At 42.8% G+C, this 285,827-nt stretch overlaps 3 protein-coding genes across 5 annotated transcripts; 1 reads left to right on the plus strand and 2 right to left on the minus strand.

Annotated features, from left to right (window-relative positions):
- The first annotated feature begins 7,461 nt into the window (after positions 1 to 7,461).
- Positions 7,462 to 31,067, plus strand: BCL2L14 (BCL2 like 14). 3 transcript variants are annotated; one of them, XM_073621511.1, is made up of 7 exons: positions 7,462 to 7,667; positions 10,022 to 10,098; positions 16,411 to 16,733; positions 18,721 to 18,858; positions 22,808 to 22,875; positions 24,305 to 24,571; positions 29,660 to 31,067. In XM_073621511.1, the coding sequence occupies exons 3-7, from the start codon at positions 16,418 to 16,420 to the stop codon at positions 29,705 to 29,707; spliced, it is 837 nt and encodes a 278-aa protein (XP_073477612.1). In that variant the 5' UTR covers positions 7,462 to 7,667; positions 10,022 to 10,098; positions 16,411 to 16,417; the 3' UTR covers positions 29,708 to 31,067. The 3 variants fall into 3 exon arrangements, with proteins under 3 accessions (XP_073477612.1, XP_073477611.1, XP_073477613.1); XM_073621510.1 differs by lacking the exon at positions 10,022 to 10,098 and having other exon boundaries at positions 7,463 to 7,667; XM_073621512.1 differs by lacking the exons at positions 7,462 to 7,667; positions 10,022 to 10,098 and adding an exon at positions 7,682 to 7,828.
- Positions 31,068 to 43,579: 12,512 nt separating this feature from the next.
- On the minus strand, positions 43,580 to 187,515 carry LRP6 (LDL receptor related protein 6). The gene is made up of 23 exons (XM_073621513.1): positions 187,307 to 187,515; positions 171,472 to 171,865; positions 153,693 to 153,890; positions 134,597 to 134,793; positions 131,242 to 131,373; positions 126,534 to 126,930; positions 123,035 to 123,206; positions 103,697 to 103,913; positions 103,315 to 103,604; positions 99,780 to 100,006; positions 94,434 to 94,618; positions 88,757 to 89,083; positions 88,472 to 88,671; positions 86,660 to 86,871; positions 81,493 to 81,683; positions 78,135 to 78,344; positions 76,917 to 77,042; positions 74,147 to 74,383; positions 63,739 to 63,849; positions 61,274 to 61,504; positions 56,021 to 56,157; positions 55,837 to 55,934; positions 43,580 to 50,686 (listed from the first exon to the last, which is right to left on the minus strand). Exons 1-23 carry the CDS (start codon positions 187,362 to 187,364, stop codon positions 50,404 to 50,406), a joined length of 4,830 nt encoding a protein of 1,609 aa, XP_073477614.1. The 5' UTR covers positions 187,365 to 187,515; the 3' UTR covers positions 43,580 to 50,403.
- Positions 187,516 to 250,715: 63,200 nt separating this feature from the next.
- Positions 250,716 to 251,324, minus strand: LOC141134636 (ubiquitin-like FUBI-ribosomal protein eS30 fusion protein). The gene has a single exon (XM_073624088.1). The coding sequence runs from the start codon at positions 251,137 to 251,139 to the stop codon at positions 250,738 to 250,740; it is 402 nt and encodes a 133-aa protein (XP_073480189.1). The 5' UTR covers positions 251,140 to 251,324; the 3' UTR covers positions 250,716 to 250,737.
- Between the last annotated feature and the right edge of the window lie 34,503 nt (positions 251,325 to 285,827).

Consider the following 285,827-nt stretch of genomic DNA (forward strand, 5'->3'; position numbering starts at 1 on the left):
GTTGGAAAAATATAGAACATAATCTCTATCTAAGTCCGTCTGAATTTTCGATGGAAAAAGTCCGATGGGGCTTACACACGGTCGGAATATATGATGAAAAGCTCCCATCGGAGTCACTCTGTTGGAAATTCCGCTCGTGTGTACGCGGCATCAGTGTCTGTTGGTTCCAGGGATAAAGTGGTCAATGCCTTGGGAACAGAAGTGTGGAGAATTACTTGAATGGATAGTGGTTTCTGACCTGCCTTCCAGGGGGCAAACCCCCATTCATTGGTTCAACACCCCAACAACTACTTTCAGTGAGAAGGCTATGGCATGGCTTTGCTTGGGACTTGTCTCTGAATTTCCTAGCAAGTTCAGAGGCATATTGAAAGTCAATAAAAAATAATTTGTGAATAAATAAGTGCAGCGCTAAGGTTGCAAAAAAGCAAATTTGCATAAATTATATAAATGTGACTTAAACATAAATATATCAAATAAACAGAGATTCATACATGGTGAAATGTGAATCAACCAAAGAAAAAGTGAAATTTCTGAAAAAATACAGCTATGGTGAAAAATGTGCTAGTATGGTGACTTTACCATAAATCAGGTGAGATATAGAAATTGGGATGTTAATATTAAACAGAAACACATCAAATAAACAAGGACTAACACATAATGAATGTGAGTCCAAACTCAGAAAAAATGAGAATAATTTCTGAAAAATGTGCTAGTATAATAATGTGTTAGTATAACAACTGCACAATAAACAAAGTCCAAAAAACGAAAATGGTGATTTATAAAGTCCAAAAAAATCCAATTAAATGTGCAGTCCCGTTAAAAAAGAAACATAAGAAAAAAATGCTGCTAGGTTGCAGGTTCACAGCACAGTATTCCTTTAACTTTATTTTTTGTATTATCAGACTTCATATTGCTGCAGTGACCAATTAGTTTTATCAGTGTTCACACATCCTATCTGAGTATGGATGTTTTTGACTACCGCGCATCACGCACAGTGAACACGGATGGGGTGTTTGTCGTAACTGGCAGTCACACCGAAGTCAGAGGCTTATTTTTAAGGCTCAAAAACATCATGGTGTCGGAACTCCATCTTCAATGGGACCTTGGTTTCTTGAGCAGTATGTGACAGAAAACATGGTCCCTCGAAGTCTCCGGTGGGACATTCACCCACAACAGGGAGAGACGGACCTTGAGTCCTGGTATAGTTATTTTAATGAAGCTGGTATTAAACTCTTAAACTTCCTCATTACTAGGAAACAGAGCTGCCTCTCTGAATAGGATCGTGAGATTAAGGAATTAAAAGATGGTCTCCTTAGGTATAAAAACTCAGTGGAGTACAATTCCCTATCCTCGAACCTTCAGGCTTATCTTATTAAAGAAGATAGGGACCAGAAAACAAAAAAACAAAAGAAATATACATGGGATAATGGAGACTATAGGTCGGGCAGGGTGTTTAGTTGGCAAAAACCATCTATATCGGATCCAGCCATGGAAACGAATAATGGTGGCACCATAGCCTTATCACCCTCAACTCAACTTCCATCTCAACCCAAACCCTCTATGAGTAGAAGCCAACCATCTGGTGAGACTTCCCAAACCCAGAGGGGCCGACCTCAAAATGTCCACACCCCCAGGAACACACAAAGGGGGAGGGGACAGAATTTTAATAGAGGGGGACGCAGAGGAAACAATTCCCATCGGGATAATTATGATTATTATGAGAAGGACACTTCTTATCATAGGGGGTCCCCTGTTAGATCTTATAATCAATACACCAATTACCCTACACCCTCCGCACTATAGTCATCCACCTATATCCACTTACAATCGATACACTCCACTTTGTGATCAACATAAAGAAGGAGTGTATCCATTCCCTAGGGCTGAGCACAATCAGACCCCTTATGGTTACCAACAACCTAACTCTAACCCTTGTTACAATCAGGGTTTTCACGAGGACCCCCCGGCAAGAAAAAGAGGCCCTGGACCAAAAGAGGGTCCAGAGGAGGGAGGAGGACCCAGAAGCGAAAAAAGAAGGCGAACATAAGCTGCCAAGGTGTTTTTAACTAGAGTAGTACAGTATTAACACAGGAAGAAAAAATTGTTTTAGATAAGGGCCTTAAATTCGCCCCTCCACGGAAGTTAAATAAGTTTGATACTTTTGTGGATGCTCACAAATATATTAGAAAAGTCAACATACAACGTTACACCTCCAACCCTACTAGAAACGTTGCAAGGGCAGTTACATCAGGAACTGTCCATTCAGGGTTATCTAACCCTTCTCTTTTTACCCTTTTAACCCTTCTCAGTTGGCCCCGGCTTTAAACGTGTTTAAAGACCTTGTACTTAAAGATCTAGCTAAATTACCACCTAAACGGACTTTTAACCCCTTACCAGAGTCAGGTCTCAAATCCTTGTGTGATAACAAGGATTTGGTTATTCGCCCCGCCGACAAAGGTGGGGGTATAGTTCTTTTAAACAAAGCCGACTACATGGGGGAAATGTATAATATTTTAAGTGACCACTCCACTTATATTGAACGACCTAATGACCCTACATCCAAATATAAAAAGGAATTGACCAGTCTTATCTGCAAAGGGTTTGACTCTTTGATTTTAAATCATAAAGAAAAATCATTTCTTGTTCCATTGGCCCCACGAATCCCTATCATTTATTATTTGCCCAAGATCCATAAAGACCCCCTCCATCCCCCTGGACGCCCCATAATTAGCAGGATAGATTCCATTACCTCCCGAATTGGAAAATACATCGACTATTTTCTGCAACCACTAGTCAGAAAAACACCATCCTACCTTAAGGACACCAAGGATGTGATTAATCTTCTATCCCAATCTAATATTGAAGGTGACCTCATTATGGCTACAGCTGACATCGCTTCCTTGTACACCTGCATTCCCCATCAGAGAGGAATGGAGGCTGCACAGGAATTTTTGAAAAGAGACGTCACTCTCGCCACCCCCCAGGTTGATTTTATTTTGGAGTTATTAGATTTTGCCACCCACCACAATTATTTTTGGTTTGATAGCCGTTTCTATTTACAGCTCAAGGGTGTGGCGATGGGAGCGAAATTCGCTCCCAGTCTGGCCAACCTTTTTCTGGTCAAGTGGGAGGAGGATGTCGTCTATGCCCTGGCCCATCCACATTTGGTTTTGTGGGCCAGGTACATTGACGATGTCCTCCTCCTATGGGCTGGTACCTCAGAATCATTGGAAGAATTCTTTCTGACTTTTAATGATAATGATCGAGGTATTGTTTTAACTTACCAATGCAGTTCTTCTAGAATCAAGTTTTTGGATCTTGTGATTGAAAGATCAGAACAACATTTCATATTGAGTACCCACTTTAAACCTACTGATAGGAATGGGTTTATACCCACAGACAGTTGCCACCACAAATCATGGTTGAGCTCAGTTCCTAAAAGCCAGTTTCTGCAGCTTCGCAGAAACTGCACTGACACTGCCACCTTCAAGTCCCAAGCTAACATCTTGAGGGAGAGATTCCTGGACAAAGATTATGGTCAGGCCGACGTAGATAGAGATCTTTCTACAGTTCTAAATACAGATCGAGATTCATTGTTGGCAGACAAACCTCAGCGAGAAGGTGATGACAACTTTAAATGGTCATTCCTGACTGGCTTCTCAACCCAATATAAACAGATTAAAGACAATTTTGAACGGCACTGGGGAATTTTGAGGAATGACAAAATACTTGGTCCTATTCTACCTGAGAGACCCAAGGTCATTTACCGGGGTGCACCCTCACTTAAAAGCAAGATTGCACCATCTATCATCAATCCCCCAGTTAGGCCCACATTTTTTCACAACTGGACAGGTTATTACCCCTGCAAAAAGTGCCTGGTCTGCCATCACAACTCCTGTGGTCGTAGAGCAACCAAGGAATTTAGCTCTAAGGTAACTGGTCGATCTTATACCATCAAGCATTACTGTACTTGTGCCACAACCCATGTGGTATATTTACTGACTTGCCCTTGCGGGAAGCAATATGTCAGTAGAACTATACGAACATTTACGGGTAGAGTTACTGAACATATTAATCTAATAAAACTTGGTAGTACTAAACATACAGTTCCTCGCCACTACTGACAACACCATGCACGTGACCCTACAGGGACTCAATTTCTTATTATTGATAGATACATTGCCCCATGGAGGGGTGGAGCTAGGACGAGAGGGGTATCCAGACTAGAAACCTTCTGGATCTATAAATTACAGACCCACCATCCACAGGGAATGAACGTAGAGTGGGACATTAACTCTTTTTTAAATAGAGCTTAATTGCCTACTTTTGCTCTGAAATCACCTGGAAGCCCCCCCTCCTTTTTTAGGAATTTTTCAACATACACATTTATTTTATTATTTATTTGTGTATATGGGCTATTTCTAACCCACCCTCTATTGTTGTTAACAATGTTATTTTTAAGTTTTTCACTTAACTCTTGGAGTAGGGTCTTTTTTGTTTATATTTGGTTTATACTTAGTTATCGGTATTTATATTATTTGATTTCTGACAGCTGACCTCAGACCTTGCTGCAGCCGCTGTTGGACTTACATCCAATAGAACACCTTGATCCTTTAAGCTGGCTTTAGTATCAATAACTTAATCATGTGCACTTTCTTCATTCTGTGGGGCGGGTGGACATTTTTTCTGTTATTGTGATTTATGCCGCGTACACACGGTCGGACTTTTCGTCTACAAAAGTCCGACGGACGCCGACGGACTAAAGCCGGCTGACAATCTGATCGTGTGTGGGCTTCCCCGGACTTTCAGCGGACTTTTCCAGCCACAAATCTGACGGACTTTAGATTTGAAACATGCTTCAAATCTTTACGTCCTAACTACGCCGGACCCAGAAATCCGCTCGTCTGTATGCTAGACCGACGGACAAAAATCCACGCTAGGGCAGCTATTGGCTACTGGCTATCAACTTCCTTATTTTAGTCCGGTGTACGTCATCACGTACGAATCCGTCGGACTTTTGTGTGATCGTATGTAGGCAAGTCCGTTCGTTAGAAAGTCTGCCGCAAGTCCGCCAAAAGTCCGTTGAAAGTCTGTCGGACGGGCTGTCGGACTTTTGTAGCCTTAAAAGTCCGACCGTGTGTACACGGCATTACTCTCTGTTGATTGGCTCGGGGCGGCATGTGATCGGCCCCTCTGTGTATATGGAGAGGCTTGGTTACTATGCTATCATGTTTATCTCACCGAGTCACAAGGAGGTTACTATACCAAGCCTCGTTTTCATGACGAGGCTTAGTTTCCCATATTAAATGGACTCCAGCTAACCAAGCCTTGTTTTTATAGCGAGGCTTGTCCAGCCTATTCGACGGCCATTAAACATATTCTTAACTCCAAACCTCAATTTCAGGATGAGGCTTGGTTTCCCATATTAAATGGACACCAGCTAACCAGGCCTCGTTTTCATAGCGAGGCTTGTCTAGCCTATTTGATAGCCATTACCCAATTCCAAGCCTCCTTTTCATAATGAGGCTTGGTCACATTGTATGACAGATATCACCAAACCAAGCCTCATTTTCATTACAAGGAAGTGTTGGTTCGACATAAACATTTTGTAATTGCGGGGCTGTGCACTGTACTTTATCTGCCTTTTATTTTATGTTATGTACATCATATACTATGGAGACACGAACATAATGTTGACCTGGAATATCTAGGTATCCATTTCCTTCTGGGATTGCGACACAGGAACAGGAAGTGATGTCATGTGGAGCCATTTTCTGCGTTTAGCAGGTTCTGGGGTCATTTTTACTTTATAAACGATGCTGTTGCAGGGGGTCCACACCCCAGATGACGACCGTGGAGTCGAAACGCGTCGGCTGGACCTCCTGTTTGCATCGCTCTTTGTTATATACATGCTTTTTTCTACTCTTCCAAATGTGAGTGTTTTATTCTATTTTTATACGGTATCACGCTATGTTAGCCCATCTTTTCATTGCATGATATATCCCTCCTGGCATTTACCTTTCACCCTCCTCACGATGATTGGAGCCTTCAAGTCACTATTCAGTGACAGTCCAAGGTCGATTGATTGATACAGATCTAGGACCAGTTGTTTCCAACAGATGTGTTCAACCTAATAAGCTCTGCAGACTTGGGTGGTGTAAGCCCCGCCAAGTCAATAAGATCTGGTAAGCCTCCCCCTGATTATGGTGGTGGTACTTCTGTTTTTTTCCTTCACAGTTCATACCGGTGATTGGAATCCCCCATATGTCTAACGGGACTGCACATCTAATTGGATTTCTTTGGACTTTACAATTCGCCATTTCTGTTTTTTGAAGTTTGTTTATTGTGCAGTTATACTAGCACATTATTATACTAGCACATTTTTCAGAAATTATTCTCATTTTTTCTGAGTTTGAACTCACATTCATTATGTGTTAATCCTTGTTTATTTGATGTGTTTCTAATCAATATTAACACCCCAATTTCTATCTCTCACCTTATTTATGGTATAGTCACCATACTAGCACATTTTTCATTATACCAGCATTTTTTTCTTATGTTTCTTTTTTAACGGGACTGCACATTTCATTGGATTTTTTTGGACTTTATAAATCACCATTTTCGTTTTTTGGACTTTGTTTATTGTGCAGTTGTTATACTAGCACATTATTATACTAGCACATTTTTCAGAAATTATTCAATTTTTTTCTGAGTTTGGACTCACATTCATTATGTGTTAATCCTTGTTTATTTGATGTGTTTCTGTTTAATATTAACACCCTAATTTCTATATCTCACCTGATTTATGGTAAAGTCACCATACTAGCACATTTTTCACCATACCTGTATTTTTTCAGAAAAGTCACTTTTTCTTTGGTTGATTCGCATTTCACCATGTATGAATCTCTGTTTATTTGATATATTTATGTCTAAGTCACATTTATATAATTTATGCAAATTTGCTTTTTTGCAACCTTAGTGCTGCACTTATTTATTCACAGTTTTTGCTTTTTGTCTACAAGCTGTGCTGGCTGCTAGGTTGCAGGTTCACAGCGCAGTATTTCTTTAACTTTATTTTTTAATAAAAAAGAATTTATGGAAAAGATAATTACGCTGCAAATATATACATTTAAATTTTTGATTTTCCTGTGCTTTCACATACATTTTAATTGAGTTGGTGACAAGGTCTCTGTGGCACAATATCTGTAAAGTGATTTCTATTTTAGTTAGTTTACTTTACAACTATTAGCTCAGTTCCTGTCCTCTTGCCAGGAACCATTCTGGCCCAGCGCCATAGCACACGGGGCTGATTGATGTTTTGTGGTGCACCAGAACTGGGCAGAGATGGCCTTTGAGGGGACTCTGATGGTATTTTCCCTGTTGGCTTACAACACTTTCTTATGTCAGTGATGTGTCAGTGTATACTGCTGACTCACCATCTTCTGACTTGGGAAACTCCCACTGGGCTGGAGGGTGACACAAGGTATATCAGCAAGTCAAACACAGTGATCATCACACTGAGCTCTTGGCCGAACTCAGTACACCATTCATCTGGGGGGGGAAGAAAACCTACTTTTTATTTAAACAGATTTAACTCGTCACAGCTTTTGCTGTAAAAAAACCTTTCCTGACCTGCGAAGGCGACAGTCCACATAGACAGGAAGCAGGTAACAAACATATGTTTTGTATATAAAAAGAAGTTTCTTCTGCTGCTCTGATACTGGATCTTAAATTGAGGTGTGTCCCTGAAACCGTCAATTGTCATTAATCTGAGCTCCATTTTACATCTGGCAACTTCTGATTTGGAAAGAATCAGGAAGCGTCTGTGGTAAGACTACTAAGCACACAAACAGTTTTCCTTTCAAAATTGCATGCCTGAATAGAAGTTAAATATTTAATATCCAAATTTCTTCTTCAATAATCGAGTTTAAAGTAATTGTAGCAATTGTACAATTGACAGGATTAGAGAATTTTGATGTTAAACATTGAAATGTCAGTTTGTAGAAATATTTAATGGATTAAAGTGTATCTAAAGCTAAAACTTTTTTATTTTTAGAGCGTGGAAGGGTTAGACGTTTTGCCTTGTTTTTATAGCTAGGGATTATATCCACCCTTTCTATATGCTGGTGACCATCGTCACTGAGGCATAAATTGATAGGAAATCCAAAATTCAAAGCTGGATTCACCAGCCACTTGCATTGTGTTTTGGCATACGTTTCAGCAATATATTTCAGCTTGTTATTTTGTTGCAAAATTGCATAATGCATGGGCAGGCCAAGGCCCCTTTTCACACTGCTGAGACTTGAAAGTTATGCGATTTTAGGAAATGCCTGTGTAAAATTGAAGTCTATGGACCTCAACTCGCATTAGTCAGACCAAAGTAGTACAGAGACTACTTTGAAGTCGGTACGACTTGAAGTTGCATAGATATGAATGGTTATCATTGGGAATCATGGGGTACGACTTGTCATGTGACTCTGATGTCCAAAGTCGCAGGAAAAGTCGCACAAGTGTGAAAGGGGCCTCAATGCACTATGATGTGTGTAAAAAATAATTTAAAAAAAAAAAAATAATAAATAAATAAATGCACCTCAAAAACTTGTTGCAATGTAAGCACATAAGTGTGAATCCAAGCTGAATCGTTCACTGGGGACACCTGTTCTGTGGTAACTGTCTAAGGGCCCTTTTCACACGGGCGCCTCCGTTCTGCGGGATCTGCTTGCTCAGTAGGGGGATTGCTCCATTGAGCAGGCAGATGACAGGTCCGTCTCCGCTTACTGAGCAGAGCGGAAGTTGGACAGAGTCCAGCTCTCCTCTATTGGGAGATCGAATGAAAATGGACTGCTTATCCAATTTCATCAGATCCCATCCAATCCACCAGATGGATGGAAAGTAGGACCTCCATCCCTCTGGTTTTGGCGGAGAGGATCGGGTTGGATAGCAGTGGGTGTCAGCAGACATGTCACCACATTGAGGTGAAGGGAGTGTCTGATCAGGTCCGCCTGAAAAACTGACCTGATCGGACAACCCGTGTGAAAGGGGCCTAAGAAGGGATTTCCCCTCAGTCCTCTTTGCATCATGGCAAAAGCAAGTAATGGGGAATCTTAAAAACTGGACATAGCGAAAAATAATCTAACAGGTGTTATCCAAACCCTACTTTATCCAAAATGTAAAAAACATTTTGACTATACATACAGTGTATTATAACAAACTTTTCTTAGTGAAAGGAGACTAAAAATTATAGACTAAGAAATAATAATGAAGCATCTGTTTACAGCTAGAACCCAATGGGGTAAACAGGGATTTTACTGTACTGTTTATGATTAATTTGATCATTTGTAATACTAAATGTCCATTACTTTGATTGAGATTTGTATGTAAGTGTTTTTTTTGCTATACCTGATTGTTATATAGCGGAACCTTTTTAATATTCTGTTATTTGTTTGGAAATTCAATGAAAAAAAAAAATGATGAAAAAAAAAAGCAATAATGAAATGGGGGAAAAAAAAGAGAAAAGAGGGGTGGGGTGGCAAGGGGTAGGTGATGGTACATTTTAATTACAAAGACATACAACATAATGTTTCCAGAAAGATTACCCATATCAGGCTGAGTGCAGTGAATTTTCACTGACCGGAAGTCAGCAGTGCCCATAAGAATGTTGTCCCCTTAGTATCACAACTTTGTCCTTGCCTATATGTGGGGCCCATCTAAATGTAGGCATATAGGAATAATGCATTTGATTCTTCTTTAGTCATCATTATTATGAGGGCTGAAGCAAACAATGCGACAAGTCTGCAAACAGAAACTGTTTTTGGAATAGCGGTTGTAAAATGTATTTGCACTTTGACCAGAAACTTTATTATGGCTCAGAGTTTGTGCTACCAAATCTGTTCACTTAATAGGCCCTTAAAATGCCTATTCTGTGTGTTTAATAATATATTACTGTATAGTCTATCAATGGGAAAGAGGGAGCAAACTTCTTCCTGGAAATAAGGTATACGACACACGTTTTCTTGTACAGGGTGGATCCCTCACACGTAGTCATGTGACCACCCCATTGCACAGGATTTCACAGGCATACATCCTCCAAGTCTGAAGGTGAGTCTTAGTGAATAGCTGAATGATAATGGATTCGGTTCCTTCTTGCTGTATTATATAAGAAACATATCATATATTCAATCATGTTGGGGGTGTATGTTGTATGTATACAGTGTAATAGAATTATTTTATGATGATGCCCAGTGGTCAGTCATATAGGGGGTGTATTGTTCTATATACAGAGTATAGTAAAATTGTATTATGACCATATCCAGTGGTCGTTCATGTTGGGGTCGTAGTGTTCTATATAGAGTTTAGTGGAATTATATTGTGATCACATCCAATGGTCGGTCATCTTGGGGTTGTAATGTTCTATATAGTGTAGTTGAATTATATTGTGATCATTTCCAGTAGTCAGTTTATTGGAGATGTAAATTAATATAAGTATGGATCTCTCATCCCAAAGCTTCTAAACAACTTAGAGAGCTTGCCAAAACATAATACAATTTCCCTTTTCATCTCTGCTTTATTTTTCATGAGGAATCTTCTACCAATTAGGATACGTTCCTTAATAGGTGACGTTATTTGTTAACCTAATGTATACTTCTTAACAATGGACATACCTGTTACAGTGTGAACCCTGTTAGGGTAATGGGAATTTACATTGCAGTACATTATCGTTCTTTATTGAAACTTCCATGACACTTCCAACTTTTATTGTCTTGGAATGTTTGTTATTACCTTATTGTTTGCTTATAAAAACTTTCAATAAAAATGTATTGATAAAAAAAGAACTGTATTATGATTGTTGCTATTAATTGGTCTTGTTGGAGGTATAGTAGTCCATATATGGAGTGTAATAGAATTGTATTATGATCATATCCAGTGGTTGGTCATGTTGGAGGTATAGTAGTCCATATATAGAGTGTGATAGAATTGTATTATGATCATATCCCGTGGTTGGTCATGTATAGAATGTAGTGTTCTATAGAGTGTAATATATTATGATTGCGTACAGTAGTCAGTCATGTTGGAGGTGTAGTTTTTATGCATCGACTGTAATAGATTTTGTATTATGATTATGTACAGTGGTTATCCTGGGGAAGTATGACTCATGTGCATTGAGCCATACTGGAATGTAATACAGTAAAACCTACTTCTGGTTAGTTGCTAAACGTTAAAAAATTTAAATCGTTTGGCAATGGAGTATTTTTTTTTCTATTACACATAGTGAGGCCTTAGGCATCTGTGTGGATGAGTTTCGCTGTGGATAATCAAGAATTGCTTGGAATTCTACTGAACTAGTTAGAATATGTAAAACAATGATCTGTCCAGACTTGCATCTCATTTGTGTTTCATTTTCCTTTGTGGTCAGGTGTTGATTCATCAACCTGCAGATATTTCCCGATTAGTTATTTGTATTATTAGTTATAGCTTTGTGTTTGTGTGGATGCTGATGTCTTCTAACAGAATGGGAACCCGTTGGCACTTTTGGGCATCTATAGATACTGGACAATGTTCGCTGGATCTGGCTTCATACAATCTCAACAGAGAACGTTCCTACATATGTAGGTGTTCCCTGATGTTCTGTGGCAAAGTATTACTGGGGATAAATCAATCCGATAGGATTGACTGTATTAGCCAATTGCTATATTTTCCCCTGAGACATACCAACCTGCAGAGTTTTCTTTCTGTAGGCTCAGACATACAAGTTTGCCCAGCTTTGTTCATCCACACACCTACTGCTAGTGTAGGTTGGTTCAGTCTGCTGTCTCCACTGGTGGCGCTCAACCACAGCAGGAGAGGAAGTCATAGGAAACATTGTGGCAGCAACCAAATTGGATGCTGGCTGTTCATGTGACTTTAGTGGCCATCTGAGGTGTGACAGTCTATTTAAGACCCAGGCCCCTGGGTTTGGCCCGCTTTGCGAGAGTGGGTAGTTCAGGGAAAGGTACCCTGCCTGTTAGTGATAAGGAAAGGTTCCAGACATGGAGGGAAACCATACGTTCCCTACTCTTCTGGAAATCTTTACGATTGGACACGAGACGGCCTGGCCGAATTCTGCCCCTCTCAACAGACTCTGTCAGTCCAGCTGGTATCTGCTTTGTCTACGTTAGTGGAAACCATGAGTGGGTTTTTGTGAACCATTGCTGCATTACTTCAATACAAGTTTCTATTGCACCCGTCTTGGTGAATTATTGCCACTGCACCCCACCCACAAGCTGGCCCCTTTGCAGTCTCTGTAAGCACCTAATAAATCATTGGCTGGCCATACACATTATAATGCAATTGCACAATCTTCTATAGATGTACCAACTACTCAGGAGCGACCATTAGGGGCGCAGGGGCGCCGGATTATTACTTTTTTTTTTGCAAGCCACATGATTAGAGCCTGAGGCTCTAATTGGCTTGAAAAAGGTTAGGCTCGGAGCACAGAGCACTGCGTCCGAACCCACCCACTTGTGACAATAGCGAATTAATATTTCCTATTGTCTTCTAGCTTCTCCTCCCGGGCAATCAGGGCAAGAGGCAGATCGGGTTGGCCGGGAGGAGAAGCCAAGGAAGCCGCAGAGGGGCTGAGTGCCGGGGACCATCACCGTGGAGGGGTGAGTGCGGGGGACTGTCACCTGTCATTGATTTGCATGTCCTCATACAGTATCATCTGAATTGTGTTTAGTAATCTAAATGTGGAAATAAAACAGAACAAAGCTCCCCACAATGCTCCCAGGGCTTCTCCGACTCTACTGTCATCTCCAGGAGAGGCTGAGTGCGGGTGGACCTGGGGGGTTTTGTTTGCCGCCCCCCCCCCCAAAAAAAGTTTAGCACCAGCCGCCACTGCAACTACTATGTAGTACAAGAATCTGTCTGACTGACTTTCACATTTAATTGAACTTTTTCTACATTACCTTTTGTTTCCTTAAAGTCAGACTGTCGTAATGGTATTTAATAATATAATTTAACAGGATATAAGATAATATCTGCTCAATAATATTGTGATTTTATAGGATTTCTATTTTTTGAATGCCAGTTTCCTGTTGTTGGTGTATTTCTGGAACAAGAAGTGATCTTTTTTGTATCATCAGTTTACTGTAAATGTAATAATCAGTCAATTTTACACGTCGACTGATAACTCCGGCAGGTAAATATCAGAGCAGGTGAAAGGGTAAAACAGCTTGTTGTTTATACAGCAGGAAGTGTTGGGAGGGGGCGACTTGTCCACCCGGCTCTGCCACATTCCAATGACAATGCCCAGAAGACGTCCAGGAAATGACTGACATTCACATTTGCAAGACATTTTATTTTTTGGTTGGAGTTCTGCCTAAGACCCCTTTTCACACTTGTGCGACTTCAAAGTCGCGCGATTTTACCGCGATTTTGCTGCAATTTTGCTGCAATTTGGGATCAGTACTACTTTGTACGACTTTACAGGGTTGGGGTTTACAAATGCTTTGACCCTCAGTTTGTGCTTACAGCTTGTGCTTACAAAGTTGTACTGAAATCGTGTCTATATTAATTATTCAGGTACGATTTGCATGCTACTTGAGGGTTTAACATTGAGGTCTATGGACATCAACTCGCATGGAAGTTGGACCAAAGTAGTTCAGGGACTACTTTGAAGTCAGCACGACTTAAAGTCCTGCCAATATGAATGGTAGTCATTGAAAATCATGGAGAATGACTTGTCATGCGATTTTGCAGTACAAAATCGTGGGACAAGTCGTATAAGTGTGAAAGGGGCCTAAGTTTCTCAAAATGATTGAGTTTGGTTTGCAGCGTAGCACCAGTCTCCAGCAATTACTCTAGATTATGGGAAATAGGGGCCTGACCTCCCAATCAGATGCTTTTATGCCCCTGATGAAAAGACCTGGTTATGGCTGTTGAAAAGCTATTCCTTCCAAGTAGGGCACGCACCCACTTAAACAAAAAAAAAAAACAAAAAAAAAAAAAACACAAGTATTTGTTTAATCACCACATTTTGTTTTTCCCAAATAAAAATGCAATAATATTTAGGTTGCACAATGCCATGGCTACCATCACTGGTGATGAATGTTTTTATATACAAAGTCATGTGATCCCCATGACAGAGCTGGCACAGTGATCACATGCCTTTTTTTTTTTTTTTTTTTTTTGCTAAAACCAATGTTCACCAGTCTTTACTCCTACTCTTCTCTCTGCTGCCTTTGATACAATTGGACTGCTCCTCTCCCTTGATATCCGTGATTCTGCTCTTTGTTGGTGCTCCTCCTACCTATCTTTCTACACCTAGAGTGTCACTTACACCTCTACCTCCTCCTATCCTGTTCTTGACGGTGTCCCCCAAGTTTCCGTCCTAAGACCTCTTCTAGTTTCTGTCTACACCTCCTCCCTGGGTCAGCCTCCCAAAGCTCCCAATACCATTTCTGTAAATAAAAAAAATAGGTGCACTTTTCCTTTTAAGCTAATCACATAACTGGTTTTATTTTACCCCAATAATGTCTTCACATTTAAAGGGATTTGCATCTTTATGAACTTGTGCACTGAAATTGTTTTGCATGGTCACGTGGTTAATTTGCATAAATTATTGCATGCGGTAAGCTCTTAAGTCCAATTCACAAACAGAACAGAGTAAAAAAACATGCAATATTTATCACCAGGATTTTGCTGGCGGTATCGCATGCCCCCCCCCCAATAGCTGGTCGCAAAGGAGCGTCTGCCAAGTCCTTGACAACGGAACACATACACACACACACACACACACACACACACACCTCCCTTTTTAAAGAAAGCACAGCTGGAGTTGTCTGCCAGAGTATGTTTTTTGTTAGCACATGAGCACTGCAACACAACTCATTGGCTGTTTTGCCCTCTTCCAGTCTGAGTTCTGCTGTACAGGGGTTACAAGATACCTTAAGGGTCCATTCACACCAGCCTCTGCATAACGCAGTGGCTGGTGTGCACTGTGGTCCAGTGGGATCACCACACTGTTCACTTTTTTCTTTTTTTTTTACCACTTCAGCCCGGACCATTTGGCTGGCCAAAGACCAAAGCACTTTTTGCGATTCGGCACTGCGTCGCTTTAACTGACAATTAACAGACGTGCAACGTGGCTCCCAAACAAACTTGACATCCTTTTTGCCCCACAAATAGAGCTTTCTTTTGGTGGTATTTGATCACCTCTGCAGTTTTTATTTTTTGTGCTATAAATGACAAAAAGACCGAAAAAAATAGCAACAATTATGAAAAAAAATATTTTTTTACCTTTTGCTATAATAAATATCCCCAAAAAATATATAAAAGGCCGATATGTATTCTTCTACATATTTTTGGTAAAAAAAATCGCAATAAGCGTTTATTGATTGGTTTGCGCAAAAGTTACAGCGTCTACAAAATAGGGGATAGTTTTATGACATTTTTATTAATTTTTTTTTTACTAGTAATGGCGGCCAACAGCTTTTTTTTTTTTTTTTTTTTTTTTTTTTTTTTTTTATCGTGACTGTGACATTATGGCGGACACATAATGGCGCACACAAACTTTTGCCGCTATTTTGGGACCATTCACATTTATACAGAGATCAGTGTGATTAAAAATGCATTGATTACTGTGTAAATGTGACTGGCAGTGAAGGGGTTAACACTGGGTGGCGCTGTAGGGGTTAAGTGTGTCCTAGGGAGTGATTCTAACTGTGCGGGGGAGGGGCTATGTGTGACACGACACTGATCATCGCTCCCGATTTACAGGGAGCTGTGATCAGTGTCCTGTCACTAGGCAGAACGGGGAAATGCTTGTTTACATCAGCATTTCCCTGTTCTTCCTCTCCGTGAGGTGATCGCGGATATCGAGTCCGCGGGACCCGCGATCACACTCACGAAGTTCGCGGCAGGCGCGCGCTGCCAGCGTCACGCACGCGATGGCAAATTTAAAGGGACGTACCTGTACGCCCATTTGCCTGTCCGTGCCATTGTGTCGACGTAAATGTACAGGCGGCGTTCGGCAAGCGGTTAAACAAACTTTATTGAAATGTAACTCAGACGTTTAATAAAGTTTAATTGGCCATCATGCGGTGCGAAGTGGTAGATTGCCTTGTGCTGTGCTGAAAAAAAAGTAGTGCATGCAGTACTTTTTTCAGGTACCATGCCCACACACCACCATAACACAGTGGTGTGAACAGGGCACACAAGAGACATTTTGCCTTGTCATGTGGACTGTGCTGGAATAGCCACCCATAACAGTTCCACTGCAGCTGTGTGATTTGATCCGTAATGATGTGGTAATGAATACAGAGCTTTGTTAATTTATGTCTTTTATATCTGCCTGGAGAATACATATGTATATGTTTATTGAGTGCAATTAGTGAGTGAGTACATAATGAAAATTCTATTTTGTCATGACAGCATTAGAATGGTATCGGTTCCGGAGCACGCGATGGAGGAGGTTCCTCTCCAGGAGGAAGAAGAGGTCACCATGGAGTTCCGGATGTTGATGTACTACGCTCAGCGCTCACTTTCTGAAAGCAAATTCTTGAATCTGCAGAGGGCGGTATCCTCCCAGAGGGGCCAAACAACCATCAGTAATGGGAAGGAGGAAAAAGCCAATGGAGAAACCAAAAAACCAAAAAGCAAACCCAAAAAGAAGCGCTGGCCAAAAACACTGACCCCTGCATGCCTCCGACCGCCAAAGAGCAAGAAGAAAACTATGAATGATCCTCTGGAAAAGGGTAGGTTAAATAAGTTATATAGCGGGCTTACTCCCCGCCAAAGGTGCACACTCATTCAGGTCTGTTCCTACACATGTTTCACCCCAATAGGGGTTTAGTCATGAAAGACCTTCATGACTAAATCTCAACTGGGGTGAAACAGGTCAGGGGTGGAGGACATGGTCTGGCAAAGAGTGCTGTGAGTCAGTATGGATTTGTGAAATTGCGCAATTAGCAAAACAGCTTGTTGGATACAGAGAAAAGTGTGCCTTTTATGTTTGAAATTGGGTAAAATGTTGTGGTTGTAAGGGACCCTAACAAGACAAACGATCAGACTCTGCTGGAAGCAGCCATAGGCAGACCTAAGCATACATATGCTAGTTAAGAAGCAATCAGACTAAAGCTCGGTTCACGCCTATGCGTTTTTTTTTTGTGCTTTTTGCATGGTTTCCTATGGGACACACTCACATCTATGCTTTTTTTTAGCCGCTGCACTTTTGGAAATGGTCAGGGACTTTTTTAAATGCGAAACGGTCTTTTTTTTGCTTTTTTTGGGTTCAATAGACTTCAGTGGAGAAGCCGCAGAAAAGCATGTAGTGCGACTTTACCGCAATTTTGCTGCGCTTTGTGTTTTGCATTTTATAATTTGACAAAAAAAAAAGCATAAAGGCACTACAGAAATGACCAAAAGCAAATTGGATAGATGTGAACCTTATGGTGGCCATACATGCTTTGATAAATTATTTATTTTCCAATTGTTCTCTTCTGATAGAAATAATTGATATTTAGTTGACAACCTATTCGATCGATTATGCAACATGCAAGGAAATTGATTTCGATCAACTGTAAGTTATCAATTGTATTCTTGTTTCCACCATGGAATCTCATAATCTGACTGATCAAAGTACGATCCTATTCATGAACAATCTCAGTGCTGCAGATTGATGCAAAATGTCTGATAATTTTCAACTCTGGCCCCTCAACTCAGTTTGATTGAATAAGATCTAAATTGAGTCTAAATGAAAGGGAAGTTATGCTATTCAATTGTTTGTGAATTTAACTTGCTCAATTTGCACATTGATTGGATAAAAAAAATTGAAGCATGTATGTCCACCATAAGCCAACCACCATTCTTGTATATATGTGGAAGCTCCCGTTAAAGCCTAATCACATAGGTGTCTAATTTTAGCAAATGTGTATGTATAATAACCACTATTTGTTGTAATTGTATGACCCCTATATAAAATTAAATGCCGGAGTTCTGCTTCTGGAGGAAAAAAAGTGTTTTTAAAAAAATAAATAATAATAAAATTAAATTTAAAAATACCTAGATCAAGGCTTGATTTAGATCAGTGCCAGGGGTAGTGTTTGGGTCAAGGCCAGGATTGGAATTTTTTTTTTTTTTTTGGACAGGATTTTCTTTTAAATTAGTGTAAAATCAGTGTCAGTGTGTTTTTAGGTAGGATAAATAAAAAGCAAAATGCGCACTATTGTTTCTGGGCTGTACTACGGGTACAAACACCAACTAACATACACAAATGTGGTATCGCTGCAATTGTCAAGAGCAGGGACATTCAATTTGAGTTGCTCTTTGGTGGAAGGTTATGGTAGTAGCAATAAATATACAGCTACATTTTTAAATATTTTTTTACAATTTTGGGCCACTATTACTTTGATAATAAAAATTAAATAAAAATCAGGAGATATCCATTACTATTTACCACCAAATACAAGCCAAATTTGCCCTGAAAAAAATGCAGTATAATCTACCTGGATACACAAAGTAGTTGTGATGATATGTGCAGTTTTACTAACACGTCAAAACTTGCAAAATTGTGCTTAGCTTATAAGATTTGTTTTATCCTTAGGCATGAAGGGGTTAATGTCTCCAATGCATTTTGCCAAAATGTTGCCATTTTTGATGAAATCTTAGCAAAGCGAAAACAGTTGATTTTGCTACTTTTTCCTACTAATGTTTCACCTATGTCCATGTTCTTTTTGGTAACAGCGATGGACCCAGAGGAAGAGAGAGCCCGGAGTATTGTCAGCCAGTTGCAGCGCATTGTTCAGAGGATTAAAAAGCAAGAAAAGGAAAGCGGCTTCCGGATGTTGAGGCGCGTTTCCAGCATCCAGCAGGATGGTGAAGGTAAGCAGGAGGATTATACAGTTACATAGAGAGCAGTGTGAGGAAAACGGTTCGCCCTTGATCTGGTTTCTAATTGACTGTTGTAGGGTGCTGAACATTCTTATCCATAATAACCTTGCCTGTAATTTCTTTTTTCTTTTTTGGAAAATTCAGAAACCATGAAAATATTCCTCCTTCATGGTAATGAATATGCAGTTAAGTTGCCAGGGCTTTAAGGTGCACAACAGTGTATGAGGACAGTACAGGCATACCCCACTTTTAAGTGCACAATGGGACCAGAGCATGTATGTAAAACGAAAATGTACTTAAAGTGAAGCAATACCTTTTTTCACTTCTGGGGTGTCAGGGGCTGTAGAGGGGGTGTCAGGGGCTGTAGAGGGGGTGTCAGGGGCTGTAGCGGGGGGGGGATCAGGGACTGTAGTGGGGAGGGTCAGGGAGTGTGTTTCCAAGTTGTGTTTCCAAGTAGCAGGAAATCTGAACTATCCATGTACTATCCATGTACTGATTATTCAGCTGCAGCTTTAAAGAGGAAGTAAACCCCGCAACTTATTGCTGTTTTTTCTAATAATTAAATTCTTTTAAACCTTGTCAAGCGACAGATATATATATATAGTTGTCCAAAATGAGCTTTCTACATACCTTTTTTTTTTTTTTTTTTTTTTTTTTTTATTCTTTTGGCTCTTCCGGGTATCGTCCGCGCCATTCTTCCTCCTGTATACTGAAGCCTTTGTGGACATCATTTCCGCACTTAGTTTGTATCCCTGTCTAAATCTCGCGCATGCGCCATAGCGTCGGAACCAAGCCTCTATCAAGGAGGAGAATCAGGAAGGAGGGGTTCATGCTGCAACATCGCGAGGCTTCACTCTGTGCTGACAGACTTATGACCAGGGTAGCTTTGTAGATATTATTGAGTGTTGTTCTTACTCTGTGCATCTTTCCATTATGGGATAGTGTGATATATGTCATATGTGCTTTACACAGACATACACTGCTCTGTTTTAGGAAAGAGCTGCAAGGATCCCGTTTTTAGCTGGCTTTGAGCCATCATTTAGGAATCGAGGGGGGTGCTTTGCATTGGAAGGGTGGGCTTGCCTATTGTGGGGTTTTTGCATTCTTTTGACCCTCGGTAATATGAGAGGTATCTTTGCCCTACATAGTGTGTCTGGTTTTAGGAGGAATATTTTTGGGGAGGTTTGGATTATATGGGGGGTCTTTGTGCTAATAAATTGTTGTAATCGCTTCTTATAGCAACAAATTATTTTTGTAGTTTAACTCTTTAGGGTGTGTAGAAGCCTTTCTTTTTTTAATTTTTTGTCTGTTGGTATAGCTCAAATGTAATTGGACAAATTAATATAATCATAAATATAATTTTTTTTATATTTTGTTGAGAATCCTTTATTGGCAATGACTGCCTAAAGTCTGGAACCCATGGGCATTACCAAAGACTGGATTTCCTCCTTTCTGATGCTTTGCCAGGCTCTAACTGCAGCTGTCTTCAGTTGTTCTTTGTTTGTGGGTCTTTCTGCCTTTAGTTTTGCCTTCAGCAAGTGAAATGCATGCTCAGTTGGGTTGAGATCAGGTGACTGACTCTGCCATTGCAGAATATTTCACTTATTTTCCGTCAAAAGCTCCTGGATTGCTTTTACAGTTTGTTTTGGATCATTGTCCATCTATACTGTGAAGCGCCGTCCAATCAACTTTGCTGCATTTGGCTGAATCTGGGATGACAGTATATCTCTAAACACTACAGAATTCATCCGGCTGCTTCTGTCACATAATCAATCTTCTGCCACATCATCAATAAACACCAATGACCCAGTGCCATTGAAAGTCATGCATGCCCATGCCATCACACTGCCTCCACAATGTTTTACAGATGACATTGTGTGCTTTGGACCATGAGCTTTTCCAAGCCTTCTCCATACTTTTTTCTTCCCGTCATTCTGGTACAGATTAATCTTAGTTTCATCTGTCCAAAGAATTCTTTTCCAGAACTGGTCTGGCTTTTTTAGATGTTTTTTTGGCAAAGTCTAATCTGGCTTTTCTATTCTTCAGGCTTATGAATGGTTTGCACCTTGTGGTGAACACTCTGTATTTGCCCTCGTGAAGTCTTCTCTTGATTGTAGACTTTGACAATGATATGCCCACCTCCTTGAGAGCGTCCTTCGCTTGTCTGGATGTTGTGAATGGGTTTTTCTTTACCATAGAGAGGATCCTATGATCATACACCACTGTTGTCTTCCATGGATGTCCAGGCCTTTTTATGTTGCTGAGCTCACCAGTGTGTTCTTCTTTCCTCAGAATGTACCAAACTGTTGATTTGGCCACTCCCAATGTTGATGCTATCTCTATGCTGAATCTGTTTAGTTTTTGAAGCCTTACAATGTCTAGTTTCACTTGCATAGATGGCTCCTTTGAACACATGATGTAGGTTCACAGCAATAGATTCCAAATGCAAATACCACACTTAGAGTCAACTCCAGACCTTTTATCTGCTTAATTGATGATGAAATAACGAAGGAGTAGCCCACACCTGGCCATAAAGCAGCTTTTGATTCAATTGTCCATTTACTTTAGGTTCCTTAAAAAAAAGGGGGGGGGGTAGCTATTCTTAAGAGCTGTAATTCCCAAACCCTTCCTCCAGTTTGGATGTACATACCCTCAAATTAAACCTGAGTGTGCACTTTCAACCCATATCCATTATATAACTATGGCTTGAATATGTTTTGGTAAATACCTGAAAAAATCCAAAATTGTGCCTGTGTATGAATATATATGGACCTAACTGTAGCTGGCTACAGAAAAGCCATATCATATATCTATGCTAATTCAGGAGAGGAGAGTTAGATAGAGGAAGGAGCAAAGTCACTCAGCAGTGCAGAGTATTTCAGGAGAGGAGGATTAGATAAAAGAAGGAGCAGAGAGAGTCCTCCAGCAGTACAGAGTATTTCAGGAGGGAAGAGTAAGATAGAGGAAGGAGCAGTGTCCACCAGCAGTGCAGAGTGTTTCAGGAGAGAATAGTAATGCCGTGTACACGCGACTGGACTTTTCGACTGAACTGGTCCGCCGGAACGAAACCATGCGACAATCCGACCGTGTGTGGGCTTCATCGGACCTTCAGCGGACTTTTACGGTCGAAAATCAGACGGACTTTAAATTTAAAACATGTTTTAAATCTTTCCAACGGATTCGAGTCCGGTCGAAAAATCTGTTCGTCTGTATGCTAGTCTGAGGGACGAAAACCGACGCTGGGGCAGCTATTGGCTACCGGCTATGAACTTCCTTATTCTAGTCCGGTCATACGTCATTATGTTTGAATCCGTCGGACTTTTGGTGTGATCGTGTGTAGGCAAGTCCGTTCATTCAAAAGTCTGTCGTAAGTCCGCCGAAAGTCAGTCGGAAAGACCGTCGGACCTTTGATGCCGAAAAGTCCGGCCGTGTGTACACAGCATTAGGCTTCATTTAGATGTGGGTTTGGAGGGGCGGTGAAAATGCATGGTTGAGCAGCGTTTTTGCTGCCCGCCAACCGCCCCTCTTAAGTTACAATAGGCAGTGGACGGGGGTGATTACATGTCGCGGTCACAGTGCTTCCCTTTGCGCCTGCGGCAAAGTCTACCCAACATGTAGCAATCGGTGGGCAGCAAGACTGCTGAACATCACATTCAGGCAAACAGGGAAGTGCTGCAAATGCCAGCAGTGCGGAGTATTTCAGGAGAGGAGTGTTAGAGGAAGGAGCAGAGTCCCCCAGCAGCAGAGAGTATTTCAGGAGAGGAAATTTAGATGAAGGAAGCAGCAGAGTACTCCAGGAGTGAGTATTTCAGCATAGGAGAGTTAGGTAGAAGTATCGGGGTCCTCCAGCAGCACATAGTGGGCGCTAATATTATTGCTTTTATAAGACCTACCGTATTTCTAGGAGAATCAAGGACACTCACTTTGTATTCTTTCACAGATGAAGATGAAATAATTGCCAACATCGTCCAGATTCTGAGAGCAACAGGAGACAGACTGAATGATGAGGTGAGATTTACTGTACATCATATTTTAGTTATGATCCCTGTGGCAATTTAAAGCGGAGCTCTACCCAAAAGGGGAGCTCCGCTTATCTGCCGCCTCCTGCCCTCTGGTGGGGGGGGGGGGGAGGGTACCAGGTTTTAACAGGTACCCTCTCCCACTTCTGGCTGAGTCCTGCTGTCTGTGTCAATGGACGCAGCAGCAGGACTCGGGAGCGCGTCTGCACAAGTGCCCCTGTGGAATGCGGCTCTCCGTGGGGGCACTTGAAGAGGAGGAGGAGCCAGGAGCGCAACCAGGACACCCCAGAAAAGGAGGATAACCCTTGCACATAGCAGGTAAGTACAGGCATGTTTACATGCCTTTACAATCACTTTAAAAGCAATGGCGGCGGTATTTGTAGCTGCTGGCTTTTAAGTCATAAAACATGTCTGCTTGCACTGAAAATGTTTGTTTATCATTCTGAAAGGGAAAAAGTAGTTTAGATGGACCTTATTACAAGGTGTGTTCATTCTATTGTATGTACAGTGCATGCTGGATTTTATCATTAGAAAGCCCAGCACTATATTCTGATGGATACTTTATTTTTTCTATACCAATAAAGAATTTGAAAAAAAGAGAGCCCAGCCCTGTACTTTTTTTGACTGACCTTCAGACTAAAGTTCTGGATGATATTTCTCTACAGCCTAACAGGAGGGAGGGTGTTCATCTTCTAAGTCCTCATTCAGCTGTGTGTTTGATCTCAAGTTCTGATACTCTAGGCTGGCTAGGCTCTAGGGAAGGGATATGCAATTAGTGGACCTCCAGCTGTTGCAAAATTACAAGTCCCATCATGCCTCTGCCTCTGGGTGTCATGCTTGTGGCTGTCAGAGTCTTGCTATGCCTCATGGAACTTGTAGTTCTGCAACAGCTGGAAGTCTGCTAATTGCATATCCCTGCTAGGGTTTACAGCACAATTGTAAACCAGCTATCTAAGCCAGAATTTTTCAACCTTTTTTCAGTCGTGGCGCCCTTTTTAAAAGTAAAAAATGTAAAGGTTTTAATGGACTACTGATTTTATTTTAAAAAAACTGGACCAAATATAATTTTTTTTTAACTTTAGCAGCATATTTTTATGTCTTTTACAATGACCCACCACAAAAAAAAAAAAGAAAAGAAAAAATATCCTACTCCTGACAAGTATGAGAATACCACATGTGTGTATTAAAAAGTAAGCGGTATGGCAGGTGAAATCTCTGGACTGAAGGTGTTCTCCCTTTTTTTTTTTCTTCTTTCAGCAGGTTATTTATTTGTAGCCTGCTATGTTTGGTTGGAGTTCTCCTTTTAAGTGTTTGTGTTTTTATATCTGCCTACAGTCACCATTTTAGGAGTTTATGTGCCTACTAAACAGATAAATGTAAAGACATTTTTTTTTAAAGCAGTTTTTCTCTTTTTTTAGATAACAGAGGAAAGAACTCTCATGGAGAAAATTAAAGGGCTGTGGTCATATAGCTTTTACAAGAAAGTAACAGACTGTTTTCTTTCGGAGGTGGTCCCCACCTCCGATGGAGAAGAAGAGGAGCAAACCAGTAAGATTGCGATGTGCCTCCACGCCACCACTGCCCTCACAACACTAGAAAATCAACCAATGAATAAGATCCTTGGGTTCGGAACACGATATCTCCAAGACAACTACTCCCCCTGGATTCAGAGCAGAGGAGGATGGGTAAGATAAAGTGAAAAACCCATGTTTTCATTCTATCAGAATGCAAGAGTTATGTAACTTTTTGTAGAAGCGGATTCATTTTATGGCTGCAAAGCCTGAACTGCAAGCTTTTTTCTTTTACTGAAAGACATTTAATAGCAAAAATAGAAAAGTGAAAGTTGCAAGAACTCTTCGGGACTTTAAAAAAATTACACTTATCCTTCCTGCCTAGCCCCTCCTAAGAAACCTCCGTTACCATGCCAGATGCATAGTTACCTGGACCCAAAGCCTTAACCTGCTGCACTCTTCACATCCTGCAGTTGAAAACCTCTGTCCATTGTCCATGCCTCAGCAGTTGCTCCCCATAGACCTCTAAAGGGCTGTCTCCCAATTGTCTCCTTTGTTGGTTCCATTCTATAGGTGGCACTGTGTTGCTGTGCAGATAGAGTGAAGCTAGGAGGAACTTTGTTCCTTTGCAGACTCCATAGGTGTCACCAGGGGAGCAGTGGTCCAATTTGAAAATGCAACACTGAGTGACTTTTGACAGCCTTCTTTAGCATGGGTGATGTTAATAATTAGCATGCATTTGTGAGTGGCTAGAGTAGGGAGAGGAACCAAGCCTGTCAGGGACAGTGAATTAAACTTAGGGAAAGGTTCCTGCTTGAGAAGGGATATATTAGGGACACTGCTGTATGCCCTGCTATTTACCGGTCTCTGGAATTACTGCCTAGGACAGTGATGGCAAATCTTGGCATCCCAGATGTTTTGGAACTACATTTCCTATGAAGTTCATGCATTATGCAGTGTAGTTGAGCATCATAGGAAATGTAGTTCCTGGACATCTGGAGTGCTAAGGTTCGCCATCACTGGCCTAGGACATTTACTCATTTACCCACTTACCCAGTACTCCCACTTGTGCTGCCAGTCAGCCAACTCCCTGCAGATGTCGCCCCCGTTATGTAAACTATTCCTGTGTGATAAACTACTATTCAAAAGTTTTAGGCAGATGTGAAAAATGCTTTAAATTAAATTAAGAATTCTTTCAGAAATGGAAGCGTTAGAAGTTTATTTTTATAAATTAACAAAATGGAAGGTAAATGAACAGAAGAGAAGTCCAAATAAAATCAATATTTGGTGTGACTACCCTTTGCCTTCAAAACAGCATCAATTCTTATAGGTACACTTGCACACAGTTTTTGAAGGAACTCGGCAGATAGTTCTTTCAGAACTAAACACAGATCTTCTCTGGATGTAAACTGCCTCAAATCATTCTGTATTCATATGTAATACCAGACAGACTCCATGATGTTGAGATCAGGGCTCTGTGGGGGCCAAACCATCGCTTTCAGGACTCTTCTTCTTTACGCTGAAGGTAGTTTTTAATGACAATGACTGTATGTTTGTGGTGGTTGTCCTGCTGCAGAATAAATTTGGGGCCAATCACACGCCTCCCTGATGGTATGGCATGATGGATAAATATCTACCTGTATTTCTCAGCATTGAAGACACCATAGATCCTGACCATCTCCAACCCAATTTGCAGAAATACAGCCCCAAGCTTACAAGGAACCTCCACCATGCTTCAGTGTTGCCTGCAGACACTCATTATTGCACTGCTCTCCAGCCCTTCGGCGAACAATCTGTGCACTTTTTTTTTTTTTTTTTAAATCAGATTATTTTTATTTTTTATATGCACACAACATTAAAACAATACAAACAGATTATCCAAACAGAATCACCATACACCAAAACGAGCACTACATAACAAAAAAAAAAAAAAGAAAAACCCTTTTGTGTGGCCACCAATATTTTCCAGCACTGCCTTAACCCTCTTGGGCATGGAGTTCACCAGAGCTTCACAGGTTGCCAATGGAGTCCGCTTCCACTCCTCCATGACGACATCACAGAGTTGGTGGATGATAGAGACCTTAGCCACCTTCCGTTTGAGGATGCCCTACAGATGCTCAATAGGGTTTAGGTCTGGAGACATGCTTGGCCAGTCCATCACTTTTACCCTCAGCTTCTTTAGTAAGGCAGTGGTCATCTTGGAGGTGTGTTTTGGGGTCATTGTCATGTTGGAATATTACAGTGTGCAGCGACGGACCTGTCATTTTCCTGCTCAGCGGGGATCGGCGGAGCGATCCCCGCTGAGCAAGCGAGTGTTCAAGGGGCGGATCATCACTGATCCGCCCCATGTGAAAGAGCCCTTAGTCTCATCAGACCACAGGACATGGTTCCAGTAATTCATGCCCTTAGTCTGCTTGCCTTCAGCAAACTGTTTGCGGGCTTTCTTGTGCATCATCTTTAGAAGAGGCTTCCTTCTGGGACAACAGCCATGCAGACCAATTTGATGCATTGTGCGGCGTATATTCTAACCACTGACAGGCTGACCCCTCCCCCACCCCTTCAACCTCTGCAGCAATGCTGGCAGCACTCATACGTCTATTTCCCAAGGACAACCTCTAGATATGACACTGAGCATGTGCACTCAGCTTCTTTGGTCGACCGTGCCGAGGCCTATTCTGAGTGGAACCTGTCCTGTTAAACTGCTGTATGGTCTTGACCACTGTGCTGCAGCTCAATTTCAGGGTCTTGGCAATCTTCTTATAGCCTAGGCCATCTTTATGTAGAGCAACAATTCTTTTTTTCAGATCCTCAGAGTTTGACCACGCCCCCTTATGCCGTCACAGTCCCAGCATGCCCAGGGACTGTGACGTCATAAGGGGGCGGGGTCTCCACCTATATAAGTCACATCGGAGTGCTCAGAGAGCAGTCCAGCCGGAGAGACCGTCATGTCAACATCTGGAGAAGAAAAGAGGGAAGAAGCCAAGAAGACAAGAAGCCAGAAGTCCGGGCCTCCGCTGGCATGAAGACAGCGGAGGAGCCGGCAAAAGAACTGGAACACCAGGAGAAGAGACCAGAGAGAGCGGAGAAGAACCAACCGGACGCCGGGAGAAGAGGAACCGGAGGGCCCCCCGAAGCCGGAGGAAGACCCCCCCCAGAGCTGTCTAATAAATTATTTTAAAAACCTGCGTAGTGTGTTTTATTATTGACACTTTTTCTCTAGGTAAATGGGTAGGGGTACCATGTACCCCATACTCATTCACATAGGGTGGGGGGCCGTCATCTGGGGGCCCTCTTATTATAGGGGGCTCCCGGATTCCGATAAGCCCCCGCCCGCAGACCCCGACAACCAACAGCTAGGGTTGTCGGGAAGAGGCCCTTGTCCTCATCAACATGGGGACAAGGTGCTTTGGGGTGGGGGGGCCCCGCAGGTCGCCCCCCCTCCTCCAAAGCACCCACCCCCCATGTTGAGGGCATGCAGCCTGGTACAGTTCAGCGGGGGGGGGGCGCTCGCTCGTCCCCACCCCCTTTCCTGACCGGCCGGGCTGCATGCTCGGATCGGGGTCTGGTATGGATTTTAGGGGGACCCCACGCCGTTTTTTCGGCGTAGGGGGTTCCCTTTATAATCCATACCAGACTTAAGGGCCTGGTATGCCCCGCGACGGGGCTCGCAAGGTGTCAATCTCGCCGATAAATGCGGCGAGATTCACTTCCTTTTCTAGTCCCGTCGTACCCGAGTCACGTTCAAAATGAATGGACTTGGCCATGTGTGGGCAAGTCCGTTCATTCTGAAAGTCCGCCGTAACTCCGACGAAAGTCCGTCGGAAAGACTGACGGACCTAGCCTGCTGGAAAGTCCGGTTGTGTGTAGACAAGTCCGTCCGTTCAGGTAGTCCGCCGGAAAGACCGTCGGACCAAGTCTGCTGGAAAGTCCGATCGTGTGTACGAGGCATAACGAGTCACATGACACCCAGGAGGGAAAATGACTAATTGGGCCCAATTTGGGCATTTTCACTTAGGGGTGTACTCCATTTTTTTGCCAGCGGTTTAGACATTAATGCCTGTGTATTGAGTTATTTTGAGGGGACAGCAAATTTACACTGTTATACAAGCTGCACACTCACTATTTTACATTGCAGCAAAGTGTCCTTTCTTCAGTGTTGTCAAATGAAAATATATAATAAAATATTTAAAAAATGTGAGGGGTGTACTCACTTTTGAGATCTATATTTTTGAAAGCATTCTTACTTTATAACATTTCTTCACACCTGCCTAAAACTTTTGCACAGCACTGTATCTTATGGTGCTGAAGCTATACTGTTGTACTTCCAGCATTACAGAGCTTGCTACTACTAGAATGCCTGGAACTGTTACTTCAAGTGTTCTGCTGCAGTTGCTACACCTATATTACTAGTGCTAGCGATTGTAGATTGCCATTTACCTAATCTGTTTTACCTGCAACATATCAATACAATAACTGTTCAACATTTTCTGGACTTTGTGTGTCGTTCATTCAATTTGGGTACCAACCTCCTAGCCCCACCCACATCTTATATCAGGAAACAGCCCCATAGAAGCTTAAAGTAGGACTGAATGATTAGGCATGGTCAGCAGAAAGGAGGTTTTAGCCATAAGATCCATGTAAATATGTACCTGAAGGGGACTCAGGGGAACAGCTATGCTTTGTAGCCCATGCACAGGTTTGCATACAGTGAAGCATTATGTGTTCAAGCAGCCTATTAATTTTGAATGGGTTGTCAATGGGGCTTCAAAGCATCAAAAAAATGCAATGCACCACAAAACCCATTCAGTTTGAATGACACCCCAGCTCACTATACAGTAGTGGCCAAATAAGCCATGCCACCACCAGTACCAATCCACAAGCGCTGGTGTGACATAGGACTAAACATCCATATATATGGAGCAGTGTGGTGGTTAAATAAAAGCTCTCTGCGAATGGCGGAGAGGGCAGAAAATGGTGGGTGAGTGGCGCAAGAAGACATCCATTTGGCTGTTATGGAGTCACTGCAGGGAAGACTTTTAGCTGGAGAAGCTGCCTTGTGGCAATGTACATACCATTACACACACATACAGTACTTAATGTGTTTGGTGCTGTATCCTCAAAAAATACACTAAAATGTCTGCTTTTTTTTCTTAGGTTATGTTTGTATAGTATTGCAGTGCATTCAAACAAAATAAAATGTGACAAGATACCTATAGTAAGAATCATTCCATGCAACATCTAAATCATTTTCTCTAATTTCAGGAAAAAGTTATGGGAATCCAAACTGTTGCGGAGGAAGAGATAGAATGAGGCTAGGAAGCCAATGTTGGACCTATACCACTACAAGATGACAGACAGATGCCTGCCACAAGGCCTATTGAGGACAACAGACCATGGATGCCTTTTAATTGTTGATTAGAACGAAGATGGGGCCTAACCTTGTGCTCCTGGGAAGGAGCTGTCTAACCTCTGATACCAGAAAACAAGCTTCTGAGGCAGGTCTGTCTTTAAACCATTGCCTACAGACTTGGTGGTTAGATGTGTAGGCACCTTCCAAGCAACAAACTTTTTCTATTTTAAAGACAATTGCTTAAACATGCCTAGTCATATCCCTGGAGTGTGTATACCTATACCTGGGAACTTGCCGCAGATGACTCAGCTTGGCTGAAAATTCATTTCCGTAGCTGGGTCATTACTGGATTTATCAAATCTCCATTCGAGCAATTGCTGCTCCATTGCTGTTGGGTCTGCATACAGTAACAATAGTCTTTGGTGCAGTGTACCTGCCTTATCCAGGCTATGCTATTGGTTGTTAAGGTGCAAGCTGCCATCAGAACGACCGGTGGCCTGCAACCTAACAACCAATGGTGGCAGGTGAGGTAGAAGATGCATGCTGGAGGGGGCACAGCTGGGTAGTGGGAACGTTCCCCGAACTGCATCACCCAGCTGCATAGCATTTGACTAAACTGTCACACACCTCCCCTGTGCTCTTCTCCACTGTATAACATCTTCCTTCTATCATTCCTGACATACCTTCTTACTCCCATCCAATATTGCACCCTCCCCTGCTCTTCTGTTCCCAGAAAGAACACCTCTGGGTGGTTCTCTGTCCCTTTTCATAGTGCCATCTTAGTGCTCACCTGTCACTCAGAATCAACTTTTAGTTTGGTTCCCAGTTCTTCTTCATCATTTTTTCCAACGCTATTAACTTGCTACACCAAGGTCTGTCAGTGTTTTTGCTGACCCACTGATCCTGGATATGCCTTAAGTAGTGTTTAAACTCTTGTGTGTTTTTTTTTTTTTTTTTTTTTTTAGTTTAACACATTATGCACAATACAATAAATGTCCCCCCCCCCCCGCTGACCACTCCACACCTATACTCTGCTCTCATTTTCAAGAGTTTACAGGTATGTGTACACTTGTGTAGATGTCAGCCTACACAGCCTTGAAAAAACAGACTCGCTTTCTCTCTGAATCAATCAGGCCATGCAAACCTCAATCATAGCATCGACCATCATATCACTACGATATTTGTTAGCAACAGAAATCCCAAAGATTATATGGAAATCGTGGCTACCAAGGACTAGTTTGGAGAGCACTGGCTTGGAGGAAGCCAATAGTTGATATATTAATTTTTTTTTTAAAGCTAAAATAAATCTATTTTCACAAATGTCATTGTCGTCTTCTTCATGAGGGCATTGCAAAAATGTGCAATTAGTCACAGTCAGTCTGCATGATGTAGTCAGTATGATTAGATGCGATTTGTTTACCAAGTGTTTAAGATTTTTATATGTATGTTTTTATTTATGAATTGGTACAAAAAAATGTAAAAAAACAAAACAAAAAACCTAGCTAAATGCTAGAATTGTTTTACATGTCTTTCCTCGATTATGGAGGATCACAAAAAATATATCGCAGATCACCCAGTCTACAAATCGCACTGCACACAGTATAAATGTTATGTTCTAAAGAAACATACAAAGATTCTTATATTTAAAAAATCTGAATATTGTTTCTTAAAATTAATAATGGAAAAAAGTATTTCTTTTAGCTCCCAAACAAGACAGTATGTAAACCTATTGGTGCCCTTTTTTATCACCATGACTGACAACACAGCCCTTACAGAGCAGAAGGAATGTTCAATTCAACCTGAACTTTTCAAATGTATGTACACCGTGGAAATCTGTTTGTTTTAAAAACACATTTGCACAAACAGATATTTTTTCAATCATTGCTTACAGGTAGAGATTATATTCTTGGACAAATGACAATAAAGATTGACATGGTATATTCGTTCATTTAATCCAAAACCATGAAAATAGGATTTCTGGGTTACCTATAAAATGATTTTCTTGGGTACATCACAGGACATTGGGGGGTTATTTACGAAAGGCAAATCCACTTTGCACTGCAAGTACACTTGAAAGTGCAGGCGCTCCAAATCCAAGGGGTAGATCTGAAATGAGTGTAAGCTCTGCTGATTTTTTTTTATCCAATCAAGTGCAAGCTAAAATGCTGTTTTTTATTTTCCTTGCATGTCCCCCTCGGATCTACAGCGACTTTACTTCCAAGTGCACTTGCAGTGCAAAGTGGATTTTCCTTTAGTAAATAACCCTCATTGTGTACTTCCTATTCTTGAATACTTGGGTATTCACCTTCAGGTGAATGGACATCAGAAAAAAAAGGCATACCTCCCCCAGCTTAGTTAAGCCTCAGTTTTGTAGCAAGTAATGAGTAGAGATGGGCCGAACTCTCTGCAGTTCACGTCAGAACTCTCGAACATCGCAAAAGTTCAGACCTGAACAGAGACCCCCATGGAAGTCTATGGGCCCCGAATTTGAAAAATCGAAAGTCCCCATTTTATGGCTTATATGCAAGTTATTAACTATAAAATGCGTATGGTGGCCTGGCTACTGCCCTGGGAGACATGTACCAATGCAAAACATTTTTTTTTAAAAGACAGTTTTTTAAAGGAGCAGTCATTTTAATGATGCTGAAAGTGAAACAATAAAAAATTATTTTAAATATAAAACCAATGACTTCAAATCCAATGAGTCATCAGCTATCAGCAGGAAATTGTTGGTAAAAAAAAAAAGAAAAAATTGAAGTCATTGGTTTGGAACCAATTACTTCAAAACCAATGAGTCATCAGCTATCAGCAGGAAATTGTTGGTAAAAAAAAAGAAAAGATTGTGAAGTCATTGGTTTGGAACCAATGACTTCAAAACCAACGAGTCATCAGCTATCAGCAGGAAATTGTTGGCAAAAAAATAAAGAAAAAATTGTGAAAATTCCCCCCCACATGGGGGAAGCCCACGCCGGCGGGCAGCATGATTGATGATGGATCTATATCAGGGGACATTGTTCCTTTATTTTTAAAAAAGGAATTGTCAAAAACTGTTTTTATTTATTTATTTATTTATTTTTTTCAAATATTTTATTTAAACCACAAAAGGCGATTCCAGGTTTCCACATTAACAACTTGTAGCCAATAACAATTCAGATACATTGAAATGATAGAAAAAAAAAAACAGATGTTAAGTTAGATCATGCATAACATATTCTATGGGAATATAATTCCTGTAGTGTAGCAACCAAAGGATAAACCAGTAGTAACAGGTCCCGGGATCGCCTAGTTAACTTTCCATTTGCTAAATTTTAAGGAAGCGAAGAAAAGAGAAGATAACTGAATATAGCAACGAGGGGAAAAAGAAAGACGGAGGGAAATAAGGAAAGAAGGGGTGGGGGAAGGGAGAAGGATACCAAGTCATTGGGCAGCTAGGCAAGATACAGATGCTCGACAATCATGAGCCAAGTAAGATTAGACCCTCTTCAGAGAGGATAAATATATTCCATAATCTCCACAATTCAGAGTATTTTTCTTGTTTATTTTGTGCCGAAAGTGTGAGATCTACCATCTTATTAATCTCTTCCACTTTATGGAGCCAGCATTCGACTTTTGGGGGTGATACGTTTTTCCACTTGAGGGGGATACATGCCTTAGCGACCTTTATCAAATGTTGTAAAATTAATTTCTTTTTAGCTGGAATAGTTGTAATGTGTAATAAGAAAAAAGCTGGGTCATCTGATAGTAAAAAGTGCAATGCCCGAAAGCAGTTATTCTGTCGCAGGGTGGAGAAATGACCGTCTCTCAGGCCTGGGAGAAATTGCAGATTCCCAAAATGGGCATCAGGGGAGAGTCTGTGGATGAGAGAGGGATTTTTCCAACTACTTGTGCGCAAGTACTTACTGTAGGGCCTATCAGGGGGTGTACCTTTAGGTTAGATGGGAGATTATCGTAGCACCACAGTGCCCCCTTTAATAGAACTTTTGGGCTTGTTCAATTTGAACCCAGAGTTTACCGGCCGAATAACAGTTCCAATCTGTGAGTCTAAAGTACTGAGCAGGTATTTTTATCAGTAGGGTTTGAAAAAGGTATAAATACCGTAGGAGGATATACATCTTTAGAAAATTACATCTACCGAACCATGAATGCAATCCCTGATTCCAAGTCTCTAAGAAGGCGCGTGTTCTCGTCAGGAGAGGGGGGAAGTTTAGTTCAAATATCCGAGATAAGTCAGAAGGGATATATGTTCCCAGATATTTCAGAGCTGTATCCGTCCATTTGAACTTAAAGTTTAACTGCAAGGTCCGAAGTATCGCAGGAGAAACTCCCATTCCCATAGCTTCTAATTTGCTGAAGTTAATCCGTAAATTAGACAGTCATCCATAATTTTCAAATTCGCAGATAAGGTTGGGAAGTGACACCAATGGGTTAGTGAGCAGATCATCAGCGTAAGCTGAAATTTTATGTTGTCCATCTCCTACCCTAACTACAGTGATGTCTGGATTTAGGAGGATCGTGCAGTGGAAAGGTTCCAGGGAAAGAGCAAAGAGCAGTGGAGACAATGGGCATCCCTGTCTCATCCCATTTGTGATGGAAAAGGGGTCTGATAAGATCCCATTGGCTTTAACTTGGGCCGTCGGATATGAGTAAATCTTGGTGATCCAATGTAGCATATGTTCCCCCAGGCCTATATGACATAAGACCGCAAACATGAAGCGCCAGTTCACACGGTCAAATGCTTTTTCAGCGTCTGTGCCTAGTAAAACGCATGGAGTTTGCACCTCTCGTGCAGTGTGGATAAGATTTAACACTTTAAGTGTGTTATCCCGGGCTTCTCTTGTAGGGATGAATCCTACTTGATCAGGATGAATCAGCGGCTGTAGATGTTGTGGGATACGAGCGGCAATAATCTTTGTAAATAATTTAAGGTTGCAGTTCGGGAGAGAGATAGGCCTGTAACTACCACAGCAAGTTGGATCTTTTCCCTCTTTAGGGATTACTGTGACATGGGCTTTTAAGGTGTCTCTAGGGAAGAGTGTTTCTGAACCCACATTATTAAACAGTTCCACCATATGGGGACCTAGTAATGGGAGGAATCACTTGTAATACTGTAGCGAGAAACCGCCGGAGCCCAGGGGCTTTCCTGTCTTTGAGATACTGAGTGCGTCCTGAAGTTCATCTAAGGTTATTGGTTCTTCCAAGTCTTCTCGTACCTCAGAGGTTAGGCGGGGGATTTGAGAGGAGGGGATATAATTTCCTATTTGCGTCTGAGTTGGGGACTGAATAGAAGCTGATTTTTGCTCTCTAATCGAGCAGCTAACATTCTCCCGCATTTATCTCCCAACTCATCTTCTGCACCTTTGTATGGTGTCCTGGGCTTGATATCTTAATAAGTCTGTTGTCTGTGAAGGGATAAGAGGTTCATGGTGAAAAGGTGCCCCCCTGGCTGCATGCTCGGATAAGGGTCTGGTAAAGATTTGATAGGAGCGTGCCATGCCATTTTTTTTTTTAATCTTGGCATGGGGATTCTCTTCAAATCCATACCAGACCCAAAGGGGGACCAGACATAATTTTTTATGCAGGTAATTCTTTTTTTTTTTACATTCAGCTGTCAGTGGGGAATCCCGCTGACAGCTGATGATGCATTGGTTGTTAAGGACGAGGTGACCGACTTCCCAGCCTACTCCTTAGCAACTAGCTATACAGTGTGTTAGAGAGAAAAAAAACCCTGCAAAATGAAAAAGGCATGAAAAACACAACACTTGCGTTTCTGGTGCAGCTCCATTGAAGTCTGTTACACGCAAAACGCAATCCGCTGCAGGAAAAAAGTCCCTGACCCTTTCCAAAAAAACAGCGCTGCAAACCACACAGATGTGAACTACATCCATAGGAAACCATGTTAAATGGACTATAGTGCATTTCTGCAAACCCCACCAAAAAACGCATAGGTGTGAGCATAGGGTGAAGGTGTTTTCTCCCCAATTTAAGAGCCTAACATTTTGGAAAAATCTCATACTAAAGCCAGGGACTAGGTGGTTGGTAAAAGAAAGTTTCAAGTCACAAAACAAGGCCTATTTCAGATACAGTTGACCACACTTACCTCTGTAAAACTTGAAGGGAAAGTCACACCAGCCAATGCAAAAAGTTTCTATATTAAATAATCGGTTTGATTTGATTTTTCTCTAAGACTCATGACCTGGGATACTATACTAATCCATTTATTCAAGCACTTCCATTGTAGGGGATGCAACAATTATAATGTACTGTATATATTTGATTTAAAGTGTAGTTCAGCCACATTTTATTCAGTTTTCCATTTTATGTAGAATTGTCTACACTTTTACTTTCCGTCATTCAGCCTCTGCATAGAAATCCACTATTCCAGGGCCAACCTTGTTTGGGAGTCAGATACATAGGCACATCCAAGGTCTTCTGACATTTGTCTCATACCGACAGGATGTTGAATTGTAGAGGCCAGGAGTAAATGGAGCATAAGGAAACATATAAAAAGGTGGCTAACAAAGGGGTCTTCAGGGACTGGGTCACACTAGTGCAGATCACCTCAGCCCTGGCCCTGTATAGTACCCTGCGACTAACCCAATGCTCTGCACTACATGCCAAGGCAGGTTCCTAACTATTGCAGGATCCAGAGCCCAAAGCAACATTTTGTTTATATAATAAATCCAGTGGTGATCAATTACCACCAAAAGAAATCTTTGTATGAAGAAAATTATATAAATTTAGTTTGAGTACAGCGTACCAGTTAAATTAGCATAGTGCTAAATAGCAAAAAATGGCCTGGTTATGAAGGGGGTAAAACCTTCTGGAGCTGAAATGAATAAAAATCTCCAGTTAATAGGAAAGCAAACTTCCAACACCTAAAGACAACAGCAAAGAACTGAGGCTTGCTGGGAGGGTCACATTTTTTTTTTGCCATTGTCAAATCACTGAACGGAAGGATGTTAATATAATCGCCTACTAAAACATCGCTCTGCGCCCTGGGCTGAAAACACATACAGTATTTATGTAGTCTAAACAATGTAAAATAAATAGCAGCTACTTGTATGGTTAAAATATGATTAAAAGACAATAATAAAAAGTCTTAAATAGAAAGTCCCTTTTTCATATTGCAGCAGCGCTTCATGTCCAAATCCTAAGGACACGCTTTCATATATAGTTCTTATATGAGCAAATGCACAGTAGCGGAGGAGATCTAAAATAGCTTCAGCTGTGTTCTGTTAAAGGGGGCCTTCCACCAAACACTTCACCTCGTGAGGGGTAACTCCCCAATGGGGATGCACTCACCAGAAAAACAGCAAAAAAGAGCCTTAGATAATAATGATGATAGTTCTCCACCACTCCTGAACGTCCACCAGGTGTCAGTCACGCTCTCTGTGGCTGTTGAGTGGGCTGACAGAGGGACATGCACGTAAACTCCTGTAGAGCACTGACAACACTGAGAATAATGAGTATCCCCAGACGAATCTCAGTGTTGTCAGTGCTCTACAGTGTTTACGTGCATGTCCCTCTGTCAGCCCACTCAACAGCCACAGAGAGCGTGACTGACACCTGGTGGACGTTCAGGAGTGGTGGAGAACTATCATCATTATTATCTAAGGCTCTTTTTTGCTGTTTTTCTGGTTAGTGCATCCACATTGGGGTGTTACCCCTCACGAGGTGAAGTGTTTGGTGGAAGGCCCCCTTTGACAGAACACAGCTGAAGCTATTGTAGATCTCCTCCACTACTGTGCATTTGCTCATATAAGAACTATATATGAAAGCGTGTCCTTAGGATTTGGACATGAAGCGCTGCTGCAATATGTAAAGGGACTATTTAAGACTTTTTAGTATTGCCTTTTAATCATTGTCAAATCACTACTAGGTACCTACCTAAACACTAATTGTTTTCGAGCCTGCCTATGCCTTGTACTGTACGAGGTGGAAAATGGGACCAGCCATTTATGTGGCTGGTCAGGGCCAGACACCTATGCAGCATGTCACCCCGCACACATGTTCCATTACTTGCTGGCTTGTGGCTGCTGTAGTTGTGCTGAAGTAGTGGTAGAGCTGGGATAGAGCTGTGCACTGCTGCCGTTGAATACACATATGATCACTGTCCAGGGGAACCCAAAATGGCAAACTTGTGTGATCACATTGTGCACTGGCCAGGACTGCACCTTTGTAACACTGCCGCAGTGGTACAGTGGCGTAGCATTTCAACCTGTGCACACAATAGTCATACATTAATTGAATACGCTGCGCTAAAAATTATATAGATTGCAGTGTATACTAAAACTATGTAAAATTAATATAACTAAAATGGATATGATATACACGCAAAACCAATTTAAAGTGCCTCATGCATAACTGTTTAAAACCATAACATACAGAAAAAGTGCTCCTGTGCAAATATATAGTGTCCAAATATGTTGTAAATGACTGTGCTGAAAATAAACAACACTGCAGAGGATATGCGATTCAGATCATAAGACAAAGTGTTCATGTGCATATAAATCGCATCCAACTGCGTCTCTAGTAACGTGATAAAAGTTTGTGTAATTCAGGAACAATAAAAAGTGTGATCCAAGACGTGCTGGGGTGTCTTCACTCAGGTGTCCCCCTTAGGTAGTAAACGCTCACCTTGGGGCGTGCGACTTTGCGATTAAGCTAAGTCAAAACACGCATGTGAACCACCTCTAGGCGCTTTAGAATGTCAGGCTCCTGGGTTCCTCAGCATAGTTATCCGGGATATGTGAAAGGAAAAACTTGATAGTGCAATGATGTTTTAACCACTTCAGCCCCGGAAGATTTTACCCCCTTCCTGACCAGAGCACTTTTTGCGATTCGGCACTGCGACGGTTTAACTGACAATTGCGCGGTCGTGCGACGTTGCACCCAAACAAAATTGACGTCCTTTTTTTTCCCCCACAAATAGAGCTTTCTTTTGGTGGTATTTGATCGCCTCTGCGGTTTTTATTTTTTTGCGCTATAAACAAAAAAAGAGCAATATTTTTTACTTTTTGCTATAATAAATATCCCCATAAAATATATAAAAAAAAACATTTTTTTTCCTCAGTTTAGGCCAATACATATTCAACATATTTTTGGAGAAAAAAAAATAAAAAAATTGCAAAAAGCATATATTGGTTGGTTTACGTGATTTTTATCGGGACTGCGACATGATGGCGGACACGTCAGACAATTTTGACACATTTTTGAGACCATTGGCATTTTTACAGCGATCAATGCTATAAAATTGATTACTGTGAAAATGTCACTGGCAGTGAAGGGTTTAATTGCGTCCTAGTACGTGTTCTAACTGAAGGGGGGAGGGGACTGTGCAGGGGAGATGACAGATCGTCTGTTCATACTCTGTATGAACAGACAATCTGTTCTCCCCTCAGAGAACCGGAAACTGTGTGTTTACACACACAGATCGCGGTTCTCGGTGTGTCCCGAGCGATTGCGGGAGCCCGGCGGTGATCGCGACCGCCGGGCACTCGCATCGGCTCCATGGGCGAGCAGGGGGCGCGCGCGCCCCCTAGTGGCCGTCTATGGTACCGACGTACCATGACGCCGATTCGCGCAGACGAGCCATGTTGCCGCAGTATAACTGCGGTGGCTGGTCGGCATGCGGTTAAACAATTTATTTCACTAAAGTAAAGATCCCCCATCTTGGGTACTCACATATCAGGTGCGTCAGTGCACCATTCTATGATGAACATGTAGACGGCCTTCAGGGGGAAATATTTCCCCCTGAAGCAGATACGATATCCCTGTATCGACACTAGTTGGGGAGGGGTCAGGATGGCACGACAAGACATCTTGTAAGCCAAGGAGGACGCTCTTTATCATCCCGATACCACCCTGGTATAATCTGCTACATGTTCATCATAGAATGGTGCACTGACGCACCTGATATATGTGAGTACCCCAGATGGGGATCTTTGCTTTAGTGAAATAAATTGTTTAAAACATCATTGCACTATCAAGTTTTTCCTTTCACATATCCCAGATAACTATGTTGAGGAACCCAGGAGCCTGACATTCTAAAGAGCCTAGAGGTGGTTCACATGCGTTCTTTGACTTAATCGCAAAGTCGCACGCCCCAAGGTGAGCTTTTACTACCTAAGGGGGGCACCTGAGTGAAGACACCCCAGCACGTCTTAGATCACACGTTTTATTGGTCCTGAATTACACAAACTTTTATCACGTTACTAGAGACGCATTTGGATGCGATTTATATGCACATGAGCACCTTGTCTTATGATCTGAATCACATATCCTCTGCAGTGTTTATTTTCAGCACAGTCATTTACGACATATTTGCACACTATATTTTGCACAGGAGCACTTTTTCTGTATGTTATGGCTTTAAACACAGTTATGCACGAGGCACTTTAAATCGGTTGTGTGTGTAAATCATATCCATTTATTAGTTATATTTATTTGATTAATTTTACATAGTTTTAGTATACACTACAATCTATATAATTTTTAGCGCAGCATGTTCAATTAATGTATTTATCTTTGCACGATATATGTGACGTGTTCAATGCTAGCAGCTTTTAGATAATTTATTCATCTTTCACGATACATGTAACAGGCTTAATACCATTAGTCTTTGGGTTATTTAAACCACTTTAAGCATCTAGACAGTGGTGGCTCGCAGGATTTCTTTCTATTTTTGCTACACACAATAGTCATAGCTGAAAGTATCAGGGAAAACGGACTCACTGCTCCTAGCTACAGGGTCAAAGGTCCAATTCAGACATTAGCAGAAGGTGCCCAAAGGGTGGCGCTGAAGAGCTGAAATTCCATGCAGTACATCACTATGTTTGTGTTTGTTGGCCGACAATTGTGTGCCGTTAATATGCAAGAGAAGTTCCTGGCACATGCCCTTCGGACAAAAGCCTGATGCTCTGCTGGCCAACAATCGGCTCGTGTGCACGAGGCTTTGTTTAAATATGAGCCATCAAATGTCTGGTGTTCTCTTCGCTAATAAGGTGTGTGGTGTCATCATGCCAAAATCAATCTATAAAGCCCTCAGAGAAGGCCATGGGTGCCTATGAATCTGACAAAGGATTTAAAAAGATTGCCAAACGATTTTAAATTAGTTATCATTCATGGTAAGGAAAATAATCTAAAAACAGCGCAGATTTCAAACTGCCAATTTGTTCAGGATGGCTAGCATGGCAAAATTCAACCTGAGTGCTGACTGTAAAACAATCTCCAAGAACCCCAAAGTTTTATTGAAAGATCTGCAGGTAACCTTTGGGGTCAAAGTGAATGCAACTACAATCAGAAAGATTGCACCAATTTAAATCGATATTAAATCGAAAACCAAAATGTAATATATTGCAGCCTACTGAACATTAGAAGTGGTGGCTGCATTTGTTTTCTCTTTTTGCTTTTTTCACCTGGTGATCTGGCCAGCAACACACCTCCTGTATTCCAGTGACCCCACTCTGAATGAATGAGGACAGGGGGCACATTTGGACAGCAGCATTGTCAGTCTGGGAAGGAATGTTAAGATGTACTAGTGGGTTTAAATACACAAATTGAAACTAAACTCCAGCTAATACTTTATAAGCCGCTACAATAAAACCTTTTCTTTTGTGATAAAGATTTTACATGAATAAAAGCAGATCATTGTAAGCAACCCTGCCAGCATTAAATGGTTTGTCTCATACCTGTAACTGATACATCTGCACGAGAACATGTTCTTTGGAAAAACAGACTTACTGGCTTGATCAGCAGGTGAATAGAAAAAAAAAAAGCCTAAAAAGAAAACTAATGCAGACATCACATCTAATAATTGGGAAGCTGCAATAGAATAAATGCTTGCTTTTGGGTTTAACACCTCCTTAACTTGCAAAGATGTGCCAGAAAAAAAAAAATAGGGCAAGGTTACAGTTTGCTATAGTACATATAGGCAAAGACCAAGCCTTCTGGAATAATGTGCTGTGCACTGACCAAAAGATATAGTTGTTTGGCCACAGTGGCAGTAGACCTATGTGGTACAAACTAAAGACAGCATTTCAGGAGAACTTCATTCCAACTGTAAAGCATGATAATGGAAATGTTATGATTGGTGGTTACTTATCAGCATCTGTGCGTGGGAATTTTGCAGTCAACAATAAATTCATATCAAACGGTTATTGAGAATGTGAGGCCATCTGTCCAAAAGTTTAAATTGAACTGGAAGCAGATGTTTCAACATAAGTAACGGCTTAGAAAGAATAACTGGATTATGATTAAATCACATTGAAATGTTGTGGAAGGATTTAACCACTTGACAAACCCCCCCCCCCCCCCAGACCTATTCTGGCACTTTGTCTACATCAAGATCGGTATGGTCAAATGCATCTTTTTTTTTTTTTTTTTTTTTTTTTTTTTTTTTTTAACTGGGGGCAGTTTACATCTGATTAAACCAGAAGTGATGTAAGGTCATTGCTTCTGGGTTACTACATCATAGAGCCAAACAAAGCGGATCCGTTTTTTTGTTCAGCTCTGATCATCCGTTGGAAAAGTCGGCTGGCCGACCGGGACTCCCGGTGGGACGGGAGATCCCAGGAGAGCCGCAGGAGGGAGGGCCCTCCTGCTGCTTGTAAAAGCAATCCAGTGGCTAGTTAGCCGCTGGATTGCTTTTACGAGAGAGTCAACCGTCAGCTGCAGGCATCATCCCGGTATAACCACTTAAAGACTAGCGATGTACGGGTACGTTACTTGGCGGCAAGTGGTTAAAATAGGCAGCTCATGCAAGGAAAACTCCCATGCTTTGTGCAACTGAAAGCATTTTGCATGGAGGAGTGGGAAATAATTTCAATGTCACAAGTCTGGTGGGCAGCTTTGCATAACACCTACAAGTAATTTCTGCTGAAGACGACAATACCAGCTTCTGAGGCCAAGGATGTACAAGTCCCCTACTTATGAACGAGTACTTTTCCGGGAGCTCATTCATAAGTCCAAATTATTCGTAAATCCAAAAAAGATCAGTGCTCACAGCCTTTGTCTGCAAGCACTGATCTTTGGTGGGGCAGGTCCCCCTGTCAGAACACAAGAGCACAGCGGGGGAGATCACTGCACCAACATTGCATGTGTTGGTACGGCGACCTCCATTTTTTTTTTTTTTCATTCAGCCTGCTGGGTTGAATTAAAAAAAACAAAACTGTGCAAACATGTTGGCATCTTTGAATGTTCGCAACTCGAAGGTTTGTATGTAGGGGACTTGCTGTACCTAATCTTTCAACAGAACACCATTACATCTATTGAGATCTTTGTCCAAGAAATGATTGAAAAGACAAATGCATCATGTTTTGATTCATCTATAAATATGTATTATCTTTAGGCACTTTATAAAGATCAAATGTTTGCATGGTGAAGTATGACAATTTTCATGGAGTGTACTTTTTTCCAGATGACTGTACAGGATAGGAACAAGAGGCTAAGATTAAGGCCCACACAGGGCTAAAACATGTAAGCAAGGAAGGGTACTTTCATTTTTTTTATACTGTGTAAAATAAAGGAGCACTGAGATTCCACCAACATGTGCCGATGTACAACTTCACATGATGGGGACACCATCAAGATTTTTTTTTTTTTTTTTTGGTGCACAAGGAGTTGCATATTTTCTTCATGGAATTTCATGAAGGGCTCTTTTTTTTTTTTTTTTTTTTAATAAAAATAATGTAAAATATATTTCATTAGTAATGGTTTCTGAGACAACAGCATTTTAAAGTTTTAACAAAACTCAAGAGCATAGGCAATTTCATTTGAAGTTTAGCAATTCATTACCAGACAAGAATGCACATCACCAAACCAATAATCAAAACTTTGTTTTAAGCTTTTGTTTTATTATAAAAATTAATTCTTTGTTACAATTCGGCTTACAGTAATAATGAAACTTTATACAAGGTCATTGGATTTTTTTTAATTATACACAGCTTCCAAAAAAAGCCCATATTTTACAAAAAAAAAAAATATATGAAAAAGAAAAAACTTTGAATGAGTGGCTCTGAGATGACCAAATGTTGGCCGATAGCATAAAACAATACATCCTTGTGCAGATCTGTCGTACCAGCGGCAGGAGATAGGAAGTGGAGAGAGTTAAAGCTTGGAACACGGATACGACATTCATACAGGATCAGTGCCATCGTAACGATCTAAACCTTCTTGCACAATGCACGTACAAAGATCCACAAAATAAAAAATGTACACTGATGTAGCCATAGCACACACTCGAATTACCCCTCACTGTCTATATAATTGAAAAAGTCCTACATGTAATAAACAGGTGACAGTTTCAGGAAGTTGAATAGGCAATGTGACAAGGACAGGAGGCCCTATTAATGCACTAGCCACCAGACATGTCGCTGAGAATGCGCCCATTCGGCAAAACAGTTTGTGATTGAGCGCCTAGGGGTATGTAACTATGGAAGAAGCTGAGTGAGTCTTGCTCTCACTGTTGGACGTTTCTATCTAAAATAAAGAGGATTCAGCACAAGTGAGGACTTTTTGCAGAAAGAGAAGCTAAAATGAGCATGAGAGCAGATGTGGGAAGAACATAAGGTGTAAGGTGGTGAGCAGAGGCCTACAGTCCACTGTACCTGAGACAGCTCTTGTTCATTCGCAACTAAATGGAGTTATAAAGAGATGCCCTCATCTTGTCTTTTCAGGGCTAAGTTTGTGTAAAACTCCCCAACCACTTTAGTCTCACCTGTACAGTGATCCCCTCCGGTTCTATCCTCTGTGGCAGCCACCAAAATGCCTGGGATGTCTGTCCTGCGACAATGTTTGGGCCTAGCCATGAGCATGAAGAAAGATCACTGAAAGCGCTGGACATTTTGCAGCAACCTTCTATAAAGATGGATTGGCAGGCAAGCACTGGAGGTGTAAGGTGGTTAGGGCAGGTTAACGGGTCTGCGTTGAGCAGCTTTTGTTCGCTTCAAGCAGTATGAGGTATTGCTTTCCTATACAAGTCTATGGGAATGTAAAACCTGCTTGAAGCAGGTCAAATGTAGGACAGAAGGACAACAACTGTAGGCCAAATGCACTTGTCCATGAATGCTGAATGATCTCACAAGCACCTCAAACTAATGCAAAACACCACAAGCCCAAAACCAGTTGACCGGTCCTTACACAGACACTGCTACTTTGCTCTGAATAGGCAAGACGACAGGGTCCCTTTATCAAAAATTAACTGAAGCAAGACTATCTACATAGAGATTTGCATAACATGGACAAGCAGAGACAAAAACCTCATTGCATTATAGTTTCTGCAAAAAAAAAAAAAAAAGCAGAACAGAATGAGCAACAGAATTATATATGAAAATTCATCCACAAGCAGGATGAAAAAAATTTGGTCCCAAAAGATCCAGGTATGGAAATATGGTCATCACAAAAATAGTGTGCATTTGGCAACAGCCCATTAAACATGCACTTTTACAATATTTTAAAGTAGAATAAGCAAACCTCTCTCTTATTTTGGCTAGAGCAAGAGAGGGTTGTAAAAATTCAGGTTTTTCACCACCTGTGTCCTATTGGGGGGGGGGGGGGGGGGGATTTTCTTTCACTTCCTGTCTCACAGCCAAAACTAGAAGTGAAAATGAATCCATGCAAATTTAAAGAATACCTCGGGGCCCCCCCGGTCACGTGAACTAGTACCCCCCATTGGAAGATTGAGCTTCTATTATTTTCTGAGGACAACCTAAATTTATGATTTTCTTTTACTTTCAATGAACTGGACAAATACAGAGGATGATTCTCCCTAACAGGGACACAGACAGCAATAAACACCTAATATGCGGTCTGATTATCTCTACTCTGTCCAAAAAAAAAAAAAAAAACATTTTGCCTTTAGTTATACTTTAAATCTTGTATTTAAAAAAAAAAAAAATAAAACATTTGCAAAAGGGAAGTAATATAAATGGCATCAACAAAAGGGAATGTTTCTAAAGAGCAGAATAACTGCTTTGAGTAAAAAAAAAGTAATATACCGTGAAAATTTAATTTTATACAGGCATTATCTGTAAACTTTTTGTACTGGTTCACATGTGATTATGGAAAAGGCACAGGCCCCCATGTCTTTGAAAGAATTAACAAAAGGATTGAATTTAGTTTGTGGTGACCTATATGCCTGGGAAAAAACAAACAAAAAACGGTATTATGTATCATGTTACATACAAGGCGCTCCCATGACGTAAAAATGAGGGAATACATATACTCAACTTTGTAAACATTTTACAATTTGGTTTAAAACTACAGCACATGGCAGATTTGATTTAATTTAGGCGTTAAAACATCCAACACTGTTGGCTAATTTTTTGTTTGCTAGGACAGGGCTGGACAAAACCTAGGGACCAGGCCATCTATCAGAATCCTGGTGCAGTCAATGGAAATGTGTAGTAATTGGCTCTTCATGGATATAGAACTATCCAAGTTTTAAGAGTAATTTTCTAGAATTCAAACTCATCTCTAACTAAAAAAGTGGAACAAAACACTGTGCTTCTTTAAAGCCAAGGAAGCTGCCATATTAGTGTCTGATCTGCCATTGTCCTGGTGCTGCACATTCGATCAGTTATGACACCAGCCATTCGAAGGATTGATAGTTCAGTTGAGATCACTGAAGCTGTGAAAGAACCTGACACATCATCATTCAGGGCAGGCCTTAAGGCTGGGTTAACACTGCTGCGATGCAAGAACCCGTGCAAATCCAGTACGGGTTTCCACATCGCATACAAATTGCAGGCAGTTCACACTACCCTATGTGAACCGCTGCAGGTGTCAATACAAAGTTAATGACACCCCCAGATCCAATCCAACAGTGCAGCTTTTGTAAGAGTTTTGCACTTGAAGTGCTGGATACTGGTGTCCCCTGCTCTGGTTTCATTCACCAACCCATACATCACTAGCAGTGACAACAGTCTGGCTTTGGACATGCCCGGAGTGGCTCCATCCTCATAGTGTTAGAGGTGGCATCACAGGAATGGAGGGGAGGGTAGTAGGTGACATGGGCTGCCTCAGAGGTGAGATCTCTTCCAGGAGACTTTATTTATTTATTTTTTTAAGTGATTGGCAGGGCAATTTTAAGCCCTGGCCTAAACCACATTGCCAACTGTCTTACATTCCAATAACAACCGCCTGTAAGGTCTACATTACCACGATGACCTAACATTTGTTGAGGTCATACATGATCCTATAGGCTGGAGCTTCCTGTAGAACTATATGAGGAAGAAAGTGTGTTTATCTAATGCAAACATAAAATGTGCAATTACAAAGCAAAAGTCACAAAACCCTTCATAACCCCATCACTAAAGAACATATTTTAAACTCCTGCATTCTGGTGACTGTACGAAGCAATTATCTGAACATACTGCAAGGATATATAAATGGGATATACACTATTAGAAAAATGTTACATTTTGCGTTTATAAATACAAATACAGTATCTACATCATACATGGTATAAAAACACATAACATTCGCAGCTTCGGAAAATACATTTTCCAGGCTTCGCCTAGCAGGGGAGGATCCAGCAGACCTCAGACAGGAGAAGGGTTAAAATGAACCTGCCATAATCCAAGAATCCATCCTATGAGATCGTAAACCCAATCTACTCAGAGCCCAGAAAAACTTAAAGCAGACCTTTCCCCCCCAAACCTAAGAAACCTGTAAAACATGTTTCAGTCATATATTAAAAAAAACAGTAATTGTATATAATCACACTCGCATTTCTTTCGCTTCTGGCATATCCAGGACACTGGTGAGGTAGCCAGTGCCTCCCTGCAGCTGTCTCCTGGGAACTGCTTTCCGGGAAACTTATTCAGTTTACTGCAAATTCTCACAAGATTTTATGTGAAATCTCACTGAATCTTGGGAAAAATGCTTTTTTTTCCCCCCCTGTGTTCCCTGTGCTAGGTGGGAGGAGCCTCTCTCTGTAATCCTGGAAGATGACAGGGAAAAAGGCTTTTTTTGCAGAGATAAAGCCATGGAACACACATACTATATTATTTGTGCTGTACACCATCAGTGGGCTCTCAAGCCTAAGAACAAGGTAGAAGATGCCAGCCACCGATTACTGTATGTTTATTTTTTAAAATAGTGGTGCAGGATTTCAAGTAAGGTGTGGACAAAGCAAAGACGGGCGAAAATAAAAAACGCAAAAGGCAAGTAACCGTAACTATATTAAAATATTTTGCTATAATAATTTCAAAGATGTTGGTGGTTTAAAATAATGGGAGAGAGGTCTGCTTTAATCCTGGGGTAACCTGGCATGGAAATACTGGCCAGTTTCTTTTCACTAGCCACCTCCATCTTTCTATTGACCATGGAAGCCAACCACTGCAGAGATAGCCAGGCTGTCTACCGGGTAGAGCTGGCTGAAATTTTCATACTACAGTACCACAAGATTTGGGGCTAAATTCCATCTAAAATATTTAAGAGGAGCTACCTGCTGTGAAACCGTTCTAATCTTGTTGGCATCTTTTGGATCACTTTAGGTCCATTTTAAACACAAAACCAAGCTACTCTGATCTGACAGGCGCAGGCGAGCTGGAGGGCCCCAGTTAATAGTCCTGCACACTGGTTTTAGTGGTTTCTCCCAGCATGTGTCTCTGACATGACAGTAGTGGTATATTTAATTTTGCAGGTCGCAGAGCAGCTAGAACTTTCAGGACCCTGCAGGTAGTAAAGATTTGTGCTAGGACAAGGAGTAATAAAACAGCTTAAAATAGTTTCCCAGAGAGGTACAAGCTATCCCCCATATCAGGCCATACATGGATCGAAATTTGTCCGGTTAAGCATGAACTGGCCAAATTTTGATCCATGTATAGGCAGGCTGACTGTACTCAAATCAATCTATCGATCCACTTGTGTACAAACAGCCTGTCAGGTTTTTCCACAATCAGTGCGACCAGTTACAGCTGGAAACATTGATCATTGTATTCTGACAACTGGAAAAGCGCCCAACTGTCAAAATACAATACCACATGGGAAGGATTCACTCATCCACCTTGAGTGTGGGTAGGGGAATTGGCTCAAAAAAATGAATCATGTATGGCCAGCCTAACAAGCATAATTTTGCTACAACTGTCAACACATTTTATTGTTTTTTTGTAATTAGTAATAAAAGGAATGGTGGAAGGGGGATGTGTTAATTTCATCAACTGACATTACAATTTTTCAGTTAAAATTTTAGGTTCTCAGCCATTCGATAATTGCCTTCTGATGCTGCTGAATTTAGAACAGCTACAGGATAGTACACCTTCAGCTGACTTCTCTGCTTTAATAGCTGGGATATCTTGTTCTATCAAATTTCTAATGATGCTTCTCATGTGGACATACATGCATTTTGTCTGAATGAAGTGTGAAGGAAAAGATCAGCAACATCCAAATAACACCTGCCTATGTTTAACAGTTTTAAGGGGACCCTATCATGAAGTAGCTTGTCACTGCCAGAGGCTGCACCTAGCCAAGTTCCAGAATCATGTAAGGGGCAGGCGCTTCACTTTCATGGCACTTCAGCGTTATGGCAGCCTACAACACCGAGTAAAAGCCTGGGTTAATGGGAGGGAAGAGCCACTGTGTGTTCAATTATAAAACATGTAAAAAAAATTTTAAAAAATTTACACAGTAAATGGTCTGTTAAAAACTGTAGAAATCCAAGGGAAAAGACGAGCAGCACCACTTGGAAATTCAAATAGTGGTAACATAATTTATTTGAATAATATAGGCAAAGAGTGTGCTCTTTAGGCAAAGTCTTCATCAAGGACTATTGTCCAGATGAAAAAAAAAAAACTACCAGCGTTTGAACTTTCAAGGAGTGCAGCTGGTCTTTTCCCTTTTTTTTTTTTTTTTTGCAGTCTGCGAGGTGTAGGATAAGCCTCTGCAGGTGCTCAGTACCCAGTCTCTTAGGAAAGTGACCCAATCTAGGTCTTGGGGCAACGCACATTTTTGTAAACATACTGGAGACCGGTGCAATCACACAGAAGCGAACACTGTATGATGGTTAAAATCAATTTAAAAAAAATAAAAAAACATTCTGATACTGCAGTCCAATTGGTTCACATGGCGTATACTGGATTTTCTCATCATTAAAAAGTGGAATTCTATATGGATGAAATTTTTCTGTTCAGTGTTCATCTGGTTGAACTTAAAACCAAATCAATTACCAAAAGACATTAACAACCCAGGAAGTGTCAAAAGCAAGGATGAACTGGCGCCAATTGCTGCTCTCCGAATAACGCCACCTACCCTGGTTAAGTCTGGACGTCTACTGTAGCTCACAATCACTCAGAATCTTTTTGGCATTAAGACTTCTTTGCTTCTGCAGCGTCCATTTAAGGCATTTTGTGTGTTCAGTTTGCAAAAATAGATATTTATATATATATATTTGTACAATATACTGGCAGAGCAAAAGTCCTTTGTACAAAAAACTTGGATAGGTGAGGGAATGAGCTGGGTTTTGGGTTTATGGCACAGGGATGATGGAGTGTGCTAAGAAAATATATAAATATCCTTTTTCACTATGTACAAATAGGTCCACTGGCTGAACTCTGCTCGCCGCTATAGAGTTCTGTGAAAATACAACTGTACATGAAGCTTTCCATGGACCCCCTTTCTCCACAGGTTTTGTGTATATACAGGTGGGCGGGGTATCTCAGGAGGAGTCTGTGCAAGGAGAGGGGGGCGGTGGGTATAAGTGATGAGAGTAACTGCGTTCTGTATAAGGGGATGGCGGGCAGCTCTCCTCGGCGGACAGGTACTGACTGCGTGGTGTTGGTGGAGGTGGGACTGGTTCTGAGTCATAGTTGAGATCACTGGTGTAGCCCTTTGCCGTGGCAGAGGTCAGGCGGTGACTGGGGGTGTAGTCACTATCGCACACATCTGTGCTGCATGGTGTGGTTGGAGGAGCAAAATGACGGTAACTGTATGGTCGATAACTGAGGAGAGAAAAGTAAAAAACAATCAATACTGTATTGCAAACAAAATTTAGTGTAGTCTTTAGGATACAGACATATCTAAAGTAGGGACAGTAAAATAGGGTCCTGAATACTCTGCAACTACAGGTCTAAGCATTTTAAGATCATACTGGGATTTGTTTCACAAAAACAAGCAGACCACAGGCAATTCTGCAACACGCGACAACACCTTAAGCACAGGTCACAAAAGCAGTGCATGCACTGGATTGCATGGTACAAAAGAACCATGGGATCCAGTTCTGCATTTTGTAGAGTAGTGCATGCACTACTTTTACTGCAGTCCAGGGCGATTTCAGCCCATTCAAATGAATGGGCTAAAATTCCACTGCACCCGGATCATATGTGAATCACACAGGAACACACAGAGCGGTCCCTGTGAGATTCATAGTATGAACCGGCCCTTATATTAAGCAAATAGCAAGGTAGAGAAGGCAAAAAGTGATACTTTTTAGTGGCTAAGCAACATTTTTAAAAATACAAGCTTTTGAAGCTATAAAGCCCAAGCTTTTTTTTTTTTTTTTTTTTTTTATATAAAGTATTTAAGTAGGATAGATAAAACTCTGAAAATGGCAAGAAAAAGGAATTTCGACTTGCCTATAAAGTACCACATCTTGGAGTATGGTACACTGGCTGAATATTCATAGACCCTGGTTATGCACTGGTACCTTCAGGTGATCGGGCACTGGCAAGCTTTTTAGGACACACCTTCTGGGAAGCTTTTAAGGAAACACCCCCTAGTAAGGCCTAAATCTGTCCTTTCAGAGTGCTTAAGTTCTGCTCAAGTCCTGTTTGGAGGAAGGCCAGAATACGAGGCACAGAGTGATCTCAGGGCTTAAAATGCCTGTGTTCACAACAGGCAAAAAGATTTGCAGGTATGATAGTGGCTCTTTCTGGATGTGGCTTTTCTTACTTTTAGAAAAGTAAGAATGACAGATTTAGAGACCCCCTCTGTCCCACAGTCATGCTGTTAAAGCCAAGCTAATGAAAACTGAGAAGCAGGATTGATTTTGGGTACTAAAAAAGCAGGGCTGGGCCAGTTGGGAGGAGATCAGCAGTTGTCTCCTAGTAATCCGTGTACCAGGTTCTTGTGGGCAAGTTTGGTGCAATGAGAACCAGATATTTTTTTCCTCTTCCATCATTTTGCAGAGCATTGAGGACACAATTTGCACTGGTGGCAAGGCATAGATTAGCCTGAACTGAGACCAGGTAATTATTAAAGCATTCCATGCCAGTCCTAGAAGATCCTTGGTCCTTCCTGGCAACAGCGGAAACTTGTTTTATCTGGAGACCAGCATTATCCACATCCCAGGGTCCCCTGTTTCTAACATATTAGATTGAAGATTTCAGGTTGAAGGGCCCAATCCCCTTGGTCCAGGTGGTGACAGCAGAGATACCACCCTTCCAATTGTTCACTTATGGGATGTAGGCAGCAGAGATCTCTGGAGAGAATTTCTCCATCCATGAGATGATCTGGCTTGCTTCCGTCAAGGATGCACGACTCCTAGTACACCCCCTTGGTGATTAATGTAGGCTACAGACATAGCGTTCTCCAATTGAGTGACCCTGCAGAAGGGGGTTTCTGTGGTACAGTGCCATTCTTCTCACTCTGGCTTCTGGATGTTGATAAACTTAGCTTCCTCTGATGACCATGTTCCCTGAACTGTAAAGGGAAGGGAACACTCGTCTCCAGCCTGAAAGACTGGCATCTGTTCTCACTTTCCATTGATGTGACAGAAACAACCTCCCTATTGTCAAGGCTGGGTAGGAAATCCACCAAGCTAGGGAATTCCTTGCTTGGCTGGATAGGACAATGGGTAGGTCTAGGGAAGAAGCCTGCTTGTTCCATGTCAACAAAATGTTCTGTTGGAGAGGTCTCGAATGAAATTGGGCGAATGGGACAGCCTTGTAGGAGGCCACCATAAGATCCAGAACTCTGATGGAGAATCTCACAGGAGAGCAGCAATTTGATCACAAGTTCTGAATGAGAGCAGTTTTTAATCTGGAAGGAAGATTTTTGGTTATGCTGTGTCTAGAAGAGAATAGAGGACTGAAGAGCAGATTTTTTGTAAATACATTACTCAACTGAAGGCCTGACATGTCCTGTGGACGTTGGCAGAAAGCTGGACAGGAAGAAAGTCCTGTAGAAGAATGTTATCTAGGTAACCTATGACCTAGATGCCCTAAGTTCCTAGAAGGGCAAGAAGAGGTGCAAGGACCTTTGTGAATACTCTAGGAGCAGAGGATAAGCTAAATGGCAGTGAGACTAACTGGAAGCGATTGTCTTCAACTGCAAAGCATAGAAAAAGTGCTGATGACATGGATAAATGGGAACACGCAGATAGGCACCTTGGATGTTTACATATACAAAATATTCCTGCCATCTCATAGGTAATAACTGACCCTGCAGATTCCATGGGAAATTTTGGAATTTGGAGGTATTTGTTTAGGAATTTTTGAGTCAGGAAAGTACAAACATCCCCGCTGTGTTATGGAACAGTTAACAGGTTTGCATGGAAACCTTTGAACCTGTCCTTTAGAGGTACAGGCACAAATACTCCCTGGGACAAGAGATGGTTCAGGGCATTCTGCAAATCGGACTGTCCTTGGGTAGATTTTGGTTGATTTGAGAAAAGAAAGTGATGAGGGGGTAGAGTAACGAACACTATTTTGTACTCCTTTGAAACCACCAATCGAACCACAGGTCTAGGGCATCTATACCCAGAGATTGCTAAACTGTAAAAGATGTCCCCCCACTCTTATAAGTAAGGGCAGCCACTTCACTGGGAAGAGGACTTTTGAGGGGGACAGGAGGGGTTTGCACCAAAAGGGAGGCTTGAACTAAAGCTTGGAAGTTGAAGTCACGGTAGATAAAATAAGAGCTACTGAGTAGGGAGGTTTTGGAAATTTTAGTAACTTTTTTCCCCACTACATGTCAGGAATGCACGGATACATTTTAAAGGAATTCATACCGATACTTTTTATCAGGTTCTCACAGATACCAAGTACCAATACCTACTGCACAAAAAAAGGTATCAGTTTTAAGTATTGGAGCATTTGCATGGGTACAAGTACTTGTGCAAATGCTTAGTATCGGTACAGATACCAGTGCAACCCTACTAAATACAGCTCAGCAATGATACTCATGTGAAAATCTTTTCAAAGAGTAGGAGTACTCCTCCAACTGTTTTGGTTGCTTGAATGTAAGTATGTACGTTTAAAAAAAAAAAAATTTAATCTAATATTTTTTTATTGAAAAGTTATTTTAGAGTAGAGTACTCCAATCGTCAAAATGCCCATTCAATTTGTTCATAAATGCGGAATGTCATCTTAGACTTTGCAGGTTTCTTAAGCCGGACATACATGGATCAAAATTTGGCCAGTTTAGCAGGGACTGGTCGAATTTAAATCCATGTACGGGCAGGCCGATTGTACCCTAGTCGATCCATCGATCGACCTGGCTACAACCAGCCTGTCAGATTTTTCTACGTACAATTACTGATATTGGCTATAGCCACTAGCAGTAATCATTGTTTTCTCCTGGCTAGGAAGGCTCCCTGTACCCCCCCACTGGCAGAATACAGTAGTGCTGCGGGAGGTATTTTCTGGCATTTTTTTTTCCTTCCACACATGCTGGAAATATAGGGTCCTACTCCGGTGCAATGGAAGCATCATTACCGGGCGATCCGAGTGTGTTGCAAACCTTTGAGTGAGTGTTTGCCTGAGCTTTTACAAAAGTCCCCTTACACTTGCTTTCCGCCATTGCTATCAGTGGGGGTATTCTGATGCAAGGTACTCATGGAGTGCTGTGCAGAAATGTAGTAGGCATTTCCATAGAAGGATACACAGCAACTCTGGTATCAACTGTCCTGTAACAAAGTTCTCATGGCAATAAGGCAGGAAAAGTGCATGAGTACCTTTTAGGGGTTTGGGTGAAAGTAGTGGTCAAAAGGCGCAACCTGTGACGAGATGTTACACCCACCTAAGACTAAGCTCTGAATGGTGGAATTTTTACTACAAAGTCTGAAAGTTTAAACATTCAATAATTGAATGAACTCCCCCTCACCTTTGAAGGAAAAAATAAATGCTCATATTTTTGCAGAAAAAAATTGTGCAAAATTTTTTTTCCTACAGGAGTCTGCAAAGCATTGCACCCTGTGATCAGTAGCAAGTGCTATGTCAGACTCCTTCACACTCTCCTTCCAGTTTTCTGCCTGTACCTCCATATGAACTGTAGAAGGTCAAAGGAAGAGTGAATGGACTACAAATGTGCCGATTAGCGCACTTATAGTTCACAGCGCACTTATAGTTCACTGAGGACTACGAGATGTCTACTGTGATGGCAGACAGGACTTGTAGCTTAATGACACAGCTGTGTAAAACACGGATGTAATGTTCTAAAAGTGAACTTAGTCTTTGAAGACGTATAATAATGGAAATATTGCGTCTTATACCTGCCTTAGAGCTACAGTATAGATCTGATAACCGTGACAAATCTGTCTTCCAACTGTATACGTTGATGGTCCCTATTTAGGTCCAGGCTTCACTTGACACGGTGGCCAATAACATGGAGGAGTCTTCAGGATCTGGTAACTAGAGGAATGGACCATGACTTTGGACCTGTATAGCATCCTACGGCTAACTACACTCATTGCCAAGGTGAACACCCAAGCAGGATCCATTGCCCAAAGCAACATTACAGGTCAACCTTACAGCGTGGGGTCCAGGTAGAGTTCCCAATATCGACGTTACACTAATCCAGATGCACTGCTTCTAATGCTATAGTAGGGGACAGTGAAGAGTTGATTACTTGAAGAATCCAAAATAAGGTCCATCACCTAAAGACGCTAACAAATACTGCAGGTCCAATGGAGTATAGTGGGGTTATAGGGGTACGCTCAGGGGGCATGTCCAAAAGCTCTCTCAGTGTCCAATCCCCTAAATTTAGCAGCCTATAAACCAAGGTCTATGATTACCCAGTACGTGGTTCTGTACAAGATAGGTGCCTTTTTAAAGCAGCGTGAGGAAGTGTGACAACCTCATCTGGATTTTGTTACTTTCAATGTCCTTATTGGGGGAAGGGGGCATCCCATCTAGTTCTCTGTGAGCGTTACCTGTATGATCTGTGTGTGGATGGGCTGTTTGATGAATATCCAAACTCCATAGTGTAATGTGAACGCTCTGTGGCTGGGGAAGGAGGAGGGTTCAAAATCTACAATAAGAGGGAAAAAAAAAAAGCAAATGTTAAGTTTGCCCGTGAAATTGCACATTAGACAAACTATAGCAGAGAAAACTCACAGGTGGGAAATAAGTTCCTTTGGTGCTGGAAGAACTGCTAGATGATGCTCCAGTCACATGAGCGCGATCATAAGGAGGTCCACTGCTCCCAGCCATAATGCTCAGCGAGCTGATGACCGACTTGCCTCGTGACATGCCTGAATGGAGAGATATGGCACAATCAAATAAGAGGAAGTAGAAGCTCTGGAGCCTCCAAGTGGTTGAGATTACTTTAAAGAAAATCAAAACTATCATCACAGTGTTTAGTGTGAAATGTGCATTACTGGCGGCCAGTTGTGGCTCAATAAACCTAAACCATGCTGACTACTACTTCAATGATCAGGACAGAGTAATGGCCCTTTCATACATCCAGACCGTTTATCCATTTTTCAACCATCCGTTCACAGATGAAAACAAGGACATCAATGCATCTCTATGGAAACAGATGGAAATGGACAGTCTGTTTTTTGAATGAAAAAATGGCTCCGGGACTCAAGTGAATGAAAGAGGGATGGGAGAGAGGGATGGGAGAGAGGGATGGGAGAGAGGGATGGGAGAGAGGGATGGGAGAGAGGGATGGGAGAGAGGGATGGGAGAGAGGGATGGGAGAGAGGGATGGGAGAGTGGGATGGGAGAGAGGGATGGGAGAGAGGGATGGGAAAGAAGTAAAGGCAAAACCTAAACTCAAAGCCTACTCTCAGCCTAATTTATCTAGCCATGTTAAAAAAAAAAAAAAAAAAAAAAAAATCGCTATACTTACAGTGGGGTAAAAAAGTATTTAGTCAGCCACCAATTGTGCAAGTTCTCCCACTTAAAAAGATGAGCAAGGCCTGCAATTGTCATCATAGGTATACTTCAACTATGAGAGACAAAATGTGGAAACAAATCCAGACAATCACAATGTCTGATTTTTGAAAGAATTTATTTGCAAATTATGGTGGAAAATAAGTATTTTGTCAATATCAAAAGTTCATCTCAGTACTTTGTTTTATATCCTTTTTGGCAATGATAGAGGTCAAACGTTTTATGTAAGTCTTCACAAGGTTGTCACACACTGTTGCTGGTATGTTGGCCCATTCCTCCATGCAGATCTCCTCTAGAGCAGTGATGTTTTGGGGCTGTCGCTGGACAACACGTACTTTCAACTCCCTCCAAAGTTTTTCTATGGGGTTGAGATCTGGAGACTGGCTAGGCCACTTCAGGACCTTGAAATGCTTCTTACGAAGCCACTCCTTCGTTGCCCGGGCAGTGTGTTTGGGATCATTGTCATGCTGAAAGACCCAGCCACGTTTTTAGCTTTAATGCCCTTGCTGATGGGAGGAGGTTTGTACTCAAAATCTCACAATACATGGCCCCATTCATTCTTTCATGTACACGGATCAGTCGTCCTGTTCCCTTTGCAGAGAAACAGCCCCAAAGCATGATGTTGCCACCCCCATGCTTCACAGTAGGTATGGTGTTCTTTGGTTGCAACTTAGCATTCTCTCTCCTCCAAACACGAAAAGATGTGTTTCTACCAAACAGTTCTACTTTGGTTTCATCTGACCATATGACATTCTCCCAATCCTCTTCTGGATCATCCAAATGCTCTCTAGCAAACCTCAGACGGGCCCGGACATGTACTGGCTTAAGCAGGGGAACACATCTGGCACTGCAGGATCTGAGTCCCTGGTGGCGTAGTGTGTTACTGATGGTAGCCTTTGTTACGTTGGTCCCAGCTCTCTACAGGTCATTCACTAGGTCCCCCCGTGTGGTCCTGGGATTTTTGCTCACCGTTTTTGTGATCATTTTGACCCCCACGGGGTAAGATCTTGCGTGGAGCCCCAGATCGAGGGAGATTATCAGTGGTCTTGTAGGTCTTTCATTTTCTAATTATTGCTCCCACAGTTGATTTCTTCACACCAAGCTGCTTGCCTATTGCAGAATCAGTCTTTCCAACCTGGTGCAGGTCTACAATTTTGTTTCTGGTGTCCTTCGACAGCTCTTTAGTCTTCACCATAGTGGAGTTTGGCGTGTGACTGAGGTTGTGGACAGGTGTCTTTTATACTGATAACAAGTTCAAACAGGTGCCATTAATACAGGTAATGAGTGGAGGACAGAGGAGCCTCTTAAAGAAGAAGATACAAGTCTGTGAAATCTTGATTTATTGTAGGTGACCAAATACTTATTTTCCACCATAATTTGCAAATAAATTCTTTCAAAAATCAGACATCAATGTGGTTGTCTGGATTTGTTTCCACATTTTGTCTCTCATAATTGAGGTATACCTATGATGACAATTAGAGGCCTCTCTCATCTTTTTAAGTGGGAGAACTTGCACAATTGGTGACTGACTAAATACTTTTTTGCCCCACTGTACCTGATCTGCAGCAGCTCCAGTCCCAGGCTAAGCTGTCAGCAGTGGCTTGAGTGTGTAGGAAATGCAGCTGACAATTGAAGCCCTATAGTAACTCTATGGATGATGTCACTTCACAGTTATTTCCTAGCCACTGTGCAGCTGGTGGTCAGAGTAGCTCTTTAACAACTGCCAGAAGTGAACTATGCCCAATGTCTCCAAGGCAACTGAACACCAGCTCCTAAACAATCACAGGTAAAGAACTCCCAAACAATTAAAGCACATGCACATCTCACGAAGTGACTGGAGTGTCTAGTGCTTTTTGCATGCATAATAAATTATGCATGCAAAAAGTGTTGAGCACTTTTGGTTGCTTCGTCCAGCACAGATTCTGGGTGTGGACAATGTTCAGGGGATTAGTCATTTGAATAGTGGTTGATCAGCATTGTCAGCCCTGTATCGGAACTAAGGCTGGCCATTCATTATACAATTTTCTTATTAAACTTCCTTTAGAATTACCTTCAACTATGTAGTGCAAGTGTCTGCCTGATTGCATACAAATTGAAAGTGTTTAGGCTTGACCTCATATTATATGAATTTGGTAAATCTAAAGGAAAATTGTACAATACATTTTTATAATGTATGGCCAGTCTTAGATTATAAGCAGGGCAATAATGGCAGAATCACCAAGCAATCTACTTATATTAAGTTAGACTAACAAAAAAAAAAAAAAAAAAATCATATTGTGATTGGAAATATATTATGGAAACCTTCCAAAAGAGAATATTTCAGTTTTGCTTGGAGTAACTTCAAAAGTTAAATTTGTAAAACTAGCAACATGTAATTACGTGACGTGGAACACTGGCTAAACAGCTGTTTATATCTATGAACCAATGACAGGGTCTTACTAAAATATATAAAATACTTATGACTGCAGTTATTGAATGAAATCCTTAAAGCAGAGCTCCAGCTGCCCCGCCCCCCCCCCCCCCAAAAAAAAAATGAAAAGTCAGCAGCTACAAATACTGCAGCTGTTGACTTTATTAGGGCACTTACCTGTCCAGGGATCCCGTGGTGTCCTCACCCAAGCCGATTCTTGAATCGGCTTTCGGGTGCTGGCGCCATGTTGGGTTAGGGAAACTGGCAGTGAAACCTTGTGGCTTCACAGCCAAAGGGCAGACAAGCAGAGCTTTCCCATTTTGGGTTGAGCTCCGCTTTAAGATGTCAAAAAATAATGTATTTTTAACCACATATTTAAGGGTTCCCTGAATCTCTGAGCTAAAAAGTTATCATGCAGAGATTCAGCAAACAACAGACTGCAGGTTTATAGATGGCACCTACAAAGGGCATGATGGTGGGAAGTGACCATCTTAAGATTAGGTAACATTTCTGTACAGGAAATGCTGCTGTATGCACGTCCACACACAGCAACTCTGTACCAGTGTAGAAGCAGTTAAAGGAAAAGCCCAGAGGACAGGAGGAGGGCACCCTCTACACATTGTGTTCCTAAGCAGGGATGTAACATGACCCCACTGACTTGCACAATAGATTCACAGGGGGACAGATTGATTTCTGCAATATGATACTAGCTACATCCTCAGAAGAAATCCAGAGTCTAGAAAAGCCACAACAAAGGGCCACAGAGTAAACACAGTCTATACCCTGCCACTGTGAGAGCTCCACCTATAATATCTCTATGTAGGGCTCTTAATGTGGGGGAGAGAACAAAACAATTTAAAAGTAAGCTACAGTTAAAACCAGCCATACATGGATTGAAATTTGGCAAGCTCAGCAGGAACCAGTCAAAATTCGATCATTTATGGGCAGGCTGGTTGTACAGAAGTCGATCTACTAAAATCGATTTTTGTACAGCCAGCATGTTGGAAAATTTCTGCACGATAAGCACCATTTGCTATAGCTGGCAGCACTGATCAACGCATTCTGATGGTGGGAAAGTCTCCCCGCCATCAGAACACAACTTAGCAGAAGTGATTTTCCCATCTACCACGAATTGGATGGATCGGGGAAAAAAAAAAAAAAAAAAAAAAATCGGGTGTTTTTTGTACAAACCGCTGGTTGAATGAAAAAAAAAAGAAAAAAAAAAAGAAGAGCACCAATGCATGGGCTGCCTAAAGCTGGCCATAGATGGATAGAATTTTGAACGAACATTCTTAGTAGAAGTCTTGGAACATTTAAATATTGGTTGAAAGATTTTGTTTGCTTTTAACATCTGGATTTTAGAATGAAGACACTTTACCAAACAAAAACCACATAACCTGTTAGAAATAAATTTGAGGGAAAAAAAAATTACATCCTGCTCCTGATTTTTCTCGTCACTGCGGTCGCAAAAATGAGCATCGAATTGGCCCATCAATTATTAGATAAATTAACATTTTCCTAAGAAGTTTCATTCAAAATTCCACCCAGCTTTAGCTGAACATCCTTTAGAGGAGGTGGTGGCATCACGTGACCACTTCTCCATGTACAGAGCATAGATGGCCGGAAGATCTGTAAAGGATCTAGAGTGTTTCAAGGTTTTACCCAAATTTTCATTTTTTTTCCCCCCAGAACGGAACCCTCCTTTACCTGAAGTAATAGAAAACTTTTGAATTGTTGATGATGCACACTGAGCAAAGAGAAGCTTTTTCAGAGGGCTGACGGACTTAAAAATTATCAAAATGTACAGCCTGCTTAATAAATCTAGCCTCATTCATGAGATAAACATTAATTTGTAAAAAGGAGCAATAGTGGTTTAATATCACCCATTCAGGTGGATTTACAGGCTCATCCAAGTAAAGAAAATCTCTCCAAAGTAAGACAAAATCTCTCAAGACATGTATTGCCAGAACAAATGACCCCACTGGAAGATTTAATTTTTCTGGTTCCCTCAGTGAAGTGCATTGAATACAATTCTATAAACACAAACACATGTTCCTCACCAGGTAGTGATCCAGTAAGGGAGCTGGGATGGGGGACATACCCCAGCGGTACAGAGGCTGGCCCGTGCACAACATAGTCATTCGCCATGGTCTCTCCATCACCTTTCATGCGGGGACACAGAACACGCTGGCACACAAAATAAACTCCACCCACCACAAAAACTGTAAGAATAACCCCAATAATAGAGCCAATGGTGTTGGTCGAGGGTGGAGGTGGTTCTTCTGTAGGATCTAGAAGGGTTATAAAAGTGTTACATCAGATCACAGCAAATTAAACACCAAAACAAGTTAAATAATTAAATATATATAATAAATATATATATATATATATATATATATATATATATATATATATATATACACACGGTGACATGCCAGTGTACAAAGTCTGCAAGTGTATGAATTGATGCTGGTTTGAAGCCAAAGGGTAGTCACATCAAAATGTATTTGATTTAGATTTACACTTCTGTTGGCTCACTTTGCAAATGGATAAAAACAAACAATTACACACAGAGTGATATATTTCAAGCATCTCTTTATTTTGAGAATTATGGCTTACAACTAGTGAAAACCCAAAATTCAGTATATCAAAAAAATTTGATTATTAGATACTACTTAAAAAAAAAAAAAAAAAAAAAAAAAAAAGGTTGGCTTACTGAAAAGTATGTCCATGTACAGTATAGTAAGCACTCAACACTTGGTTGGGGCTCATCAGTGCCCTGATTACAATATAGCGATAACTGTGGCAGCAATCAGTGGCCACCGCTGCCCACAAGTGCCACCAATCAGTGCCCATTAGCGATGCCAGTCAGTGCTATCAGTGTCGCCTATCAGTGCTGCCCGTCAATGTCTCCCATCACTGCTGTCGATCAATGCCCCATCAGTGTTGCCCATCACATAACTTTTTTTTTTTAGTAAAAAAAAAATTTTAAAAACCCAGCAGCGATTAAATACCACCAAAATAAAGGTCTATTTGTGTGAAGAAAATGATAAGAAAATTTGTTTGGGTACAGTGAAGCATAACTGCGCAATTGTCATTCAAAGTGCGACAGCGCTGAAAGCTGAAAAATGTCCTGGGCAGGGAGGGGGTGTAAGTGCCCTGTAGGCAAGTAGTTAAAGGTGTTGGCAGTGTGGGCAGGTGGGCAGGTGCCAAGACCTGCTGGAAAATTAAATCAGCATCTCCATAAAACTGGTCAGCAGAAGGAAGCATGAAGTGCTCTAGAATCTCCTGGTAGAGGGCTGCTCTGACTTTGGACTTGATAAAACACAGTGGACCAACACCAGCAGATGACATGGCATTTGGCTCCCCAAATCATCACTGACTGTGGAAGCTTCACACTGGACCTCATGCAACTTGGATCCTGTGCCTTTCCACTCTTTCTCCAGACTCTGGGACCTTGATTTCCAAAAGAAATGCAAAATTTACTTTTATCTGAAAAGAGGAATTTGGACCACTGAACAGTCATGTCTCATTTTTCTCCTTAACCCAGGTAAGATGCTTCTGACATTTTCTCTAGTTTAGGAGTGGCTTGACACAAGGAATGCGACAGTTGTAGCCCATGTCCTGGATATGTCTGTGTGTGGTGGCTCTTGAAGCACTGAAACCAGCCGCAGTCCACTCCTTAAGAATCTCCTCAAATTCTTGAATGGCCTTTGCTTCACAAACCTGCCAAGGCTGCGGTTATCCCTGTTGCTTGTGCGCCTTTTTCTACCACACTTTTTCCTTCCACTCAACTTTCCACTCATATGCTTGGATACAGCACTGTGAACAGCCAGTTTCTTTAGCAATGACCTTTTGTGACTTACCCTCCCTGTGGAGGGTGTCAATGATTGTCTTCTGGACAACTGTCAAGTCAACAGTCTTCCCCATGATTGTGTAGCCTACTGAACCAGACAGAGACCATTTAAAGGCTCAGGAAACCTTTTAAATGGTGTTTTGCGTTAATTAGCTTACTAGATTGTGACATCCTGGTCACAATATTGAACTTTTTCACAAAATTCTAATTTTCTGAGATACTGACCTTGGAGTTTTCACTAGCTGTAAGCCATAACCATCAAAATTAAAAGAAAGAAATGCTTGAAATATATCACTGTGTGTAATGAATGTATATAATATAGGCGTTGTGATTCCTTGCACAAATCCCCAATTTGCTTTATGGCTGCTTAACATAAGGGAGTGACAAAACATGCAGCTTTTGCCCCACCTGCATTGACATCACCGCACTGCTGTTACTCACCTTGGGGGCTCTATTTCTAATAGCTCAGCCAACTTCCTCCACACCCCCCCACCCTCCAAACATTAACTTACAGAGTCTTTCCAATTGCATCCCAATTTTAAACTTGCAGCTGGTGTGTGGGGTTCCGAAATAAAAGTGAAATTTCAGGGAATTATGCTGGGTGAACTGAGCTTTTCTGGAATACCTATATGAACCAGTCAGTTTTATATTTTTGTCCAGATCACTTACAGCAGCCCAGTTCATCAGAGCTGTCACTACAGTCTCGCTTGTGGTCGCACCGCCGATGTTTGCTGATGCACTGTCCACTGCCGCAGTGAAACTGGTCTGGTGTGCAGATTTCTGAGAAGATATGAATGGGCAATTTTCAATTATAAACACATATATATTACGATTAAGATTTTGCAAAATGAGCAGTGTGGCCTAGCAACAGGAAAATGAATAGAATTCTGGGATGCATCACTAGAGGGAATACCATCAGAAGCCAGAGAGTCCTGATTCCCCTCTATAGATTATTAATCATCAATACTTACAAATCTATCACTAGAGGGGAACAAGGTACTGATTCCCAAATAGGCCTTTGTAAGACCTCAGGGGAATTCAGAATGGCTCCATTTTTCTGGCAGTAGTCCCCTTAACAACAAACTGCACCTAATTCAGGCATTTGTGCCAGTGTTGGTAACATTAGCGGCACGTGCAGCAAATTCAGTTACTGGTAGTTCTTACTACTGCCCCTTTAAGAATCTATTGCTACGGCAAGCAGCAACAAATTCTTAAAGAATTACCACCAGTTCTCAGTTTAGGGAATGTGCGGTAATTAAGACCTACTATGAATTGGCATGCAAAGTGGACCATGCCTGTGCTGGGAAGCGGTCGTGTATGTGACAGCTTCCCACACAGCACTATTTCTGGCCTCATTTAGCCATCGTCGGGGAGATTATTTGTCCAAAAGCTAAAATGTAAAGGATAGGACATGGGTACAAGAAAGGTCATTATCCATATTTGGGAAATGACTTGTCTCTGGGTGGGTGGGACTGATGGGAGAACTGAAAAAAAAAAAAACCTCAAAACTGACTTTTGAGTGACAGTGCATAGCAGTGGGCAAATCTGTAAGCTGTAATTGGACTGAATAGCAGCTATAGATATACCCACTGCCTGTGTTGTTATTCAAAAGTGCAACGGACCTGATCTCAGTTCCCAATCAGGCTTCGCCCACTCTGTTAAGAGATTCAATAACAGGCAAAATCTAAGCTAAAAGAAGAAAAAACCTTTTGAGTAGACAAATATATACAGTCATGGCCAAAATTGTTGGCACTCCAGAAATGTTTCAAGAAAATCAAGTATTTCTCACAGAAAAGTATTGCAGTAACACATGTTTTGCTATACACATGTTTATTCCCTTTGTGTGTATTGGAACAAAACAAAAAAAGGGAGGAAAAAAAAAAAAGCAAATTGGACATAATGTCACACAAAACTCCAAAAATAGGCTGGTCAAAATTCTTGGCACTGTTAACTTAATATTTGGTTGCACAGCTTTTGGAAAAAATAACTGAAATCAGTCGCTTCCTATAACCATCAATAAGCTTCTTACACCTCTCACCCAGAATTTTGGACCACTCTTCCTTTGCAAACTGCTCCAGGTCTCTCTTATTGGAAGGGCGCCTTTTCCCAACAGCAATTTTAAGATCTCGCCACAGGTGTTCAATGGGATTTAGATCTGGACTCATTGCTGGCCACTTTAGAACTCTCCAGCGCTTTGTTGCAATCCATTTCTGGGTGCTTTTTGACGTATGTTTGGGGTCATTGTCCTGCTGGAAGACCCAAGATATCGGACGCAAACCCAGCTTTCTGACACTGGGCTTTACAGTGCGACCCAAAATCCTTTGGTAATCCTCAGATTTCATGATGCCTTGCACACATTCAAGGCACCCAGTGCCAGAGGCAGCAAAACCACCCCAAAACATAATTGAACCTCCACCATATTTCACTGTAGGTACTGTGTTCTTTTCTTTGTAGGCCTCATTCCGTTTTCAGTAAACAGTAGAATAATGTGCTTTACCAAAAAGCTCTATCTTGGTCTCATCTGTCCACAAGACGTTTTCCCAGAAGGATTTTGGTTTACTCAAGTACATTTTGGCAAACTGTAGTCTTGCTTTTTTATGTCTGTGTCAGCAGTGGGGTCCTCCTGGGTCTCCTGCCATAGCGTTTCATTTCATTTAAATGTCGACGGATAGTTTGCGCTGACAATGATGCTCCCTGAGCCTGCTGGACAGCTTGAATTTCTATGGAACTTGTTTGGGGCTGCTTATCCACCATCCGGACTATCCTGCGTTGCAACCTTTCATCAATTTTTCTCTTCCGTCCATGCCCAGAGAGATTAGCTACAGTGCCATGGGTTGCAAACTTCTTGATAATGTTGCGCAATGTGGACAAAGGCAAATCTAGATCTCTGGAAGTGGACTTGTAACCTTGAGATTGTTGATATTTTTCCACAATTTTGGTTCTCAAGTCCTCAGACAGTTCTCTTCTCCTCTTTCTGTTGTCCATGCTTAGTGTGGCACACACAGACTCACAATGCAAAGACTAAGTGAACTTCTCTCATTTTTATCTGCTTTCAGGTGTGATTTTTATATTGCCCACACCTGTTATTTGACCCAGGTGAGTTTAAAGGAGCATCACATGCTTGAAACAATCTTATTTATCCAAAATTTTGAAAGGGCGCCAAGAATTTTGACCACCCTATTTTTGGAATTTTGTGTGACTATGTCCGATTTGCTTTTTTTCCATCCTTTTTTGTTTTGTTCCAATACACACAAGGGGACTAAACATGTGTATAGCAAAACGTGTTACTGCAATACTATTCTGTGAGAAATACTTGATTTTCTGGAAAAATTTCTGGGGTGCCAACAATTTCGGCCATGACTGCAGACATACATTTCTATACCAATTCGGCCATGACTGCAGACATACATTTCTATACCAATTTGGTTGGAGAGCTTTAGGATTTCTTTATCACTGCAGCCTTATGGTTATACATTCTCATTGGGTCCAAAGCCCTACTCCAGTCATTGGTTACATACAATGCACTGATGGCCAAAAAGCCTTAAAGAGCTGTATGCAGTTTGGAATAAATGGCTCTATAATATTAGGCTACATTTGCACCATACGCTGATGGTTGTGGAAATGCAGTGTGCTAGTTAATGGGGTATAAAGGGATTTGCATGGTTCCACATACTGTCCTGAATTTTTAAATATATGTGTCAGAATGAGACATATGAATACCTTCTGTCCAAAAAGGCTTTACTGTGCTATGCACCGATCTGTTGGAAGGGTTTTTTTGATTCCTTTAACCCTTTTTCACCATAACCTTTATGGTTAATTATCAAAGCTGGAAAAACCTCAGAATTCAGGGTGCCACCATTATATTTTTTGGGTGCAGCTTTCTTTGTATGCCAGGAGTAGGACATGGTCTATGCCTCTTTTAGGGCTAGTTTACACTTGCTTCAAAGCAAGGCTTCGGATTTCACTAAATTAAATGGTTAGCTTACAGTCCTGTTTACACCTTGCGTTTGCTTCGGCTTTGCTTCAAAAATGATACCCCATGTCGCTTTAGTGGTGCTTCAAAGCGTCTTCAAAGCCTCCATAGAACTCTATGACAAAAGCTCACTTGAAGCACCTGCGGCTTTTGGAGAGGCTTTAATTCAGCTTTAGCTTTGCTTTGGAGAAATTGCAGGTATGATATACACACACACACACACACAGGGCATCTGTCAAGCTTCAAAAGGGCATCACCGAAGCTCCACTGAAGTGTCAAAAACACATCAACAAAGCAAGTGTAAATAATCCCTTAAAAGAAAAGTAAAAAAAAAAAAAAAAAAAAAAAAAAAAACACCTTCTACACCTGTAGCCAAAAGTTTTGAGAATGACCAAAATATTAATTTTCACAAAGTCTGCTGCCTGAGTTTTTATGATGGCAATTTGCATATACTCCAGAATGTTAAGGGCTCATTTACACTTGCTTCGGCACATAAAGCTCCTACTGCTTCAACAAGCTTTTATGATGTGTTTTTGAGGCTTCGGCGGCGCTTCAATGAGGCTTCGGCGGCGCTTCAATGAGGCTTCGGCGGCGCTTCAATGAGGCTTCGGCGGCGCTCTTTTTAAGCCTTGTTGAAGCTTGGCAGATGCCCTGCGTGTGTTGAATTGAGATTTGCAATTTCTTCAAAATAAAGCAAAGCTAAAACTGAATTAAAGCTTCTCAAAGGCCGCAGGTGCTTCAAACGAGCTTGGTCATAGAGCTCTAGGGTGGCTTTGAAGACCACTAAAGCTACATCGGGATGATTTTTGAAGCAAAGCAAACAAGATGTAAACAGGACTGTAAGCTAACCATTTTATTTAGTGACGGGGCTTTGACTGGCGTTGAGAGCTTTAACAAAGCGTGTCTGAAGCCTTGTTTTGAAGCAAGTGTAAACTAGCCCTAAGAGTGATCAGATGAATTTAAATTAATAGTCCCTCTTTGTCATGAAAATTAACTTAATCACATAAAAAACGTTTCCACTGCATTTGTGAAGAGGGCTTCAGGGTGCTCAAGAAAGTCAAGCAATCGTCAGGACCGTCTCCTACAGTTGATTCAGCTGCGGGAACAGGGCAGCACCAGTGCAGAGCTTGCTTAGGAAATGGCAGCAGGCAGATGTGAGTGCATCTGCATGCACAGTGAGAAGACTTGGAGGATGGCCTGGTGTCAAGAAGGACAGCAAAGAAGCCAGTTCTCCACAGGAAAAACATTGGAGACAGACTGATATTCTGCAAAAGGTACAGGGATTAGACTGCTGAGTACCGGGGTAAAGTCATTTTCTCTGATGAATCCCCTTTCTGATTGCTTGGGGCATTAGGAAAAAACCTTGTCAGGAGAAGAAAACCCCCCTTAGACTTACCAGTAACGGTATTTCCAGGAACCTTCCAGGACAGCTACTTGAGAGATGCTTGGCTCCGCCCTCTACAGGAAACACAAATCAGATACAATTTAAAAGGCCCCTCCCTTTCCTCTGACCCTCAGTTGTTTAGAAGATCAAGTAAACCTCCACCAAAAGTGCACTCGGCAGAGGGAAAAAAACAAACTCATAAAAAACACCACCACCAGGTAAACAAGGTCGACCAGTGAAAAAACAGAATAGGGTGGGAATATAGACGCTGTCCTGGAAGGTTCCTGGAAATACCGATAAGTTTAACAGGGGTTTTCCCCCTCACCTTCCAGGACAGCTACTTGAGAGGAGAAGCAAGATTCTATACCTTAGGGAGGGACAACAGCCTGAAGCACTTTCCTACCAAAGGAGAGGTCCTGGCTTTAAAGCATTCGTACTCTACAATGTTTGACAAATGCATGAGAGGAGGACCAGATGGCAGCTTTAGAGATTTCTTCCCATGAAGCCCCCGCTCTTTCTGCCCTTACGTGGCCATGGAACTCGTTGAATGAGCCCTAATTCTAGAATGAGGGTGCGACCTGACGCTTTGTATCCCTCACAAATAGCTCCCCTAATCCACCTAGCAATAGAACTTTTTGATGCTTTGGAACCCTTCTTGGGGCCACTGAACACCACCAACAGTTGGGAGAAACTCCTAAAACCACTGGACTTTTCTAGATAAAAGCAGAAGACATCTCTTCACATCTAAAAGACTAAACCTTTGCTCCTCTGCAATCTTGGGAGAGGTGCAGAAACTAGGAAGGACTACCTCCTGGGACCTATGAAAGTTGGAAGAAACTTTGGGCAAACAGAAAGGATCAGGCCTAATCCCTACCCTGTCCTCTAAAATCCTCAGGAAGGGGTCTTTACAAGAAAGGCTCTAGATCAGAAACCCTTCTCCCTGACGTAATAGCTAAAAGGAAGGAAATCTTCAAAGAAATACATTTCAGGGAAGCCTCATGCAAAGGCTCAAAAGGAGCCCTTGTTAGAGCATTTAACACTAACGACAGATCCCAGGGAGGAATATATTTGATGACCTTGGGAGCATGTCTAGATTTGGCTGTAAACAAAGATAGGGCAGCAATCTAAGGGTGCTGACAGGGTCCCTTTTCTACTCCCCCCTGCAAAAAATCCAATATACAGGGAGTGAAAGAAGAATCTAAACTGGTTTTCCTTTTCCAGGAAATAAAAGTTTTCCAAACTTTCCCATAGATTCTTCTTGTGACTAACTTACGGCTGTCCAGGATAGTTTAAATAACCCTCTCTGAACACCCCCTCAACTGTAGGATGTGCCGCTCAGCCTTCAGGCCGTCAAATGGAAGGTTTGAGGGTTTGGATGCAACACCAGTCCCTGATGGAGCAGATCCTTCCGAACTGGTAGGAGCCAGGGAGGAAAACAAACTTCTCCTAGGCCACCAGGGGGCAATCAGAACAACTTCTGCCCGGTCCTGAATCATTTTCCGAACTACTAAAAGGTAAAAGGGGAAAAGGAGGGAAGGCATAGGCCAGAGTGAAATCCCACGGGTAGGAGAGCATATCCGTCCAAGGACCCCATCTCTCTCTAGAGAAGAACACGGGCAGTTTTCTGTAGAGACTGGATGCAAAAAGATCCACTGTGGGAAGACCCCATCTTAGCACAACCTCCCGAACGTGCCTTGATGTAGTTCCCAACCACTGGAACTGATGCTCAACCTGCTCAAATAGTCCGCCAGCACATTCTCTGACCCCCTGATGTGGACTGACCTGACTGAAGTGACATTGATCTCCGCCCAGGACAGAATTTGCTGTGTTAACGTTAGAAGCGACTTTGAATGAGTACCCCCTTCCTTATTTAGGTACGCCACGGTTGTGGCATTGTCTGAGAAAATTAATGGGTCTCTTGAACAGACCCTCCTTTCCAGAGACATAAGGGCTTTCCCCACAGCTAGAAGTTCTCTGAAATTTGAGGAGCGAGTGGCCTGTCTCCTCTGGCAACCAGGCTCCCTGGGCCTGCCAGTCCTGTGAGTGAGCACGCCAGCCCCACAGACTGGTGTCTGTGGTAATTTTAACCGGGGAATGTTGTGCCCAATCCTTCCCTCCCTGCAGATGTTCTCGCTGCTCCCACCAGGAGAGATCGGGAAAATCCTCTCTTAACAGCTGTACCAGCCGATCTAGAGAATTCTTCCTGCGATCCCAATGGAGTAAAAGAAACGCCTGAAGGGGTCTGGAGTGTAATTGGGCCCAAGGCACCCTTGGAATGGCCGCAGTCATCAGCCCTAGCAACTGCATGATCCGCCAAAGGGAGGTCTGAGGGAGCAACTTGAAGGCCTGCACGGAGAGAAGAGTTTGCAAAATCTTCTCCTCGGAGAGAAAAATCTTTTGGACAACAGAGTCTATTAGATGACCTAGGAAAAGTATGTTCTGGGAGGGCACCAGACAAGACTTTCACTGGTTAACTTTCCACCCCAATTTCGGAAAGGTCCGTAAAACCAACTGCAGATCCCGAACAAGGGACTCCTTGTCTCGAGCAAAGATCAAAAAATCATCTAGATATAAGACGATCGACACACTTTGTAACCGAAAAAAGGCCATGACTTCGGCCATGATTTTGGTAAAAATTCTGGGTGCTGCCGAGAGACAAAAAGAAAGGGCATTTAACTGCTAGTGACTTAACTTGTTTTCCATGAGAACCGCAAACCTGAGGAACCTTCGGTGACTCTGGCAGATTGGTACATGAAGATAAGCGTCCAGAAGATCCAGGGTAATCATGAAGACCCCTGGCAACAACAGATTCTTTACAGAATAAATGTTCTCCATCCAGAAACGGCTGTAGACTATGTATTAGTTCAAGACGTTTAAATTGATGACCATACGAAAGCCGCCCAAGGCTTTCTTGACCAGAAAGACCTGAGAATAAAATCCCCGGAATTTTTGAATTTCCGGAACAAGAGAATTAACTATTTTTCCCACACAGAAATCAAATTTATCTTTCTTGGGGTCTCGGCAGATGGGTAAGCAAAAATCTCTGGGGGGGGTTTTGAATTCCAACCTGTAACCCCTTTCCAATGTTTGAAGAATAAAGGAATTGTTGGAAATCTCTGCCCATTCCTTAATGAAATGACAACCTTCCCCCTACCCCTATCCTGGCGTCACTGGGGATTTTTGGAAGGGGCTGAAGGAGCAAATTTAAGCCAGATAGCTTGCCTAGCTGAATTAATGAGAGCAGAAGTCCTTGCTGCAGATTTTATGGAATCTGCTGCTGCATCAGCCAAAAAGGCAACTGACTTGGCAATGAGCGGGAGAGATTCCCTAACCTCTTCTTTGGGGGTGTCGGATGAAAGAAGATCAACCAGACGCTGAACCCATACGTCTGAATTCCTAGCCACACAGGTGGATGCTACAGCTGGACCTAAAAGAAAAAGCTGAAGTATCCCAGGCCTTGCGTAGCAATGAGTCGGCCTTTCTAGCCATTTGATCCTTGAGGACCCCAGAATCTTCAAAAGAAAGATCTGACCTCTTGGACACCTGCAACATAGGGGCATCTAATCTAGGGCACTTAAAAAAACCTCCTCAAACTCAGACTGAAAAGGAAACCACCTTTTGTGTCCCCTAGACTGGAACAGCCTTTTTTTAGGTTCTCTCCACTCAGAAAGAATCATGTCTTTAAGTGACTGGTGTACTGGAAAGGCTCGCGATTTCTGCCCCTGTAGACCCTTACACATTTTAACCTGTACAGATTGGGCTTGCTGTGGCATATCAATCTGCTCCGAGGTATATATTGACTTTAGTAGTTCGTCAATATCTTCAACTGGAAAAAGATACTTAGATGAGCTACCCGTATCCTCCTCTGATGTAGATTCCTCATCAGATGAAGAAACTGGATTTTCACCTTCTTCCAGATCGATATTGCAAGAACTAATGGTCTCAGAGGAAGGGATCTAGCCGAGGCTGAAGGCTCTTGAGCTATTGGCCGAGGAAGGCCCTAGACCAGTTACCCTGTCATTAAGGGACCAAAAAGGAGTCCACTACCTCCTTCACAGAAGACATTAACTCCTTAAAAGAGGAAGTCTCTGAACTAGCTTTGGATGGGATGCAATGATCAAAAAATAGTCTTTTATAACTATCAGAAAGCCTGGCCCTAGAGTTCCCACATTTCTTCTTCACCGGTTTGGCCTAGAAAAAAAAAAAAAGCAGAAAACAAGAACTATAAACAAAAAAGTTCCATACAAAAACCCCCTGCTGTAGAAGTAAGTATCCACAGACAAGGGCTTACCTTGGGGGGGCAGTATGGGACCCGGATGCTGCCGCTGGTTCAATCCGAGCGGGCGCTCCATCCTCAGACCTGTCCTCAAGCTCCATGAAGCAAGTGGAGATCGGCCGTAGTGACAAACTGCTCCTGTATCGCTAAATGCGGCAAGCAGCATGTCCTCAGTGTATCCACGCAGTGCGCCTTAAGAAAAAAAACGGCGATCAGAAGTGCGTCATGAGACTTACTGTTCCGGCGCCATCTTGCCACGCCACCGGAAGTCCTCCGACGCCATCTTGAAGCACGTGAAGCACGAGGACGACACAGATCCACACAGCCAGAGCTTGGGAAAAAAAAAATGGAAGGAAGTTGCCACCACTTACACCACCAGGTAGGCCAGAAACCCCCAAAAAAAGGGAACCCTTCTGGTAAAATTACAGACTATCACCCAGGACATCGTCACAACTAGTCCTGGATGATACCAGAGAAGGGGGGTCCACCAACCACAGTTACCATACCTAGGAAAACAAACATGTCGGTTCTCCTGGAGGGTCTGGAAACACAAAACAACTGAGGGTCAAAAGAAAGGGAGGGGCCTTTTGAATTGTATCCAATTTGTGTTTCCTGTAGAGGGCGGAGTCAATCATCTCTCAAGTAGCTGTCCTGGAAGGTGAGGGGGAAAAGGTGAGCGCTATCATCACTCCTGACACGTGTAAACAGTAAAGCATAAAGAGACCATTCAAGTGTGGTGTTGTTTCTCAGCCAAGGGAGTGGGCTCACTCACAATCGTGCCCAAAAACACAGCCAAGAATAAAGAATGGTACAAAAACATTCTCCGAGAGCATCTTCTCCCAACCATCCAAGAGGAACAATGCCTTTACCAGCATGATGGAGCACCTTGCCAAAAATCAAAAGTGATAAGTGGCTTGGGGAACAAAACATCGAAAGTTTAGGTCCATGGCCAGGAAACTCCCCAGACCTTAATCTCATTGAGAACTTTTAATCAATCCTCAAGAGGCGGGTGAACAAAAAATACCCCACAAATTCTGAAAAACTCCAAGCATTGATTATGCAAGAATGGGCTGCCATCAGTCAGGATGTGGTCCAGAAGTTGATTGACAGCATGCATGGACGAATTGTAGAGGTCTTGAAAAAGAAGGGTCAACACTGCAAATATTGTCTCTGCATAAACTTCATGTCATAGTCAATAAAAGCTTTTGCCACTTATAGAATGTTTGTAATTATACTTCAGTATACCATTGTAACATCTGACAGAAAGATCTAAAAACACTGAGGCAGCATACTTTGCGAAAATATTTGTCACTCTCAAAACCTTTGGCCACGGCTGTAGATCTAAATCGCTCTCAAATTGTATGCGCTAATCATACAGTATTAATGACTAAAAGGACCATTCTGGGCTTGATGGGTTTTATGGTCTTGTATTCTTGGCACATACCATCGCAGTTCTTCTCATCAGACTTGTCCTGGCAATTTGCATCGCCATTACATCTTCGTGAGGAATCTATACACTGCCCACTGGCACAGTGGAACTGAGTATCAGAACACATAGGACAGTTTTGCTCGTCACTGTGATCCACGCATTCTGTGAAACCATCACAACGCCATTCAGCAGGGATACAGTCTACCTCCCCCGTGTAGCAGGTGAACTGCTGAGGGGAACAGGTTGGGGGTTCTGAAAGAGAACACAAAATATTAAAACCAAGACTCTCAAACTGCAACTGTCAAATGTGACACGTGAAAATGCCAATTAACACTGCACAATTACTACTGCCAAATGCTCACCTCTTAGCACAACCTCTCTCAACCAGGGTTCTTACAGAGGTTGCAAAGTATTGCTTGAACAATTAGCAATTTCTGCTTCTCCAATAGGTAACCACTAACTTCAATGATCTTTTAAAGTGGAACTTTACCCATAACAACTTATTAAAAATAATGCTCTTCGCAAGGAACATACTTTCTACAAGAATTATGCTATCAAAATTAGTATGTGACCAGATTGAGATACAGGACTATACTGGTATCCCTCGATTTTGATACTAATGTATGCCTTTAAAATTCTTTACCGCCTCAACAATGTAAAAACATATACTAAAAATTGTATTACTCTCTTTTGTAAAACTAAAAAACTATTGAAACAAAATTTAGTGTGCACTGTAAATTGCCTCCAGATATTGCTCCAGTTTCTACTTGCTGGAGGCTGCCAATCTGCTGAAGCCCAGAGTCGACTGAACAGCAGTAAATCTTTAGGCAGTCAGCAGATTGGCCTCTACAAATTTGGCACACTGCCTAAAAATGGAGAGCAACTAAGCATGTGCAGAGCAGGGTGAGACAGTGTATTACTGGATTTTAAACAGTATAGGCACTTATTTTTATTGTTTTACATAGCTATACCTGCAAAAGGGTCAGCATGAAGCAAACTATCAGAACTTAATTTCGTGACTAAAGTTCCACTTTAACCGCTTGCCAACCAGCAGTTATACTGCAGCAGGTTGGCTCGGCTGCGTGAATTACCATAGCTGTGCTTCGGCTCGTAAACGGCGATCAGCGGACCGCCCGGGATTGTTCCCCGCAGTTGCAGAACTGGGATCTGCCATAGTAAACAAGGCAGATCTCCGTACTGACAGGGGATCACGCAGAGCTCCTGCCTTTCTGCTATGCAGGAAGACTGTTGTGTGTGTTGTCCCAAGCAGCCCATACCCCCCACAGTTAGAAACACACTGAGGGAACAGAGTTAACCCCTTGATCGCTCATGTTAACCCCTTCCCTGCCAGTGCATTAGTACAATGTCCGTGCATATTTTTAGCACTGATCACTGTAATAATATCACTGGTTCCCAAAAAGTGTCACACAATGTTGTTAGTTAGCTGTCCGATCTGTCCAGGACAATCTTGCAGTCCTGCTAAAAATAGCTGATCACCGCCATTATTAGTTAAAAAATGCCATAAATCTATCCCCCATTTTGTAGACGCTATAACTTTTGCACAAACCAAACGCTTTTTGGGAATTTTTTTTTTTTTACCAAAAATATGTAGCAGAATACAAATTGGCCTAAATTGTTGAAAAAATTTGAATTTTTAATATTTTATTGGGTGTGTTCTATAGCAGAACATAAAAAATAGTTTTTTTTTTTCAAAATTGTCAGTCTTTTTTTTGTTTATAGCACAAAAAATAAAAATCGCAGGTGATCAAATACCACCAAAAGAAAGCTCTATTTGTGGAAAAAAAAGGGCATCAATTTTATTTGGGAACAGCGTCGCAGGACAGCGCAATTGTCAGCTAAAGTAACGCAGTGCTGTATCGCAGAAAATGGCCTGGTCATTAAAGGGGGCAAATCCTTCCAGGGCTGAAGTGGTTAAGCTAAAGGGAATTCCTCTCCTTGAGCACCAGTGTGAAATGGTCCTTCTCCCAATGACTATAGAAATAAGGGGCCCTTCTTCACGGACTACTGGAAAGGGTGTACTTCACTGGCCACCAATGTGAGGGAACATTGCAATTTTCACTTTCTGTATTTTTGACTATTTTTGTAATCAATATGTAGCTCACAATTTCATTATTACTGGAAATATTTTATTAGCAAGGGTTCCTTAAGAATGCAGAGTAACTTTAAGGGTTCCTTCGTGATAAGACGGTTGAGAAAGGCTGTGTTAGTATGCTTTTTTTGGGGGCAGGATTCTCAATTCTAGTGTTAAATCTATTTATTTATGTACACTAACATTACATCTGTTAACACCCTTTGCAACTCGCAAAGCTCATTCTCACACTATATATATTATTGTTATATATATATATATATATATATATATATATATATATATATATATATATATATATATATTAGCACCTTCCACTAACCTTTTTAAAGAAATATATTTTTCATACAGCAGTTCAACCATTAGTAAAAATACAATCCTTTTATGAAGAAATCAATTTAACATCCATAAAATATAAAGTGAGACGTTCACGTTGTGTAGTGAAATCAAAGTAAGAATTTTCAATATAGGAGAGACGCCTGTACAACTGTGAAAGACTAAAAGGGAAGGCTGGAGTTCAGCTTTAAGCATGCATAAACCCCTGGGTAAATGTCTTTATGATCAAGCAGCGAGCACAATCCAAAGTGCAGCTGTGCTACATATTCCGTATTCACAATAAACCTTCCAATTCTTACAGAACAGCAGATATCCCCATGATGGGAAGCAGTTTCCTACCTCCACAGGACAGCTCATCCTGGAGAAGCACCAGGTGCATGGGGCAGGAGCAGCGAGTTGTTCCATCTCCCTTTACAATACAAATGTGGGAGCAGCCACCATTATCCTGAGAGCATGGATGCTCCTCTGTAAAACAGAAGAAAATACATTAAAACAAATCCTGCATTATGTTAGGTTTGCAAAGCCCAACTCCTGCTAAAATTTTATTTGTGATACAGTGTGGAACAGGTTTTTTCAGTCTGTGCCCCTCTGTTAGGGAGATTCACAGGATATGAAGGGAAATCTCTCCAGACTACAAGACATGTTTTTAAGGGTCACTAAAAGGAAAAAAAAACATTTTTAGTTTTGGCTAGTGGAGAGGGATTAGAACCCCTGCCCAGCTTTTATTGACGTCTGTGCCTGTTAGGGAGATTCGCCCTCTATTTGTCTTGTTTACTGTGATCATCGAAAGTAAAAAAAAAAAAAAAAAAGTCCAAAATTTTGGGAATAGAGGGGAAACCTTCTAATGGGGTTGTTAGTTCTGATGACACCCTCCGATTGCTTCACTTAGGAGGATTTCCTCTCACTTTCTGTTTTGGCTATAGGACAGGAAGTAAAAGAAAATCTCTCCAATTGGACACAATGGTAAAAACAAAAATTGACAGGGGTTATAACCCTCCCTTACTTTGGCCAAAATGAAAAAAAAAAAATTGCCTTTACTTCTACTTTAATTGAATTAGGAAGGATTAGATACTCTGACAATTTTCTTCTCTGTGCATTTTGGTCCTGGTGACACTAGAACCCTCAAATTCTTGTGTAAGCATCACAGGGAAAGAACTGTCGGAAAACCTCCCTAACTGGGTCACAGAGATCCAGCTAGGCCCGACAAATGTTTAATGCTCTCTACTCAATATTTAAAAACAGCAAATTTGTTTGGAGTTGGGTTTTACAGGTGAATAAGTAATTCTGCATAGTTAAATCATGTATTATTGATATCCCAAGACTCAAATGTCTTCCACCTCCAACCACCAGGAATACTGATTTGCTGCTGGTGTGTAGGGGATAACATCTTGGCTGACCCTCTGCTAAACCTACAGGAAATATTTTATACTCAATGCTGGGGCGTGACAAAATTAATGACACTATTCAATATAAAATGAATTCCCCCTTGCAGAGCTGTAGTAGCCCATGGGGCCATGGCAGAGTATAGGGCAGCACAGATACTATGTGGACACTCACTGTACTCCTGCATGCTGAGCTCAGTTACTGCGTGGATGTCAGTCAGGAACTGAATACGGGCCTGGATTTTGGTGCGCCCTTCACGTCCTGTTTTTTCAATGCGCTCAATCATCTGCTGCTGTCTGTCGATCCAATACAGGTGATTGCCAAAGACAGTAAGTCCTACCGGCTGCAGCACATTGGAGTCCTCAAGGACAACGCGGTTTCCCCCTGAAGGTAAGTGATAAATATGATTACAAACTGGTAAGCAAAAGCCATTTACATACATTATTTAGCTATGTCATAAAACATCAATTCTGCTTTAAAACCAAGGGAAAGGGGTGGGGATAGGCTCATAGGAAAATTATGGGAGGGGGTTGACTTACCTGTAAAATCATTTTCTTACAGGAAAAAGTGCAGTACAGGAGACAGCCTGCTTTAAATGTTGACCAAATATATATATGGTCAACAGATTTTCAGATTAGCACACTGGCAAAGTTGTTAGGACAACCCATCACTTGTCATGCTCCAAGGAATCCTCAATATTTTTGAAAGCAATCAGATAAAGACAGCATGACAAAGGGGAGGTTAGTCTGTGCACTGTACTCCAAGAAAATGATTTCATGCACAAAGGCAAAAATGATTAAATTGTACAGTACAGGACACAGGCTCATTTAAAACTTGACACTAGGATATCCCCAAGCAAAATGAATGAAAGGTGGGCAACAAACAAAGCCAGCATCAGCATGTCCAAACAAGGGAAGCAGATTCCCAACTCAGGGAGTGGATTACAGCACCGTCTGGCTGAAGCTGGCATCAGCTGAGGCCTGAACATCCACCTGATAAAACTTCAAAAACGTGTAAATAGAGGACCAGGTTACAGACTTGCAAATCTGAGAAACAAACGCCTGGTGCTGAGAAGCCCAAGAGGCAGCCACTGAACAAGTTGAGTGAGCCACAACAGGGAGAGAAGTTGTCCAAGCCCTCGGAGGTCATGCAGATAAATATTCTTTATGTCTATGGATGCAAATAAATTCTCCTCGTTGCAGCGCAAAGCAATGACAGATCAGGCCGATTCCATCTGGAATCCACTCCTCTCCCCACTTGCACAAGTAGGAATGCCCCTTCATTGCGAGGGGGGAATCGATAGCAGACTTGGTTGGCTTGGACGTCTATGACTTGCAAAGAAATTGATTGGGGGGGGGGGTTGTTGCTGCTTTGCCAAATAAAAGCATCCTGAACCTGGAAACAGTAGACATTGCTGTGAGCACCTCCACTTTCTTCTCAGCAGGCAATACTTTTTCCACTTCCTACATTAAAGGTGTCCAATGACTCAATTAGTCGTTTTCTGTCAAATGGAAACATTTCTAGACATTGCTTACAAACCTGTGCTCAAGGACAATGCGCATCCTGCGCATATGACATGAGTGCCTGAAAAGAATTTTGGAGCAAGGAGGTCTCTAAACAGTCTACATAGTAGCACAAGGGAAGCGCTCCAATTTTTGGAGTACTATGGGATCTGTCAAAATAGATTTAGGGGTTGCACCTCCTGCACTTGCAGAGTTTGGTAAACGGCCATATAGACAACACCAATGCTTGCATAGCTGCACTTGAAAGAGCAACATTTTAAAAGAGAATCTTTGAAGACTGGGACATCAATGTGAACCGTTATTTGTTGAGGCAAGAAATAGTCAGATCCACCACAATCAACTTTTTTGGAAGACCCCCGCTGTGTAAAATCTCCACATTGTATACGAGTGTGTGAATCAGAAAAAACCCGCTGGTTTCTTAATTTTGGGAAGGGATCCCTATACTGGATACATTAGGCCCAGCAGTCGGCGATGGTTCTAGCTTGAAGCATCAGTGCACAATGTCCACCAAAACAATATTGGTTTCCCTCAGTCTGAGAGAGAGATTGGGATGACCGCTTGTCATCTGGATTCTAAATCCTCCTCTTCCTACCCCTTCTCATCTTTATCAGGAAGCAACACTGCCACAATGAGGTCTGCCACAGAGGCTGTAAATTTGTCTTTTAGTTAAAAAGGAGAAATGGGTGTACACAAGGAAATAAGGGGAGACACATGTGGAAATTAAAGTCAAAAGGACCCAGGTGCACAGTTTTGAGGGGTAACAGCCTCATGATCCTGTGCAGTGTGTGTTGGCCAGCCCCCACATCTGAAGATCGCTATGAAGGCGAGGGGATCCCCTGTGGGGTACTCATAACCTTAGTCAGTGCAAAAACTTGCCGTCGAGCAGAAGGAGGGCAGCTGTTCTTTGTCCCACAATTGAGGCTGCTGAATAACCCAATGAAGGCTGATGCGGTGACCCGAGCCACAAACAGGATCAAAGTAGCAGCAGGAGCTTTGGTGTACCTGTTTTCAGTGAAGCAATGGGCTCAATGGTGTCTGAAGCCAGAGGGAGGTGCTTTGCACACAGAATGGACCACTGTGTGCTCAAATGAGTCACAGGATATGTGGCATAATCACCCAGGTATATGAAAAGTATGCTATGGTCACAATGGACAGTTTAAAGTTGTCGCATGCTAGGCCATAGTATTGCAAAATATGTCAAGTGTTGTGACACACTGCTAACATACTCAAGGCCAAAGGTTCTCTCACTGCCCACTCTATATTGGGGACTAGGTGTGGGGGAAGGGGGCCAGTGGAACACACAGCAGAGAACAGGCACCTTACCAGGGGTTAGACAACAAGGAGGAATTCCTCACCTTACAAGGATATGCCCTCATCCACCAAGAGGGTCTAGGGATTGGAACTAATGGGAATCAAATTTCCACTGCCCTGGACCTGTAGAGGACTCTGCAGCTAATTGCACAGCAAGATACTGTTGTACTGAGGGTAGACACCACATGCAGAGTCTGGGGTGGAGAGACAACATTTCAGGTCGGTCCTGCGTTATCAAATTAAGTCTTCAATCTTCCAGTAATGTCAGAAATATAAGTCAGCAACCTGCTCTTGGTAGAGGTTAAGTAGACTGGTTAAAAAATGGAGATTGATTGCTGGGAGCAGAGGGGTTATATGGGATGTCCTAATACATTTGTATGCCAATGTCCTCACCTGAATGTGGCAGCACATAACCCTTGGTCAAGATTTAGATAAGCCAGTGTCCTGTACTGTACATAAAATAAAAAATACAATATGAATTTTTGAAAAACTAAAAAACAAAAAAAAAAAAACTAAGCTCCTTCTGGCTGGGAGTGTGTAAATGATGCCAAGCTGTTTTTTACTGGAATTTCTGATGGCAGCATTGGGGATAGGGTGAAATTTAGGCAAACACAGCCAATCTGCCCACAGTATTTGATTTCCAGATATACAAAATGTTTAATATTTACAATTTTAGTTTAGGTCAGCACATTTCTTACCAGACAGATCGCTACTCTCTATCCGTCTCAAGTCTGAATCAGCCCAGAACAGTTTTCCTAACTTGTTATCTAGTGCCAGGGCGATGGGTTTACTTAGGCCCGTGAAGAAGAGAATTTCTCGTTCTGTCCCATCAAGAGCAGCTCTCTCTATTTTGGCTGAACGCTCCAGTAAGTTGGTGAAATACATGTACCTGAAAAGGAAAATGGAGCAATAGAAGATCAGTTCGTATGGAAATCTGTGTTTTAAGATTAGTGAGATTAGAGTACACTCCAGGAAAAATTCAAAATCAACCTGTGTACTGGCAATTTTCATTTTCAAGTGTAACCCCAGGATCCCACTTTCCTCATCTACTATTGTTCTGTCTACACAGAAATCGATCTCATAAATATTTACTAGCTGCAGAAAAGATACCTTCTAGGGTTGTCCCGATACCGATACTAGTATCGGTATCGGCACCGATACCGAGCATTTGCCCAAGTACTTGTACTCAGGCAAATGCTCCCGATGCTCCCCCCCGATACCTAGAGGACAGCTGTGATCGGCGCGTGGGGGAGTTACAAGATTCTCCCCCAGCGGCTTTCACCAGTTTTAGTGACATACAGCGGTGATCGGTCACCGCTGTATGTCACTGCATCCTCCTCCATGCCCCCTCCGTTCCTCTGTGCCTCTCCGCTGTCCCCTGCATTCCTCTCTCCTTATCTGTCCCCCTCCGTTCTCCCCCTCCGTTCCTCTCTCCTTATCTGTCCCCTCCATTCTCCCCCTCCGTTCCTCTCTCCTTATCTGTCCCCTCCGTTCTCCCCCTCCTCCTTCCTTTGTGTATGGATAGAGTCAGCTGACTCTGTCCATTCACATAACTGATACATTGTAATCTCCTGTGATTACGATGTGTCAGTTTATGAATGGAGAGAAGCCGCTATCTTCTCTCCATTCATTCTCAGTGCAGCTGAGGCTGCCGAGAAAGGGACTGGAGAATCTCTATCCTCGGTCTCTTTCTCTGTCTCAAGGGGGAGATATCAGAGGTCTGTTAAGACCCCTGATATCTCACCAAAGTCCCCCAAAAGGGCTGATAAAAAAAACAAAAACAAAAAAAAAACAATAAAGAATAAAAAAATATTATTGTAAAAAATAAAAATTGTAAAAAAAAAAATAAAAACAAAAAAAAAACAAACACACACACACATACAACGTTCACCCCCCCCCCCCCCCAAAAAAAAAAATAGCAAAAAAAAAAAAACTGTCACGTGACATTAAAAAAAAAGTATCGGTAATCGGTATCGGCGAGTACTTGAAAAAAAGTATCGGTACTTGTACTCGGTCCTAAAAAAGTGGTATCGGGACAACCATAATACCTTCAATAAATTAGTACAGTGGAACCTTGGATTACGAGCATAATCCGTTCCAGGAGAATGCTTGTAATCCAAAGCACTCGCATTATCAAAGCGAGTTTCCCCATAAAAGTCAATAGAAACAAAGATAATTTGTTTGACATTGACTTCTATTGCATGCAATACCGTATGTGGCCAGAGGTGTGTGTGTGTGTGTGGGGGGGGGGGGGGGTCGTCGGAGACACTCTGAAATAGACGGAGACCGCGTGGATGCAAATCGGAAACACTCTGGAACGGAGTATTTCCGAGCAGCTCTGAGTGTCACCGGCACCCCGCACCGCTGGCCAAATGCGGTACTGCACACCGCAGAGGCTTGAATCCTGCTTGTTTTGCGAGACACTCTTAAACTGAGTCAGGATTTTTTAAAAATACCTGCTCATATTGCGAAATGCGAGTTAACCGAGTTACTCGCAATCCGAGGTTCCACTGTACCTGGAACGTCAGAGAGCCACCAATAATGCAACTATGATGACTCATGTCATTTTCTAACATTTTTGCGAACATTTCCCATGATTCCTAAATACTGAAAGCATAGCCTCAGGCGGAAATTGCAATTTAAAAGGTGATATTAAAGTCAGAAATTAAAAAAATAAAACATGCCATACTTACCTGCTCTGTGCAGTGGATTTGCACAGAGCAGCCCCGATCCTCCTCTTCTTGGTTGCCCTGCCGGTGCACCTACATATTTTCTTTTGCACTCAAATGTGAGAACTCCACTATACAGTGCCTTGAAAAAGTATTTATACCCCTGGAAGTTTTCCACATTTTGTCATGTTACAACCAAAATATAAAATGGTATTTTACTGGGATTTTATGTGATAGACCAACACAAAGTGGAAGGAAAATGACAAATGTTTTTCCAAATTTTTTACAACTAAAATGTGAACAAAGTGTGATGTGCATTTGTATTCAGTCCCCTTTACTCTGATACCCCTAACATCTAGTGGAACCAATTGCCTTCAGAAGTCACCTAATTAGTAAATAGAGTCCACCTGTGAGTAATTTAATCTCAGTATAAATACAGCTGTTCAGTGAAGCCCTCAGGAGGTTTGTTAGAGAACAAACAGCATCATGAAGGCCAAGGAACACACCAGACAGGTCAGGGCTAAAGTTGTGGAGAAGTTTAAAGCAGGGTTAGGTTACAGAAAAAGATCCCAAGCTTTTTAACATCTCACGGAGCACTGTTTAATCCATCACCTGAAAATGGATAGAGTTTGGCACAACTGCAAACTACCAAGACATGGCTGTCCACCTAAACTGACAAGCCGGGCAAGGAGAGTATTAATTAGAGAAGAAGCCAAGAGGCCCATGGTAACTCTGGAGGAGCTGCAGAGATCCACAGCTCATGTGGGAGAATCTGTCCACAGGACAACTGTTAGTTATGCACTCCACAAATCTGGCCTATATGGAAGAGTGGCAAGAAGAAAGCCATTGTTGAAAGAAAGCCATAAGAAGTCCAGTTTGCGAGAAGCCACGTGAAGAACACAGCAAACATGTGGAAGAAGGTGCTCTGGTCAGATGAGACTAAAATTTTAGCTTTCTGCCTTAAAAGCAAAACGCTATGTGTCGTGGAAAACTAACACTAACACTGCACATCACCCTGAACACACCATCCCCACCATAAAACATGGTGGTGGCAGCATCATGTTGCGGGGATGCTTTTCTTCAGGAGGGACAGGGAAGCTGATCAGAGTTGATGGGAAGATGGATGGAGCCAAATACAGGGCAATCTTAGAAGAAAACCTATTGGAGTCTGCAAAAAGACTTGAGACTGGGGCGGAGGTTCATCTTCCAGCAGGAGAACGACCCTAAATATACAGCCAGAGCTACAATGGAATGGTTTAGATCAAAGCATATCCATGTGTTAGAATGGCCCAAAGGCCAGACCTAAATCCAATTGAGAATCTGTGGCAAGACAGATTCTGTGAACAGCAATGAAGATTGCTGTTCACAGAAGCTCTCCATCCAATCTGACAGAGCTTGAGCTCTTTTGCAAAGAATGGGCAAAAACCTCACTCTCTAGATGTGCAAAGCTGGTAGAGACATCCCCAAAATTACTTGCAGCTGTAAATTGCAGCGAAAGGTGGTTCTACAAAGTATTGACTCAGGGTGGCTGAATACAAATGCCCCCCACACTTTTCACATATTTGTTAAAAAAAAAAAAAAAAATTGAGAACCATTTATCATTTCACTTCCATGCCATGATTATTTGCCACTTTATGTTGGTCTATCACATAAAATCCCAATAAAATACATTTATGTTTTTGGTTGTAACATGACAAAATGTGGAAAGTTTCAAGGGGTATGAATACTTTAAGGCACTGTACATTCATTGTGTGTTCCAGTCACATGGCTGGAGTGAAAAATATTTTCTACATTTTAGAGGTTTCTCAGGAGAAGGACAGTGTTCAAATCTAGTTTAGAACTGATAATCAATATCTGCCTGCACATTACAGACAGGGTTAATTATCGCAAGCCACCCACAGCCTCCACATAAAAAGAGAACTAGTAGGATTTTTCAGTACTGGAATATCCACAGCAGAACATCTAAAAGGTAAGCCCATGAGACCATGTAACAAATACAGGTGGTGTTATCCAAATTTGGCTGCAAAAGGGGAAATATACGTTAAATTATTTCTGAAGGCTGCAATACGGACAAGCACTGACAAGCGGACAACATCTGGAGGTGATAAAATCTGTCAGCAATTTAACAGTGACGCGGGGGGGATGATGCAACCCAGATAATCCTCCAATCAAACCCTAGCATGAGGCCAATGGGACTTAACAGAGGGAAAGCAGGACTATCCAGACATATCAGTCTCAAAAAAAAAAGTATGAGTCGTTTGTCAAGCCCAGAAGATGGGGGCTTTCCCCTGAAACAAAGTTATTAACTAATAAACCAATTCAAATGAATTACTGAGCCATATGACTGCTCCACTAGGAGCTTCCAAGCCCAAACCAAAAAATATTGCTCATTGGGAATAAAGAGCAGTCGGCTTGAAGGAAAGCTGCACTGACAAATATTCTGAACAGGCGAGATGCCTCTGGCTTCAGTATGAATACAGTCACTTATACAGGACAAGTATACACCAAGTGAAAAGGGAACCTCTAATCGGCATAGTTTTTCCAGATCTGTGACTTGCAGCCACTGGATAAGAAAGTCAGCAAGGGAACTAACATTTTCTCCTTTGTTAATTTTTATGAAAGTGGAGCTCCGCTTGCTTGCCCCCCACCCGCTGCCACATTTGGCACCTTTCGGAAGGGGGTGGAGAAAATACCTGGTTTTGACATGTGCCTGCTCCCACTTCCGGCTGATCTCGCTGTAGCGAATTCAACAGGAAGTTCGCCCCCCTCCCCCGCCGCTGGGCCAGTGCACTTCACGTATGCGAAGTAAGGAAGTGGCTTTAAAGCCGCAAGGCTTCACTGGCGGCGAAGGCAGCACCCAACAGCCGATTGAAAAATGGGCTGGGGTAAAGACACCTCTGAATTTGTGGACAGGTAAGTTTCCTCATATTAAAAGTCAGAAGCTACAGTAACTGTAGCTATGACTTAATTTTTTCTGAAAAAGCCTGCAGCTCCACTTTGAAGATTTTCAAAGGATACAGAACATAAACTCATATTTAAGATCAATATATCAGTAAATTACAAAAAAAACAGGGAACTAACATTTTCAGGGTTAAGATACAGTGATCGCAGCCTGGATATCATTCTCAGCACAGGTTTCTTTTACATAAATAATATTTGGCCCAACCTGCCTGGAAGCACAGCACTGTCTACTCACCCTCTCTCAGGGTTCACAAGGATGGCCCTGGGTCGGTCCTGGTCACCTTTCAGGACTACTCCCACAGCACGTCCATCCATACGTGTAACATTAATGACATTGGTGGCTTCACAAGTCCAGTAGATAAAGCGGCTGTAGATGTCGATGCTCATATCGTATGGCTGCATGTCCAGGTTCTGGTTAGTGTTCGTGTTGGAGACCACAGTTATATTCTGTATAAGACAGAAATACAAAAACAAAGTTATCTTAACAGAGGGGATCAATCAGAAATGGACATACTAGCAGGAAAGTTGCCAATCAGGTAAAAGAGGGTTTAGACACTAGGACGTCTGAACCCTGATGTATTAATTTCTGCGCATTTAGTAAAAGACTCTTGTAAAACCTGCTACCATGCATAATCTTATAAGCGCAACACCAAAAACAACTGACAAGTCAGCTTCAGAAAATTAAGGCCAGGCGAGTTTACTGGTTTCCAGCTCCCTCCCCCTTTTAGCACTCTCCACTCCGCAATTATTTTTATCTGTGCCTGTCCTGCTGCTACGGGGCTGGAGAAGTGTAGTAGCACTACAGGAGGAAGAGGTAAGAGGGATAAGCCCCTATGCCGTGGTAGAAATTCAAGGTAAGCAATCCCAGACCTGAATGATGTGGCTGTGCAGTTCAAGCCACACTAAATTAAAATTATTAAACCTTCTGAACAGAAGAACCCTGTAATTCTTTGAGGGGGGGCGTGACCATGGTTCATGCTAAATTTAGCTTTAAAATGAAACATTGTGCTCTCTTCACGTTTTGGACCAAGACAACCTCATCTATCTGCCCCCTGAGGAAGATCCGAAATTCTCTTGTATCGACACATGTAGGGGAAGGGGACAGGACGGCACGCTTAGCAGATCAGCTGTTAGGAACGATCAGCATACCATCCCGTTACCGGCCGGTTTCAACCATTCATTTTTTGCTTGATGTAGAATGGCGCACTGAAGCGCCTGGATATTGTGAGTAACCCTGTGTGGGACCGGTTCATTTTTTGGTTCTATAAATTTCATAAGCATACTACACTATGAGATCCTTTTTTCATTGATTTACTGAAGCACATTGGCGACTGATCCAGGATCCGGGACGCACTGTTGAACCCTGTAGTGGTTTCAAAGCGTGTATTGACCAAGCTTAATAGCAAGGTCACACACCTTAAGGTGAGCCTTCATTACATGGGGGGGAGCACCTGAGTGAGAACACAGCGTCTGATTATCGCATCACTTTCACAGCATACTGAATCGCATGTACCTGTAAATTGGATCAAATTTGAACTTTGCACAGTGCACTTAAGCACTTTTCTATAATTCCAGTATTTGGATCTATTTAGATTTCCACTGACTTATTTGCTTTAATATTTTTTATCACTATATGAATGCACATTGTCACTTTATTATTTGGCTATTAAGCACATGTCTTTTTATATATTTTTCATCATATATTTTATACATTATTATTACCACGGTGTAGATGATATATTACCAGTTCAGAGGCTTTTTGCTTATACCTTTGATAGCGCAGCCTTTTCAATGACGATTGTATTACTTTTACATGGTTTATGAGACATGTTTACCGCTTGCAGCTGATTCAAAGATGATTTATTGGTTTATTGTTAGTGGAGGCTCACAGGACATTTATATATTTTTACTCATCTATCTGCTGCATCTTCAATGTCCAATCACAGGCTGGGGGTGCATCCTTTACTCACTTGACCACAGTAATCTCTCTACAGGAACAAAATATCTAATAACAATTTCCTGCTAGGCTACAGACATCTCATCTCACCTGGCTCCCATCTTCAAGGGCACGGCGGATGGTCTGCCGGGAATCGATCCAATACAGGTGCTTCTCCACAGGATCATAGTCAATTGCACGCACATTACGCAAGTTGTGAATTGGAAGAATGATGTCAGGGCTCTGCTGTTCATCAATCACCATACGGTTGATGGCGTTTTTCTGGCTGAATAACAGGAATGAGCTAGGCGCTGCAAAAGATGGTTAAAGGGTAATTTTATGAGACACACTGGGGTTTTTAAGGAGTTTGCCACATTTCCTGGACAAGGTGCTTACCGCTGCAGGTCTTGTTGTCTGAGTTCAGAGAATAGTGAACAGGACAGCCACAGGTATAGCCGCTGACAGGTGTGGCCAGACAGAGGTGAGAGCAGTGACCATTACTGGATGCGCACTCATTCCAGCCGGACTGTCGGGAAGAATGAAACACCAGGATGTCCATGACATAGTCCAGGTGGCCTTGGATGATGGTTCGGTTTTGGCCACTGGTTTTATTGGCTCTCTCAATACTTCGGCGGCTCCAGTCTGTCCAGTATATAAAGTCTTGGTACTGGGTCAGCCCAAAAGGGTGAGGCAAGTCATCAGCTATCACTTCTCGGTCTTGTCCTGTGAAAAGAATGGCAAGCATGATCAATTTCAAGAAAGAACAGAGCAATGCTTTATGTACTAAAGTGATTAAAAGTGAACCTACTTTGTGAACTATGGAGGCTGCCAATGCGGACCTCTAGGTCCTAACCCCTTAGCGCCGACCATACACACATATGCGGCCTCGGGTTTAAGGGGTTATAGCGGGATGATGCATGCAGCTGCATACATCATCCCGGTACTGTTTTTTTTAGAGCGGGAGGTCGGCTTTTCAGGGATAACCACCAATGTGGCTGTAAAAAAATACAGTAAACAGAATCGCCGTTTTTGGCAATCTAAATACTTTGAAGTGCAAAGGAGGGATTGGGGTCTTTTAGACCCCAATCCCTCCATAAAGAGTACCTGTCACCACCTATTACTGTCACAAGGGATGTTTACATTCCTTGTGACAGCAATAAAAGTGATCAATTTTTTATTTTTTAAAGTGACAATGTAAAAACATTACATAAAACATTTTTTTTTAAGCGCCCCCCCCGTCCCTGCGAGGCAAAGAAAATGCCTACTCAAGACGTGCTCGCATATGTAAACAGTGTTCAAATTACAGTGAGGTATCGCTGCAATCGTCAGAGTGAGAGCAATCATTCTAGCACTAGACCTCCTCTAACTCTAACCTGGTAACCGTTAACTTTTTTTTAAAGAGCCGCCTATGGAGATTTTTGGGTACCGTAGTTTGTTGCCATTCCACAAGTGTGCACAATTTCAAAGCATGACATGTTTGGTGTTCATTTACTCTGCGTAGCATCATCTTTCACACTGTACAAAACAATTCAGGTAATTTTACCTTTTAGTTTTTTTTAAGTTCATGAAAGTGTCTTTTTCCCCAAAAAATTAGGTTTGAAAGACCATTGCGCAAATACAGTGCGACATAAAATATTGCAACGATTGCCATTTTATTCTCTAGGGTCTATGCTAAAAAAATATATATGTTTGGGGGTTCTAAGTAATTTTCTAGCAAAAAATACGGATTTTAACATGTAAGCAACAAATGTCAGAAATAGGCTTAGGCATGAAAGGGTTAAAAATACTTTTTGACTGGCTGTCTTGAAGATAAGATGGTTTTAGTAATTTGAGTTACTGACCTGGAGCTAGTACACAGATAAGGAGCTCAGACTTTCTAATCTGTATGCTTATTTAGGTTAAATTATCAGAAAAAGAAGTAGAAAAAAAAAAAGTATTTTGCATTTTCATCCAGAAAATACTACCAACTTGTGGAAATTTAGGCACAAAGTCAATCTTTAAACTCTAATTTAAAATTAAAGTAATTTTAAAAGTATTTTTTTTTAATCTGCAGCTTTTGTTAATATAATCCATGGTGATCCTGTCATGAAGGTAATTTTTCTGATACTTGCTATTATAGGGTGAAAACATCATGCCAGTCTCCCAACTATCCTTCCGTTACACAGAATTCTGATGGGGAATACAAGTAGCCATTTCAACACACTTTATGCAGGTACAGTCACCTGCTGTCACCATAACAAAACTAGTCCTGTGAAAAATCATTAAGCCATTGCTGAAGTGCATGTAGGCAGGAAATGGCTGCAAGTGACAGCAATAATATATAAAAAAAGAAGAAGAAAAAATGTGTAAAAAAAGTAGGTTATAAAAAAACAAACATACACACTTGTTTACAATACACAGAGCTTTAACAAACTAAATGTTTGGAGGCTCTGTATGTCTGAGTAGGCTCTCTGATAATGAATAAAGCAGCGAATAGTCATTCACTTATGTGTAGATTTCCGCATGAGCTATTGAGATCTATGATCACCAAGTTCTATGAACAAACAAGCTGTATAACAGTATATGTGAAACTAAGCCTGATGCTCCACCTGCTGACTTGAAAGAATGTTTTTGATATGAAATGCTTCACATATGTCTAAAAGGGGGGGGGGGGGGGACTTCTAAATATTTTTTATTGCTGTGACCAAGGAAATGATGCACAAAACCACCATACATTAGAAAGAAGCAGCTTCTGCTTTGATAATTAGGATCTATAAATCGTATGAGGAATCTACGTGCTTCCGTTTGCTAACTAAAAGACTCAGCAGAGAGAACATCTTGGGGGCTACAGCTCTTTCACGGCCTTCCAAAACACTAAATTAGCCTCTCTGTCTCATCTCATTTATCAGAGGACACCCAGTTTGGCTTTAAAAGAAAAAGGATACAACTGTAGAACGTTAGTTCAATAAACCTTATGACCTTGTGCTGTTTCATTCATAAAGTTGCTGAGTAATTAACATACATCTTGCAGTGAAATATGTATCAGGGAACGGAGAGCTGTAGTGGCAGGAAAAGGCCCTTTAAAACCCAGGCGAGGAGCGGATGGGTTCAGGAAGAAACTGATAGAAGGGGAAGCTTTTATACAAAGCGGATCAGTTACTTAAAACAGCATGTTTAACATTTCCCCCTGCAGATAAATCCTTTTTAATGCAAATGAAGTCAGAGCGGCAAGTGAAGTTTGGCACCTGTCCATGGTGCTGCTCATTTCCTTCACAGAAACATTCCAGCCGCATGGAGAAGACAGCAGCCCGACGGGCACAGCTGGGAGGCAGCTTTTTTACCTGCAGTAAGAGCTGGCTCTGGGCCCTGCTAACAGCTGGCCCTTCCACAGCTCCACTGCACTTTGTGTATAGGCCTGGAGCTTTGTCTTTTTGTGTAGAATTTCAGCACGAGAGTGCCATTTATTAATTGAGGCTCAATAAAATTCCCAGAATTACCTTTGAGATGAAGGTTGGTGAAAATTTTGAAATAACAGCAGCAACTGAAATGGTACAGACTGATTAAATGAAAATGTACCAAAGCATTTTTTTTTCTTATTAAAAAAGGCACAGCTTACAAACATTACTACAAGGCTCCACTGTGTCATAAAACAAAAACATACAACATAAATATACAATGGGAGCCTTTATATTTCCAGCCTCTTGAGCAAAAATTAACATAAAAATCTTAAAAGCTGTAATAACATACCGGCCAGCAGGCATAACCACTGCATGTAACAAAAAAACACTGGTATTTAACACCTTCCCGCCCCAGCCTATCGTAAAATGACAGCTGGGTGGGAGCACTGATGTTCTGGGAGGATGTCATAAGATGTCCTCCCGGCATCGGGCCACACTCAGGCGTGATCTGTCAGCCTTTGTGTCCAACGGACACATCCAATGACAAATCAATGCACTGGCCCGCTGCCGGTACACTGTGAGCACTGTGGCCAATCACAGCAGATCACATGACAGACATACACAACGAAAAGGCTTTGATTCATGCCTTTCATTGTGTACTATTGTAATGAGCTCCGTTATTGGTCACAGTCATCACACGGTACAGACAGGGCTTATCAGGCCAAACTGAATGAGTGGTTTTCTTTCAGAAAAAAAAGGGTTGCTTATAAACATAAAACTCAGTTATAAGCAACCATATTGTGTTTAAAAAAAAAAAAAAAACACACTATAACACTGTATTGTTCTGGTCACTGTATGTATAAAAAAAAAAAAAAAAAAAAAGTACTATTAAAGAAAATTGAAAATTGATTTTTTACATACTACCAGTGTCCCCGATCACGATGCCGCACTGCACTGGTGACAGTATGTAAACATGTTTAAAATATTTATTCGCGCCCCCCCCCCCCCCCCATTTTCCAAAAAAAGGGACCAAAGATTACAACTTCAAAAAACTCACCATGCCTCTTACTAAATCCCTAGTACATCAGGATTGATAATTTTGTAAATTTAGATTATAAATAATAAAATATATATATATATATATATATATATATATATATATATATATATATATACATATATATATATATATATACACACACACACACACACACACACACACACACACACACACACACACCATAGTTTGTGGACTCTACAACTTTCCTATAGACTACATAATATACACTTATTTGGGTTATTTTCACCATAGAAATGTAGCAGAATACAGTTTTGCCTAAATATATGATTATTTAGAAAATGTTATAAACAAAAGGGAAAAAAAAAAATGTAAAAATTTTCATTCTGTTTATTCAGCAAAAAAATAAAAAAACACAGCAGTGATTAACCACTTGCCGACCAGCCACAGTTATTATACTGCGGCAGGTCGACATGATCCCGCAAACAGTCGTAGCTGTACGTAGGTCCCTTTTAAGTGGGATAGCAGGGGCACCGACGCTCGTGACCAGCGGTCACGATGACCGCTGGCCACGAGAGGCAGAACAGGGACGTGTGTGCGTAAACACACACATCCCAGTTCTGTGAGGAGAGAGAGATGGCTAGTTCCTATGAACTGGGAACCACTATCTCTCATCTCCTATAGTCAGTCCCATCCCCCACAGAACACACACACATAGGGAACCAAGTTAACTTCTTCCCTGCCAGTGACATTTATACAGTAATCAGTGCATTTTTTCGCTGTATAATTGTCAATCGACCCAAAAATATGTCAAAACTGTCCGCCATAATGTTGCAGTCTCGATAAAAATCGCAGATCACCGTCATTACTATTTTGTAGGCGCTATAACTTTTGCGCAAACCGATCAATATACGCTTTGTGCAATTTTTATTACCAAAAATATGTAGAAGAATACAGATCGGCCTAAACTGATGAAAAAATTAGCTTTTTTTAAAAAAAATAAAATTGGTGCTATTTATTAAAGCAAAAAAGTACAAAAATAGTTTTTCTTCAAAATTTTTCACTTTTTTTTGTTTATAGCGCAAAATATAAAAACCGCAGAGATGATTAAATACCACCAAAAGAAAGCTCTATGCGTGGGAACATTTTGCTTGGGCACAGCGTCGCATGACCGCGCAACTGTCAGTTAAAGTGACGCAGTGCCGTATTGCAAAAAATGGCCTGGTCATTGAGCAGCCAATCCTTACTTACCAGAGCTCCGTATTTCGCTTGGCAGAGACGCGCTGTCCCTCTCTCCATGGGGTCCCGGCTCTTGATTGGATAGATTGATAGCAGCACAGCCATTGGCTCCCGCTGCTGTCAATCAAATCCAATGACGCGGGCGCCGGGGCTGAGTCCGGCATTCGTGTCTATGGACGTCAAATGCTGAACTCGAGAGCGCACACACAAGGTAACCCCCCAGGAGAGCGCTTCTCCTAGGGGGTATCTAATAAGATGAGCCGTGAGAGCCGCCAGGGGACCCCAGAAGTCGAGGATCGGGGCCACTCTGCAAAACGAGCTGCACAGTGGAGGCAAATATGATATGTTTGTTATTTTAAATTTTATAAAAAAAACAAACCTTTACAATCACTTTAGGTCAACGCAGACTACAAAACAGCGCTCGGGATCCTGCACTTACCTAGCATGTTGGACGACTCAATAAGGTTGGTGTCAAGGTCTGTCCAGTATAGTCGTCTCTCAGCATAGTCGATAGTCAGCCCATTGGCCCGGCCCACATTGGGTACTAGAGTAATACGCTCACTGCCATCCATAGAAGCCCTGTCAATCTTGGGCTTTCCTCCCCACTCTGTCCAGTACATAAACCTACAAAGTGAACAGAATTAAGTTATTCAATAAACAAAAAGACAGTGGAAGTGAATTTAAAGCAAAAACTGCACATACTACAACCAATGAAATCCTTGCCAAAATAAATGTAATAATCCTGCCTGAATCTGGAATTTTTTTAATGCTTTTCTGTATCATTAGTAGTTTTGTAGGAATCTTCCAAGACAAACTGATCGAGAGAGAACAAAAAGTCACCCACAAAAGCTTGTCCGCTTGTGGTGGCCTTTAACCCTTTTGCTGCCAGGCCCTGCGTTCCCCTTTTAAACTCAGGTCGCCAAACCATTTTTGCAATTTTTCTATTGCTTCTTTTTCCCCTTACAGCTTTCAGTTTGTAAAAGACCGACTTTGTGGGTGATTTCAGAGACATCTGTGCGGGTTCCTGCACAGATGTCTATTGAAATCGCAACCCGAAGTCGCCAAAAGTAGTAGAGAAAATACTTTTGGGAATCAGTGTGGCACCGCAAAGTCGGCGTGGCACCGATTCGGACGGTGCTATTGCACGTCAAATCACATCAATGTGAACCTGGGCTTAATGAAAGCATAGAACCAGGGGGAAAAAAAAAAGCGGCGCTACCGATTTTCTTTATTTAGACCCCACAAACGGTTGCACAAATGATTATCAAATCTCTATTTTCACTAAAAACAAAATAAAAAAACAAAATAGACCAAAATCCTTTTTGTACACAAGCACAAATTACAACATTCCTGCTAAATTCCTACTAAGGCCCCATTCACATAGGGTATACTAAAGCTTCCCCCTGTCGAGGGCAGCGTTTACCCACACCGCACGGGATGCACAGGTGTTCTGTGCATCCCCGTGCAGGCAGTTCCGTTCATGCAATTTGTAATGCAGCAGCTGCAAGGACAGAGTCGCTGCTCCCCATCTGACATTCGTGCATTGTAAAACTTTGCCTTTGTGCAGGGGACTCCTTCGATAAAGACCAGTCACCGCTGCTCTCCCCATGTTCATGGTGACTGGTCTTGTATTGCCTTCCCTGTAGTTTTTTGCAGGTAGCCTGAAGTGGGTGGGGCACGCTGAGTCTCTTCCACAGTTCTGCTCTCTGCACAGACTATGTACAGCACAATAAAGATTTAACTGCTACTTTTACAAGGTGAGATCTGGGTTTGTAAGGGCATTTGGTGCACACAAAGTACATTTATAGAGAAATATATCTGCTTGAAAGGGTTTGTGCCCAGAGTTCAGCTTTAACAAAAGCCTGATGGTTCCCTCCCAAAGCTCTGCTCAGGTTATGTTCAGCACAGTGATTATTTCATAGCTACAGGGGGGTGGACAAAAGTATGGAAACACTACATGATATGCAGGTGTGAAAGTGACGACATGTTTCATATTGAAAGCGGAAGTGATGTAACATTCTTTTGCTTTCGCTGTGTGAGGAGACACCTAGCCAACAGGTGGGAAGCCTCACTTTCATCACTTCACTGTGTGAGTGGCTCTGCTAGTAACACTGAGTCATGCCAGAGCTTAATTGAGTTTCAAAGAATGCAAATAGCTGGTGCCTCTGACTTAAAGGATAAGTTCACCTTTTCGAACATGTAACATGTTCCAGCAGGTGCAGCCTCTCCCCCTTTCCTCAGTGACAGTGGGCATCTTTTCCAGGCGCTCGTTGTCACCATTTGAAAATATTATGGCCGTGCGGGGCTCCACCTGCCCGCCCATGTCATTCACTCATTGTCCTCTGTGGATGAGAAACTACAAGTCCCGGCAGCCTTGCCGATAGACTGAGGAGTCTGCAGAAGTCCTGCATGGCACCCACAATTTGCTGATCGCAGGTGCAATGCTTTGGCTCCAAGTAAAAAAATAAAGTACTTTTTTTTTTTACCTGCAAAAAAAAGGTGAACTTATCTTTTAAGTTGTCTATTTGCAGCGTCACAAGGTACAAATATCAAAGGTTACATACAGTTTCTGGGAAAACTTAGTTTTATGAGCCCAACCATGGTCGACATGGTCAACTGACCGAAAGAGACAGGATCGTGATCCGGATTTTTGCATGGAGTGGTATCAGATTCCATTATCCACCATGCAAGACATACAGTATTTGTCAATTCCCAGGAGAATTCAGGCTGTCTTGGATGCCAAAGATAGTCCAACACCATATTAGGTAACGATTTTGTTCTTTTATCATACTTGTTTCCATAATTTTGTCCAACCCCTGTACTTTAACAAGGTACAGGCTGGGTTTGTAAAGGCCATTGGCGCACACAGTGGATTTTTGAGGAATATTTGTATATAAAAAGTTCTGTGCCTAGCCTCAGCTTCAAAATGCATAAAAATAGTTTTTGCAGAGATACACAGATTTTTTTTTTTTTTCCCCCAGTTTGCTCAGACATACATTATCAGAGCTCCGACAATGTATTCATACATTCGTGAAAGTTTGTGTTGGCTCTTTAACCACATGCCGACCGGGCTATAGCCGAAAGAAGGCTACAGCGCGGTCGGCTTATTCTGGGTGGGCGTCCATGGACGTCCTCACAGAATGGCGCACACCCGGGAACATCCGTGACCCATACCATCACGGATCACAGTAAATTGATAGCGGCCATTTACCACGTGAACGCTCCGTCCTTTTTTACCGAATTTTCAGTCTTTTGGATTTATAGTGCAAAAAATAAGAAACCCAGCATTGATTAAATACCACCAAAAGAAAGCTCTATTTGTGTGAAAAAAGGACAAACATTTCAAATGGGTACAGTGTTGCATTGAGAGTAATCATTCAAAGTGTGAGCACCGAAAGCTGAAAATTGGTCTGGTCAGGAAGGGGGTTTAAGTGCCCAGTGGTCAAGTGGTTAACATATATACACCTGGTTGTAATAGGAGATTCTATGTACTGTACATAACAAACCTTCCCTTGGATGTAGTGGCAGCAGAGCATTGACCTAGTTAACATATGAGAAGAGAAAGGCGACGAATGGAGCTGTGCCCAACAAGGCTGTCTGGCTGAATGACCAGATAGTATTTCAGGTTTGTGTTCCCAGAGAGGGTAATTACTGATAGCAGACCAGGATGCAGAGCGGATAATGTGCCTTTGTTATGGCAAAGAGAGAGGAGACAAAGAACTACTGAGATCTGGAAAAATAGAGATGATCTGCTATTTTTGTGGAATTTTCCATTTCCTTCTAAGGATATTATATCATAATACAATTAGCCCTTGGTTATATAAACTGTACAGTCAGCCTGGTTTTGGAGATCAGGTAAAGACAAAACACTATAGTGAACTTTCTTAACCCTACAGCTGGTATTTGCTACACCAGAAAGACAAATTGATGCAACTTTAATTATTTTCATCATATCATTTTAAATGCTAGCAGTGTATGCACCTGAATTTGACCTGGTGTAACCTCTTGTAGACCCCCCAGATTAAAAAGTTTAGACAGAATGGGAGAAGCAGCACAAGAAGCCAATCAGTTGTGCTGCAGCACTCATGTGCCAACAAGAGGCATGCTGATTGGATAAAGCAGAGTGAAAAACAAGCTAATCATTCTCCTGCATCTGCTTTCAATATCAAATTACAGGCTGGGGAAGGACAACTACTGCAGAAGAAGAAAAAAAAAAAAAAAATCTCAGGTCATCTGCCATGCCATATAGGACTGTGCTTTGCGGCAGAGCTGTAAAAATGTTAGAACTGGATGGACAGTATAAAATAGTTTGCAGATAAGGCAGCTTCCATATATGGCTTTCATTTTTAAATTTGGCCTTTTGCCTGAAGATCAGCCTTAAAGCGGAACTTCAGTTCCTCGCTTTACCAGCTTTCCCCCTCTGTAGGCACCATTATAGCGTGTGCGCAAATGCACCCAAGGACTCTACCTGGCTTTTGGGTCCTGGCAGAACACTTTGGCAAGCAGGTGATGCCCCACGCATGCGCAAACAAAGCAAAGCTTTCTGATAGCCATCTTTGTACATGCATGGAAATGAGGGATAACCCCACATGTGAGCCGATGGTTGTGGAAACCTACGCACGCGCAGATATGCCGCAGGGGTAACTCCGGAGTTAATGCCGTGCAGCACATCTGCACAGTCGCAGATGAGGGAGGGGTAAACAAATATATATATAATAATTATTATTATTCACGCCCAGGTAAGAAATGAGCAAGTGTTGTTTTGCAGCACAAACATCAACTGCAAAAAGAAAAGAAAAAAGAAAATGATGTTTAACTGTAAGAGATGGAGCGTGAGAGGAGGTGGCAGGGCAACATAACATACTTTAGGGTGACAGCTGGTATTTGACCACTAACTTTAAGCCATGTTTTGATGAAGCAAACCTCTAATGATAAAATGCTAGAAACGGCTGTATTAATGCTAAGACTATCATATGTGATTTCCCCCCCCCCCCCCCATAATTACACATTAAAGATCATCTTTGAATGATAAAAAGGAGGAGATATTACATCTACCAATACATAACATGTGCAAAGTTACAATCTCAAAAGAATTCATACCCCTTAATTCTGCCATTCTCCTTTTAAGTGCTAAATTCAAAAGCTACATGCTGGGAGGGTTTATCCACATATTCAGCCACTGTGGACTTTTGGCAGGAATGTTACTACATATGCCCTAATTCACTGCACCCAAAAAGATGTCTGCACAGGAGACACAGGACTTAAGTTTGTGAATGAAAGGGAGAGGAGATCATACACAGGAGGGAAGCAGGAAAAACACGCAAATGAATGAGAACAGTTAGCACTTCATTTTGAGACATCTCACTATGTTGAGCTCCCAAAACGATCTATAGGTCCTGGATTATATATCCAGGATGGCTACATTTACACACACTAAAAATTTATCGCAGTGCATTGTGGTCTACAGGTTTACGGTCTAAAGGACAAAAAAAAATGACTCTTCCCTGCTCGATGATTTATACCCTACCCTTTGGATGCTTTAGAAAGTTCTACAAAGGTGGAATAACTTTTTAAGCCAATCTGCATTTCCATTGCCAGTCTAGATACATCAGAGCAATCTATTACAGCACCTAATTTTCTGATGCCCGACCACGAGCATACAGTCAAATAATACCTAGGGTTAATCACTCTAGATAACTGCCAAGTGTCTGAAAATTTACATTGCTTTACTCCATACTGAACCCAGATGACAATCTATACTGAAATTCCACTTCAGGCGACTCACCCATCTGCTGGATCTAGAGCCAACGCCCGTGGGCTGTCCAAGTCTTTCCACACCAGTATCTGCCGATGCATGCCATCCAGCTTGGAGACCTCAATACGATTTGTGCCAGTATCTGCCCAGTAAAGATTCTTTCCCAGCCAGTCCACAGCCATGCCTTCAGGATAATCCAAGCCAAATTGGACCACATGTTCTAGAGCACTTCCGTTCATGAACGCCCTGCTGATTGTCTGCAAGGAAAGAAAACAAGGATTCATTGCTGAAACTGCTTGGCTTGCAAGAAAATCTCACCTGTCACTTCTAAAAAGGTGTGGAGGGGTAGTGAAACAAAAAGAAGGCCTACCAACTATGGAGCTCAATGAGTGTAAATTTCAGCAGTTAACCCAACGTAGAAGTCAATATGCAATTTTCAAGCTAATGTACTAAGATTCAATATACTTATGATCAAGAACATAATATAATAATGTCTGTATTGAGCTACTGCAGGATGGTCAGCTTTCAATGTAGAGCTCCCAAAGAGGCAGTCCAGCTGTCAAAGTGTGTTTAACCAGTTCCTGACCGGCTCACTTCTATATACGGGGGCAGAATGGCTCCCCTGTGTGAAACCCCATACAGGGTTCCTTTAAGCGCCGCCAGAGGGCGCACGCCTACTGCATGGCGGGGGACTCGATGCGCGTGGCCGGCGGTCGTGATAGTCGACAACCTCACGCGATTGCGTGCACGAGCGCCAGCACAGTGATGTGTGTGTAAACGCACACATTCCTGTGCTGTCAGAGAGGGGACATGTCGTTTGTTCCTACTACGCAGGAACAGCGACATGTCCCCTCTCCTACTCAGTCCTATCCCCAGTTAGAACACACTGAGGGAACCCATTGAACCCCTTGAACACCCCCTAGTGTTAACCCCTTCCCTACCAGCGTCATTTACACAGTAATCAGTGCATTTTTATAGCACTGATCGCTGTATAAAATGTCAATGGTCCCAGAAATGTGTCAAAAGTATTCGATCTGTCCGTCGCAATACCTCTAAAAAAAAAAAACGCAGATCACCGCCATTACTAGAAAAATTTTTTAAAAATAATAAAAATGCCATAAATCTTTCCCATAGTTTGTAGACGCTATAACTTTTGCGCAAACCAATATACGCTTATTGCGATTTTTTTTACCAAAAATATGTAGAAAAATATATTTATTATAACAAAAAGTAAAAAATATTGTTTTTTTTCAAAATGGTTGCTTTTTTGTGTGTATAGCGCAAAAAATAAAAACCGCAGAGGTGATAAAATAGCACCAAAGAAAGCCATATTTGTGGGGGGGAAAAGGACGCAAATTTTGTTTGGGTACAGCATTGCATGACCGCGCAATTGTCAGTTAAAGTGACGTAGTGTCAAATTGTAAAAAGCGCTCTGGTCGGGAAGGGGGTAAAACTTTCCAGGGCTGAAATGTTTAAAGGGTTAGTTCACCTTTTTCAGAAAAAACGAACACCGAACACTCTCTCTACCCCCCTTAGACCTGTCTTATTTACCCCCATGGGTAATGAGCTGTTAGTGCCCACAAAGCTGGTGTAGTGGTCCAGGAATTTGAAATTACATCTATTCTCCCTCTTTATGCAGTGCTTCTGTGCTGCATTGCCCAATCATAAATCCTCTAATCCATCCCGGAAGCACCACAAAAAAAGGAGAAGAGCAGGGATTTCAAATCCTCAGACTGCTACACCAGCTGCATGGGCACTAACAGCTCATCACCCACAGAAATGAAGTACTGCAGAGACAAAGGGTGGGGAGGATGTACAGCATTAGGTTCACATTTTCATTTTTTTCTGTAAAGGTGAACTTGCACTTTAAGGGATCCCTGCCTGTGTATTTGTCACCAAGACATCAAACACCAAGGAAAAGGTTTGCCTCCTAGGGGTCTATGACAGCAGAATCTAATACACGACAAACTGTTCAGCATCCTGGCTAGATACCTGACATTTTGGGTCAACTTAGAACTGCAGGCTGTTCCAGCGGAGCCTGCATGCATTCTAAAACCCACACTGCATACCTCAGAGAAAACTTACATTCTGCCCCAGCTGGGGAAAGGGTGAGGCCAGTGCTCAACCCCCTGCATAAGGTTGAAAAGACCACTACCACCGGCTTATCTTATAAAATGCAATAGTCTAGAGCAGTGATGGCGAACCTTGACACCCTAGATGTTTTGGAACTAGACTTCCCATGATGGTCATGCACTCTGCAATGTAGTTGGGCACCATGGGAAATGTAGTTTCGAAAACATCTGGGGTGCCACGGTTCGCCATCACTGGTCTAGAGGGCAAGAAAATCCCCATCCACAAATCTGCCCTGGAACCAAAGAGACTGTTTGTCATACATTTATACAGTAAATATGTACATTAATATTTTGTATTCAAGGCAGCAGGCTGCGCTCTATGCTCCTTTCATTTGTTTGCTGACCTGGAGCCTACATCAAAGGGAGGAAGGGAAGCAGAATACATATTTAGTACACCTCTGCAATACCTGCCCACTGCTCCAGGTTTAATCTCATTAAACATGCTGCAAGTACAGAAGAAAATATTTGTTCATGTGCCAGAAATACCTCTCTCTGACATGACAACTGTGTATTTTTCCCTCTGAGCTCTTAGGCATGCAGTGTCAGCCCTGTCTACTTAATTTTTGATGGTTAAAAAACACAATCTCTTCATCTCCATAACCCTTACTTTTGCACAGGCAGAGAGCACATGACATTTTCTCACAAAATGTCTGGTAGAAATCAACAGATATTTTTGCACTTATTAAACAGATAATTTAAAAAAGGTGTTAGCAACACTGTACCCCCCCCCCACCACCACCACCACCACCAGAGCAGTGACCCCTCCCCCTTACCTACCAGCAAAGCCCCAATCAAACATTCAATTAGAAAAGAATCTGAAAAGGGAACAACTTCTGCTCAAAACAAATAAAAAAAACATGGGCACAGGCTGTATTTTTATTTTTTTGTGCAGAACATTTTTTAACTCCTATTTTAAATTACCTTGTGAAACAGAAGATGCTCATACTTACCCATTCCCAGGGAGCTCCAGTCTGGTCACCCCAGCGACCAGAATCAGGGGAGAGGAGAGATCGCCAACAATGGCTGAAATGTCTGGGTTGGAGACATTACCCATGGACTTACTATGGGGAATCCACTGCTGATCTCCTTCCTCTCCCCATAAGCCACTGCTGGGAGCCAATAAAGTGACCGGACAGGAGCGACCTCCGAATAGGCAAGTATCTGCATCTTCCCTTCACATGGTAGTTAGAATAGGAGTTAGAAGAGGGGAGGGAGCAATTTTAAGCTTAGATAGAGACTGGAATTCCACCTTAAACATAGGGAAAACACAAACATTTTAAAGAACCCTGAAGATTTTTTTTTTACAAATATCCAAGTAAAAAAAAAAAAAAATACTGATTAACAGTTAAAGAGGTACTAAATGTAATTTATATTTGCAATACCATGTGGGCAACACACTGCCAAGGCATGTGGAATGTCAGATAAGCACACACCTTTAAACTGATGTCTGTCCAGTAGATACGGTTATCGGTCACATCAAAATCAAGAGCGGAGGCTTCCTTCACGCCAGTCAGTGGAATGGCTACATTGTTATTGTTGGTCTCTAGTGATATGCGGCGGATGTCAGCCCGGCGGGAGAACAGAAGAAATGCCTCTGGTACAATACAAGTCCTCATATCATTGATCAGCTCAAGTCCTATGGGACATGCACAGCGTGGTCCCTGGGGTCGATACAGGCACAGGTGGCTGCAGCCACCATTGCTGTCAGCACAAGCATTAGAACCTTTAAAAAAATAAAAATAAAATAAAAATCTATATTTGCTGTGTATTCCCGTAAATCAAGATTACTTGAACCACTGCACACAAGCAGCTTACCTGATAGCTTATGAATGTTTGTGGCCTTTAAACCCATCAAGTCAGGCAGCTGGTCAATGATCACCTCACGTTCGCTCGTGTGTTTGTGGACTCTCTCAATGCTGCGCCTTTGCCAGTCAGTCCAATAGACGTAATCCCCCAAGAGTGTGAAGCCAAAGATGTGTGGCAGCTTGTCCTCCACCAGCACCCTGCGCCCGCTGCCATCCATATTCATGACCTGAAAATCAATAAAAACAATGATAATTATACAAAATATGCCTGGGAAAAGGAACTCAAGAGACATGAAAGCTTAATGTATATAGAGTATATTTAGGGTTGTTAATGAACAGTTAAGACTTCAAGACAGAAATAAGAGAAATGTAGCACAGCATAGAACCATTTGTCAAGAAGCTGACGTTTGTCTAAAATAAACATCTCTTTAAAATGTGGCTGCCATTAAAGGTGCAAAATCAATTTAGAGTTTAAATGTATCTGGAATGTACTTATGATTTAAACAAAAAAGGTGAATATAGCCTTACAATAGGTTTTCTTTGGAAAGCAACCAGAGCTCGGGTAGAAAAGCCTTCTACATGCTATAATGCTGCAGAAAATGACCCTTGATCTGTGTGGAAGCAGTGGTCTCTTTGCAGAGGTCCAAAACACCCTTCCAGCTGAGTTAGACCTACACTTCCACAATCAGCAAAGAGCATGCTCCTTGCTGCCTGGAAAGCTCTAGCTTTGAAAAAGCAAGGGGCCTGTCAGGCCTCTGTAGAAAGATTGCTGCTTCCACAGAGAGCACAGGTCCTTCTATGCAGCCTGCTAGCCATTTTTGTGGACAAAGAAGTCATAACATCACACAGTGTACCACCGTCACAATATGTTTGCCTCAACTGAAGACAGCTGGCTAAATAACAGCTTTAAACACAAAGCAGCGGTACTTCCAAAAAATATTCGTGTTAAAAACCAAACAGGAAAAAAAAAAAAAAGACACAAAATGAAGTACATCATGTGGAATTCCAGTCTATAACCAAGCCTAAAATTGCTCCCACCCCCTTCTAACACCTATTTTATCTACCCCGTAAAAAAAATATAAATAAATAATAAAAAAAAGAAGATGATGCTTATACTTACCTCAGTGCACTCCAGTCCGGTCACATGGTCTCCCCAGCGGCAAGACTCAGGGGAGAAGTGAGATCGCCAACAATGCCCAAAATGTCTGGGTCTGTGACATCACCCATAGGGCATCCATTGTCAGATCCCTTTCCTCTTCCGCCGCTGGAAGCCATTCAAGTGACTGGGTGAGAGCGACCTTAGAATAGGCAAGTATCAGCATCTTCCTTTCACATGGTAGTTGGAATAGGAGTTCAAACAGGGATGGGAGCGGTTTTAAACACAACCCTTTTAAAAGAACCATGAAGATCTCTACAATGTAATGGAAAGCCTCTCAGAGGACTGGAAGATTCCTGAGCATAACTAACATCTTTAGATTGTTCCTTAACTTTCACTACTAAATGACAGTATTCATCAAGACAAAAAAAAAAAAAAGATGAAATGACACAAAGATTTAGCTCTGGTTTTCACAGATGCAATTTCTTTTCTTTGTGTTCCAGAACGCATGGAATCACATGACTAGTGAAATAACATGTTTCTATGGAGACTGTTCACATATGCAGTTCGATTCTGATGCGATTTTAAAAATGGTCCTGCGCGACTTTAGTGCAATTCATAGCCACATAGACTTGAATGAAAATCGTATACAGATCGCTCATCTGTCCTAAGAGAACACGATTCCAGTATGTTTTCTGCAAGGCTTTGCTTGGTTACTCCCATCCCTGGTCTATGTGAGAGAGAGACTGATTGTATCCAAATCACATCTAAGACGCGTTAGAATCAATTCTGAACTGCATCAACTCGCACTGGAGCTGCTTCATGAAAATTGCACTGCAAAACGCATTCAAGTCACACTGCACTAGTGTGAACCTAGGCAAAAAAAAAAACTGACAGGGGTCCAATCCTCCTCTGCTCTGTCCAAAATTTTAAGAAAATTAACTTTAGGTCGCTTACTGTAAAGTATACATTGAAGTTCTTGTTTTTTAAGTCAATCACATTGGGTGAGAACAACCGCAGTAGAGGTTAAACTTTTAAAGGATAACTGCAGTTTCGTGGAAAAAACATAGTGGGAGAAAGAAATGAAAGTGATACCAAAGTCCTCTTTTTTTTTTTTTTTTTTAAACAACAAACATGTCATACTTATCTGCTCTGTGCAGTGGTTTTGCACAAAGCAGCCCAGATCCTAATCTTCTTGGGTGCCTCGCTGGTGCTCCTGGCCCCTCCCTCCTGTCGAGTGCCCCCCCCAGAAGGCAGCTAGAGCAATGGCTCGGGCCTGCCCCATCTATCTCATCATTGGCTCACCAACTTTGATTGACAGCAGCGGCCAATGGCGTTTGCTGTATGTCTCAGCCAATCAGGAGGAAAAGTCCTGGACAGCGTAGTTTCACGTGCAACATCGCTGGATCGAGATGGGGCTCAGGTAAGCATTAGGAGGGCTGCTGCATAGAATGCATTACGATAAAAATCTTTCTGCTTTAGAACAATAGAATACAGTATACAATTGCCACACAAGTCATATTGTAATTCAATATCCTATTAAAAATTACCTATTTTAATCTGCACTGCTGTCATTACTGTCTGTAAAATTCAATGCAACATGGCTACCTGGAGGCAAGTCTCCAAAAAGTAATTTCCTGCTCTTGTGATTGGCTCACTGATTTTTCCAGAATTCTGCATGAAGAAGTCAGATTTTAGCCACTCGCTGCAACAAAATCTTCATTTTTGGTAAGGGTTTTCCCTAAAGGTTAATTACTTCTAAAAGGATGCAGACATTACAACTATTCTCATCACACCCATGAAAAGCACATCAACAGATTATAATGAAACAGACCCACCTATTCAGTCTCCAAAGGATACTGTCAAACAAACAGCTATTCCTTCAGAGCAATCCTTCAATCTATATTGATCATCCAGAGGGGATTGATTTTTCCTCAACAAAAGTTGCTCTTTAAGTCTTAGACAAACTACATTTTTCTCCTTCCATGTGCTAAAAACCAAGGTAAATCTACTCTCTGGTGGTTTTTGCTCTGCGAACCGCCAAGCAGTGTGGAGTTTCACATTCTGGGTCAAAGTCTAAACACAGCGAAACCGCATAGCGGGAGAAAGTAGAGCAGAGGAAATATGTGGCTTCAACCACATCGACCCAGATCCTCTGACTGATAGCTGGCAAGGAAGGCACCAGCAAAACGATGCAGGGCCTCCCCTATTACCCAGCTGCAGAAAGCCAGACATCTGATGGCATCATACGTGTTAAATTAAACATCCAACTGCAAAACCAAAGAGGCGACTGCTTGTTCTCATATTTTCCTGAATACTTGAGAAAGAGAAAATATACGACCCTCCCCCATCCAAAACTGATTTTATACACAGCCAGAGGGTTCATCAACATACAAGCCAAGTTATCAGAGACTGAATACAATTATCATAATTGGAAAATCACTGTTTCATTGAAATCCTGCTTACATACCATTACACACACAGAGCCCACACGTTCCCTGGTGCCAAAGAACCCTGCCCACACACAGTGAGTACCAAACACAATAGATGCTTTTTAGCTAGGTTATGCACCAAATCTCGATCCAGAGACATCAGGAGCTAAAAATTTGGGGTTTGGTCCAGAAAAAAAAAACAAACAAACAAAAAAAAACAAAACACCACCCAGCACCAAAATTTAACACAGGTTACTACAATGCAAACCTCAATCTGATTTTGGCAATTCATATCAGAGGCCTAAAAAAAAAAAAAAAAAAAGCTTTTTCCTCTCCGATTGGGCAGGCCAAATGTTTTGAAAATAATAAAAATCATCATTAGAAAAGAATTAACAGATCAACTAGTCTTCTGAAAAGTACACCCCATGGAAACGGTTGACAAACATATGTTATCAGGCAAAAGATTAGGTCTTTATCAAAACAGTGTCTACAGAGAAAGGCGATATACTTTGAGAAGTACAGCCAAAGGTCTGCATTCCCATGACCCGTTTTCAGCAGACAGCGGGCAGAAGCCTGCCAATGTCACAGAGCCGGTCCAGGCTCGGGAAGGAGCACGACAATATGGTCGGCATCCGCCCACATGCCAGGACCGGCACCCGGATCAGCCTCTCAGTAAGCCGATGAGAGCCTGAGCCGGCCGCTCCCTCCACAGCGCAGCGCTCCAGTAGGGGGGTGGGGGTGGGGGGTGCAGAGCAGAGATCAGTGACTGACAGTCACCAGCTCTCTGCTCAGGGAGCTCTGAGAACCGAGTGACTGGTGGCGTTTGATTGCTTGGTTTTAACTGTGAGAGCCGGTGGGGGTCAGATGCATCATCGGGCTGATGCTGCTTCCACCGAGGTAAGTATGATTCACCAAGAAAAAAAAAAAAAGTCATACATCTTTTAAACAATGCATAATAAAAATGGCCTTGTAAATCAAAAAAAAAAAAAAAAAAAAAATTAAAAAGTATATATAGATAAAAGTAGAAAATGTATACCCTTGGCATTAACCACTTTAAAGCAGGGTTCCCATAAAAAAAAAAAAAAAAAAAAATTAAAAGTCAGCAGCTACAAATACTGCAGCTGCTGACTTTTAAAATCGGACACTTACCTGTCCCAGGGTCCAGCGATGCGAGGAATCGAAGCCCGCTCACCCCCCCCCCGCCACGCCCCGCGGCGCCAGCATTTTAACTGTGGGCGCCCGGCTGTGGCTTCACAGCCAAGCACCCACTGCGCATGCGCAAGCTGTCACTGGCCCCACAATCATCTGGGACCGGTCACGTGTCCCAGATGATTGACAAGAGGGAGGGTGGAGAGGCAATCTCCCTTCCTGCGCCGAGGGAAGTGACGTCAGGAGCCCAGGCACCGAAGGAGGCAGACTATGAGGGACCCTCTAGCAACAGACATTTAGAGGGGAGTAAAAAAAAAAAAAAAAAAAAAAAAAATTTCTCCAAATGTTTTTTTTAATTTTTTTTAAGCACATTACTAACTTTTTTTTTTTTTTGGAGTGGAACTCCACTTTAAGACCAGGCCAATTCCAAAATAGTGCACACTCGTGGAATGGCGACAAACTATAATATAAGCATTAAAGCATTAAAAGCGTTTACAGGTTACCAGTTTAGAGTTATTACAGGAGGTCTGGTGCTAGAATTAATGATCTCCCTCTATTGTTTGCGACGATACCTCATGTCTTTATTTTTTCTACACTGCTTTCACATTTTTTTATCACTATTGTTATCACAAGAAAAGTAAACATCCCTAGTGATAGCAATAGGCAGTGACAGGTACTCTTTACTGATCTCTCCTCTGCCCTTGGAAGCTTTGAATTGATCCAAAGCTCTCCCTTGCCCCTAATGGCCAGTAAACGGCCAAAACCGAAAGTAATGAAATACACATCACTTCCAGTTTCATATACCGTAGAAATGATCAGGGCCAATCAGCTCGATGGTAAGCCAGTGGACCTACTGGCTTCAATCTGGGCTTGCTGGTGGGATGATAGAGCCCAGAGAGGAACCAGAGGGCCAATTAACTGCTAGGATGGTTTTTACATACAAGGGAATCACTGTCTGGGAAAAATAAATAAATAAAAATCACAATACCGTAATGATGCTTGTAGCTGCAGGTATTATCCCAGTATAACTGCTTAACCACTTCAGCCCCGGACGGATTTACACCCTTTATGACCAGGCTATTTTTTGCGATGCGGTACTGCGTCGCTTTAACTGACAATTGCGCGGTCATGCGCCGCTGTACCCAAACAAAACTGATGTCCTTTCCCCCCCCCCCACAAACAGAGCTTCTTGGTGGTATTTGATCACCTCTGCGTTTTTTTATTTTACGCTATAAAACAAAAATATATATATATATATATATATATATATATATATATATATACACATACATACACACACATACACAGTTGTATGCAAAAGTTTAGGAACCCCTGACAATTTCCATGATTGTCATTTATAAATATTTGGGTGTTTGGATCAGCAATTTAATTTTGATCTATCAAATAATTGAAGGACACAGTAATATTTCAGTAGTGAAACAAGGTTTATTGGATTAACAGAAAATGCGCAATATGCATCAAAACGAAATTAGACAGGTGCATAAATTTGGGCACCCTTGTCATTTTGTTGATTTGAATACCTGTACTACTTAGCACTGATTAATTGGAACACACAATTGATTTGGTGAGCTCATTAAGCCTTGAACTTCATAGAAAGGTACATCCAATCATGAGAAAAGGTATTTAAGGTGGCCAATTGCAAGTTGTTGTTCTCTTTGACTCTCCTCTGAAGAGTGGCAACATGGGGGCCTCAAAACAACTCTCAAATGACCTGAAAACAAAGATTGTTCTACATTATGGTTTAGGGGAAGGCTACAAAAAGTTATCGCAGAGATATAAGCTGTCAGTGTCTACTGTGAGGAACATAGTGAAGAAATGGAAGACCACAGGCACAGACCAGAAGTGGCAAGCCACATAAAATATTGGAGGCGCAAAGACGAAGGATGGTGAGAACAGTCAAAAACAGCCCACGGACCACCTCCAAAGACCTACAACATCAACTTGCTGCAGATGGTGTCACTGTGCATCCTACAATTCATTGCACTTTGCACAGGGAGAAGCTGTATGGGAGAGTGATGTGAAAGAAGCCTTTTCTGCACACACGCCACAAACGGAGTCGCTGGAGGTACGCAAACGCACATTTGGACAAGCCAGCTTTATTTTGGAATAAGGTGCTGTGGACTGAGGAAACAAAGATTGAGTTATTTGGTCATAACAAGGGGCGTTAGGCATGGCGGCAAAAGAACACAGCATTCCAAGAAAAACACTTGCTACCCACAGTAAAATTTGGTGGAAGTTCCATCATGCTGTGGGGCTGTGTGGCCAGTGCCGGTACTGGGAATCTGGTTAAAGCTGAGGGTCGCATGGATTCCACTCAATATCAGCAGATTCTTGAGAATAATGTTGAGGAATCAGTAACAAGGTTGAAGTTACGCCGGGGCTGGATATTTCAACAAGACAACGACCCAAAACACTGCCCAAAATCTACTCGGGCATTTATGCAGAGGAACGAGTACAATGTTCTGGAATGGCCATCCCAGTCCCCAGACCTGAATATCATTGAACATCTGTGGGGTGATTTGAAGCAGGCTGTCCATGCTCAGCAACCATCAAACCTAACTAAACTGGAGATGTTTTGTAAGGAGGAATGGTCCAAAATACATTCATAATAACAATGATAATATTGGGTGGAGATTTTTTATTTGAAGAAAGAAGACACTTTTACTGGATGGGTGTTTACTCCAGAATATTTAATGAACTGGATTTTGTGATCGTTACATTTCACAGTTGACACATAGTCAGGAATTGTTACTTTGCATCTTTATATGCTGCAAGGAGAGGCGATTCCCTGAATAATGTTCATTACAACTTTTTTTTATCTTTTTACATGCTGTAGGAAAATACTAAGCTCTATATCGGGGCATGTGTGCGCGTTTATATACTCCCGTCTTATTTATATAAAGGTTTTGTTAATACAGCAGCCCATTGTGGGTTTGTAGATTTTACAGTGTCCTAACTTCTTTGGAATTGGGATTGTACACCGGAGCAGGTGTGGCAGAATTCTTAGTGGAGGGAAGGCATAGCTTAGCCTGAATAAAGATCAGAGGATACTTAAAGCATTCAAGACCAGAACTAGAAGATCCCTGGTTCTGGTATAGACAGAGGTAAGCTTGTTGTATCTGGAGGCTAGGATGTCCACCTCCAGAGTCCCCCATTTTTAGCACATCAGATTGAACACATCTGTATAAATAGACCATTACCCCTGGTCCAAGCAACTGTCCACTCCAGGGATAGGGACCACAGAAAATCGATGGCGAGGGAATTTCTATCATGAGAGAAACTGGTTTGTTCCTTTAAAGTGGTTGTAAACTCTTACAGACCATTTTTTACTACAGGTAAGCCTATAGTAAGGCTTACCTGTAGCTTCCCCCGGATATCTCCTAAACCTACACGGTTTATAAGATATCCCCTGTATCAGCATGTGCCAACGTCATCAGCACATGCGCACTCAAGCAATGGCACCGTACCATTGCTTCAGCTAGTGTGCCATTACCTGCGGTTCACACTCGCATTCACGGGAATGACGTAATTGCGGCTCTGCCCGATCACAGCGCCGGAGTCCGCGATACCCGGAAAGAACTCCGGAATCGATGTCGCAGGCTGGAGTTGCGTACGGGGACTTCGATGTAAGGTGAGCATTTCATAATGAGCTAGCATGCTTTGCCTTTGTCTTGCAGGTTTTTTTGAAGGGGGGGTTTACAACCACTTTAAGGAAGCTAGGCTCCTTGTGTCCCCTTTAACGGTTGATATATGCCACAGTAGTGGCATTGTATGATTGCAACTGCATTGGGTGTCCCTTTAGAAAGAGGGTCCAGTGCTGGAGCAACAACTTGACTGCTCAGAGCTCCATGATGTTGATCGGGAGTTTGGTTTCCTCTCTTGACCAGGTTTTCTGAACTGCCAAGGATTGGAGGTCCCTTTCCCAGACAGACTGTTGCAAGAACCATCCAATTGTAAGGAATGAAAGATTTTCCCACTGTTTGAGCTGGGGTGGTGATTCACCAGGACAAGGAAGTTTTAATAATGATAATTTGATGGCTTTGGCTGCAATGCATAAAAAGGAGGAAAGCTTTCAAACATAAAAAGGATATGACATGTTAACTAGTTCTCCTCCAGAGCAATTTTTTGCACATATTAAAAAAAGGATTTTTTTTCTACAGCTTACCTGTAAAATCCTCTTCTTGGAGCAAATCACGGGACACAGAGCAGCCATAATAACTAACTGGGTTATATGCCACCTATTGGTGAATGGACACTGGTAAATCAAACAAGAAGTCCTCCCCAATATAACCCCTCCTACACAGGAAGTACCTCAGTTTTGTAGCAAGCAATAAACTTCCCAGACAAGAGGGGAGGGATCTCCGTGTCCGTGATGTACTCCAAGAAAAGGATTTTTTTCTAGCTGTAGAAAAAAAATCCTAATTTCTTTATCATACATCACGGACACAGAGCAGCCATAATAACTAACTGAGATGTCCCCAAGCAATGCTTTTGAGGGGAGGGAACCCATTATGACCAAAGAAACACCATTAGAACAACAGGATCTATATTGCTGCCTGCAGTACACTGCATCCAAATGAAAAACATCCTCCTGAGTCCTAACATTCACTTGATAAAACCTAGTGAATGTATGCACCAAAGACCAAGTAGCAGCCTTGCTAATCTGAGCCATTGATGCTTGATGATGAACTGCCCATGAAGCACTCACTCTTCTGGTAGAGTGTGCCCTTACTGGAAAAGGCGGAGCCTTACCCCTTAATCCATACGCCTGAACAATCACTTGGCGGAAATAGTCAACTTAGATGCTGCCTATCCATTCTTGGGACCTTCTGGCAATGCAAGCAGAACATCAGGTCTTTAGTATCATTGATAAACTGGCAGATCCACTGCTACACATTCAATCTGGATACTGCCTGCCCTTCCTGGGCTTTTCTGGCTGCACAAATCAGGATTCCTGACCTATGCCGACAACTCAAGTAGACCCTGAACTACCTCTAGAGTAGGTAGCGATCTTTCTCCTGCCGACTGCGGATTAGAAGAAAAATATAAAAGCAAGACACTGTCCTGATTCAAGTGAAAACTAGAAACCACTCTAGGCAATAGAAATGGATTAGGACGCAACATCACCTTACGATGTGCAATCAATAACAGCTCCTTGCATGAAAGAGCCGCCAGTTCTGACACTCCACTTAGTGAAGTGATAGCAACCAAAGAAGCCATCTTCTTTCATAAAAAAATGGCCTCTGCAAAGACAGCCAAGAGCGAATCCCAGTCCCAAGGAAACAAGAGTGGCCCGACATGTGGGACCATCTACGCTACACACTGTATGAAGTATGAATCCAGGAGTGAGAAACAATGGCCTCTGGAAAAAATGGATAGGGATGAACTCGAACCCTTAATGGTACTTAAGGCCAATCTCCTTTCCCCCTACTGATTGGAGAAAGATAAGAAAATGTCCCTGAGTGCGCCACTTCCTGGCTTCTGCCAGGAAAAAAAAATATTTCCAAGTCCTGTAATCGAGGCTACCTGAAACCAGCTTCCAGTGTGGAGATACAGGACTCAAGACTCAAGACCATTAGGTCCTGGTGGACTGGGAGTGTTCAAGGAGTGACCACCGCAAGACTCGCTATGTAAGCGTACCATGCCCTCCTAGGCCAATTCGGCCATCACTATTATCAGTGTTACCACCTCCCGGATTCTTTGCAAAAGATGAGTGAGAAGTAAAAACAGAGGGAAAGCATCAAATAAGGGAAAACTGGTCCATAAGGTGTTACCAGTGCATCTGCTCCTAGTGCCGGTGGGACTTTCGTCCCAGACACAACCTGTTCCCACTTGTTGTGGAACTTGGAATCTAGTAGATCCACCTGCAGAGTTATACCATTATACTATACCTGGAGTATGTACTAGTGATAGAGACAGCACTTGCTGTACTGTTTCAGACAATGTTGTTCACCTTCCTGAGCTGTATGACTCCTGGTGGTTGATATATAGGCCTGCAGAAGCATTACACCTTCAACTGGTTTGTCTCAACATCCAGAGCAAGGCATACTGGCCAACAATCCAAGATATCAATAGGCAGTACTTTCTCCTGTAGAGACCAAGTCCACTGAACTATAGCCACCTTCAAACCAACTGGAGAAGCTGGCATCAGTGGTTATCTTGCCCATGACGACTTTGCACTGCAATCTGCAAAAACCCTTGATGAGCCTGGAAAAAACGGCACATGAAGATATGTGTCATTGATGACTATAGACCCCAAAATCTAGGTCAAAAATAAATGGACAAAAGGATGTCCAGCGGCTTAAAATCTAAGCTAGACCTTATGTCCCCATTTGGTTTTGGGATCAACAACAGTTATTTTTTTTTAAATAAATGAGCCTATACCTTCTGCTCCAAGAGTCAAATGCAAAGCAAAAGATTGACGACTGTGGCAGACCCTGAAGGCCAAAAGAGGCGTACCTACCTACCAAGCTTTTCCTGGCTAAAGATGGAGCAAAACCACCTCAGAGACTGCCCTAAGATCTTCTGGCCTGAGATACTCTCAAAACACAGCAGCCTCAGATGCCTCCCTCACACAGGTGGGGGGACAGCTTACAGCATCTGGTATTCATCGGGCAGTTTCACATCCATATACTAACCAGGCTTGATCCTGCTTAGGCTTCGATCAACAGAGGCATGATCAAGGTGATGCGGCCACAGTCCATCTGATGAAAAATCAATGCGTCAGGAAAATGCTGCAACAGATGCATCTGACACCACTGTCCATTGAGGGAGGGGGTGGATGTGGACACTGCCAGATCACTGAACCTGAGAGCGGTGCACCTGCCTCTCCTTTCTGGAACCATTTAACTGGTATAACAGGTAAATAACACAGTGACTATATTAGCTAACCTAATATACAATCCTCCAAGGATGTAGGCCTAAACCATGTTGGTTTACTGCTATGCAATCCCTTACCTATGTAAGTATATAGGTACCCAGGCATGCCGTTATGTAGGTACCCAAGTTGTGCAAACATGCAGGTATACAAATATTCTTGCCCTTCATGCATTTATGTATGCAGCTCAAGGCAATAAGCACATATGTATGTATCCCAAAGCAAATAAGCACGTATGTATGTAGTTCTAGGCAACTAAGCACATATGTATACAATTTACTGAAAATAAGCACATATGCATACAGTTTAAACCAAGCATATATATATGTATGCAGTATAAATGAAAACCTGCCAGCGTGCGTTTAACCCCTTACGGACCACCGCGTGCTGATATACGTCCTAAATTTGAAGAGGGATATCTTTGCTATGGCAGCAGCTAGCTGCCATAACCCTAGTATCTTCTTCAGCGGGCGGTCCAATTTCCGATAATAGTGGTCTCTGCAGTGGATTCGCGGCAGGATCACTTTTATCGGCGGCGAGAGAGGGCCCTCTCGCCACTCTCCAATGCCCTCTGCCGCTTACCAGAGCCGTCGGTAGCGGCGGAGGTGATCGGATCTTTCTCCTTCCTTGGTATGGAGACGAGTAAAGGGAAGATGGCCCCCACCCGTCTCCATACCATTGCAGGGCGGTAGCAATGTCAAAACGTCACTTCCGCCCATAGCTCTTAAAAGGGCCATTTTTATTTATTTTTTTCAAATGACATTTATTTTTTTTATTGCATTTTAGTGTAAATATGAGATCTGAGGTCTTTTTAACCCAAGATCTCATATTTAAGAGGTCCTGTCATGCTTTTTTTCCCCATTACAAGGGATGTTTACATTCCTTGTAATAGGAATAAAAAAGTGACAATTCTTTTTTTTTTTTTTTTTTTTAAAGAACAGTGTAAAAATAAAAAAAAGGTAAAATTAAGGGGAAAAAAAAAATTTTTTTAAACGAGCCCCGTCCCGCCAAGCTCGCGTGCATATGAAAACAGTGTTCAAACCACACACGTGAGGTATTGTGTAGGGTGAGAGCAATAATTCTAGCCCTAGACCTCTTCCAACTCAAAACATGCAACCTGTAGAAATTTTTAAACGTCGCCTGAGGAGATTTTTAAGGGTAAAAAAGTTTGACGCCATTAGATGAGCGGGCGCAATTTTGAAGTGTGACATGTTGGGTATCAATTTACTTGGCGTAATATTATCTTTCACAATATGAAAAAAAACAGGCTAATTTTACTGTTGTCTTATTTTTTAATTGAAAAAAGCTTGTAAGACCGCTGCGCAAATACGGTGTGACAGAAAGTATTCCAACGATTTTATTCTCTAGGGCGTTAGGGAAAAAAAAATGTATAATGTTTGAGGATTCCAAGTCATTTTCTAGCAAAAAAAAAAGTTTTTAACTTGTAAACAACAAATCTCAGAAAGAGGCTCGGTCCTTAAGTGGTTAAGCAATATGTATTTATGGAGGCATGCGTTTATGGAAGCATGCAGGTATGTGTTTAAGCAAATATGCGTTTAGGCAAAAACACGAAAACGCATGTTCGTGCAAGCATGCGCTTACTCAATACGTGCCCATGGAGAACTGCATTTACGGAATAAGCAAGCATGCGTTTATGAAACGTGTTTATGCAACATATATTATGCCACACGCATCTATGCAAACATGTGTCTATGCACCACGTGTCTATGCAAACATGCATCCACGTAAACAAGTATATCTATGCAACATGCATACACACTTATGCCCACGCGTCTATACAAACATATGCTTATAAAAACCTGCGTTTACACAACATGCGTCCATGCAGACGGGCTGTCGTGGCCAGCCTTGGGGGGGCTGCATGCTGAGCGCCGCCCGCTTGTCGGCGTGGGGCCCGCTGAGAACATGTGCCTATGCAGGCTGGTGTTCTATGCAAGCATGTATACTAAGCTGCACATGCTCAACCGCACCTGGGCCCATACTTATAGTCAGGATTAGCCAAGTACACAGGGATCCAGTGCAGCCTCTATGCTGCTTCAACAGCCTAAAGCCTCTTCCATACCTGTGCGACCTGTCCTGCGACTTGGGACTGCAAGGTCGCCTGAGAAGTCCCACCCCATGATTTCCAATGAGTACCCTTCTCATCTGTGCGTCAAGATTACACAGGCACTGCTTCACGTCAATGAAAAATCGCATTAACGTTGCGGCCAAAATGTGCGACTTTCAAAAATCGCAGAAGTGTGAAAAGGGAGCCCAAAACTAAGCTCCTGCAGACCCAGTGTATGCTATTCTGGAGACACAACCCCTTCAAGTGCACCGATGCTCATGTTCTTCCAAACATGTGCTTATGTCACATGTATGTATGTATGTATGCAACATCTATGCAAAACGTGTGTTTATTCAAGCATGCATTTAGGCAACAAGCTTATAAGCATGTGTACTATGCTGCACTTGGCCCCATACTAGTTTTTACTAGTTTAGTACCTGTTCAACTGCACCAGGCCCCATACTATTTTTGTGCCAAATGCACAGTATTCTGGAGACCCAACACTTTAAAGCAGGGATCTTCAAACTACAGCCCTCCAGCTGTTGTGGAACTACAAGTCCCATGAGGCATTGCAAAACTCTGACATTCACAGACATGACTAGACATGATGGGAATTGTGGTTCCTGAACAACTGGAGGGACCGTAGTTTGGGGACCCCTGCTTTAAAGTGCACTACTAGGGGTGTATCGACTTGTACAGGCCCCCCCCCCCCCAATTAAGCAGCAAGTAGGCAGTATATTATCATGAATTGTAAGGCCACATATCATATATTTCTCCCATAGTAAGTACTCACACTTCACTAGTATCTATGGGCGGGTGTTATGTCTCCAGGGGCCCTACCTGGTATTCCCAGGACCACATGGCTTTAACATGGCCGCCCTTCCAGTTCCTGTCTATATAAAAATAGGACATACTGAGTGACTTGCACCCTCTAGTGGCTGGAGGAGAAACAGCAATCCACATGACTAAGAAGTACACAGCATGATTAAACAGCACACTGCCCCCAGAGTCACTGGGAGAGCAGTCAGATCTCTCTTTTTTTTTTTTTTTAAAGAGAAGCTGCAAAGATGCTGACTTACCATTCCTGCTGCAGGACTCTGAACATAACAGGAGTCCAATCTTCACCCATCACGGCGAGCTTAGTCATAAAAGACCTTCAGAGACTGGGTCCCCCTTAATCTGTGGTCCAGGGGACCTGGACCTGTATAGCACCCACCAGGAAAGCAACTTGGTCAGAACAAACACTGCACAAGTTTCCATTACGCAGGGTCCAGAGCCATAAGGCTGCATTACAGGCAAAACCTCAAAGAACCTTCTCTCCTTCCAAGGAGGCTTGTGTACCATCCATTTTGGCTTATAGCTTTTTCGAAAGGATCCGATTGAAGTCCACGCTGCATTACAGGCAAAACCTCAAAGAACCTTCTCTCCTTCCAAGGAGGCTTGTGTACCATCCATTTTGGCTTATAGCTTTTTCGAAAGGATCCGATTGAAGTCCATGATTCCTAATAGAACTGTCCAGACCTCCAGGTATGCTCCAAGGAGCACATGTCACATCAGTGACCATCTACCTAACAGACACTGGTGAAAAAACTGAGGTACTTCCTGTTTAGGAGGGGTTATATAGGGGAGGACTTCTTGTTTGATTGATTTACCAGTGTCCATTCACCAATAGGTGGTGTATAACCCAGTTAGTAGTTATGGCTGCTCTGTGTCCCATGATGTACGATAAAGAAATCTGTGTTTTTGGCTATAACATTTCTAAAAACTCACAGAACATAAATTATGGCAGCTGCACAATGTGTTCACACTACTAAAAAAGACACAATGGGAAAATATTGGGGAAATATGGGTGGGATGGATATACTACTCTATATAAATAAGTCCCAGGCTCGGTGAGGGTGATGGTCTCCTATAGGACACCCATATTCCATAATGTTACGCTTGTCAGATAGGTTCTAGGATTATTTTCCTCAGCTCTAGGCACATGGTCTTTCTTGTTTCTTGTATTTAGTTTAGTCTCCCTCCCCTTTTATTATGTCCTTATTGGTACATTTCAGATGCTTAAATCGATTTATGCCTAAAAATTGTACCGAAATTACTGTCTACAATGTAGTCACCAGTCTGAATATCATGGCTCAGTGCTAAAATCCTGAATTGTAAGAATTACTCACTTTGGCATGTATTTATTTTGTCATCTATTCTTCTAGAGCTTGTCAGACAGTTTGCTTGAGGTATACAAAACATGACAATGTACAATTTTCAGTCATCTGATAATTGTTTCTACTATACCCTATTGTCAGTATAATTTTTTTTTTTTTTTTTTATAAGGGCCAGTTCACACCACATGCAGTCCAGTGCATTTTTCTTTCTGCATCAAAAACGTATGGAAAGTAGGTTATATGGTTTTCAATGGCATAGTTCACACCAGTGCAGTCAGTTCCAGTGCGTTCCAGTTCCAGAAAAAAAAAGTAGAACATGCTGCATTTTTTTCTGCACGGACTGTACTGGAACATGTAAAACGCATAAAAAACGCACTGGAACGCATCGTAACGCACCAAAATGCACCAAAAACGCACTGCAACACACTTGTCCTTATTTAAGGTTAAGAAAAAAGAGGGGGGCATCCGCACTTGACTGCATCAAAAACGCACCAAAACCGCATCAAAAACACACTGGAACACATCAAAAACGTGCATGCAGAAAAGGACCTGGAACGCATCCGGACTGCGTTTCTATGGTGTGAACTGGCCCTGAATTAAAAACACACATACCTCACAGAACATATTATATTTTCTGAAACAGAGGCCTTGTAGAATAGATAGATAGTTGTAGCAATATTTTGTGTTGTACAATACTTGTGCAACTGTTCAAACGCAATATTCAGGGAAGAAAAAAACAAAACAAATGAATTTTAGTGCAAACAAAAAATTGATACCCAATTGTTTGGTAAAATATATAAAAAAGGGTTTTCCATAAAAACATGTCAAGTCTAAAAGGATAAGTTCACTTTAAAAAAAAATAAATAATAATGAATGCACATCTTTTTGCATGTAAACAAAGGTGCATTTATTTCTTGTAAAGCATTGCACCCGCAATCAGCAGAAGGAGGTGCCATGCAGGACTCCTGCAAACTTGTCAGTGTATCTGTCTGCTCGTTCACATAAAAGCGCCATAGTAGTTCACAGAACCCTACAAGTAGACAACCGTAAATGGCTATTGGTACTTGTAATTTCCCATAACTTTTTATAATGAATGACACAGTCAGGCAGGTGCCCAGAGAAGATGCCCGCTCGCTGTCACAGGGAGGAGCGAGAGAGAGGGGAGAGGCTGCAGGAACATGTTACATATTCCACCCTAAATAAGGTGAACTTATTCTTTAGGCTAGGTTTCCAGTATTGAGACTGAAAGTCGCATGACAAGTCCTACCCCAGTAAGTACTGTTCATATCTGTGCGACTTCAAAGTAGTCCCTGCACTTTGATCCCACTTTGATGCGACTTTGGGTCTACAGACCTCAAGAATACACAGGCATTGTTTCAAGGCGCATAAAAATCGCGCGACTTTCAGGATCCAATAGTGGAAACCTAGCCTAAAGAATAAGTTCACCTTATTTAGGGTGGAATATGTAACATGTTCCTACAGCCTCTCCCCTTTCTCTCCCCTCCCTGTGACAGTGAGCGAGAGGGGAAAGTGGCACTAGTGGAAACCAAGCCCTAAAATTGCATATACCAGAATATTGCAAAAAACTATGGTACTGAAAATTCTCCATAGGCAATCCTTTAAAAACCTTTTCAGATCATTAGGTTAGAGTTAAAGCGGAGCTCCAGACTCTTTCATAAAAAAATACTGTAGCTACTGACCTAATATTAGGACTTGTTCACGAATCCAGCGCGTCTTCACCACAGCTAATTTTTCAATCAGCTCTCAGGTGCTGCCGCTGCCATTTCCTGTAAGGGAAACTGGCATTGAAACCTTTCGGTGGCCCCGAAAGGTGCCAAATGTGGTAGCAGAGGAGGGGGAGAGGAGGCAAACAAGGGGAGCTTCCCCTTTTGGATGGAGCTCCACTTTAACTAGGAGTTAACCATCAGTTTACAGGTAACATGATAGATGAACAATTGTGATGATCCCACACATGTAAGCACAGTTACAAATTGCAAGTTTGTGAAGGGCGACTTAGTTATTGCTTTTCAAATTTGTTACATTTTTCTTTTTAGTTGTTGAAAGTATAGATTTTTTTCCCACAAGCCCTCTGTGTGATAGCATTGGGAAGGAGATGGGTCCTCTCTATTGAGACATCAGAGGTCTATTGGACCCCTCAGGGTGTTTTTTGTATGCCCACAATGCAGCCATGAGCTTGTTTTGAACCCTCCCCTCTCTGAATGTGCAAAATGTCCAAACAGCGGTTAAAAAGTTATCATTAACACCACCTGTGAGACGCTTCACACGGAATAGGTCATTCTCTGATTCCTGGGACATCACAGCTGCACCTATACAGCTAAATTAACAGTTATATCACTGCCCACATACATAGTCTGGCAGACCACCAAAGGATTCTCACAGAGCATTTATTAGAGTAGGTATTAGTATTTAGAGAAGGCTTTTTTTTTGCTGTTTGAGAAGATTTCCTCCAAGCACTATGTGGCTTGATACTCTGAATATTTGAGGATATAGACCCAGCAGCTACTGGCTTTGTTGTTACTTAGGTTTTGAAAATTCTATAACCTGAAAACAGATCAGGAAGGCACATTTTCAAAAGTGCACATTTAGATATGTTTAAAATGTTTACACGATGTGAATAGGACATGAATATGGAAACTCTACACATTGAAGCAGATGATATATCTGCAATACAACAGAAATAAACAATGCTACAAGGGCTGGCAGACATGAGGTTAAGCAAGTCTTGATGTGCAGTTTATAATAATTGCACCTCCCACACCCCGCTGGTGTGCCACAATGAGAGGCAGCCATCTTTTCTGAGAAAACTGAGCAAGATTAATGTCACTGCTGTAGAGACAGTCTGGTTCTGTCTGCTGCCGGCTGCCAGATAAAATGGGGAACAAAGGCCTCCTTCTGAACCCCCCTGCTGGGTTCCATTAACCACCATGGGCAGCTTATCGATGTCTCAGAAGCTGCCAGAGAACCAACAAAGTAATTACTGTACTTAGAGGGAAAAGTGATATAATAGAAAAAAAAAGGTGTGCGCGTATGTATATAAAAATATATATTTTTTGCAACTTAGAGCTTTCCCAAGCCCAGCCTGGTCTACAATAGTCACAGCAAGCACCTGAGAAAAGCAGCTTTGCTGTAACAATGTCATGTTGTGGCCACAGACACTCATTCCATCAATGAAAGAGGTTTCCATACTGATGAATGATAGCACATCAGATAACTATATAGGCAGCAGTAGGCTCATATAGAGGCTACAATCCAATACAGCTTATTAGCCACTCACAGGACTTGAGCACCAACTAGAAGATAAAAAGTGCCATTATCACATTTATAATTAGTTTTTTCGGGGGCAGAACAAACAGTCTCTATATCAAAATAACCAGGGGTGGGGTGGGGGGACACACTTGTTGGGATCTGAAATTATATACATTAACCTTGAGTGAAACGTCATAAAGTTCTATTCACCCAGCTGCGCTGCGGTACTGGGGTGAACAAGCACATAGACAATCCAAACCATGCCGAAAAGTAACCCACCTCTATCTGGTCTGTCTTGGCATCTCCCCAGTATATTTTCCCTTCTGTGTAGTCCAAGGCAAGACCATTAGGCCAGCCTAGGGAGGTGTTCACCAAAATCACCCTATCGGAGCCATCCATTGCAGCACGTTCGATTTTTGGGTTCTCTCCCCAGTCGGTCCAGTACATGTAGCTGTAGAAAAATACAAGTTATGTAAGACTTGTAAGACTTTGGGAAATGTTTAAAACTTTCTAATGGTTACAGGGGCACTGACCCAATCAATTGAAAAAATACACAATGTGTGAATATATCCATGCCTGAGTCTCAGTGGAATACTGTCCTCCAGCAAACTTAAAGGGGTAATAAACCCAAAACCAAGCATTATATTGCAGATTACCAATTCTTAAAATGTGATGGCTGCATTAGTTTTCTTTTTTTAGGCTTTCTTATTTTCATTTGGTGAGCCAACCAGTAAGTCTGTTTTTCAAAAGAACAAGCTCTCTTGCAGATGTATCAGTTACAGAGATAAGAAACTATTTACCACTGACAGGAGTCCCTAGAATGATCAGCTTTTATGTAAAACCTTTTTATCCTAAAAGAAAAAAAAAACTTTTGCTGTAACTGCTTTTAAAGTGTTAGCTGGAGTTTGGCTTCAAATTGATAGTTTATTTAAATCTGCTAGTGCATAGAACCCCCCCCCCCCCCCAGACTGACAATGCAGCTGTCCAAAGGTGCCCCTGTGCTCATTTATCCAGAGCGTAGGCACACTAATACAGGAAGTGCGTTACCAGCCAGATCACCAGGTGAAAAAAAAAAAAAACTAAACGCAGCCACCACATGAAATGACCGTTAAGCTGCAATATATTACATTTTTTGGTTTTGGGATTAATAGTTTCTTACTGTGTTTTTCTACCACCTCTGCCAGCTCCCGAACTTTCCTCCTCACTCTCATTTATTTGGTATGAGCAGTTTACGTTCACTGCGGTGTCATGTACCGCTCTATGCACACTAGTCTCAATCTATAGTCCCCTAGTTCATCTCAGGAGCGAGCAAGAAAGGATGGTTATGTCACTATACACAGTGCAACCATGGAGGAAAAAAAAAAAAAAAAAACTTAGATTTTAGACACCCTCTAATACAAAGCTGGATGAGGAACAGCATTTAAAAAAAAAACACAACACACAAAAGGCACTTAAAAATAAGAATACATATTTAAAAAAGGATTTCTTTTTAAAACATTAGCATCACTTAAAAGCGGTCACTAAATAAATAAAGAGTTCCATGCAAAGACTAGAGATTTACTTATCTCCTCTGTTGCCTGATGCCCAGATCTAAACTAATGCCAAGATACCACAACTAAAAAAATCTTCACTATTCTTTGCACTCCTAGGTATGTTTGCTGCCTAGTCACCCACCATGCTTGGTTGTTCAATCCGCTGGCCTCTATGTCACTACTGTGTCCTGTAGTGACAACGAGGCCAGTGGAAGACACCACATCGTGTAACAGGTTTCCAAGAATATTACACTACTGCAGTGTTGGCTAGTTCAAGCAGCTGTATCTGCAACGTGGGCAATAAAGCCAGTCATAGGTGGTGCGATTCCCCTATTAACCTCCAGCGGGGAAGCTCAGCAAGGAGGATTCCTCTATTTACATAAAGTGTGTTGATGGGGAATCAAGTCAGTTTTTCTCATTCAGCCCACTGGTTGAACAGAAGAAAAAAAACTGACTCTTCTATGGCCAACCTTTGTAAGGACGGCCATAAATTATCGATTTTCTTTCCTGTAGCCACATGCAGACCATAGCTGATGCCATTTTCGCTTGATTCCCCCCCCCATCAACACAGTCAGTGTTGATAGAGGAATCCCTTCGTCGAAGCCATTGTGTTCTCCTGGCAGAGGGGCACAGGGAGCCATCCCTGCCGGGAAAACACATCGATTAATGCTAGCGGCTAAAGCCGCTGGTAATAACTGCATGTAAAATGCGGCAGGCTGGTTGTACAGAAACTGATGGTTTAATCAACTTGGGTACAATCAGCCTGCCTATACATGGTTCAAATCTCGGCTGGCCCCTGCTAAACTAGCACAGATTAAAACCATCTATGGCCAGCTTAAGAGGCAATTATGAACCAATTTCTTTAAACGGGGGCCGCCGATGCTCTAGGCCCCTTCTCTTCAGTCGGGAGCCCCCCACGGAGAGCTGCTTTCAATAGGGGCACCCAAGTCCCACTGCTGTGTCCATTGACACAGACAGTGGGACTCAGCCCCACCCTTCACTCCTGCTGCTATCAATCTGTCCAATGAGGAGAGACACAGTGGCTGGAGCCGCTGCGCTTGTGCACATCGTTGGATTAAATCAGGCTCAGGTAAGAAGGGGGGCGGAGCAGCAGCACAAAAGGTTTTTCACCTTAATGCATCAAGATGAAAAACCTTGAGGGTTTACAACCACTTTAATTACCATTTTAACAAGAAAAGTGTTATTTTCAGGTTTTACAGTGTGAGTAGTGTTAAACACTTGAAGACTTGTAAGCAAATCGAAAATTTTCCCCATGATTTTACCAACCAGAAAGATGTATAAGATTTGTAACCTTTAAAACCTTGCTAAAAAAGTAACAGCTGAAGTCCAGAAACAATGCAATTACCAGAATATAACTTGGAGACCGAAGTTCCAAAAGGAAAAGGCTCCACTAACCCACAGGGGGGGTCTATACCTTGGGGGAGGGGGATCCAATGTCCAGGCTGCATATATGCAAACCAAAAACATCTCAGAGGAGCTGGCCTCATGCTACTTCTCGGATACGGTCACTGCCCAAAACCGGCCTTAAGTCCTAAACTTTTGAAAATGGGGCTTAACTAGAACAAATAGTGAATTAGATCTGTAAAGTTCACAGGCAAGTATGATACTGTCTGGTTCTTATTTAATTGAATCAGACCATTCCTGAAAATGCAATTGTGCTGCAATGCAAGCAGTAAAATGTCCTCAAGTTGGCAAAGTGACAATGTCTATGAAAAGGACCCCCCTCTGACCCACTGATAACCACGTCTCCAGCAGATAGAGGAGTATGTGACTGCCCTCCCGTTATAGTGCTCTAGGGCCTAGCACTGCCACACAACTGAGGCAGACACATCACTGCTCTCTCTAGGCTATAACAAGGGGTATTTTGGTGCCAGTTGCGACAAAAAGGCTGTAGGTGTATCAGTTTGTGGGCCCTTCCACAGACACAGTCAGCGACAGTCTCCAAGCCCAGAAGGCATGCACCCCTTTTCAGCTCCAAGTGCCACTTTGTCATTCAACTATCAAATGCCAGTGCTTCAGAAGCCAGTAGGGACACTCTTATTTGGCAGAGCAGAGGATCTGTAAAGAAGTTGTGGTCCCAAGCACAGAGAGTCCTAAGACTAATAGGGCTTGTAGACTAAAATAAGTATTACAAGTGTTTCAGCTAGTCATCTTAAGACTGTATTCAGGGCAGTTCAGATTCACTTTACACTAATATACTCAGAAAAAAAACAAAGACGGCTCACCCATTTGTTGGATCCAAGACAATAGCTCTCGGTTCATCAAGATCTTCAGATATTAAAATTTTGCGCATAGTTCCATTTAACCGCGTCACCTCGATGCGGTCGGTTCCCGTGTCTGTCCAGTACAAGTTGCGAGCCACCCAGTCCACAGCGATTCCATCAGGGTGAGATACTTGAGAGACAACAATGAACTGACTGGAGGAACCATCAACCTGAGCCCGTCGAATGGCTCGCACCTCATCATCAGTCCAGTATATATAACCTTCCACTGGGTCATAGTCTATGGCGATGGCATGGCGGATGTCATCCAGAGGGAGCACAATATCAGTAAAGTCAGGGGTGTCCAAGGATATTCGCCGGAGATCTGTCCGCCGGGCAAGTAGCAGCAGCTCTGTAGCACCTGAAAAGCAATTAATCACATTGAGGCAAAATTATGGTACTATATAAAAACATTTTACACTTCTGCTTACTAAACAATTTACTTTGTGGTTGTTACAGCTACAAATAGAGGGGCTTCAGTGCTTTTGTAGCATGTTCACTATTAGATACTTTGGTAGAATTCCAAAAATATACCCAATAGTCAATGTTTATGCATCTTTCACTCTTAGTGCTTTCTTACACATGTGCTGTCTGTGAAAAGCAATTGTAGGTGGACCGCTTTTACAGAGCAGCAAGGGGGTGAGCGACAGGAGTGTAGATGATACTGCCACCTCTTGAATGCTTTTTCTGACAGCCAACAGGCTTTTTTCAATAGGGGATAACACACCACAAAAACAAATCTTGCGCTCGGCTTGCTGCTGCAGCACAACCCCATCAACATGAATAGGTCGCAATCATTTGCAGCACTGCCCACCAACGTGATAAGGGGGATAATCTTTGCAACGATGCAAAGCATCACAGCATGTGTATACCCCCGGCCTTTGCCCAAACTGCAAGTGAAAATAGGTCTACATGCACATATAGGATCCTATATTAAGCCACAAAAAATTCTGTGGGCTAAAAGAATGTATTGTAAAGCTAATTTCTCAACCTCTGCTATTATGTTACATTCACAATAATCAAGTAATTCTTGATCTTTAATTTAATCTTCTCCTATCAGGCACACATTTTCCTAAAACTCAAATTTCAGTAAAAGGGTTTGTTCGTGAGACAAACATGAAGAGGAACAGGGAAGAGCAAACAAAAGTGGGGAAAGTCGGTACTAAATGGTAAGCTAGCCAAATACTTGCTGAAAGTAGAGAATGGATGTCAATTAGAGTTCCAAAGAGATAAAAAGAAGCTCATACCTGATTTCACTTGTCAGTGTCTACCAAAATATGATTGGTGCTATTATAATTCAGTAATTTTTTTGTCAACTTTTTAGCTTTGCTAATTTAGAAAGTTTAGAGCTCAGGCACTCGGACAATGTGGCTTCTGGCAGCAAAATCCAACATAGACAGGCATCATTTAATTACGTCTGTGTGTTTTAGCCTTTATAATGAACAATGACCACAGTGTTCTGAATCATATACAAGAGAAGAATGAAGGCTACAGCCATTCCATAGGCTGCTTTCCAGGTCAAAATGTTTCTAACTTCCATTTGCTACCCTAAATCTAAAGTCAACAGTTGTAGTAATTGTGAGTGCCGATAGTCATTGGGTTTAAGGCCATAAGCCCCCCAACTACCACTTTGTTGGTTCATGTAAAGAAAAAAAATCATCAGATTTAAAATCATCGCTACCTTTGCAAGTTGAACAGGGCATAACAAATACTGTGTGCTTTATTTTAGATACCCTTACTCAGAAGGGCCATTAGAAAACTTATGTGAGGTACACTAACAAAGAACTTGCTCTACATTATGAAAAACATTCAAAATCGGCAGTGCATGCACAAGGATTTGCAATGACCATAGTAGTAAAATTAATGATTGAAGCTTTCTGTAGCCTTCTTCCAAGGATAACATGCAGGGCTCATTAAAAAAAAAAAAAAAAAAAAAAAAAAAAACAAACACACACACAACATTTTAGCCCTGTTCACCAGACTTAAGTCCACAAGGAACCAGATCCAGGGCTAGAAACTGTTTAGTCTGGTGACAACTGCTTCCTCCTCTGCAAAGTCTCTGGGAATGACTGTATTTAAGCACCCCAACCCCCCTTACACAAACATGGGGCCCACATAGAAACATTCCTCAATGTTGATCTAGGGGCAGGTCCAACATTCCAGTGGCAGACAAGGGAGGGAGATTCAGACTGAGCTGAGGACAGCCCAAAGGGGCTCCAGGAGGTGACACATACATTTCTATAAAAGTGGCAGAGACCTGAAGACTAATACAGGTGGTAGTCAGAGAACAGATTTACCACTGCCCTGTAAATACCTGCCATTTTCCTCTTGCTGACTAATAGCAGAGGCAGCTGCAGTTGCGTGAGAGGAGCCAGACAAAAGGCAGCCGTGAACAGCTGTGAAGTGATTGTTATCCTACTGCGCAGGGCTGTGCCACTATGCTGACAGGTCCCCCCACTTACACACATCACCCAGGTGGTATCAATATTAACCCCTCCCCAGCTACACAGCTGGTACCTATTACCATAGTGTTTACATCATAGAAACAAATGTATGTACATTACATACTGTGCCCCGACAGTAAGAGGACAGGCCCACCTAAAACTGGAAGTGTATGTCTGGGAAAATACAAGCAGGTTTCCCCATGTCTTGTTTCTTTAAAATGCTGCAAGAAAAATACCCGTTTGGAGCTCTAGTGAGCTCCTAACTTCCTGTTGTGAGCCAAAATATTGCCTGAAATGTCAATAAGTGGTGTCAAATCTGCCTAATGAAGGTCTAACCCCTCTATACCTCCTCACATGTATACATTTATTTTCAGGCAGAACAATGCTGGTGCCTTGACATAGTGTGAGTGTGTGCGTGAGTGTGTGCGTGCGTGCGGCTCCTGGGAGATAGTTTTGGGGGTATGCCTATGTCAGAAAAGAATTGAGCACCAGCAGCTGTTCCTGCAAGAATTTTACAAGACTGATGTTTCAGGGAATAACAAAGATTTTTTTCTTTTTTTGCTACAGCAACAAGGTAAAAATAAATAAAACACACAATAAATAAATAAAACACACAATGCTTGAACATGATCTACAGGGGCAGAGGGAGGTGTGGGGGTTAATTTGGGTCGTATAGTCTATATAAATTATTTTTGCATCTAGCAGATGGTGAGGTGAAATAAGAATTAAGCCGGGTAGACACTACAGTTTTTTTTTGTGCAACCCCGTGGGTTGCACAAAAAACAACTGACAGCTGCGGTCGGGAGCCACTGTACTAACCATGGTGTTGGTACAGCGATCTCCCTCGCTGAGCTGTTGTGTTCTGACAGGGAGAGAATTTCCTATTGTCCTCCTTGGTTACTCAGCAATGGACAAGCAGCACTCTTCAACATATTTGTCCAAATAACAAAAATGTAAAAAAAAAAAAAAAAAAAAAAAAGGAAAAACCATCTGCCTCATGATAAACCTGTTCAGAGCAATTTAACGGCCAACTTCAAACAGATTTTGAGGTCTGAAATTGATTTTGAAAGCAAAAACAAAACATGTTTTGTAACAGCAGCACAATCTAGAGAAATCAGCATAACATTTAAAAACAGATTTTTGGCAGTAGGTCACTTTAAAAAATACCTGGGCCTAATGCAGGCAAACATTTGTGCCAGTCCAGTTTTTACTACTGCCATTTTAAGAAACTGCCACCATGGCAGAGATTTTCTTAAAGAGGTCCTGCCAGTTTGCAGTTTAGGAAACTGGCGGTAATTAAGACCAGCTCTGAGCTGGCAAACAGAGGTCAGTCATCGCTCAGAGTAGAGCATGTCTGTGCTGGAAAGCTGCCATGAACGTGACACCTTCCTGCACAGGGCTCTATCCCAGGCCCTATTCAGCTGTCAGCTAGGAGATTATCCAGCCCAAAGCTGAATGTAAACAAAGGGGTCAGGATAATGGTGATGTCTTTACCCAAGTATTAAATTGCCTATATTTGGGGAGGCAGACCTAATGGGGAACTGTTAGTTGGGGAAATCCCGAAGGGGAATTGACACCATGTAGCACTGGTTGGATTTGAAAGCTGCTACTGGACTGAACAAAAGCTATGGATCTGCTCACTATCATGTACAGTCAATCAAAAGCAAGGAGGGCCAGATTGAGAAAATGGTCACTTAGTTCCCATCAGGCCCCGCCCGACTACAAAACACCTTAGCAGGACTAGTGAGTGCACCTGCACAGATACACCCAGGTAAGACGGCCTTCTGTGGGGGAACCCGATGCAGGGGAGGAGCCAGGAGCACTGGAAGGGCACGCCAAAAGAGGAGGATCTGGGCTGCTCTGTGCAAAACCCTTGCACAGGGCAGGTAAGTATAACGTTTGTTATTTTTAATTTAAAAAAATCCAAACCTTTACAACCCCTTTAACTTTTCAACGTTTACATAGAACTGACATTTACATCTTTCACCAAATTTAAAAAAAAAAAAAAAAAAAAAAGTAGAAGAGGTCTGTGAAGGTTTAAGGAAAATATAAAAATAGGCCAACATGGGAAGCAACAAAGAAGAAAAACGCCAAAAAAACTCCCCACAGTTTCAAAACCGTAGAGAGCATTTCTGCAATTTGTAAAAGGAAATACAATTTATGTAATTTTAACAAATAAACCAACCTCATGCTGTTTTTTCAAAAAAGGAAGATCTAGTCTAGCTTACCATGCATGCAGGTCTTCCCATCATCCTTGAGACGCACACCCGTGGGACAGGCGCACTGATAGAAAGGCTCTGCTGGTGACATCAGACACAGGTGAGAACAGCCACCATTGTGACCAGCACATGGATTGGTAGCTGGAAAAAAAAGGAACATAAAATGTAAATCAGACAACGATCAGATACAATTTGTGAACACGGTTTTCACTTTCAGCCCTGGTTCACTTACGTGATGCGGGAAACGCCACAAACCTTTTTTACCGCACCACATTGCAACCACACGGTGTGAATGTTAGATTGACAACAACCTGAAACATGGCAAAACGCAGTGTGATTGCCATAATCGCATCGCATGGGTGTGACTACCCATGTGATGCGATTCAGGGGGGGTGTTGCACCACTTTGGTGCAGATGCGATTTGAGCTTTACAAAATGTATGGCTTAAATCGCACCAAGTCATCACATGCGATGTGCACAGGAATGCGGTGCGATTCCTGTGTCATTCACATGCGGTATCTGCATCGCACAAGTGTGAACCCAGGCTCAAAGTAGAAAGCCTACACTTGGCCCACCTGCAGCAGTTTGGCTAGGGAGTCCCATTTTGGAAGCTTTGCTAATTTGCTGTTTACAGAGGACCTCAATCTCACGTGTAAGCATAACGCTATGCTAACAGTGGGGAGGATGAATGCAGGATCACAAAGTGATTAAAATATCATCCTTAGAGACAAGGCTCCCTCAGGACTTTGGTTTCATTATATCAGCAATCTGAACTCTGCCCCAAAGTCTTCTTCATTTGAGCGCAGTACTGGACTTGAAAAACACAGTAAAAACAAATGCATTTTTAAAAGTAGTCTTTGCAAAGCAAAGATAATCTGTGTGAAAAAGGAAAATCCCTTTTATAAAAACAGGCAGGTATTTGCATGTAGCAAATAATTTAAAACTTTTTAGTTTTGGATAGAAAGGAAAATTATGAGAAACTGTCAAGTTTAACAGCTTCAATACTGGGCACTTTCACCCCGTTCCTGCCCAGGCCAATTTTTAGCGCTGTCACACTTTGAATGGCAACTGCGCAGTCATGCAACCCTGTACCCAAATTAAAATTTTATATTTTTTTCACATAAATGGAGCTGTTGAAGGTATTCAATCACCGCTATTTTTTATTTTTTGCTAAACAAAAGAGACCGAAAATTTTGAAAAAAAAAAAAAAAAAAAGGATTTTAGTTTGACAGAAAATTTAGTAAATAAGTAATTTTTCTCCTTCACTGATGGGCACTGTTGGGGCTGCACTGATAATCAGTGCCCTCAATTATCTGTACAGGTCTACCCTGGGAGGAAATGCCGCTGATTGGCTCTCTTCTCCTCACACTCTGTCAGTGTGAGGCAAGGAGAGCCGATAACCAGCATTTCCTTGTGATCACATGGGTAAAGAGCCTCGTCATTGGCTCTTTACCAAGATTGGGGTTGTGCCCTGCCCCAGGGACACATCGCATCTGCCGCGCTGCACGCCATCCATGGGCGTGCAATCACAGTGAGACTGCTGCATTATAGGACCTTCTGCCAGAACGAGAGAGCCACACTGCCGCCGTCCTTAGTCCATACAGCGGGAGGGAGGTGGTTAAAAGGAGACGTATAGGGTATAAAAGAGAAAAAAAAAAAAAAAAAACACATACCCACTCCCCTCTATGGTGCAGCATTAGAGCGGAGTAATCATATGACAGCTGATCGCTCAGTTCTTAGTCTTCTCATAACAGAGGGCAGTGACTTTTTTTTCACCATTTGTGTCCCATTACGAAGATTTCCCTTCACTTCCTGTCCCATAGCCAAACAGGAAGTGAGAGGAAATCCCTGCAAAGGGAATTCCTTGGGGACCCACAGGTCACCAGAGCTACTGTCCCCATTGGAAGATTTCCCCTGTATTACTTTCCTGGGGACAACTTAAAATTTGGGATTATCTTTTAATAATGGTAAGCAGGACAAATAGAGAGGGGGAATCTTCTTAACAGGGGCACAAAGCAATAACTGTCAAGCTTTCTACTCCCTCTGCACTCAAAAAAAAAAAGTTTTGCCTTTAGATATACTTTAAGAGGGGGTGGGCTACAGCTGGCTTCAGCACTCAGCCAGGAGCCACGAGTCCAAGCCAACTGTCAATCAGGCAGCTAGGTGGATCCCGACAATATGGTCAGGATACTTCCAGAGGCTGGAGACGCTCTGTGACTGCTGGCTTTAGCCCACTGTGGGCTGATTCAGGGTCACAGGAGAGGAAAAGTAAGTGGACTTCTGTGACCCTAAAAAAATTTGGCCAAAAAAGCTTTTGCCATACTTCTCTTTCAATGTCTATTAAGTCCCCACTGTGCAAAGTTACCCTGGTAAATGCAAAAAAGAGCAAAGTACAGTAATCAGGCTGGATAAAAATCAATGATTTTTTTAAATTTATTTAAATCTGATTTTTTTTTTTTTTTTTAATAACAAACATATACCTGCCTCCACTGTGCAGCTCGTTTTGCACAGTGTAGCCCCAAACTTCCTCTTCTGGGGTCCCTCGGCGGCTCCTTCCAGCATCAGATAACCCCGTCCATAGACACGACTGCTAGACTTGGCCCCGCCTCCCGCATCATTGGAAATGGACAGCAGTGAGAGCCAATGGATGTGCTGCTATCAATCTATTCAATCAAGAGCCGGGACCCCGTGGAGAGAGGGACAGCATGTCCCCGGTGAGGGAAATACGGGGCTCAAGTAAGTAAAATGGGGGGGGGCCCTAGGGGGCCAGTCACTGCCAGGTGTTTTTTCACCTTGATGCATTAAGGTGAAAAAACACGAGGGTTTACAACCCCTTTAGGATACATTAATAATATAGTTTATTCAGCATGAAATGGAGCTTAGTTATGTAGCATGAGGCTGTATATTGTGCACTATTTACATTTTTGGTAGACTCTATTTCTTTATCCCATTGTTTTGCAAATGTACACTATAAAAACTGTATGATTGAATTGGTCTTGATATCACTGTTTTACTAACCTGACAGCTTATTATATATAGGAAACCTTCATTTTGTTTGCAAATATTAAAGATTCTAACTACCAGCAAGAATAAGTCCTTACATTTAAAGAGCACCTGTCATTTCAGTTCCATCATGGCAGTGTCCGTTAGCGGGCATTCACTCACCTACTGCCGCCACATCACCAGCCTTCCCATTAAAGTGAATGGGACGGTCGGTGAGTCAATAGCGGGTCAGAGGAGGAGCCGCAGCGGGACAGTGATGACAGTTGCTCTTTAAAAATTATGGCAATAATTTGAAACTAAATCACTTTTGCTACTCTAAACTGAAATCTGCTTTACTGAATAAACATGGATGAGTACTGACCATTTGGCTGTCTCCGCTGGCTGAACGCATGGATGTCCATAGGAGAAAAGATATTGGTGTCCACCTCGCGGCGCTCCTCTCCAGTGAACTTGTTACACGCCAGGATAGAGTGCGTGGTCCAGTCCGTCCAGTATATTGTGTCCCCGAACAAAGTCAGAGCGAATGGGTGAGGGAGAGAGCCTTTCACAACAGTTTGTCTAAGAAAAAATGCAAAGGGAAAAGTCAAAAAAGATACATACAAGGCTGCAAAATATTTTATATTCAGTCATTCACTATTAAGAGTAGGGCTGCAACTAATGATTATCTTCATAATTGATTAGTTGGCCGATTATTGTTTCGATTATTCGATTAATTGGTTAATAACCTTAAAAGTGTGGTGTATAATTTTAGGTAATATGTAAAGTTTAAAAAAAGGCAATTTATTCCTAAATATCTCTATACGCAGGAATAAATATAAATAACCAACTAGATGGTTAGGGAGTAAAATCTTTATTCTACTCTGAGAATAACAGACAGAAGAGATATACTCTATATACTATTAGAGGTTGAATCTGGTAAATATCATCGGACTCAGATCAAATTTTTTTATATAAAGAAAAAAAAAAAGTTCGAACTGTTTTGCAGATTTTCAAACAGAACTGTAATATTACATGCTTTTCTGCAGCTTCTCCATTGAAGTATATTGAACCAAAAAAGCACAGTTTTGCATTGAAAAAGGTCCTTGACCCTTTCCAAATACACAGCAGCTGAAAAAAGCATAGATGTGAACATTAAATGAACTGTAGTGCAATTTCTGCAAAAAACACATGGGTTGGGAACCAGGCCTAAGACATTTAGTAACATAATAGAGTTAAAAAAAAAAAAAAAAAATTAAAATTAGCCCTTCGTTTTTTTTTATTGTGCAACAGTGAAACTAATATTTACAGTAGAGATTATTTGCTCTTTTTGTACTATAAACGGCTAATTTTAGTTTTTTTAACCCCATTATGTTACTGGCTGATTAATCAATTATGAAAATAGTAATCGATTAATCGATTAGTTGTTTCGGCCCTAATTAAGAGTATAATTGCATTTATGCTACAGATTAGACACTCTACTTAAGTGCAAACTCATTTGGCTGAGGGAAAAGTAAAGAAATTAGTTCATGAACTTCTAAAGCCAGCAAAAAAATATATTAAATCGAATGAGAGTAAGGCTCATGTATTCATTGCGATTATAATTTCTATAGGGCGTTTCTGCGTGAGCATTTTATCAGTCAATAACCAACCAGCATATATGTTTGGAGTGGAAACCAGAGTAGGAGGAAACACATGCAAGGACAGAGAAAATGCATACTCCATGAGAAACAAACCAGGGACCCCAGTGCTTCAGCCAGAAGTGCTAATCGCAGGACTACTGTGCTGCCCCCAGTAGCGTGCCTTTATCTCAATTTGTTACCAAAAATTGATTAACATTTAAATATGCAACTGCAGGCTCAGGGGGACCCTAGTGATGAAAGTTCCCGGCTCGGTTACCACTCGGTAACATGCAGAATTTCAAAGAACTTCAGAGAGTGAGAGACCTTAAGATCCGTCAAATTACCAGTAGGCACATTCATTTAATCATTGTAGTCCACATAAACAGTGCCATCTTTGGCCTAGGAATAGACGACTAGAGCTCAAGGATGGCTTTTTACATTAAAAAGGTACAAGTGTGTGAATGTTTTTCACAGTAAAACAATGCTACTGCCTTGACTCGCAAGAACTTGCTCACACACTTTGTATAGAGGAAGGGCTCTTTGGAAAAGTAGTTCTGGGGGCATGCCTAAGTCCATAAGAACTGACCTCCCAGCAAATGCCATTATGAGCTTGGTAATGATATCACAGGGAGTAATGAAAGTCGTTTCTTTTTACCGCAGCAAGGTAAATACTATTAACCTTGGTAAAACATTGCAATAATATGCCCACCTGTGCTCACTCTACACTTAGTTTTTTGTTTTTTGTTTTAAGGAAAAGTCTGGTGTTTGTTTGCAATACTGAAAGGCGTTTAATCAAATAAAACATCTACACTGTGAACAGCATTCTCAGAAATAAATCTATTCAAAACTGAAGTACTAAATCAAAAATAAAAATGAAAATAAAAAACTGCAGCCACTGTGCTAAGTAAAAAACATCAGAGTTCGCCGCTGTGTGGCGTGCGTTCCACGGAGGCAGAAATTGTGTCAATGGTTAGCATGAACCGGAAATACGTTGGTGCCTTTCACCCCTCCTCCAGGGAGTCGTCAAAGGATATACTTTGATGACTCGGATTTTTTTTTACTGATGCCTGTCTTTGCCAAATATCCTGTAAGTGGCGCTTGATAATTTATGTTTAGCGGTATTTCACTAGGAGTTTTTTCTCTATTTTCCCCATCTATGGAGTGTGGCATATCCTTTCTGTCACAAAGCACCCTCTTGGAAGAGTTTGTTGAGGAACCATCCTACATACCCCCAGATCAATAGATCACTGTCTTTTTTGATCCCAGATTGTGAAGCTGAGGGTCTATTGTTTTTGGCGAGTGGGGGTCACCAAAGGGGGAGTCACCTCACATTTCGCAAAGTTTTGGAGCACCATTGTACTTTTTTTTTTATAGAAGCACCAAGCACATTACAGATTTGTGCATATTATATATATTATATCATTTTGATGTATTTTGATTTGTATGTCACAAACACATTGATGTATATGGCACTAATCACTAGGATGTCTATTGTATAATATAGGCTGCCAGCGCTGTTTTATACTTTCTAGCATTCTCAGAAAGCCATTGTAAGGCCTCTCAGGAAAGCTCCCAGACTTTAGTATTAAATATAACCTATTGAATATTTGCATGTAAATTTCTGTGCTCGCTAATCAGGGTCCATTCTGCTTCAAATGAAAGCTAGCGAGTGATTTTGTGTCATGTAGCTGGTCACAAGGAACTCTTTATGCAATCAGTCTGAAAACGTAGTGAAACAAAGGAGACTTTATGGAAAATCATGGAAAGTACGGCTTGGGTCCGCTGCCATTTCCTGCCTGGAGCTTTGGGAGATTATCACAAGTGTAATCAGACACAGGGAGCAATGAAAAACAGATCCCCCAGAGGTGAGCAGCCAGCTAAAGTAAACAGGTTTGAACTGAGCCAGAGAGTCCTCACAGCTGGAACCGTTTGGTACTTACAAATAAAACAAATTTAGGTTCACCAACCCCTGGGAAGAACAAAGGCCTGGAGAAGGAGTATGAAGACTAAACACGCTGGTTGGACATATTCCTCGTTAACTATTCCAGTGCAGTTTCTGCCTATTCTGGAACCACACACACACACAACCAAAATACAATATGTGCCCAAACCTCAATTCCTGGGTAAATCAGCCAACAAAAAGGGAAAGGAAGATTTCCTAGGATAAGGAAATGGTCTGAGACTCTCACAAACATCCCTAGTCACAGCAATCTCCCCTTTCCCACTGAAACTATAGGTTCTCCATAACTTTAATCGTAAGTTCATTCGACCAGGGCCCACTTGGCCCCCTGTGTAATGTTTGCAGTCTGCGATTTGTACTAGAGATGGGTAACGTCATCATTTTAAGTGAACCTTCCATTTCCAATGAATCAACATGCACATCTTTGCATTGCTAAATCAAATGTTCTTTGGAGAAAAAAAAATACCTCTTGTTTGCCACAAATTACTGCTGTTCCCAAAATCCCTCATATAACTCAAATCCTTGGCTAATATCAGATGGTCTCTGGGTACAAGAAATGCAGGAAGTCTATTCTTTTCGGACAGATACTGCCTAACACACTTGTACTAGGTGGAGGAGTAAAGCTGGTCATACATGGATATAAATATGGCAGGTTCAGCAGGGACTGGAACATTTTCTATCCATGTATGGTATGGGCATTGTGATTGTACAGATCAACTTCTGTACAACTTCCCTGCTCAATCAGTGCTACAGGCTGATTGGTATATTCCAATGGTGTGAGAGTCTCCTCGCTGTCAGAATATAATAGATCAGCAGGAGGGATTCCCCCATCCACATTGAGTGTGTGGATGAGGGAACAGTGTCAGTTTTTTTTTCTTCAACCCATTGGTTGAATGAAAAAAAAACAAACAAACCTGACTCATCTATGGGCAGCCCAACTGTTGATGGGGGAATTCCTCCCGTAGAGCTAATGGGTTCTCCCAAGACGGGGTACAGGTAGCCGTACCTGCTGGGAGAACACAGTGATTTTTGCTAGCGGCTATAGCTTCTGGCAATAATCACATGTAAAAATCTGACATGCTGGTTGAACCCAACTTGGTCGACGGATCAACTTGGGTACAATCAGCCTACCCATAGATGGTTTAAATCTCAGCCTGTCCCTGCTGAACTGTCAGAGATTCAAACCATCTATGGCCAGGTTAAAGAGGCACAAATGAACAGAGCCAGCATTAAATCACAAATTGAGCTGTCCTTAGGTGCATATACAATTACAAATTGTAAAACAATTAAAGCATGCTGAGAAGATAAGCACATTTGTAGTAAACAGCGCTGTGCTTTATAAAATGAGCATTTTGCTAGCAGTAGAAAAGCCACGGTAAAGACGTACCACTGTTTAATAACTGGGCTCCTAGGGCTCATTCACACCTGCGTTTTAGACCGGACAACAGATTCCTGCAACTGGTATGACAGGCATATGCAAACAGATGAAGCAGGAAGCCTGTACAAAGCAGTAACAGGTTGACAGGAGCTGCAGCTGTCCACCGCTGTTTGCACATTGAGCAGATACCTGTAGTTAGGGACAGATAATTGCATCCAAGGCTAATCTGTTCCCAACCAAAGGTACCAGCTAAATGTATAGACACATCAAAAAACTGCGTACAAATGTAGTGCCTGTCATTGCTTTGTACAGGCTTCCTGCCACAGCTAGTCACATACATATGTCATTCCTGCCACAGGAATCGGCTGTCTGACCTGAAGCACAGGTGTGTATGAGCCATTAAACCTGAATTCTCAAGACCCTGCAGCGCATGCACTACAAGGTTTATTGGCGGATTTCTGTCTAGGGGACTTGATAAAGCACTTCCACCTAGCTGATCCTCACCACCACTATACTATCCTTGCAGACTCTTCTCCCCTTTGCTCCAACGGTCTAAGGCCTTGTTTACACCATCTGCAGAGACCTGATCGATGTCCGTACAACCAATCTGTTGGGTTTTTCCCTATAGTACAGTGTGAGCAATTTCCCATTCACTTCAAACGTGTGGAAGGGAAAAAAAACAAAAAAACAAAAAAAAAGTGAATCTTTTTTTCGGTCAACCCACTGGTTAAATTAAAAAAAAAAAAAAATCAATCATTAATATTTGGGCTGCCTTAGGTGTGCCTTTCCATAGTGACACACGATCTACACCAGAATTCTATGAGTCTGCATCACTGGAGTGGACATCAACTGTCCATAAGAGGAATTAAATCCTACAGAACAGAGAAGAGGCTCAGCTAAGAGGTAAATTATTTGTTTCATGCATAGGCATTTAAAAGCAACAGAGATCAGAAATCTGTCAATGCCAAATCTGACAACACTAGCAAGAGAACATCATACTATTATTATTAATGAGGATGAATATCAGATCCCTTTTCACATGTCCAAAAAATTCTGTAAGGAGATGCAGAGTGTTTTTATTTTATAATGCAGTGAATAAGGGATTTCTTCCAGCCTTCTCCATCCAGAGTCATGATGTGAAGTGGGAAGTATTTGTTAATGGTGCATGTAATACACATAATCATTTCCTGCTGGTACAGAGGTGGAGAGGCTAACAAGGACAGGAAGAGCAGCGGTCACACGTCTATATAAGGTGCGATAGCTATGTAAATAAATCTTTCTGGAAATGACCACCACAAAAAGTTGTTTAATGGCAAATCCTGACAAGTAAAATCAAATAAATTGCTACCAACACTAACCAGAAAACAATGCAACTTGGCTAAAGTCAACTTAAACTTAAAAATAAATAGACACAGATTCAAAAGGGTATGCACAGTGCTGCTGAACAGCAACTGACTAGAATGCATTCACTCTTATATGTACCGATAGCCAGTGAACAAGGCTGCAGTAGTCTGCGACTCAGGAGCACAATGACCTGCATTTTCACATTTAGCAGGACGGCATAGCAGTCGAGGGGAAAACGCTAACGAGACAAGTGTCTTCTTGGCACTCATCCTACAGATGCACCATAGCTATTCCCAGGTATCCACATATCTACAAGAGATGTTAAAGAGTCAACGAGCTATACAATATTTACACTTTTTGTACAGAATATAGAGAAAACATTCCCAGCCAAGTCAGATGGCAACCAGAGGCAGATACATTTGCTTCTAGTTATCTCTTGGATTGGCTTTATTTTCTTAATGGGTGAATGAATTCCATCACTCCAAACAGTTCAGGAAAGCTGGCAGCACTTTACACAGCAGAGTTGGCAGGAGCTCAGCAGTAGTGTGTGTGTGTGTGTGTGTGTGTGTGTGTGTGTGTGTGTGTGACTGTAGAGTGTCACTATTCTTCAAACACTGACTTCACAAAATCTGAAATACAGCCTTCTTAGGCCACAAAAACATTATTCCAACATAGAATGCCATGTTGGAAGGTCAGATCGGATTTCTGCATAAACTGCTCATTTAAACCTTGTACATGTCAGTATTTTAGAGTGCTTTAAATAAAAATACATTAGCACCCTACACTATTGGAGTTTTTAGGCTTCCTTTTGACTACCTCTATACCCGAGATTGGGACCATGGAGACAGGACAGCCTGGAGAGGAGGAGTATTGGTACATTTACCAAACAAGCAAGGCTAACCTCCTAATAGTGAGGAGATGTGGGGCAATTTCATATTGAGGCCATACTGGAACAAATTGGCCACTTTTTTTGAGATTGCACGAAGATTGTATATTGTATGGGCCTTTCACACTAAAATTATGGATGATTTATGTTAAACATTTTTAAGGATCACATGAAATTAATTAGGATGAACCATCTATAATTTATTAACTGATATACAATTTTAATCTTATTTCATTCATTGATTTATCTAATTTTTGGTATTTTGCACCTATCACTTTAATAGCCCCTTACTTGTTTAATTGATATATTATTCAACCATTACTCCCACCGTCTTTCCTCTCCCTATGCGTTATTGCTACAGCACTGTTATATCAGTTTTTTTTTTTTTTTTTACACTGTTATCAGCCATCAGACACAGCTGATCACATGGTAAAGAGCTTACATCATAGGCTCTTTACCGTGATGGTAAAGGCTCTTTACCGCTGTTTCCAAGGGACCACAGATCGCTAGGTTGCGTGCCCTGAATGGGAGGGCGTGATAGGACATCCTCCCTGAAGGAAAGAGTGCTCCTGCCCATCCGTCATTTCACTATACGGCAGGCAGGAGGGAGCTACTGAGACAGATAGTTCCTTACAATGTTCAGCCCCCACCATCTTATTGCCAAAAAATAATAAAGATTTGCTTTTAAATATACATTTAAAAGGCAATTTAAAAAACAGCTTATAGATATTTTTATATTCTGTATTCCAAAGGCTGCTTTTTATTCTGAACATGTGATCAGCAGCAGAGGACTAGAAGCTCCTCCTGCTTATGTTTCCCTGCAGACAGGCTGGGAGAGAGCTGGGTCATGTGACAGCTGTATAGCGATTATGAAAAGCTACTTGGATTTTAATTTTATTTTTTTGAACCAAAATAAAAGACATCCACATACAGAAATAGAAGGGACAATGTAAGTTAAATAGTGTGTGTTTAGGATCACTTGAACACTGAAAAAAGTGAGTAAGGGGTAGGTGAGCTATAATGTACAAGTATGATATGCATACTTACATTATGTAAAGAGCTCACCTCCACCAATAAAAGGTTTAACACTACCTCAATGTTCTATTATAAATCAGGTTCTACTGCACTGCGCTTCTAATGTGCTTTCACGATCAGGGGACTGAAGGGAAAGATGTCTACATCACAGTAGGTACACACAGCACATGGAAGACCTAAACAGCATACTGATCAGACAGCTGACCCAGACAGCAAAAGTGATCATCTGTAATGCAGCGTGTAACAAGAGTGCCAAAACAGAACCAAACATTTAAGCACACAAATAGACATATATTTTATGTTATTACAACTATGTACTAGGCAGTTTGGCAAGATGTCTAACTTTTCTTTGAACCATTTCAAATGTCATCAATGGAGGCACACGTTTGCAAAAAAACTAGTGTATATTTTAGTATGTACTTTCAACTAAACTGTACTATAGGTTCAAATGTGCAACAAAATAAAACCTTCCTCTGACCCCATGTGCCTATTTCAGATGCTCGCAGAACTGTGCAAATCTTTATCGGTTTGCTGTCCAGGATTTCATTCAGAGGTCCCAATTACACATGCAAACTGTTACACATGCTTTGCTATATTAGTGTCCCTAAAATGCTTCATAAATGTCTCGCAAAGTATCTTGTGGCTCTTTAAAAATAGCTTCTCACAAATCTCCAGGCTGTATTCTCAAACATTAGCTCACCCAACCAAACCCTTGGCTGTATTCTAAGCAAGCCACAGCTACCTTAAAACATCTGGGCACCATATGCACCATCACCAATTTCTGAGGCAATTCTGCCAGGACAGGGCTTTAATTTTACAAGCATTGTACATCAATAAGAAAATATGAATCTTATTTACAGTACATACTTTAACAGGAAAAACACACATTTATATAGAAGCACAAAGATTAACTTGAAACATCTGGACATGAAACCCAAAATTAAAAAAGGAAACAATACAATATGGCAAACTCAAGTACTATGTGAGGATGCAGACCACAGATGCCCCTCAACCTTCTATACACTATCTTTGCTAAATAGTTAAATAAAATTTCTGACAGGAAGACACAAACAAAAAGCTACTGTAGAGAAACCAGTAGCCTTGGGCTTGTAAAGAGATCAGGAAATGATTGCTATCAGCATAATATCCTACAGCTGTGTAAACACAAAACTCAGGCTGTTACACAGGATTACCAGTGCTGAATTTGTCACCCAATTCTCTTCATAACATCATCCTCCACATCAAAACCCTGACAAAGCCCCATCCATATAACAGGCTGAATACTGCACTAAATAATACATCAGGTAAGTAGTGAGCTATCTCAATACAGACACTTATACCCCATTCCTGCCAAGGCCATTTTGAAAGGAAAAAAGTATAGCCAATATATAGTATGGATTACAGGAATGTGGTTCATTCTGCAACCCATTTTTCAGCCAACAGCGGGCTAAAGCCCACTGTCAGCTGATGTCACTCAGCCGGTCCAGGCTAGGTATGGTCTCAGAGGAGTAGAAGGAAAGTTGCAGCTGGGATCGGTAATTCAGCCACTCTTTTTTTTTTTTTTTTTTTTTTTAAAGCCATACTTCTAGGAGGTGCACCGAATGGAAATTTGTGTCAAAACCAAAAAATCATGATAAATTGACCAAAATCAAAAAATGACCTTACAGTGCTGGAGGGCTTTGTTCCATGTGCGATGCATACTAGCACATTATGCCATTGCCTTGCAGGGGAGTTTTTTTATTCAACATCCGTGGATTACAACCGTTTTAAATCCCATCTGAAAAATAGCAGTGAAGTCTGTTCCTTAAGGGCTCATTTACACAGATGTGGGCAGTAAATCCCCGCAGTTGAATCGCGTCTTTACCGCCTTTCCACCACTCCCCCTATAACTGGGAAGGCAGTGGTCAGGGGTTGTACTCACGACAGTCACGATGCTTTAAATGGCGGCTGCAGTAAGAATTTTCCCCATCAAACTCAAGCGAATGAGGCCATACTGCAACCTCCCTGCAACTACGTACAACGCATACAGCTTCAGTACTCTAGCCCAGTATTTAGAGGGTTAAAGCAGGCAGCAAGAGGTGATACAATGCCTCCTTACTGACGGTCAAATTCTCTCTGCAAAACAATCTTCAGAGAGCAAGACAGACTGAGAACTGAGAGATCAGCAGTCATGTGATCGCTCAGTTCTCAGGCTTAGAGCTGGTGGGGGACAGCTGCAACATGTAGGAGAGTATGTAATTTTGTTTTTACGAATTTCCACATTTCTTTAAAGTGCAACTTTAATCCAAAAAGACAACTACATTTGCAAATAAGCAGGCTTTTTCTTATACAGAGGAGACAAGCTAGGTCTCCTCTGCATTATAGTTTCTTACCTGCCTGTCCGCACTGTACACATACGCAGCTCACTGAACAATTTTGACATCTGTTGAGATAAACAAAACCCCTGCACATGAGGTGGGATGACCACACCTCAGCACGGCTAATCAAAGTAGGCAAAGATCAGAATCAGGAAGAAACCTGGGGAGAAGATGTAAGCAACTGGTGAGGGAGCTCCTGCACGCTGCATCATTGGAGTGAAAATGAGACTAGGTCCACTTTAAGAACTACCAAATGCTTAAAAATGAGTTATAAAGTCTCCAGGTTTTTCACCTTAATGCATTCTATGCATTAAGATGAAAAACCTTCTGTGCTGCAGCTGCTCCCAAAGCCCCTCTTTTTCTTATCGGAGCCCATCCGTTCCAGTGATGTGCACGAGCCCAGCGATTCCAGTCGCTGTCTCATTCCTCACTGGATAGATTTATAGCAGCAGGAGCCAGTGTTGCGTCAATGGACACAGCAGCAGGACTCGTGAGCACGCCCGCAGGGTGCCCCCATGGAAAGCATCTCTCCGTGGGGGCACTTGATGAAGAAGAGGATCGGGGCTGCTCTGTGCAAAACCCTAGCACAGGGCAGGTAAGCATAACATGTTTGTTATGTAAAAAAAATAAATAAATAAAAAACCCTTTTACAATCACTTTAAAGTGGAGTTCCACCCAAAAGAGGAAGCTCCACATGTTTACCACCCACCGTTCCACTGCCACATTTGCCACTTTTCGGGAGGAGGGAGGAGTAGGTTTTGACAGGTACCCGCTCCCACTTCCGGGTAAGATCATCGCACATCTATGACATAGCCGGCCCCTCCTCCTCCCCCATGCTGCCTTCTGGGACAGCTGGATTCCCTTACTTGCAATTCCGGCGCCTGCACCCGAAACCGATGGACAACTGGCAGCTACAAAGACATATGGTCAGGTTGGATGTATTATTCATTAGAGATCTCTACAGATTAAATGCCTTTACTGTACAGAGCCCAAGCACCACTCGAATAGTTCTTTGATCCTTCCCTGTCTTTCTTACTTTTCACACATCCATGATGTATAAGCTCAACATGGAATAATGCTTGTACAACGTGCATTTTTATGCATCTCGGTTGGCGTTAGGATGCCTATGGATTACTCCCCATGAATCGCCTTGATCTGTCCACATCTGCCCTGATGTGCCCGCGTTGACGATGGTGCAGGGTTGGATGGGACATCGAGGTGACTTTCTCTGGGGTGCATCCCAATATCTGAGCCTACTGTCTTACATTGGTTGTATTTGCTCCTAACATGCACTGCTTTGCTTACTGTATATACATTTGTGGACCGATCCTACTCTGTTTAAAAATCCTACTACAAAGTTCCTTTTTGTACTGGTTATACCCATTGTAAATCTCAAATCAACAAACAATGCAGCCAGACATATTGGTGTCATTACCCATACATGGCAATGCCCTTATCTGAGAAATTACTTGTGTACTAGAGTGGCCAAAGCCTGATGGGCAACTAAAACATTAGTTTCCGATCAGGTCTGCCTTACTTTTGACTAAGAGTGCATAGCAGATTCTAAAGCCACTACTGAAACAGAGTCTATGGATACGCCCATTGCTATGCACGGTCAATGAACAGCCAGACAGACCTCATGGAGAACTAGTTTCTCAGTTCCACATCAGCATCTGCCCAGCCCTAGCGAGAAGCACAGTGACCATGGAGGGAGTGCACAGAGGAAGGAGGGTCCGGTAAGGACACTGACCTCTGTGTGAGCACCAACAGACACATGAATCGGGGCTCAAACACTAAGACTTCCTGTGCTGACAGGTTTTTAAAGAGTGTCTGACATCCTTAACCACTTCAGCCCCGGAAGGATTTACCCCCTTCCTGACCAGAGCACTTTTTACAATTTGGCACTGCGTCGCTTTAACTGCTAATTGCGCGGTCATGCAATGCTGTAACCAAACGAAATTTGCGTCCTTTTCTTCCCACAAATAGAGCTTTCTTTTGATGGTATTTGATCACCTCTGCCGTTTTTATTTTTTGCGCTATACACGGAAAAAGACCGAAAATTTTGAAAAAAAATGATATTTTCTACTTTTTGTTCTAAAAAAAATCCAATAAACTCAATTTTAGTCATACATTTAGGCCAAAATGTATTTGGCCACATGTCTTTGGTAAAAAAAATGTCAATAAGTGTATATTTATTGGTTTGCGCAAAAGTTATAGCGCCTACAAACTAGGGTACATTTTCTGGAATTTACACAGTCTTTAATTTATGACTGCCTATGTCATTTCTTGAGGTGCTAAAATGACAGGGCAGTACAAAACCCCCACAAATGACCCCATTTTGGAAAGTAGACACCCCAAGGAAATTGCTGAGAGGCATGTTGAGCCCATTGAATATTCATTTTTTTTGTCCCAAGTGATTGAATAATGAAAAAAAAAAAAAAAAATTACAAAAAGTTGTCACTAAATGATATATTGCTCACACAGGCCATGGGCATATGTGGAATTGCACCCCAAAATACATTTAGCTGCTTCTCCTGAGTATGGGGATACCACATGTGTGGGACTTTTTGGGAGCCTAGCCGCATACGGGGCCCCGAAAACCAATCACTGCCTTCAGGACTTCTAAGGGCGTACATTTTTGATTTTACTCCTCACTACCTATCACAGTTTTGAAGGCCATAAAATGCCCAGATGGCACAAACTCCCCCCAAATGACCCCATTTTGGAAAGTAGACACCCCAAGCTATTTGCTGAGAGGCATGTTGAGTCCATGGAATATTTTATATTTTGACACAAGTTGCGGGAAAGTGACTATTTTTTTTTTTTTTTTTTTTTTTTTTTTTGCACAAAGTTGTCACTAAATGATATATTGCTCACACAGGTCATGGGCATATGTGGAATTGCACCCCAAAATACATTCTGCTGCTTCTCTTGAGTACGGGGATACCACATGTGTGGGACTTTTTAGGAGCCTAGCCGCGTACGGGACCCCGAAAACCAATCACCGCCTTCAGGATTTCTAAGGGTGTACATTTTTGATTTCACTCTTCACTGCCTATCACAGTTTCGGAGGCCATGGAATGCCCAGGTGGCACAAACCCCCCCCAAATGACCCCATTTTGGAAAGTAGACACCCCAAGCTATTTGCTGAGAGGCATGGTGAGTATTTTGCAGCTCTCATTTGTTTTTGAAAATGAAGAAAGACAAGAAAAAACATTTTTTTTTTCTTTTTTTAATTTTCAAAACTTTGTGACAAAAAGTGAGGTCTGCAAAATACTCACTATACCTCTCAGCAAATAGCTTGGGGTGTCTACTTTCCAAAATGGGGTCATTTGGGGGGGGGTTTGTGCCACCTGGGCATTCCATGGCCTCCGAGACTGTGATAGGCAGTGAAGAGTGAAATCAAAAATTTACGCCCTTAGAAAGCCTGAAGGCGGTGCTTGGTTTTCGGGGTCCCATACGTGGCTAGGCTCCCAAAAAGTCTCACACATGTGGTATCCCCGTACTCAGGAGAAGCAACAGAATGTATTTTGGGGTGTAATTTCACATATTCCCATGGCATGTTTGAGCAATATATCATTTAGTGACAACTTTGTGCAAAAAAAAAAAAAAAAAATAATAATTTGTCTCTTTCCCGCAACTTGTGTCACAATATAAAATATTCCATGGACTCGACATGCCTCTCAGCAAATAGCTTGGGGTGTCTACTTTCCAAAATGGGGTCATTTGGGGGGGTTTGAACTGTCCTGGCATTTTATGCACAACATTTAGAAGCTTATGTCACACATCACCCACTCTTCTAACCACTTGAAGACAAAGCCCTTTCTGACACTTTTTGATTACATGAAAAAATTATTTTTTTTTGCAAGAAAATTACTTTGAACCCCCACACATTATATATTTTTTTAAAGCAAATGCCCTACAGATTAAAATGGTGGGTGTTTAATTTTTTTTTTTCACACAGTATTTGCGCAGCGATTTTTCAAACGCATTTTTTGGGGAAAAAACACACTTTTTTACATTTTAATGCACTAAAACACACTATATTGCCCAAATGTTTGATGAAATAAAAAAGATGATCTTAGGCCGAGTACATGGATACCAAACATGACATGCTTTACAATTGCGCACAAACGTGCAGTGACAACAAAATAAATACATTTTTAAAAGCCTTTAAAAGCCTTTACGGGTTACCACTTTAGATTTACAGAGGAGGTCTACTGCTAAAATTACTGCCCTCGATCTGACCGTCGCGGTGATACCTCACATGCATGGTGCAATTGCTGTTTACATTTGACGCCAGACCGACGCTTGCGTTCGCCTTAGCGCGAGAGCAGGGGGGACAGGGGTGCTTTTTTTTTTTTTTTTTTTTTTTCTTTATTATTTTTTTGCTTTTTTATCTTATTTTAAAACTGTTCCTTTCATTTTTTTTTTTTTTTAATCATTTTTATTGTTATCTCAGGGAATGTAAATATCCCCTATGATAGCAATAGGTAGTGACAGGTACTCTTTTTTGAAAAAATTGGGGTCTATTAGACCCTAGATTTCTCCTCTGCCCTCAAAGCATCTGACCACACCAAGATAGGTATGATAAAATGCTTTCCCAATTTCCCAATGGCGCTATTTACATCCGGCGAAATCTAAGTCATAAAATGCTCGTAGCTTCCGGTTTCTTAGGCCATAGAGATGTTTGGAGCCACTCTGGTCTCTGATCAGCTCTATGGTCAGCTGGCTGAATCACCGGCTGCATTCTCAGGTTCCCTGTTGAGACAGGAGAGCCAGAGAAAAACACGGAAGACGGTGGGGGGGGGGGGGGGGGGCATTCTCTCCCACTGCTTGTAAAAGCAGTCTAGAGGCTAATTAGCCGCTAGGATTGCTTCTACATGAAAGCCGACCGCTGGCTGAAAAGAATGATACCAAGATGATACCTAAACCTGCAAGCATCATTCTGGTATAACCACTCAAAGTCGTGAATGCTGTACCTGAAGACAAAAATATGGTTAACAATAAAGCACAGTAAACGGTAAAGTATAAAAAATTGCAGACCTGAAAAGCAAACATGATAAAACATAATAACAATAAAACATTGCAGAATAGAATACAGTAAAAAAGAGCAGAACAATAGAGAGAATAGAGAGAGAGAGAGAGAGAGAATAGAGAGAGAACAATAAAACGACAACTATTATTTTTTATTTTATATTTTTGTTTGTGTTTTTTTTTTTTTTTTTTTTTACACTTTTTTTGTAACTAACTTTTATAACTGTAACCGGTTCCAGGTTCGGGTCTCTCAAAATGCGATGGCATCTTGGGAGACCCTGTGAAAGTGTGCCTAGTCTGTGCAATGCTGTACCCTACGCTAATACTCAACTAGTGAATGGTAGCGTTCAAAACATTCACCAATGCAAAGACCAGGTTTGTCAAGACAGGAGGGACAATAATAGCGGGTGTCACGCCTATAGCCGCGCTTGCTGCAGACACAACATCTTTTTTGGGGGAGTTCGTTGGGTAGGGGTACTCGGGAGGACATAAAAATGCCTCTCATGCAGCCGACTGCATTTGGTTGGGGATGTGAATGGGGGAAGTACGGGCGCTGCAGAAGTGGTGGGTTCCCAATTAGGATTGGCGAATGCAGCAGGAAGGGCATTATGGGCACGACGGGCCTGTGTTTGTCTTTTTGGTGGCAGCGGGACACTATTTGTGCTTGCCACCTCACCAGCTTGAACTGCACTTATGGGACTCGCCACGTCACCAAGTGTTACTGCAGTGCTGGTTTGACTACGACCGGGGTGTACTAGGCCGCTGGCGCTTGCCAGTTCACCAAAACGCTACCAAAAAAACTGTTAACGATCGCAGGGATCAGGCCTGACTCTGCGAACGCTGCAGTTATGCGTTTAGTGTTTTGTAAGTGACAGTGATCGATCGATACTGCACTTGGGTGGGCTGGGATGGGCCGGGCGGAGGGGCAAAACGCAGGTGCTAGCAGGTATCTGGGCTGATCCCACTAACACTGCGTTTTTGGGAACCCTAAACTGCTGGGGACTCTAGTATAGATCCGATCGGATCAGATCAGATATTGATCAGTTCAGATACTATACCACTAAGGGAGGTGTACGGTGCGTGCGTGGGTGTTAGCGCTACTGGCACTAACCTGACGCTGCCTGGGGCTGGTGCTTGCCAGTTCACCAAAACGCTACCAAAAAAACTGTTAGCGATCGCAGGGATCAGGCCTGACTCTGCGAACGCTGCAGTTATGCGTTTAGTGTTTTGTAAGTGACAGTGATCGATCGATACTGCACTTGGGTGGGCTGGGCTGGGCCGGGCAGAGGGGCAAAACGCAGGTGCTAGCAGGTATCTGGGCTGATCCTGCTAACACTGCGTTTTTGGGAACCCTAAACTGCTGGGGACGCTAGTATAGATCTGAACGGATCAGATATTGATCCGATCAGATACTATACCACTAAGGGAGGCGTATGCTGCGTGTGTGGGTGTTAGCGGTACTGGCGCTAATCTGACGCTGCCTGGGGCGACGCATATCACCGCCGGGCGATCAAGGGGTTAAACCTTTATTCGGTAATAAACGGCGGGTGCCCCGAACTAACCAGCGTCACCCGTAACGGTTATACGGTGATCACTGGTGAAAGGGTTAACTAGGGGGCAATCAAGGGGTTAAAACATATATTAGATAGTATATGGGGGTCCCTGTCGCTATAAAACGCTGACGGCGAACCTAAATATTTACGTCCCTAACTAGCGTCACCAGCGACACTAATACAGCGATCAGAAAAATGATCGCTTAGCGACACTGGTGACAGGGGGTGATCAAGGGGTTAAAACTTTATTAGGGGGGGTTAGGGGGGTATCCTAGACCTAAAGGGGGCCTAACACTCACTGCCCTAACACTGTAACTGTCACAAACTGACACCAATACAGTAATCAGGAAAAAAAAAAAAAAAAAACCTGCTTGGTGTCAGTTTGTGACGGGGGGGGGGGGGGAATCGGGTTGTTTTGTGTGCCTGGCATGTTCTACTGTGTGTGTAGTGTGTTGGTGCACTCACATTACAGTCTTCTCTCCTCGGCCCAGAACGGAAAATACCGAGCCGAGGAGAGATGACATCATTTCCTCTGCCTCTGTGTACAATACAGAGGCAGGGAAATGATCCCATTGGCTGAGAGCGATCGCGAGGGGGGGGGCCACGAATGGATGGCCACCCCCTCACCACCGATCGCCGGGGGAGATTTGCCGACCGCCGCAGGCACCGGGGGGGGGGGGGGGGGGGGGGTCCGATCTGACCCCCCGCCCGCGGGCAGGCAAGGACGTACAGGTAAGCCCTTTTGCCTGCCCGTGCCGCTCTGTCGACGTACATCGTCGTGCGGCGGTCGGCAACTGGTTAAAAAAAAACTTTTTTTTTTTTTTTTACTTTTATTGCTGTCACAAGGAATGTAAACATCCCTTGTGACAGTAATAGGTGGTGACAGGTACTCTTTATGGAGGGATTGGGGGTCTAAAAGACCCCCGATCCCTCCTTTGCACTTCAAAGTATTCAGATCGCCGAAAACGGCGATTCTGAACACTGTATATTTTTTTTTTAAAACCGGCGCCACTGGCAGCCGAGTAAACGGGAAGTGGAGTTGTGACGTCGCTTTCGCGTTTACACTGGGAAGGCTGGAACGAAGCCGCCCACAGCTTCATTCCAGCCTGCCCCCAGCCGCCGAAGGCAGCCGATTGGACACCGGGCCTCCCGATCGCACGAAAGGCCCGGTAAGAGCGGCGGGAGGCGACGGGAGGGGGGGGGCATGTCCCCTCCCGCTCCTCCGGTATAACAGCCGAGCGGCTTTTAGCCGCATCGGTTGTTCTACTCGGATAGCCGATCGCTGGCTCTAAACAATGGTACCGGGATGATGCCTGCAGCTGCAGGCATCATCCCGGTATAACCCCGGAAAGCCGAGTACGCAGATCTTAATCTTTTCTTAATTTTAAGAATTTTTTTTTTTTAAAGTGCCCCCCATGCTCAAAGGTAAACTAATGTGCCGGTACCACATGTGTTCAAACGATCGCCCCACACATGAGGCATCACCACGAACATCAGATCATGGGCAGTACTTTCAACACTAGGCCTCTTTTGTAAATCTAAAGTGGTAACCTGTAAAGGCTTTTAAAGCATTGCCTATGGATAGCAAAATTTACATTGTTTGAAGCGCGACATGTTTGGTATCCATTTACTCTAACATTATCTTTTATATTTTACAAAAAATTGGGTTATGCATTGTGTTTTTTTGCATTAAAATACAAAAAAACATTTTTTTTCCCATTTTTACCTGAAAACAATGGGTTTGCTAAAAAGTTACGCAAATATTGTGCAACATAAAAATTTGCAACTACTGTCTTTGCATTCTACAAAGCCTCTGCTTTTAGAGCATATGTAATGTTCTGGGGGTTTTAAATAATTTTATGGCCAAAAATGCTGATACATGTGTGGAAAAAAAAAAATCTGAGAACTAATGTTGAAGTGGTCCATATATTTAAAAAAAGTACCTAAAGTATCCCTATAAAGTCTTCAACAAGTTGATTTCAATACAAGCTGCCTATGGAGTCCTATGTATTAACCTGCACCAAAGAAACAACTAGAAAACTAAGAAATGTACTTTAGTTTAAAGGTATGCTTTGTGAATTGGAACACAAACAAAGCGGTGGTTTCTCAAATTTGATTGAAGCAGATTAAATGCAGGTCAGAAGAAGGTGAGCTGCATGTCAAATCCTTCTGTAAATAAATATGACAAACCAAGGCCATTAGCACACCCACAAAGCCCACCGACATGCCTTAAATGACCGATTTGATTAAACTTCTAGAAGAGAACACAGCTGATAAGCCCTGCAATAAAACACAGCTCCAGCACTTACCGAAATGTGCCATCCAGGTTGGACTTGTGGATGAAACTGAGTTTTGCATCAGCCCAGTAAAGCTTCTGCTCTTCATAATCCAATGTCAGGCCATTTGGCCAATATATCTCAGAGTCTATAATAACAGATCGTTGTGTCCCATCCATCCCCGCACGTTCGATCTTTGGCACTTCACCCCAGTCAGTCCAGTACATGTACCTGAAAGACAAAAAAAAGGCATGGTAAAAACCAGTGAAAGACGGTAGCACTGCATTTCACCTGATGGACAGTAAAAAGGTACACAAGAAACATCAAGAAAGCACATACAACTGCAATACATAAAGCATTTGTAGATAACAAGTAGATGAGCACTTTAAAATTCCAACCTGCTACACTTTCCTCAAAGCTGAAGTTTAATCTGCTTATATTTTGCCCTTACTGGTTCCTCCAACTAGATAACACAACAACTGCTAGATAACACTGACCTTCAGACATACCGCTAAATACACAAGATATCGGTGTGTATATATTGGTTTATATCTCTTTATGTATATAAATAGATACTATTCATATTATATACACATTCCCCTGCCAATCAATTTTTATTTTTGTCCATTCTGTGCTAAGATTTACAAAGATCTGAAGCCCCTCCCCAAAGATCTTTCCCTGCAGATGCCAAAGCACAGGGAAAGATCATGTGACCACACAACAGCGCTGCAGAAATAAGGGAAAACAAAACACACACACACAAATCATGGCAATAATACTTTTATTTATTATCACTTTAAAGCATACAACTGTACAACGGAGTGCCTTGGGTTTTTTTATTTTAAAAGCTGTCTGGTTAGGTTTCATAGCTTATAAATCTACATTGCAGTTCACTAAGCACCTACATGAAATAGTACCAAGTCTGACCTGGCTGCATATGCATAGAAAGCGTTAACATCACTTGTATATGAGAAATGGGGCTTGTCTCCAGTATGGGGATTATGTCACCAGTAAATGCCATAGACAATTACCCTTTGTTGCTGACAAAAAGTTCAGCCTTGAGAAGACAAGTTGAAACAGACAGTTGCGCCACCTCCAATTAGCAAATCATTAAAAGAAATCACCCAGCTTGTATAGTAAACCGCAAAATTTGTTCTCCAATGAAAGAAAGAGCAACACAAAAAAGGCTCCTCCCACAGCCACCAATCACAGATCAAGGGGTGGGGGGTTGACACTAGAGAATTGAAAGATGAAATTGTAACTATAAAAAAATATCTGCACCTGTTGTTAGAAAGATGAGATGATTTTCAGCATCTCCCAGGCTTAAAAACGTAACATAACCAAACCAAATAACCAACTGATAAAAAAAAAAAAAAAAAAAAAGGGGGGGGGGGGGGTTGGTCAGCAGACAGTTGTGAATGTTTTTAGTAATTCGTGTGTGGTATTCCTGACCAAATGATTCTTTTTAGAAACGGAACATGCTAAATGATGAAAGAATAGTCTCTCATAGTTTTAAACTGGTGATGGGTGAATTATGCAATACCAAAAATGGTACTACAGAAATGTCGTTCCATCTAGCCAATTGTTATGCAGAAAACATTACAAAATGTAAAAAAATTACATTAAAAAAAACAAATTAAAAAGTCCTCTTCAAGCAATAAAAGGCAGTCCTTTTTCACTAGCAATGTGTCACTGCTCTCCCCCTCCCATGCACAAGGCTCTCTTCACCTTCAAAGCTGAATTCTTGGGCAAAATCTTTTTTTTTTTTTTTTTTTGCTTCTTTGTTTTGGATAGTGTGGGACAAAATGTTTTTCCATTCCCCCAGTGTTGGTCTATACTTGGGGGATTCCCCTCACTCCCCCAACCTCTGGACATGACAGGAAAAATATATTGTCCCAAAGCGAGTGGAAATCTCATCTTTCACATAAGTGACAAGAAAGTATTTCCCTCTCACTCTACCAAGATGTGGGGACTCTACTGAGGCATAGTAGGAGACTCTCATAATGGGCACAACAGGGGTGCAGACCTGAGAACTCTGTACTGGCATGGTGGCAGTGCCCCTCAGAATGAGCACAGCAGGGGAGCAGACCCAGGAACTCCATTTAGGAATGATGGGAACCCAGCAAAATGGGTACATAATAGGTATACCGAACCACAAACTCGGTGCAAGAAGGGTGGAGACCCTCTCATGGGTTCAGCAGGTATGCATACCTGGTAACATGATGCAGAAAGGTCACCAATACCAAGTAAATAGGAGATGGAAGAAATTGTCAGGAGACTTTTTCTCTTCAACACACACTAAAAACTAAATCCGTTGCATGGACAGAGTTTAAGGCTGAACTCCAGCTTTCGATATACTTTACATAGTTTGTTTGGGCCAGCTTGGCCCAAACGAACCATGTCCCTCACCAACATTTGAAGGCCACTGGATGTGTGGTATAAACTATGTAGCTCAGGCTACATACAGATTATTATTCTAATAATACAGGCTTGATTTAGCACCAACAGTTTACACAGCATTTTACAATGTAAGGGGGGGGGGGGGGGGGAGAGACAGTACAACAACAATGCAGTTCAATACAGAAGGAATAGGAGAGCCCTGCTCATTGAGCTTACAATCTAAAGGGAGGTGGCGCATACAGCACTGTGTTCGAAGTTCGAGCCGAGACTTCTTGTCTCATACCTCGAACAGAGTCTATCTGATCAGTGCTCAGTCATTTAGAGAAAGTAATGTATTCTCGCAATCAATACAAAGCTTTCTCCGATTGGCTGAGTCAGAGGTTGTGACATCATCAGCCTCCACTCTGACTCAAAGAATCAGTAGAAGCTTTGCATTTAATGCTAGAATACATTGTTTTTACTGCCTGAGATGCTCTCCTATGTCCCATAGGAGAAGCCCAGACTGGACTTCTCCTTTAAAAAGCAGAACACAGCATCCAGGCACGATCACTGCCGGTGAGGTTTGCACGAGTAGCTTCATTCAATTGTTTTATACATGAAAAAAAAAAAAAAAAAAAAAAAAAAAAAAAACCAGGAGATTTCTGGGACAAACTGGTGTCAAAACTAGCTATCCAAATCCAATCCAAACAGAGAATGTAGGAAAACAGACAACATGACAGAGCATGCCATCTAGTCATGTGAACACACCTGCCCTTCACACATACTTCATGACAGGAAGAAAAGGACACGTTACAAAAGGAGGGGAGGAAAAATAAAAATCTGAATCTGTGGCTATAGGGTTTCTGTATGATGCAAAGCAGTTTAAACTGGCAACTAAACATTTAATCCAGGGGTCTGAAACTGGATACGATACCTAGGCTAACATACAATCTTTCACATTCGTTTTTAAAATTACTCACTTGGCAACTTCCTGAATTTGCAGGTGTAACACCAACAATGACATCTTGGTTTGTTTAAAGCGGAGGTCCGCCGAAAAAAAAAATATATATATATTAAAAGCCAGCAGCTACAAAATACTGCAGCTGCTGACTTTTAATATATGGACACTTACCTGTCCAGGGAGCCCACGATGGCGGCAGCCGAAGCCGATCCATCCTTCGGCTCTCGGCAGCTGCCGCCACCATCCTCGGTAAGGGAATAAGGAAGTGAAGCCGTGCGGCTTCACTTCCTGGTTCCCTACTGCGCATGCGCGAGTCGCGCTGCGCGTCCTCTCAGGTCCCTGCTGTGTTCTGGGACCTGTGTGTCTCCTAGAATACAGTGGCGGAGGACGGGGTAGGCGCTGGAAGTGGCACAGGTCACCGCAAGCGCCGTGATGATCTATGCCAGGAAGTGGGAGCAAATACCTGTATTAGACAGGTATCTGCTCCCTCCTCCCCCCTGAAAGGTGCCAAATGTGACACCGGGGCCATTTTTTCTTTAAAAATACTTGTTTTAATCTTTTTCTCATCCATTATTATATCTCAGGGTTGCTGATCTCCGGCAGCCTTTTGCAGCCACTTCCTGTCTGACCTTTAGTTCCACCAGCCACTCCCTATTAGATTGTAAGCTCACAGGAGCAGGACACTCCTAACCCTCTTGTATTGAATTGTATGGTCTCCCTTTATATTGTAAAGCGCTGCGCAAACTGTTGGCGCTATATAAATCCTGTATAATAATACCACTACTACATGCACGATAGCTAAAATGCATTTTTCAGGGTGTGTTTCATGATGGGGACAACAGTGGATCATATCTGCATGACAAGTCTTGAAACAGACACTTTAAGCCTCAATTGGGCCTCAACTGGAAGTTGTGTAATAGCTAGGGATGAGCCAAACACCCTCCGGTTCGGTTCGCAGCAGAACATGCGAACAGGCAAAAAAAATTTGTTAGAACACACGAACACCGTTAAAGTCTATGGGACACGAACGTGAAAAATCAAAAGTGCTAATTTTAAGGGTTAATATGCAAGTTATTGTCATAAAAAGTGTTTGAGGACCCGGGTCCTGCCCCAGGGGACATGGATCAATGCAAAAAAATGGCCGTTTTTTTCGGGAGCAGTGATTTTAATAATGCTTAAAGTGAAACAATAAAAGTGAAATATTGAACCCGGGTTCCCAAACACTTTTTATGACAATACCACGCATATATGCCTTTAAAATGAGCACTTTTGATTTGTCCCATAGACTTTTAAAGGGTGTTCTGCGGCTTTCGAATTTGCCGCTAACACTCCAAATTGTTCGCTATTAGGCGAACACCCGATGTTCGAGTCAAACGGAAGTATTCACACATGTGAATGCACCCGTACTACACTTAGATGCGGGAAACCCCAGCGGGGAACACTCACGATTACTGCATGAGCGATTATCTGTGAGTGGCCGTGATTAAGTGAGGGAGCTGGTAGCTTCCCATTGCTTTCTATGAGGCTGCTTCTTTCAGCTAATCGGGGGAACCCATTCTGGGGTTCTCGCATCTAAATCTTAGTGGGGGTGTATTCGCAGGTGTGAATGCACCGTAAAGGACTAAGGATCTGTGGAGAATAACGTGCGTGCTTGTTCAAGCAATTATATTTTTACAGAAACCAATGCCAAATATGAACTATTTAGCTTATAAAAAAAAAAAAACAGCTCACTTGGCTTTATCCGTGAACAAAACTGCTCCATCCTGTCCCTCCCAAGAACCATTTCCCCATTAGGTACCACCATCTTGTCTCCGACACAGCAAACAGAAAGGAAAGACAGCCTGTCAATTTTTGCCACTGGTCAAAAGACTGCTCAGGCTTCCTGACCCTAAAGTAGAATAGGCAACTTGTTTTTTGGATAGAGTAAGGGAAGATTATAACCCTTGTCAGATTTTTTTTTTTTCGCCATCCGTTTCCCCATTGCAGAGATTTCCCTTCACTTCCTGTTCCACAGCCAAACAGGAAGTGAAAAGGAAATCTCTGCAAATTAGGGGGATCCCTTGCCCCCCCCCCAGGTCACCAGAACTAAGTCCTCGTATGAAGTCCCCCCCCCCCCCCCCAATTACTTTTCTGGGGACAACCCAAAATGTAGGATTTTCTTCTATTTTCACTGATAATGGTAATAGGACAAAGAGAGAGAATCTCTTAATGGGGACACAGACAGCAATTGACTGATGACTTAAAACTGACAGGGGTTCTAATCGCTCTATGCAAAAAAAAAAAAATTATATATATATATATATATATATATATATATATATATACACACACATATATACACACACACACAAACTTTAAAATATCACTGCACTAGGCATACATTAGAGTCCAAGGAGAATGGTCTGAGACTGATAAAAGCTGCACTCCTTGTGTCAGATGGTTTAAATATGTATATTAGTAATAATGCTGTTTAGTCAAATCAACTCATACCTGCTACTGCAAATGAGTTAAACAGCGACAGAGCAGATTATGAATGTACAGCTATGATTACATATTTCCAAAATGAAAAATGTTCGCTTTAACCCTTTCACTGCAATGTCCCTAATGCAGCCAGACTGACAGAACCACTTCAGGGACCATGAGCTTATAAAAGGAACTGTTAAGCAAACTCTGCTGAACGAACCAATAGCTGTGATCAGCGGCTAACAAGCCATTGATCCCAGCTATTTACCTAAAATGTACCCTCCAACCCACAGCAGCTGCTCCGCTTCCTCCACTGCTCTTACATTTCTATCCCCCCCATACTGTGATCCTCCCCTCTTGTCTCCAATCCCTTCACCCCCAACCCCTGCAGCACTGCCAGCTTCTCCCTCCTTCCGGCTTCAGCTGCTGCAGGGGAGCAACAGGGGATCGCTCTCTGAAGACAGTAAATTGTTTACGATGCTTCAGTTTGTGGGTGAACAGGAAGGCTGTATCCCAATAGACATCAATGGGACTGCCTGCACGGGAATGCACAGAACATCGGTGCATTCATGTGTGGGTAAACAGCCCTCCACAGGCATACACTTTTTGTACGCCCCACATGAATGAGTAGGAAATTTGTAAGTTATGTTGTGTTCAGGTCTGCTAATAATGACTTTATCAAATCACCATTTTCTCTAAAATTACACTAAACATTTGCACAACTATTGCAGAGAGTAAATATCAGTAGCACTTGTTTTTTTATTCTACAGGCCATGTGCTTTCAGGAAGTGTAAGGGTTAGGGGGTCCCATAAAAACTCTGAAAGCTAAGTGAAAAATGATAACTTCCAGATTAGAGCAATTTTGCTTTCTCAGTTGTGTACCATCAATTTTCACAGTCAAAAATATACGTTATTCAACAGCTCAATACAGTTTTAGCTTTTATACTTAGTGGAAATTTAGCAGGAATTTTGTTTTGTCAATTTGTGTCTGCTAATATTAATGTATTTTTAGAGAAAATATTGTTTTGATAAACATCTGCCAAAAAAAAAAAAAAAAAAATCCAGAAACCCCCTAATATTTTACTTATCCTATGCTTTCAGAAAATATATGATTTATGGGTGTTTTTTTAGAGGGTTACAGCTCCCACTTCCTCCTGGCGCACCCACAGCGCCGGAAGGAAGATCACCTCTCCCCCCTCCCTCTTGACAATCATCTGGGACACGTCACAGGCCCCAAAAGATTGCCCGACCATTCAGAAAGCACAGCGCAACCTGCGCATGCGCAGTGTGCACCCAGCTGTGAAGCAGCAAGCTGTCACAGCTAGGTACCCACACTTGCAAAGCCGGGGCCGCAGAGAGAAGAGAGGCTTCGGGCAGCCGCATCGCTGGACCGTAGGACAGGCGAGTGTCTATTAAACGTCAGCAGCTACACTTTTTGTAGCTGCTGACTTAATGGACACAGACATGGGTAGAGATCTGCTTTAAGAAAGCTAGCTGCCATTGCCGACCTCTACTTTTGTTTAGAATAGTCAAGTCAGCGGTCATGCTGAATCAACTGACTTTAGTACTATCCAAATATGCAGATCAGGAGTTCTGACTTCACTTTGGTTTTCTTGATTTTTATGCTTCTTCCAGCCAAGACAACTACCATTTACAAAACAAGTCAGCATGTGCCAAGGAGCAGCAGGCTGGCCAGTGATGGTGGGGACAGAGGAGGGGGGATGGAATGTGAGAATACAGGCACATCAGCACAGCTCTCAGCTGTACATCAACACATGCTCCATTTCATGCTTTGTATTTTGCAACTCAAGTTCAAAAGCATTCCACCATGGGACTAGCCCAGGCTCAGCACCTCCCCCCACAAAAAAAAAAAAAGAGCCACCAGCTTTACATGAACGTGTAACTACAGAAAGTCCCACTAATGGCTTTTGTTACCAGGATCTCTAATGCACAATCTAGACTGAATTCTCTCAGATTCCAATTGGAACAAGACAGCTCAGCTGTAAATGCACACTCAGTTGGAACAAGGACCTGGCAACTGTACAAAACCCACTAAACAAAAACCCAATAATAAACTAATTTCTACCTGATGATCCTGCCAGTACCACACTTCCTGTCCTAAGGGGACAACACTTGCTGCATCTATGGAGGAACAGCATTGTGACCCTGGAAAAGGACTACAAATCCCTTTCTGTTGCCCTCTACAATATAGGTGGAGGCCTTCTATAGTCCACAGAGAGCTGGAAACAAAGCTAATAGCACAAGCAGGGAGGCACAGACAAATTTAAAAAGGCAGAATTACCAGCCATTTTACCACACTTAAAAGCGGTTGTATTGCCCGCTTGGTTTTTACATAGAATAAGGCTTACCTGTAGGTAAAATGAATATCTCCTAAACCTGCACACGCGGTTTAGGAGATATTTACCCTGCATGCAGCCGCCGTCAGTGGCACATGCCTTCTGAAGATGCGGCGTATCTTGTCAGAACTTCAGATCTCCTTGCCAGAATGGACAGCTCCTGTGCGCATGTGCTGGAGTGACGTCATCCCAGCTCCGCCCACTCACAGCGCTGGAGCCCGCGAACACGGAAGAGGGAAGAGGGAACATGTCAGCCCCCAGAGTGTTGACTGGGCGCCGCTGCAGGGGCTTCGCTCTAAGGCATTTCATAATGTACTAGCACATTATGCTATTGTCTTGCAGGTTTTTTTTTTCTTCAGCAGGGACAGGGAAGCTAGTCAGAGTTGATGGGAATGGATGGAGCCAAATACAGGGCAATCTTAGAAGAAAACAAATCTTAGAGTCTGCAAAAAAGACTTGGGACTGGGGTGTTCACTTTACAGCAGGTCAACGACCCTAAACATACAGCCAGAGCTACAATGGAATGGTTTATATCAAAGTATATTCATGTGTTAGAATGGTCCAGACCTAAATCCAATTGAGAATCTGTGGCAAGACTTGAGAATTGCTGTTCATCCATATAATCTGACAGAGCTTGGAGGTATTTGGCAAAGAAGAATGGGCAAAAATGTCACTCTAGATTTGCAAAGCTGGTAGAGACATCCACAAAAAGATTTGCAGTTGTAATTGCAGTGGAAGGTGGTTCTACAAAGTATTGACTCAGGGGGGCTGAATACAAATGCATTAAACACTTTTCAGATAATTTATTAAAAAATATTGAAAATCATTTTCCTTCCACTTCACAATTATGTGTCACATAGTGTTGGTCCATCGCATAAAATCCAAATAAAAGACATTTACGGTTTTTGCTTGTAACATGACAAATGGTCAAGGGGCATAAATACTTTTTCAAGGCACTGTATCTGATCCTGTCAGTGACTTTTCTTCCCTGTTCTAAACTTACCAAAGCACAGAAGCTGATCTGTGCTTGTGTGTACACACACTCCAGGCTAACAAACCAATTGCTTCCGTGAACCCACCAGTACATTTGCGATCTGCACACCACAGTAGAGTGAAGGAGAGGCATTAGGGAGAACCTGTTATAGTAAAAAAAATGCTCACATTGATCCCCCAAGCATGTTTGACACATGAAAACATCATTTGTGCTATACATGTTAACATGTTTCTGTGCACGCTGAAGTGACAGCAATAATTCTAGGGTAACTGTAAACTATAGGCTTTTAAATTGCTGTTTGATAAACTTGGGTACCTAATAATTTTCCACATTGTTTCACAGGTGCACACTATTATAAGGCTTGACATGTTGGATATTTGTGTGCTTGGCAAAACCCTCATCTTTTATATTTTCTTTTACCAGTCCTTTATTCTCCAGGGTCTCTGCCTGTTGGAAGCTTTTAACTATATTTCAGGCCTAATTATTTTCGTTCTTAGCCTCTTCTGGACCACCCCACGCGGCACCTCCTGCGTTAAATCATATACCTGTATGTGCAATTTCGTGCACCGGTTCTGGGGTATGCGCCGACGACGACCCGCTCCCGCTTTGATTGGACACAGTGGAAGCCAATCAGCACCCAGCGATCATTCTCAGGAGAGGCAGAATGGCGATCTATGTAAACAAGGCAGACCATCAGGTATAGGGGAAGATTGAGGATCTTGTGTTTGTTAAGCAAGCACACGGATCTCTGTCTTTCCCCAGTCAAAGCATCCCCCCCCCCCACAGTTAGAAAGCATTCCCTATGAGCCCATTTAACCCTTTGAACAACCCTGTCAGTGTCATTAGTACAGTGACAGTGTATTTTTGTTTTCGCACTGATCCCCAAAGAAAAGTGTCAGTTAGCTGTCCATATTGTCCGCCGCAATGTCGCAGTCCCAAAAAAAAAAAAAAAACACACACACACACCAACTGGCCCTAAACCATTATAAATTCAGAGATACTTCCATACAAGAATAGCCATATCTAACCAGCCTATTATGCATTAACAAAAGTAATACTAGGAACAAAAATGGTAAGAATTGGCGAGTATAAGTACCAAGTTAAAGTGATTTTTATTTGCCATAATGATTTATTTATGAGGGTCAATAAAAGAATAAAAGCCTTAAAAAAAAAAACAAACACACACGTGGACTAACCTTACAAATGGAGGGAGACAATAGGAAGTGAGAGGAAATCTACCCCTAGGAAGGGAAATTCACTCCTGTAAGAGTCATAATGGGAAAAGGGTACCTCCACTGATGCTTTATCACCAATCCTTGTTTCCACAAGGACCCAATATTTTAAAAATCCAATTGTCATTGGGACAGAAAGTGAGGTGAAATCTTCTGAACAGGGGCACAGACAGCAAAACAAACCTTACAGGGGTGTTAACCCTTCCCTATGCTATCCAAAAAGCTTAAAAATAGTTTTTGGCTGGAGCTACACTTAAGTTGAATCTGTAAGTCAGAACAGGTACTTTTTTTTTTTTTTTTTTTTTTTTAAGAACAAACCTACAGACCCTATCTTGTTTGTAACCTTACCAGAACTAGCAATTAGACATACCAGGCTTTTCACTCTCCTGCCATGACAGTAATGAACAGCATTTGGCTAACAAAACCACAGGATGGATACAACTAGTGGCTACAAAAATGGAAAAAAAAAAAAAAAAAAATTGCCACGCCTCTGGCAGAAGGTCACATCGGACATATTCAAGAGTGTTGGAAGCCTGCATCCCTCACTGAATGATGCCGTTTCCTTCATTGTCACTTACATCAATACAGGAAACGGTCACATATGTGCTAGTGGGGAGGAATCACACTGCATGGCAGAGACAGGTAAAAGCTTTAACTTTGATTCAGGCAGTGGATACAGAACAGAATCCAGCACCGATATGTTGGGGCAGTGTTCCATTGGCTTATAGGCTGTCAAAATCACTCTTGGCAGAAAAGGGAACAACTTGGGGCAGCCACGTGAAACAAGGGCAGCTGTGGCCCAAATGTTCTATGAAAAAGGTCAAACATTTATGGCACACCATACTGCTCCCAGCCCAAAAGGTATTTGAAGTGATATGTTTTATCTATCCAAATCTTTTTTTCCCCCTTTCTTTTGCAGGAAAAGCCACTCAAAAAGTGTGAGAATCTAGACCCGTATTGCACAAGTACCAACCATAAAGCTTGCTGCAGTTACAACATTCTGTAGAGAGCGCTAGTACAAGCCTATACAAAAGAGATCACTGAATTTTTTAAACAATCTAGAGAGCAGTGTTCCCCCTAAACTGTCCCCTAAAATCAACTGCAGTTATGGAAACTAAATTGCTTTAGCCAATCCATGAAGTTCATAAAAGGTTGAAAATTTCACCAAAGAAAAAAAAAAAAAAAATTAAGTACGTACACAAGGGGCTTCCATCACCACTCTCCTGATACAATCTTGACTCATATCCCAACAACTAGTTGTAAGATGTGCTGGGAGAAATCTTTGCATAATAAGTACCTTGGGCTGATCTCAGCAGGTAGAAGATATTTTTTTTAATACAGCTGCACATATTAACATGACCAAGCAAACTAATATTGAGTTTTTGGCTGAATCAGGAAAGACCTCTTTATAAATTTCGCAATTACTTTGTTTATTTAATATGCCAATAGAAAGAGCAATGGGGATCTGCATAGACCAATCGTGTAATCATTAGCAACCAGATTAGTGGCCCAGTCAAACTGGTAAGATTCCATAGACCTGTTCATTTTCTATGGGCTCTCAACATGCATGTACAGACCAAAGAATGCACCAGACTTATTTTTTCCCCAACATTGCATCACTATGTGTTTTACCTCCCATGCTCTGTGGTATTCTGAAGGGACAGGTGCCTTCTTTAATGTACCAACATGTCTAGGGGGCCTCCTCTGAAATAATGAGATGCCCTCCTAAAAATATATAATTTAATGCACATTACCAATGTGTCTCAAAATGTGTCAATAACTAGCATTGAGCAGCATGAATCTGGCCTACAGGATAAGTTCACCCTTTGTAACAGGTTACACCCATATTCAGGGTGTACCAGGTTACTAATCCACCGGCCCCCGCACCCACCTGGCTCCCCGTTGTGACAGGCGGCGGGGATCTTCTCCCCCCACACTGCCACAATCAGAAAAGAACGTGGCCGTGTGGGGCTCTGCCTGCCCGCTTCATTCATTCAGTGTTCTGTGGATAGAAAAACGACAAGGTCCAAAAGTCTTTGCAGCTGTAGGCTTGTAGTTCTTAATGAATTACCACAGTGCTGTGGTAGTGTCTGCAAGAGCCTGGCATTGCACCCCTCATCTGCTGATTGTGGGTGCAATGCTTTCCAGGCTCCCAATAAACAAAATAATAAATGCACGTTTTTTTTTTCTTGCAAAAAGATGAGTTTTTTTTTTTTTTTTTTTTAAAGGTGAACTTATCCTTGAATCTTACTGAAGATCATTGAAAGATATGTTATAACCTGAACAAAAATAAGTCTAAAGCGGTCTTTACTGTATCTCCAGACCTATAGATCAATCTGACATCATTTCACTAGGCCTGTTCACACCAGATGACTTTGGGTGCATTTTTCAAACACATCCTGAATGCATGCAGAGTAAGATCAATGTTTTCCAAATATCGTAGTTCACACTACTAACTAGTTACAGTGGGGGAAAAAAAAAAAAAAAAGGGTGCAGCAGCATGCATTTATATTGCAGCAAAAGGTTTGTAAAACACACAAACAAGAGGGTGGAGGGGAAAAAAAAAAAAAAAAAAAAAGAAGGTGAGCCAACCCTACAAAAAGGTAGTAGAATTTTTTTTTCCATCAAAAAAATGCTAATTTGATCTGCACAAGTTTACATAAAAACAAAAAAAAAAAAAAAAAAAAAAACACACACACACCTTAAATCATATAAATAACCTACAGGAACAATTTCCTAGATTTCCTTATAAGATTTACAAAACCATGTATAATCCATATACTAATAGCTTTGATTCGTAAACTCATACCAGGTGCCTGCTTAGTCTATTTGATTCAATTAAAATATGGTTCATTACAACCACATTTTTAGAAGTGATTCACAGCTCCGAGGCTTCCCAGGGTGAGCAGCAGAGCCTCTTATTGACTTGCAAGCTCTGGGGGAAGTGCCATGGAATAATACAAACATTGGGGGAGGGGGACCATCCGTTCAGGAAGACCACAAGCAAGCAGCTGTACAGCTTTCAGCTAAGCAGTGTATCCTTTCCATTCTCCAAGCATGGCTTTTAATCAGAAGAGTTCTGTAATTAAGAAAGCCATGTGTCTCAGATAGTGCCCACTCCACCCCCCTTCCCTCCCCACCAAACTTTGCAATGAGCTCAGCAAGGAATTAAGCAAATGGTACTTCTATTTACTGTACCACTAACCTCATACCTCCAACATAAACCTACTTATGCAGTTCATTAGCTCCCTGTGGAGCGCACAGTCAGAGCCGAGCACTGTTAGAACACAGGATGGAACTTCCTCATCTTACAGCCTCATGTGGATTAGAAGTATGGGGGAGATTTCATGGGGCACACAAAGAGTCCACCGCTGTTTCATACCATCCTTTGCCCTAAAATTACGATGTCTGAGATGCCCATTCATTTTAAATGCCATAGCACAAAATAAAAGATAAAAAAATAATTTTATGAATAAAATAAAATATTTAGGTCTGTAATATGGCAGGGCACCACAACACATTGCATGTTCCCATCCGTGTGTTGTGGTAAGCTGCAGTGACATGCCAAACAAATTGAGCCAGAGTGGACTATGGAGTGACTGCAACTCATAGTTGTGAAGCCTGGCAAACTAATGGCCCGTACACACGATCCAAAAATTGGATGAAAAATACTACTTTCGAAGCGATCGTATGATAATCGGTTTGTTAGTACTGATCTTTCAAGAGCCGATCACGACAGTTCATCTGATATTATCCGATGGAATAAACATGAAAATTTCTCATACGATACCAGATCGTACAATTTTCGTCAGTACAGTTGTCATTTGAAAATACAACAGAATGACACTACATGACATCACTTCCGATTTTATATTCTGTCATACGAGAATTTGTGACTTAAGTAACCTCTCCATTTTCGATATGAGACTAGCATGTCAAAAAAGAAAAAAAACGGACGATCTGTCATCCGATTTTTGGATCGTGTGTACGGGTCATAAAGCACATCATTTTGCACACAGGACCAATAATGTTTAGAATGCAGCTTCAATCACTTCGGGGAGGGGAGGGGGGGGAGGGGGTTGTTCAGATAAAGCGATCTAGCATTGGCATAAAGCACTTTGCATTGAAGAACAAAAAATAGAACATTTGGTCTAGCCCATCAGGTGAAAACAAGGATAATGTGACCTTCAAGGGCAATAAAGGAAAGAACATTTCAAAGTTTTGGCTTCATTTACACTGGTGGTTCTCAATCCTGTCCTCAAGTACCCCCAAACAGGCCATGTTTGCAGGTTTTCCTTCATCTTGCACAGGCGCTCAGAGTCAATGGCTTGGTATTTAGGACAGCTATTTTATTTAAAGTGGTTGTTAACCCACTTTCACACAATTACACTATCCGTTCTGTCTCTTTATACAGTGCCCCGTCAGTTTTAAATAAAAAAATTCTTCCTTCACCGTATTTCACGGCGGCTCCCAGCGCTCATGTATACGGCTGTGTCTCCTCTCTGCCCTTCTGACAGAAGCAGCGAGGGGTACTGAGGTTTCCCCACTGACGTCAGCGGGACACGAGGAGCAGAGACTGCCAGGAGCCGCTGTGAGATACGGTAAAGAAGGATTTTTTTTTTTTTATATAAAACAGCGAGGGGTGGGGTGGGGGGGGGATTACTGTATTAGGAGACAAAATGGATAGTGTAAAAATATACTGGGTATTCCCGCAGCAGGAGGGGGATGGGGAGGCACTGTGACTAGGTGACATGAAAAGGGGGGGGGGGGGTTAAACGTTTTAAGGCTACTTTCACACTGAGGCACTTTACAGGCACTACAGCGCTGAAAATAGCACCTGTAAAAAACCTCTCCTGTCTCTCCAGTGTGAAAGCCCGAGTGCTTTCACACTGGATCGGTGTGCGCTTGCAGGACAGTAAAAAAAAAGTCCTGCAAGCAGCATCTTTGCAGCACTATATACACTGCTCCTAAAGCGCCCCTGCCTATTGAAATCAATGGGGCGGCGCTGGCAAAGCGGCTCTGCAGTGGCGCTTTTCGGGCAGCTTTAACCCTTTTTCAACCGCTAGTGGGGGTTAAAAGCGCCCCCTATCAGCCAAATAGCGCAGCTAAAATGACAGTAGAGCGCGGCCCAGTGTGTAAGTAGCCTAAGAGAAATTCCCAAAACATGGCCTGTAGGGGGTACTTGAGGAACGAGTTGAGAACCACTGATCTACACAAATGATTGAACCAGCTGCATACTTTTTATTTATTTTTTTTTTTGTAACGTATATTTGAGAATGCTAAGGAGCAAAACAGATATCACCTTTTACTGAAAATTTTATATGACTTTCCCTGCATAAGATCAGATCCTTAAATCCACATTCTAATTTTGGTCAGAGTATTCATACAGGTGACAAATATTGTTGCATAAGGGATATTGAGACAACATTTAAGAAACCTGCAGTAAAACACCAGGATTCCCCAGCTGACAGAAGACTAAAAAATTCAAGAGATACAAAACTGATACATGGGATCCTGCAGGAAAAGCAAGAGACATAGCATTTTATCATGACATAGTTATCTTCCCTGGAGGCCCAAAGAAAAAGAACCCAATTAATTTGTCTGCATGTGATGAGGCTCGGAGCTTTGGCAGCACTCAGCATCTGATTGCACGCTGCTGTGTACACCTGGCTGCGCATCAAAGAAAAATATTCATCGTTTCTGCAAGTAAATAGAAAGCAGACCTCTGGATTAACGCCTGCATCTAATGCCAAGTAACTTCAGCCCCAAATCTGACACTGGATAAAAAAAAAAAAAAAAAAAAAAAAAAAAAAAAAATCCAAAACTGAGAATGATCACTGTATTTGTAGGCTACACGAAAAAAAAAAAAAAAAAAAAAAAAGGGAGGAAGGAGTATAGTGGAGCTGTCATAATCAGAAGCACATAAGTGATGTTCAAACATCAGAACAGGCCAGGCCACACACAATCAAGAATATACTCCATCTTGACCACACATGCACTGAAAGACAAGAACGTTCTGCAGCCTGGCCAACATCTATGAAGACACTAAGAACACTCCCCAATCTAGAAACATGTGCATAACATAAAGAAGCAGATAAAAAAAAAAGGTTTTAAGCTAACCATACACTATACAGTCTGATTGTACATTCTACCTTAGCTTTACCATCAACTATGCAGTTTAAAGCTAGCCAGAGAGGATTTGTTTTTGTCTTGATAAGCCAGTCTGCTGATAAAAACAAAAAAACAAAACTGGATTCTACTATCCACACATTTGAGGTGGATGAAGGAATCCCATCCGCTTTGCTATAGCATTCTGGCAGCAGGACTCCGCTGCCAGAATACACTGATCAGCACTGGGGAAGATTTATTTATTTTATTTATTTCAGGTACTTGTATAGCGCCGTCAATTTACGCAGCGCTTTACATATACATTGTACATTCACATCAGTCCCTACCCTCAAGGAGCTTACAATCTAAGGTCCCTAACTCACATTCATACATACTAGTGACAATTTAGACAGGATCCAATTAGCCTACCAGCATGTCTTTGGAGTGTGGGAGGAAACCGGAGTACCCGGAGGAAACCCACGCAGATACAGGGAGAACATGCAAACTCCAGGCAGGTAGTGTCATGGTTGGGATTCGAACCAGCGACCCTTCTTACTGCTAGGCGAGAGTGCTACCACTACACCACTGTGAAGATTGGCTGCATGCATGAGCTGATCGAACATAAATTTTCCAATATTTCCATTTAAGAGTATTTGATCACTAGGTCCACTCCTCTCAAACGGGAAAGGCCATAGATGGATAGAAATGCAGCCGGTCCCTGCTGAACTGACCAACGTTCATCTATAGTGAGCCTAAAGACCTGCCCGATTTGATATATATTAAAATTGATTGCTTAGGGCTGCCCTCATATCACACAGTTTAGGTAAATCTAAAGCAGATTATACGATCTGATTGCACAATCTCTGTACAGTGTATAGCCAGCATTAAGCCTAGTACACGCGATCAGAAAGTCAAGCGGAAAATACAGCTTTCAGAGTGATCGTAGGATAATCTGATCATAAGTACACAGCTTTCGACAGCCGGTCACAACAGTTTATCCGAAATTATCCAAAGGGACAAACACAAAACATTTTCTAGTACGATATCAGATCAGACGATTTTCGTTAAGTCAGTACAGTATTTGTACCAAAGAAATCAGAAGAGCAAGACCACGCATGCTCAGAAACAAAAGAATACATTGCAACTCAACACATCACTTTCGAAGTTTTACCATGTAGTACGAGAATTTTCATAACTTTAGTAACCTCTTCATTTTCTAGGTTATACAAGTATAAAGCTTGATAAAACTGGGTTATAAAAGTAAAGAACTTGATTTAAAAAAAAAAAAAAAAATGTATGTATGTAAAGCTTCACTCACCCTCTGGTAGGATCCAGAGCAATTGCTCGTGGTTGATCCAGTTCTTGCCAGAATATTACTTTCCGTAAAGAGCCATCCAAGTTTGAGACTTCTATCCTATTGGTTTCGGAGTCTGTCCAATACAGTTTCTCTCCCAACCAGTCACAAGCCAGTCCATCTGGCGATACCAGTCCCGATATGACAACATCCTGATTGCTCACAGTTTTGTTGAAATCAATCCTCTTTATTGCTTCTTCACTCACATCACTCCAATAAATTAAGCCTCGGGAAAATACAAAGTCCACAGCTGCTGCATCCTCCAGGCCGCTGACCACCACAGTCGAGTTCCCCTTTGTTCCTCCAGCGTCCACCAACCGCAGGTCACGCCGGTTGGCATATAACAGCAATGGAGACGCTAAGAAAATGGAATCAGAGAAGTCAGTTAGACTCTTAAAACTGAGAATTAATGCAAAAGTAGAAAACAGAATTTAATTAATGGAAATAGGCAACCATTGTGGCACTTTTTGGGTGGTAAGTTCTTAGTGACTCGCTAGATTTCATTCACTGAAAATGTCAACCAAAAGTGATTGGTTACCTTAGGTATTTCTGGGTCAAAATGAGGCTTTTGAATGACAGCATTCTGTATAAATCTAATTCTAAAAAACTTGGATGTGAGAAGGCAATTACCCAATCCATATAATTGCTGACTACTGCTGGAGAAGAAGGGTGGGCCGGTCAGACAGCACAATTTCTTTAAAACATTAAAATAAATAAATGTCACTACATACTAAGGTGTCCGTTTATGAAACCGTGAACAGCGAGGATCGCCACTGATCACAGTCCATAAACGCTTTATGAAACAGAGATAATCGGGGGAGAACATGTTCCCCCTCCGATGATCTCCACACACTGAGAATCCTCACTGACTGACACAGAAATAGCCAGTTTATGAAGCTGCGATCTCAGCACTTCACTGGCGATCTGTGTCAGAATTCACACTCCCCGATTCACCAGCTCAGAGTCTGGGGGGGACAAGGAAGATTATTAACTTCCTTCTACTTCGATCAGACACCCCAAGAAAGTAACCATGTCCCCCTGTCGTGTGTGTATATTATGCAGGGGGGGGGAGGAGACTATTTTATTAGCATTAACTATGCGGTCTGTGTACTGAGCAGTGATAATTTATCACTGCTTAATAAAAACGGACACCTCAGTGTTTACAGTACCAGAAATTCACTGAATCTCAAAGTCTCACAAGATTCCAGAATCAGGGGCTGTTCTCCACTGTTTGAACCGTTTGTAGATCACTTCACTTCTCCAAAGGAGAGGTAATCTATAAAGCTTCATAAACTGGCATCCAGAGGAGAACGATCTCCTCTGTGAACGAAGCAGTGAAGTTTTTTCACTGCTTCATAAACAGACACCTAAATGCAAATTGATACCGGGGAAAAACAGTTTGTCAAACAGCTGTACACATGTGGAAGAATTCCTAACAATCAACAGCAACACCTCATCAGCAGGTCATAACTGTACCTGTTTTTTCAAGAGCACAGGTCTGGTGCGGGGATAAACTAATCCACATATTTCACAGCCCTGCCAGCAAAACAAATTAAGATCCAAGCAGCTCTGCGATTAGAAACCACAGAATAGTACTGGGCGAAATAATAATAAATAAAAATATACACACACAATACTGTTCTTCCGGGTTGGGGGCCTACTCCACTTCTGCTGTGATTAGTCACAGCAGATGCCGATCAGCGGGTGACAGCCAATGGATGACCGCCAGCACCCACTGATGGACGAGAGGAGACACTGGACAGAGCTCTGTCTATGTAAAGAAGGTAGAGCTCTGTCCTGTCAGCGGGGATGTGCCTATTTTTGTTTCCCTGCAGAGCAGGGAATAAAAACCAGCACAACCCCTTAGTGAGAGCAGCACATAGTATACACAAAAACACTGGTTGGGCACACATTGAACCCTTTGATCGCCCTAGATGTGCAACTTCTTCCCCAGGTAGGGTCGTTACTACAGTGACAGTGTATATTTTTAGCACTTATTACTATTAGTGTCCCTGGTTCCCACAAAGTGTCAGTTAGGGTCATACTGTCCTCCACAATATCGCAGTCACGCCAAAAGTCGTTGATGGCCGTTATTACTATTTTAACCTCTTAGGGCCGACCGTATGCACATATGCGGCCTCGGCTTTAAGGGGTTATACCGGGATGATGCCTGCAGCTGCAGGCATCATCCCATTACTGTTTTTTTAGAGCGGGCGGTCGGCTTTTTGGGGGTAACAATCGAAGTGGCTAAAATCTCGGGAGGAGCAAGAAGGGACATTCTCTCCCCCCCACCCCTTCCTTAGCCTCCTGTCCCACGGTGGATCAGTGCCTGATCCACGATTCGGCACTTCCGCTGGCTAGAGTGAGACTAGAAGGAAGCCGGAAACGGCTTCCTTCCAGTCTCCTATGTGTAAACACAGAAGCGACGTCACAATGTCACTTCCGGTTTACTCAGATGCCAATGGCGGCGATTTAAAAAAAAATTAAATTTAAAAAAAAGAAGAATTAAACAGTATTTAGAATCGCCGTTTTTGGCGATCTGAATACTTTTAAGTGCAAAAGGAGGGATTTGGGGTCTTTTAGACCCCGATCTCACCATAAAGAGTACCTATTACCACGTATTATGTCACAAGGGATGTTTACATTCCTTGTGACAGCATTAAAAGTGATCAAAATTATTTTAAAAGAGATCATGTAAAATAAATAAAATTTAAGCGCTATCGTGAGCTTGCGCAACAAATAAAAAAAAACACACACGTAAGTCGTGCCCGCATATGTAAACGGTGTTCAAATCACACATGTGAGGTATCGCCATGATCGTCAAAGCGAGAGCAATAATTCTAGCACCAGACCTCCTCTGTAACTTTAACCTGATAACTTTTTAAGTGCCGCCTATGGAGATTTTTTTTTTTTTTTTGGTACTGTCGTTTGTTGCCATTCCACGAGTGTGGGCAATTTCAAAGCATGACACATTAGGTATTTACTTTTCCCAAAAAAAAATGCGTTTAAAAGACCGCTGCACAAATAAAGTGAGATAAAATATTGCAACGATTGTCATTTTATTCTCTAGATTCTCTGCTACAAAAAAAAAAAAAAAAATTATATACAAATGTTTGGGGGTTCTAAGTAATTTTCTAGCAAAAAATACGAATTTTATCTTGTAAGCAACAAAATGTCAGAAATAGGCCTGAAAGGGATAAAAAAAAAAATTCCAGTATGTATCCCATAGTTTGTAAACACTATAACTTTTTAGCAAACCAATTAATATACGTTTAGACACCTTTCACACTGGGGCACTTTTCAGGTGTTTTAGCACTAAAAATAACGCCTGCAAAGTGCCTCTCATGCCTCCCCAGTGTAAAAGCCCGAGTGCTTTCACACTGGGGCAGTGCGCTTGCAGGACAGGGAAAAAAAAAAAAAAAAGTCCTGCATCTTTGAGGCAGTGCGGGAGCGGTGTATATCCAGCTCCTAAATGGCCCCTGCCAATGAAATCAATTGGCAGCGGCGCCTTCAACCTTTCCTCAGCCACTAGCGGGGCTTAAAAGCGCCCCGCTAGCAGCCGAAAAACACCTCTAGTGCTAAAACAAGCTGCGCTTTACCACCAATGCCCCCCCGCCCCAGGGTGAAAGTAGCCTTATTGGGATTTTTTTTTTTTTTACCAAATATATGTAGTAGAAAAAAAAAAAAAGGCAAAATAGCAGTATACAATCTATAGTGCAATGTTATGCCATTTGCATTGAAATAAGAGGGTAACCCAGATAACTAGATGGAATTGCTTCAGATTTTTTTTACAATGTACAGAGCGTACCAATCCCCAACACACCAAAGGAGCTCACCTTCCAATGTGATTATATAGTCATACAATACTCAATGGACTTGTTTGCTAAAACTGTATTTTTCTCCATCTAGTTTTTGCAGCAGGCACTGCACACTATGCAAAAAGGTCTTCAGCGGATTTGAAGCCAGGGCTCTAGTGCCTATATTTTTTTGGGCCAATTCACACTATATAGGTTGGGCTGTGCTGGGCAGCCTTTCCTAATGAAGTCCCTGCCTTATGTCCTACTAGTGCATTTCACACCAATGCATTGTGGTGGTGTGCATTGAAGAAAAAAAAAATTACAAAATAAGTAAACACCACAATACACTGTTCCTTCACAACACACACCAGCGAGCGCGTGGTAAAAGTGTGATGCTATGAATGGCAGAAAACACCTATTATATTGCAGTTTACCAATTCTTAGATGTGATGGCTGCATTTTCTTTTCCTGCAGGTGCAGTTACAGCAACAAGTTTGTTTCTTTTGTGATAAATTTTAGCTGAAGTTTGCTTTCAATTTCTTAGACCCCTTTCACATTGAAGGCATTTTAGCACTAAAAATAGCACCTGAAAAGTGCCTGTAAACTGCCTCTTCTGCAGCCCCAGAGTGAAAGCCCGAGTGCTTTCACACTGGGGCGGTGCGCTTGCAGGAGGGGAAAAAAAAAGTCCTGCAAGCAGCATCTTTGGGGCGGTACAGCAGCAGTGTATACACCGCTCCTAAACTGCCCCTTCCCATTGAAATCAATGGACAGCTCTGCCGAACCGCCTGCAAAGCACTTCGGCAGCGGCGCTTTTCAGCTCGTCAACCCCTACTTTAGAGGTTAAAGCACCCCGCTCCCACAGCGCCCATAAAACTACTGGCGCTTTACTGCTAACACTCTGGAGGTCTGAGTGTGAAAGTATCTTTAGTGTATCAAAATCTGCTAGTGGATCAAACACTCCCCCAGACTGACAATGCTGCTTCCAAAAGGTGCCCCCGTTCTCAATCATCCAGAGTGGGGGCACTCTAATACTGGAGGTGTGATTGGTAAAGGTCCAATATTTGAAATTTTTTGTTTTGGGTTTAATACCACTTTAAAAGTGATATTCAGATTTAGAATACTTTATTAATTCCAAAGGGAAATTACTAAAATACAGTTACATTCAAAGACAACACAAAAACAAAATTACTAACAGCAGCAATTAATACTAAATAAAATGAAATTTATACTGTACTGTAATGAGCCATATTATCCTAATAAAATACTACATAGAATAAATAACAGATTAAAAAACAATAAAATCAAATCAAACAACCAACATATTAACAGTGATAGCAAAAGCTAATGCTTTTTTTTTTTTTTTTTTTTAAATAATAGACACGTTTATACTTTCTTGCGCTGTCCAATGGTTTTGCACAGAGCAGTCTATCCTCCTCTTCTCAGGTCCCCTCCCCCTTGCCAAGTGCCCCCATAGCAAGCCACGTGCTATGGAGGCTCTTGTGCATGCTTGCTCCCAAGCCACCTCCGTGTGTCTATAAGAAGCGTGACTTGGCTCCACCCAGCATGGCTTGGTCCCACCACGCTCCCTTCTCACTGGTTGCGATCGACAGCCATTGGCCCCTGCTGCTGTGTCTCAGCCAATGAGGAGGCAAAGACCTGGGAGAGTTGCTGCTCTTGTGCACATACCTGGACTGAGATGGGGCTTGGGCAAGTATGGGCTAGGGGGGAAGCTGCACCCCAAAAAGGTTTTTCACCTCTATTATTGTTTTTTTATTGATGAATTGTTTATATTTAGATAGACTTTTTTTTTTAAACAATATATTTTTATTGAAAGTTATTAACAATACAAATTGTCATTTACTTTATAGTCATATGTATCCAGCATGGTTACATTGATTTAAAAAGGTTTTGCGCAAGTATAAAATACTCGATAACCTGTACCAGTCTACCCCTAATGGGTTCAAATTGTAGGCATGGACAGGCCACCAAATTTACTAAATAGTTGGGTTCAAAAAAAAGATATGCACATATACGGCTTGACGGTACTTTAAATTTAAGGATAAGTTACACTGTTAAGTAGTTGGATGCTCTAGGATGGGATATGGGGTGCTGTGTGTACATTAATGAGGAAAAAATATGAGCTTAAATGATTTTAGCAAATGGCTGCAAAATATAATAAAGAGTGAAAAATTTAAGGGGGTCTGAATACTTTCCGTCCCCACTGTATATGGGGTCAAATACCATCTATTCGGTATTTTTTGTGCATTATCCCAGTGTTCGATACACGCAGAAGATTTACTGGATATATGAATGGCTTTTTTCCCCATTGGTCCCAAGAGAATTCTTGAGCGAAGTCTTTCTCCCATTTAATCACGTGTGTGTTTTTAAATATTGTTTGGGTAGTTAGTAGTTTATATAAAAAGGAAATTCCCTTTATTTTTTTGATTATGTTGAGTAAGAATTTGCCACATTATTGGAGATTTCTATATGATTATTGGGATTGAACTCTTTTAAACGGGTGTACTTCCCTAGTTTAACCACTTAAGGACCAGCCTCCTTTTGGATTTTAGGTGTTTACATGTTTAAAACAGGTTTTTTTGCTAGAAAATTTCTTAGAATCCCCAAACATTATATATTGTTTTTTTACCCTAGAGAATAAAATGGCGGTCATTGAAATACTTTTTTTTGCACTGCATTTGCGCAGGTCTTATAAGCGCACTTTTTTTGGAAAAAATTCATTTTTCTGAATAAAAAAAAAGACAAACTGTAAAGTTAGCCCAATTTTTTTTTATATTGTGAAATATGTTACGCCAAGTAAATTCATACCAAACATGTCACGCTTCAAAAATTGCGCCCGCTCGTGGAATGGAGTCAAACTTTTACCCTTAAAAATCTCCATAGGCGACGTTTAAAAAATTCTACAGGTTGCATGTTTTGCGCTACAGAGGAGGTCTAGGGCTAGGCCTAGAATTATTGCTCTCGCTCTACTGCCCCGTACACACAGTCGGACTTTGTTCGGACATTCCAACAACAAAATCCTAGGATTTTTTCCGACGGATGTTGGCTCAAACTTGTCTTGCATACACACGGTCACACAAAGTTGTCGGAAAATACGATCGTTCTAAACGCGGTGACGTAAAACACGTACGTCGGGACTATAAACGGGGCAGAGGCCTTTCATCTCTTTATTTATTCTGAGCATGCGTGGCACTTTGTCCGTCGGATTTGTGTACACAAGATCGGAATTTCCGGCAACGGATTTTGTTGTCGGAAAATTTTATATCCTGCTCTCAAACTTTGTGTGTCAGAAAATCCGATGGAAAATGTGTGATGGAGCCTACACACGGTCGGAATTTCCGACAACAAGGTCCTATCACACATTTTCCGTCGGAAAATCCGACCGTGTGTACGGGGCATAACGGTCGCGGGGATACCTCACATGTGTGTTTTGACCACCGGTTTCATATGCGGGCGCTACTCGCGTATGTGGTTGCTTTAAGACATATCGCCGGAGCTGACATCATGACGTCGCTTCCGCCCTCCTATGGTATGGAGATGGGTGGCGGCCATCTTAGCCTCACTCGTCTCCATACCTCAGCAGTGAGAGGTCCTGATCTCCTCTGCCGCTACCGACGGCTCCGGTAAGCGGCGGAGGGCGCGGGAGAGCGGGTTAGCACCTCTCCCGCCGCCGATAACAGCGAACCCGCCGCAGAGACCACCATTATCATACACAGAACCGGCTCCTGTAAAGATGGATACCTCGGTTGTGGCAGCAGCTGCTGCCGTTACTGAGATATCCATCTTCAAAGTGCCAACATATATGTACAGGAGCCGGTCGGTAAGTGGTTAAAATTATCTTTTTATACTGCAAAGGTAGATTTATATAAAAAGATGATATCCTTCCTTGACCCATTCATTCATCAACATTTAGGAGTATTCTGCAATAATTAAATGTTCCTGTTGGTATAGATAGTATGAATTTAATTTTTGATGACTTTAGTTTTGGAAAGTATGTGCGTCCAGGCTATTAGTGTAGCTTTGATACTAAGTAAATTAGATGGGTAATCTTTGGAAGCATAGAGTAAGCTATTGCCAGCAGGCGTAGAAGTCGTGTCTTTTGGTGGCTTCTATTTCTATGTTTAACCATAGTTTGTCTTCATCTGATCCAATAAGGTTGCATAATAATTCTTGATGTCAGGTAGATTCATTCCTCCCACAGATTTTCGAGTGGTTAAAATGGAGAATGCCACCCTGGGTTTTTTTCAGTTCCATATATAATTTTTTCAGTTTTGTATTTAATTGTGTAAAAAAAAAAAAAAAAAAAATTATTGGGATTGGTAATGATCTAAAATAGTATAATATTTTAGGGAGGGTTTGCATTTTAAATGTGGCTATTTTTTCCTACCCAGGAAAGTTGTGTTTTTTGTACATTTTGTAGGTCTTTGTTGACTAGATCTACACCAAAAGGTTTTTTAACTGAATGCATTAAGGGAAAAAAAAAAAAAAAAAAACACCTTTTGCTTTTAGAATCACTTTAAGTTTCACGTTGCTTACCATTTGACACCATCCAAATGCATCTCAAGAGCAGACAAAGGCTAGGAGCCTTTTGTTCCAGACATGTAGAAGGGTTTTTCTGGTTTACAGAGTTAGATATATTCTGTAAACCCTGGACGACGGGCGGAGTCCCTGACAATCAACAGGGCCAGTAGAGAACCCAGGCATTATGTATCTAGCTCACATCTGCATTCCATTAGCTTTTTCTGTCTGCAAGCCTTGGTTTCAGCTACATGTTAAACACTTTAAATAAACAATCGCCACTTTCAGGCCTGAAAAATTGTATAAATATAGATTTTGTAAAGATTCCTGGAGAGTTTCACAAATCAAAATTATTAGCTGTTTGTTTCTAAAGAAGTCTGCCACTGTGAAGGCGTATAAAGACTTCCAGGTGTGTGGACAACATCAGGCGAGATTCATAAGCTGTATAGAGCAAGAAGATTCTCCGTTAAAAGCTGTGAAAAGACTGGCAAGCATCCCTCATACTGTCTGTCCCAGAGTGACCCTAACAAAAGCAGGCTGCACACTTTTCCCCAGAACCGTGCTCATTACTGACAGTGCAGGCAGATGGGAGGAAAGTTTCTTCAGATGTTAACAAGCGGCTTTAGTATATTTTCTGCACAGTGCAGCATGTTTACCACACAGCAGCCATACGCTGACCCGTAGAAGACAGCATAATGTATTATTTAGGAGCCAATCAGCCCAATCTAGGACTCCAGACTGCATTTTTGGGAAGTGAAGGCAGGGAATGAGTTTCCACTGATTACAAAAAAGGTGAGGCATCAGCTATAATTTTCTAGAAACACTAGCTCTCTAGATTAGTCTATCCCCGACACTGACAACACCTAGTTTTGAAAAACCTGAGGGACGCTTTCAAACACTTGCATTTTGCACCATGAAAATGCATTATTTTCAATAGCAGTCCCATTCTTTCCTATGGAGCTAGTTCACATTGATGTGCTGCAGTTTAGTGTGAAAAACAAAGAGAAACTTTGGCCCATTTACACCTACACATGTGCATTACTGTGAAAAGTGTAAAGTCAGTCTTAAAGCGGGGTTCCACCCAAATTTTGAACAATATCTGTATGTATTCTCTTCCTTGCCTAGATGCTGACATGCCGTTTAAAAAAATTTAAATCGCCGTAATTACCTTTTATTTTTCTATTCTTCTTTGCACTTCCTGGTTCTCCTCCCGTGGGAGTAGGCATGTTTCTAGCCTCTCCCAGACTCCTGGGAGCTAGTCTCAGGCTTCCTAGGATGCCACTGAGCATGTGCGGGAACGAGCGGTGAATGCTGGGAGCACAGCATTCACCACATCCAGGAAATAAATGCTTGTGGGCTTTAAATGCCCACAATGAAGATGGAAACCGCCTGCAGTGAATAATATAAGTTATTCTTTCCGACAAAATCTGACACAGGCGGACATATTACACACAATATGTCAGTATGTAATGCTGAGAAGAAAAGTTTGTGAATGAACTAAAAAAAAAAAAAACGATAGATAAGTGGACCCCCGCTTTAAGGATTTTAAGCCTATAGGCACCAAAAGCATGGCTGTGCTAGTCTGTGGTGCAGTTAGCATTCAAACCACACAAGTACAACTAAAGCTGGCCAACAACACAGCTCGACTTTTAGCCAATCCCTCTGAATATTCCCTGATGACAAGACCTGAACCAAAATCTTTCAGAAATCAAAGGAGCAGAAAAAAAAGGCAGCTGAACAGTGACTGCAGCCAAATGCAGTTACTGTTCGGTTATTTTGACAGCCATCAAAGGTCGTTTGTAACAGAATACAATGCTCCCTGTGAATGGCTGGGTAGCGCTCAGCCTGGCTAGATTTTGTTGCGGGAGCAGAACAGGAGGTTCCTGCCTGGCTGCCAAAACACAGCACTGTATACTGTATGCATACAGTGCTGACAGCCACTGCAAGTGTTACTGAAGTAAATAGTTCATTTAGACCAGCGTGGTCCAAATTAACTATTTAAACATCACTAAAACCTGGAGATCAGCTTTAAAGGAGTTATTAAGGTGAGGTTGTTCACCTTAAATGCCTTCTATGAATTAAAGTGAAAAACCTTCTGTGGTGCAGCTGCCCCCTAATACTTACCGGAACCCGAACTTTCGAGGGACGAAAAGGAGCCCAGTGGCTTCAGCCGCTGTCTTTGGTCCTCATTGGATAGATTGTTAGCAGCAGGAGCCATTGCCGTCCATAAAATCCAGTGACACGGGAGCCAGGGGCGGGGCCGAATCTTGCTGTCTGTGTCAACGGACGCAGCAGGACTCGGGAGCGCGCCCACATGAGTGCCCCCGCATGAGTGTCCCCATGGGGGCACTCAATGCAGGGGAGGAGCCAGGAGTGCCGCCAGGGCACCCCAGAATAGGAGGATTGGGGCTGCTCTGTGCAAAGCCCTTGATTTCTTGTTTTGTTTTCTACATGTGCTTGAATTGGTTCTTAAAGCGGAAGGGGGAAGCTCTGCTTGTTTGCAGCCTCTCCCCTCCACTGCCACATTTGGCACTTTTTAGGAGGTGATATCTGGTTTTTGACATGTACCTGCTCCCGCTCAGATGCACCGAGGCAATCTGAGCTAGAAATTCACCCCTTTTCTTCCCCCAGAGCCTTCTGGGACACATCACAGGTCCCAGAAGACTGTGGAACTATTAATAAAGCGCAGTGCAATTCACACATGTGCAGTAGGAAGCCGCAAGGCTTCACTGACGGTTTCCCTTAGTTAAGATGCCAGCACCCAAAAAGCTCGGGTGAGAAAAGCGCTGGATCCCTGGACAGGTAAGTGTCCTTATATCAAAAGTCAGTGGCTACAGTATTTGTAGCTGCCGAGTTCATTTAATTTGGGGGGGGGGGGGGGAAATGGTACTGGAGCTCCTCTTTAAGCGGAGTTTGGCACCTTTCAGGGGGCTACGGCCTGATCGCCTGGAAGTTAGACCCCCCTCCTCCTTTCCCCTGCCGCTGGACCAATTAGAAAGCGCAGCGTGCTTCACACATGCGCAGTAGGGAACTAGCAATGAGGCCTGGTTACCAGGAAGCACCCGGAAGTTGATCCGAAGATCGGCTGGGGAGCTGACATCGCAGGCTCCCTGGACAGGTAATTGCCCTAATATTAAAAGTCTGTATTTGTAGCTGCTGACTTTTTTTTTCACCCAGGCTGAACTTCCTCTTTAAAGCGGGGTTCCCATTAAAAAAAAAAAAAAATTAAAAAAAAAAGTCAGCAGCTGCAAATATTGCAGTTGCTGACTTTTAATCGGACACTTACCTGTCCCAGGGTCCAGCGATTGGGGGGGGGGGGGAAATCGAAGCCCCGCTCGTCCCCCCCCTCCGCCGCGCCGGCATTTTAACTGTGGGTGCCCAGCTGTGGCTTTACAGCCGGGCACCCACTGCGCATGCGTGAGCCGAACCGCGCGCCGTCACTGGCCCCGCAATCATCTGGGACCAGTTACGTGTCCCAGATGATTGACAAGAGGGAGGGTGGAGAGGTGATCTCATTCCTGTGCCGAGGGAAATGACGTCAGGAGCCCAGGCACCAAAGGAGGCAGACTATGAGGGACCCCCTAGCAACAGGTGAGTAAAAAAAAAAAAAAATTTTCTCCAAATGTTTTTTTTGGGGTGGAACGCCACTTTAAGATCAACACCAATGTATCTACTATCATTTTACATTTCATACCCAATGATTGCATCACATCATAGGCTTCACTGGGGAATGTGGAATTGTATCAAACAGCTTTTTTTTTTTTTTTTTTTTTTTTAGTTGGCCACAAAGTGCATAAATGAAAACAAAGAAGGAGGAAACAGTAAAAAGTTACTTGGCAATCTCCAAAACAATCTATTTCTTTATCTTTGTGCCCTAAAAATATTTTTTAAAAAATAGCAATTGCATTGATTGTTAGCCAGAGAGTGCTCATCAAAAAAAGGATTTAATTTCCCTTTCACACACTAATGGGGGGAAAACTGTAATAGGTTCCAAATTTAACAAACCGTTTCCCTTCTGCAAGATTAATCAGATTCACCCGTGCACAGATCTGAGTGGAAGACGAATTCTGGTAGAAGCATTTACAATTAAGCAGACATCTGAAAAGTGTTTTCATTCCCACATCATACAGGAATGCAGGAGCCTTTTGTCAGTGACTTTTAACCTTTCCATTGCTGGCGAGCTACACAAAGAAAAGGGGCATTGACTTGCAGCTTTTCACAACCCAAACCACGATTTTGAGGAACTTTCAGAAAGCTTGCGTTTTTCATTCAAATCAAAATTGCCAAAGATCATCTATTCTTGGACTCACTTTGCGTTCACATGCGTGTGTCTGTAGTAGCCAACTATTCAATACATACTTTTTCAATATAATTTACAGTCAAATATTACCCCAAAAAAGTCACGTGACCAAGGAAACAATCAAAAAGGTTTGCATAATAATAATAATAATAAAAAAAAAAAAAAAAAAAAAAAAAAAGGGAAAACATCATTCTATTTTTAGTTACCATGGAAAAAAATTATTCATAACAACTGGTGGTTTATGTAAAAGCCATTACCTCGCCAACTAATTGTGTGGGAAGAGTGCTTTTACCAAGGACTCTAGAGTAATCACGGGAGAGAAAAAGCCAACGTAAACAATGGCAGTTCTATATGGATCTCAAGTGGAAATGGCAATTACCTAAACTTTTAAATAGGACAAAAGCAACTATTCCAGACTTAAAGTGTATTACCCAAAGCCATAAATGAAATTTTGCAGCTTACCGGTCCTTAGATGTGGTATCTGTGTTTGTTTTTTAGGCTACTTTACTTCTATTTTCACCTAGTGATCTGAACCCCCTTTATTAGAGAGCTTCCACTCTAGATGAAGGAGCAACAGAGACACCTTTGTGTTAGATACACTAGCAGATTTAGATACACTAACAAATTGAAGTCAAACTCCAGCTCACATTTTTTAAGCAGTTACAGCAAACAGTTTCTTCCTTTTGGGAAAAAGGGTTTATATGAATAAATAAAAGATGACCATTGTAAGCACCCCTGTCCATGCTAAATGGTTTGTCTCAATCCTCTAACTGCTATATCTGTAGGACATGCGAAAAAAAAAAAAAAAAAAAAAAAAACGAATAAAGCCATTACATCTAGGAATTGGTAGGCTCCAGTATAGTAAATATTTGCTTTTAGGTTTAATACCGCTTTAAAATGAAAAAACAGCAGAGAAGGTCTGCAATACACTGGTCTCTTCAAAACCAATCTTATTATGGCTGCAAGAAAAATGTAAAAAACTAATTTATCAATTAAAATACTCAAAAGGCCAAGAGAAGTACCTACCCCCCTCATGTTTACTATGTCATCTTTTACCTACTGAAGGTTGCTAGTACATTGCACAAAGTATAGGCTCTGTCTGTGCAAGAGACCATCAGTCCCAAGAGATAAAAGTAATCTAGAAGGAGTTGGCAGTTCTGATGACCAAGAAGTAGGTCTACAAACATTAACCAGGGTTATCAGCAGTCAGATGGCAAAATCCAGCCCAAATCATAGCTGACCAGCCTGCAGTGTACACAGCACTATAACAGCCGACATTCACCCCTCCACCCTACTTCATTTTATTACTTCTCAACTTGGTCTTTCTGCCTATGATGCCATGCCAGTTGCCAACTCCTATCGCTAGTGTCCCTATCTCCCTCTACTTCTGCCGCTAGTATAGTGCCAGTCTCCCCCCTCCTCCTCCTGCCCCTGGTATTGTGCCAGCCCTCAACATCCTCCTACTCCTGGTATAGTGCCAGCCCTCCCCCCATCCCCCAGTATGGTGCCAGATCCCCATCCCCCAGTATGGTGCCAGATCCCCTCCCCTCCCCCCAGTATGGTGCCAGACCCCCATCCCCCAGTATGGTGCCAGATCCCCTCCACCCCCATCCCCCAGTATGGTGCCAGATCCCCTCCACCCCCATCCCCCAGTATGGTGCCAGATCCCCTCTCCCCATATCCCCCAGTATGGTGCCAGCGCCCCCCCCCTCAAGCCCCCAGTATGGTGCCAGACCCCCCCCATCCCCCAGTATGGTGCCAGATCCCCCCCGGCGCCATCCCCCAGTATGGTGCCAGATCCCCCCCGGCGCCATCCCCCAGTATGGTGCCAGATCCCCCCCGGCGCCATCCCCCAGTATGGTGCCAGATCCCCCCCGGCGCCATCCCCCAGTATGGTGCCAGATCCCCCCCGGCGCCATCCCCCAGTATGGTGCCAGATCCCCCCCGGCGCCATCCCCCAGTATGGTGCCAGATCCCCCCCGGCGCCATCCCCCAGTATGGTGCCAGATCCCCTCTCCCCATATCCCCCAGCATGGTGCCAGCACCCCCCCCAAGCCCCCAGTATGGTGCCAGCGCCCCCCATCCCCCGGTATGGTGCCAGATCCCCCCCCGCCATCCCCCAGTATGGTGCCAGATCCCCTCTCCCCATATCCCCCAGTATGGTGCCAGCGCCCCCCCCCGCCATCCCCCAGTATGGTGCCAGATCCCCTCTCCCCATATCCCCCAGCATGGTGCCAGCACCCCCCCCCCCCCAGCCCCCAGTATGGTGCCAGCGCCCCCCATCCCCTGGTATGGTGCCAGATCCCCTCTCCCCATATCCCCCAGTATGGTGCCAGCGCCCCCCCCCCTCTCAAGCCCCCAGTATGGTGCCAGACCCCCCCGCCATCCCCCAGTATGGTGCCAGATCCCCCCCCGCCATCCCCCAGTATGGTGCCAGATCCCCCCCCGCCATCCCCCAGTATGGTGCCAGATCCCCTCTCCCCATATCCCCCAGTATGGTGCCAGCGCCCCCCCCCTCAAGCCCCCAGTATGGTGCCAGACCCCCCCCATCCCCCAGTATGGTGCCAGACCCCCCCCATCCCCCAGTATGGTGCCAGACCCCCCCATCCCCCAGTATGGTGCCAGACCCCCCCCATCCCCCAGTATGGTGCCAGACCCCCCCCCATCCCCCAGTATGGTGCCAGATCTCCTCTCCCCATATCCCCCAGTATGGTGCCAGCGCCCCCCCTCTCAAGCCCCCAGTATGGTGCCAGATCCCCCCCCAGGCCCCCAGTATGGTGCCAGATCCCCCCTCCCATCCCCCAGTATGGTGCCAGACCCCCCCCATCCCCCAGTATGGTGCCAGACCCCCCCCATCCCCCAGTATGGTGCCAGACCCCCCCCATCCCCCAGTATGGTGCCAGACCCCCCCCATCCCCCAGTATGGTGCCAGACCCCCCCATCATGGTGCCAGATTGCCCCCCATCCCCCAGTATTAGTGTCAGTCCTAACCCCTGGTATAGTGCCAGCCTCCATACCCCTCGGTATAGTGCCAGCCCCCCTTCCCAAGTATGGTGCCAGTCCCTCCATCCCCTGGTAAGGTGCCAGTCCCCCTCCTCCCTCGGTGTGGACCCCCCTGACCCGGTTGGGTGTCCCTCAGACAGAGCCCCGGACGGACATCACTTACCCCTCAGCAGGCAGCCCAGGCCGCAGAGCAGCAGGCTCCTCAGCACGGCGCTCCACATATTGTTACCGGCGGGGCCCGGACATGGCGGCGGCTCCTCAGTGCTCCCGGCTCCCCCGGTTGCCCCTCTCCGGCCTCTCCATGATGCGTGTGAGCTTCCTCTCCTCCCCCTCTCCCGCCTGGCTCCCCCCTCCTGCCGCGGACTGATACTTCTCCTTGTCTCTTCGGGCCGTCCGCTCCTAGCTAGGCTTCGGCGGTTCTGAACCCGGTAGGGACACCCGTACTCCCCGACCAATGTTCTATAATCGCCACATCTGCCACCGAGCTGCAGAGCCCGAGTACCCGGCGGAATTCCACAAGGACTATTTTCTCTCCTCCCTTCCCCCGCATAGAGCCGGAACTACATTTCACGGGCCTAGCCTGAGAGAGGAGGAATCTTCATCCCCGGACTGGAGGGATGCGGTTCCCAGCTCTGCACTAGGAGGAGAGGAAAGCGGGCAGAGCCAGTCTCCATAGAGCCTCACAGGGAGCCACTGTGTATGAGAAGCCCGCTCCATACTGTGTCCGTACACGGGCTGTATACTGTACAGTGTTCGCCTATACCTCATGTCCACTAATTAAGTGACCCCATATATCACCAGTATATAACGCCAGGCAGTGCTCTATACCTCCTATATAATGTCCACATAGTATTCTATACCTCATATATCAATATCACCTACATAATATTCACATGCTGCTATATATTTCATACATTGCCTATAAATGCCATAACTCATATGTCTCCTTTATAATGTCCACACAGTGGTAGATACCTTATATACAACTTAGAGAATATCCATAAAGTCAGGGCTGTCTTTAATATTGAATGGACCCTGGGCAAACATTTTTTTTTTGCCCCCCAAAGCCCACACTCTGAGACATACAATAAATAGCAGCTAGACTCAAAATCAGTTCACTGCAGGAGAGCAGGCAGCAATTGGTTGCCAGAGGTTACAGCACACATTACAGCTCAGTGATTAGTTACTAGAGCTTACAGCACATAATTTCTGCCTGCTGTGCTGATTGGTTGTTAGAGGTGACTGCACATTATTACTGCTCAGTGATTGGTTGCTAGAGGTTACTGCACATCCTTACCACTCACTGATTGGTTGCTAGAGGTTATTGTACATCATTATTGTTCCTCACTACTTGGTTGCTAGAAATTACAGAAGATCATTACTGTTCACTGATTTGTTGCTGACAGTGTTAATTTCGTCGACTAAAATGACTAAAACATTTTAGTCGACTAAATGAATACTATTTTAGTCGACTAAAACAATTGAGATGACTAAAATACGACTAAAACTAAAATGGCATTTTAGTCAAAAGACTAAAATGGACTAAAATTAAAATGGCATTTTAGTCAAAAGACTAAGACTAAAACTAAATTGAAATTTGACTTCAAAATTAACACTGGCCTTTAGTGCATGTTCATACCTCAAATAATAACAGATGAGATTTTTCACTCCAGCAGTATATAATGAGTTTGGAAATTGCAGAGAAATGTTAACTAATGCATTACAATTTAATTACACCCATTCAATTTTAGACGACTAAAATGAGTTTTAGTTGATTAAAATGTACTGGAGATTTTAGTTGACTAAAGGTAGGACATTTTATTCAACTAAAATATAAAATGTACTGGAGATTTAGTTGACTAAATATGACTAAAACCAAAACAATTGCAGAAAACTAAAATGGGACTAAAACTAAAATTCCATTTTAGTCCTAAGACTAAAACTAAATCGAAATTTGCTGCCAAAATTAACACTGGTTGCTGAAGGTTACTGCACATCATTACCACTCGATGGTGCTAGAGGATACAGCACATCATTACAGTGCAGTGATGAGGGGTGCACTATGTACAGAGTGCAAGGTTGAGGGGTGCACTGTGCGTGGAGTGCAGGTTTGAGGGGTGCGCTGTGCGTGGAGTGCAGGACTGAGGGGTGCGCAGAGTGCAGGGCTAAGGGGTGCGTGGAGTGCAGGGCTGAGGTGTACGCGGAGTGCAGGGCTGAGGGGTGCGTGGAGTGCAGGGCTGAGGTGTACGCGGAGTGCAGGGCTGAGGGGTGTGTGAGGAGCAGGGCTGAGGGGTGCGTGAAGTGCAGGGCTGAGGGGTGCGTGGAGTGCAGGATGGAGGGGTGCGCGGAATGCAGGGCTGAGGGGTGCACTGTGCACGGAGTGCAGGGCGGAGGGGTGCGCGGAGTGCAGGGCTGAGGGGTGCACTGTGGGTAGAATGCAAAGCGGAGGGGTGCACGGAGTGCAGGGCTGAGGGGTGTGCAGAGCTGAGGGGTGCACTGTGTGCGGAGTGCAGGGCTGAGGGGTGCCTGTATATGGGTACAAAGCTCTCTTCCCCAGTTCAGAGATCCCCCCAGTTCCTCTGCCACCACCTAGAAAATTTCATAGTGGAGCTGCAGAGTACTCACAGTGTGTCCGTGCAGGCTACCAGTCAGGGGGAGCTTCTCTCTGTGTAGATTCCCCGCCCCTCCCTCCTCTCCTCTTCTATAGCGTTTGGCGCTCATGCAGCTTCCCCGCCCCTTCCTCCTCTGCTCTCTCATTGAGATCGATGTATAGAGGAGGGAGGGGTTTGAGCGGCCGTGGGGAGAGGAGTGCTGTCACAAGGGGCAACTGCTTTGTGCCCCCCAACAATGACTGGGCCCTGGGCAGCTGCCCCGCGGCAAAGACGGCCCTGCATATAGTGTTCTATACCTCATACAGTATATCATCTATGTATAATGTCCATGGTGTGTTTTATAACCCATATATCACCGATGTAATATTCATACAGTGCTATATATCTCATATATCACGTATAAATTCCCATACAGTGTTCCATAACTCATATATCACAGGTTTAATATCCATAGTGTTCTACACCTCATATATTACCTATATAATGTCCATACAATGTTTATATTTTTCATATATCACCTCTATAATATCCATACAGTATTTTACAGTGTAAAGCCTATATAGTGTAATATACCACAAATATGACATACAGTATATAATGTCCATTCAAAGTTATTTATCTCATAAAGCACCTATAGAATGGCCATTTAGAGCAATGATACCTCATATATCACCTATATAATGTACATAAAATGTTCTATACCTCATATATCACATATATAATGTCCATACAGTGCTACAGTAAATAATACCAACGTGACCTATTTAATGTCCATTCAGTGTTATATACCTTATACATCACTTACTGTATATAATGTCCATACAGTGTTCTATACCTCATATATCACCTATATAATGTGCATATAGTGTTATATACCTCATATATTGCCTATATAATATCCATACGGTGCTCTATACCTCATATGATGGCTATATAATGTTCTATACCCAATATATATTATGTACATTATATAATGTCCATACAGTGTTGTATACCAACGTTATGAGCTATATAATGTCTATTTAAGCTCTTCTGAGCAGGACCCTCTTAATCCTCTTGTATCTTATTGTATTATAACTGTATTGTCTCCCTTTTATATTGTAAAGCGCTGCGTAAACTGTTGGCGCTATATAAATCCTGTATAATAATAATAATAATAATTTAGTGTTAAATACCTAATATCGCACCTATTTAATGTCCATACAGTGTTATTCCACATTATTATAATGACCTAACAGTGTTCTTTGCCTCTTACGTCTCCCATATAATACCATACAGTGTTCGATACCTCACAAATAATCTATATAATGACCATACATTGTTTTATACCTCATACATCACCTATATAATGCTCATACAGTGTTATGTCATCATAGATCACCTTTATAATATCCAAACAGTGAATATTATTAGATGAGATTATATCTCATATATCATGTAATATCTATGCAGTGTCATATGCCTTATATAAGACCCCTTTCACATCAAGGCATTTTTGCAGCGTTTTAGCGCTAAAAATAACGATATTAAAACGCTCATAAAACGCCCCATGCATCTCAATGGACCCTTTCACACTGAGGTGTTGCGCTGGCGCGGCGTTGAGAAAAGTCCTGCAAGCAGCATCTTTGGAGCAGCTTTTGGGCGTTGAAAAAAGCGCTTCAAAAACGCCCCTCTCCATTGAAAAGAATTGAAAACGCTGTAAAAACGCCTGAATAGCGCCTATAATCCGCCCTGAGCTGTAGAAAATTCACATGATCTCACAAAAAGGTAAACATGCAAGCAGAAAAGAGAGCATCTATAACAACAGGACTGAACTTGTGGGAAGGTCAGAATGATTAAACAGACCATCAAAGTGCCAAAAAAACAAAATTAAAGTGCCAAAAAAAAGAATGAATCCCAGAAAAATGAAGATTTGAAGTAAAACAAGACACTGCTTGTTACTTTACAAGACACTGCTTGTTTTACATGCTATCACAAAGGATAAACATGCAAGCAGAAAGATAGCATCAATAACACATGCTTCAATAACGCTTGAAAAACGCTGTTAAAACGCCTGCAGCGTTGCGTTAATTTTACCGCTAACGCCCCTAAAACGCTGTAAAAACGCGGTAATAACGCTAAGGCATTTTAGGAGGTTTTTGAAGCACCTTGGTGTGAAAGGGCTCTAATATTCTATAAAATGTGCACACCGTGTATTGTAACCGGTATACTGTATATCATATACTGTAGATACAAAGTCTATATTGTGTTCTGTATTTCATACTTTATATCACCAATATAACGTTCATACAGTATATATACCTATTATATCAACTACTATATATAATGTCTGTATAGTATTATATATAACATGTGTCAATTGAGTAGTATCTATGTAGTATGATATACCTCACATATCTGTATCCGGTCCCTGAAGTATACTATATCTCATATATCAGTCACGGGAATGTCTATGGAATTTAGTATAGCCACGTGTTAGCTGGAAAAGGTCCATTTAATATACCACACCTCATATATTAGATGTGTTAAGTCCATCAGGCTATATAACATCTATAGACTACACTATATCTTAAATATCAGCCACATAATATCTATGGAATTTTGATATAACCACATCAGCTGCAAAAGATTTATTTAATATACTATACCTCATATATTAGATGTGTAAAGTCCAGCATATACTACAAGTCAGACATAGGCTATATATCATCTTCTACAGACTTCACTATACTTCCTGTTATCAGCTTTATAATCAATTGTCTTTCGGAAGATTTACCCCCCTTCATGGCCAGGCCATTTTTTGCGATACAGCACTCCATTGTTTTAACTGACAATTGCGTGATCGTGTGACACTGTACCCAAATAAAATGTATGTCTTTTTTTCCCCACAAATAGAGCTTTCTTTTTGTGGTATTTGATCACCTCTGTGTTTTTAATTTTTTTGCGCCATAAACAAAAAAAGACAGACAATAAAAAAAACTATATTTTTTACTTTCTATTCTTTACTATAAAGCATATCCAATAAAAATGAAAACAAATCTAATTTCTTCATAAATTTAAGCCAATATGTATTCTGCTACATGTTTTTGGTAAAAAAAAAAATCCCAATAAGCATATATTGATTGGTTTGCACAAAAGTTATGGCACCTACAAACAATGGGAAATTTTTCTTTACTAGTAATGTCGGTGATCAGCAAGTTATAGCAGGACTTCTATATTGCGACAGACATTCTGACGTTAACTGACACTTTTTGGGAACCAGTGACACTAATACAGTGATCAGTGCTAAAAATATGCACTCTCACTGTACTAATGACACTGGCTGGGAAGGGGATCAGAGGCGATCAAAGGGTTAACTGTGTGCCTAGCCAGTGTTTTACTATACTGAGTGAGGTTCTTTTACTAGGAGGAAGAGATGGAATATATTCCCTGCTTTGCAGGGACACAAACTCCATCCCTCCCCCCCCCCCCTCCGTCAGAACGACGATCTGCCTTGTTTGCATAGGCAGATCGCAGTTCTGTGCCTTTGCCTGACGACTGACATTGAATACCCAGCACTCACCAATCAGCTTCTGCTGTGTGTAATCACTGCGTAAGCGAGCTGGTGGCGGCGTGCATACGCGCCCCCCTACCCAGAGGTGCGGGATCACATATTTATACGTGATCAGTGCACAGCTGCCACTGCCCTGCAGCAGTAAAGCTGCTACAGGGCGGACGACAAGCAGATAATGTCGATCTCATATATTAGCTGTGTAGTCTACAGACTATACATACCCTCTATATTGGCTGACAGGTCAAGTGCTAGGGTGCAGGTTAAGTTGAGATTTTGGGTTAGGATAAAGCCCTGATTCACACTGCTTCGACTTGCTATACAACTTGCAACACATAAAGTCGCATGACTGACAAGTGACATCACATTTATTTCAATGGCAGCTAATCCAATCAATATGACTAAAGTCGCAGCAACTTTTAAAAAGGATCCTGCACTGCTCTGATGTGACATTGGTGCGACTTAGAATCCCAAAGACTTTAATGTTGCATGAAAGTTGCAAGCAAGTCAAACTGGAAATCGCACAATGGAGTCGCAGCAGTGTGAACTGAGGGTTAGGGTCAGTTCAAGTGTTTAGAATTAAGTTGATAGGTTGTTTTAATTCAGAGATCCTCAAACTTTTTAAACAAAGGACTAGTAAACTGTCCTTTAAACTGCTGAGGGGCCAGACTGTGGCCAGTTTAGATTAAAAATGCCCCATTGTCAATTATCAGGGGGGGGGACTGAAAATAAGCCTGGTTAATGTGAGTAAAATGCGCTGGTCAGTTAGAGAAGGAAAAGTGCCCCATTGTAGGTGTCAGTGAAAAAAATAGTGCCTAGTCGCAAGTGTCAGTGTAATAAATAGTTCCTCATCGTAAGTAAGTGTCAGTGAAAAGAGTAGTGCCCCATCGTAGGTGTCTGTATAATGAACATTGCCCCATCATTGGTGTCATTGAAAAGAATAGTACCCCATGATAGATGTCAGTAAAAAGAATACTAACCCATTGTAAGTGTCAGTGAAATAAATAGCTCAGTTATTGATGTCAGTGAAATGAATATTACTCCTCATTTGTGTCAGAGGAAGGAATAGTGTACTATCCTTGGTGTCAGAGGAAGGAATAGTGTACTATCCTTGGTGTCAGAGGAAGGAAAAGTGTACTATCCTTGGTGTCAGAGGAAGGAATAGTGTACTATCCTTGGTGTCAGAGGAAGGAATAGTGTACTATCCTTGGTGTCAGAGGAAGGAATAGTGTACTATCCTTGGTGTCAGAGGAAGGAAAAGTGTACTATCCTTGGTGTCAGAGGAAGGAATATAGTTTCACTTTGGTGTCAGTGAAAAAAATAGTGCTCCCATCATAGATGTCAGTGAAAAGAAGAGTGCTCCATCAATGATGTTAGTAAAAAGAATAGTGCACCATTAAAAAACTTTAAATAAATCTCACATACAGTGCCTTGAAAAAGTATTCATACCCCTTGAAATTTCCCTACTTTTGTCATGTTACAGCCAAAAACATAAATGTATTTTATTGGGATTTTATGTGATAGACCAACACAAAGTGGCACATAATTGTGAAGTGGAAGGAAAATGATAAATGGTTTTCAACATTTTTTACAAAAAAATATCTGAAAAGTGTTGCGTGTATTTGTATTTAGCCCCCTTTACTCAGATACCTCTAACTAAAATTTAGTGGAAGCAATTGCCTTTAGAGGTCACCTAATTAGTAAATAGGGTCCACCTGTGTGTAATTTAACTCAGTATAAATACAGCTGTTCTGTGAATCCCTCTGAGGATTGTTGGAGAACCTTAGTGAACAAACAGCATCATGAAGGCCCAGGAACACACCAGACAGGTCAGGGATAAAGCTGTGGAGAAGTTTAACCACTTCAATACCAGGCACTTACCCCCTTCCTGCCCAAGCCAATTTTCAGCTTTCAGCGCTGTCACTTTTTAAATGACAATTGCTCGGTCATGCTACACTGTACCCAAACAACATTTTTATCATTTTGTTCCCACAAATAGAGCTTTCTTTTGGTGGTATTTGATCACCTCTGCCGTTTTTATTTTTTGCTAAACAAATAAAAAAAGACCGAAAATTTGGAAAAAAAAAGTTTTTCTTTGTTTCTGTTATAACATTGTGTAAAAAAGTAAGTTTTCTCCTTCACTGATGGGCACTGATAAGCTACAGTGATGGGCACTGATAAGGCGGCACTGATGAGATGGCACTGACGATAGGCACTGATATGCAGCACTGATGGGCATTGATAGGCGGCACTGATGGGCACTCATAGGTGGCACTGATGGGCACTGATAGGCGACACGATGGGCACTGAAAGATTCCACTGATGGGTACTTATGGGTGGCACTGATAGGCGGCACTGCTATGCACTGATGGGCACTGATACGTGGCACTGATGGGCAATGATGGCTGGCACTGATAGATTGCACTTATAGGCATCACTGGTGGTACTGGCACTGGCAGGCATTTTTAATGGGCACTGATTGGCAGCTGCCTGGGCAAGGATTGGCATATCCCTGGTGGTCTAGGGTGGCATACCTGGATTTCCTGTGTGGTGGCCATCCCTGGTGGTCCTGGCGGCATCCTGGTGGTCCTGGGCAGGCATCTGCGTGGGGGCTGCACTGATAAACAATCAGCACAGACCACCCCTGTCAGGAGAGCCGCCGATCGGCTGTCCTCTACTTGCGTCTGTCAGACGAGAGTGAGGAAAAGCCGATAAACGTCTCTTCCTGTTTACATCGTGATCAGCCAAGATTGGACATGGCTGATCACGTGGTAAAGAGCCTCCGTCAGGCTCTTTAGCGAGATCGGTGATGCGGTGTGTCAGACTGACACGCAGCACCACCGATCGCCACGCTGCGGGACCCTAGGGTGCGCGATCATGGCTTATCCTGCTGGATGTCATATGGCTCCCGGTCAGGATAACTGAACCACTTCCCGGCCATCATTCTGCTATAGGCCGGGCGGGAAGTGGTTAAAGCAGGGTTAGGTTATAAAAAATATTCCAAGCTTTGAGCATCTCACGGAGCACTGTTCAATCCATCATCTGAAAATGGAAAGAGTATTGTATAACTGCAAACCTACCAAGACATGGCCGTCCACCTAAACTGACAGGCTGGGCAAGGAGAGCATTAATTCAGAGAAGCAGCCAAGAGGCCCATGGTAACTCTGGAGGAGCTGTAGAGATCCACAGCTCAGGTGGGACAATCTGTCCGCAGGACAACTATTAGTCGTGCACTCCACAAATCTGGCCTTTATGGAAGAGTGGCAAGAAGAAAGTTATTGTTGAAAGAAAGACATAAGAAGTCCGTATGCAGTTTGCGAGAAGCCATGTGGGGAACCCAGCAAACATGTGGAAGAAGGTGCTCTGGTCAGATGAGACCAAAATGTAACTTTTTGGCCTAAAGACAAAACGCTACGTGTGGTGGAAAACCAACACTGCACATCACCCTGAACACTCCACCCCCACCGTGAAACATGGTGTTGGCAGCATCATGTTGTGGGTATGCTTTTTTTCAGCAGGGACAGGAAAGTTGGTCAGAGTTGATGGCAAGATGGATGGAGCCAAATACAGGACAATCTTAAAAGAAAACCTGTTAGAGTCTGCAAAAGACTTGAGACTGGGGCAGAGGTTCACATTCCAGCAGGACAACGACCCTAAACATACAGCCAGAGCTACAGTGGAATGGTTTTGATCAAAGCATATCCATGTGTTAGAATGGCCCAGTCAAAGTCCAGACCTAAATCCAATTAAGAATCTGTGGAAAGACTTGAAAATTGCTGTTCACAGGCGTTCTCCATCACATCTGACAGAGCATGAGCTGTTTTGCAAAGAATGGGCAAAAATGTCACTCTCTAGCTGTGCAAAGCTGGTAGAGACACCCCCAAAAAGACTTGCAGCTATAATTACAGTGAAAGGTGGTTCTACAAAGTATTGATTTAGGGGGCTGAATATAAATGCATGCCACACTTTTCACATATTTGTAAAACATTTTGAAAACCATTTATCATTTTCCTTCCACTTCACAATTATGTGCCACTTTGTGTTGGTCTATCACATAAAATCACAATACAATACATTTACATTTTTGGTTGTAACATGACAAAATGTGGAAAATTTCAAGGCGTATGAATACTTTTTCAAAGCACTGTATCACAAAATACACAATGTGCAGATAAGATAAATCCCGAAGTAGAAACTAAATTTAAAGGGACAGTGCGCCTATGGAGCTCCTGTACCACTTGTATTCTGCCAATGCTTGTCAACTATAATTGACAATAGTGCTCAAAAGGAAGGATGATGGGAAAGAGGCACAGAGCAATTTTATTAAGATCAGTAAAAAAAATGGACGTAAAATTAGAGCAATTTTATTATTAATAGTGCACCATTGTTGGTTGTTTTGCTTGCATCTATCTAGCAAGGTTACTCTGTGGTATAAGCAAGGAAGCTGAGATTTCTGCAGTGTGTAAATGTGCTTTTACTATACAAAGATGCTGTACATACAAAACTATTACAATTTTAGGAATACAATACAAGACTTATGCCCCGTACACACGGTCGGACTTTGTTCGGACATTCCGACAACAAAATCCTAGGATTTTTTCCGACGGATGTTGGCTCAAACTTGTCTTGCATACACACGGTCACACAAAGTTGTCAGAAAATCCGATCGTTCTAAACGCGGTGACGTAAAACACGTACGTCGGGACTATAAACGGGGCAGTGGCCAATAGCTTTCATCTCTTTATTTATTCTGAGCATGCGTGGCACTTTGTCCGTCGGATTTGTGTACACACGATCGGAATTTCCGACAACGGATTTTGTTGTCGGAAAATTTTATCTCCTGCTCTCCAACTTTGTGTGTCGGAAAATCCGATGGAGCCCACACACGGTCGGAATTTCCGACAACACGCTCCGATCGGACATTTTCCATCGGAAAATCCGACCGTGTGTACGGGGCATAACAGATATCTATAACAAGCAAAATGCCTAGCAAATGAACAGCCTATGGTCTATACCAGTACAAATACACTTAAAGGTTACTTATCTTCTGTTACTGTATGTTCGTGATCTCCATTGGCAACGATTCTTCTGGAGGATCAGGCACTGTTCTTGTATCCTTAGTGGCTTCTGATCTTCAAAGCATGATGATGTGTGTGTGTGTTACTAGCTTATGCCTGAATCCCCCTTTTATGTGCCAGGCTGTTTACCATAGTTACCAAACAACAGAAAACATACCTGTTTACTTTAGCTGTGTAGACAATGGACTGTTGAAACTGTCAATTGGATACAACAATATGTACCCATTGTCTACTCAAGCCAAAACCTGACAGTAATCCAACAGTCATTCTTTCAGTTTGAGAGCTGAAAGAATCTCAAACAAGTAATGTCTTACTTGTTTACTGTAGCTATGGAGACAATAGACTGTTCTCAAACTGCCAAAGGAATACAGCAATGATATCTACATTCCCATTGTATCCAACAACATTTGTTTGAGAAAGTCTGTCTCTGTGACACCAGAATGCTATGGGTCTTATAGAAAAATTATATTTGATATCAAATGCAACACATTCCGCCCTTGATTTTTCTCTCAGACTACACACAGAAAATCACTTCATCACTAAGAAAACTCAGTCTAAACATTAATTTTCCTTGAATGCAACACTTCCCATATTTCTGTCATTGAGAAGGTGTTTGAGTCTTTAACTAATTGTTCATTAGAAATTCCATTCTAAAGTTCTTTAGAAACAAGTCCAGGCTTGTAATACATCAAGGCCTTGCTCTCCACAGCTCTTGCGATCTTCCATCATTCTTTCCATCATGTCCTATGGATCAAATCGGAGTCAGCCTGTGGAGTGGAAAACAAAGCGGATTATCTGTTCCTTCTAATAATACATAAACAGTAGATCCAAGTCCTTCAGCTACAATCTCTCCTCTAAATGGCTTTTTGCCTGGATATCTGACCAACACTTTGCCCCCTGCTTGTACCCACTTCTGAAACTCCCAAAGAACATCAATAGGGAGGAGAGGGAATATACTGGTATTTCCCAGAAGAGCACTGCTGTTTATTTTGGAAGGTTTGATGTTATGTAGCCTCACTTTCCACTCTTGCTGAGAAGTATCCACTAACTAGTGAGAGTCCCAGCCACTGTTTTCAAGCTCACCTGCCAATGCAAATGTAACTTCAAACCTTCCTGCCAGATTCCCTCTCATTCCTAGATAGGCTTCAGCTTCAGATACGTCACTCTTGGTTTCTATGTTATGGGAAGCAGTAACATGGTATCTGTTAAGCCCTGTTCTTTCAGGAACCTTACATAAATACGGAACTCTGCACTCTAGCTGTGGAATATGTGCCCCAGCCCCTACCATCCTCTCATATGGTGTGCTTTTGGCTATTGGCCTAGGATTTAACAACATGACTGCCTGTGTGAGGACTCGATCCCACCCCCTTAGTGTATGTGTGGGTGTAAGTTTGCGTATCTGGTCCTTCGTTGTGTCTTTCAATCAAACCAGCTGCCTGTGGATGGTATGGGATGTGGCACAACCAGTACATTCCAGAATCTTTGGCCCACTGCTGTACTGTTGATCCAGTGAAGTGTGAGCCGTTATCACTTTGGACTTGTTTGGGACAGCCGTAAGCAACGACAAGTTTCTGGAGCAGTTGAAGCGTTGCGCTTGATCTGCATGTTTGCAAGGATGAACAAGCTTAAGTCCTGAATAGGTGTCCACTGCAGTGCAACAATATCTCAGTCCATTGTTTCCCCGGGCCAGGGGACCGATGAAGTCAATCTGCCAGATTTCTGCAGGCCTTTCACCCCTCTTAATCGACCCGGTGGAGTACTTTTGCAATGGCCATTGTCACACTTCTCCACACACTGTACAGTTCCCTATTACAGTCTTTATTGTGTCCATGGATATAGGCAATCCTCTCTGCTGTGTCCATTCATATTTTGCTTTCTGCCCCAAATGTCCAGATTGCTTGTGGGCCCAGTTGGCCAAGTTCATCAAAACAGGATCAATTGGCACAACTGCCTTCACTTTGTCGATTTCATCTGCAACTCTGTTATAGTTCTCAAATTCTGGGACTAGGGGCACATGTGCATCAACATGCCCCACTTTTATGGTGCAGGAGTGAGCTTCCCTCCAGATGTAGTCCCAGACTTCCTTGCCTCCCCACACCACCTTTCCCTGAATCATCCATTCATTGGACTTCCACGTGGGCATCTAAGTTGTCATTCCTTTAAAAACCGCCCAGCTGTCAGTGTAGATAGTGACATGGGAAGAAGGATCCACTACAGCTTTCAACTCTGCATACTGACTGGACCCTCCAATTCCAGTCTCCTGCAGCACTATGTCTGTACTTGGGTTGTAGGCTGCTGCTGTCCATTTACGCCCAGACGAGGTGACTATGGCTGAACCATCAGTGAACCATGCTGACTCCTTCGTGTCTTCTGACAGACTCAAAGGGTGGAGCCTCCTGAATGGGGGATGACTGCAGCACAGGAATTTCTTCTGGCCGGGTGCTGGTAAAAGTAACAAGCCCTGCCAACTGTTTTGAAATGTCTCTAACATTCCCAGCTGCAATACCCCCTCTTTCTTGAAGGTACCACTTCCATTTCATCAGTGTCTGATTCTGGGCTACAGCTGCCCTAGTGGTCAGTTCATTATCTCTCAACCATCCTGCTATTGCCAATGCGGTATGGATGGTGACTGTGTCCTTTCCTGTAATGGCCTCTACATGTTGAAGTGCTGTGTAGGCCCCAAACAGGAACTTCTCTAGGGGCGTGTACCTCTTCTGTGCCCCTGTCAGTTGTTTGGACTAAAATCCAATGGGTATTGCTCTCAGTCCTTTCTTTTCATTTGGCTGCCATAGACTCCAAGATATGGTACCATCCTGCTCCACTACATCCAGCTGAAATGGTACTCCTGGTCTCACGGGTCCTAATCCCTGATGCTGCAAAATAGCTTCTTTAGCAGCCAGGAATGCAGTCCACTGCTCTGAACCCCATGAAAACTCAGTCTTTTTTCTGGTGACATTATATATAGGCCTCAGAATCAGTCCAAGATGTGGGATGAACGATCTCCAGAACCCCACAACTCCAATGAACTTCTGTGCCTCCTCTTTGGTAGTAGGGGGCGACAGAGCCTGGATAGTTTGCACAGCTGTCTCTGGAATTTTTCTCTGCGGCCTAGTCCACATCATTCCCAGGAATCTCACTTCTGTGGCAGGTCCTTGGACTTTGTCTTTGTCGATAGCCCACCCTCTGTTCTCCATGTGATGTATCAGCAGGTGCAGTGCTTCAGTTACATCTTCTTTTGTTCCAGAGATCATGGTGTCATCAATATAGTGGAACACAGCGACTTTCAAATTCAGGGTACTTAAATCTTGGGCAATCAGTCCATGACATATCATTAGAGAATGAACATAGTCTTCAGGAAGCACGGTGAAAGTGTGCTGGCGGCCGTCCCACACCATAGCAAACTGGTCTTGACACTCTGGGTCTATCAAAATTGAAAAGAAAGCATTAGCCAGGTCTATCACAGCATGATATTCTCCTGCATCTTTAGCAATTTTCTCAACAATTGAGATCGTATCTGGTACAGCTGACTTCAATGGAGGTGCCACTTTGTTTAGACCTCTGTAATCCATAGTCAGACTATATGTCCCATCAGGTTCCTTTACTGGGAACACCAGAGATGAGAAAGGACTTACAGCAGGTCTAAGGATCCCTACTCTCAACAGTTCTTGAATAGTCTCCCCAATTTCTTTCTAGCCTCCATGAAGTCTGTACTGCTTGAGACAGACTGGCTTCTCTGGTGGAGGTATGTAGACAGGGGCCCATTTCGCATGACCTCTGACCACAGCCTTCACCGCCCTTACAGATACGCTTTATCAGGATACCCGAATGTGAATGTACCTCTTTCAGTCTGAATTGACTGACCTTGAAGTACATCCATCCCAAGAATATTTTCGGGTAACTCTGATACCAAAACATTTGTCATAAATCCTGATCCCTTGCCAATAGCCAATTTCACCCGTATCCTAACTGCTGGTGTAATTTGCCCTCCCAAACCTTCTACATAAATCAATTCTCCTTTGTGATGGGAAGGATTTCCTTGCAAAAGTGTAACTTCAGCTCCGCTATCAACTAAAGCCATTACATGTGTAGGAGAAGATGACTTCCCCCACCATACAGTGACAGGTGCATATGGGCGTCGGTCTCCTGCTGCCACTGCCCTCACGGCTAATACAGGAGACTCACCTTCCCTTCATAAAGGATAAGGAACCTCTCAATCCCCTTTTCTGAGTCTCTCTAACTCCTCCCCAGGATAAAGGGATTTGGTTTGGGTTCATGTTCAGTTTTGGGAATTGGTTTGGGGCTAACAGGCTAACAGGAGGGGTCTGTTCTGTTTCCTCTAAGTCTAGGCTAATGTTATCTTCACTAGGAGTAGTGTTTCTAACCCTGACAGTTATCCCTACTAAATGTTTCCACCTCTTCAGCATTTCTGCAGTATCTATCTCATCTTTAGGTACTGCCTTTAATAGGTCCACCCACATTTGTTTCCTAGAAATAACTAGCCTGGTTTTCTCTTCACCTCCTGTCTTCTCTACCCCATTCCCTTTCTTCTCTGTTCTTTTCTGCTTGTATTCTTCCTGTCTGGCCTTGACCTTATCTACTGCCCTGACAGGTTTTGTTTTAGTCTCCTCTAGCTCCCCCAACTGGCTTAAAAGAGTTGTGGCTTCATGAATCTTGCTGTTTAATCCCAGGCCTCCCAACAAGGACAATAATGGAGCCCTGAGATTAAATGGCACAGACTTCATCAGCTTAGAGAGCAGAGCAGACGTAAAGGGTTCCATATCTGGACCCATCCATTCTGGAGACGTATTTAATCCGGTTATACAACCCATCTCACGTAACCTGGAAATACCCTCTCCTATTGATCTCCATGAGTAGGTATTTTCCAGGTCAGTAGGACTAGCGTATACTCGGACTATACCATCTCTCACAAGGTCTAACAGTGAAAAAATCACGCTAAACTCTCTGGCTTTTTGCATTGCCTGATGCAATTGTGGATCATGGGTTAACACTCCCATAGTCACTGCTTCCTTACCTGACAAAACAACACTGTCTGCCCCTTCATCCCATAAGCATAGGAGCCAACTCAGTAGGGGCTCCCCAGACCTTTGTTTGTATTGTTTTTCCAGCTCATGGAGTTCAGTTTGTGTAAACTCCCGTACTTCAAATTCAACATCTCTGGGGTTGCGATAATGCACCTCCCCATCTGCCACATCCTCTCTATCATGTTACCATTTCCTATGCTTAGTAATGAGAGGTCTGGCATTCTTTTTCTTTCCCACTAGCAGATCATCATGCGAAATATCAAACTCTATCTCCTCATCCTCACTATCATTTGAGGAGAGCACATCCTCACAATCCCAATTTTGGGATGTGACAATGGCACGTACCCTGGCTTTACTAACAGGTTTACGGCCCTTCATTTTCCTTAAGGCATTAATTGATTTGGTCATGAGGCCTGCACACCGCTCTTGCAAATCATCAGCCCAACTAGCGGTTGAACATACACACTCTGAAGCAACTGCTAGCTGGTCTTTTAATACCTTAACTTCTGCCTCTGCCTTCTCCCTTCTATGTGATTCGGTGTAAATAGTATGAAGAAAATACCAGCCCACTGTGGACACTGTCCTCTTCTCTTTTTTACTTAAATCCAAACCCTTAAGGCTAAAATCTACAAAATGATCTGAGACTTTATCACCCCAAGTCAGCTTCAAGGGAGAAGCATACTTCACAAATTCTTTAGCAAGAGGCTCCCATTCATTGTCTCTGGCCCAGATAGGTAAGCTGCACACTTCCTTCTGGCCACCAGAACCCTCTGCAGCCTTGCTTTTCCTAAACAGCTTATGCAGCATTTTACCTAGCACAAGCTACACAACACACTACAGAAACACAGGTCTGCTTCAATTGAATTATAGCACAGATCCCGGACGAGCCCCCAAATGTTTTGCTTGCGTCTATCTAGCAAGATTACTCTGTGGTATAAGCAAGGAAGCTGAGATTTCTGCAGTGTGTAAATGTGCTTTTACTATACAAAGATGTTGTACATACAAAACTATTACAATCTTAGGAATACAATACAAGACTGACAGATACCTATAACAAGCAAAATGCCTAGCAAATGAACAGCCTATGGTCTATACATTGGTGTAAATTAAAGGAATAGCGCCCCATCATGGGTTTCAGAGGAAGAAATAGTTCCCCACCATTGGTTTCAGCGAAATAATAGCGCTCCATTGTAGATGTCTTTGACTGATTAGCCCCTCATCCCTGATGTTAGTGAAGAGAATAGTGCCCTATCATAAATGTCAGTGAAAAGAATAGTGTCCTATCACTGGTTTCAGTGAAAGAAAAAGTCTCCCATCATTGGTGTCATTGAAAACAATAGTACACCATTTTTTGTGTCAGTGAAAAAGTAGCGCCTGATTATAGACATCAGTAAAAAGAATAGCGCCCCACCACTAGTGTCAGTGAAAATATTAATGCCCCATCATTGGTGTCAGTGAAAAGAATAGTAACTCATTGTTGTTCACAATGAAAGAAATAGTGTTATATCATTGGTTTCAGAGGAAGGAATTATGCCCCATCATTAGTGTCAGTGAAAAGTATAGTGACCAATTGTCAGTGTCGGTAAAAGGAATAGTACCCTAAACACTGGTGTTTTTACGAGGAATAGTGCTCCATTATCGATGTGGGATTATAAAAGCCCCAACAAAATTGGGGTTCAGCGGTCACTTGCCATGTGTATATGCTTCATGTTCCACATAGCTCCTTTTCTAACCAGATGATGCCACAACCTGAGCAATGCAGGGGCCTTTGGGCAGGAGGCAGCAATGGCCACTGAGGTCCATTGCTGGGTGCTGGAACCCACTACCACTCTGCACATAGAGACACCAGTGTTGCAGGGGCCTTGCTCTGCCCACCCTGCTATTTGCCATAGGGCCGGTAAAAGACAAGCAAAGGCTCATGACCAGCCCATGCTGTAGCTTGAGAGCCTTTAAAAAATAAATTGATCATAGATTTGATAATTTCATAGGATCTTTTGTTCCAAAACACTTGCTTGACATCAAAGAAAAATGTGCCTTTTACTTATGTGCCAGCAAGTAAATAAATAAAAAACAGAACATGTATAAGTATAAAAGCAAACATTGTCCCTTAGTCCTAACGGACCAATTAATTGACCCTGATAGCCGGTTTGTATTTGTCAAAGGCACCATTTACAACCGTAGGTTCACGTTTGCAGCTGTGTACGCCCCAAATTTTAAACAACTTACTTTCCTTGATTCTGTCCTGGAGTCTCTGTCATCCTTCAGGGAGGGTCAGCTCATTCTGGGAGGTGATTTCAATATCAGCCCAGACCCAATACTAGACACGTCCTCGGGCCGCTCAACCCATTCGTTTGCCTTTCTGAAACAGGCGCACCATTTGGTTGATTGTTGGAGACTATTACACCCAACAGATAGAGACTATAGCTATTTTTCGGCCACACACAGTGTCTATACTTGGATAGACTTCATGCTGATGGATCAGTACTCCCTTGATTTCCTGACCGGCGCCTCTATTGGCTCCATCACAATTTCAGATCATGCGCCGGTCTCCATTTCCCTGCATCCCCTGTCTATGGAGGCACGGACATGGAGCTGGCACTTGAATGAAGGCATCCTGGATGATGCGATGGCTCAAAAACAGGTATTGGATACCATTACCCTGTATTTTGCAGAGGATAAACTAGGCGAAGTAGGCATGGGCTCAGTGTGGGAGGGACATAAAGCGGTGGTCCGCGGGGAGCTGATATCCCAAGGTGCGAGATTGAAAAAGGCTCGGGAGGGGGAACTGCTGACCTTACTGGCCAAAATACGCGCGGAGGAACTAGTCCACAAACGGCACATTACTCCCGCAATGGCGTTAGAACTACAATCCCTTAGACAGGAGCTGGCTGTATTGCTGGACGCTAAAATTAGGGCTCGAATGCGCCATGTGGCACACAAATTCTATGAATTTGGGAAAAAATGTGGGAGGTTATTGGCTAGAGCCCTCAAACACCAACGCGATTCGGGACATGTTCATAAACTCACCTCACCGACGAAAACATCTGTCATTCACTCCTCGAAAATTGCTAATACTTTTAGGGATTATTACGCCCAAATGTATCAACTCCCAGGTATTTTACCAGGATCTGCGGAGCCCCAACGGACCTACAGTACCTCGCAGAGGCCCATTTCCCACAGCTTGCGGCATCGGTTGGCGAACAGCTGGACGCACCTATCTCTATATTGGAAATTGAAGCGGTGATCAAAGTTCTTCCTAATGGGAAGAGTCCGGGCCCCGATGGCTACACAAATGCCTATTACAAAAAATATTCTGAGGTGCTGTCTAAGCCCATGTGTGCTTAGTTTACGTCGTTGGCCTCTGGCTCGGCAATGCCTAATGAGGCGTTGATGGCACATATTACTGTCCTCCCGAAGGACAGGAAAGACCACACTATACCCGGAAACTATAGGCCTATATCACTTTTGAACACTGATGTGAAGATTTTGGCGAAAAATCTTGGCCAATAGACTTAAGCCACTCCTCCCAACAGTTGTACACCCTGACTAAACGGGTTTCATAATGGGAAGGGAGGCAAGGGACAACTCAAACAGAGCACTCTAACTGATCCATTGGGTAGAGTCTCAGGCCACGACTCACCCCTGTCTTTTGCTTTCCACCGATGCCGAAAAGGCATTTGACAGGGTGGATTGGACATATATGAGAGCAGTGTTAGTCAGGCTTGGCCTGGGCCCTAATATGTTAGCCTGGATATCCTCCCTTTATAGTTCCCCGACGGCGAGGGTAAAAGTGAATGGACTACTGTCAGACACATTCCCGATTGGCAATGGGATGCGCCAGGGATGCCCTTTGTCCCCTCTTATTTTTGCATCAACCCTTGAGCCACTGCTTAATAAGATCCGCCTTCATAAAGACATCAAAGGCTTCACTGTAGGGCCGACCGAACATAAGCTGTCCGCTTATGTGGATGATGTACTATTCTATGTCTCTGAGCCTTTGATGTCGCTGCCCAACATCCTGGCAGAACTAAGAGAATTCAACCTTTTGTCCAATTTCAAGATAAATTATAACAAGTCAGAGATTCTATCCCTGAATATCTCCTTGGGCCTACGTACACAACTGCAGGCTGCCTTCTCCTTTACATGGTGTCAGACCTCCTTGAAGTATTTGGGTATATACTTGCCTGCCAGTTGCTCCCAGCTTTACGCATGTAATTATGGGCCATTGCTCTCCACTATCAGAGCAGACCTTAAAAGATGGGACCGATCTGCTTTTTCTTGGATGAGTCAGTGTCCTCAAAATGAATGTGCTGCCCCGCGTACTGTTTTTCCTGCAGATGGTGCCTATCACCTTGCCTAGGACTTTCTTTTCAACCCTCAACAGCCTGTTTATACAATATATTTGGATTGGGAAATGCCCTAGGCTGGCCCTTCGCACGATACAACGCCCTAAGGTGGGAGGGGGTTTGGAGGTCCCTGTGGTCCGTAGATATTACGAAGCCATAGCCTTGCAGCGCATTCTAGACTGGTATCACGGTGTTACCCTGAAACTTTGGGTGCCACTCGATACATTTTTAGCAGGCCAGAATCTGTCACATGCCCCCTGGGTTCCACAGGAGTGCAGAGGTCTTTCAGTGCTGGTTTCTCCCATGGCCTCCCATGCCCTGACAATTTGGGACGCTTTGAATAAGCGGGGAAGGATTGCTCCGCCGACTTCCCCTCTGGCACCACTGAGTGGCTTCCCCTGGTTCACTCCAGGGGAGCATCTCTCCTTCTTTCGGGCGTGGGTGGCTGATGGAGAGTCCAGATGCGGTAGATTTATCCAAGTCCAAGGCTTGCTGCCGTTAGTGACCCTAAGGGAACAATATGGTACCTTCCCAATGGACGAGTGGCGTTATAGACAGCTCCAGCATTTCGTTATGAGTCTACCCCATGGAGTTCGTTCTCCCACTCAGGCATCACCCTTTGAGCGCCTATGTATGTCAACCTCCGCTATCCCTCACTCAGTTTCGGTATTATATGACTTACTGCAATCCATGCACAATGAGGGAAAGCCGGGATTCATTAGGGATTGGGAGAAGGACCTTCAGCACGTTTTTACTAAGCCTTAGCTGGACCATCTGTATAGCCTTTGGGAATGTCCCAAATTAAGACCTTATTGGCTGGATATTCACGCTCAGGTCAAAATCATTTTAGATCTGGATCTCCTGGACTCCCCTATGGAGTCTCTTTTGCATTTCCCCACCATTCCTCTCGGCCATTACCGTAAGTCGATACTACCACATTTGCTTAATGTGGCCTGAAGGCTAATCCCAATATATTGGAAGAAGCCTCAGGTACCTACCCGCGCTGAATGGATAATTCTAGTCAATAATATCATGGCTGCAGAGGAGTGGATGGCGAAGTGTAAGGACAGATACGAGAAGTTTTATTCAATCTGGGCTACCTGGATACAATATACCAGTCCCGGGACCCTCGCATACGACGGCCCCACCTGATTGACGGGGTTGGGATGTGGGGATTCCGGTGCGGTACTGATTGCAGAGTAAAAGTGCAGAAGAGTCTTGACAAACCTAATACAGCTTAAGTTGGTTTACCATGCTAAAAGGTGTAACACCCTCTTCTTTTGTTCATAATTTTTGCTTACAGTTTATTTTGTTCTTATTTCCATTCTGATTTATGTTTCTGATTTTTTTGCTGGGCATTGGTACTCTGGATCGCTCTGTGATCCCTGCTCTTGATTGAAGGTTCTAACCTTCCTCAGGGATGTCCCGGAGGGGACTGTAGGGGAGATTCATAGATGTGTGAATTCATATGATGCTATAGGGAGATGACGATCATATATCCCTCTGAAATGATCCCTCAATGTGTGTATCCCCGAGTTATGTTTTCTCTCTGTGAAAATGTACCCCTAAAGGCAATCTATGTAACATACTTTATTCCTTTTCTATCTGTATGTTGTTAAATGAAAATTTGCTTAAAATAAAGATTATATAAAAAATAAGTATAAAAGCAATGGGGCATACTAGATGGACCACTTGGTCTTTTTGTTCCATCGCTCTTTTTTGTTTCTATGAGGCTCCATTCTCATTTGCAGTGATCGGACTACTTTCTAGTTCCTATGGTCGAATGAAGGCATGGAGATCCAACATCTGAGGCTGTTTGTACACTGGAATTGTTGGCAAATAATCAGCTTTGCTGTGTTAGTCATCATTTAAGTTAACATTACAAACCCAACATAAAAATGTTCCTCAAAACTGAAAATCTCTGCAGCACTAACTATAAAGTTATACATGACACAATGAAAAAGTATTATGCATTTTTTTGACAAAACAAACAATACAATACAAAGTATTCCAAGAAGCATGTGACATTACATTAAGCACAGTCACATTATTAAAAACATGTAAAACCTAATTGCAAACATGATCCATCCACCAGTCGGAAAGTAAGCTTAATAAACCAGCTACTGGGAGGCTCACTATGAGTCCTGTGCTGGTCTAATGCAGGAGGTCACAATGCAATAAAAACGCCTGTGGATACAAACAAGATTATAAATTACGGGACAATATAAATAATACTCAGTATATAAGTGCCACAATTATCATATAAAAATATTATGCTATCTTTGAAGCCCAAAATCTATATACGCTAGCCAGTGTACCAGGAGCAAACTTGTGACACCCCAAGCAGCTGTGAATTGCTTCAGAGCATTGGTTGTATGGTTGGTGGCGCGAACACGAAGCTTCCTCTCCTGACAAGGCAGCCGGGGGTGTAATATACATACATAATGTACATAATATACAGTTTTTTGCTTTTTTTTATTGATCTGAAGTTGACAAATATGTCCCGGGAGCCATATAGTATCCAATCACAAATCATGTACATAGGAATAATAGAGATTCAAACTCAAAAATGTTAAACACTCTGAGGCATGAGATATGAACATTACCATAGCAAGCAAGCGGAAATAAACCACCACATAAAAAATGACCCCCCGGGAACTTTATGCCACAATATAAAAGTGTGCACTGCATATTAGCCCATTGCGGCATACTGACCCACCAAGCGATCCCCTCCAGTGCCTCAGTGTCATGGGGGCTTCTCTCTTCTCCTGGTCTTCCTACCAGGTTCAGACTCTTCTGCCACTTGATTGGCCACTTGGGTACAACCAGCCTGTCTAAACTTGCATGTGATTATTGCTAGTGGCTGTTATAGTCACCAACAATAATCACTTGTTCTACCAGCCACCCCCCTCCCCTGCCGCAAGAACACAATGGCTCTACGGCAGGGATTCCCCCATCAACACAGTCCAGCTATTTTGTTTCCTGCAACCCTTGGTGTCCCTGCTGCCTAAAGCAGCCCCGTCCGGGCTGACTCAGCCCTTCCTTCTCTGAGCTGGCCGCTCAGCTGTCGGCTAATTGTCAGCTCTCATCTCTCTCCACAGTTAACCAGCTGTTGTGGATCTGCTTGTCAGTCCCGCCTACTTAAAGATCTCCAGCTCACTTCATTCCTGCCTTTGCCTTGGTCACATCACAAGAAACCATCTCCTGTGTTCCTGTTTAAAGACTGGCTTTGCTGACATCCCTTCTGGCTCCTCATCCTGCTTGCTGTTCCTCTGCTTGGATCCCTGACTTCTGGCCTGGCTGATTACCCGATCTGGTTACTGAACTCTGGCTTGGCTGATTACCCGATGTGGTTACTGAACTCTGGCTTGGCTGACTACCCAATACGGTTACTGGACTCTGGCTATGCTTTGACTACGCTTACTCTATTTACCTTTTTATTTTTTATTAATAAACAAGTGTGATTTTTCTGTACTTCTGTCTCAGTCTGGTTCATGGTTTCTAACAAGCCCATAGAACTGAATGGAAAAAACTGACTCAATTTCGCTTAATGTGCATAGAAGAATCCTTTCCGCTGAGTTATTGTATTCTGACAGCCAGGAGACTTCCTGGCTGTCAGAGTACACTGATCAACGTTGCAGACTACTAGATAGGACATGAAAAACACATAGTGGAGGAGAGCAAAAAAAATCCCAAGAAATTCTTTAAGTATGTAAACAGTAAAAAAGGGAGGACAGACCATATTGGCCCCATAAAGAATGAGGAAGGACATCTGGTTTCAAAGGATGGGGAGATGGCGAAGGTATTGAATTTATTCTTCTCCTCGGTCTTCACGAGGGAATCGGGGAGCTTCAGTAACCAAAACTGCAGTGTTTATCCTCATGACACATCACTGGAAGCACCTCCATGGTTAACAGAGGACAGAATTAAAATTAGACTTGGGAAACTTAACATTAATAAATCATCGGGACCAGGTGGCTTGCACCCGAGAGTACTTAGGGAACTCAGTCAAGTAATTGCCAGACCATTATTCCTAATTTTTACTGACAGTCTACTGACTGGAATGGTACCAGCCGACTGGAGAAAAACAATGTAGCACCAATATTTAAAAAGAGCCCAAAATACATCCCTGGGAATTACAGACCAGTTAGCCTAACATCAATAGTTTGTAAACTCTTGGAGGGGATGATAAAGGACTATATATTTTAGTAATGAGAACGTATCATTAGCAGTAATCAGCATGGATTCATGAAGAATCGTTCTTGCCAAACCAATGTATTAACCTTCTATGAGGAGGTGGGTTGCCATCTAGACAAAGGAAGGCCCGTAGACATGGTGTATCTGGATTTTGCAAAAGCATTTGACACAGTTCCCCATAAATGTTTACTGTACAAAAAAGGGTCCGTTGGCATGGACCATAGGGTGAGTACATGGATTGAAAACTGGCTACAAGGGCGAGTTCAGAGGGTGGTGATAAATGGGGAGTACTCGGAATGGTCAGGGGTGGGTAGTGGGGTCCCCCAGGGTTCTGTGCTGGGACCAATCCTGTTTAATTTGTTCATAAACGACCTGGAGGATGGGGTAAACAGTTCAATCTCTGTATTTGCAAACGATACTAAGCTAAGCAGGGCAATAACTTCTCCGCAAGATGTGGAAACCTTGCAAAAAGATCTGAATAAATTAATGGGGTGGGCAACTACGTGGCAAATGAGGTTCAATGTAGAAAAATGTAAAATAATGCATTTGGGTGGCAAAAATATGAATGTAATCTATACACTGGGGGGAGAACGTCTGGAGGAATGTAGAATGGAAAAGGACCTGGGGGTCCTAGTAGATGATAGGCTCAGCAATGGCATGCAATGCCAAGCTGCTGCTAACAAAGCAGAATATTGGCATGCATTAAAAAGGTGATTAATCCCAGAGATAAAACGATAATTCTCCCACTCTACAAGACTCTGGTCCGGCCGCACCTAGAGTATGCTGTCCAGTTCTGGGCACCAGTCCTCAGGAAGGATGTACTGGAAATGGAGCGAGTACAAAGAAGGGCAACAAAGCTAATAAAGGGTCTGGAGGATATTAGTTATGAGGAAAGCACTGAACTTAATTATTCTCTCTAGAGAAGAGACGCTTGAGAGGGTATATGATTTCAATTTAAAAATACCATACTGGTGACCCCACAATAGGGATAAAACTTTTTTGCGGAAGGGAGTTTAACAAGACTCGTGGCCACTCATTAAAATTAGAAGAAAAGAGGTTTAACCTTAAACTACGTAGAGGGTTCTTTACTGTAAGAGTGGCAAGGATGTGGAATTTCCTTCCACAGGCGGTGGTCTCAGCAGGGAGCATCAATAGTTTCAGGAAACTATTAGATTAGCATCTGAACGACCACAACATACAGGTATATACAAGGTAATACTGACATATAATCACTCACATAGGTTGGACTTGATGGACTTGTGTCTTTTTTCAACCTCACCTACTATGTATGTATGTCACTGTTGTGCCTTATTTTCTCCACTTGATGACTGTCTTCACTGTGTTCCATGATATATCTAATGCCTTGGAAAATTTTTTGTACCCTTCTCCTGACTGATACCTTTTAACTAGGGTTGTCCCGATACAGATACTAGTATCGGTATCGGCACCGATACCGAGCATTTGCCCAAGTACTTGTACTCGGGCAAATGCTCCCGATGCTTACCCCGATACCTGGAAGACAGCTGTGATCGGCGCGTGGGGGAGTTACAAGCTTCTCCCCCAGCGGCTTTCACCAGCTTTAGTGACATACAGCGGTGATCTCACAGCTGACTGTCACTGCATCCTCCTCCATGCCCCCTCCGTTCCTCTGTGCCTCTCCGCTGCTCTCTCCTTCTCTGTCCCTCTCCGCTGTCCCCTGCATTCCTCTCTCCTTATCTGTCCCCCTGCGTTCTCCCCCTCCGTTCCTCTCTCCTTATCTGTCCCCTCCATTCCTCTCTCCTTATCTGTCCCCTCCATTCTCCCCCTCCGTTCCTCTCTCCTCCTTCCTTTGTGTATGGATAGAGTCAGCTGACTCTGTCTATTCACATAACTGAAACATTGTAATATGAATGGAGAGGAGCCGCTGTCTTCTCTCCATTCATTTTCAGTGCAGCTGACGCTGCGGAGAAAGGGACTGGGGAATCTCTATCCTCTGTCTCTTTCTCTGTCTCAAGGGGGAGATATCAGAGGCCTGTTAAGACCCCTGATATCTCACCAAAGCCCCCCAAAAGGGCTGATTAAAAAAAACAAAAACAAAAAAAAAAACAATAAAGAATAAAAAAATATTATTGTAAAAAATAAAAATTGTAAAGAAAAAAACAAAAAAAACACACACACATACAACGTTCACCCCCCCCCCCCCCAAAAAAAATAGCAAAAAAAAAAACTGTCACGTGACATTAAAAAAAAAAGTATCGGTAATCGGTATCGGCAAGTACTTGAAAAAAAGTATCGGTACTTGTACTCGGTCCTAAAAAAGTGGTATCGGGACAACCCTACTTTTAACAATGATGCTTTGGAAGCTCTCTTCAGCCCATGGCTTTTGCTGTAGTATGCAACTAAGAAAATGTCAGGAAAGACCTACTAGAACAGTTCAACTTTATTTGGGGTTAATCAGAGGCACTTTAAATGGTGGTAGGTGTGTACTGACTCCTATTTAACATGAGTTTGAATGTGATTGCTTAATTCTGAACACAGCTACATCCACTGTATATTCAATCTGGGGGGGTTATGTAGCCAAAGAACTACCCCACCACTGGTCAAAATTTGGGGCTCCTAGGACCTATGGTTCCAAAGATACGGGGCTCCTTGTATCCTTGTGCAGCCTGTCGGAAGCTAAATATAGAGAAGCCAGTTTAAATACAAGCTGGCACAGGCACACTCTGTTTGCAGCAGACTGAGAGGATGAGCTCACAGTGCCTCTCCTCTCTTCTTGTCAGAAGCACTGAACTCAATGGACAGCTTCGAGCCTTGGACCATTGGCCCCAGCTGTGCAATAAAAAATGCTGCAGTGAAGTGTCATAGAAGGGGGCATGTATCTAAAAGACACATGCTCCCTTCCAGCCCAGCAGTGGCAGTGCGTCCATAAGGGCGCATGGGCTCCGCCCCCTCTCTCCAGCCACCCCCTCTATGACCAATGGATAGATTCATGGATAGCATTAATCTAAGCATGCCAACCCCTATTCAGGCGCCCGGCCCCTTTTCGGGCACCAAGAGCCTGAATTACAGTGGCAGGGGGCTCTAATAGGCTCTAATAGGCTTCAAAATAGGTGAACTGCGAGCGCTATGCTTGGCGCTCGCAGTCCACCCAGGTGTGTTAGAAAAGCGAACGAATATTTGCTTTCATAACACTGAACCGCCTCACCGCCAATCAGGTGCTCGGGTCACCCGATTGGCTGAAACTACAGGAGCTGTGATTGAACGCCTATTAGGAGGAGAGGACGGGAGTGGACGCATGGAGGACACTGCTCGTCGTTTACTCGTGCCGTTACCCGCTGCCCCAGTGAGACAGGGTGAGTGCCAGGCACTCGGGGCCACTCTGTGCAAATTGAACTTCACAGTGGAGGTAAGTATGATATGTTTGTTTAAAAAAAAAAAATGACGTTTTACAACCCCTTTAACCACTTCCCGCCCGCCCTATAGCGGATTGACGTCCGGGAAGTGGTTCTGTTATCTTGACTGGACGTCATATGACGTTCAGCAGGATAACATGCCGCAGCGCGCCCCCGGGGGCGCGCATCGCGGCGATCGGTGGAGCGGTGTGTCAGCCTGACACACCACTACACCGATCTTGGTAAAGAGCCTCCGGCGGAGGCTCTTTACCACGTGATCAGCCGTGTCCAATCACGGCTGATCACGCTGTCAATGGGAAGAGCCGTTGATCGGCTCTTCCTCACTCACGTCTGACAGATGGGAGTAGAGGAGAGCCGATCGGCGGCTCTCCTGGCAGGGGGGGTCTGCGCTGATTGTTTATCAGCGCAGCCCCCCCTCAGATCACCACACTGGACCACCAGGGATCACCACTAGGACCACCAGGGAAGGGGCAACATGGATGGCCAGGTATGTACCCCATGGCCATCCACATGTGCCCAATCTGTGCCAATCAGTGCCCACAAATGGGCACTGATTGGCACCATTATGTCACTGATCTGCCCAGCAATGCCCAGATCTGCCCAGCAATGTTTTATCAGTGCCACCTGTCATTGCCCATCGGTGCCACCTGTCATTGCCCATTGGTGCCACCTGTCAGTGCCCATCTGTGCCCATCAGTGCCCACCTATCAGTGCCCATCAGTGCCACACATCAGTGCCACCCATAAGTACCCATCAGTGCCACCCATATGTACCAATCAATGCCACCTACAAGTGCCCATCAGTGCCGCCTATGAGTGCCCATCGGTGCCACCTATGAGTGCCCATCAGTGCCGCATACCAGTGCCACCTATCAGTGCCCATCAGTGCCACCTATCAGTGCCCATCAGTGCCCATCATCAGTGCCCGTTAGTGCCACCTCATCAGTGCCACCTCATTGGTGCCACCTTATCAGTGCCCATCAGTGCCGCCGTATCAGTGCCCATCATTGAAGGAGAAAACGTACTTATTTACAAAAAATTTTAACAGAAACAAAGAAAAACTTGTTTTTTTTCGAAATTTTCAGTCTTTTTTTATTTGTTGCGCAAAAATAAAAACCGCAGAGGTGATCAAATACCACTAAAAGAAAGCTCTATTTGTGGGAACAAAATGATACAAATTTTGTTTGGGTACAGTGTAGCATGACCGCGCAATTGTCATTCAAATTGCGACAGCACTGAAAGGTGAAAATTGGCCTGGGCGGGAAGGTGTCTAAGTGCCTGGTATTGAAGTGGTTAAGAGGAAGAATGAGAATCTTCTGCTGCTGAAAAGGTACAAGCTAAATCATATATTATTATGCTATATGTTATAAGATAATAATTTATTATTTATCTATTTACTGTGAAATGATTGGTTGGAAGTTATAACTTTAAACTTCAGTTATTTGTCCGTTAAGCCACCTGTTTGAGTACAGTTTTTGAAAATATAGTAAATTCCAATGAAAAACGATTTCTTTATTAATGTCAATCCATACAGCATTATATGCGATTTCTTTATTAATGTCAATCCATACAGCATTATATGCTGTATGGATTGACATTAATAAAGAAATCGTTTTTCATTGGAGTGCGGCCATCCAGACTTTTTGTTCTTTTCGTGCATATGGTTGCATACCGAGCCGCACCCACACCTGAGGAGGGAGGCGATCGTTGGAGACAGACACCTGGAGTGGGTTTTTCTTTTTTCCTAGAAATAAATGCCTCAAAGCTGCATTTGGAGAGGCACTTATGAGCATAATTTACGTGGGTATGTGCATAAACGCGTCTGAATGCGCAAAAATGCGTGCATATGTGCGTGAATTTATTCTAGTGCCTAGAATAAATTCATATTCCAGCCAATAGAATGAGTTTATGTTTATAAATGCCGTACGCCTGCAAACGCACACAAACACATGCACAAATGTGCACAAATATGCAAGATTAGAGGCATTTTTTTCTGGCAACTTCTGGCAGCATTCTTGGAGCATATCTGTGTGCATGAGATCTTGAACTTGCACATAATACTGATGTATGAATATCAGATATTCCAGAAAAACGCAAGGATGGTCTGTATAGCACACGCACAAATTTGCGTACACACATGTATTGTGCCACGTATATGCCCATACGCAAGTAAAAATACTGACCAGCAACGCAGATTTTTTTTTTTTCTACTGATCTATACACAGCACAATTTTCGCACCTGTGTGTGCAGGCCTGTTAAAAACAATAGGCTGGATTTAAATCAGTAAAACAAAAAGGGCCTCAATGCCTAAAAACATGGCATTTTCAGGCTTCTGTGTTCAAGAGGTCTAAAGCTACTTGCACACAAGGTGTTTCGCTTATGTGCATTCAATCCCAGGGATTTAGTGCATCCAGGATGCACAGGTGCAGGGTCCATTACTGCTGCCAGCAGCCTGTCAAAGTATATGGGAGGCTAAAATATGCTGCGGCTGGACAGAGATAAATGCTGTAGTGAGTGGTATTTGTGTTTAGGGTTCTCTGCATTCAGGGATGTATTCCCAGAGCCCGGAATACCTGTGATCAGGGCATGCGTTCCTGAATGCATATAGCACTAAACAAGAGTACCACTCAGTACAGCATTCTGCCCCATTAAGCCGAAGAGCATTTAGCCTAACATTGACTTTGACAGGCTGCAGGCAGTGGAGCTGGACACTGCATTTGTGCCTCCAGCATGCACCAAAACACAGGGAATGGATGCACATGAGCTTAACACCTAGTGTGCAAGTAGCCTTAATTAGATTGTAAATTGTGGAAGATTCATCAAGCTTAGAGTGCTTCGGGTGGACTGTAGTGAAGTGAGCTTTGACAGACAGTGATGGCGGAAACCCAAAACTCAAGCCTAGTGGGCCGAATGTCAGGTGGCATGGGCCGGTTCAATAGAAACTGTCCGACACTAGGCCCGTGTGTACTGCAGTTGGTCCAACAGAAGCTGGCCGTTTGGCTGTTTGGGGCATGATCGAAAATGGTCGCCGATCGGCTCACGATCAGCGATCTCAGCTAATGGCTGAGAGCGCTGACTGGAGTGTTCTGGTGGGGGGCGTCCTCCTGTCAGAACACAATAGCACAGCAGGGGAGATTGCGGTACTAACGTTGCATAGTTAGTACAGCAGCTTAGTACAGCGGCTCCTCCTGAGTGTGCCTAGTGTGTATAATGCCTGGTACACACTACAGTTTTTGGGTTGCACGAAAAAAAAAAAATGACAGCTCCAGTCAGGAGTCGCTGTACTAACTATGCAAGGTTAGTCCAGAGATCCCCCCCCCCCGCTGAGTTATTGTGTTCTGACAGGGGGACAGCTTCCTCGCCAGAACACTCTGATCAGCACTCTCTGCTATTGGCTGAGAGCGCTGATCAGGAGTCGGTTGGCTGCTGGTTTCCCAGCATGCACGTCTGATAGAAGCCAACCGAATGGGCAGCTTCTGTCAGACAGACTGATACACACGGGCAGAAAGTCAGCCGGTATTTTTTGTACTGGGAAATGTCTCCCGACATTCTGCCCGTGTGTACGGGGCTTAAGGCTTTACTCACTGCCTTTTCCTAAGCTTAGATTGAGGACTATTCAAAAGATGATCTATTTAGTAGGGCAGCCAGATGCAGAAAATGAATGCCAGTATGAGCAATTCAAATGCCAAATTTTAACATCTGGCTGTAGCCTAATTTTGTAATTACTGACAAAATAAATAAATCCTTATTAGTAAATGTGATGATGGGTTTCCAGTGGGCAAAGCAGCTAGCTCGCTTACTCTGCTTCAGCATGGATGTGTTCATGGACCTTAAAGTGGTCGTAAACCTCAGACATGAAATATGAACAAAGCTTATCCTTCTATAGTGTGTACTTGTCTCATTTCAGAGCACTAAGTGTCATTTCTGTCTGCTACTTTGTTCCTTTTCTATCAGTATGAATCTCTTCTGCCAAGTTTTCCTGACACCAAGGGAAAAAAGGAGAGAGGGCAGGGAGCTCTAACTGATTGACAGCCTCAGCTCTGTTCCTGTGTGCGGTGTGAATGGGGGTGTGTCCCTTCCCTCCAATCAGCTCTCAGAGCTCTCCTCACTGCGCTCTGCAGTGTGTAATTTCAGCTCTTCGCCCCCTTTTTTCTGACAGCTCAGGCAAACTTTAAAAATTCTGGACTTTGAACAGATGTAGAGAAGAGAAGACTGCAGATAATTAATTGTTACTTAGGTCCCTAGTGGCATTTAGAAATGGTACCAGGAATCAGATGAAACAGGAATTCTGTGTTTCCCTGCTTGCATGTAGGTTGGAACTACCCATCAGTGACAGCTGGCATCCAGCACTAAGCCCAGGAACTGACACAATCAGTTCCTGGGCTTCAGTTCTTTGGATTTTTAGGGAATCCTTTGATCGCCCCCTAGTGTTAACCCCTTCCCTACCAGTGTCATTTATACAGTAATCAGTGCATTTTTCATAGCACTGATCGCTGTATAAATGTCTCTGGTCCCAAAAAGTGTCAAAAGTGTTCGATTTGTCCGCCGCAATATCGCAGTCCCAATATATATCACAGATCACCACCATTACTAGTAAAAAAAACTAAACTTTTCTGCAAACCAATCTATATAAACTTATTGCAATTTTTTTACCAAAAATATGTAGAAGAATACATATCGGCCTAAACTGATGAAAAAATGTTTTTTTTTAAAAAAAAGTTGGGATATTTATTATAGCAAAAAGTAAAAGATATTGTGTTTTTTTTTCAAAATTGTCGCTCTTCTTTTGTCTATAGCACAAAAAATAAAAAACGCAGAGGTGATCAAATACCACCAAAAGAAAGCTTTATTTGTGGGAAAAAAAGGACGTCAATTTTGTTAGGGTACAGCGTCGCACGACCGCGCAATTGTCAGTTTAAGCGACGCAGTGCCGTATCGCAAAAAATGGCCTGGTCATTGAGCAGCCAAATCTTTCGGGGTTGAAGTGGTTAAATAGCAAACATGTTGCACAAGGGTTTTGCACAGAGCGTCCCCAATTCTCCTTTTCTGGGGTCCCCCGGCACTGCTTCTGGCTCCTCCTCCACATCGAGTGCGCCCACGGAGAGCCGCATTCCATGGGGGCACTAGTGCGGGCACGCTTCTGAATCCTGCTGCTGCGTCTATTGACAAAGACAGCAGGACTCGGCCCTTCCCCCCGCCTCCTGTGTCAATGTATTTGATTGACAGCAGCGGGAGCCAGTGGCTCCCGCTGCTATCAATCTATCCAATGAGGACCCGAGACAGCGGCTGGAGCTGCTGGGCTCGTCCTCATCGATAAAAAGATCGGGTTCAGGTAAGTAAAAAGGGGGGCTGTGGGGGGCAGCTGCACCACAGAAGGTTTTTCACCTTAATGCATACAATGCATTAAGGTGAAAAACCTTGAGACTTTACAACTCCTTTAACGTTAGGCTAACAGTTTAGGGATTGTTTTCCCTGTGTGCCAGTGCAGGTAAATATTTTATTCTATCTTTTCATCACTGAAGAAATGACACATTGCTACAATGTAAAGTAGTGAGTGTACAGCTTGTATAACAGTGTAAATTTGCTGTCCTCTCAAAATAACTCAACACACAGCCATTAATGTCTAAACCGCGGGCAACAAAAGTGAGTACACCCCTAAGTGAAAATGTCTAACTTGGGCCCAAAGTGTCAATATTTTGTGTGAGCTTTACCATTCCACTATGTTACATAGAGATCACACTTATGGGATACCATTCTAAACTGCAGACTTTGATGGTTATTTTGTGGGGTATTATATTTTTGGGGTAAATATCAAGGGGTACACAAAGATAGTACAAATGTTTTGATGGAGAAAGTTACAGGAAAATTCATTTTTCGCAAATTTCTTTCCAAAAGAAGTAAACTATATTTGTACAAATCTGCTACCAAACTGAAACTCTATCTGTCCTGAAAAAAATATTTACAGTATATTAGGGTAGGCTACAAACACTAAAAGGCATGATGAGCCAAGACATTTCTAAAAAGAAAACAATGCTCTGAGATTGAGAATAATAATGGAAGAAAAAGTCCTAGGGACTCCAATGGTTAAAAATATTGGCAACTATGCAAACAACTCCCTCGCAGATTCTTTCCATCGCATAAAATAGTAATTACTTTTGCAAAATGCTGTGGAGCCCCCTGAATGGCCCTCATTGAAGCAAGCTGAACAAATATAACCCGCCAATATCAGCGTACCGTCATTTTTTGAACTCATGGGGGAGAAGAAGAATTTGGGTTTAGCGCAGAACAAGGGGGGGGGGGGTAGCGCTCAGTCTCTTCCGTGTGATCTGTAATCCTAGACCTTTGCTGGGCACACAGTAATGGGGCAGGCCGCCCGCCCGTCTGTAGATTCACTTCTCACAGAGAATTCCTGGAAGTACAATGTTTCCCAGAGGAGCAATTCTTAAGGTGGCAGTTTTTGGAAACAAAAATACTAAATTTCAGGGAAATGGAAATTCTTTCTTTTAGTCCATCTGTAAATGTAAAAGTGAAGTTCAGTCTGCTTATATTTTGCTTTGCTGGGTTCCCCCTTTCCCTCCTCATCAACATGCTAATGACGTTTTTAAATAAAACCTTTTCCATTTTCATGACTTAACTTAGATTAGACCCAGTTATGTCACCACTCGGTCTCTGTGCTTCTCTATGTAATGTAGACAGATCATAGCTGGAGGGGCCAGCAGGGTGCTGTGCATAGCTTCCTAAAAAACATCACAGAACCCCACCATAGTACTCCTCTCAAGCCCTGACATAAGCAGTGGACTGGCCCTTGGGAAAAGTTATGAAATTATGCCTGGTGGGTGGATGTACACCCCCCTAGGTAGCATGCATAGGTGATACTGAGCCTCCATGAATAAGAGAACTAAATTCAATTAATGAAAGAGGCTGGCAGAGACAGGCTGGGGAGGACAGAGCTAGATGATGTAGGATGTCCTCCCCCCAGGAAATGAGGCTGGCTCTATGTAACTTGTTGCAGCTTCTAATGTAAATTGTGAAAAGTTCACAGTGTGAATTGAAATCAGAGTAAGCAGTTTCAGTACAGGAGAGAAGCCTGTACAACCGTGCAAGACTGAAGGGAAGACTAGAGATCAACTTTAGCAAAAGGTTGCTTAAAGTGGTTGTAAACCTCAGTCATGAAATATGAACAAAGCTCATCCCTTTATAGTGTGTACTTGTCCCAATTAAGAGCACTAAGTGTCATTTCTGTCTGCTGCTTCATTCCTCTACTATCAGCATGATTCGCTTCTGACAAGTTTTCCTGACACCAAAAGAAAAAAGGTGACAGGGTTGGAAGCTCGAACTGACAGCCACAGCTCTGTTCCTGTGTGAAGGGGGGTGGTGTCCCATCCCTCAAATCAGCTCTCACTGAGCTCTGCAGAGTATAATTTCAGCTCTCCATCCCCTTTTTCTGACAGCTCATACAAGCTTTATAAATTTCGCACTTTGAATGGATGCAGGGAAGAGAAAACTGCATATAAACAGGTACAACTTATGTAGGAGGATTTGTTTCATCTGTGTATCAACTGAGTCCAGTCACTTCACTGGGTATATGGAAGGGTTTACAACCACTTTAAAGCGGAGTTCCACCCAAAAATGGAACTTCCGCTTTAAGTGATGGTGACCCCCTGACATGCCACATTTCGCATGTCATTTTTTTGGGGGGGGGAGTGTGTACCCTGTTTTTAGAGGCACCCAGCTCCCTCTTCTTCCCCTGGCACTGCGGCGCCGGAAGGAAGATCACCTCTCCCCCCTCCCTCCCTGCAATCTTCTGGGACACGTCACAGGTCCCAGAAGATTGCCCAGCCATTCACAGCACGGCTCACGCATGCGCAGTGCGCGTCCGGCTGTGAAGCCACAGCCGGGTGCCCACAGTTAGAATGCCGGTGGAGGGCTTTGTGCGCCTGCATCACTGGACCGTGGAACAGGTGAGTGTCTGATTATTAAAAGTCAGTAGCTACACTTTTTGTAGCTGCTGACTTTTAAATGGGTGGAACTCCACTTTAAATTAATTTTAAACCACAGCTTTTCGCAATACTTAAAACTGAACTCCATCTTTTGATACACTTTACATAGTTTGTGTGTCCCTTTCTAACATGTGAGGCCGCCGGTTGTGTCGTATAAACTGTATGTAGCTGACATAGGTGTGCATAGCCTATTGCATTAGGGTGTGCACCCCAAAGCTCAAACACACATGCATGTGTGTACTGTATATATAAAGTATCTCACAAAAGTGAGTACACCCCTCACATTTTTGTAAATATTTTATTATATCTTTTCATGTGACAACACTGAAGAAATGACACTTTGCTACAATGTAAAGTAGTGAGTGTACAGCTTGTATAACAGTGTAAATTTGCTGTCCCCTCAAAATAACTCAACATACAGCCATTAATGTCTAAACCGCTGGCAACAAAAGTGAGTACACCCCTAAGTGAAAATGTCCAAATTGAGCCCAAAGTGTCAATATTTTGTGTGGCCACCATTATTCTCCAGGGCATGGAGTTCACCAGAGCTTTACAGGTTGCCACTGGAGTCCTCTTCCACTCCTCCATGACGACATCATGGAGCTGGTGGATGTTAGAGTCCTTGCGCTCCTCCACATTCCATTTGAGGATGCCCCACAGATGCTCAATAGGGTTTAGGTCTGGAGACATGCTTGGCCAGTCCATCACCTTTATCCTCAGTTTCTTTAGCAAGGCAGCGGTCATCTTGGAGGTGTGTTTGGGGTCGTTATCATGTTGGAATACTGACCTGCGGCCTAGTCTCCGAAGGGAGGGGATCATGCTCTGCTTCAGTATGTCACAGTACATGTTGGCATTCATGGTTCCCTCAATGAACTGTAGCTCCCCAGTGCCGGCAGCACTCATGCAGCCCCAGACCATGACACTCCCACCACCATGCTTGACTGTAGACAAGACACACTTGTCTTTGTACTCCTCACTTGGTTACCACCACACACGCTTGACACCATCTAAACCCAATAGTTCAGACGAAGTCAGACGAAGTCTTGTATGACGAAACGCGTCGGGAGGACTCCACTGCCACCATTTTACTTGCAAGCGCTTTTTATTCTGAAATGTAAGTGTTTTTCCTTTTAATAAATTTTTTATGGTTTACGGAATTACGCTATGAGCCCCTTCTTCATTACATGTGGGTAATGTCCGTTGGTGTCCGAGCTTCCATATGAAGAAGACCTCTTTGGGATAGCAACGTTACAACTTTACCATTCACCAGCCCTTGGTTCCCTACCTTCATTGCCAGTGAGCAATCCAAGCCTGTTTGACCCATATAGCGTATGCTAGGTGGGTCCCAACTTTCTGGTAAGCCTCCAGTCATCCTAGGTGGCGGTTTCGCACAAGGGTCTGTCAGCACATGTTGGATTACATACAGAAATCTCTCACGAGTATATGTTTTGGAATTTATCACCATTGCAAAATTTATGTTCACCGTATCTGCACATTCAGTTTTGGACTTTATTGCCATTTTTACATCCTGTTATCACTTTTGGTGACCCTAAGGCTTTATAACATAAGTGTTCTATATGTATGAATGTTCACAAAGTATACAAAACACTATCTTTTCACAATTCATTTTGCTATTATATGTGGTATAGCAATATTTTCTTTCTCATTTTTTAGCGCTACACTTGGTTATATATGATTTATTACAAATTTTCTATTTGTTGTGTTAGCTGCTTACATCTATGATTTTTTTGGAGTAAGCGCATGGTTTATAGGTTTTTTGTGCTGCAGCTCAGTTTCAGGGTCTTGGCAATCTTATTATAGCCTAGGCCATCTTTATGTAGAGCAACAATTCTTTTTTTTAGATCCTCAGAGAGTTCTTTGCCATGAGGTGTCATGTTGAACTTCCAGTGACCGGTATGAGAGAGTGAGAGCGATAACACCAAATTTAACACACCTGCTCCCCATTCCCACCTGAGACCTTGTAACACTAACAAGTCACATGACACCGGGGAGGAAAATTGGTTAATTGGTCCCAATTTGGACATTTTCACTTAGGGGTGTACTCCCTTTTGTTGCCAGAGGTTTAGACATTAATGAGTTATTTTGAGAGGACAGCAAATGTACACTGTTATACAAGCTGTACGCTCAATACTTTACATTGTAGCAAAGTGTCATTTCTGCAATGTTGTCACATGAAAAGATATAATAAAATATTTACAAAAATGTGAGGGGTGTACTCACTTTTGTGAGATACTGTATATATATATATATATATATATATATATATGCACACAGGTTGGTGTCAGTAGTTTATTTGTTTATTTTTATTATTTTTTACAACTTTATTATTCTTTACAGTATTTTCTTACAATACTTTTTATTATTTTTATTTTACAATTTTTTAGGAGCCCCATTGAGGGGCTTTGGTGAAATATCAGGGGTCTATACAGACCCCTGATGTCCCACTTTTAAGACAGAAAAAGGGACTGAGGACAGAGATTCCCCAGTCCCTTTCTCTGCAGCCAAGCAGCGGAACACAGTGCAATATGCTGTATGTGGCCTCAGCTACATACAGTTTATACCACACATCCAGCAGCCTTTTCATAGTTTGTTTTGCCAAGCTGGCCCAAACCAACTATGTAAAGTATATCAAAAGATGGAGTTCAGCTTTAAACTAAATTCTAACAGGGTGAAATATATTTTGTTAACCACTTACCTACTGGGCACTTTTACCCCCTTCCTGCCCAGGCCAATTTTCAGCTTTGAATGACAATTGCGCAGTCATGCAACACTATACCTAAACAAAACCATTATCTTTTTTTTTAGACAGATAGAGCTTTCTTTTAATGTTATTTAATCACCACTGGGTTTTTTTTTGCTAACAAAAAAAGAAAAAAGATCAAAAATTTTGACAAAAAAAAAGTTCTTAGTTTCTGCTGTAAACTTTTGTTTTAAGTAATTTTTCTCCTTCATTGATGTGCGCTGATGAGGCTGCACTGATGGGCACTGATGAGGTGGCCCTAATATGCAGCACTAATAGGCGGCACTGACTGGCATCATAGCTGAGCACTGTTGGGACTGCACTGATAATTAGCAGTGCCCTGATTATCTGTGCAGATCTCCCCTGTGAGGAAATGCCGCTGATCAGCTCTCTTCTCCTCACACGCTGTCATTTATTATTTTTTGTTAAAAGGCGAACTTATGCTTTAAGCACTTTGAAGACCAGCTAAATTTTCATTTGTTTAAAAAAAAATCCTGTTTTACTTTTTTTTTTTCTCAGTGCTGCCGATTTCCTCCAATCTCTTTCAGCTACTTCGGGTCTACATGCATTCACTCTAATGTCAGGTGCACATCATTGATTTTAACTGGTTTCCTGATGGTGAAAATGGTGGAGCATGCTTGTACAATGTGTATCAGCACAGTCGCTTGTAGCCCCTACCAGCAATTGAGGGACATCACAGGAGCACAATTGGTAGTCAGGGACAGAGCATTGACACCCTATAACAGGAAGTGGCTGAACAAGGACCTTCATGGCACGATCATTAGGTAGTAATGAATGAAACCTGCAGATTAAAAAAAAAAATGTAGATCCGCTTTAAACTCTATTAAAATGTAACTGTAATCATAAGCATATGAAAAAAACAATACATATTGTGAAAACTGTATCCACGTATTATAGGCAGCTGAAGTTATATTTTAATCTTGGCTTTTCAACTAAAAACCAAGCTTGGCTCTGCTACACCCTGAGCCTTCCTATTGATCTTACAATGTGAAAACTGGCCTCAGTGATCATTAGGAAGGTGGAAGGTCTAGGGATCAAGGTCTTCTTTCTTTTCCAATAAATGGCTCGATTTGCACATGACTTCAGCTGCTTCAATAGCTGGAGCCACCCTTGATTGGCTTATCTATTTGCAATTGAAATTAACTACTGTTTATTTACACAGTGGCTTAGTGGTTAGTGTTTCTGTCTTGCAGCACTATGGTTCTTGGCTTTAATCCCAATCAGGGATTTGCAAAGCAGGCATTTCCTTGTGTTTGTGTGGGTTTCCATCAGGTACTCCAGTTTCCTCCAAAACTCCAAAGACATTGCTAATTGGCTCCTGTCTACATTCCCCATAGTACAAATTATACTTCCAATTAATGTTTAAAATGAGTGGAAATATTGCTGCCCTGAAAGAGTCCCAGAGTTTATATTAAAGAGAAAAAGGATCACATGATCCCCCCTTGAACTTTGGCAAAGGTTCTTGGAATGTTATCCCTTTCAACTGCCTGTAGCATAGACATAGAGAACCAGAACTAGACAGCTTTTTGTCTATAACCTCTTCTTTCTTTATCTCTTGCTAGTCTCTATTCCTTCTTTATATTATGTTAGAAAACAATCCCTGAAACCTCATTGTGTACACTACAGATATGGTTCTTTGGTGGTGTGAACATATGTCAATTACCAAGTGGTACTTTGGTTCCCTCTGCTGTTTATTTTCTGAACTGCAGTGCTTGCATAACGCACAGCACCTGTACTTTACTCGTAGTTCTAGGTCAGCCTTTCTCAACCTTTTCAATGCAGAGGAACCCTTGAAATAATTTTCCAGTCTCAGGGAACCCCCACTAAAAATGACTACATCTACAGCTCATGATACATTAGTGTGAGGGGCCGCAGGAAGAATTATCCTTACATTTGTGGTGGTCATTGGGAAAAATCCCCCCTTACAGATAGCAAAAATGATCATTGCTGCCAGTGGGAACTTATCTGAGAGGCAGTAATTGCCCATTGCTCAAGGAACCTCTTGAGGAATCCTTGTTGAGAATCTCAGTTCTAGGCAGTGGTATTTGAATCTTACACAGATCTATTAGTAATATTTATAATGTTTTTTTCACAAGCATTTTATTACATACATCTTTTAGACCAGTGGTCATCTACCCTGTCCTCAGGGCCCACTAACAGGCCAGGTTTGCAAGATAACTGAAATACATCACAGGTAATATCATTTGCTGCTCAGTGATTGCAGTATTCTAGTCTGCATCTCCCCAAGGTAATACATAAAATCTGGCCTGTTAGTGGGCCCTGAGGACAGGGTTGATGACCACTATATTAGATTATGGCTTATCCATACACTCCACATAGACACAATCTAAAAAAAATAGCTGGGGATCCTGAGCATTGTCACCATCCAGGAGCCCCTGTCTATACATTACTGAGTGCAGGGAATTTGTAATTTGCAATGGGAGTGCAGTGGGGATTATTGTTGGGTGGTGGGTCTGGGTGGATGCAAAAAACCTCATCAGGCAGCGGGTCTTTATGATTGATAAGGATTTACAGTACATCGCTGGGCAGCATGATTGAGTACATTATTTACATATTTTTATTTCTGTAATGTTGTAAAATGACTTTTTCATGGCATATGTTTATTTACTTTTCCTTTTTTGGGGGGGGGGTGAGTAATAAAAGGTACTAATGTACCCCTGTTCTAAATGTTCGGGTTGGGGGGGCAATGGGGGGGGGGAGCCTCATTATATAGGGGCTTCCTGATTCATATGTGTATCCCCACAACTTTTTTTAGGGTCCAGGTGTGGGGAAGAGCCCCCTGTCCCCTAAGAGACAAGGTGCCTTGGAAAGGGGGACACTTTGCCACCCCCTTCTCTGAAAAGTATCCCCCCCCCCCTCCATGTTGAATAGTAGATATGTGCAATTCGTTTCGTAACTGTCATGAACAGGTGTGACCAGAACCGTGTGATCTGCGACAGAGGACACCAAAAGGTATATAAGTGAAAATATAATAATTTATTAAAGTAAGTGAATAATATAGTACAACCACCTCCAATATGACACAGTGCAATAACCAACCAACAGACAGAGACCCACAAATAACAACAGACAGATAAGTACAATAAATTGCAAATACCAGGATCATAAACAATAGCCAGGCCAGGGTCATACACAGCAGATCAGCAGATGGACAGGGGATGTTCTGGAACCATAAACGTAAGCCAGACCAAGGTCATACACAGGGAGATCAGCAGCTGGGGTCAGGAACACAGGACAGGAAGAGGATGGATGGATCAGACTGCAGGCAGGGATGTAAGGTAACAGGTGGGACAGGATAGGGATCGGGACAGGGAGACAGGATCAGATACATGGGTCACAGGTTCAGGAACAGGAACAGAATCAGAATCAGAATCAGAATCAGAATCTCAAGCTAGCAGGTCAGGGCACAAGGAAGAAACCAAGGCAAACACATGATTGCTTGCCGGGTATTTATAGGCCTGTGATTGGCCTCAAGTGACACCTGATTGTAGGAGGTATTGTCTGCTCCATATTGCCAGGATCCATCTGCTGGTGGACGCCAGTACTGCGGCCCAAAGATGACATAACATCAGCAGGGAAAAGCTCTCCTGACAGTTCCAAACTGCCAGGAGACACCTGGTGGTGGACCTCAGTACTGCACGCCAAATGACAGATATTACCAGCAGATGGAACATTTCCTAAAAGTACACCCCCTCAAAAGAGCAGCCTCCGGACGCTCCAACTGGTTGTAATTGTCCATAGTCTATGGCATCAAGCAGAACAACAGATGGGGGTACGTCAGGCTGGGCAACAGGCACTTCAGGCTGGGCATCAGGCATATCAGGGCAGACAGCGGGCACATCAGAGCAGACAACGGGCACATCAGAGCAGATAGCGGGCTCCGGGTGGTCGAGCTGGGCAGCAGATTCCGGGTCATCGAGCTGGGCAGCAGGCTCTGGGTCGTCGAGCTGGGCAGCAGGCTCTGGGTCGTCGAGCTGGGCAGCAGGCTCCGGGTCGTCGAGCTGGGCAGCAGGCTCTGGAACATTAGGCCGAAAAGCGAGCACCGTAAGGGCAGGCTAGATCACAGGCACTGGCTCAGCAAGCTAGGTAACGGGCCCCGGCCCAGTGGGCTGGGTAACGGGCCCCGGCTCAGTGAAGTGGACACCGGGCACTGGTCCGGCAAGCCGAATAACGGGTACTGGCTTAACAAGCCGAGTGATGGACTCCGGTTTAGCAGACTGGATAACGGGCACCGGTTTAGCAGACAGGGTAACAGGCACCGGTTCAACAGACTGGGTAACTGGCACCGGTTCAACAGACTGGGTAATGGGCACCGGTTCAACAGACTGGGTAACGGGCACCGGTTCAACAGACTGGGTAACGGGCACCAGTTCAACAGACTGGGTAACGGGCACCGGTTCAGCAGGCTGAGACACAGGTACCAAAACTTCAGGCTGAGACACGGGCACCAAAACTTCAGGCTGAGACACGGGCACCGAAACTTCAGGCTGAGATACTAATTTCAAGACATCAGGCTGAAAGGCAGGCAAAGAGACACCAGGCTGGAAAGCAAGCACCGAGACATCAGGCTGGAAGGTGGGCACATTAGACCGGGAAGCGGGCACATCAGACTGGAAAGCGGGTACCGAGACATCAGACCAGGCAGCAGGTACTGGAACTTCAGACTGGGCAGCAGACACAGGCGCTGGCACATCAGGCAGAACAGCAGGTACCGGCACAACAGGCTGAACAACAGGTACATCGGACTGGGCAGTAGTCACTGGAGCGTCAGACTGGAACATGGACACTGGGATGTCAGGCTGAGCAGCAGGCACTGGGACCTCAAACTGGACAGCGGGCACAGGCATTGGTACAACAGGCTGAGTAGCAGACACTGGCACATCAGGCTGGGCAGCAGACAGGAGCACATCAGGCTGGGCAGCAGACAATGGCGCATCAGGCTGGGCAGCGGACGGTGGCACATCAGGCTGGGCAGCGGACGGTGGCACATCAGGCTGGGCAGCGGACGGTGGCACATCAGGCTGGGCAGCGGACGGTGGCACATCAGGCTGGGCAGCAGACGGTGGCACATCAGGCTGGGCAGCAGACAGGAACACATCAGTCTGGGCAGCAGACAGTGGCACATCAGGCTGGGCAGCAGACGGTGGCACATCAGGCTGGGCAGCAAACAGGAACACATCAGGCTGGGCAGCAGACAGGAACACAGCAGGCTGGGCAGCGGACAGGAAAACATCAGGCTGGGACACTGGCTGGATAGCAGGAAGAGATTTGGCAGAATCAGATGGGTTATCAGGTTCAGCTGGCATGCAAGCAGACTGGAGCAGGTTGGTTGGTGTGGAAGCAGGTTGGGTTACTGGCAGGATCGTGTGGGTTGGAAAGAACTTCCGTTTCTTCTTTGGCTTAACTGCTGGAGATCTGTAGGTGACTGCAGGTAGGAGGTGAGGCATACTTAAGAGAAGGTCTGGGATATGGCAAGGAAGAGGGAACAGTGGCCAGAGGAAGTTCTTGTGGGGAAGTTGTAGATAGCAGAGAAGAGGCAGGCGGGTTAAAGGCAGGATAGGTGCAGCGGGTAGAAACAGGGTATTGATATTTGGTGGGAAGCAGGGTATATTGGGCTGAAACGGAGGTTGCCATGGGTGAAGGAGAAAAAGACTCCTGGGCAGGCAGGTGTCTTATAGCAGGCCCGGGTTGTGAAGAGCTGACTGAGGCTGGAAATAATAAGTCTGACCATGCCTGTAGTACAGGTTGAACAAACGTGGGTTCATATACTGCCTGTCTAACCAGGGACTGCATCGAATCTATACAATCCACTAGCACCTGTTTAGGACAAGCTGAATAATGCTCCAGAAAGTATACAGCATCATCCTCCAACAGCCATACCAGAGACTCCACCTGATCACTACTGAAGGGGAGAGAAAAATCGTCACTTCCTTTAGGACTGCTAGACAAGGCTAGCTCAGCACACACCTGTATCAGGGGCTGAACGTTTTTAAACAGTAATCTATCCTGATCAACCAGAGAATGGGTCAGATGCCTGCGCCAGCCGGAGAAGTAGATGAGCGAATAAATCCTTTTTTAAGGTTGTTATCAATATAGTCCTTCAGCGTGCCCAACTCAAGCTCAATTAAAGGGAAAATCCTTCCAAAGGGGACCTCAGCCCCTGGTAACAATTCAATAGGGTAGTCGTAGGATCTATGGGGAGGAAGGGTCTCTGTACCCTTCTTACTGAACACGTCCAGAAAATCGTGGTATGCCACTGGGATTGATTGCCGTAATTCAGGATCTGTGTCAAGGCAGAGTAAGAGTGAAGGGTTGACTGAGGCCTCTTGCAGGCAATATTGCTGGCAATAATTTGAAGGAAATTTGATTTCTCCAGTGGACCAGTTGATGTGGGGATTATGGGCCTGCAGCCAGGGCATACCTAAGATGATGGGGAACAGAGGTGATGAAATGGCATCCAGGCGTAAAAACTCTTGGTGATGGGAAGCAATGATAGCCAGCAAAGGGACAGTCTCCTGTGTGACCGGACCAGATTTAAAGCGTTTGTAAAGGTGTTTTTTTTTTTTTTTTAAAATAACAAACATGTTATACTTACCTTCACTGTGCAGCTCGTTCTGCACAGAGTGGCCCCGAACCTCGTCTTCTGGGGTCCCTCGGCGGCTGTTTCAGCTCCTCCCCGCAAGCATTCACCACCTTAATGCGAGCTCCCTCGCACGGTGGTGAGTGCTTGCGGGCGCGCTCCCGTGATACAGCCGGCGGCTATAGCCGCTCGCTGTATCACTCGGCCCCGCCCCCCGGCGCGCCGCGTCATCGGATGTGATTGACAGCAGCGCGAGCCAATGGCTGCGCTGCTTTCAATCCATCCACTGCAGCCAATCAGCGGCCAGGGTGAGCGGAGGAACAGATGTCGGGAACGCAAAGCTGACTTTCGAGGCGTCAGGTAAGTAAAACGGGGGGCTGGGGGCGGCGGTTCTGTCAGAAGTTTTTTCACCTTAATGCATAGAATGCATTAAGGTGAAAAAATTTTTACCTTTACAACCCCTTTAATGACAAAGCCATCAGCAAGATGTACGGCTAGTCTCCGGGTCTTTGGTTGAAGTGGAATGAGGTGTTTGGCTGCAAACATCAATTCTATGAAACAGCTGCAGGCTCCGGAATCAATTATGACGGATACCTGGATACTCTTTCCTGGGAGCTGTAACATGATTGGGAGAGCAAAGTGAGAGGCTTGGTTAGGTAAGAAAGGAACATGCATTGAAGAGATTGAAAGGCACTTACGCATCTTTGCAGGATAAGACCTAACATAATGCCCGGGTCCCCCACAGTACATACAGAGGTTATTGATTTGCCTGCGCTGTCGTTCCTCCGTGGTGAGAGAGGGACGAAGCAAACCCAACTGCATGGGCTCGGAGGAATCCGGAGCCAGAGCAACTGGAGCGGAAGGAGTCTGGCTGGAGAAACTGGGAACTTTAGTTATCATCCAAGTTGGCCGATATTGACCTATGGATCTTTCGGAGCGACGTTCCCTTAGGAGTCGGTCAATCTGAATTGACAAAATAATAAGTTCGTCCAGATATTGGGGTATCCCTACTCGTGCCAGTTCATCCTTTAGAGGATCAGATAGTCCCATCCGAAATTTGTAACGAAGGGCCGCATCGTTCCAATTGGTATCAGAACTCCAACGCCTGAACTCGGCCACATAGTCCTCTGCCGCTCTGCTGCCTTGCTGAAGTGCATGTAATGCGGCCTCAGCAGTGGCAGTCTGCTGGGGGTCCTCATAAAGTTGTGACATAGCAACAAAGAATGTGGTGAGGTTTGTCCAAATTTTTGCTGAATTCAGACCTGAAATGGACCAAAAGACGCACAGGGCTCCTGTGCAAATCGCACCGGAACCACTGCGGAGATATGTGAACTAGCTTCATAGAGAGCCTGTTACAATCTCCTGCTGTGCAAATTGGATGCAGGGAAATCCACATCCAATTCACACTAGTGTGAACCCAGCCTAAAGCTGAACTGAAATTTCTGAAACTCCATTGACAAAGAATCTTGCAGTCCTGCCTGGCCTTGGAATTGCAGACAAGACTTTTTCCACACTGCCTGCATGACCCTCTCGAGTGCAAGACTGCAGGTTCACAGGATAATGTAAATTGTACCAGAACCAGGTACCTGCACCCCCCTGAAAGGTGCCAAATGTGGCAGCGGAAGGGGGGGGGGTTTGAGGCAGACAAGTGAATATTCCAGTTTTGAGTTGAGTTCCGTTTTAATGTATGAGAGTAGAACCTGAAGAACTTTACCTAAACCAGCTTTTTTTCACCCCGAGGTGCCTACTGGGGTCTTTAGGGGTGCCTTCACAAGATGATCAAAAATTGCCCCAAAATTGTGGATCAAGTCTGCCTTTTTGTTACAGATTCTTAAAAATTTATTTGTGTAATAGTAAAATTGAATACAATTATATAATACTCCTTCATGCAAAGTTGTCAGTACTGTCCACCACTTCCCTATAGAGTACAGAGCACCCAGTCCTGACAACATTGCTTACAATTTCAGTGGAGCAGGGGCAGTGTTGTCAGCTCACTACAGGGACTTAGGAGCTCATTGGATTTCTGGCAGATCAATAAGTATTTTTCTGTACTTGCCTCATTTTTAAATTAATTTTAAAAAACTTAAAAATGTGCATGTTTTGCTGCAATGTACTGAATGTGTTTTTGCCCACACTTTCATATCTCTAGAGGTCATGTGTCCAGCTTTACCGTCTAGCAGGGATCCCTAAATCTAAAGGCTAATTGTACAGACTTACAAATCTTTTGACAAGTAAAAATGTATTTCAATTTCAATATTTCTATTTAGCCAACAGCCTTACAGTGTTCACTTGGGATGACAAAAAAGGAATCATGCTGCCTGACAGAAGCAGTGGCTGAGAAAAAGTATCGCACAAGAATAAATCCTGGTCTTAACATCACCCTGTGCTTATGCAGTACCAATACGTTTTTCTGCAGATTAACATTTGGTTCCTCCCTGATACCATGGTATTGTCCATGGTGTCAGGGTCAGGGGAGGGTCATCTCGATCAGATGACCCTCCAGTAGCAGTAGCAGTAGACCAATGCTTACGAGACAGCCAAACCAGCCCTAAGTTCCAAAATACTGATCAAGGGGTGTGACTCCTCCAGCAATCAAGTACCCTGGACTGACTGTGCGCCAGGACTCCTCCGCAGCCCAATAGAATGGTTCTTTCTGGAGGATTTTCTAAACTAGCGTTTCTCAACTCCAGTCCTCAAGGTGCCCCAACAGGTCATGTTTTCAGGATTTCCCTTAGATGAAATAGCTGTGGTAATTACTAAGGCAGTGAAACTGATCAAATCACCTGTGCAAAATAATGGGAAGTCTGAAAACATGACCTGTTGGAACGCCTTGAGGACTGGAGTTGAGAAACACTGTTCTAAACAATGGGAAGAAAAGACTTCCCTGACTCCAGAACCTAACTCCAGAGCCACCAGGCCAGGGAGAACCTGGTCCTCAGTGACAGATAAACCTAGCTTTCTGTAGTAAAACTAGTTGAATGGAACTGCCTTGAAAGAGGCTGCCATTAGACCTAGAACTTTAATGCAATAGCTAAATATTGAAAGGTTGGAGAACTGGAGAATCCGAGGCCAGAGTGTCTGAAGTTTCTCCAGTGGAAGGAAAACTTTGGCTTGAGCTGTGCCTAAGACTAGACAACCAAACAAGGACTCAGAATCTACCCGAAATGCTAGAATGTCTGGAAAGTCAACTTCACATTGTTTAAAAGAGCCTGTCACGACTGTTACCCTAAACAGGAGGTTGTCCAAGTAACCCCCAAAATGAGGATGCCATCAGAACACAGCAGGGCTCATATAGGAGCAAGCACCTTGGTGAATACCCAAAATGCACATCAAAAATACCGAAGGACAGGGCCAGGAATTGGTGGTGCAAGGGCCACACAGCAAAATGTCAAAACTGATGTGCTGAAAAAATACAGACATGTAAATCTATCTTTGATGGCAACAGAACCCAGGAAGCCTTTTGAACTTGGAAAAAAGACATTCTGAGCTAGTTCTAAAAATCCAGAATGGGGCAAATGTTCCCTTTGGACGGACTTGGGAATGGTGAAAAGATTTGAATAAAACCACTGAAACCATTCTGCCACCCAAACTTGGGTAAGGATACCTTGATCCAGAAGAACTGAGAAAGCGTCCCAGGCATCTGAGATGCAAGCTGTCCAAGTGTCTGCAAAGGTTAACAAATGTCCCCCACACTCTGGGAAATGGAGGTGCATCTTCATGCACAGTAAAGCTTGTCTGAGGATTTGGCAGACTGAGTGCCAGGACTTGATGGATAGGAAGTCAAGCTTGGGGAAGGGTGGTGGGGTCTTCATGTGTTTGTCGAGTGAGTGGAGAATTGAAAAGGAAGTTTCAAAACAGAGAGGAAGAAGAATTGTTAGGCTGTTACTTAGGCTTCTTGTGCTCAGCTGGGTCCTTAAAGAGAGGCACATCCTCAATTGGAATAGTATGCATACTTTTAGGACAGGACACTGGAAACAGACTGAAAAGGCCGGCCATGGAAAGCATTAATCAGTATAGAAGCCAAGAGGCCCATGGGAACTCTGAAGGAGCTGCATAGATCCACAGCACAGGTGGGACAATTTGTCCACAGGACAACTATTAGTCGTGCACGCCACAAATCTGACCTTTATGGATGAGTGGCAAGAAGAAAGCCATTGTTGAAAGAAAGCCATAAGAAGTCCCGTTTGCGTCAAGCCATGTGGGGGACACAGCAAACATGTGGAAGAATGTGCTCTGATCAGATGAGACCAAAATTGAACTTATTGGCCCAAAAGCAAAACACAATGTGTGGCGGAAAACTAACACATTACCCTGAACACAACATCTCCACCGTGAAACATGGTGGTGGCAGCATCTTGTTGTGGGGATGCTTTTCTTTAGCAGGGACAGGGAAGCTGGTCAAAGTTAATGGGAAGATGGATGAAGCCAAATACAGAGCAATCTTAGAAGAAAACCTGTTAAGAGTCTGCAAAAGACTGGGACAGAGGTTCACCTTCCAGCAGGACAACGACCCTAAACATATAGCGAGAGCTACAATGGAATGGTTTAGATCAAAGCCTATTCATGTGTAAAGCCTCATACACACGGTTCGATTTTTGGAAGGGGATTGTCTTTTGATTGACTGTTGTCCGAAATTCTTACCATTAGTGCGCTCCTTTTGACAATTGTTTTCCAATTTTCCGACAACAAATGTTGGATGACAGGCTAGTAAATTTTCGTCACACGACAGCTCCACGTCAGATTTTTGGATGGTCAGTACACAAATCCGTCACACTAAAGTTGAAAGTACAAACACGCTTGCTCGGAACCAATGCTCACCAAATACGAAATTAGCAGAAGGGGCCCATAGGGTGGCGCTCAAGAGCTGAAATTCCTTGTAGTACGTCACTACGTTCATGTTTGTGGCACAACAATTTGTGTAACGTTAGTGTGCAAGACAAGAATCTGGCACACGCCATTTTGACAAAAATCCGACGCTTGGTTGTCCAACAATCGAACCGTGTTTACGAGGCCTTAGAATGGCCCAGTCAAAGTCCAGACCTAAATTTAATTGAGAATCTGTGGCAAGACTTGAAAATTGCTGTTCACAGACGCTCTCCATCCAATCTGACAGAGCTTGAGCTATTTTGCAAAGAAGAATGGGCAAACATTTCACTCTCTAGATGTGCAAAGCTGGTAGAGACATCCCCAAAAAGACTTTACAGCTGTAATATCAGCAAAAGGTGGTTCTACAAAAGTATTGACTCAGGGGGGCTGAATACAATTACACGTCACACAGATATTTATTAAAAATTTAAAAACCATTTATCATTTTCCTTCCGTCCGGTCAGTGATTTTCTTCCCTGTTCTAAGATAACCAAAGCACAGAAGCTGATCTGTGCTTGTGTGTACACACACTCCAGGCCAGCAAAACGATTGTTTCCGTGAACCCCCTGTACATTTGCGATCTGCACACCACAGTAGAGTGAAGGAGAGGCATTAGGGAGAACCTGTTATAGTAAAAATGCTCACATTAATCCCCAAGCATGTTTGTAAACGCACACTTTGGAGACACCTACATATGAAAACATCATTTGTGCTATACGCGTTAACCGGTTTCTGTGCACGATGGCGTGACAGCAATAATTCTATGGTAATTGTAAACTATGGGCTTTTAAATTGCTGTTTGACAAATTTGGGCACCTAAATTTTTCCACATCGTTTCACACTAGTGCACACTATTATAAGGCATGACATGTTGGATATTTGTGTGCTTGGCAAAACCCTCATCTTTTATATTTTATTTTAGCAATCCTTTATTCTCCAGGGTCTCTGCCTCTGTGGCAGGACGTGAAAATTGCTGTTCACAGACGCTCTCCATCCAATCTGACAGAGCTTGAGCTATTTTGCAAGGAAGAATGGGCAAAAATTTCACTCTCTAGATGTGCAAAGCTGGTAGAGATCTATAAATATATCACAGATCAGGGTAAAGGGCCAATCACAGTGGCTTTTTACTACGTAATAAGCTGTGTCCAAATCACAGCTGATCACGGTGTAAACACAAGCGGGTTGTCGTTATTCCTTTCCTCGCACTGACAGAGTGAGGAGAGGAGAGCACATCTACACTAATATTCAGGGCAAGGATTATCAGTGCAGTCCAAACAGTGCCCACCAGTGCTGCCAATCAGTGCCTCCTCATCCGTGTTACCCATCAGTGCCATCTACCAGTGCCGCCTACCAGCGCCCATCAGGGCCGCTTATCAGTGCAGCCTTATCAGTGCCCACCAGTGCAGCCTCATCAGCTCCTATCAGTGCAGCTTCATCAGCGCCCATCAGTGAAGGAGAGAAAATAACTTTGAAAATCGTTTTTTTTTTTTTTTTTACTTTTTTTCCCCATTTAGCAAAAAATAAAAAACCCAGAGGTGAATAAATGCCACCAAAAGAAAGCTCTATTTGTGTAAAAAAAAAAATACAAATTTCATATGGGTACAGTGTAGCATGACCACGCTATTGTCATTCAAAGTGCAACAGCTTTCTGCTTGGGCAGGAAGGAGGTAAAAGTGCCCGGGAGGAAAGTGGTTAAAATAAATGCAAAAAAAAAAAAAAAACACAAAACATTTTATACATTGATAAGTGGTTGTATTAACCAGCATTGACAGGCTGGATCACATACATGTACATACAGCCTAGGGGTGTGTAGCTGTATCTGTACACAGCAGATTGCGGCTCCCGGCACCTGGCTGCTTTAAGTGGCCGGGAGATCATGTGATCCCTATGCGATTACAGGATCACAATGTCAGCAAGGCGGTTATGAATGAATTTAATTTATAACAGCAGTAATTCCTATAGTGATGCTGTAATTGGCCCACAGTTATAACATGGTACCTGGGCCAATCACAGCACCCTGTACCATGTGGTAGCTATGGGCCAATCACATCACACAATAGTAATCACAGCTGTTATGAATGTAACCCATTCATGACAGTTCAAAATATTGCTGTAACAGTGATCATCACTGACAGAAATTTAATTTTTTTTTTTAATTATTATTATTTTAACACTGTCACCAGTCAGTATCCCTGATCGCCACCACACTGTACTGCACTGGGGACAATATGCAAAAAAAATAAATAAATTGTGACAAAAAAAAATTACAACTTCAAAAAACTCACCATGCCTCTAACCAAATACCTGAGGCTGTCTACTTTGCAAAAAGAGGTAATTTGTGGGGTATTTGTACTGTCCTGGCATTTTAAGGGCCTCAAGAAATAAGGCCGTTAGTACATCAGGATTGATCAATGTTCACATATACTGTATATGTATATACCATGGTTTGTAGACCCTATAACTTTACACAAATCATTAAAATACACTTATTGGAATCCTTTTCTTACCAAAGACATGTAGCAAAATACAGTTTAAATGATATATATATATATATATATATATATATATATATATATATATATATATATATATATATATATATATATATATATATATTTATTTTTTATTTTTTTCTCCTAGTCTATTTTTGGTTATATAGCAAAAAATAAATAATCAAATACCAGTGATCAAATACCACCTACAAAACGCTATTTGTGTGACAAAAATGATATAAATTTCATTTGCGTACATTGTTGCATGAACGTGCAATTGCCAGTTAAATTAGCACAGTGCTGAATGGCAAAAAATGGCCTGGCCATAAAGAGGGATACAACCTTCCAGAGATCAAGTGGTTAATGTGGAAATGGATGCTTATTTTTAAAAAATCTGCTTTTTGCTTAGATCACAGTACTAGTACATTGTGAATGTCTATTACACAAGCTTTCAGAAATCCTTACACATGCCTGCCAGAAGACCATCTGTTTAATGCACTTCTTTGTTCGATGTCTAACATCCCACTGCTGCCCCTCCTCTTCGACAAACTATAATTAGATGTGCATAAACAAATGTTGTCAAGGGTGTCACAAGGTTTGCAAAGTTGTATGAATGAGCGGCAGAGCCAAACCCTGATCATATGATCTTTTTATGACCATTTCCTGGAGTGGAACAATGGCAGTAGCAATCTGGTGTACACTAAATTTATTTTCCATGGACCATGTCATTCAAAAGGCATTCAGGGCTGAGCTTCAGTTTATAAATTAAAATAAAGTGCGCTGCCTCAGTATTTGCACACTGCCAAGCTGACCAAGGCTTATAGACAATGTGAGGTAAAGTGTGCCTTGAAGAAACCACACTACCTATCAGTGATATATTATAAAAAATGTGCAAAAAAACACTAATAACATTCCACAATGTGAACGAAACCATGATGCAAAAACATATAAATTGTATGCAAATATTCTTACATATAAACGTCACAATGAATATAAAATAAAAAATTGTATAAAGTATTAAGTGAAAGCAAGAAAAAAGGAAAAAAGTCCCAAAATTAGCTATATTGGTGATTGTTAAAAAACAGTCAAATCGTCCCAAATCGTGTTGAATTGGTGCTGAAATGATGACGTTCATTAGCCTTCAAAGTGCCGAGTGCATCACCACCGTGCTCAAGTAATGACGATACCGCTGACTCCGCCCACCGCGTTTCCCCTCAGGAGGCGTCAGCAGTGACTTTAGCACGTACAGACCGCACTGCAGACGGCTGTACCACTACAATTCTCTGTGCTATTATACAAGAAAATAGTCTGCAAGTGGAATCTTTTTTATTAACGTTTTTTCATTTTAAAGCGGGGGTCCACCTATCTATCGTTTTTTTTTTTTTTGAGTTCATTCACAAACTTTTCTTCTCAGCATTACATACTCACATATTGTGTGTAATATGTCCGCCTGTGTCAGATTTCGTCGGAAAGAATAACTTATATTATTCACTGCAGGCGGTTTCCATCTTTATTGTGGGCATTTGAAGCCCACAAGCATTTATTTCCTGGATGTGGTGAATGCTGTGCTCCCAGCATTCACCGCTTGTTCCCGCACATGCTCAGTGGCATCCTGGGAAGCCTGAGACTAGCTCCCAGGAGTCTGGGAGAGGCTAGAAACACGCCTACCCCCACGGGAGGAGAACCAGGAAGTGCAAAGAAGAATAGAAAAATAAAAGGTAATTACTGCGATTTAAATTTTTTTAAACGGCATGTCAGCATCTAGGCAAGGAAGAGAATACATACAGATATTGTTCAAAATTTGGGTGGTACCCCGCTTTAAGGCTTGGTTCACACCTAAACCGACTGTGGATCACACAGCAACACTGTCCATCGCTGTTCTCCGTTTCAGGGACGAATCAGGGCAGAATCTTTGCCTGAGTTCGGCCCTGAAAATGAGGCAAAGACGCAACAGCGTTTCTGTGCAGTGCACTCCGCAGCCGCCCCGGAGACATGTGAACTAGCTCCATAGAGAGCCGGTCATATTCTCCTGCTATGCGAATTGGATGCGGGGAAACCTGCATCCAATTTACATAGGTGTAAACCCAGCCTTAATGATAATGCACTGTCAGTCCTCCTTTCATTTTTACATCCACCTGTGAGCGGAGAGTCTGAATACTCAGAGTTTCATGCAGTCGGCAACAGAGATCGGTGTTCTTGTCAGCTGTCATTAGCATCAGCATATAAGTGCATTGACCCTTGAGGTCTGGTAAGCGGCTGTTTCATTACTTGAGCTTACTTTGAAGGGTAATGAATGTCATTTCAGCATCAATTCAACACTATTTGGGACTGTTTGGTTTTTACCAATCACCAATATAGCTCATTTTGGGACTTTTTTCCCCTTTTTTCTTGGCTTCACTCAATACAATTTTTTATTTTATATTCATTGTGATGTTTATATGTAAGAATATTTGCATACAATTTATTTTTTTTTATAATGTATCACTGATGGGTAGTGTGGTTTCTTCAAGGCACACAGTCCCTTTATCTACATTGTCTATAAGCCTTGGTCAGCTTGGCAGTGTGCAAATACTGAGGCAGGGCACTTTATTTTCATTTATTAACTCTTCATCACCCCGTGTTCAGGGAGTTTTTGGTGCCATAGTCTCTGTATTTGATTGGCCAGCGCACCCTTAATCCATTTTATCAGCTCACGTTTTTCAGTTTGCCCACATTATAAAAGTGTAATTGTCCTGTAGTGATGTCACTACTATTTAAATGATTGATGCCATTGGCACACAAAGTATCTGCCCAATTATGAGAGTTGCTGTTAAAGCAACACTGACAGTATTTGGTTTTAAAGCCAAAAGGCACTTTTTAGTGCTGGTACTTATCTTAACTCCCAACCCCCCAACACCCCCTGCCGTTGTTATACTCACCTGAGCTTGATCCAGCAAGTGCAGAGGCACATAGCCATCTGTCAAAATTAAAGTATTATTAAAAGTTTGTTTTTATTTTTTTTTAAATAACAAACATAATATGCTTACCTGCTCTATGCAGTGGTTTTGCACAGAGCAGCTACGATCCTCTTCTTTTCTTCTTTTCGGGTCCCCTGACCATGCTCTTGGCTCCCCCCCCCCCCCCGAGAAAGCTGCTTACCTTTAGGGCACCGCTGCATGCTCGCTCCCAAGCCACTGCTCTATGCGTCCATGAGACACAGAGCCGCCCCACCCCCCGCTCTCTCCCCATTGGCTCCCTGGCTGTAATTGACAACAGTGGGAGCCAATGGGCTCCCGCTGCTGTCTCAGCCAACGAGGAGGGAAAGTCCCCATACAGCCGAAACTATCATGAACATCGCCGGATCAGAGGGGGCTCAGGTAAGGATTGGGTGTGGGAAAAAAACTTTCAGCCTTTAGAACCAATTTAAGCTTTCTGTAGGGCTGAATACAGATTGTATGATGGGGGCTGGACGTTAAAGGGGTTGTAAAGGTATAAATTTTTTCACCTTAATGCATTCTATGCATTAAGGTGAAAAAACTTTTGAAAATACCGCCGCCCCCAGCCCCCCCATTTTACTTACCTGACACCTCGAAACTCGGCCGCTCGCTCCCGACCTCCATTCAGCCGATCAGCCTGGTCGCTGATTGGCTATAGTGGATGGATTGAAAGCAGCGCAGCCATTGGCTCGCGCTGCTGTCAATCACATCCAATGATGCGGCGCGCCGGGGGCGGGGCCGAGTGATACAGCGAGCGGCTATAGCCGCCCGCTGTATCACGGGAGCGCGCCCGCAGTAACTAACCACCATGCGAGAGAGCTCGCATTAAGGTGGTTAGTTATTGCGGGGAGGAGCTGAGACAGCCGCCGAGGGACCCCAGAAGAGCAGGTTCGGGGCCACTCTGTGCAGAACGAGCTGCACAGTGAAGGTAAGTATAACATGTTTGTTATTTAAAAAAAAAAAAATAACTTTACAACCCCTTTAAGATTTAGGACCTGTTCACACTGATCTGCAGCCCAAACCGCTGCAACCCACACTCCCTTTATTAGAACTATTCTCCATTTTGAGACAAGAAAAAATAAAAATGACTAAATAAACTGAACCTCTAGCAACTCAGAGTTCAGAGTCAAACAAGTGCTCCCGTGATGATTTAAAATCAGCCTTTAAAAGGGCAACTCCACATTCGCAAGAAAGAAAATTGCAAAAAAAAAATAAAATGTATAAATATATATATTACACACACACACACACACACAGTGTCTCACAAAAGTGAGTACACCCCTCACATTTTTGTAAATATTTTATTATATATTTTCATGTGACAACACTGAAGTAATTACAATGTAAAGTAATGAGTGTACAGCTTGAATAACAGTGTAAATTTGCTGTCCCCTCAAAATAACTCAACACACAGCCATTAATAGTAAAAAGGGATATGGGAGTGGAGACGTGACGGCAGTTGCTGCTACTGTCTATTCAAGTATGCACCCCCAAAATTGGGAGTTGGGACTATCACGGTACTCGGTAATAATATACAGTTACAGAAATCTAAAAAAATGTATAAATTTTTAATAATTGAAAATACAAAATTACAAACATAATATCAAGAAAATATACCACACTGAATACAGTGAGTGGAACCCGCAAATTTTATTCGGGGATGTATATAAGACTTTTATCTCGACCGGTTTCGCGGTTGGAACCGCTTCTTCAGGAGGAACAAGTCTATAAGGTAATTTAGGATAACTTTAATATATGATACATTAGACAAATGCAGCAAACATAATAAATCACAAAGGTAGTCACAAATCATAATACATAAAAGATAAAATTGAGGACAGGCTCACCCGCTCAAGCGGAATCAGTGGGGCAGTGGGACCCAACACAATTCCCCCCGCGGCGGACAAGGGGGATTGTGAACAGACTCTGGTTTGGTAAAAAATACATAACAATAATATGATAATTGGGGTAATGACAACGTAATGTAGAGTGCAGGGGAGTACATATCCAATGGAAAAAAGGTGAACCCGGGATGGTGAAGTAGGGAAGGGGAGTAGGAGGGATGAGGGATAGAGGGAAGGGGGTAAAAGGGTAATGGGAAAGGGATAGATGGGAAACGCAGGAAGGAAGAAGGGGAAGGGAAGGGGGAGAGGAAAGGAGGGGGGAAAAAAGGGGGGGAGAAAAAAAGGGGGGGGGGGAAGGAAGGAAGGAGGGAGGAGGAAGTGGCGAGAGGAACCAGGAAGGGGAGGGGGGAAAAAGAAAGGAAAGGGAGCCAGGGAAGGAAGGGAGGGAAAACAAGGGGGAAATGGGAAAGGGAGGACAAAGGGATATAGTGTGAGGGATAGGAAGAGAAAAGAGGGGGGGGGGGGAGTGGGAGGTGAAGGAAGGGGGGAGGGGAGAGGGGGGGAATAGACAAGGGGACACCAGGTATAGAAGTGCTGGGGGGTATAAAATATTAAATTTTTATTAAAAAATACAAAAAAATAGCACTCACCGAGTATTAAGTGAGCCACAATTATGCGCATGAGCTGTAAATAATGCAAGGTGCTATAGATGGGCAGCATAAATGGAAAGCATGGAGGGAAACTGTGTTTGATGAAAAAAATGGCCACTTCAGCTAAAAGGTAGAAAGTATGTACATCACAATCAAAAAATGTGACCGGTATAGCTGGATCACAGCCCCAGGGGTCAGAGGTAGAAAAAAGATACTAATGAACACACAGAAAAAGGGGAAGGGAAAGAAACCAAACGTACTGCAGTTAGCAGAGGTGTGGGTAGAAAGAGAAAAGACAAGAGCAATGAAACAGGGAGAGCGGGAAGTATAAGGTGAAACAGCCCTGTAGGGATTACAGGGACATGCAGTATATAGGAAAGGAGGAAACCAAGAAAGGGTAAGGACATAGCTCTGCGCCTGATACAGGTGCAGACCGACACTGGGAACGAAGGAAGGGTGGGGGGATAATTAAGGACTGCATGATAGAGAGCAGAAAGGAACTGACCTTAGGGTGGGTGATCCATCAGACAGCTCAGCGCAGGAGTCCTTCGGCTCAAACAGCGGTCCTTGCATGGCCGCTATAAGGGCTCCCCAACCCGGAAGTCAGAGCACGCCGACGTGGGCGGCCTCTGACGTAGCCGGGTCTGTTGCCCGCACCGCGCAGGTGCACGATCGCATGGTACTGCGCAAGCGCGCGTCGGTGTCGACAGGCATTACAGTCCCAGACACACAGTTGCAAGCAGACCTAATAGAGGCTGCTAGGGCAAACACATGTCCACCGAGGGGATTGAAGAACGGAATCCCGCGGAGCGCCACCACCGCTGAGGGAAAGGGGGAGCACATCCTCTTACAGAAAGCAATAACAAAGTTCAATAAAAGGGGGGTTACAAATCAGCGATCAAAAAATATGTAAGATATATGGTAATCTCAGCCATTAATGTCTAAACCACTGGAAAAAAAAGTGAGTACACCCATGGGGTCATGTGACTCGTTAGTGTTACAAGGTCTCAGGTGTGAATGGGAAAAAGGCGTGTTATATTTGGTGTTATCGCTCTCACTCTCTCATGCTGGTCACTGGAAGTTCAACATGGCACCTCATGGCAAAGAACTCTCTGAAGATCTGAAAAAAAGAATTGTTGCTCTACATAAAGATGGTCTAGGCTATAAGAAGACTGCCAAGACCCTAAAACTGAGCTGCAGCACGGTGGCTGTTTAAACAGGACAGGTTCCACTCAGAACAGACCTCGTTCCACTCAGAACAGACCTCGCCATGGTCGACCATGAGTGCACGTGCTCAGCGTCATATCCAGAGGTTGTCTTTGGGAAATAGACGTATGAGTGCTGCCAGCATTGCTGCAGAGGTTGAAGGGGTGGGGGGGTCAGCCTGTCAGTGCTCAGACCATACGCCGCACACTGCATCAAATTGGTCTGCATGGCTGCCATCATAGAAGGAAGCCTCTTCTAAAGATGATGCACAAGAAAGCGCGCAGTTTGCTGAAGACAAGCAGACTAAGGACATGGATTACTGGAACCATGTCCTGTGGTCTGATGAGACCAAGATAAACCTATTTGGTTCAGATGGTGTGAAACGTGTGTGGCGGAAACCAGGTGGGGAGAACAAAGACAAGTGTGTCTTGCTTACATCAAGCATGGTGGTGGGAGTGTCATGGTCTGGGGCTGCATGAGTGCTGCCGGTGTTCTGCTGAGAAAGTTCCGCTCGGCGGATAAGGACCCCCCTGTACTGCGCAGGCGCTGCGCCTGCGCTGTAGGATCTGGCGGAAATAGCCAAAGGTGAATAGCTGAAAATCAGCTGTACATGGCGCCTGTAAGAGGGCTCCTCGTGGGCTTGCTTCGCTCGCCCCGCTTCGGGCACAGTCTCGCTTCGCTCGGCTCTTTTTGATTCCCCCTCTAGGTCCACTTGGATGGTGGGGAAGGAACCTGGACCTAGGGTGCAGGCGCCGTGTACAGCTGATTGAAAAGTTTGAGCTTCGGCTATCTCCGGCGGCTGACAGTAGTTCGTACTGCGCAGGCGCTGCGCCTGCGCAGTACAGCGGAGGGTCCTTATCCGCCGAGGGAACTTTCTCGGCAAGACACCGGCACTGGGGAGCTACAGTTCATCGAGGGAACCATGAATGCCAACATGTACTGTGAGATACTGAAGCAGATCCCCTCCCTTTGGAGACTGGGCCGCAGGGCAGTATTCTAACATGATAATGACCCCAAACACACCTCCAAGATGACCACCTGCCTTGCTAAAGAAGCTGAGGGTAAAGGTGATGGCCAAGCATGTCTTCAGACCTAAACCCTATTAACCGCTTGCCGACCGGCTCACGCCGATCTACGTCAGCAGAAGGGCACTACAGGCATACTAACGTACCTGTTACCACAGAAAATTTTTGGACAAAGAAATTAGTAGGGTCAAAGATTGCAATAGGGAACATTTGCTGAAAGAAAGATCTGAGAATAGGGATGTGGATGAAGATAGAGGTACCTGTTTAGTATTGGATTACAGTATACAAAATAAAGAAGTGGAAAGGATCATACACAAATACTGGAACGTGTTAAAACAAGATATCCACCTCAAAGAATGCTTACCAGAGAAGCCAAGGATTGTCTATAGACGAGCACCTAACCTGCGAGATAGGCTGGTGCATAATGTTGTGGAGCTACCCTCTTCGGAACCAAAAATGTTTTGGGATACAAAGTAGTTTTTCAGCTGTGGGAGGTGCTACAGTTGCACAAGAGTTCCAACTAATTTGAGGAGAGCTAAGGAATTCATAAACCCCCGAACTGATCAAACATACACCATTAAAGATTTTATTTCTTATGACACCATAAGGGTTGTATATGCGGTGAAATGCCCCTGTAATTTATTGTATATTGGCTGTACCATCCGAGCGCTGAAGGAACGTATGGAAGAACACGTCAGAAATATACACAAGGGATTTGACAAACACTATCTGTCCATACATTTTAGGGATGTTCATGGTCAGAGCATGAAGGGGGTGCTGTTTTGGGGCCCAGAGGCACCTAAACGTCATTGGAGGGGCTGCAATTACACCAGAGAGATTAGTCAGCATGAATCTTGGTGGATACACCAACTGGGCTCTTTGTTTCCGGGGGGCTAAATAAGAAATTCGACTTGGGTTGTTTTCTGAGCAATTATTGAAGTGATTTTATATTTGGCATCGACTATTTGGGGTATTGTTCCTAGTATGGTTATATAGATGTCCTATCGGGTTGGTATGTATTTCTATTTGTATTTTTTATTTCTATTTAATTTTTATTCTTTAGTATATTTGAGCTGTAGCCTGATTTGCACATCTACATCTGCAGTTCATATATGGAGTTCACTCTACAGTACCCATTTGGGTTTGGGGGGGATTTTTGATGAGATTTATTAATATTTTATATAGATGTGGTTTTTTATATATTTTAAATATATTTATTAAAGATTAGGATATTCCATTTCTCCATACATATTATGTCATCAGCAGACATGGTGTGTTGCAAGAGGGGTTTATTTTATTCTGTGGTAATCATATGGATGCATTAATGATAATTAGCAGGATTTACACAGTTGGTAGCGAATTTGTATCCTTTTGTTATGTATTTATTCAGCCGATTATCATGTAATATGTTTCAGTGAGGGATATGGTTCAGCATCCACTAACCTCAGATCTGTGTAAATAGATACTGAATTTATGCCTTTTAGATTTACCATACCCTTTCCTCGTTCGTAAGAGGGGATAGTGAGATTCATTACATTTACAGACTGACTTATTTTGACCAGCTAGATGTTGCTTTCGAGCATTATTCAAATTTTCACTCACATCCAGCACTAGAGTGTCCGCAATCTACAGCAAGATGGCCGCCGGCACACTATATATTTGATTGACACAACAACCGTCCAATTACATTCCCCCTGATGATGACACGTATGCCCTGTGTTGAAGACGCATAGGGGAAGGGGACAGGACAGAACGTTATACATACAACCTGTTGGGAAAGATTAGCACGCCACCCCATACCGGCCGCTATTGCCCGTTTGTTTCTGCTGTTTTAGTGTGGCGCCCTTAAGTGCCTTGTTACTTATGAGCCCGTGCTGGAGCCTGTAATCTTGTGATCCACATAGAGCCCAGGGTGGCTCAAAAGCATTTCCTGACTTTGTCTAGCGACTTAGTCACATTCTCTAAGGCGAGCGTGTTACCTTGGGGGGGGTCACCTTTGTTTCACCATTTTATGATCTGTGGCACGTGGATTTTTAAGCACGTTTGAATACATCACCATTGCAGATCACTTGACAGTACTTTTTTGAAGGACTTTTTGTTCAATACATATTTAGTTCATGATGGACTATTAAGTATATGCATTGCGGGACACTTAGCACTTTTTGGTTGGCACGTCACTTTTTAGCATCTGTTTGCACTTATGAATTATATTTGAAGCAAAAGTAATTATTGATTATATTATTATCGTTATTATTACTTTATATGTTCATTTATTTTAGGTGATATAGTATATAAGTGTGGCAGACACCTCTGTACTTATTTGTATATGTGCTATATCTCTTTGTGCCGGGATAGGGGCACGTTTAGCACACTCTAGCACATCATTATATTTTTTATGTATTTGATATTCACACCTAGTACAAGGCGTGATTCATGCATGCGGCTGTGTAGTGCTTATTTTTAGCACCAGGTTCATTGTGGCTCGTAGGATTTCTTTTCTTGTGTAACGTACCTGTACATTGCCTTTTAAGAAGCCGCTTGTGGGCGCGCTCCAGCGAGCGTGGTCCGCGGGGATACCTGCGATCGTCTCACGGAGAGGAAGAACGGGGAAACAAGCATTTCCCCGTTCTGCCTAGTGCCTGTAATCGGGAGCGGTGATCAGTGTCGTGTCACACATAGCTCATTCCCCCCCAGTTAGAATTACTCCCTATGACATCCTTAACCTCTACAGCGCCCCCTAGTGGTTAACCCCTTCACTGCCAGTCACATTTACACAGTAATCAATGCATTTTTTTTTTTTTTTGCTGCTCTGAAAATAGACAGCTTTATTAAATCATTTGACAGGATTACAAAATCTGCAAAAAAAATATATTCAAGTCAATTAGAAATCAGTTTTCCTGGCAATGCTGTGCCAGAGAGCAGAAAGCAAATCTTGTTTAAGAATTGGAGTTGGGGCCTTTCTTCTTGCCAAAGATAGGCACCACATTGACAAACCTGCGGTTGTACTGCATGCTTCTCTTGGATCTGCCAGTTTTCTTTTTCTTCTTTTCTTGTTTTGCCACCTTAGGAGTCTGTCCTCTCACTTTCCCTGCACGAGCCAGTGACCCATGGACTTTACCTCCTAGAAGTCTGCCTGACAGGTCCAGTGTACACTGGTCACAAACATCACTCTGAGACAAAAGCACATCATCCCCCACTGCTGCTCCTCCACAGGACAGCACCAGATCGCAATCCTCAAGGCCTTCTAGTTGAGCTACATGAGCCTTAACATCCAGCACTGTGTCCTGCTCAGAGACATCCAAGGTGTGAAGCGACTGGCCACTGATAAAAAGCTGCATGGCTGCTCTGTTCCTCTCGCTCCCTCTTCTATCAATGCATTTTTTTTTTTTTAATTGTTTATTTATGTAGCGAAAAAGGTCCACATGGACCGTAAGTGAACATTATTACACAGAAAAATAACATGTATTAACAGGTATACATCTTGTAACATGACTACATACCAACATTGTAACCTAGCAGTTGTGTCGTGTATAGGAGGTGAGTTCTTTATTTCCTGTTGAAACTCGTATAACATTATTGTGCAGTGCTTAACTTGTGTATACTGTTTCTAAACTTGTGGAGGTAGGGTTACTTGTAACCCTGCTGAGCATAATTGTGATGTCAAGCGGCCTCTTGGGACCAATTCCACCTTTTTTTTTTGTTATTTTGGAAAGTTGAAAGAGATAAAGGATAGCAAGGTGTTAGAAGAAGAAAAAGAAGGAATAAGATGGGGAGAGGGGGTGGGGTAAGGGGGGGATGGGGATGGGGGGGGTAAAAGGTCCCCCACTAGTATGGACTGATACCAGTTCCTGTCTAGCTTGTGTTCGAATATCCAGTGGGCAATTTGTTAAAGCGGGGGTCCACCTATCTATCGTGTTTTTTTTTTTGAGTTCATTCACAAACTTTTCTTCTCAGCATTACATACTCACATATTGTGTGTAATATGTCCGCCTGTGTCAGATTTCGTCGGAAAGAATAACTTATATTATTCACTGCAGGCGGTTTCCATCTTCATTGTGGGCATTTCAAGCCCACAAGCATTTATTTCCTGGATGTGGTGAATGCTGTGCTCCCAGCATTCACAGCTCGTTCCCGCACATGCTCAGTGGCATCCTGGGAAGCCTGAGACTAGCTCCCAGGAGTCTGGGAGAGGCTAGAAACACGCCTACTCCCACGGGAGGAGAACCAGGAAGTGCAAAGAAGAACAGAAAAATAAAAGGTAATTACGGCGATTTACATTTTTTTAAACGGCATGTCAGCATCTAGGCAAGGAAGAGAATACATACAGATATTGTTCAAAATTTGGGTGGAACCCCGCTTTAAGCCAGACTGTGGTTGTATTTGGTTGAGGTGAGTGAATAATTCCTCTCAGTGATTGGCCTTCAGCTGAGTAAAAGAACATGTTCCACAGTTGCCATGTTTTGGTGAATGTCTCCTGTCTATTTTGAGCTGTGAGGATGAGATCCTCCATGTTTCTGATTTCCTCCACCTTTGTGAACCAAAGTTCAATCAAGGGAGGGTGTGGGGATTTCCAGTTTAGAGGAATGCAGGCTTTAGCTGCATCCAATAAGTGTTGGATCACAGATTTTTTGTATGTTCGTTCAGGTATGTTGGACGCGTGTAGAAGAAAAAATGCTGGGTCATCTGTTATTGTCCGTTCTGTGAATCTTTGAACTATCTCTCTGATTGTTTGCCAGAAATGTGTTAGTTTGGGACAAGTCCAGAAAACGTGTAAAAGGGTTCCCTTATCTGATTGACATCGCCAACATTGGTCAGATGTTGTGGGATATAGCTTGTGTAGTACTACTGGGGTTCTGTACCATCCTGATATGATTTTGTAGTTGGTTTCTTGTGTTTTAGCGCATATGGAGGATTTATGTGTGAATCTGAGTATTTGGTTTCTTGTGGAGATGTCAAACTGGCGGTCCAGTTCCCTTTCCCATTTGAGAAGTCCCGGGGGGGGTTGAATCTGCTGGGGGTGTAATCAGGAGTTTGTATGTCAATGAGAGAGTATGTGGTAGTACTCCGTTATCAGTACAGAGTTCCTCCAGTGTCGCAAGTGGTTGGTCATTTGCAGGCGGGGGTTCCATAGTATGGAGAAAGTGGTTCAGTTGGTGTGATCTCAGGAAGTCCAAGCAAAACGGCCCCGTGGGGTCAGTGAGCTCCGTAATCGACTTCCATTTTCCTCCGGAGCTGAAATGTGACGCCTGGTACAGGCCCGCTCCACCCAAACCCCGAAAGATCCCATCGCTGAGGCCTGGGGCAAATTGAGGGTTACCCAGTATAGGGCGTAGTGGGGAGTTTTGGGTAGAGAGAGATGCCTGAGATAGGAGGCGAGCGCTAATTTTGGCAGTGGTGCCAATTAGAGGATGTCGTTTGATATTCGCTGGTAATGCAGTATAACACCATGGGGTTCTACCCAGGGGGATCTTACTTTGCGCCTGTTCAAGTTGTGTCCACAGTTTAGTCTTGTGATGTCTGCACCAGTCCACTAATCTACCCAAGTGAATTGCATAGTAATAGGTGCGGATATCCGGCAATGCCAGGCTGCCGTGAGGTTTAGGGAGGACGAGTAGTTTTTTAGCGAGTCTAGGTTGTTTCCGAGCCCAAATGAATTCTGTGAAGACTGATTGCACTTGTTTAAAATAGATCGCAGGTATCTGGATAGGTAGAGCCTGCATGAGCTACAGAAATTTGGGAAGTATGGTCATTTTTAGGATATTGCCGCGACCCATCCACGAGTGGAGTCCCGTGTGCCATTGACTTAGTAGTGCTTTGACCTTTTTTAGGAGGGGCGGGAAATTAAGTTCATATAGTTTAAAGAAGTTTTGAGGGATTGACGTGCCTAAATATTTCAGTGCTGTATTGGTCCATTTTAGGTTGAAGCTTGATTGTAGGTGTTTAAGTTGTGGTTGGGGTATCTTGACACTCATTGCTTCCGATTTAGAGAGGTTAATTTTTAGATTTGAAAGTTCTCCATAGTTTGCAAATTCTCGTAAAAGGTTTGGTATGGATATGGTAGGATTTGTGAGTGAGAACATCATATCATCGGCATATGCCGAAACCTTCTGTGAGGTCCCGTCTACCTCAATGCCGGTGATGTCTGGATTCAGTCTAATATGACATAAAAAGGGTTCTAGGGATAGTTTATGGGAAAAACACCCTCATAGAAAGGCACCACATCCCTGGACAGGAATTTGTATACATATCAGGAGAACTAAAGGGATTTTAACGGTGCAAGTAGACTATACATACGGGAAACTATGTGTTTTTTAAAGAAAAAAGATATAGTTTATTGTTTACAATCAATTAAAAGGGAACATATATGTTGTATAAGGTAACAAACACTTTTTCTTTTTACAGCAATATAAGAACAAGGTGGTCAAACGGGATGAAAAGTGTATATTATATATTAACAGATGATGATTATTGCATACTAGCCCGACATGTTTCGCATTGTCGCTTTTTCAAGGGATATGCAACTGGTAATTGTATCATCCAACACTTTTAGTGATTCTAAGAAAATAGAGAGAAGAAGAGTTTTTATATACAAACATAGGTAGTGTTCAATATTATTACAGCATTGAATACATTTAAAGACACGCGCTGTCACTCCGAAAAGTCCATAGTAGCTTACCCCTAAATTGACCCCACAGAGCCTCGTCAGAACCAGCGCGTACAGGCCCAACCAAGCAGGGTAGCAAGGAGGCTAAATTGCAACCACAGGGAGCAGAAAGATGAAGCTGTTGTATGGATAATAAATATTTAGTGTCAACGAGATTGTATACAGGGAATTAATTGGGTTAAAAAAACAGTGAATTGACACTTACACAGGTAATTAATTAAAGCTGTAACCAAGGATTATTATTATTATTATTATACAATATTTATATAGCGCCAACAGTTTACGTAGCGCTTTACAACTTGAGGGTAGACAGTACAAATACAATACAATTTGATACAGTAGGAATCAGAGGGCCCTGCTCACTTAGAGCTTACAATCTAAGAGGATGCAGATGATCATCAGTATCAGTAAAGTTGTAATTACAGGGGATATTTGGATGGTAATTGAATAAAGCTGAAGGGTTAAGTAAAAAAACAAAAGATGTCTTACTACGCATTTGGAAATGCAAAACTGAGTAATATAGACTGATTGTAATTTGTCTGTATATAATTAATAAAAGTATTACACATAACTTATGGCGGTATATTTAAACTCCCATGGGAAGGACATAATGTCTCAAACTCTGCCTGCTGTGACAGCAATGTGAGCCTTTACAATCAAAAGTCTATAGGGGTTCAATAAGTAAATAAGGGATCGATAGTAGACAAAATGTATAAATGTAGAGCAGGGTGTGGGTTACTCACCAGTCACTCACACTGCTGGGGTCTTAGCTTACATCCTCCGGCGCTGGCAGACATGGCTGTCAGGTGTGCCGGTTAAAATACTGCTCCCCATCGAGCCAGCGCGTGACGTCGCCGGCTCGATGCGGACGTAGTGGCGCCAGTGCGCATGCCCGGGGGACCGAATCCCTGTCCAAACTACATGTCCCATGAGGCACAGCGACAGCAGAGAGAGCCGACATGCGCAATGCAGTGCACGGCGGCTCCTCCCGCATGTACGCCGCGTCACGGGATGGAGGGGCGGGGAAACGGGCACCGAACAGTGCCTTGTGTTGAAACTGGTCCATCGGGGAGGCACGGCGCAAGATGGGCACATCTCAGGGATGTGCCCCGGGCGTCCGTGTGGATGCGGCAGCCCCCCTAGGAACCCGGCATGGATGGAGGGCCGAGGGCGGTCTGACAAAGATGGGCCAAGGGAGTAGCTGATCGGGCAGGAAGGGACCACAGACCTTCCGATCCCGATCGACGAATCAGAGGGACAGCGCGCTTGCATAGAGAAAATATGTTGCAGTTAAATCAAAACAAACTTACATGTACAAAATCAGTGTTACACATAACTCAAACATTAAAAAACATATGTGTAAAATAAATACATTTGTCATGAAAACAAGTCATTTTGTATGTAAATGACAAAAGGGGGGTGGGGAAGGGAAAAAAAGGGAAATGGGTGGGCAAGGAGAATGTGGTGTCTGATGGACCATGACACCTTTTGATCGTGTATGGACAGCTGCACATTTAGAGGAAGGGCCTGTAACTCAGGCTTTCGTTCAGGCCTGGAAAATGAGTAGCTTTGAGGGTGTAGATCCAGCGGGCTTCAAGCTGGAGCAGTGTCCGGTCGATGTATAGCGATGAATCTAATTTGCCATTAGCGGCAATGGTAATAGTAAGGTCAAGGAAATTGATCGCGGTTGTGCTGTATTCCATAGTAAAGTGGAGATTAAAGTTGTTATTGGAGAGCAGTCTTAAAAATTCTTTCAACTCTGTCTCAGAGCCAGACCAAAAAAGCAGCACGTCGTCTATGTAACGATACCAAGAGACGACCTTTTCCAACAAGTGGGTCAGGTCGTCTCTGGAGAAAACTTCTTTCTCCCACCCCCCCAGGTACAGGTTGGCATACGATGGGGCACATTTGGTCCCCATCGCAACCCCCTGCACCTGGAGGTAGTGGGAAGAATTGAACATGAAAACGTTATGTCTCAGAATGTAATTGAGAAGTTCCAAGACAAATTCGTTGTATTTCTCAAAGGAAGGACCTCTCTCGTTTAAATGATTTCTCACAATCTCAATGCCCTTACTGTGGGGAATAGTATTGTATAAACTTTCAATATCCAGTGCAACTAAGCAGGTGCCTGGTGGGAGTGAGATGCCTTCAATGGTTCTTAATAAGTCTATGGTATCTTTGATATAGGAAAAGAGAGAGATAACGTGGGGATATAGATAGCTGTCTACCAGACTGCTTCCGTTTTCCGGCAACCGGATATTATGGGACGTCCTGGAGGTTCCAGGATGGATTTGTGTACCTTCGGTAGGGCATAGAAAGTAGGGATCCGTGGGTCCCTTACATTAAGGTAATCCCAAGTGTTCTCATCTATAATGCCCTTATGGTATGCTTTGAAAATAATATTATAATATTCAGTATTAAAATTTTGTATTAAAGTTCTTGAGATAGGACGGTACCAGTCTCGATTGGATAGAATCTTATTGCACATGTTAATATATTGAGGTGTCTCCATAATAACCAAGTTGCCGCCCTTGTCGGCAGGCTTGATTATTATCTCCTGGTTAGATTCAAGGGATTTAATAGCCGCTTTTTGGTCAGCATTCAGGTTGGAGGATGCAGAGGGACGAAAATTCGATTCTTCAATTGCTCGGGAGGTTTGTGTGACAAATGCCCAGATGTTAGGGTTGGTACTTAACAAAGGGAAATCCCTTGACTTGGGTTTGAAGGACTGTGGGGGGGGGGGGGGGGGGGGGGGGGGAGACACACCAGCGACCGACAACTCCGGTGGGTACAAACAAACGGGGATGTCGCCGTCAGTGTGTCCCTCCTCCCAAAGTGCCACCAGATCCTCGAAAGCTTGCTGTTCCTCCATATTAGAGTGGAGGTTTAAAGTCTTGTCATTTGGGTATATGTCTTGTGTGGGTTTGTCAAAGATGACTTTATATAGAAGTCTGCGGGCAAAAAGGTGAAGATCCTTAATAAGATGAAATTTATCTACTTGGGAGTCGGGACAAAAGGTTAAACCCAGTTTAAGGACCTGTTCTTCATGTTCGGTTAAGGTATAAGAGGAGAGATTAATGATGGATAATTCTGATTGATTTGATAAGTCACGGGTACATGAGATTAAGTCAGACTCTGGGCTTGTGCTATCTCTTGGTCCTTCCCTAAAAAAATTGGTGCTAACTTCATATCAGCTGGTACAGGTGTACCTGATGTAGAAATAATTATATTAGCATTGCTTACCTTGGTGACCGTGTTGGGGTGAAGAGGAGGGGCAGTGACCGCCGTAGAGGGTGCTGTAGACATAATCGTGTGAGTGGCCATCGTCTGAGGACCGCGTGGCGTTTGTGACGAGGGGTGAGGTATGCCGGAAGTGCGAGGTGGTGCCGCTTTGGGGTGATTGGGCTGTGATCGGCGAGGTAATGGAGTATCAACTTGATTTTTAAGGGACTCCAAGGAGGCAGTGTCAGAGTTGCTTTTTCGTCTTTTTGGCAATCTGTCTCCCGACAAATCTCGGTATACCGTCGATTGGCTAGATGATAGGGAAGAAGAGGGTGACAGGTTAGTCATATCATTGCCATTTCTAGTGTTGCGCTGGCCAGTGGATCTATACGATCTCATGTTTGTATTCTGTGTCCATTTATAGGCTGATCCATTTGAATGGGCATTTGTGTCACGTGCAAACTTGTTTTCTTTTGTGCGGATAATGTCTAAAGTGTATCTCTCCAAGTATATTTTCAATTCATTTTCTTTTTTCTTAAATTTTGCATTATTTGAAATAAGTTTATGGTCATTGTACCATTTTAAGATAGATTCATCTAGAGTAATGAGTTCTTGTTCATATTGAGTGCACAATAGACTCATCATCCCAAAGGAACAAGTTTGCAGATTGTCTTCCCATTTTGTTTTCAATAAATCGTCAGCCTTACGTATATTGGGGAAGATTTGAATTCTCAATCCCCAGGGAACAATTTTATTGTCAATATATTTGTTAAAGTATTTTTTATGCCAGAATATCTGCCTATAAATGGACAAAGAATACAAACATGAGATCGTATAGATCCACTGGCCAGCGCAACACTAGAAATGGCAATGATATGACTAACCTGTCACCCTCTTCTTCCCTATCATCTAGCCAATCGACGGTATACCGAGATTTGTCGGGAGACAGATTGCCAAAAAGACGAAAAAGCAACTCTGACACTGCCTCCTTGGAGTCCCTTAAAAATCAAGTTGATACTCCATTACCTCGCCGATCACAGCCCAATCACCCCAAAGCGGCACCACCTCGCACTTCCGGCATACCTCACCCCTCGTCACAAACGCCACGCGGTCCTCAGACGATGGCCACTCACACGATTATGTCTACAGCACCCTCTACGGCGGTCACTGCCCCTCCTCTTCACCCCAACACGGTCACCAAGGTAAGCAATGCTAATATAATTATTTCTACATCAGGTACACCTGTACCAGCTGATATGAAGTTAGCACCAATTTTTTTAGGGAAGGACCAAGAGATAGCACAAGCCCAGAGTCTGACTTAATCTCATGTACCCGTGACTTATCAAATCAATCAGAATTATCCATCATTAATCTCTTCTCTTATACCTTAACCGAACATGAAGAACAGGTCCTTAAACTGGGTTTAACCTTTTGTCCCGACTCCCAAGTAGATAAATTTCATCTTATTAAGGATCTTCACCTTTTTGCCCGCAGACTTCTATATAAAGTCATCTTTGACAAACCCACACAAGACATATACCCAAATGACAAGACTTTAAACCTCCACTCTAATATGGAGGAACAGCAAGCTTTCGAGGATCTGGTGGCACTTTGGGAGGAGGGACACACTGACGGCGACATCCCCGTTTGTTTGTACCCACCGGAGTTTTTCGGTCGCTGGTGTGTCTTTCCCCCCCCCACAGTCCTTCAAACCCAAGTCAAGGGATTTCCCTTTGTTAAGTACCAACCCTAACATCTGGGCATTTGTCACACAAACCTCCCGAGCAATTGAAGAATCAAATTTTCGTCCCTCTGCATCCTCCAACCTGAATGCTGACCAAAAAGCGGCTATTAAATCCCTTGAATCTAACCAGGAGATAATAATCAAGCCTGCCGACAAGGGCGGCAACTTGGTTATTATGGAGACACCTCAATATATTAACATGTGCAATAAGATTCTATCCAATCGAGACTGGTACCTTCCTATCTGAAGAACTTTAATACAAAATTTTAATACTGAATATTATAATATTATTTTCAAAGCATACCATAAGGGCATTATAGATAAGAACACTTGGGATTACCTTAATGTAAGGGACCCACGGATCCCTACTTTCTATGCCCTACCGAAGGTACACAAATCCATCCTGGAACCTCCAGGACGTCCCATAATATCCGGTTGCCTATGCCTAACGGAAAACGCAAGCAGTCTGGTAGACAGCTATCTATATCCCCACGTTATCTCTCTCTTTTCCTATATCAAAGATACCATAGACTTATTAAGAACCATTGAAGGCATCTCACTCCCACCAGGCACCTGCTTAGTTGCACTGGATATTGAAAGTTTATACAATACTATTCCCCACAGTAAGGGCATTGAGATTGTGAGAAATCATTTAAACGAGAGAGGTCCTTCCTTTGAGAAATACAACGAATTTGTCTTGGAACTTCTCAATTACATTCTGAGACATAACGTTTTCATGTTCAATTCTTCCCACTACCTCCAGGTGCAGGGGGTTGCGATGGGGACCAAATGTGCCCCATCGTATGCCAACCTGTACCTGGGGGGGTGGGAGAAAGAAGTTTTCTCCAGAGACGACCTGACCCACTTGTTGGAAAAGGTCGTCTCTTGGTATCGTTACATAGACGACGTGCTGCTTTTTTGGTCTGGCTCTGAGACAGAGTTGAAAGAATTTTTAAGACTGCTCTCCAATAACAACTTTAATCTCCACTTTACTATGGAATACAGCACAACCGCGATCAATTTCCTTGACCTTACTATTACCATTGCCGCTAATGGCAAATTAGATTCATCGCTATACAGAAAACCCTCGGCCGGGAATACCATCCTCCACGCGGATAGTTCACATCCAGGCTCCTTGCTGAGGAGCATTCCTTACAGTCAGTACCTGCGATTAAAACGTAATTGCAGCAAGGACGCAGACTTTCAGATAGCAGCAAAAGACCTATACAAAAGACTACTATCCCGTGGATATAGCCACTCATGCCTCAAGAGGGCATACAATCGGGTTAAAACACGAAATAGAGATTCGCTATTATTTTCAATCAAACCTCCCAAAAAACCTGATACTGTTAGACTGATCACTCGCTATTCAAATCAACATAGAGAGATCAGGAACATTGTAACCAAATTTTGGCCCCTCCTATCAGACGATTCAGTAGTTAGCAAATACATGAACTCATTCCCCGAGATAACCTTTAGACGGGTTCCCTCTTTGAGGGACCGCCTAGTTCACAGCCATTTCCAAGATGCGTGTGCCAACAAGAAGTCCCCTCATATAGGTATTTCTCCATGCGGCAGATGTGACATTTGCCAGTATGTAGAAAACACATCACGTTTCCGACTCCCCAACGGACAGTGGTACTCAATTAAATTTAATGCGACTTGCCAGACTCCGGGCATAATCTATCTAGCTCAATGCGTTTGTGGCGGCTTCTATGTCGGCAAAACAAAACGACCATTTTTCAAACTAATTAGAGACCACATAAAACCCATCCTTAAAAAACAAATGGATACAGCTATTGCCAGGCATGTGGGTCTGTACCATAACTTCAATTCCAGAACTATTAAGTTCCGGGCTTTGGAGCATGTCCCGCTGGACGAAAGAGGGGGCAGTGTCGACCGGACACTGCTCCAGCTTGAAGCCCGCTGGATCTACACCCTCAAAGCTACTCATTTTCCAGGCCTGAACGAAAGCCTGAGTTACAGGCCCTTCCTCTAAATGTGCAGCTGTCCATACACGATCAAAAGGTGTCATGGTCCATCAGACACCTCATTCTCCTTGCCCACACATTTCCCTTTTTTTCCCTTCCCCACCCCCCTTTTGTCATTTACATACAAAATGACTTGTTTTCATGACAAATGTATTTATTTTACACATATGTTTTTTAATGTTTGAGTTATGTGCAGTTATGTGTAACACCGATTTTGTACATGTAAGTTTGTTTTGATTTAACTGCAACATATTTTCTCTATGCAAGCGCGCTGTCCCTCTGATTCGTCGATCGGGATCGGAAGGTCTGTGGTCCCTTCCTGCCCGATCAGCTACTCCCTTGGCCCATCTTTGTCAGACCGCCCTCGGCCCTCCATCCATGCCGGGTTCCTAGGGGGGGCTGCCGCATCCACACGGACGCCCGGGGCACATCCCTGAGATGTGCCCATCTTGCGCCGTGCCTCCCCGATGGACCAGTTTCAACACAAGGCACTGTTCGGTGCCCGTTTCCCCGCCCCTCCATCCCGTGACGCGGCCTACATGCGGGAGGAGCCGCCGTGCACTGCATTGCGCATGTCGGCTCTCTCTGCTGTCGCTGTGCCTCATGGGACATGTAGTTTGGACGGGGATTCGGTCCCCCGGGCATGCGCACTGGCGCCACTACGTCCGCATCGAGCCAGCGACGTCACGCGCTGGCTCGATGGGGAGCAGTATTTTAACCGGCACACCTGACAGCCATGTCTGCCAGCGCCGGAGGATGTAAGCTAAGACCCCAGCAGTGTGAGTGACTGGTGAGTACACCACACCCTGCTCTACATCTATACATTTTGTCTACTATCGATCCCTTATTTACTTATTGAACCCCTATAGACTTTTGATTGTAAACGCTCACATTGCTGTCATAGCAGGCAGAGTTTGAGACATTATGTCCTTCCCATGGGAGTTTAAATATACCGCCATAAGTTATGTGTAATACTTTTATTAATTATATACAGACAAATTACAATCAGTCTATATTACTCAGTTTTGCATTTCCAAATGCGTAGTAAGACATCTTTTGTTTTTTTACTTAACCCTTCAGCTTTATTCAATTACCATCCAAATATCCCCTGTGATTACAACTTTACTGATACCGATGATCATCTGCATCCTTGGTTACAGCTTTAATTAATTACCTGTGTAAGTGTCAATTCACTGTTTTTTTAACCCAATTAATTCCCTGTATACAATCTCGTTGACACTAAATATTTATTATCCATACAACAGCTTCATCTTTCTGCTCCCTGTGGTTGCAATTTAGCCTCCTTGCTACCCTGCTTGGTTGGGCCTGTACGCGCTGGTTCTGACGAGGCTCTGTGGGGTCAATTTAGGGGTAAGCTACTATGGACTTTTCGGAGTGACAGCGCGTGTCTTTAAATGTATTCAATGCTGTATTAATATTGAACACTACCTATGTTTGTATATAAAAACTCTTCTTCTCTCTATTTTCTTAGAATCACTAAAAAAGTGTTGGATGATACAATTACCAGTTGCATATCCCTTGAAAAAGCGACAATGCGAAACATGGCTAGTATGCAATAATCATCATCTGTTAATATATAATATACACGTTTCATCCCGTTTGACCACCTTGTTCTTATATTGCTGTAAAAAGAAAAAGTGTTTGTTACCTTATACAACATATATGTTCCCTTTTAATTGATTGTAAACAATAAACTGTGTTTTTTAAAGAAAAAAGATATATAGTTTCCCGTATGTATAGTCTACTTGCACCGTTAAAATCCCTTTAGTTCTCCTGATATATATACAAGTTCTAGGGATAGGGCAAAAAGCAAGGGTGAAAGTGGGCAGCCCTGTCTTGTCTCATTTCTAATCTGGAAAGAGTCCGATAGTACACCGTTGGCTCTGACCCTCGCAGTAGGATTTGAGTACACTGCTTTGATCCAGTTTGTCATGTTGTCTCCCAAACCTACGTGTCTCAATGTAGCGAGCATAAGATCCCAGTTTACCCGGTCAAACGCTTTTTCTGCGTCTGTGCCTATGAAGACAATTGGAAGTTTCCTAAGGTTGGCCGAGTATAGTAGATTTAGAACCTTAGTGGTATTGTCTCAGGCTTCCCTGGTAGGCACGAAGCCTACTTGGTCTAGGTGTATCAGTTGGGTCAGGTGTTGTAGTCTGGTGGCTAGTATTTTCGTGAAAATTTTTAGATCGGTGTTGAGGAGAGATATTGGGCGATAGCTCCCACATTGAGTCGGGTCTTTGCCCTCCTTGGGGATAACAGATATATGGGCTAGTAGAGTTGAGTCGTGAAGTTTACCTGCCTTACTGAGATTATTGAAAAGTTTAATCATTTGTGTACCTAGTGAAGGAAGCAGGGTCTTGTAATATTGTGTTGTTAGGCCATCCGGGCCAGGGGCTTTCCCAGGCTTGATGTTACCTATTGCTGCCTGTAGTTCTAGAAGGGTGATGGGGTCTTCTAAATTGTTCGCGTGCTTCGGTCGGTAAGGACGGCATAAGGGAGGATGTTATGTATTCCGGCATTCGCTCAAGGGGGGGTGAAGGTGTGGGCAAGTTATAAAGCAATGCATAGTATGCTTTAAACGCTTGGGAAATTTGTTGGGGGAGAATGGCAGTCTGTTCCGCAGATGTTGATATCCGCGGTATGAATGAAGCAGTTCTTTGTGTCCGCAATGTCTGAGCTAGGAATCTGCCACATTTATTCCCTGATTCGTAGACTTTTTTGCGGCAAATTTGGAGTGCAGCTTTTGCTTTGAACTGGAGAAGGTCTGTAATCTGTTTGTGTGTGTTGTTCAATTCACTCTCTATTGGTCCGGTCTGAATCTGTTTGTGTTTAGTCTCTAATTGTTGCAGTTTGGAGAGTAGTGAGGTAAGCTGGGCCGTTCTCTGTTTTTTGATTCTCGATCCGTGTTTAATGAGTATACCTCGTATTACCGCCTTGTGGGTATCCCAAATCACTCCCATATTGCTGTCCGTAGTGTCATTTGTTTGGAAGAAGTGACCTATTTCCTTTGTCACATCTTCCAACACCTCTGGGTCTTGCAGGAGGCTCTCGTTGAGCCTCCATGGCTTCCGTTGCCTGTTTTGGTCGTCTGTCAAAGCATACCTGAGTGTGACCGGGGCGTGGTCTGACCATGTGATAGAGCCTATACTGGAGTCTTTGATTGCTTGTAATTGACTGTGGGGGATCAGGAAAAAATCTATCCGTGAGTAGGTGTGGTGTGGGCGGGAGTAAAATGTATAGTCACGCTCGCCCGGGTGGAACAGGTGCCACGCGTCAATCAATTGGGTATTGTGGAGGGTCGTTTGAATCGTTTTTCGCTGGCTTCTAGGTATGAATGTCTTCCCTGTCGAGGTATCCTCTTCTGGGACTAGGGGGACGTTAAAGTCACCTCCCCCTATGAGCTGTCCTTCTGTAAATTTCTGTAGTTGTGCAAGGTGTTTTTTGATGAAGGTGTCTTGGTTACTGTTTGGTGTGTATAAGTTTGCAATAGTTACCTTCACGTCTCCTATCAACCCCTTGAGGAACAAAAACCGACCCAGTGGATCTGTTTTCATGTCAATTAATGTCCAGGGAATTCTAGCTGAGATTAAAATTGAGACCCCTCTAGATTTGGTTTCTAAATATGTTGAGTGATACACTGTGGGGTAATATCTATTCTTTAGTACAGGAAAGGTATCACCCCGAAAGTGCGTCTCTTGTAGCAGGGGTATGTCGGCTTTCATGCGTCGCATATTTAATGTAATAGCATCCTTCTCTTTTCAGAGATGTTTAGTCCCTTAGTATTTAACGACATGATGTTTAGTGCATCCACGGTACGGTACGGGTGTCAAGATAAGAAGGTAAGAATAGGTAAAAAGTTATGGAGGTGGGGAAGAGATAGAGAAATAGAAAAACAGTAAAACAGCCCCTTAGGGGTAAGAAATAGATTTTTACCAAGAGCAGCGACCTAAGTGGACACCCCCCTGGGCAAAAATACCACTAAAGTGTTAGCAAAACTTTGCTACAACGCTCTCCAGTCAAACAATAGTTAACTGATCTATAAGCGTATTCCTATGTGGGATTATGTTCAGCAAGAGCCCCCCCCCAGCCCTTGCGACCACTATTATTGCTTATGATGTGAGCAACTAATGTTTTCCGTATACAAACAGGAAAATATGTTAAAAGATCGAGCATAAGTCAAATATAAGTTTAATGACTTCAGACGCTCCGTTATTTGTATTAACATTACAAAAATTCAGCAATGACAATACAACAGTCATAAAATAAAAATAAAATAAAACACACACCTGGGGGTGTACCAAGATGGCGCCGGGAGGAGGTTCCGCTTCCGGGTGGCGGCCATTTTCTCGTAGCCCATCTCCAGGAGGAGATAGAGCGGGACGCACAGGACACCCAGGGGCGGGAATTTAAAAAAAAAGAAAGAAAAACAAACAATAATAACAAAAATTAGAATACAAATAAAATTTTTCAATGCTATCCTTCCTACCAGTATCATGGGTATACTACAACGCAGCGGCATGTGCAGGTGTGTCCACCAACCTGCACGGGGTCAGCCGGGGGCGGAGCTTATGCAGGAAGCAGTTAAAAAGGCCCTCTAAGCAGAGGATCCTGGTGGCTGATCATGTCTGACGCTTCCCCACCCTGCCCTGCAGATCCTGCAAGTCAGGACAGCTCCAAGGTAAGCCAGAATACTCTTGAATTATCTCTGTCTTAACCTCTCTACAAGACTGCCTACCTACAGGCAGTCTTTTGACCACCTGTCTCACGGGGATTTTTTTTTTTTTTTGTGTTCACTATGCTTACTTCTAGGCAGAGACCCCTGAGGAAAGGAAAGTTAAAGGCAAAACATGTGCCTCATGCAGCCACAGGCTTTCCCCAGATTGGAAAAAGCCCGTGTCAGAAATGCATAGACAAAATGGTGGCAAAAGAATCACAGGGATTTTTGAAGGACCTGCTCAATTCTTTTAAAAAAGAAATTCAGAGCACCATGGCGCCACTATGCTCAGCTATTGAAAAATTAGAAACGCCATCAAATGTCGCTCAGGCCAGTATCCCATCTACCAGCGGAACACACATTCCGAGGGATAACAAGGTACAGGCAGAACAAGAGGTGGATTCAGATGAATCCGAGCAATCTGAATCAGAAGACGGTATCTGTTCAGACTCAGAGGAGGAAGATGACACGACAGACTGCAACCTGTTTCCCTCAGAGGATACAGACAGTCTTCTTAAAGCCATCACTGACCCTCTAGGCATTAAAGAACAGAAAACCGCAGAACTCACTATACATGACAGAATGTACAAGGGGCTACAGCCCAAGAAGCCAAGAACGTTCCCAGTTCACCAAACCCTTAAAAACATAGTCAAAAAAGAATGGGAAGACCCAGAGAAAAAGCTTTTTATACCCGCCACAATCAAACGCAGATACCCGTTTGCGGAAGCAGACATCAAAACCTGGGCTAAATGCCCCAAGGTGGATGGCTCTCTGGCAAAAGTTAGGTACAAATCTGACTTGGCATTTGACGACGCAGGTACCCTAAGCGACCCCATGGACAAGAAAATAGAAGCCCTCCTGAAAAGGGCATGGGAAGCAGGGGCGGCAAACCTAAATCCGGCTATTGCTTCCACCTGCACAGCCCGAACCTTGCTAATTTGGTTAACCCAGCTGCAAGAACTACTGGAAAACAACACGCCCAGGGAAGAACTAATTAAAACCATCCCCACACTAACTAGAGCGGCAGCTTTCTTAGCAGATGCTTCAGCAGAAACTGTCAGAATATCCTCTAGGACCACGGCACTACTGAACTCGGCCGCAGAGCTCTGTGGTTGAAATCTTGGGGGGGGGGGATGCCCCTTCCAAGAACCGTTTATGTGGGATCCCATTCACTGGAGACCTACTGTTTGGTCCTGAGCTAGAAACAGTCCTGGACAGGACTGCGGCAAAAAATAAGGGGTTCCCCCAAACCAAGAAGAAACAAGGGAAGGCGCCCTTTCGGCATTTCAAGAAATTTAATAAGCCAGGGGCAAAAAAGCGCTGGGGTCAACAAAACAAGAAAGGCAAAGGTGAATTCATCCTTAAGCCTAATACCCAAAAGAACAAAAAACAATGACTGCCTTCAGGTGGGGGGCAGATTGGCGGCTTTTTCCCACCAATGGGAGGAGATAACAGAAAACAAATTCATATTGCACACCATAGCAGACGGTTACGCAATAGAATTCTCCACCCGCCCCCCAACCAAATACTTAGCAACCATGCTACCAAAAGACAGCAATCAAGCAAAAGTGTTTTTAGAATCCCTGCAGAAACTACTGGATCAGAAGGTGATTCGTCACGTTCCTCAAGAGGAGGAACAAAAGGGCTTCTATTCACACATCTTCGCAAAAAGAAAATCAGGCAAACTAAGGCTGATACTAAATCTCAAACCACTCAACCGAGGGATAAAATACAAGAGATTCAGAATGGAATCTATCTATTCAATCAGGAACATCCTACCGCGGGAGACATTCATGGCAACACTAGATTTACAGGATGCCTACCTACATGTCCCCATAAGGGAAGATCACCAAAAGTTCCTAAGATTCGCAATCCAGGGGCCAGCAGCTACTCTGCACCTACAGTACACAGCTCTCCCCTTCGGAATCTCCTCGGCACCAAGAATATTCTCAAAAATAATGGCGGAAGCACTAAAAGGTCTAAGACAGCAGGGCATTGGTATAATACCATACTTAGACGACCTACTGTTCTTTGCGGACTCAGCAGCAATCTTAGAAAACAACCTGCGCACAAGTATGACCTATCTGCAAAACCTGGGATGGTTAGTAAACGCAAAAAAATCTCAAATGACCCCAAGCCAGAGAGTGGTATACTTGGGATATATGCTGGACTCCAGACTGTCAAAAATTTTCCTAACAAAGGAAAAGGACGAAAAAATTACACAAGCAATTACCTCCCTGCTAAGGAATCATTCCACAACAATCAGACACGGAATGTCCATACTAGGACTGATGACGTCTTCCATTCCAGCCATTACCTGGGCACAAATTCACATGCGACCCTTACAGAACTACATTCTGTCCCAGTGGGATGGCAGGCAAGCATCCTTAGACAAGTCCATTCCCGTCCCAGCCACAGTCAAACAAACACTCTACTGGTGGCTCAACCCACTTCGGGTCATCGAGGGGCGCAGATGGACTCAAGTCAATCCAGTCAGGATCACCACCTATGCAAGCGCCCTAGGATGGGGAGCCCACATGGAAGGGCTGTACTCACAAGGGAAATGGACATCCAAATGGTCACAAGCCTCCTCAAACTTGAGAGAGCTGAAAGCTGTGGGGGAAGCGCTAAAAGCCTTCAAGCCAGCATTACAGGGGAGAGATGTAAAAATACAATCAGACAACGCCACGACCGTCGCATACCTAAACAGACAAGGTGGCACAAAATCCCAGAAATTGATGAGACTGACACAATCAATCCTACTATGGGCAGAAGCGAACATAAGATCGATATCCGGTATTCATCTGAAAGGAACAGACAATACATTGGCAGATTTCCTGAGCCGGAAAACGATAAAACAAACTGAATCGGCACTAAACCAAACAACCTTCACTCAAATTACCCAAAAGTGGGGAATACCTGAAGTAGACCTATTCGCTTCCAGGGCAAATGCAAAATCTCCGATATTTTTCTCCCTGGACCCTACAGATGGCAACAGCGGGGTGGATGCTTTCAACCAAAACTGGAAATGGCATCTGTGCTATGCATTCCCTCCAACTGCCATAATCCCAAAAGTAATTCAAAAAATCAAGGCAGAGAAAACAACGGTGATACTGATAGCACCACACTGGCCCCAGAGAGCATGGTTCAGTCACTTGAAAAATCTCAGCATACAACCTCAGCTGACACTGATGGACCGCCCGGATCTACTGTCACAAGGCCCAGTCAACCACCCGAACCACAAAATCCTGAAGCTCTCGGCTTGGTTACTGAGAGGGTAAAACTCAGGAACAAAGGCCTGTCAGACAGAGTAATCAACACCATCTTAAACAGCAGAAAGCCGGTAACAAGAGCTATCTATGAGAAAATAAGGAAAAAATTTGTTTCTTGGTACAAAGACAGACCAACATCCAACGGTGGGATAATTCCAATAGTTTGACTTCCTACATGATGGTGCAGACAAAAACATATCACCTAATACCCTGAAAGTACAATTTGCAGCACTTTCCTCGGTCATGGATACTAGACTAGCGGAGGACCCACTGATAAGACGATTCCTCATATCACTTAAAGGATCCAAACCAGCCAAAATGTACAGAACTCCCAATTGGGACATGGGCACGGTACTTAAGGGCTTTCTTTCCCCTCCATTTGAACCCATCGAGGACAGCTCAGACAAAAACCTCACGCTAAAAACTGCGCTCCTTCTGGCCCTAGTATCCGCCAGAAGAGTGAGTGAAATCCAAGCTCTGTCAACAATAGAACCATACTGTCTAATACATCTGGACAAGATAATTCTCTCTCCAGATCCGGCCTTTCTACCCAAGGTCTCTTCTACATTCCACAGAACCCAAAACATCGTCATACCCTCACTTCCAACAGCCATGGATAGTAGGAAAAGGGACATTTACAGCAAACTAGATGTAAGGAACACGCTCATAACGTATCTCGAAAGAACAAAGGAATGGCGTAGAACGACCTCCCTCTTCGTCCTCTATGCAGGAATCAACAGAGGGAAACAAGCTTCAAAAAGTACCATCAGCAGATGGATAAGGATGGCCATACAGACTACCTACAAGGCACAGAATCTCACTCCACCTAGTGAAATCAGAGCGCACACAACTAGAGCCTGGGCAACCTCGGCCGCAGAGAAAGCAGGGGCAACTCCGGAGCAGATCTGCAGGGCAGCGACATGGTCGAGCTTCAGTACCTTCGCAAAGCACTACCGGATAGACCAGCTATCTGACCAAGACCAAACATTTGGTCGCAAAGTGCTCCAGTCTCTAACCCCACCCTAGTAAGTATTGCTTGATACATCCTCTCGGATGCTGCCCTGGAAGACGATTCGAGAAAACAGAGTTAGGTACCTGGTAACTCTTTTTCTAAGAAGTCTTCCAGGGCAGCACTAGTTCCCACCCTTGAAATGACAAAAACAAGGTACAGCGGGGGAGCTTGCAGCTTACAGGGAATTCCTTCGGTGCTTTAACATAACTGAGGCACACAGGTAAGACTGTGAAATTTATAATGGTTGACTAATGTGTTTCCTGTTTTAGGGAGGAGGAGCCTATCTCTCGGATGCTGCTCTGGAAGACTTCTTAGAAAAAGAGTTACCAGGTACCTAACTCTGTTTTTTTGGTTATACCGCAAAAAATAAAAACTGCAGAGGTGATCAAATACCACCAAAAGAAAGCTCTATTTGTGGGGAAAAAAAAAGGACGTCAATTTTGTTTTGGAGCCACGTCACACGACCGCACAATTGTCAGTTAAAGTGACGCAGTGCCGAATCGCAAAAAGTGCTCTGGTCTTTTGACAGCCAAATGGTCCGGGGCTGAAGTGGTTAAGCATCTGTGGGGCATCCTCAAACGGAAGGTGGAGGAGTGCAAGGTCTCGAAAAATCCACCAGCTCCGTGATGTCATTATGAAGGTGTGGAAGAGGACTCCAGTGACAACCAGTGGGAACTCCATGCCCAAGAGGGTTAAGGCAGTGCTGGAAAATAATGGTGGCCACACAAAATATTGACACTATGGGCCCAATTTGGACATTTTCACTTAGGGGTGTACTCACTTTTTAGCCAGCAGTTTAGACATTAATGGCTGTGTGTTGAGTTATTTTGAAGGGACAACGAATTTACACTGTTATACAAGCTGTACACTCACTACTTTACATTGTAGAAAAGTGTAATTTCTTCAGTGTTGTCACATGAAAAGAAAAAATTGTATGTTATTAAAAATTACCATTCCTTTTCAATCTGCAGTGCTGTAATTCTCTGTAAAATGTAAGGAATTATGGCAACCTGGAGACATTATGTGCACAGATGGTGTACAGCACGCCCCCCGCATATGTCATTTCCTGCTTGTGTGATTGGTTTACCGATTTTCCCAGAAGTCTGCACTAAGATACAAGTCAGATTTTTGGCATCCCCTATAACAAAAAGTCATTTCCCTCAAAGGGAAATCCCATCTAAAAGGGATGCAGACCCCCGTCACTTTCCATATTAGTACAGCATGTGATTGATAAATATAAAATCACTCCAATTAGATTTGCTTTCAACATGGACACAGACAAACAGCTATTTCTTCAGAATAACAAAAAGGTAGGAGGAGACTAGGGCTGCAACTAACGATTATTTTCATAATCGATTAGTTGGCCGATTATTGTTTCGATTAATCGGTTAATAACCTTAAAAAAAAAAAAAAAAGTGTGGTGTATAATTTAGTTAATATGTAAAGTTTTTAAAAAAAATTATTCTTAAATATCTCTATGCAGTGGTAAATAGAAATAACCAAAATCTCTAATCCACTCTGAGACAGACAGAAGAGATATACTGCATATACTATTGAGGAGATGTATGTATAATAAATAATATATATATATATATATATATATATATATATATATATATATATATATATACACACACACACACATTCTTTCATTCAGCGAATGTACAAAGATTTTTCGTCTGAAAATTGATCAGTGTGTCCAGCATAAGGCTCGGTACACACCTATGAAAAAAATGTTTTGGTGCCCGGATCTATCGCACTATTAGTATACAACTATTTAGATAATTAATATAGTAATTACTTCAGCCTTTCACAATGTAGTATCAACAAGATGGCACAGTCTATGCGACCACAAAAACTGCATATAAGAAAAAAAAAGAAAGGACAAGGGCTTCCAAAGGGGTCGCAGTAACTGAACACTACGGTTGAATTTAATTAAATTTTATTTAGAAAAAAAAAAAAAAAGGCACACACCTATGCAGTTTGCTTTTGATCTGTTTCTGTAGTGCTTTTTGCTGTGAGTTTTGATTTTAGCACATGGAAGTATATTGAACCAAAAAAGCACTGTTTTGCCTTTAAAAAAAAAAAAAAAAAAAAAAAAGTCCCTGACCCTTTCCAAATACGCAGCAGCTGAAATAAGCATAGATGTAAATGTGTCCCATAGGAAACCATGTGAGTGAACTGTAGTGCGTTTCTGCAAAAAGCACCAAAAAAGAAACACATAGAAACACATTAGTAACATAATGGGGTTAAAAAAACTAAAATTAGCCCTTTATAGGAAAAAAAAAAAAAAAACAGATAATCACTACTGTAAGAGGTTCATTTTTTTACTGTAGAACTGTGAAAGTAATTTACAGTAGCAATTATTTGCTCTTTTTGTACTATAAAGGGCTCATTTTAGTTTTTTTAACCCCATTATGTTACTGGCCAATTAATTATGAAAATAGTAATCGATTCATTTCATAAATCGATTCGTTTTCGATTAATCAATTAATTGTTTCAGCCCTATAGGAGACTGCAACAAAGTTTTTCAAAGCCCTGCAATGTACATAGATCACCAAAAAAGAAATGCTTTTTTTTCTCAACAAAAGTGGAGTTACGTTTTTAAGTTATATCAGACTTTGTATTTCAGCTTTAAATATGAGGTCTAGGAGGTTAGTGAACTGGAGTCACAGATTGAAGTTCTGAACACACTACCAAAATTACCCTGACGAAGCGTGTGGAGCCATGATTTCTATCAGTATCTAATAGTTGAATGTATTCTTATCGTTGCATAATCTTTTCTTTTAGAGGGTAATTTTAGTAGCATATTTGTGTAGGTTTTTTATTTATTTTTTTTTACATGCTTTGGTGGTGCAGGTTCTTTTTTTATTGTACAAATTAAATTTCCTGCCTCTGCACTAATTTATAATCCCTGCATCCCATTATATCCATGATGTGTGCATGCTGTTAAGTCAGAGACTTTGCCCCAAACCAGGCTGAAATCTGATGTGATTTTTTTGCTTTTTTTTTTTTACCAACAGTGGGGTTGATTTAATAAAATTGGAGAAGTGCAAAACCTGGTGCAGCTTTTTTTTTTGTCAAAGCTTAGAGCGTTTGTTACCCAAATAAATAAATAAATAAAATGGATACTGTTCCTTTAAAGCATGAACAACAGTACTGTGCTTGTGCTGTGTAATTTGGCCCCTGGAACACCCCTGGAAATACGACTGATCCTGCCTGGCTATGCCCTCCCCCATGTAAAACTGACCACGGTTCCTCATGGTTGCTGAGCCTTGACACCATGGTCAGTTTACGTGCCTCCGTCATCCGCTGCTATCTGCAACTCTCCCTCTGTCCTCCTCCTCCTCCCCCCCCCCCCCCCCCGCTCCACCTGTCAGCCGGTACCAGCGTCGCTCTGCTCCCCTCCCCTCTGCTAGATAAGAACCTATCTCCTAGTGCCTGTGGTTTTTTTTTTAAAAAAAAGCCGATTTATACCTGTTTTTACAGCGCCTCGCTCATGTGACTACTCAGCTCTCTGCCCCACCCCCACCCCCCCGGCTGACGTTAGCGGGATTGCTCGGCCCCGCCTGCTGGAGCTGTCATACAGGGAGAAGAAAGAGCCGAGGAGTCACATGAGCGCCGGGAGGTGCTGTGAAAACAAGTAGAAATCTCAGTATGTAGAAACATGTATTCACATACACAGGCACTAGGAGACATGTTCTTATTTAAGAGAGGGGATGGTATAAACTTAATTTAGTGGCTTACCAACCACTTTAATTGAACAAGCTGGAGGTTAGAAGCTGACTGGCTATCATGCACAGCTGCAAGAGATTTTGTACTTTCCAGTTTAAGTAAATAAACCTCAGTGTATTCAGACACATAAGCAGCTACTGTTATGGCTTATTTATGATCGGAGTGATGTGTGTGCTCCTTCTATGCCTGTTGTATAAGCACCATGCAGTCAGCCATTTGCGAGAAATAAGAAACGGTTTAATCAACTTTGCCATTTGTTTTTGAACTGTTTAGCTAAAGCGGATTTAATTCATGTGTAAATCTTCTGACAGTTTAAAAACCCATAAAAAATAATTAATATATTGCACTTTATTAGTCCTTAGAGGCTTCTGTAAGAGTTTTCTTTTTTTCAAGGTTTTGTTCTTTTATTTTCACTTAGCAATCTTGCAAATGACACTTCCAGTCCCTGGGCATCTATGCTCACTCCATATAGTGAGCCATGGTTGTCGCCATTACACTTCATCTCCATTACAAGGGGAGTGGGGGAAATATTACATTTTTGTTTGTGGGTTTAGATATATTTCAAAAGATTAACATATAGTTAAAAGAAGCATTCCAGGTATGGATATTTTTACATAGTTACTTTGATCCAGCGTAAATCAATGTAACTATACATTTACCATATCAGTAAAATCCCCCTTGAAGCTGGAAATCACTATAGTAGGCAACAATACTACAGTGATCTCCACTAGCTTCCAGAGCCCACATCCCACGGCTGTCATGCTGTAATGTGAACAAAAGAGGTCACCCAATCAGCACGGGCCTTATTCAGAGAATGTTTTTCATTTTTTTCAATGAATGCAATGCATTCACTGAGGTGGAGGGCATGCCATTACTGCTGCACCTCTCCACCTTGTCCAATCAGAGAAAGCTTTGCAATCCTTAAGAAAAATTCAAAGTCAACTCTGAATGGCACTGGTGCTAAGCAGGCAACCTCCTGTGTCCAGGTCCTCAGCGCAAGACCCAGAAGCTAGTGCAGATCACTGTGGTAGCAGTGTCAACTACAGTGATCCCACATGTATAGCATATGGTATGTGCCTGTAGGATATACAATGTAGCTATGTAAAAATATCCATACTTGGAATTCTTCTTGAGCTGCCCCAACTAAGGCTCCTATGTCCTGACTGGTATAGCAGTGCTAGTCATGGCACTACATAGGTTTGCTCTGGCCTTTAGCACCACTTCAGGCAGGCAATAAGAGCCTCTGTAAAAAGCAAAAGTTATCATGACAGGTCCCCTTTTTGGTGTTCATCATGGCTGCCTTATAACTCTCAATTGTAGAAGTCAAGATGAAAACTGCACCATGCAGCTACTGTGAAGTCTTGAAGAATTCCATGCTTTTCTATTCTGATTTCCGGCCAAAAGACAGCAATCAAGCAAAAGTGTTTTTAGAATCCCTGCAGAAACTACTGGATCAGAAGGTGATTCGTCACGTTCCTCAAGAGGAGGAACAAAAGGGCTTCTATTCACACATCTTCGCAAAAAGAAAATCAGGCAAACTAAGGCTGATACTAAATCTCAAACCACTCAACCGAGGGATAAAATACAAGAGATTCAGAATGGAATCTATCTATTCAATCAGGAACATCCTACCGCGGGAGACATTCATGGCAACACTAGATTTACAGGATGCCTACCTACATGTCCCCATAAGGGAAGATCACCAAAAGTTCCTAAGATTCGCAATCCAGGGGCCAGCAGCTACTCTGCACCTACAGTACACAGCTCTCCCCTTCGGAATCTCCTCGGCACCAAGAATATTCTCAAAAATAATGGCGGAAGCACTAAAAGGTCTAAGACAGCAGGGCATTGGTATAATACCATACTTAGACGACCTACTGTTCTTTGCGGACTCAGCAGCAATCTTAGAAAACAACCTGCGCACAAGTATGACCTATCTGCAAAACCTGGGATGGTTAGTAAACGCAAAAAAATCTCAAATGACCCCAAGCCAGAGAGTGGTATACTTGGGATATATGCTGGACTCCAGACTGTCAAAAATTTTCCTAACAAAGGAAAAGGACGAAAAAATTACACAAGCAATTACCTCCCTGCTAAGGAATCATTCCACAACAATCAGACACGGAATGTCCATACTAGGACTGATGACGTCTTCCATTCCAGCCATTACCTGGGCACAAATTCACATGCGACCCTTACAGAACTACATTCTGTCCCAGTGGGATGGCAGGCAAGCATCCTTAGACAAGTCCATTCCCGTCCCAGCCACAGTCAAACAAACACTCTACTGGTGGCTCAACCCACTTCGGGTCATCGAGGGGCGCAGATGGACTCAAGTCAATCCAGTCAGGATCACCACCTATGCAAGCGCCCTAGGATGGGGAGCCCACATGGAAGGGCTGTACTCACAAGGGAAATGGACATCCAAATGGTCACAAGCCTCCTCAAACTTGAGAGAGCTGAAAGCTGTGGGGGAAGCGCTAAAAGCCTTCAAGCCAGCATTACAGGGGAGAGATGTAAAAATACAATCAGACAACGCCACGACCGTCGCATACCTAAACAGACAAGGTGGCACAAAATCCCAGAAATTGATGAGACTGACACAATCAATCCTACTATGGGCAGAAGCGAACATAAGATCGATATCCGGTATTCATCTGAAAGGAACAGACAATACATTGGCAGATTTCCTGAGCCGGAAAACGATAAAACAAACTGAATCGGCACTAAACCAAACAACCTTCACTCAAATTACCCAAAAGTGGGGAATACCTGAAGTAGACCTATTCGCTTCCAGGGCAAATGCAAAATCTCCGATATTTTTCTCCCTGGACCCTACAGATGGCAACAGCGGGGTGGATGCTTTCAACCAAAACTGGAAATGGCATCTGTGCTATGCATTCCCTCCAACTGCCATAATCCCAAAAGTAATTCAAAAAATCAAGGCAGAGAAAACAACGGTGATACTGATAGCACCACACTGGCCCCAGAGAGCATGGTTCAGTCACTTGAAAAATCTCAGCATACAACCTCAGCTGACACTGATGGACCGCCCGGATCTACTGTCACAAGGCCCAGTCAACCACCCGAACCACAAAATCCTGAAGCTCTCGGCTTGGTTACTGAGAGGGTAAAACTCAGGAACAAAGGCCTGTCAGACAGAGTAATCAACACCATCTTAAACAGCAGAAAGCCGGTAACAAGAGCTATCTATGAGAAAATAAGGAAAAAATTTGTTTCTTGGTACAAAGACAGACCAACATCCAACGGTGGGATAATTCCAATAGTTTGACTTCCTACATGATGGTGCAGACAAAAACATATCACCTAATACCCTGAAAGTACAATTTGCAGCACTTTCCTCGGTCATGGATACTAGACTAGCGGAGGACCCACTGATAAGACGATTCCTCATATCACTTAAAGGATCCAAACCAGCCAAAATGTACAGAACTCCCAATTGGGACATGGGCACGGTACTTAAGGGCTTTCTTTCCCCTCCATTTGAACCCATCGAGGACAGCTCAGACAAAAACCTCACGCTAAAAACTGCGCTCCTTCTGGCCCTAGTATCCGCCAGAAGAGTGAGTGAAATCCAAGCTCTGTCAACAATAGAACCATACTGTCTAATACATCTGGACAAGATAATTCTCTCTCCAGATCCGGCCTTTCTACCCAAGGTCTCTTCTACATTCCACAGAACCCAAAACATCGTCATACCCTCACTTCCAACAGCCATGGATAGTAGGAAAAGGGACATTTACAGCAAACTAGATGTAAGGAACACGCTCATAACGTATCTCGAAAGAACAAAGGAATGGCGTAGAACGACCTCCCTCTTCGTCCTCTATGCAGGAATCAACAGAGGGAAACAAGCTTCAAAAAGTACCATCAGCAGATGGATAAGGATGGCCATACAGACTACCTACAAGGCACAGAATCTCACTCCACCTAGTGAAATCAGAGCGCACACAACTAGAGCCTGGGCAACCTCGGCCGCAGAGAAAGCAGGGGCAACTCCGGAGCAGATCTGCAGGGCAGCGACATGGTCGAGCTTCAGTACCTTCGCAAAGCACTACCGGATAGACCAGCTATCTGACCAAGACCAAACATTTGGTCGCAAAGTGCTCCAGTCTCTAACCCCACCCTAGTAAGTATTGCTTGATACATCCTCTCGGATGCTGCCCTGGAAGACGATTCGAGAAAACAGAGTTAGGTACCTGGTAACTCTTTTTCTAAGAAGTCTTCCAGGGCAGCACTAGTTCCCACCCTTGAAATGACAAAAACAAGGTACAGCGGGGGAGCTTGCAGCTTACAGGGAATTCCTTCGGTGCTTTAACATAACTGAGGCACACAGGTAAGACTGTGAAATTTATAATGGTTGACTAATGTGTTTCCTGTTTTAGGGAGGAGGAGCCTATCTCTCGGATGCTGCTCTGGAAGACTTCTTAGAAAAAGAGTTACCAGGTACCTAACTCTGTTTTTTTGGTTATACCGCAAAAAATAAAAACTGCAGAGGTGATCAAATACCACCAAAAGAAAGCTCTATTTGTGGGGAAAAAAAAAGGACGTCAATTTTGTTTTGGAGCCACGTCACACGACCGCACAATTGTCAGTTAAAGTGACGCAGTGCCGAATCGCAAAAAGTGCTCTGGTCTTTTGACAGCCAAATGGTCCGGGGCTGAAGTGGTTAAGCATCTGTGGGGCATCCTCAAACGGAAGGTGGAGGAGTGCAAGGTCTCGAAAAATCCACCAGCTCCGTGATGTCATTATGAAGGTGTGGAAGAGGACTCCAGTGACAACCAGTGGGAACTCCATGCCCAAGAGGGTTAAGGCAGTGCTGGAAAATAATGGTGGCCACACAAAATATTGACACTATGGGCCCAATTTGGACATTTTCACTTAGGGGTGTACTCACTTTTTAGCCAGCAGTTTAGACATTAATGGCTGTGTGTTGAGTTATTTTGAAGGGACAACGAATTTACACTGTTATACAAGCTGTACACTCACTACTTTACATTGTAGAAAAGTGTAATTTCTTCAGTGTTGTCACATGAAAAGAAAAAATTGTATGTTATTAAAAATTACCATTCCTTTTCAATCTGCAGTGCTGTAATTCTCTGTAAAATGTAAGGAATTATGGCAACCTGGAGACATTATGTGCACAGATGGTGTACAGCACGCCCCCCGCATATGTCATTTCCTGCTTGTGTGATTGGTTTACCGATTTTCCCAGAAGTCTGCACTAAGATACAAGTCAGATTTTTGGCATCCCCTATAACAAAAAGTCATTTCCCTCAAAGGGAAATCCCATCTAAAAGGGATGCAGACCCCCGTCACTTTCCATATTAGTACAGCATGTGATTGATAAATATAAAATCACTCCAATTAGATTTGCTTTCAACATGGACACAGACAAACAGCTATTTCTTCAGAATAACAAAAAGGTAGGAGGAGACTAGGGCTGCAACTAACGATTATTTTCATAATCGATTAGTTGGCCGATTATTGTTTCGATTAATCGGTTAATAACCTTAAAAAAAAAAAAAAAAGTGTGGTGTATAATTTAGTTAATATGTAAAGTTTTTAAAAAAAATTATTCTTAAATATCTCTATGCAGTGGTAAATAGAAATAACCAAAATCTCTAATCCACTCTGAGACAGACAGAAGAGATATACTGCATATACTATTGAGGAGATGTATGTATAATAAATAAATATATATATATATATATATATATATATATATATATATATATATATATATATATATATATATACACACACACACACACATTCTTTCATTCAGCGAATGTACAAAGATTTTTCGTCTGAAAATTGATCAGTGTGTCCAGCATAAGGCTCGGTACACACCTATGAAAAAAATGTTTTGGTGCCCGGATCTATCGCACTATTAGTATACAACTATTTAGATAATTAATATAGTAATTACTTCAGCCTTTCACAATGTAGTATCAACAAGATGGCACAGTCTATGCGACCACAAAAACTGCATATAAGAAAAAAAAAGAAAGGACAAGGGCTTCCAAAGGGGTCGCAGTAACTGAACACTACGGTTGAATTTAATTAAATTTTATTTAGAAAAAAAAAAAAAAAGGCACACACCTATGCAGTTTGCTTTTGATCTGTTTCTGTAGTGCTTTTTGCTGTGAGTTTTGATTTTAGCACATGGAAGTATATTGAACCAAAAAAGCACTGTTTTGCCTTTAAAAAAAAAAAAAAAAAAAAAAAGTCCCTGACCCTTTCCAAATACGCAGCAGCTGAAATAAGCATAGATGTAAATGTGTCCCATAGGAAACCATGTGAGTGAACTGTAGTGCGTTTCTGCAAAAAGCACCAAAAAAGAAACACATAGAAACACATTAGTAACATAATGGGGTTAAAAAAACTAAAATTAGCCCTTTATAGGAAAAAAAAAAAAAAAAACAGATAATCACTACTGTAAGAGGTTCATTTTTTTACTGTAGAACTGTGAAAGTAATTTACAGTAGCAATTATTTGCTCTTTTTGTACTATAAAGGGCTCATTTTAGTTTTTTTAACCCCATTATGTTACTGGCCAATTAATTATGAAAATAGTAATCGATTCATTTCATAAATCGATTCGTTTTCGATTAATCAATTAATTGTTTCAGCCCTATAGGAGACTGCAACAAAGTTTTTCAAAGCCCTGCAATGTACATAGATCACCAAAAAAGAAATGCTTTTTTTTCTCAACAAAAGTGGAGTTACGTTTTTAAGTTATATCAGACTTTGTATTTCAGCTTTAAATATGAGGTCTAGGAGGTTAGTGAACTGGAGTCACAGATTGAAGTTCTGAACACACTACCAAAATTACCCTGACGAAGCGTGTGGAGCCATGATTTCTATCAGTATCTAATAGTTGAATGTATTCTTATCGTTGCATAATCTTTTCTTTTAGAGGGTAATTTTAGTAGCATATTTGTGTAGGTTTTTTATTTATTTTTTTTTACATGCTTTGGTGGTGCAGGTTCTTTTTTTATTGTACAAATTAAATTTCCTGCCTCTGCACTAATTTATAATCCCTGCATCCCATTATATCCATGATGTGTGCATGCTGTTAAGTCAGAGACTTTGCCCCAAACCAGGCTGAAATCTGATGTGATTTTTTTGCTTTTTTTTTTTTACCAACAGTGGGGTTGATTTAATAAAATTGGAGAAGTGCAAAACCTGGTGCAGCTTTTTTTTTTGTCAAAGCTTAGAGCGTTTGTTACCCAAATAAATAAATAAATAAAATGGATACTGTTCCTTTAAAGCATGAACAACAGTACTGTGCTTGTGCTGTGTAATTTGGCCCCTGGAACACCCCTGGAAATACGACTGATCCTGCCTGGCTATGCCCTCCCCCATGTAAAACTGACCACGGTTCCTCATGGTTGCTGAGCCTTGACACCATGGTCAGTTTACGTGCCTCCGTCATCCGCTGCTATCTGCAACTCTCCCTCTGTCCTCCTCCTCCTCCCCCCCCCCCCCCCCCCGCTCCACCTGTCAGCCGGTACCAGCGTCGCTCTGCTCCCCTCCCCTCTGCTAGATAAGAACCTATCTCCTAGTGCCTGTGGTTTTTTTTTTAAAAAAAAGCCGATTTATACCTGTTTTTACAGCGCCTCGCTCATGTGACTACTCAGCTCTCTGCCCCACCCCCACCCCCCCGGCTGACGTTAGCGGGATTGCTCGGCCCCGCCTGCTGGAGCTGTCATACAGGGAGAAGAAAGAGCCGAGGAGTCACATGAGCGCCGGGAGGTGCTGTGAAAACAAGTAGAAATCTCAGTATGTAGAAACATGTATTCACATACACAGGCACTAGGAGACATGTTCTTATTTAAGAGAGGGGATGGTATAAACTTAATTTAGTGGCTTACCAACCACTTTAATTGAACAAGCTGGAGGTTAGAAGCTGACTGGCTATCATGCACAGCTGCAAGAGATTTTGTACTTTCCAGTTTAAGTAAATAAACCTCAGTGTATTCAGACACATAAGCAGCTACTGTTATGGCTTATTTATGATCGGAGTGATGTGTGTGCTCCTTCTATGCCTGTTGTATAAGCACCATGCAGTCAGCCATTTGCGAGAAATAAGAAACGGTTTAATCAACTTTGCCATTTGTTTTTGAACTGTTTAGCTAAAGCGGATTTAATTCATGTGTAAATCTTCTGACAGTTTAAAAACCCATAAAAAATAATTAATATATTGCACTTTATTAGTCCTTAGAGGCTTCTGTAAGAGTTTTCTTTTTTTCAAGGTTTTGTTCTTTTATTTTCACTTAGCAATCTTGCAAATGACACTTCCAGTCCCTGGGCATCTATGCTCACTCCATATAGTGAGCCATGGTTGTCGCCATTACACTTCATCTCCATTACAAGGGGAGTGGGGGAAATATTACATTTTTGTTTGTGGGTTTAGATATATTTCAAAAGATTAACATATAGTTAAAAGAAGCATTCCAGGTATGGATATTTTTACATAGTTACTTTGATCCAGCGTAAATCAATGTAACTATACATTTACCATATCAGTAAAATCCCCCTTGAAGCTGGAAATCACTATAGTAGGCAACAATACTACAGTGATCTCCACTAGCTTCCAGAGCCCACATCCCACGGCTGTCATGCTGTAATGTGAACAAAAGAGGTCACCCAATCAGCACGGGCCTTATTCAGAGAATGTTTTTCATTTTTTTCAATGAATGCAATGCATTCACTGAGGTGGAGGGCATGCCATTACTGCTGCACCTCTCCACCTTGTCCAATCAGAGAAAGCTTTGCAATCCTTAAGAAAAATTCAAAGTCAACTCTGAATGGCACTGGTGCTAAGCAGGCAACCTCCTGTGTCCAGGTCCTCAGCGCAAGACCCAGAAGCTAGTGCAGATCACTGTGGTAGCAGTGTCAACTACAGTGATCCCACATGTATAGCATATGGTATGTGCCTGTAGGATATACAATGTAGCTATGTAAAAATATCCATACTTGGAATTCTTCTTGAGCTGCCCCAACTAAGGCTCCTATGTCCTGACTGGTATAGCAGTGCTAGTCATGGCACTACATAGGTTTGCTCTGGCCTTTAGCACCACTTCAGGCAGGCAATAAGAGCCTCTGTAAAAAGCAAAAGTTATCATGACAGGTCCCCTTTTTGGTGTTCATCATGGCTGCCTTATAACTCTCAATTGTAGAAGTCAAGATGAAAACTGCACCATGCAGCTACTGTGAAGTCTTGAAGAATTCCATGCTTTTCTATTCTGATTTCCGGCCAAAAGACAGCAATCAAGCAAAAGTGTTTTTAGAATCCCTGCAGAAACTACTGGATCAGAAGGTGATTCGTCACGTTCCTCAAGAGGAGGAACAAAAGGGCTTCTATTCACACATCTTCGCAAAAAGAAAATCAGGCAAACTAAGGCTGATACTAAATCTCAAACCACTCAACCGAGGGATAAAATACAAGAGATTCAGAATGGAATCTATCTATTCAATCAGGAACATCCTACCGCGGGAGACATTCATGGCAACACTAGATTTACAGGATGCCTACCTACATGTCCCCATAAGGGAAGATCACCAAAAGTTCCTAAGATTCGCAATCCAGGGGCCAGCAGCTACTCTGCACCTACAGTACACAGCTCTCCCCTTCGGAATCTCCTCGGCACCAAGAATATTCTCAAAAATAATGGCGGAAGCACTAAAAGGTCTAAGACAGCAGGGCATTGGTATAATACCATACTTAGACGACCTACTGTTCTTTGCGGACTCAGCAGCAATCTTAGAAAACAACCTGCGCACAAGTATGACCTATCTGCAAAACCTGGGATGGTTAGTAAACGCAAAAAAATCTCAAATGACCCCAAGCCAGAGAGTGGTATACTTGGGATATATGCTGGACTCCAGACTGTCAAAAATTTTCCTAACAAAGGAAAAGGACGAAAAAATTACACAAGCAATTACCTCCCTGCTAAGGAATCATTCCACAACAATCAGACACGGAATGTCCATACTAGGACTGATGACGTCTTCCATTCCAGCCATTACCTGGGCACAAATTCACATGCGACCCTTACAGAACTACATTCTGTCCCAGTGGGATGGCAGGCAAGCATCCTTAGACAAGTCCATTCCCGTCCCAGCCACAGTCAAACAAACACTCTACTGGTGGCTCAACCCACTTCGGGTCATCGAGGGGCGCAGATGGACTCAAGTCAATCCAGTCAGGATCACCACCTATGCAAGCGCCCTAGGATGGGGAGCCCACATGGAAGGGCTGTACTCACAAGGGAAATGGACATCCAAATGGTCACAAGCCTCCTCAAACTTGAGAGAGCTGAAAGCTGTGGGGGAAGCGCTAAAAGCCTTCAAGCCAGCATTACAGGGGAGAGATGTAAAAATACAATCAGACAACGCCACGACCGTCGCATACCTAAACAGACAAGGTGGCACAAAATCCCAGAAATTGATGAGACTGACACAATCAATCCTACTATGGGCAGAAGCGAACATAAGATCGATATCCGGTATTCATCTGAAAGGAACAGACAATACATTGGCAGATTTCCTGAGCCGGAAAACGATAAAACAAACTGAATCGGCACTAAACCAAACAACCTTCACTCAAATTACCCAAAAGTGGGGAATACCTGAAGTAGACCTATTCGCTTCCAGGGCAAATGCAAAATCTCCGATATTTTTCTCCCTGGACCCTACAGATGGCAACAGCGGGGTGGATGCTTTCAACCAAAACTGGAAATGGCATCTGTGCTATGCATTCCCTCCAACTGCCATAATCCCAAAAGTAATTCAAAAAATCAAGGCAGAGAAAACAACGGTGATACTGATAGCACCACACTGGCCCCAGAGAGCATGGTTCAGTCACTTGAAAAATCTCAGCATACAACCTCAGCTGACACTGATGGACCGCCCGGATCTACTGTCACAAGGCCCAGTCAACCACCCGAACCACAAAATCCTGAAGCTCTCGGCTTGGTTACTGAGAGGGTAAAACTCAGGAACAAAGGCCTGTCAGACAGAGTAATCAACACCATCTTAAACAGCAGAAAGCCGGTAACAAGAGCTATCTATGAGAAAATAAGGAAAAAATTTGTTTCTTGGTACAAAGACAGACCAACATCCAACGGTGGGATAATTCCAATAGTTTGACTTCCTACATGATGGTGCAGACAAAAACATATCACCTAATACCCTGAAAGTACAATTTGCAGCACTTTCCTCGGTCATGGATACTAGACTAGCGGAGGACCCACTGATAAGACGATTCCTCATATCACTTAAAGGATCCAAACCAGCCAAAATGTACAGAACTCCCAATTGGGACATGGGCACGGTACTTAAGGGCTTTCTTTCCCCTCCATTTGAACCCATCGAGGACAGCTCAGACAAAAACCTCACGCTAAAAACTGCGCTCCTTCTGGCCCTAGTATCCGCCAGAAGAGTGAGTGAAATCCAAGCTCTGTCAACAATAGAACCATACTGTCTAATACATCTGGACAAGATAATTCTCTCTCCAGATCCGGCCTTTCTACCCAAGGTCTCTTCTACATTCCACAGAACCCAAAACATCGTCATACCCTCACTTCCAACAGCCATGGATAGTAGGAAAAGGGACATTTA

Source organism: Aquarana catesbeiana, linkage group LG03, assembly GCF_042186555.1.
Source record: "Aquarana catesbeiana isolate 2022-GZ linkage group LG03, ASM4218655v1, whole genome shotgun sequence".
NCBI classification, from domain to species: domain Eukaryota; kingdom Metazoa; phylum Chordata; class Amphibia; order Anura; family Ranidae; genus Aquarana; species Aquarana catesbeiana.

Coding starts and splice junctions, on each gene's coding strand:
- LRP6 (XM_073621513.1), bottom strand. CDS start 187,364: ATGTGGAGCGCCGTGCTGAGGAGCCTGCTGCTCTGCGGCCTGGGCTGC. Junction 86,872..88,471: donor CCCTTGAAGATGGGAGCCAG/GTGAGATGAGAT, acceptor TGTCTTATACAG/AATATAACTGTGGTCTCCAA. Junction 78,345..81,492: donor AGAGAGTAGCGATCTGTCTG/GTAAGAAATGTG, acceptor ACTTACCTTCAG/GGGGAAACCGCGTTGTCCTT.
- LOC141134636 (XM_073624088.1), bottom strand. CDS start 251,139: ATGCAGCTTTTTATCAGTGGCCAGTCGCTTCACACCTTGGATGTCTCT.
- BCL2L14 (XM_073621511.1), top strand. CDS start 16,418: ATGGTATCGGTTCCGGAGCACGCGATGGAGGAGGTTCCTCTCCAGGAG. Junction 18,859..22,807: donor CATCCAGCAGGATGGTGAAG/GTAAGCAGGAGG, acceptor ATTCTTTCACAG/ATGAAGATGAAATAATTGCC. Junction 24,572..29,659: donor TTCAGAGCAGAGGAGGATGG/GTAAGATAAAGT, acceptor CTCTAATTTCAG/GAAAAAGTTATGGGAATCCA.